This window comes from Schistocerca cancellata, chromosome 1, assembly GCF_023864275.1.
Source record: "Schistocerca cancellata isolate TAMUIC-IGC-003103 chromosome 1, iqSchCanc2.1, whole genome shotgun sequence".
Classification (NCBI taxonomy): domain Eukaryota; kingdom Metazoa; phylum Arthropoda; class Insecta; order Orthoptera; family Acrididae; genus Schistocerca; species Schistocerca cancellata.
The window spans coordinates 86,991,026-87,279,383 of NC_064626.1; positions in this window are offsets into that span (position 1 = coordinate 86,991,026).

A 288,358-nucleotide genomic window follows, 5' to 3' on the forward strand; every position below is an offset into this window, starting at 1 on the left:
TAATGCTGTCGTTTGAATTTAAACGACACTAGGGTTCATTTCGGAAAAGGAAGGGACCCTGCTTGGTAATGCAATTGGGACAATGAGCAACAAAGGTTCATGCTAAGTTGCTGTATTTTAGTGATGCAAATGGAACAGTTTGAAAAGCTGAAGTCTGCCAAACAGTTCTAAAACTTACGTGCTTTCAGTCTTCCTTGTTGGTGGATTGATGGTTTGAAGTCGTCGATCGAGGAGGTAGCGACAATCACATATTGTCGGCCGTCGCTGTTGCAGAAGCTGGATGTTGGCGCGCCTTATTCTCGACACGGTCACCAGGCGAAACGGGCTCTTGATGTGTGCCAGCTAATGTTTACCGTCCACGACACCGTGCCAGAAACTATCATAGCAAGTCGAGCGCAATTACATGCTGCCAAACACCGAAAGCGTGGCCACTCGCGAGAGCGTCACTCAACACACCTATCGATGTAATCGTTGGTTAGCATAGTTTTCTCTAGGCAAGACCCAGCGTAAAAATACAAATAATATTTGCAAAACATACCAATTATATATCGATATAAATGCATATATATATATATATATATATATATATATATATATATATATATATATATTACAATATATAAAGACAGAGAAATGTCATTTTTTAAGTAACAAAGTAAGGAAAAAATTTATAGTACAGTAGATGGAAAAAGGAGGGTATGCATTTCCGGCGTTACAACTTATGTAAATGATTAACACTGCAACATCGCTGGTTAATTCAAGCGGAGAAAAGCCATTGCAAATGTGAAATGCTGGTACATTAATAACCGATGTAACTGCCAGAATGTCATTTTGAGGAATGAGTTCCATGCTTGTTGGACTTGGTTAGGCAATAGAGGGACGCTTAAAGCTGTTTCTGGGTGAGCCAGGCGTTGTCGTCCGACGACATCACATACCTGCTCGATTGGAGACAAATATAGCGACCGAGCAGTCCAAGGCAACGTACCGACACTGGATTACAACAGCGGTATTTGGGCGGGGATTATCCTGTTGGAAAACACCATCTGGAATGAAACTTCCTGGCAGATTAAAACTGTGTGCCGGACCGAGTCTCAAACTCGGGAGTTTTGCCTTCCGCGGGCAAGTGCTCTACCAACCGAGCTACCCAAGCACGACTCACGCCCCGTCCTCACAGCTTTACTTCTGCCGGTATCTCGTCTCACATCAGCGCACACTCCGCTGCAGAGTGAAAATCTCATTCTGGAACCATCTGGAATGCTGTTCGTGATTGGGACCACAACAGGTGGAATCGCCAGATTGACGTACAAATTTTGCAGTCAGGGTGTGTGAGGTGACCGCGAGAGGGCTCCTGCTGTTATACAAAGTCGTTCCGCAGACCATAGATCGAGGTGTAGGTCCAATGTACCTATCACTCAGACAAACTGGTTGCAGACCCTCGGCTAGCATCCTTCGGTTCAACTCACTGTCATCAGTGTCACCTAGGTGGAACCAGCTTTCACCAGGAAAGACAACAGACCTCCATGCTGCCCTCCAACGAGCTCGTAGTTGACACTACTGTAATCATGAATGAACCGCGTGGGGTAGCCGTGCGGTTTGAGGCGCCTTGTCACGGTCTGTGCGGCATCCCCTGACGGAGGTTTCTTGTCCTCCCTCGGGCATGGGTATGTGTTTTGTCCATAGCGTAAGATAGTTTACGTTGGATTAAGTAGCGCGTAGGCTTAGGGACCGATGACCTCAGCAGTCTGGTCCCAATGGGAAGAGGAGTGGCTGGCAGTCGGTGAAAATAAGCTGCGTCTGGTCAAGGCCACCACGTGGCCATGGCGTACGTCCTACCAGTCATGCAGGCGGGATGAGGTTCTCCTCACTCGCCTCCGCATCGGGCACAGTCCCTTAACGCACGGTTTTTTACTCCGGCGGGAGGACCCCCCACAATCTGCAGTGCTTGTGGCGTCCAGATTACGGTCCGCCACATTCTACTTGACTGTCCTTTATTCTCTGACCAGAGGGCGGTGGTTTCCTTGCCACCGGATTTGCCCTCTATTTTGCAAGACGACGCAACGACTGTGGTTAAGGTCATACGGTTTTGTGTCCTGTCCAATTTGTTGCCTCGGAGTTTAGGGAGAGGATTTTAATGTGCTGCTGGGTGACTGGCTCACCCAGGATTTAGGTAAGAGGTCCGCCAGTCACGATTACCTACTTGTTTCACTTCGATTTCTGTTCTCTGTTCCTTGTGTTTCCTTTCCTCTTTTAGTGCATTTCTTTTCCTCTTGTTTTGCCTCTGTATGTGACGATTTGGAACTGCGTCAGGTCTGTGTCTTTCAGCCGTTCTCCTTGTTCGCTGTCCGTCTTCGTCGCTTCACTGCATGTGTTCCTGTTTCTGTGCGTTTGGGCGCTGATGACCACGCTGTTTAGCGCCCGAAAACCTCAAACCACACACACACACCAGAAGACCTTATCACAAATTTCCAATTTTCTCATAAATGGCGGTGATTTGGGGTCATTAGAATTCAACCTAAGGGGCGTCGGGCTCGGAGGTGTCCTCGAAATAATCGATTTCTAATAGCTCGTTGTGACACTGTGGTACCAAAATCAAAATTCAAAACAGGCTTGACCGCAATCTTATTAAAATATTTTTTATTGGAGTGAGTGATCGGTTTCGACTCTTTCATAGAGTCGTCTTCACACTCTGTAAAGATATACTGCCAAAGTAGTGTAGACGTTATAATAAGCGTATAAAAATATGTATAAAAATAAGATAAATAGTAGTAAATTATACCCAGAGGAGTGGAAGGGCACTGCGACACGAGTTTCATCGACCCTCGACGCTCGTGTAACTGCTGATTGTGCCAGGAGGCAACGGGTATTAATAGGGCTGGACACACCCACCGTTCCGAGTGTGACATCGTAAGTAGCCAATCAGAAAACGCGTTCATGATTAGATAACTTAATACATAACTATGAAGGAACGGTTACAGTTGGAATACATCATAATCTCAATTATTGATCATTATTCGTCAATGAATATAAATTTCTTATTAAAATGGTTCATTGGTATGAAATAAGGCTTAGAGTATTCTGCCCTCTAAACTCAGAGCTACAAAGCTGCTCCATAGATTGACGTTGCCCCAGCGTTTACGTGGTTGATCGAGGGTTACCGTGCAACTGGCGTTCTGTTCCACTGTGGACGTTAGTGGTGCTGTCAAAGATTGTACCAGGGGGAGATACGTCGTATGTAACGATTATGTGTCATAGAAATACGGTTAATTTTGCTCTCTTCTGATGTCAGCGCCATGAAAATAACTGTACTATGGCGGAACCACACTAATATTTCTGTAATAACAGCGGAACGATGTCACTAAAGTGCATCGATAGTTGCCGTAGAAACGGCACCCTAGCCCGATGAGGCAGGCATCAGATGGTCAGAGATTATTGTTTACTGCGAAAGATATCTCAAGGGTTGACATTTCGAAGACGAAAACAGTGTTTGCATAGATATATCGGCGGTTGTTGTAGAAATAGCGTCTTATTCCCACTGCGACCATCTATGGTGCTGTAACAAAGTTACAGGCCTATTACAAATGATTGAAGTGATTTCATAAATTCACTGTAGCTTCATTCATTGACATTTGGTCACGACACACTACAGATACGTAGAAAAACTCATAAAGTTTTGTTCGGCTGAAGCCGCACTTCGGGTTTCTGTCGTCAGAGCGCTCGAGAGCGCAGTGAGACAAAATGGCGACAGGAGCCGAGAAAGCGCATGTCGTGCTTGAAATGCACTCACATCAGTCAGTCATAACAGTGCAACGACACTTCAGGACGAAGTTTAACAAAGATCCACCAACTGCTAACTCCATTCGGCGATGGTATGCGCAGTTTAAAGCTTCTGGATGCCTCTGTAAGGGGAAATCAACGGGTCGGCCTGCAGCGAGCGAAGAAACGGCTGAACGCGTGCGAGCAAGTTTCACGCGTAGCCCGCGGAAAATTGGCTGATGCCAGAACTGGAGACCGACAGCGCCGACTTCATCTTTCAACAGGATGGTGCTCCACCGCAATTCCATCATGATGTTCGGCATATCTTAAACAGGAGATTGGAAAACCGATGGATCGGTCGTGGTGGAGATCATGATCAGCAATTCATGTCATGGCCTCCACGCTCTCCCGACTTAACCCCATGCGATTTCTTTCTGTGGGGTTATGTGAAAGATTCAGTGTTTAAACCTCCTCTACCAAGAAACGTGCCAGAACTGCGAGCTCGCATCAACGATGCTTTCGAACTCATTGATGGGGACATGCTGCGCCGAGTGTGGGAGGAACTTGATTATCGGCTTGATGTCTGCCGAATCACTAAAGGGGCACATATCAAACATTTGTGAATGCCTAAAACAACTTTTTGAGTTCTTGTATGTGTGTGCAAAGCATTGTGAAAATATCTCAAATAATAAAGTTATTGTAGAGCTGTGAAATCGCTTCAATCATTTGTAATAACCCTGTATAATTGGCGGAATTTGACGCCTTTGTCAGTATAGCATAGCATTCGTCATTATGATAAAATTATACGTCATAAAAGGATAAAATTATACGGTTGTAATCAGCTTAAAATTAGTGACTCTAATAAAAAAATATTTTAACAAGATTGCCATCAGGACTGTTTTAAATTTCAGTTTTAACAAATTTTAAGATAGCTGACTATGTTTTCAAAAATTTCAAAAACTGTGGTGAACAAACTTTAAGATCGCTGACTATGTTTTCAAAAATTTCAAAAACTGTGGTGCCAGCTGCTGCTCAGATTTCTGCTGCATATGGGTTGCGATGCACCAGACCTGTACGTCGAACACGGTGACCTTGCCTCTCTGTAGTGCCACTTCGCCTACCGGAGCCCGGCCTTCTTGGGACCGTACATTCTCGTGACCACCGCTGCCAGCAGTCATGTACCGTGGCTACATTCCTGCCAAATCTTTCGCAGAAGGAACATCCAACTTCTCGTAGCCCTGTTACACGACGTCGTCCCAACTCAATGATGTGTCGATAATGGCGTCTTTGCCGCCTTGAAACCATTGTTGACTAACATCACTTATTATGTCTAATCGCGAAGGTAACTGACGCTCACGACCGTCCCAGCGCGTATTTAAAGCAAACCTGATTTGCAATCCTGCTAGTGTCGCTGCCAGCGCCACTGTTATGCGACTGGCGTGAAATCCAAATAGACATCATTGACACCTGGTACCAAGGAAGGCAGGATTAGGCCACGATTGAGGACGGGGCAGTAATCAATTACTGTCGGTTAGTTTATTTTTCAATCACGTACACTTTATTTGGAAACAATAACAAATAAAAGGTGACAATAAATTAAGAAGTGGTCCACGGCTGAAAGTCTTAATGACAGCAAATTCAAAACTACACTCCTGGAAATGGAAAAAAGAACACATTGACACCGGTGTGTCAGACCCACCATACTTGCTCCGGACACTGCGAGAGGGCTGTACAAGCAATGATCACACGCACGGCACAGCGGACACACCAGGAACCGCGGTGTTGGCCGTCGAATGGCGCTAGCTGCGCAGCATTTGTGCACCGCCGCCGTCAGTGTCAGCCAGTTTGCCGTGGCATACGGAGCTCCATCGCAGTCTTTAACACTGGTAGCATGCCGCGACAGCGTGGACGTGAACCGTATGTGCAGTTGACGGACTTTGAGCGAGGGCGTATAGTGGGCATGCGGGAGGCCGGGTGGACGTACCGCCGAATTGCTCAACACGTGGGGCGTGAGGTCTCCACAGTACATCGATGTTGTCGCCAGTGGTCGGCGGAAGGTGCACGTGCCCGTCGACCTGGGACCGGACCGCAGCGACGCACGGATGCACGCCAAGACCGTAGGATCCTACGCAGTGCCGTAGGGGACCGCACCGCCACTTCCCAGCAAATTAGGGACACTGTTGCTCCTGGGGTATCGGCGAGGACCATTCGCAACCGTCTCCATGAAGCTGGGCTACGGTCCCGCACACCGTTAGGCCGTCTTCCGCTCACGCCCCAACATCGTGCAGCGCGCCTCCAGTGGTGTCGCGACAGGCGTGAATGGAGGGACGAATGGAGACGTGTCGTCTTCAGCGATGAGAGTCGCTTCTGCCTTGGTGCCAATGATGGTCGTATGCGTGTTTGGCGCCGTGCAGGTGAGCGCCACAATCAGGACTGCATACGACCGAGGCACACAGGGCCAACACCCGGCATCATAGTGTGGGGAGCGATCTCCTACACTGGCCGTACACCACTGGTGATCGTCGAGGGGACACTGAATAGTGCACGGTACATCCAAACCGTCATCGAACCCATCGTTCTACCATTCCTAGACCGGCAAGGGAACTTGCTGTTCCAACAGGACAATGCACGTCCGCATGTATCCCGTGCCACCCAACGTGCTCTAGAAGGTGTAAGTCAACTACCCTGGCCAGCAAGATCTCCGGATCTGTCCCCCATTGAGCATGTTTGGGACTGGATGAAGCGTCGTCTCACGCGGTCTGCACGTCCAGCACGAACGCTGGTCCAACTGAGGCGCCAGGTGGAAATGGCATGGCAAGCCGTTCCACAGGACTACATCCAGCATCTCTACGATCGTCTCCATGGGAGAATAGCAGCCTGCATTGCTGCGAAAGGTGGATATACACTGTACTAGTGCCGACATTGTGCATGCTCTGTTGCCTGTGTCTATGTGCCTGTGGTTCTGTCAGTGTGATCATGTGATGTATCTGACCCCAGAAATGTGTCAATAAAGTTTTCCCTTCCTGGGACAATGAATTCACGGTGTTCTTATTTCAATTTCCAGGAGTGTATTTCTCGGCTGAAGGCCCCAACAGAAATAATTTTAAAAACTGTTTCACAGCTGAAGGCCAGGATAGCAATCTTTTAGGAATCACTTCTTCGATTTGCAATTTCAATTATTAAAATATTTTTATAAGAACAATCATCAAAGTCTCACTTCTAGAATACAATTGTCTAATTACAATTTTAAGACAAGTAACACTCATGGGTGAAGACCTTAATGACAACAAATTCAACTATTTCTCGACTGAAAGCCCCAATAGTAATAATATAAGAACTGTTTCGCGGCTGAAGGCCTGACTAGCAACCCTTTCAGAACGAGTTAAACATCTTCAAACTTGAAACTACAGTTATTAAAGTTTTTAATAAGTCCCTCAAAACTTCGCAAGCAATGAGACAGGCAGCCAAGAATAGCACTCAGACTAGCGGCAGTTTAAACCTGTGGTGTCACCGCCAGACACCACACTTGCTAGGTGGTAGCTTTAAATAGGCCGCGGTCCATTAGTACATGTCGGACCCGCGTGTCGCCACTGTCAGTGATCGCAGACCGAGCGCCACCACACGGCAGGTCTTGAGAGAAGTACTAGGACTCGCCCCAGTTGTACGACGACTTTGCCTGCGACTACACTGACGAAGCCTTTCTCTCATTTGCCGAGAGATAGTTAGAATAGCCTTCAGCTAAGTCCATGGCTACGACCTAGCAAGGCGCCATTAACTTTTTCTAGAGAGAGTCTCACTTGTATCATCAAGAATGCTGTGTACAAATGATGGATTAAAGTTAAGTACTCCAGCAGCTACCTACTTTTCTTTATAGCATTCATTACGTATCCTGTTCTAGACCTCACGCCAGTCTGCGTTAGATTATAGCGTGCATTTCGGCCTCCTCTACTACAAGGTGTTGGCACATCTGCCAACACATCAAAACCCATGGCCTATAATCATTTGCCGAATCTACCTAACGTCTGATGACCAATGCAATGATGGAATAACACACCCAAACTGGAACCGGCGGTCAGCACCGCGTCTTCAGACTGGTGTTTAGAGCATCTGGAAGCAGAAAGGAACCACTACTACCAGAGTAGGAAAAAAAAAACACCACCCAGCCCACAAATCAAGGAAGCTGTCGAACTACACGCCTTACCAGGCAGCACCGGCAAGGCGAGGAAAAATACACTACTGTAACATACACTAAGCTCCAGGGCAAGTAACTGGGATGTTAGCAGCCACTAGGCAGAAAAAAAACCACTGGCTGAACTTCACAAATAATAACATACAAATTGAAACAATTAATAACCAGAAGTGGAGGAAGGCTAATTATGTTCGCCTTCCCCAAACGCCCCACTCGCTGCTCTTCGTCTCGGCAATACTGCGAGTAGCCACATGTAAACAAATGGCGAGATCTCACTATGCTGGAGGTTTCACTACTTGTATTAAGGCCCACTCAACTTAAACTTCCTGGGTCCGGTTGACAACGAGGTTGTACCCCTCGCCCCTACAGCCTTTCCATCCGGCAGTGCACGCGTGCCGCCAGTGGTCCCGGTGTGTTATCGCGCTACGCGGACCTGGCTGCTCGTCCTTCCCCAACCGAACTGCCGACTCACACGACACGGAAACACCACAACGTCGCCCCAAAGATAGAACCACCGTTACTATAGTGCGCCTCATTTACGACGGCAGCCGAGTTTAGGTTCGTTCTGCGCATCTGACGTCACAATACACAGTCAGCCAATGAACAGAGAACAGTGTTGCCAGAGATCGACTGCAGTGCAGAGCACGGACGACTGTCTTCAGTTTTAGAAACGTTCAGTCATAAATAAAGTAATTGAACAAAAGCAATGTCTTGATAGCAGACTTCCTTTTATAGGAAGTTTGGAAAAAGCATTCTTTATACCAATTGCTTCATATTCTAACAATTAATTAAACCAAACAAGCAATAAGCAAGGAAAGGTGTTTGTATCATTCTCACGAATCGCTTTTTTGCAATAAGGAACAGTGGTAATTGTTTATTTCCTATAGCACTCCAACGAAACGTGATTCATAGTCACACCAATAGTATTTGTCGGTATTTTGCGTGATATTTTAGAGTCCTCCAGGAATTCCTTTGGCTGGCGATTTGCGTTAGCGTAATGGTTACGGTGTTTGGTTGCTAAGGGAAAGGTTCTGAGATCAAATCTTGTTTGGTGCTTAGTATTTTCTTATTTATAAAACAATATCGAAGTGTGTTACTTCATGAGTTTTATTCGTTTGAATGTAATTTTTTGAAATTTCTTGTGCTTTGTCTCTTCATTATAATCTTAATAAGCTTTCGGTTTTTCTAATTTTGTCCCCCAATATTTCTTTTCACAGCAATTAAAAACAATGAAAAGGCACGCATACAACATTCATGTTATCTGTTTGTATATCTTCTCTTCCGCAGTCGCTGTTTTACTATTCATATTGAGATATATTCTTTTGCGACAGTAATAAAAGTTTACTTAGAGCAGAATTTCGGCTCGTACGTTGCCAAGCTACTTGATTGTCTGACACAATTCTTTGCTTCGCTGCTTTGGCAACATAATCATGCCGGCCAGTGTGGCCGTGCGGTTCTAGGCGTTACAGTCTGGAACCGCGTGACCGCTACGATCGCAGGTTCAAATCTTGCCTCGGGCATGGATGTGTGTGATGTCCTTAGGTTAGTTAGGTTTAAGTAGTTCTAAGTTCTAGGGGACTGATGACTTCAGGTGTTAAGCCCCATAGTGCTCAGAGCCATTTGAACCATTTGAACATCATCATATTCAATGTTTTCGTCGACTGTTTTGGCAAATATTTGCTGTCCGTTGTGACAAACACAAATTGTTTACGCACTGCACCTCACTGACAATATATTTTAGTTTCTATGTTATATTATGTCCACAATTCAGTTTTGTGTACTTCGCCAACTTTTTTTTTTAATCTGAACTTTTTACAAAAAAAGCGAAATGACTCTGGTATAAATAAAAATTTTATTACAGTCGCGAAAGACGGAATATATCTCAATATTACATACGACACCTATCTGGTGCTTGAATGAAATGAGATATTGTTATACAGTAAATTTTATATGAAATTTAGGTATCTTGTTCACATTTCATTCTCAACATGTTGGCAACTAAAATCGACCATACGGAAAGTATACGCTATAGACTTTTACCTATGCTAACTCTTCAAAATTTCGTGCAGTGGTTTACTATATTTAATGCTTCACAATAACTGCGTTGAACATCGAAACAAAATTAAGTCATTTATGGGGGGAAGGTATCAGTCAATAAGATGCGTAAAAATCAAATTTTTGGGCCAAATAGTTTTTGTGAAATCAAATGATAAGTATGTCAAAGCAGTCGGAATACCATGTGTTACCACAGGCGAGCGGTGCAGTGATGGCAAAATCGCGCATGGCGCGGAATCCGGGGAGCACGGCTCTGTAGCAGCGAAAAGATTAATGCGGCCGTGGTGGCTTTACTTCATAAACTACGCGCTCCCCCCTAAACGTTAAGTTTGCGAACTATGCTATACTATGGCGCTGCTTCTCTTGGCGCGTGCATCGTTTGCAACTGGCAACGCAGCAATCTCACGCGTCTGGACGAGCATGCGCGAGCCGCCAAGATAAAAGAATTGAACTATAGATATCGATAACCGCCGCTGCTGCCAACAGCGGACAACAACGCTTGCAAACGGAGTGGCGCCAATGAACACAAGAAGAACACGACAACCGTAACTATACCAACTAAACGATGTCAACCTAGCAACGGCACCAACGCGAGCCGCAGCACGACTCAACCATCTTTCGTACGTAAAAATACGCCTGCCAACTCGTTTATGTAGCACGACACCTTCTTGGTGTTGCAATTATTTTTCCATCAATGTGTATGCTGTTGACCGTTGTCGACATTTAATCAGCATGAAGATCGTGAGACTCGTGCGAGATGCAGATTATCATTTGTATGAAATAGGTGAGGAAGAAGTCAGCTTCGAGTCAATGATCCCGAAAATAATGGGGCGCATTCTGAGAAAATAGTTAACCGATAACTAAAGAAGAACTAACCAAAACTTAAAGGAACATATTTTGAGTTGTACTGAGTACTGAGAGTGTTTATTTTATTGGTTGTTATTTATCAAACTATTTAAAACTTACTTTCAAATTACTCACCATTTGTGGCAGACAAAATTTTGCTCTTTTCAGTGGACGTTTAAGAGATGACATAATTACGGTCAATCGTTGCTAAGGATATGTTGCTTAACTAGCGGCAGTATTACCACGTGGCATATTTGCGGATCTATTATTGTCATTATGGTTTTAGGAGAATTTTTGAGAATCAGTTAAGCTAGAGGGGAAGACTGACGTGTTGACTCATTCGTCGTTTCGACAACTATCCACGCACGATGAAGACATGCAAAGTCAAGCAATTTACTGTTCACTTGAAGTTTTTAAGGTTCTCCATGATATTCTGGTTACTTCTAACGCCTAGATAATTCGTTCAGTTTCATTCACTTTAGCTAATTCTGGGAACTCTCGAACGTAAGTGGTCATTTTAACTCAGCTCGTATTATATCACGTTTTAAAATCTTTGTGTAGTACACCTGAAGAATGAATTTTAATGCCAGTTGTGTTTATAATCCTTTCCAACACTTTTTTTTATTTTTTGGAAGTTTACGGTGAAATTTGTCATATTGTCGCAATCTCAAATATGTTCGGACTGAATGACTTATAAAGTGAATTTTTCATTCTGCGGCAGAGAGTGCGTTACTTTGAATCTTCGTAGCAGCTTAAAATTGTGCAATTACAATGAAATGAACACCCTTAGCTGCTTACAGATGGATAGAGCGTCTTCCATGTAAGCAGGAGATCCCGGGTTCGAGTCCCGGTCGGGGCACACATTTTCATCTGTTCCCGTTGACGTATGTCAACGCCTGTAAGCAGCTAAGGGTGTTTATTTCATTGTAATTGCATTGTAACGAGCTGCATGGTCACCGATGGTATCTGTTCTTTCGGACATGACCGAAAGAACAGATACCATCTTAGTACATATTAAAATTGTGCGCCGGACCGGATCAAGAGCCCAGAATGTTACCGACTGAGCTATCCAAAGACTCCCGTCATGACTTTCTAAACTTCACAAAAGTTGTCCTATATACCTTGCTGGACGAGAATTACCGGAGAAGCTGATACTGCGGAAACACGTGTTTTTCTGGATAAATGAATTACAGATTTAGACGACTTGTGCGTCATAATCTTTGCCCTAACTAAGACCGGATGAGAGGTGTCATTGTCGAGCCATTTCATTCATGGGAGCTCAATGTCTTAATGATTTGAGAGAAGTGAGTTACTAATTCTGTGTTATAAAAATGGGTGAGCGACCTCCCTATGGGCAGAGAACTTTAATGGATAATAGCAATTTTTGAATCATCTGTTGGCACAGATATGAAACAATTCTCTCACTATCAAGCAAGATTACACAATGCAGCTGAGCAAAGAAAACACGAAGAGAACATTTCCAGGCATGGATAACGTATTTTTGACTAAAAATATGTACTAATTTCAAATAATAGCTCGAAATTTAGGCAAGTGTTACTGATCATTATCTCTTGAAAAATGTTGTGTGATTAGGTGGAACGAGGGCAGTGGGAAGAGTGGAGAAAACGAACATTCGGGTGCTTAAAATGTGGTGGGCATCTTGTCAGACAAAATGAGATACAAACAGTTATCGGAAACAATGATGCATGACGTGGTTTGACTTCGTGGAAATGTGACAGGTGACGTCCTATTCAAAGGAACCACGCCGATATTCGACTTGCGGAATTAGGGAAACTGTAGAAAATTTACATCTCGATTTCCTGAGATGGACTTTAAAGCCACGTCTCCGGTATACGAGTCCATTGTCTTGAGCATAGCGCAACCTTTCAGTGTGAGTTAAAAGACGAGGGAAGATGTCTACGGAAAACACGTGTAGGAGAAAGGGGCATCTCACGTATTTTAATATGGTTGACATCCATGCAATGGAATGACCAGGAAGTAGAAAAAATTTAAGGGACTGACATAAACTGAACGTGCTGGAAGTTTGTTTTAAAAATTGTTTTCGTTTTTCTGATTTGTTTTTAAATTCTTAGTAGCTTGGTTGATTGTAACATTGCTGTTGCGCATTTCCCTCCGAGAGAAACACCAAATATATCAGCCTGAGAGAATACAACATGAATCTGGCCCTGTTGTATAATATTTCTAACAAAATCCTTAACCTCTTTAAGTAAATAAAGCGCCTAATGGTGCTGTTCATGAAATAGTCCCTGTGCATTGATAATATTCGTAGCAAACCACTCATGAAATGAGAATTTCTTGCCTCGTAATGTAATAGCTTGGAAACGCAGTGCTTGCTGCTCATTGTGCTCCAGCTGCAAATTTCTAACTACATTTGCTGAGAGCTTAGTGGAATGCTCCAGACAACAAGAAACAGTTTTATACACATCACTGACTCAGACACTCCTTTAAATAAAAATGGCTTGGATCGACAATGCCCTTAGGTGAAATATTCTTTAACAAACTGTTTTGCAACAATCTCATATGTCATTACTTGTATGCAATTCATGTTAACAATACTCTTTAACACTGACAAAGCACAACATCGAAACCAACTCTTACTCTCACAAATGTTAGACAAATCGTTAATAAACATGAAAAATAGCTTGCAGTGAGAATTACTTAATCTTTAATGAAAAATCTAACTTTCCTTATGTGGATGTCTCATGCAACAATGATTCTAACTACTCGCGTCTACCGTGCCAATAAATAAAAATATTACCTTCTTTCCTCTTCTCACTCTTTTCGTTCTAAGTCACTAATATAATCCTTCTCCTCTGTTTCACAATATTCAAACATAAATAACTTTACTTAAACGTAGATTGCCTTAAGTTTATGTCTACATTGCCACGAGTCCTCTTCTCGGCGTCTGTCTCACGAACTCAAACGACAGAAGTTCCACGCTCCTCGCTGCCAAGTGGCGATGACAAACACATCTTCCAGGGACAGAGCTAGTCTGATCAAAGACTGCGCGCCAATAATAAGCAATTCAGAAGTGTCGCTTAGCTTCTGAGACGTCAAAAGTATGTGCAAATTCCAGAAATGCAAGTAGCAAACTCCCAATAGACCTGTTGCAATGCGAAACATGATGGTTACATTAGGTAACTAAAGAGTGCCATGTGTTAGGGGGCCGATAAAAGACGGTACAAACGAATGAAAATACTGATGCCTGAAACAAATGCGCCTACTAAGTGGGATAAATTAGAATTACTTGTGTAATGACTCAAGGTACAAGTCGATCATATCTGTACTTAGTTAATAATGAAGAGAAATAAGATAATTATTGTTGCTGTTAAGGCTATACAGGGTGGGAAAATAAACCCGACCTAGAAAAATGTTCCAATCTGTGTGAAATCTTATGGGACTTAACTGCTACGGTCATTAGTCCCTAAGCTTACACACTACAGAACCTAAATTATCCTAAGTACAAACACACACACCCATGCCCGAGGGAGGACTCGAACCTCCGCCAGGACCAGCCGCACAGTCTATGACTGCAGCGCCCTACACCGCTAGGCTAATCTCGCGCGGAACCCGGACTAGAAATTCATGCACTACAAAACAGGCAACCCAATTTACATCATGCCGACCAAGGGGTGAATGGACGTTGGATTGCCTATGTTACGGTGTATGATTATTTTCTAGGCCGAGTTTATTTTTCGCATTCTGTAGAACATTATTTTAACTTTTCAAGCGCAGAAAAAGTTTATTGGACCTTACGTACATTTATATTCACAGGCTAATGTTCAAATGGCTGAATGTGCATGACTGTAACTGAGGAGTGTCGTAACAAAAGTTAACATACGCCATTTTTTTTTGTCAAAACGCGTTTTATAACGATTTGTGGTACATTAATATGAGCCTTAAGCAATGGCTAATATAAATCCGATAAAACTGAATAAATGCCTTTGCAAAAGTTGCCTGGATATTCCAAATTTTCACAACACTCGACCTCTCCGTTTTTCAAGATTCCGCTAAACTCTGCTAACCGTTCTTTTATATTGCATGGTTGAAACTTGGAACATTAACTTTAAAAGTTAAACTGAATAGCCTCTACAATCTCATGTGTTTATTAGCGGGCAATAACACAACTTCCTACAATACAAACCAACTCTCTGCTAAGCGATAGTAAGACAACAACGCATATTGTACCACGTATTTCGTGTCCAGACACTGTCTCACTATAAATTAGTAGTTGTTACAGAACGTTCTTGTTGGAACTTCATCACTAAGATAATAGACAATTCAGGATATCCTGAAACAGTTCAGGAGGGGAAAAGTGTAACAGAAAGCAGGAGGCGTTAACGTCAAAAGAGTGCGAAGTCCACGGTAGCATCCTCAACTCAAGATCTGAATACAGGCTGTAACTGTAGCAAACAACAAAGGAAACAACATGCAAAAGCGGATGTTTGTATTTCAAGTATATTTATTTTAAAGACAGCTTGTATATTACTAAGTCAAAGGTTGAACAGAATAACTTTAGAGTGAACTTGCTTGAAAGACGCAGAGAGAAGGAAGACGACAAAAGTAAATTTGTGTCAATCTCGTAGTATACAAGAGAAGAAGAAGAAAAAAAAGAAGAAGACGTAGGCTGAAAGACTCCTGTATTTGCCTCACCTTTCAGAAAAGTGACAATAAATCTGATTTTATTTATAGCTAACACAAAAAATTTGTATAACAAAAATAATTGTCCAAACAGTTTATGTTTATTTCATAAATATTTTTCTAGGAGTGTCTGGAGACAGACTCAGGAATAGTGCCAAAAGATATAAGCTGGAAGGTGTACTACCTAAAGAGAATCGAAGTGGACGAGCTCGCAAGCTGCAGGAAAAAGACGAAGGAGTATAGTATTTTGAAAGCAGATATTCTCGTAAGTCTAGAAACGTTGAACTGTCATATCTTCCACCAGAGTTAAATCTTTAAAACTATGACGGGTTCATTGCTTCTAGAGTTCAACAAGGGTTGTTAGGCTGTTCTCTTTCAAAGTACAAAAAGATTTTCTACAAACATTCCTAGCTGGACTTTGGAAATCCCCATACAGTTACTTGCTCGACTTGTGCACAATTCGTTGTAGAGTTATAGTCCGCTCAAGATTTGCAGTTGAAATTAACCTAAGAACAGATTATAGGTTGCACAAAATAAGGACAAAATGAGTTTTCAATATTTTCAATGTAAATAAAACATTACTCTGTCTGTGTTGACTGTCTGCAGAATCAACCCTTACCAAAACTGTCTATTGCAGAAGTGCTTTACTACGGACAGGTCCGTTTGTATAACAGTATGACCTTAAAATATTCACAAAACATGCAAGAAAAAGTAGACATGTTGAGTCTTGTAAAAATTTGTATTACCTTTTTTCTCAATAAAGGCTGCTAGTGCGGAACTTCAACTGTTCTCTCATCAGTCGCTACCTTCTTGGATGACGAGTACTACTTTACTGAAATTTTTTGGATCAGCTATACTGAGTACAACACTAAAACACTTGTCCTATAAAATTTTCTAAATGGCGTTTGTTGAGTTTTGTTAAAACGGTTCTCAGTTGGCCCAGAGAAGACTAGCTAGCAAACACCTTGTACACTGGCAATGTGCTGATCGTCTTACACAAAAATTTGATGACCGAATACTAATTTGTCTAACAATAACTAACGCAGTTCCTAGCTCATTTCAAACGATGCGTCATTTCTTGCTTGAATTAAATCACGGACACCTGCTCTCAACATATTTATTGTGTCTGTTCCGAGAAGTTTAAAGTCTCAGCTACGTCGCAGCGCGTAAGTTTAACCCGAAGTATGGTGCTCTATGAGTACACTGGCTTCTGACAGGAAGCATACCTCCGCGTTGTCCCACCGTCCTAGAAAGACTCCGTATAAACCCCTTTGTCGCTTGTCTAGGCTACACTATGTGCTAGTCGTCACAGAATTTCCAAACTTTGTAACTTCATCGGTGTTACAAACAAGAACGTTAAAGTAGAAACTTGGTAAACTAACAGCACATAGAAGTAAAACAGGAAAAGTTGGCGCTCTAGAAGAAGAAAATTTACTGTCTTTTCTCACCGCAAGAGTTCCAGTTAAAGAGATTATTTCTAAGATGGCAAACACTGGTAAGGCTAAATTATTTTTCGTCATGTCATTTATACAATATAACATGATATAATAATTATAAAAGAAATGATACGGTGGTGCTGGTACTGTTACTACTTCGAAAACCGCAAGAAAAGATAGAGAAAGCACTATACATATTTTTTCTACGTGCAAAAACAGCTACCATAAAAATTACTACAATCGTTTTCATTTTGATAGATTCACAGGACCTATAAATAAACACGAAATAAAGGGCTTCACGGCGGTTTTAAAGTCACACAATTTCAAGTCATGTCATTAATTCTACGTCCATTTTTCTATATCTGATGATTCGAAATTTAACATATGGGTATAAATAAAATTACCTCACAGTCTCGACTAGTTGTAATGTTTAAATAAAAATGTTAAGGATCGTGCCTAAATAGTGCTATTATTTGCCAATGAAAGGACATCAGCAAAAATATTTTATTTTTAAAATAGCCGACACTGAATGTTTACAGATTTTCAAAAGTACTCTCGTCTTTGACTATCCAATACGAAATTTAGTATAAAACAACATTATGCTACAAGATTTTACCTCTTAATTCTTACGAAGAATCATGTGACGCCTTCAACTAAACAAAAGATGTCTAGAAACACATCGCTTACTGCACTATGTGAGTGTAATGAGAACATAGTCTTAATATTCTAAAGACAGCAGGGGGAATGTTTTTGTGAATAAAGCGAGACTTCTGTTTTAAAGTTTGGAATGTAGGAGACGAGGCATTGGCAGAAGTAAAGCTGTGAGGAAGCGGCGTGAGTCGTTCTTGGGTAACTCAGACGGTAGAGCACGTGCCCGCGAAATGCAAAGTTACCGAGTTCGAGTCTCGGTCCGGCACACAGTTTTAATCTGCCAGAAAGTTTCATATCAGCGGACACTCCACTGCAGAGGGATTAACTCATTCTGGAATATTGAAAAGTGTTGGGTACTGAAAAATCTGGGAATTAATCCTGGTGAAAATGTGATCACTGGGCTGCAGCATTCCGATAAAATGAGGATAGCCGATGCAGACAGATCTGCATCTAATATGGCCAAGAAAGCAAGACAAATATCCAGGAAGGTGAAAAAGAAGGTGGAAGGCCTGGTAGAGGCTAAAGAAGGGCCATCATACGCAGCAGAACAGTTTTAATTTACTGTAAGTGACAAATTTGAAGTTTTTTCTTTAAAGTCAATTTCCCGCAAACTAAAATTTTCAGTACATATGCCCCATTATATCAGAAACTATCATAGATAAATCAATGAAATTTTCAGAGGCTCGGCATAACATAAAAAGCCACCTCTGCTACTACATTCATTAATATTCCCCCATTAGGAAGTTAAAAAATTTTTTTCTGCAGAAAAAACTTCATATATTTGTTAATAAATTTAAAAAAAGAGTATTTCTTAAAAACTGTAAAATGGATAAAGTAGATTTTAGGTCAGTTGACTCTATTAGCATCATATAACATGTAGTAAAAATATTAAGGTCCTGCATCAAATAGTTTTTTTTTCAGAAATGGGTCAAATACTTGCCTAAATTAACATGAGTTAGATAAGCAGGGTGTGGTTCCCTTAAAGGTCTTCCTTTCTACTTCATTGTTATTTATGTACTGTTCAATTTTTACTTTTTCATTGCATTACCATCACACTGTCAAAGATGTAACTTACTGTATGTTTCTACTTCTGTCTAGACGTGTTACTTCTCTTCCAATGTTGTTTGCAAACATTGTCACTTCTTTTGTGACAATACTCAGTAAATGTCTGAATATGCTCTTGTAAGCCGAAAACCGGTTAACAATAAAAGTATTATTGTAGAACAACAGCAAACTGGTGCTTTTCATGTATTAACTGAGATGTCATAGTTTGAAGTGTCTGAAACTTTTCTCCGTTGGATTTAAGGCATTATCCAACAAAATAATTATGTTCCTTACAAAATATCAGTTTGTATTCCATAGCTGAGTACGGTACCAAGATATATTCATCGATACTTCGCAATCCACCTTACGGCGCGTAGCACTCCACTCAAATAGAACGAGGAAAAACCACTCTTTATATGCCTCCGTATGAGCCCCTAATTTCTCTGTCTTACCTTCTTGGTGCTAACGCGCATTGTACGTTGGAGGCAACAGAATAGTTCTGCTGGCAGCTTAAAATGCCGGTCATCTATTTTTTATCAATAGTGTTCCTCGAAAAGAATGTCGCCTTCCCTCCAGGAATTCCCATTTGAGTTCCTGAAGCATTTCCTTGTCTCTCTGTTGTTTGAACCTACCAGTAACAAATCTAGCAGCCCGCCTCTGAATTGCTTTGATGCTTTCCTTCAGTTCGACCTGGTACGGATCCCAGACACTCAAGCAGTACTCAAGAATAGGTCGCGGTAGCGTCCTTCATGCTGTCTCCTCTGCAGATGGACTACACTTTCCTAAAAATTCTCCCAATAAACCGAAGCCGACCATCCGCCTTTCCTGCCACAGTCCTCACATACTCGTTCAATTTCATATCGCTTTGCATCGATAGCCCAGATATTTAAATGACGTAGCTGTGTCAAGCGAGACACTACTAAACTTGTATCCTAACATTACAGGTTTATTTTTCCTGCTCACCCTCGTTAACTTACATTTTTCTACATTTAGAGCTAGCTGCCATTCATCACACCAACCAGAAATTTTGTATAAGTTATCTGGTACCCTACTACAGTCACTCAACTTCGACACGTACTGTACACTACAGCATCATCAGCACGAAAGTACATATTGTTGTCCATCCCATAAACAAATCATTTATGTGTCTAGTGAACACGTCTCCGACGAACACTTGTCGTTGAGGACGACACACGGGGTTCTATAGCTTAAAAAATCTTCGAGCCACTCACATATATGTGTACTAAATCCAAATGCTCATACCTTCTTTAACAGCCTGTAATGTGGCATCGTGCCAAACATTTTTCGGAACTCTAGAAATATGAAATCTACCTTCCGCCCTTCATCCATAGTTCGCAGTGTTTCATGTGAGAATAGCTCAAGCTGATTTTCGAACGAGCCACGTTTTCTAAAACCATGCTGATTCGTGGACATACGCTTCTCTGTTTCGAAAAAAATTATCATATTTAAACTGAGTATATGTTCAAGGACCTGCAGCAAAACTATGTTAGGGATATTGGTCTGTAATTTTGCACGTCCGTTTTTTTGCGTATCTTATACACAGGACACCCATGGTCTAAGGAATGCCGATCCCAGTTGACTTCCTCGATGGTTTCCTCATTCCCATCTAGAAGCCTCGGGGTAACTCACGGTTATACGATTACTGCCCTTTACCTGGCTGATTTTTCTACGTGCTTAAGCGGACTGCTCGGTATGTGTTTTCCCCCGATCAAACTTCGTTGGGAGGTGACAATAACATCCGTACTGCCCTCAGTCGCTATCGGGGCATAATCGCTGTTGCTCACGCTCGTCGAATGCCTGGATGTTTGCCAGCACTTCACTACTGTCAGGCATTAGATCTGGTCGATCACGACAACCTGGGAGGGGTGCTACGCAATACGGACTACCCTGATTTTACCGTCAACGTCACAATGCGTCTCATGTACTCTACAACGGCTGTCTCACTCCTCCCAATTCGCATTCGGGAGGACGTAGGTTCAATCCCGCGTCCGGCCATCCTGATTTAGGTTTTCCGTGATTTTTCTCAATCGCTTTAGGCAAATGCCGGGGATGGTTTCTTTGACAGGGCACGGCCGACTTCCTTCCCCATCCTTTCCTAATCGGAAGAGACCGATGACCTCGCTATTTGGTCTCTTCCCCCAAAATCCACCAACCCACCACCCAATCCTCCCAGCTCGATCCGTCTTCCAGTGCGTCAGCACTGCCCCCTCTCTGCGGCCTCTGTCAGCGCCTCTCTTGGGGTGTCTCTCGGTGACCTTGCATTCAGCTGCACCGCTGATGCAGGCTTTCTTCGTAGCGGAGCTGAGGTAAGGGAGTCACTGGCATGGATTGCCACCTACGGTGAAGCTTCTGGTGGCTACCTTAACATCCGCAAATCGAGCGCCATGGCTATAGGTGGGTGGCTTCCTGCGTACAGTGCTGCTCCTTTGGGTGTAGCCGATACCATTCGATGCTTAGGACTCGATTTCGCAAGTAATCTGTGGCGGACGATCGACTACATTCCCAAGTATGAGCTCGGCTCTTAGATCACCGTTTATCAGCACTCGATCTTCTGCAACGGACACAATATGTAAATGTATATTTGGCGTCACGTATTCTCCACGTGGCACAGACACTTCCGCCACCCATGTCCCGCTGCATGCTAGCGGCATTGGGTTCATTTGTTAGCCACGGCTAGCTGTTCAAGATAATTTACGAGATCCACTCACCCTCCCGCGGCGCAGGGGGGGGGGGGGGGGGTGGTTAGGTCTGAATCATGTGCCTGCTTTCGGAACTCCCGCCTTCCTTCTCTTACTTCTGCCACCTTTTCCCCGAACTGAGTTATGTCTGTATTGTAATAGAGCCAGTGCACTTCACATTCATGAAGGGGATCTCTGATTTCATTCAGATGCACAGGTCACCGAATGTGGTTGAGGGGAAGCGACTCGCCTGCCGTTTGGCGATCAGTATGGCGCTCCTTACCTCGACACTGATGTCCAGTCAGCATGGTAGATTCATATCACTGGGAAGCAAGTACGCGGTCACGCCTTCACAGGATTCAGCTCGCAGACACCCCACTGTGTGTCGCTTGTGATGTGTGTCGGATACAGACGAGCACCCCCAGGTGTGCAGATCGGCAAGAGGTGTGTGGTTCTTGGTGCGACAGATGTTTTCCCTAGTTACCCGTACGACTTCTCATCAACTGCTCCTCTTTCCGGGCGCGGGATAGTTCCCGCAAGCGAAGACGAACTCTGTGAAGTGGATTTGTGGACACGCAGCCCACTACTTATTTGCTGATGGCGAGAAAAGTATTCTTTATTTTTGGCAGTTCCTAAATGAACGCCATTGTGTAGTTGTCCGCAGTCTAAAATACAATCTTCTCCAGTTTCCTCTGCTGTGTCTTCCTTAACCCACTCCAGAGCTGGAGTGTTCCTTTCGTGAAGAGTTGATCCCCGCCTTTTCCATTTAGAAGCGATATATTCTCTGGTCGTCAGAATGTCCTTGTCGGAAAAACTATACGTCGACAGTCTCAATGAGTCTGACATCTTGCATCGCCCTTCTACTCGCGACGCCGGTTTCCTGCTATTCTCGGTGGTATTAATGTTGAAAAAGAATAAATAACAATAAAAAAGGACGACAAGGAAAATAAATGAATAAAAGATGTTCCTTGTACCTCTGCCCCACGCTCCCTACGCTGTCCTTGGTTCCTGGAAGGTGGGAACGGGACGTGATGGCCAAGCCTCGAGATGCGACCCCTGCTCACTTTGCTTCTAACCCTCGCTTTGGGCGTCGGGAACGTTCCCTAAAAAGAAGAAAAAAAGGGGGTAGCATATTTCATTAGTAGTCAAATCTTCATACGTCCTGGGTTCGAAACCTGCCACCGCTTAAGTTTCGATTGATAATAAGCATTGACGGCCGAAAGTTTCCAGCTTAAGTAGTCAGCCTCATTCTGCCAACGGCCTTCTCAAAGAGAGCGGAGGAGCGGACAGAAGTTCAGGGCACTCTCTTGTCCTTGGGGTGGGAAACTGTCCCTAAAGGCGGAAGAATCTGCAGTGATAACGGCCTGATGATGCACAAGACAGTGGAAACTCTTGACTTAAAGATACGTAAGGTGTATCCACAACAGAAAAAGTGTCATGATGATCTCTCTATTGGCAAAAGATTTCGGAGTAATCCCCCATTCGGATCTTCTGGAGGTGGCTGCTGAAGGGGGCGTTATCATGAGACAAAGATTGAATAATCGACGAAAGGATAACGTTCTACGTGTCGGGGCGTGGAACGTCAGAAGCTGGAACGTGGTAGGGAAGCTAGAAAATCTGAAAAGGGAAATGCAAAGGTTCAATCTGGATACAGCACGGGTCAGTGAAGTGAAATGGAAAGAAGACAAGGACTTCTGGTCAGATGAGTAAAGGGTAACATCAACAGCAGCAGAAAAAGGTGTACATTGAGTAGGATTCGTTATGAATAGGAAGGTAGGGCACAGACTGTGTTAATGTGAACAGTTCAGCGATAGAATTCTTCTCATCAGAAACGACAGCAAACTAGCACAACAATGATGGTTCAGGTATACAAGCCGATGTCGCAAGCAGCAGATAAAGAGCTGGAGTAAGAATCTGAGGATACAGTACGTAATGCGAGATGAAAATCTAGTAGTCATGGGGGACTGGAATGCAGTTGTAGGGGAAGGAGTAGAAGAAATGGTTACAGGAGAATATGGGCTTGAGAAAAGAAATGAGGGAGGAGAAAGGCTCATGGAGTTCTGGTATAATGTTCAGCTAGTAATAGCGAATACTGTGTTCAAGCATCCCAAGAGGTGGAAGTATAGTTGGAAAAGGCCGATGATTCGGGAAGATTTCAGTTACACTAAATCATTATTCAGACAGAGATCCTGAAATCAGATATTGGACTGAAAGGCGTACCAAAGAGCAGATACAGACTCAGATCATAATGCAGAGTAGGCTGAAGTTTAAGAGATTAGTCAAGAAGAATCTATACGCAACGAAGTGGGATACAGAAGTACTAAAAAATGACGACATACGCTTTATGTTCTCTAAGCAATACGGAATAGCTCAGTAGGCAGTACAGTTGAAGAGGAATTGACTTCTCTAAAAGGCGCCATCATAGAAGTAGGGAAGGAAAACACAGGTACAAAAAAGGTAACGGCGAAGAAACCATGGGTAACAGAAGAAATACATCAATTGATCGATGAAAGGAGGAAGTGCAAAAATGTTCCGGGAAACTCAGAAATGCAGAAATACAAGTCGCTGAGGAATGAAATAAATAGAAAGTGCAGGAAAGCTAAGACGACATGGCTGCATAAAAATGTGAAAAAAAGATGATTGTCGGAAGGACTGACTCAGCATACAGAAAAGTCAAAATAACCATCGGTGAAACTAAAAGTAAGGGTGGTAACTAAGAGCGCAACTGGAATTCCGCTGTTAAATGTAGAGGAGAGAGCTGATAGGTGGAAAGAGTATACTGAAGGCGTCTGTGAGGGGGAAGATTTGTCTGATGTGAAAGAAACAGAAACAGCAGTCGATCTTGAAGAGTTAGGGGATTCAGTACTAGAATAATAATTTAAAAGAGCTTTGGAGGAATTAAGATCAAATAAAGCAGAAGGGATAGATAACTTTCCATCAGAATTTCTAACACCATTGGGAGAAGTGGCAACAAAACAACTATTCACGTTGGTATGTAGAATGTATGAGTGTGGCGACATACTATCCGACTTTCTGAAAAATATCAACCACCCAGTTCCGAAGACTGCAAGAGCTCACAACTGCGAGAATTATCGTACAATCAGCTTAACAGCTCTTGAATCCAAAATGCTGACAAGAATTATATACAGAAAAATAGAAAAGAAAATTGAGCATTTGTTAAATGGCTATGTTTTGCTTTAGGAGCAATTCTGACGATGCGGTTGATAATATAAACAAGACTAAAGAAAATCACGACACGTTCATAGGATTTATCAAACTGGAGAAAGTGTTCGACAATCTAAAATGCTGCAAGATGTTCGAAATTCTGAGAGAAATAGAGGTAAGCTATAGGGAGAGACGGGTAATATACAATATGTACAAAAGCCAAGAGGGAATAATAGGAGTAGACAATCAAGAACGAAGTACTCTGATTACAAAGGGTGTAAGACAATGATGAAGTCTTTCCCCCCTACTGTTCAATCTGTACAGGAAAAAATCAAAGACGCAAGGAAAAGAAAGGTTTACGAGTGGAAATAAAATTCAAGATGAAAGGATATCAGTCGTAAGATTCGCTGATGAAAATGAAGAAGAATTAGATGGTCTACTGAATGGAATGAACGGTCTAATGAGTACAAAATATGGACTGAAAGTAAATAGAAGAAAGACGAACGTAAAGAGAAGTAGCAGGAATGAGAACAGCGAGAAACTTAACATCAGAATTGATGATCACGAAGTAGATGAAGTTAAGGAATTCTACTACCTAGGCAGCAAAATAACCAATGGGGGGCGGAGAAAGGAGGGTATCAAAAGCAGACTAGCAATGGCAAAAAGGGCATTCCTGGTCACGAAAAATCTACTAGTATCAAACGTAGGCCTTAATTTGTGGAATAAATTTCGGGGAATCTATGTCAGGAGCACATCATTGTATGGCAGATAAACATGGACTGTGGGAAACCGGAACAGAAGAGAATCGAAGCGTTTGAGATGTGGTGCTACAGGTGAATGTTGAAAATTAGGTGGACTGATGAGGTAAGGAATGAGGAGGTTCTGCGCAAAATGGAAGAGGAAAGGAATATGTGGAATGTACGGTTCTTCTGCGTGAATGTTTCTTGAATGTGGAATTTAATATTTCGATTTTCGTTTTGCTCTCTTCAACTGCCATACCAGATTGGCCAACAAGTGACTGGATGGGAGCCTTAGTCCCAGTTAGCGATTTCACACAGGACCAGAATTTTCTCGGATTCTCTGTGAGATGTTTTGCTAAGATATGACGATGGCACTATTTGTGTGTTTTTTATATGGATATACATTTAAAATCAGATGATAAAAAGAGCTCACTCAATTTGGTCTAGAGTTTGTAGCTCAATTTAATAGAGGGGAAAAAAGGAAACTAAGTTTGCTAATTTAATATTAAGCTGTCGTTTTATGTTATGTGGTCGTTGGTTACTACGTATTATTTCTAGTAGGGTCGTATTCGTAATTTTGTTAACAGAATGTAAATCTTTACATTATACATCATGTGAGAGGTTTTTTGTTAAAACAAGATCAGAAAAGTTATTTCTTTCTCAATCTCGAGAGTCTCTCATTTTCAGATAACCTAACCGCCAGAGCTCCAGCTGACTGATTAACATATACTTCTCCACACTGCTCGCACATGACTTTATGCCAACGGTTGCATTTCACCTTTACTACAGGATAAAAAAAGTTGATATGCTGTTGGGTATTACAAAATGCAGGTCTGCTGTTGTGAGGCATAAGCTTTTTGATAAGTTATTTTGTTATTATATGAGATAAGGCACCGGTTTTCGTAATTAATGACTGATTCCTGTTCGACAGTGTACAAAAGTGGTGTAACTTTACACATTCCCTTTTTTTAGAGTATATCATTAATCAGAGCAGATCTGGAGCGAAATATTTGAAGGTCTATAGTTCTGTTTGCACGGTACATTCATATAACAGAACAGATATGATGCGGGCGATGCACCATCAAATGGAATGCTGTATGTTTGTGGCTGTGTAGGTGCTAGGAGCTTTCAGGGATTACCAGGTCTGTAATTATGGCTATTCGGTAAATCAAAATGGGTGCCTCCTTGTGATACTATCTACATTATGGTGCAAGATATTTATAGTGCAGGCTCACAGATCCGCTGTGAATCGAATTTTCTTATGCTCGAAATTTAAATTTTGTAGTAATGTATCTAATTGTTCTAGTCCATTAACACAGTGCATCATACATACACTCCTGGAAATTGAAATAAGAACACCGTGAATTCATTGTCCCAGGAAGGGGAAACTTTATTGACACATTCCTGGGGTCAGATACATCACATGATCACACTGACAGAACCACAGGCACATAGACACAGGTAACAGAGCATGCACAATGTCGGCACTAGTACAGTGTATATCCACCTTTCGCAGCAATGCAGGCTGCTATTCTCCCATGGAGACGATCGTAGAGATGCAGGATGTAGTCCTGTGGAACGGCTTGCCATGCCATTTCCACCTGGAGCCTCAGTTGGACCAGCGTTCGTGCTGGACGTGCAGACCGCGTGAGACGACGCTTCATCCAGTCCCAAACATGCTCAATGGGGGACAGATCCGGAGATCTTGCTGGCCAGGGTAGTTGACTTACACCTTCTAGAGCACGTTTGGTGGCACGGGATACATGCGGATGTGCATTATCCTGTTGGAACAGCAAGTTCCCTTGCCGGTCTAGGAATGGTAGAACGATGGGTTCGATGACGGTTTGGATGTACCGTGCACTATTCAGTGTCCCCTCGACGATCACCAGTGGTGTACGGCCAGTGTAGGAGATCGCTCCCCACACCATGATGCCGGGTGTTGGCCCAGTGTGCCTTGGTCGTACGCAGTCCTGATTGTGGCGCTCACCAGCACGGCGCCAAACACGCATACGGCCATCATTGGCACCAAGGCTGAAGCGAATCTCATCGCTGAAGACGACACGTCTCCATTCGTCCCTCCATTCACGCCTGTCGCGACACCACTGGAGGCGGGCTGCACGATGTTGGGGCGTGAGCGGAAGACGGCCTAACGGTGTGCGGGACCGTATCCCAGCTTCATGGAGACGGTTGCGAATGGTCCTCGCCGATACCCCAGGAGCAACAGTGTCCCTAATTTGCTGGGAAGCGGCGGTGCGGTCCCCTACGGCACTGCGTAGGATCCTACGGTCTTGGCGTGCATCCGTGCGTCGCTGCGGTCCGGTCCCAGGTCGACGGGCACGTGCACCTTCCGCCGACCACTGGCGACAACATCGATGTACTGTGGAGACCTCATGCCCCACGTGTTGAGCAATTCGGCGGTACGTCCACCCGGCCTCCCGCATGCCCACTATACGCTCTCGCTCAAAGTCCGTCAACTGCACATACGGTTCACGTCCACGCTGTCGCGGCATGCTACCAGTGTTAAAGACTGCGATGGAGCTCCGTATGCCACGGCAAACTGGCTGACACTGACGGCGGCGGTGCACAAATGCTGCGCAGCTAGCGCCATTCGACGGCCAACACCGCGGTTCCTGGTGTGTCCGCTGTGCCGTGCGTGTGATCATTGCTTGTACAGCCCTCTCGCAGTGTCCGGAGCAAGTATGGTGGGTCTGACACACCGGTGTCAATGTGTTCGTTTTTCTATCTCCAGGAGTGTATATCTGAGCAAGTACATGATTTTGCAATTAATTGGTTCTTTCTGTAAGAGAATCAGTTGGATGTTGTCCATGAAAATTTCAGATAGTAGAGGAACAATACACAACCTGTCTAAACGGCGTTATGGAGAGTAGCAACACTTATTTGCTTGACTTGTAGTTGGAATTTGGCATACTGATATGTGTTTAAATATATGTAAATAAACTTAAGTTCTACTGCAGTGTTTGTTTGGTAAACTATTCCATAAGCATGTTGAATTTTAAAGTAATACCTAGTTGCTTGTGCATAATGTCTACAATTAATCTAAGATAGCAGTTATAGCCTATTAAAGAAATGCTATAACTAAACATTTGCGTCTACCGAAATCAGTTGTACTTTGACACTTTTCCACGTTATCAGGCATTTGAATTTCATCACAGATATCAAAACAAAAAACGTAAATCTAAAAATGATAATTCCCAATTCTAACGTGATAAAATAGAAATAAAATAATTTTTAAATCTGTGATTAAAAACCAGGTTTTCAGGCTTATTGTATGGATAACTGTTCAGACCTTTACAATCTGACGGAGAACAGTGGGTTATTTAGTTAATATTCAGTCCAATGAAATTGGTTGCTTACAGATTTTTCCTCATCACGTTTAACAAAAACCACTTCATTGTAACTGCTTTTCACTACGTATGCACAAAAAAATAGACTCCGTACACACTTCACTGCCTTGGTTATTGACTAACCAGTACAGGTATCATGTACCAGTTTTATGCATCAAGCCTTCACTCTGGCTGCTGTACAATGCAATTTTGTATTACCAAGCTCCCTGATTTCTTATAACAGATATAAACAACAGCCCCATGTGAAAATCCATGCACTTCATCCCCTGACGACCATTGTTTAGGGTACTGATACCTTCCACTAGTTCACCACGCAGTGCATTGTCAAAAAACAAACCAAAAAATACTATGGAAATGAATCTGTAATACTTCAGTCAAAACGTGCACCCCAGAATTTTGTTTTAACAGTAGTGTAGTTTTGATGTTTAAAACAAAGAAGTCCATTGAGCCCCAAGCCTATTGCTACATGCAAACTACGAAAAACCACTGAATCTATATTAACAGTTACGCTTTAGCAAAACAAAAAAAAAGGGTTCAAATAGCTATGAGCACTTTGGGACTTAATTGCTCTGATCATCAGTCCCCTAGAACTTAGAACTACTTAAACCTAACTAACCTAAGGACATCACACACGTCCATGCTCGAGGCAGGATTCAGACCTGCGACTGTAGCGGTCGCGCGGTTCCTGACTGTGGCGCCTAGAACCACTCGGCCACTCCGGCCAGCTTTAGCAAAACAACATCCAAATAAAAATAAATAAATTACCCTTCCACGTTCTGTCATATACATGCCTCTTAAACTACTACGAGGAACTTTTTTCTCAGCGTATCCACATATTCGTAGAAAAATGTTTTAGCAACATTATATTGGTGCAAATATGTCATACAAGACAATATCAACAGTTATATTTCAGTCACAATGTATTCATGCAACAAACAAAAAGATACTATCCTCTGTCATTTGAAACACATAATGCAAAAATAACGACAAAAAAACCCCACTCTGTACTATCAGTAGACAAAACAAATCAGTTAATCACCAAACATTAACACTGTTGATACTTCTCAATTCATTTACATCACCATCCATCTGTAAACGTAATGCTGCCATTTTTCTGTCAAAGATACCGTACAGTAGCCACTCCACAGTCAAAGGCAAAAAAAGATCGATTTTTAATACATGGTAATTCACATATCACTGATTCAATTCATTCTCACTGTTGTAGTAAACTCTTGTCATAAACTTGGTATTACATTACAACTGTAATACATGTACTGTAACCCTCCAAAATAACACTATTCCCACACACTGTAAATTAAATTACACTCTTATTTCTGGTTTATTCAAGTATGTGTGCAACATAATCGAAATTCTTCGTTGCACATATATTCTATATTAGGTTACCCCAGACAACACATTCTTAAATTTAATACTTTTCTTGTTTAGCCGTTGGTCAAATTCAGTTTCCTTCTCTTTATCTTTTATGAATTTGTAAAAGTTCGCTTTACTAACTCAGTCTCCAGTGTAATACTCGCATCCATTCCTCTTCATCCACTCACTACACAAATCCCTCATAAACAATATGTCACACACATCATTAGCAACATCTTTCAATACTTTATGACAAGTGCTGGGCTCTAGTGAGTTCACAGCACCACTTTGTGCATCTTCGAGCATCTTTAAAACATCCTCAAATTCTCATTACATATATCATCTATCTCCACACTAATCACACTATTATTTTTGGATCTGGAACGCCTCTGTCTCTTTCTTTAACAGCATCACCACAGCTTAGTCAGTACCAACCTTATTGCCACAACTACAACACATATTGTAATTTATAGTACCTTCTGCGACATCTCTCAGATTATATTTATAAGTGCGTTATTGAAAGCAGCAATGTCAGTATTATAGATATGAGTGTTGTCTCTGTTGAACACACCCACTCGCGATGAATCTGTTGGGACACATACAACGATGGTTGAGAACTTGTGCCAGACCAGGACTCGACCGCTGATGCTCCACTTCTCTAGAATGGTTGCTCTACCCGTCTCGGGCCTCTGGACACGCCCCCCATCACACTCAAATTGCTGCACGCCGCACCGCAGCTACCCACGACCATCAACCCCGTACTCGCAGATTTCTGAGTTCGGATGCTAGCTGAACATCCATAATGATACTTCATCAGCTAACAGCAGTCCCTCCCCTTAGAATTATAGGTATGAGAGGTCTGTTCTGTTGGAGATGTCTGGCGGAAAGACATCACTCATGATGAAAAGCGTTAATTCTTTGGGCGCAGATGTAGAACCAACATACGAATTTTTGTAGGAATCAGGGATGTGCGAGTAGGGGATAAGTGGTGGGGATCGTTGTAGTGTAGAGAGCTGGAATTTGGGAAGTTGGATATGACGAAAAGCGTGTCTGGTTGGCCTAGGTGGAAGTAGTTTGCCTTCATCTGGTGAGTGACGTCTTGTTTACATCCCATCCATAGAGTCGCAAGTGTTTACTTCGTCACCGCAAATAGTAAGCGAGTCAGTTGACATTAACTCGCTATCGCTCATTTCTACAGAAAGCTACCATAAAGATTAGCTTCCAAACCTATCACCAAGACCATGTGTCTCTGAAATCGAACACCCCTTCCATGATGAATTTCAAGTAGGACAACTGCACAACGTCTGTATGCATCTCTCGATCTACGTCAAGATGGTCGATGACGCGATATGTGATGCATTTGTGAGCAGATGTGCGAACTATCTTAAGTTAAAACACTGCGATGGCCACACTGGGACAGTTGCCATAGACCATGCATGACTGGGATTACACAAACTACGAGTCTTTGAACTCCCCTTAGAAGCGCCGCTGGACGTAGGTTCAAATGGCTCTGAACACTACGGGACTTAACATCTCAGGTCATCAGTCCTCTAGAACTTAGAACTACTTAAACCTAACTAACCTAAGGACATCACACACATCCATGCCCGAGGCAGGATTCGAACCTGCGACCGTAGCGGTCACGCGGTTCCACACTGAAGCGCCTAGAACCGCTCGGCCACAACGGCCGGCCTGGACGTAGGCTTCCCGACCAATTAAGTAATCACGTGCCGTTCTACATAGTCATAGGTGGATGTCGAGCGATCATGAGCTACGATAGCCACGTACTTGTTCTAGTTGTTGCCAGGAGGGTCATGTACATTTGGCTTACACAAATCCCTTTAGGTGAAACGGCGCCACGCCATACAACAACGGCCAGTCCCTCAATTACGCTTCATGGCAGATGGAGGACTACTTGGAAGAAAGGGAACGTCAACTGCACATCCGTAGCACGTCCAGCATTGACCGACACCGTGGTAGAGTCGTCACAGATCGAAGAAGGTCGGCAATCGAGTCCACGGGGAGATACGGACGAGAGAATGGAACTGGACACTAGGGTTGTACCGACCATGCTTTTCTACCTGATGGGGATGCGGTGCAGAGACCACACATTCTTTCGACACAGAAACCCATGTCTGGAAACAGGGGTCATCGAGGAAACATAATAAGCGACGTCGGACACTCTCCGACGATTGCCTCCTGCTGACATCCTCTCCTGTTGACGACTAGACGGCCGGCGAAAAAGGAGATATGAATGACACGGGGTGGCTCTCACCTGTTGCCTTTGGTGACTTCGATACAGCCCTTTATCAGTCTCTCGTGCAAACAGATCACAAGAACAGCTCCAATCACTTGTACACAGCAAGGATACGACTGTCGATTCGGACTTGGTCACCCAACTCGCAGGTGCCCAACTGCAGTCACAGTTCAGGACCTCGGGATGACGACATTGAAGAAGATTCTGCGTTCGCTCTGGTGGACGTGGAGATGGGTGTCTTCTCATATATCTCGGTCCCTCCCGAGTAGCAGCAGACGAGGCGACGAGGCAGCCCGTAGGTGTATGTATGTTGTATGTTAACCAGGGACCTAGAAACAACGGAGAGGCTCCGTCCCCGCCTCACCCGCAGTGGTCCACAACCCCACGACGACTACCGCAATCCAATTCACCCCTCCGCCCCCTGCACCCCCCAGGGAACGTCTCACACCAGACGAGTGTAAGCTCTATGTTTGCGTGGTAGAGCAATGGTGGTGTACCGTACATGGAGAACTTGTTTGTGCAGCTGCCGACATAGTGTAGCTGAGGCGGAGTAAGGGGAACCAGCCCGCATTCTCTGAGGCAGATGGAAAACCGCCTAAAAACCATCCACAGACTGGCCAGTTCACCGGACCTCGACACCTCCGGGCGGATTCGTGGCGGGGACCAGGTCCTCCGTCCCACTCTGGAAAGCCGTGCGTTAGACCGGTCGGTTAACCAGGTGGGCTCCAGCCTGTAGAGGACAAGCCACAACATTTACGCCGATGCCGACGGCGGCCCCCATTGCAGGAGAAAAAAGTCTGGAGACGTATCGATTAGCAACCATCAACGTTGACACCATTCGGGCACGTACGAAGTTGTTGCTGCTCCAAAACGTGCTCAGTGCAGGGGACATCTATCGAAACGTTGCGCGACAGATAGGTCGCGTTCTAAGTAGGCTGTTTATGTTTTCTTAATGTAAGTAGGCTGTTTATGTTTTCTTTATGTAAGTAGGCTGTTTATGTTTTCTTTATGTAAGTAGGCTGTTTATGTTTTCTTTATGTAAGTAGGCTGTTTATGTTTTCTTTATGTAAGTAGGCTGTTTATGTTTTCTTTATGTAAGTAGGCTGTTTATGTTTTCTTTATGTAAGTAGGCTGTTTATGTTTTCTTATTGGCAACGTTATGTAGCGCTCTGTATGAAAATCACTGGCTGTGCTGTGTGCAGTCTGTGGCTAGTTTGCATTGTTGTCTGCCATTGTAGTGTTGGGCAGCGGCAGCTGGATGTGAACAGCGCGTAACATTGGGCAGTTGGAGGTGAGCCGCCAGCAGTGGTGGATGTGGGGAGAGAAATGGCGGAGTTTTGATATTTGTAAGAATGGATGTTATGAACTGCTATATATATTATGACTATTAAGGTAAATACAATGTTTGTTCTCTATTAATATCTTTCATTTGCTAACTATGCCTATCAGTAGTTAGTGCCTTCTGTAGTTTGAATCTTTTATTTAGCTGGCAGTAGTGGCGCTCGCTGTATTGCAGTAGTTCGTGCTGACTCACCAATACCATACTCTCTACCAGGACTACAGTGGGTCTGCTCTGTGATGACCTACCTATCAATCTTCTTCAAAACGTCGAATGACTCTGCTGTGGGTTTGCTCTGTTGTGGCCCATTACCTGTCACCATGTCAAGAGTCAGCACTGTCTTTCAGTTGGAAGGACAACACTACTTGTTCAAGACTGCATGGAAATCCACTACTTCCGTGTGCATTTTCTTTTACTGCTCAGACTTTGGAAAAATGAAACTTTACTGTGATGAACAATCTTGACTGTCTTTATGGACAGTGAGAAAATTTTAGCTTTTGACCAACATTGTACCAATAAGTGTGTGCATTTGATTTCTTTGTTATTGTAATTACGATTATGAAAAATTTTAACAAATATGTATTGCCCAGTGCCGAAAACAGTTTGTAAAATTTTTTGTGGAGAGCCTGGGCCTATGTAAGTAGGCTGTTTATGTTTTCTTTATGTAAGTAGGCTGTTTATGTTTTCTTATTGGCAACGTTACGTAGCGCTCTATATGAAAATCACTGGCTGTGCTGTGTACAGTCTGTGGCTAGTTTGCATTGTTGTCTGCCATTGTAGTGTTGGGCAGCGGCAGCTGGATGTGAACAGCGCGTAGCATTGGGCAGTTGTCATTTGCTAACTATGCCTATCAGTAGTTAGTGCCTTCTGTAGTTTGAATCTTTTATTTAGCTGGCAGTAGTGGCGCTCGCTGTATTGCAGTAGTTCAAGTAACGGAGATTTTTGGTGAGGTAAGTGATTTGTGGAAAGGTATAGATTAATGTTAGTCAGGGCCATTCTTTTGCAGTGATTTTTGAAAGTCAGATTGCGTTGCGCTAAAAATATTGTGTGTCAGTTTAAGCACAGTCATGTATAATTTGTTCTAAGGGGACATTTCAGCGTCACGGTATCTAGTAGAACATCTTTCGTTAGGAGGGCGTGGTTCCTGCGGAGATCGTAGGGGCGGCGCCAGTGACAGACCGGTTAGGTGAAACAGTTCTCTCGGGGTGAGGCGGCCGCATTGGAACCTGACGGCGAGGCTAGAAGTATGCCCACAATAGAAGTTCGGCGTCTCCGGCTCTTAGCGTAGCTACGATACTGGGAAGAGACACTCAAACTGGTTCCTGCAATGCGAAACATTGTTACCTCGGTTGCGGCCCTCTGCAAAGCTTGGGACTTGCGTGGGTGGGGGGGGGGGGGGGGGAGGAGCGTGTTGTGTGCTATAGCGACAGACCGACGACGGACCGCCGCTGTGATCTAGTTGTGCGTCGGCTGCACGCTGTCCTCCCTGGATCGTTGCACGGATATCTCTGGCGAGCTTCCGATTTGGTTTGTCAGATGCGAGTGAACCGATCGTCGGCAATAACCATTGCTACAAGGGCAGTTCAATAAGTAATGCAACACATTTTTTCTCTCGGCCAATTTTGGTTGAAAAAACCGGAAATTTCTTGTGGAATATTTTCAAACATTCCCGCTTCGTCTCGTATAGTTTCATTGACTTCCGACAGGTGGCAGCGCTGTACGGAGCTGTTAAAATGGCGTCTGTAACGGATGTGCGTTGCAAACAACAGGCAGTGATCGAGTTTCTTTTGGCGGAAAACCAGGGCATCTCAGATATTCATAGGCGCTTGCAGAATGTCTACGGTGATCTGGCAGTGGACAAAAGCACGGTGGGTCGTTGGGCAAAGCGTGTGTCATCATCGCCGCAAGGTCAATCAAGACTGTCTGATCTCCCGCGTGCGGGCCGGCCGTGCACAGCTGTGACTCCTGCAATGGCGGAGCGTGCGAACACACTCGTTCGACATGATCGACGGATCATCATCAAACAACTCAGTGCTCAACTTGACATCTCTGTTGGTAGTGCTGTCACATTTGTTCACCAGTTGCGATATTCAAAGGTTTGTTCCCGCTGGGTCCCTCGTTGTCTAACCGAACACCATAAAGAGCAAAGGAGAACCATCTGTGCGGAATTGCTTGCTCGTCATGTGGCTGAGGGTGACAATTTCTTGTCAAAGATTGTTACAGGCGATGAAACATGGGTTCATCACTTCGAACCTGAAACAAAACGGCAATCAATGGAGTGGCGCCACACCCACTCCCCTACCAAGAAAAAGTTTAAAGCCATACCTCAGCCCATAAAGTCACGGTTACAGTCTTCTGGGACGCTGAAGGGGCTATGCTGTTCGATGTCATTCCCCATGGTCAAACGATCAACTCTGAAGTGTACTGTGCTACTCTTCAGAAATTGAAGAAACGACTTCAGCGTGTTCGTAGGCACAAAAATCAGAACGAACCTCTCCTTTTTCATGACAACGAAAGACCTCACACAAGTCTTCGCACCCGAGAGGAGCTCACAAAACTTCAGTGGACTGTTCTTCCTCATGCACCCTACAGCCCCGATCTCGCACCGTCGGATTTCCATATGTTTGGCCCAATGAAGGACGCAATCCGTGGGAGGCACTACGCGGATGATGAAGAAGTTATTGATGCAGTACGACGTTGGCTCCGACATCGACCAGTGGATGTTGTTGTGTAGCTAAAATATTGGGGAATAACCTGGTGTATTTCAATGCTGAATAAAACAACCCCTGTTTCAGAAAAAAATGTGTTGCATTACTTATTGAACTGCCCTCGTACAATTGCAATTCCTGTATCAGTACTATAACTGTTTAGTTCTGTAGTTTTCTGGTTGTTAGTTCGAAGTTCATGTCCACTTCCATGTCTGATTTCTTGTTATTGATCCCACTTCTGTCTCTAAGCAGGACAGTTGTGTGGGCACTCCTTTAAAACTATTGGATTTATTTCTTGTTTTAATGCTCCAATATGAGTGTTATTAGCAGTAAGGCGTCGGACCTGCGGCGCCACACATTTATCTACTAAATTGGTTCATTTCATGTGCCACGTCCCGCATGCACTATTACTGGAGTGCACAATTTCATCTGTTGTCTTAATGCGTGTTTATACTACCGTGTTTGACTGCTTGTTTGTTTGTAAGAGTGGGGCCTCTTAATGTTAGTTACTACGTCTCTCTCAGTGAGCACTTTATTTTGCGTTTGTTACTGCTGTCTTATACTACGTGGCTGCTATGTTACTCAAAGAATTATATTCTATCTGCTGTTAGTCAAGCGTTCCTTAGCGAACCGAACAGCTTGGGGTTTAGCGCTACGCTCCACGTGCCGTTTACTCGTGTACATCTTGCACACGTGGCGCGGGATTTGTACAATTTGTGGCTGACAGTCGAACTTCCTACTTGATAGCTGCATTTATATTATGGCAGCATTACAAGTTTCGCTATTTTGACTCTGTTAACTCACTGAAAATTTATTTACTTGCTTTTCTTGTCGCTTTAATTTTCACAGTCGTGCGGCGGCGTTCAGTCTATAGTAGAGGCCTGGCCCAATTCCTGTACCAAGTTCCATGTTTCTCTGTTATTTAGCCAACCATTTGTGTTTCTTTTGGTGGACTTGGGTGAAATCTGCGTGGTCGATAGAGCAGGCGCAGAGTTCGAAAGCGGAGCCAAGATCGCATCCGACCAAAAGGCCAGCAGATAGCATGCGGTTCTGCACCACTTCATGTTTTTGAGCCCACTGTGCCTCGCCAAGATGGGGTTGTATAGCTCGTCATGTATTTATTTATGTCTTAATCACTGCATGCCTACGGCAGCTCTCTTTAAAAAATTTTATATCTAGCACAATTTGTTATATCAAGCTCAATTGTTGGTGTTAACTGGCTAATTTGCAAACTGAATAGTTGCAAAATTTATTTACCCACATTGTTTATGCAAGTGTGTCAAAACAACTGAAGAGTTACAAATCTTAAACCTTTTACACACTATTGGTTTTTGAATTGGCCAAAGGCTGGAAGATTTAAGATCCTTTAATTTCATGCTACGCGGGATAGCCGTACGGTCTAGGGGGCCTTGTCACGGTTCGCGCGGCTCCCCACGTCAGAGGTTCAAATCCTCCCTCGGGCATGGGTGTGTCTGCGTTGTCCTTAGCGTTAGTTAGTTTAAGTTAGATTAATTAGTGTGTAAACTTAGGGACCGTTGATCTCAGCCGTTTGGTCCCATAGAACTTACCACAGAATTTCCAATTTCCGTTAATTTCATGAAGGTTCTCTCTGACTACCAATCAGGACACAATATTTATCATCAGTCTCGACTGATTATTTCTTTTGCATGCCTTGCACACTACTGCTACCCGGCGGTATAGTAATTTTCTTATGTGACGCTTATTTGCAAGTATACCTCTATTTCGCATTGCAAAGCTTAAAGTTTCTTTCGAGAAAGAATTTCTAGCTCCCTTCTTGTACTCCTCCAGTTTTCATTATTGTACTTCAAATGTTCAAATGTGTGTGAAATCTTAGTTACAAAATAGAAGAAATGAGGGCTTAAGGCAGGATAACAAGAACTCTAGAAAGGAAATTTTAAAACGTTTTAGGCAAAGACCTTTCTCATTTTAATTTAAGATGGCTGAAGGCCTAATCTCAATATACACTCCTGGAAATTGAAATAAGAACACCGTGAATTCATTGTCCCAGGAAGGGGAAACTTTATTGACACATTCCTGGGGTCAGATACATTACATGACCACACTGACAGAACCACAGGCACATACACACAGGCAACAGAGCATGCACAATGTCGGCACTAGTACAGTGTATATCCACCTTTCGCAGCAATGCAGGCTGCTATTCTCCCATGGAGACGATCGTAGGGTAGTCCTGTGGAACGGCTTGCCATGCCATTTCCACCTGGCGCCTCAGTTGGACCAGCGTTCGTGCTGGACGTGCAGACCGCGTGAGACGACGCTTCATCCAGTCCCAAACATGCTGAATGGGGGACAGATCCGGAGATCTTGCTGGCCAGGGTAGTTGACTTACACCTTCTAGAGCACGTTGGGTGGCACGGGATACATGCGGACGTGCATTGTCCTGTTGGAACAGCAAGTTCCCTTGCCGGTCTAGGAATGGTAGAACGATGGGTTCGATGACGGTTTGGATGTACTGTGCACTATTCAGTGTCCCCTCGACGATCACCAGTGGTGTACGGCCAGTGTAGGAGATCGCTCCCCACACCATGAAGCCGGGTGTTGGCCCTGTGTGCCTCGGTCGTATGCAGTCCTGATTGTGGCGCTCACCTGCACGGCGCCAAACACGCATACGACCATCATTGGCACCAAGGCAGAAGCGACTCTCATCGCTGAAGACGACACGTCTCCATTCGTCCCTCCATTCACGCCTGTCGCGACACCACTGGAGGCGGGCTGCACGATGTTGGGGCGTGAGCGGAAGACGGCCTAACGGTGTGCGGGACCGTAGCCCAGCTTCATGGAGACGGTTGCGAATGGTCCTCGCCGATACCCCAGGAGCAACAGTGTCCCTAATTTGCTGGGAAGTGGCGGTGCGGTCCCCTACGGCACTGCGTAGGATCCTACGGTCTTGGCGTGCATCCGTGCGTCGCTGCGGTCCGGTCCCAGGTCGACGGGCACGTGCACCTTCCGCCGACCACTGGCGACAACATCGATGTACTGTGGAGACCTCACGCCCCACGTGTTGAGCAATTCGGCGGTACGTCCACCCGGCCTCCCGCATGCCCACTATACACCCTCGCTCAAAGTCCGTCAACTGCACATACGGTTCACGTCCACGCTGTCGCGGCATGCTACCAGTGTTAAAGACTGCGATGGAGCTCCGTATGCCACGGCAAACTGGCTGACACTGACGGTGGCGGTGCACAAATGCTGCGGAGCTAGCGCCATTCGACGGCCAACACCGCGGTTCCTGGTGTGTCCGCTGTGCCGTGCGTGTGATCATTGCTTGTACAGCCCTCTCGCAGTGTCCGGAGCAAGTATGGTGGGTCTGACACACCGGTGTCAATGTGTTCTTTTTTCCATTTCCAGGAGTGTATATATAAGGTTCGGCTGAAGGCCATATACTAAACATAGAACAACTCAAGGCTTAAGGTCTGGATAATAAATTAAGATAGAGAGAAAATATTGAAATGATGACTTTCTTTTCTTTTTACTTCAGATGGCTGGAGGCCGTATCTTAAAATATTTCACATAAGGTTCGGCTGAAGGCCACATACTGAACATTAAAACAAATTAATACACGGCTAAAGGCCTCACACAGTACTTGAGACAAAAGAAATTCACAATCCCAAACAAAAGAACAGTCAAGCTGTCGAACTACAAGCCGTGCCGGACAGCATCAAACAGCGAAGAAAACACACTGCCGGAAAACTACACTAACAACCGGGGCAGGTAACCAGAACGTTGACAGCCACAAGGCAGAGGATATCGCTGGTGCACTTCACTTACTCGTATAAGTTACAATCATTTCAATAGTTAAACACGATACAGGAAGATGACTGCCGACTCCAGCACACCATACATTGCTGCTTGCGGGAATGGCCCAGGAAGCAGCAAGTGGCAGTGAACGAAGCGATCTCACAGCAGTTGAGGTTTCGTAACAGGTTAACTGATTACTCAACTCCAGTATCCAGGTTTGGTGGGCGACGAACTGTCGCAGCTAGCGCCTCACATCTCTGACCACACATGCACACCGCCAGCGGCCCCGGCATGACCATACGCCACGGACACTTCATCGCTGCTCTGTCGCAACCGACCGACTACTCACACACACCACCACACGGAAAATATAGCGGCCACACCAAAGATGTTACAGCAGTACTAGTATCGACAAACGCTGCTGCTGCCGCTGATGGAGGCAAGTGAGCAACTCGTTCAGGAAGTAACTGGCGCAGCAATAAGGCGCAACTCGATGGCGACTAAATGCCAAAAAGAAGAAACGGCATCAGCGCGAGCCGGCCATGGCTCAGATGTTTTACCAAGAGGTGTTTAGTAAAGCTAACTTAGTGTGTTCTACTAAAATAAAGAGAAAGTTTGTGGTGTCACCGCCAGACACCACACTTGCTAGGTGGTAGCCTTTAAATCGGCCTCGGTCCGTTAGTATACGAGGGCAGTTCAATAAGTAATGCAACACATTTTTTTTCTCGGCCAATTTTGGTTGAAAAAACCGGAAATTTCTTGTGGAATATTTTCAAACATTCCCGCTTCGTCTCGTATAGTTTCATTGACTTCCGACAGGTGGCAGCGCTGTACGGAGCTGTTAAAATGGCCCGCGTGCGGGCCGGCCGTGCACAGCTGTGACTCCTGCAATGGCGGAGCGTGCGAACACACTCGTTCGAGATGATCGACGGATCACCATCAAACAACTCAGTGCTCAACTTGACATCTCTGTTGGTAGTGCTGTCACAATTGTTCACCAGTTGGCATATTCAAAGGTTTGTTCCCGCTGGGTCCCTCGTTGTCTAACCGAACACCATAAAGAGCAAAGGAGAACCATCTGTGCGGAATTGCTTGCTCGTCATGTGGCTGAGGTTGACAATTTCTTGTCAAAGATTGTTACAGGCGATGAAACATGGGTTCATCACTTCGAACCTGAAACAAAACGGCAATCAAGGGAGTGGCGCCACACCCACTCCCCTACCAAGAAAAAGTTTAAAGCCATACCCTCAGCCGGTAAAGTCACGGTTACAGTCTTCTGGGACGCTGAAGGGGTTATTCTGTTCGATGTCCTTCCCCATGGTCAAACGATCAACTCTGAAGTGTATTGTGCTACTCTTCAGGAATTGAAGAAACGACTTCAGCGTGTTCGTAGGCACAAAAATCCGAATGAACTTCTCCTTCTTCATGACAACGCAAGACCTCACACAAGTATTCGCACCCGAGAGGAGCTCACAAAACTTCAGTGGACTGTTCTTCCTCATGCACCCTACAGCCCCGATCTCGCACCGTCGGATTTCCATATGTTTGGCCCAATGAAGGACGCAATCCGTGGGAGGCACTGCGCGGATGATGAAGAAGTTATTGATGCAGTACGACGTTGGCTCCAACATCGACCAGTGGAATGGTACCGTGCAGGCATACAGGCCCTCATTTCAAGGTGGCGTAAGGCGGTAGCATTGAATGGAGATTACGTTGAAAAATAGTGTTGTGTAGCTAAAAGATTGGGGAATAACCTGGTGTATTTCAATGCTGAATAAAACAACCCCTGTTTCAGAAAAAGATGTGTTGCATTACTTATTGAACTGCCCTCGTACATCGGACCTGCGTGTCGCCACTATCAGAGATTGCAGACCGAGCGCCGCCACACGGCAGGTCTAGAGAGACTTCCTAGCACTCGCCCCAGTTGTACAGCCGACTTTGCTAGCGATGGTTCACTGACAAAATACGCTCTCGTTTGTCGAGACGATATTTAGCATAGCCTTCAGCTACGTCATTTGCTACGACCTAGCAAGGCGCCATTACCAGTTACTATTGATGCTGTAAAACATGTACCGTCAAGAGCGATGTTCACCAATTATGGATTAAAGTTAAGTATTCCAGCAGCTACGTACTTTTTATACTAGTCTCAATTCCTTTAACTGTTCCAGACCTCACGCCAGCCTGTGTGAGCTTAAACGCGTGCCTTTCGGCTTCCTCATAGTGGATTGGCTGTCTTGCCAATCCACAACAAAGTTCACGACACGAATGATATTCAATCCCCTTTGGCCCCGCCCTTCCTAACTCTGACAGCTTGATGTAGGTGCTGTGAACAATTCTGTTAACAGAGTGTGATCGTCTTTGCGGTGAAGGATTGAAATCTATTGAGAATCATTCGTGTTACTGCATCGTCGACTGTTTCTCGGGTATGTTTATGCAGCTCATGTCTCCCACGCTTCCCCAATCAATAGCGGTGTCACAGTTCTTCTTGGGGAGGACTTCGAGGCGGACAAAGTACAATATCTCTCCGACCCTAGAGGAATGGCTGTACCGACGTTAGGCGTCCAGTTCATCAATGTGTACGCCCCTTCCGCAACGCATCGCCGTCGCGGACAATCACACCATTTTCTCAGGACAGGAACGACAGCTTGCTGTTGCGGGGTGATTTCAAGAGCGTCCAGGCCGTTCGCGATCAGCTGCCACACCATTCACCATCCCTCGAACTTGGGAGACTCATTGGCGGTCTCTAGCTGGTGTATGCCCATGCAATTCTGCAGAGGTTTTCTCATTTTCTAAGTCACTTCTCTGGCCGCAGTGACAGGATTTACGTCTCCCGTCCTCTCGCGGCAACAGCGAGCGAGGTGTGGTCTGCAGCCTTTTCTGATCATGAAGCCCACTTATGTGCCATCACCCTTCGTCATAAACGAGTGCGGCGCAGCTGATATCCTTGGAAAATAAACCTCGAAAATCTCAGATCACTGCCTCCTCTTTGACTTCTTGCATCCACCACCTCCCAGTGTATCCCTACATCGACAAATTGGCGGTTAAGCGCCTTAAGCCGGCTCCATTGATTATGTACGGTCACAAGAGCTGTGTCTGGAGGAAGGCCCATAGATTTTGATTCCACCGTCCCTCGCGAAATTGTCTTTCTGCCACCACATCTGAATCACCATACAAAGGGATAGATCGTAGCCCATATGCGCCAACACTTCGATGGGACGATCGTCCGAGCACGGACACATGACAATAGCAAGAGTCGATCCACCACGTACCATGTCATTCGAAAATGTAAACTACCTCGGCACAGGGCTGTCGCCTCACCACAACGCCGTATTGGTGCAGCCTTATTTTACCATTACGCACGACTTCATTCTGCTCGGTGTTCGTACCTGACGACGGTGACAGGGGTCATACGACTGGTTTGACTGGTCTATGGCACTGTTCCATAGGACTTACAAACGTAATTATTGGACAAAGTTACGGAAGAAGAAATTATCGAGGCCTTAGGTAAAGGAGCGTCGAACAAGTCCTCTGGCCATGACGGATTCCCTGTGCATTTCTGTGTAACTTCACAGTACAGACTGGCTCCCAAGTTGACAGACATCTGTCGGGAGCTTATGTCCCTTTCAGTGCCGCTCCCCAAAGTTGCAGAATGAGTACACTGGTTCACAAAGCGACAGGTGATACACAAGCACATGATTACCATCTCAAGTGCGACATGAAGATATTTGACACACCGTATATGACCACAGTTGTCTCACATCTTCTCACCAGATCAGGCTTCCCTAGGGGTCATCAGTAACATCCACACAGTACTGTGTCGATACCGCTACATAATAGCCCTAATGAGGGCACGCTGAATCCTGGGAGCGTTGGTATCACTAAATTTTAACCAAGCATTTGATCAGTCGGACCATGTGTATCTGACGTCCGTTCTCCAACACATGCAGTACCAACAACCGTTCATAAATGTCGTGTATGCCTCCTGTGAGGGGCAACGTCCAAGGCACCTGTCAACGGGTGTCCCCTCTGCTCTCCCCCCCTCCCCACGGATTTCCAGATTGGTGAGTCAGGGCTGATCCCACTTCTCTGCAGCCGTCAACGCCTCACCGGACTGCTGTTTCGTAGTGTCACATTTCGCTGTACAGCATATGCAAACGACCTAGTTCTCGTGCTCCGTGACTGTGACGACGTAATCACCGCACCAGAATGGAGTGAGACAAATGGTGTGGCTCCCGACAGCAGTCTCATTGTCACCAAATCGGTCGCTATGAACAAACCAGACAGGGTGGCCCCAGCATGTATCGACCCGCTACAGTTTAGTGGTACTATCTGTTAGCGTCTGCAGACGAAAACATAAATGTAACGGAGGACCATGAACTGAAGGGGACTGAGTAATGGTTCGAATCCAGTCAGACTCTAATGAAACATGAGAGTTGAGATAATCACTTATTATTCAAAGGTAAATTAACAGCCAAAATATACATCTTTCCATTTACATGGCGTGCACGCCACGAGGTAAGGACAGCTGCCCGACCGATAGCCCATTCACCACTGCCACATCTGTCCCTCGCCACAGCGAGTGTCCCGTTTGGTGCCCTTGGAGGGGTGGCCCACTGACCACTGTCTCTCATGTAAAAATACCTCCAGACAGGGCAGCACTGTACAGAGACTCAGTCGAGTGTAACAACCGAACATACCGACCGCCAAAAATATATTTATTTGTTACCAGCATAATACAAGTCCTACTAAATCGTAAAAAAAAATAACACAAATAAATACTTCAACCAGGTATTCTGTCCATAGAGTTTGTAACTGGTATCTGGAAATGACGATCACGTAAACAAATGTACATTCAAACACAAAAAATGACGAAATACGCTGAATCTGCTGCAAGGTACAAACAAAACAAAAGGAGAAAAACACATAAATAAAACACCAATACACTGTTCACTTTTGTATCATGTCGCTCCCAGGGTGTACTCCTTCAATGACGGCCAGCTTCCAACATAAGGGTAGCAGGTTATCTTCTCTCACTATGATCAATGCACTAAGTTGCACATTCTGACTAGGTCCACTGCTGTAGATGATTCAGGTAGTCAGATGACCAGCACTACCATAAGATCTGGAAGCCTTGTTGCAGTAGTTCCCACCTTATCAGCAAGCTCAGGTTGGCTATACCTAGATTAGGCTGAGGGATACTTGTGATTGCGGTTCCAATCAGGAAATGACCTGTGGGAGGGCTTGGGGATCAGTAGGATCGCAAGACAGTGGCGTGAGAGGACGAGAGGTCAACAGAGCCTCAATCCGGCAAATCAAGATTGTTAACTCTTCGAAAGTTGGACATATGGTACTTGAAGGACTTCACTCCACTTTCCCATATTTCATAAAAGTGTCGTGGCATAGGAGGAATGAAATGCCAGCCGATGCCTTCTTTGTACAAAAAGCTTTTCACCTGTGTCTGCTGATAATGACCGATCACAGCAGCTTGTAACTCGTGAAGTCCCCGACTAGCTTCAACGAAATTTTTCCCATTGTTGCTGTACAGGATTTGGCACTTACCACACTGTGAAACAAATCTTCTGAAGGCCGACAGGAATGCTTCAGTCATCATCTTGCCAGCTACCTCCAAATGCACTGCTCGTGTAGCCAAGCACACGAACAGGGCTTTGATTTGGCTTTCCGTGAGCCTGTTTTCACGTAGAACGATCCTGTGTAATCAATCCCACAATTGACATAAAAGTTTTCTGGGTTTGGTACAGCGTCATAATGTAAAAACTACTGCTGCCTGAGAAAAACCAACGTTTCGGCCACGATTGCAGCGGCCTTCTTTTGGGTCTAATGGTGCGTTCTAGCTATGCAGTGTCCTTTATATATTGTTGTAGTGTTCACTGCGCATGCCGTTACGTCATAATTTTAAAAATTGATCACTGCAGTAGTTTTTACATTATGACGCGGTACCAAACCCAGAAAACCTTTATGTCGACTCTGGCCGCGGAAGCCTACGCAATTAAATCCCACAATTGATGAAATGCCTCACAGCTTCTACACGTGGGCGTAGCATGTCTCCCATGAGCTGTTGTGCGGGATTCGCCTTTAATCGGTGACACTGCACTGCACTCATGCAGAACACGTCGGATTGCATTTCGTCTGTTAGGTATCCAGTATTGCTTTCTGAGAGACGTAAGCAACAGTTGACACCCACCTTTGGAAAGACGACAATGTTGACTTTCCAGTATTAGTTGTTTTAGATGATGGTTGGGTGGTAGAACGAGTTTATGCTTCTCTTCATACGACAGATCAGCATTTTGTAGCCTGTCTAAAACCTGAAGCAGTCTCTTGTCATCGAAGATAGGATGCAGTGATTTGAGTTTGCTATTTTTATCCACTAGCTTTATGGTCTTCAACTGGTAGATTTCCGTTGCGTATGTATCTTCTTGTGCTATCGTGACACACTGTAGCAAAGCGTCCTGCAGTTCATTGCGAGACAATTCAGCTGTTTCTCTCATTTCCTTTGCAGTCTTGCAGTTCTTAAAGAATCTAAGACAGTATGTCACTATCAACTGTAATCGTGACATCTTTGAAAATCGACAAATGATACCATCTTGAATTGCTCTGCTGATGTGACAGAAGACTTCAGCTCTTTCTTCTGGCAGCTCCTGAGCTGCAGAATCACTAGAGGTGTCTATCACATCCCATGAAGTGTAATATTCCTTAAACCAAACTTGTCCTTCCGACCACAGGATGTTTTCTTGCAGGTCTGCAGGAGACACTCCTTGCGAAATCAAAACAGCTAGGTTTTCCATTGTAGATACATAGTTCCACACTGAAGCTGCTGCATTTTCTTGTATCTCAGTGACACGGTTCCCCACAAATGTCTTCCACGCGTGGGTGGAGACGCAAGCCATACCAGTACGATGAATGAGTCAGTCCACTAGTAAGTTCATCCTATGTCTGTACCCGGCGAGCGAACAACTTGCTGTAGCAGTCGCGACAGCAAGAGAGCACCACAGATGTCCAGGTGAGGTAAGGACAACTTTTTCAAAGGAGATAGTCATTTTTTTTATGTTCTCGTTAGTTTTAGTCTGTAGAATGTAAGTTTTGTGAACAAGGTATGTTTACGCAGTCACAGGCCAGCTCTACACTCCTGGAAATGGAAAAAAGAACACATTGACACCGGTGTGTCAGACCCACCATACTTGCTCCGGACACTGCGAGAGGGCTGTACAAGCAATGATCACACGCACGGCACAGCGGACACACCAGGAACCGCGGTGTTGGCCGTCGAATGGCGCTAGCTGCGCAGCATTTGTGCACCGCCGCCGTCAGTGTCAGCCAGTTGGCCGTGGCATACGGAGCTCCATCGCAGTCTTTAACACTGGTAGCATGCCGCGACAGCGTGGACGTGAACCGTATGTGCAGTTGACGGACTTTGAGCGAGGGCGTATAGTGGGCATGCGGGAGGCCGGGTGGACGTACCGCCGAATTGCTCAACACGTGGGGCGTGAGGTCTCCACAGTACATCGATGTTGTCGCCAGTGGTCGGCGGAAGGTGCACGTGCCCGTCGACCTGGGACCGGACCGCAGCGACGCACGGATGCACGCCAAGACCGTAGGATCCTACGCAGTGCCGTAGGGGACCGCACCGCCACTTCCCAGCAAATTAGGGACACTGTTGCTCCTGGGGTATCGGCGAGGACCATTCGCAACCGTCTCCATGAAGCTGGGCTACGGTCCCGCACACCGTTAGGCCGTCTTCCGCTCACGCCCCAACATCGTGCAGCCCGCCTCCAGTGGTGTCGCGACAGGCGTGAATGGAGGGACGAATGGAGACGTGTCGTCTTCAGCGATGAGAGTCGCTTCTGCCTTGGTGCCAATGATGGTCGTATGCGTGTTTGGCGCCGTGCAGGTGAGCGCCACAATCAGGACTGCATACGACCGAGGCACACAGGGCCAACACCCGGCATCATGGTGTGGGGAGCGATCTCCTACACTGGCCGTACACCACTGGTGATCGTCGAGGGGACACTGAATAGTGCACGGTACATCCAAACCGTCATCGAACCCATCGTTCTACCATTCCTAGACCGGCCAGGGAACTTGCTGTTCCAACAGGACAATGCACGTCCGCATGTATCCCGTGCCACCCAACGAGCTCTAGAAGGTGTAAGTCAACTACCCTGGCCAGCAATATCTCGGATCTGTCCCCCATTGAGCATGTTTGGGACTGGATGAAGCGTCGTCTCACGCGGTCTGCACGTCCAGCACGAACGCTGGTCCAACTGAGGCGCCAGGTGGAAATGGCATGGCAAGCCGTTCCACAGGACTACATCCAGCATCTCTACGATCGTCTCCATGGGAGAATAGCAGCCTGCATTGCTGCGAAAGGTGGATATACACTGTACTAGTGCCGACATTGTGCATGCTCTGTTGCCTGTGTCTATGTGCCTGTGGTTCTGTCAGTGTGATCATGTGATGTATCTGACCCCAGGAATGTGTCAATAACGTTTCCCCTTCCTGGGACAATGAATTCACGGTGTTCTTATTTCAATTTCCAGGAGTGTATTTTATCTCGATTCGGGACGAATCTTGTTGAAAGGAGGGAGGTGTGCTGCGCTAGTGTCAGTCCTACTCGGAGGCAAGGGAAATTTTATCAAACTTCAATGAAGGTGCGATGAAATCTGGGGCCGCTGGCAGAGTGTGGTAAAAGTCGACAGCCAGCGAGCCACACAAGGTAAACATGGCACTCGCAGGTGCGGAGCTGCGACGACGGTATTATTTTGAGTGGAGCAACTGCAGCGTTGCTTCAAGTTATTGCGATGTATGAGGCGGGGCACTAGGCCAGAGCCAAGAGTGGCGATTTGTTACTGGCTTACATGTGGGAATTTATCCCCGCCATATAGTTAGTGTCTGTCTCTGACACTGCGTCAGAAGCGAGGGAGAAATCAATATAAACAGACGGGAAATTTTAGCTTGGGATAGAGTGTGCCAGGTCAGTCGAGCGATGGGATGGACCTGTGTGGGTCTTCGCTTATAGGGGACAGTCTGGCAACAATGTTATAAGTACGGGCCTATTACAAATGATTGAAGCGATTTCATAAATTCACTGTAGCTCCATTCATTGACCTATGGTCACGACACACTACAGATACGTAGGAAAACTCACAAAGTTTTGTTCGGCTGAAGCCGCACTTCAGGTTTCTGCCGCCAGAGCGCTCGAGAGCGCAGTGAGACAAAATGGCGACAGGAGCCGAGAAAGCGTATGTCGTGCTTGAAATGCACTCACATCAGTCAGTCATAACAGTGCAACGACACTTCTGGACGAAGTTCAACAAAGATCCACCAACTGCTAACCCCATTCGGCGATGGTATGCGCAGTTTAAAGCTTATGGATGCCTCTGTAAGGGGAAATCTACGGGTCGGCCTGCAGTGAGCGAAGAAACGGTTGAACGCGTGTGGGCAAGTTTCACGCGTAGCCCGCGGAAAATTGGCTCATGCCACAACTGGAGACCGACAGCGCCGACTTCATCTTTCAACAGGATGGTGCTCCACTGCACTTCCATCATGATGTTCGGCATTTCTTAAACGGGAGATTGGAAAACCGATGGATCGGTCGTGGTAGAGATCATGATCAGCAATTCATGACATGGCCTCCACGCTCTCCCGACTTAACCCCATGCGATTTCTTTCTGTGGGGTTATGTGAAATATTCAGTGTTTAAACCTCCTTTACCAAGAAACGTGCCAGAACTGCGAGCTCGCATCAACGATGCTTTCGAACTCATTGACGGGGACATGCTGCGCCGAGTGTGGGAGGAACTTGATTATCGGCTTGATGTCTGCCGAATCACTAAAAGGGCACATATCGAACATTTGTGAATGCCTAAAAAAACTTTTTGAGTTTTTGTATGTGTGTGCAAAGCATTGTGAAAATATCTCAAATAATAAAGTTATTGTAGAGCTGTGAAATCGCTTCAATCATTTGTAATAACCCTGTATTTTGCATAAACTTGTGTTCTGCTTTTATGTACTTGTTCGGGCTGCATTCCGCCTCAGGGGACACAACACTGGGGTGGGACGGAACGGCAGCTTGGAAGTTGGAGATCGCACGGTCCGCATGAAGGGGGGCAGTGACAGCGCGGTCTGCAGTGGTTCCAGGAGGGGCTCGGTTCCACTCGAGTCTACAGGCTACGTCCGCTTCCCAGCCGGCGTACTAGGATCCGGGCGAGGCGTACACAGGGGGTGGCGCAGCAGCGCCATAGACGGGGGCGGGTGTTGCAATTCGGCTAGCACCACTAGCAGCAAGTTGCGGCACAGCATCCAGGTGGGCGCGGGTTCGAGTCCGCTCCTGTCTTGGGAACAGTGGCTGCCCGAAGGCCATGGGTGACCAGTACATCCATCTTCGTCCCATGGTCGGACAGAGTAGGCCAAATGGGGCGGAGGGCGGCGAGGTCCAGGGACTGTAGCAGCCTCCACAGTCGCGGGCAGGGGGGCAGTTCCAGTCGCAACGGCCTGGCGGGTGGCGATCGGGAGAGCGCTGCCCTTCTATCGGCAGGCGACGTTGCTGACGGCAGCAGCAGCGGCGTCGGCATACCAGGACTTTGCTGAGTGGGCTGGACTCGTAGGACAGCACGAGAGCGTCACGCCGACACTATGCTTCACCCATCGAGTACTGTAAATTAGATGAATAAACGTATGTATCACTGTGCACTGCCCCTCGACGCTCTTGTACTTGCTCGGCCTCCTGACAAAATACGGCGCGGTGGGTCCCGGCTTCAGCTCTGCCATCTGGAGTCCCAGGTAAGGCCCCCCGCCCCGGAACAACAGTTTGAACCGATGGGGCGAAATACTGCATTCTTGTCTGACACCATTTTTAATCCGAGTGCTTCGTTCTTCTTCTCCCACTGTTGTTGTTCTACATTTACATCCATACTTCGCAAACCACCTGACGGTGTGTGGCGGAGGGTACCTTGAGTACCTCTATCGGATCTCCGTTCTAATCCAGTTTCGTATTGTTCGTGGAAAGAAGGATTGTCGGTATACGTCTGTGTGGGCTCTAATCTCTCTGATTTTATCCTCATGGTCTCTTCGCAAGATATACGTAGGAGGGAGCAGTACACTGCTTGTTTCCTCGGTGAAGGTATGTTCTCCAAACTTCAACAAAAGCCGGTACCGAGCTACTGAGCGTCTCTCCTGCAGAGTCTTCCACTGGAGTTTATCTATCATCTCCGTAACACTTTCGCGATTACTAAATGATCCTGTAACGAAGCGCGCTGCTCTCCGTTGGATCTTCTCTATCTCTTCTATCAACCCTATCTTGTACGGATCGCACACTGCTGAGCAGTATTCAAGCAGTGGGTGAACAAGCGTACTGTAACCTACTTCCTTTGTTTTCGGATTGTATTTCCTTAGGATTTTTCCAATGAATCTCAGTCTGGCATCTGCTTTACCGACGATCAATTTTATGTGATCATTCCATTTTACATCACTCATAATGCGTACTCCCAGATAATTTATGGAATTAACTGCTTCCAGTTGCTGACCTGCTATATTGTAGCTAAATGATACGGGATCTTTCTTTCTATGTATTCGCAGCACATTACACTTGTCTACATTGAGATTCAATTGTCATTCCCTGCACCATGCGTCAATTCGCTGCAGATCCTTCTGCATTTCAGTGCAATTTACCATTGTTACAACCTCTCGATATACCACAGCATCATCCGCAAAAAGCCTCAGTGAACTTCCGATGTCATCCACAAGGTCGTTTATGTATTATGTGAATAGCAACGGTCCTACGACACTCCCCTGCGGCACACCTGAAATCACCCTTACTTCGGAAGACTTTTCTCCGTTGGGAATGACATGCTGCGTTCTGTTATCTAGGAACTCTTCATTGCAATCACATAATTGGTCTGATACTCCATATGCTCTTTGTTCGTTAGACGACTGTGGGGAACTGTGGAAGTCAAGAAACACGGCATCTACTTGGGAACCCGTGTCTATGGCCCTCTGAGTCTCGTGGACGGAGGACTTTTGTACATATTGTACATCACCTGCTTTTCCCTATAGCTTATTCCTTTTTCCCAGAATTTCAAATGTCTTGCACAATTTAAGAACGTCGAATGCTTTTTGCAACTCGACAAATCCCTTGAAAGTGTCTTGATTTTTCTTTTATCTTCCTTCCATTAGCAACCGCAACTCCAGAATTGACTCTCTGGTGCCTTCACCTTTTCTAAAGCCAAACTGATCGCCATTTAACTGATCCTCAATTTTCTTTTCCATTGCTCTGTATATTATTCTTGTCACTAACATTGATGCAAGGGCTTTAGAGCTGATTGTGCGGTAATTCTCGCAGTTGTTGGCACTTGCAGTCTTCAGAATTGTGTGGATGATATATTTCGGAATGTCGGACTGTATTTCACCAGACTCATTCGTTCTACATGCCAACGCGAATAGCTGTTTCGTTGCCACTTCCGCCAATGATTTTAGAAATTCTGATGGAATGTTATCTATCCGTTCTGCTTTATTCGATCGGAAGTCTCCCATAGCTCTTTTAAATTCTGCTTCTAATATGCCAACGCGAATAGCTGTTTCGTTGCCACTTCCGCCAATGATTTTAGAAATTCTGATGGAATGTTATCTATCCGTTCTGCTTTATTCGATCGTAAGTCTCCCATAGCTCTTTTAAATTCTGCTTCTAATATCGGTTTTTCTTCGCATATTCCTTTTATATCGACTACTATATCACCTCCTATCACGGCATCAGAGAAGCCTTCCCTTCATACAGAACTTCAATGTACTTTTTCCAGCTATTCGATCTCTCCTCCGCATTTAAGACTGAAATTACCAATGCTTTTAATTTCAAGAAAGGTTGTTTTGACTTCTCTGTATGCTGAGTCAGTCCTTCCGACAATCATTCCTTTCTCGTTTTCTTCTCATTTTTCTTTGAGTCGTTTCGTCTTAGCTTCCCTGCAATTCAGGTCTATTTCATTCCTGAGTGACTCGTATTTCTGTATTTCTGAATGTTCCTGAACATTTTTGTACTTCCTTCTTTCATCGATTAACTGCATTATTTCTTCTCTTACCCACGGTTTCTTCACAGTTACCTTCTTTGTACCTATGTTTCTCTTTCCATCTTTTGTGATTGCCCTTGGTAGAGATGTCCTTTCCTCTTCAACTGAACTGCCTTCTGAGCTATTCCTTATCACTGTATCTATTGCCCCAGAGAATTTCAAGCGTATCTCCTCATTCCTTAGTACTCCCCTATCCAACTTCTTCATGCATTGAATCTTCCTGACTAGGCTCCTAAACTTAAGCCTACTCTTCGTCACTACAAAATTGTAATCTGAGTCTATATCTACGTTTCGGTCTGCCTTACAATCCAATATCTGGTTTCGGAATCTATGCCTGACCATCATGTAATGTAACTCAAATCTTCCCTCATCTCCTTGCTTATTCCAAGTACACCTTCTCCTCTTGTGATTCTAGAGAAGAGTATTAGCTTTTACTAGCTGAAATTTATTGTAGAACTCAGTTACATTTCTTCCCTCCTGTTCCTACTGCTCAGCCCACGTCTCCCGTAACCCTTCCTTCTAAGTCCTTCCCCTACAACCGCGTTCGAAGTCCAGTGACTAATACATTTTCATCTCCCTTTACGCACTGAATTATCCGTTCAGTATCCTGATACATTTTTCTGATATCTTCATCTTCTGTCTGCGGCGTCGAGATGCACACCCGAACTATTGTTCTCGCTGTTGGTTTGCTGTCGATTCTGATAAGAAAAACTCTGCCTCTGCCCTGTTCACAGTACCACACTCTATTCTCTACCTTCCTATTCACATCGAATCCTACTCCCGTTATACCATTTTCTACTACTGTTGATACTACCCTATACTCATTTGATCAGAAATCCTTATCTTCTTTCCGTTTTCACCTCACTGACACCTGCTATATCTAGAGTGAACCTTTGCATTTCCCTTTTGAGATTTTCTAGCTTCCCTATCACGTTCAAGCTTCTGACATCCCACGCCCCGACTCGTAGAACGTTATCGTTTCGATGGTTACGCAATCTTTTTTCTCACGGTCACCTCTCCCTTTGCAACTCCCTCCCAGAGATCCGAATGGGGGACTATTCTGGAATATTTCACCAGAGGAGAGATCATCATGACACTTTTTCATGTGGATACACGTTATGTGACGTCAATGCAGCGGTGTCCATTGCTTTCTGCATCCCCATGCCGTTGATCATTGCTGATTCTTCCGCCTTTAGGGGCAATTTCCTACCTCAAGGACAAGAGAGAGCCCTGTGTCCGCTCCGCAGCCCTCCTTGAGAAGGTCGTTGGCAGAATGACAGGGACTTCTTAGTCCATAAGTCTTCGGCCGCCGTTGCTGATGATTTTTATTAAGTATAGACGGTGGCGGGTTTCGATCCCGGGACCGAGGATGTTTCGATTAGTAATGAAACACGTTACCGCTAGGCCCTTGTGTTATACCTGAAATATTATACACCTGTTCAAGTTTACTCTTACGTTTCATGAAACTGCTGAAAAAATATGAAGTACGCATTCCTGGTACAGCGAGGGCAGCGTCAATTCGCAACTGTTTGTCCAGCAGTGGTTTGAGGCTCCAGTCAGGATTGCGCTGTTGGAAATGTGGTGTCACCGCCAGACACCACACTTGCTAGGTGGTAGCTTTAAATCGGCCGCGGTCCATTAGTACATGTCGGACCCGCGTGTCGCCACTGTCAGTAATTGCAGACCAAGCGCCACCACACGGCAGGTCTAGAAAGACGGACTAGCATTCGCCCCAGTTGTACGACGACTTTGCTAGCGACTACACTGACGAAGCCTTTCTCTCATTTGCCGAGAGACAGTTAGAATAGCCTTCAGCTAAGTCCATGGCTACGACCTAGCAAGGCGCCCTTAACCATATCTGGAGAGAGTCTAATTTGTATAGTCAAGAGCGATGTACCACAATGATGGAATAAAAGTTAAGTATAACCTAAGCTACGTACTTTTCTTTAATGCATTCATAAAGTATCCTGTTCCAGACTTCACGCCAGTCGGTGTGAGTTGACGCGTGCCCTTTCGGTAACCTCACCCTGTGTCTAGACTGTCTTGTCTAGACACAATAGGAAATATCTTCCATTATTCTCTAACTAGACCAAGTATATGTGTCCGTCTGTACCCCATGTCCGTGATTCCTCCAGTCTCCCTTATCACTTACTACGAGTAAATTTGCAGAGGTGTTCGATGACTCCACAATGTGTGACGTGTTGCATCCTCAGATGTGGTACAGTGGAAACTAAGGCACAGGTTAAGCCATTAAAGACCTGTTTTTCAAATTTTAAAATTCCATTCTCCCAACACTCATGCTTACCGAGCTTATACAGGGTGTTACAAAAAGGTACGGCCAAACTTTCAGGAAACATTCCTGACACACAAAGATAGAAAATATGTTATGTGGACATGCGTCCGGAAACGCTTACTTTCCATGTTAGAGCTCATTTTATTACTTCTCTTCAAATCACATTAATCATGGAATGGAAACACACAGCAACAGATCGTACCAGCGTGACTTCAAACACTTTGTTACAGGAAATGTTCAAAATGTCCTCCGTTAGCGAGGATACGTGCATCCGCCCTCCGTCGCATGGATGCACTGATGCAGCCCTGGAGAATGGCGCATTGTATCACAGCCGTCCACAATACGAGCACGAAGAGTCTCTACATTTTGTACCGGGGTTGCGTAGACAAGAGCTTTCAAATGCCCCCATAAATGAAAGCCAAGAGGGTTGATGAGGTCAGAAGAGCGTGGATGCCATGGAATTGGTCCGCATCTACCAATCCATCGGTCACCGAATCTGTTGTTGAGAAGCGTACGAACACTTCGACTGAAATGTGCAGGAGCTCCATCCCGCTAGTACTGTAGAGCAATGAGTCGCATGTCAACACAAACACCGAAGTCAACATTACCTTCCTTCAATTGGGCCAACTGGCGGTGAATCTAGGAAGTACAGTACGTACTGACGAAACTAAAATGAACTCTAACATGGAAATTAAGCGTTTCCGGACGCATGTCCACATAACATCTTTTCTGTATTTGTGTGTGAGGAATGTTTCCTGAAAGTTTGGCCGTACCTTTTTGTAACACCCTGTAGAGGAAATTGCGCTGCAGTTTGGACGACTTTGTCATTTAGAATTAAGAACGTTATCTCCAAGGTGTCCATAACTGACTGCCAATAGGAGCTGACTACTTACTACTAAATTGCACAAGTCATCGAACGCGCCCAATGCTAAGGGCGGCGCTTTGTCAGAAGAGCGAACGTGTTCAGGGTTTCACACAAGAGACAGTTCCGTTGCTGTACGCATATCAGATAAATCGCAGTGGGGGAGTGAGATGGGCTCACAGGAAAAGGTCCAAAGATGAAGTACGCGCGACACTAGGATTCTTGCGGGTAAAACGTTTAAATTGTACTCAGATTTACCGTGAAATTCTGGCACTATGAAGACCAAATGCAACATCTACATCTACATCTACATCCATACTCCGCAAACCACCTGAAGGTGTGTGGCGGAGGGTACCTTGAGTAGCTCTATCGGTTCTCCCTTCTATTCCAGTCTCGTATTGTTCGTGGAAAGAAGGATTGTCGGTATGCCTCTGTGTGGGCTCTAATCTCTCTGATTTTATCCTCATGGTCTCTTCGCGAGATATAAGTAGGAGGGAGCAATATACTGCTTGACTCTTCGGTGAAGGTATGTTCTCGAAATTTTGACAAAAGCCCCTACCGAGCTACTGAGCGTCTCTCCTGCAGAGTCTTCCACTGGAGTTTATCTATCATCTCCGTAACGCTTTCGCGATTACTAAATGATCCTATAACGAAGCGCGCTGCTCTCCATTGGATCTTCTCTATATCTTCTATCAACCCTATCTGGTACGGATCCCACACTGCTGAGCAGCATTCAAGCAGTGGGCGAACAAGCGTACTGTAACCTACTTCCTTTGTTTTCGGATTGCATTTCCTTAGGATTCTTCCAATGAATTTCAGTCTCGCATCTGCTTTACCGACGATCAACATTATATGATCATTCCATTTTAAATCACTCCTAATGCGTACTCCCAAATAATTTATGGTATTAACTGCTTCCAGTTGCTGACCTGCTATTTTGTAGCTAAATGATAAAGGATCTATCTTTCTGTGTATTCGCAGCACATTACACTTGTCTACATTGAGATTCAATTGCCATTCCCTGCACCATGCGTCAATTCGCTGCAGATCATCCTGCATTTCAGTACAATTTTCCATTGTTACAACCTCTCGATACACCACAGCATCATCTGCAAAAAGCTTCAGTGAACTTCCGATGTCATCCACCCGGTCATTTATGTCTATTGTGAATAGCAACGGTCCTATGACACTCCCCTGCGGCACACCTGAAATCACTCTTACTTCGGAGGACTTCTCTCCATTGAGAATGACATGCTGCGTCCTGTTATCTAGGAACTCCTCAATCCAATCACACAATTGGTCTGATAATCCATATGCTCTTACTTTGTTCATTAAACGACTGTGGGGAACTGTATCGAACGCCTTGCGGAAGTTAAGAAACACGGCATCTACCTGTGAACCCGTGTCTATGGCCCTCTGAGTCTCGTGGACGAATAGCGCGAGCTGGGTTTCACATGACCGTCTTTTTCGAAACCCATGCTGATTCCTACAGAGTAGATTTCTAGTCTCCAGAAAAGTCATTATACTCGAAGACAATACGTGTTCCAAAATTCTACAACTGATCGACGTTAGAGATATAGGTCTGTAGTTCTGCACATCTGTTCGACGTCTCTTCTTGAAAACGGGGATGACTTGTGCCCTTTTCCAATCCTTTGGAACGCTACGCTCTTCTAGAGACCTACGGTACACCGCTGCAAGAAAGGGGACAAGTTCCCTCGCGTACTCTGTGTAAAAGTGAACTGGTATCCCATCAGGTCCAGAGGCCTTTCCTCTTTTGAGCGATTTTAATTGTTTCTCTATCCCTCTGTCGTCTATTTCGATATCTACCATTTTGTCATCTGTGCGACAATCTAGGGAAGGAACTACAGTGCAATCATCCTCTGTGAAACAACTTTGGAAAAAGACATATTTCGGCCTTTAGTCTGTCATCCTCTGTTTCAGTACCATTTTGGTCACAGAGTGTCTGGACATTTTGTTTTGATCCACCTACCGCTTTGACATAAGACCAAAATTTCTTAGGATTTTCTGCCAAATCGCTTACAGCCGTTACGAAATGACGCCAAAAATTTTACCTAGGGCGCGCTAGACACGGGTGACTCTGATCGGACGGGAAGGCCATCCATGTCGACCAGAGACGGCAGTGTGGAGGCAGTCGAATGCCTGACAGAGCAATTGGCTGGTGACTGCCGCGGGCATTCTTCAGCGGACCCGCACCTCAGCAGGCAGTGCTCATTCTGTCACGTGAGCTGTTTTGCAATATCGGCAATTATAGGCCACAGGTATCCCGAAAAATTATCGATATATACAAGGTGAGTCACCTAACGTTACCACTAGATATATTTCGCAAACCGCATCAAATACTGGCGAACCGATTCCACAGACCGAACGTGAGGAGAGGGGCTAGTGTAATTGTTTAATACAAACCATACAAAAAATGTACGGAAGTATGTTTTTCAACACAAACCTACGTTTTTTTAAATGGAACCACGTTAGGTTTGTTAGCACATCTGAACATATAAACAAATACGTAATCAGTGCCGTTTGTTGCATTGTAAAATGTTAATTACATCCGGAGATATTGTAACCTAAACTTGACGCTTGAGTACCACTCTTCCGCTGTTCGATCGTATGTATCGGAGAGCACTGCAACATACTTTGCGTTTCTACAGAATGATCTGCCAGCGTTGCTCGAAAATGTCCCACTGGAAACGCGTCGACGTGAGTGGTGTCAGCATGATGGTGCACCTGCACATTCCGCAATTAACACTAGACTGACCCTTGACAGGATGTTCGACGGGCGTTTCATAGGACGTGGAGGACGCATAAGTTGGCCAGCCCGTTCTCCTGATCTTAAACCTCTGGACTTCTTTCTGTGGGGTACGTTAAAGGAGAATGCGTATCGTGATGTGCCTACAACCCCAGAGGATATGAAACAACGTATTGTGGCAGCCTGCGGCGACATTACATCAGATGTACTGCGGCGTGTACGACATTCATTGAGCCAGAGATTGCAGTTGTTTGCAGCAAATGATGGCCACCTCATTGAACATCTATTGGCCTGACATGTCGGGACACACTCTACTCCACTCCGTAATTGAAAACGGAAACCACGTGTGTACGTGTACCTCACCCCTCATGGTAACGTACACGTGCGTCAGTGAAAAAGACCAATAAAAAGGTGTTATCATGTGGACGTAATGTGACTTTCCAGTCTCTTCTGTACCTAAGGTCCATCACCGTTCCCTTTGAATCCCTACGTAATTCGGTGCTCTCCGATACACACGATCGAACATCGGAGGAGTGGTACTCAAGCGTCAACTTTAGGTTACAATATCTCCGGATGTAATTGACATTTTACAATGCAACAAACGGCACTGATTACGTATTTGTTTATATGTTCCATTTAAAAAAACGTAGGTTTGTGCTAAAAAACATACTTCCGTACATTTTTATGGTTTGTGTTAAACAATTACACTAGCCCCTCTCCTCACGTTCGGTCTGTGGAATCGGTTCGTCAGTATTTGATGTGGTTTACGAAATATATCCAGCGGTAACGTTAGATGACTCACCTTGTATATATCGATACTTTTTCGGGATACCTGTGGCCTATAATTGCCGATATTGCAAAACAGCTCACGTGACAGAATGAGGTGTCCGATAGGTCCGTCGTTGGGATTTGTCACATATCGGATGTGTCCGGAACATTTAATGTCCACTCCCCTTCCTTTTTCATTTCTGCCAATGCCAGCGACGTAGCAGTTGTAGTGTCACAATTTCGCAGTGAAGTTAAACGTTCCTGTCTCTGTTGGTAGCGCCGAGCGCCGATTATATGTCCGCCCACCGCAAAAGCCAATCTTTCTATTTAGATTATGGTCATCTCTTTTCGGCAACTGTTTTCGAAAAATGCCGATCTGAAGAAATATCGCGCTATCTGCGTTAAAAATTGTTTTTTAACGCAACTTGTGTGCTGCTTCTCCAGGTGGGAAATCATCTTATTCCATTCACACCGCCACCACCGAGTGCAATCGGACTCCTTCTTTTTGCCACCTATACTTGCTTCACACAGTCAAAGTGAAAGACTTGAGGTAATGGTGTAGAGAGACTCCTTCAAACAGTGAACAATTTCATATGTATACCGAAAATTGATTAAAAATATAGTATAAAATATAGTACATTATACAGGGTGTCCCAAAAAGAATGACCCCATTTTAAATAGAATTGTTTATTAGGAAGAAGGGCTTAACACCAAAAAATTGCATACTAAATTACTCAGAAAAAGCAGACGTTTATAAAAATCCATCGTAAATGTTCAATATGTCCTGCATTGGTTGCACGGACAACATCTAGCCGATAGCCTAATTCATCCCAAACTAAGCGCAAGGTGTCTTCTGTCACTGAAGCTACAGCAGCTGATACTCTGGTTTTTAGTTCATCAATGTCACTAGGTAAGGGAGAAACGTAAACACATTGTTTGACATATCCCCACAGGAAGAAATCACATGGTGTTAACTCAGGGAACCTAGGGGGCCAAGAGTGTAAAGGCTGGTCTCGCGGTCCTGTACGCCCTACCCAACGTTGAGGAACGTTGGCTATGAGGAAACTACGCTCGTAGCGACATCTAGCGGATTTTTTTTCTGAAACTCTAGACCATGCCGATTGCATCTATCGCTGTTTAAGTTACCTAGTAACATTTGTCTCAATATTACAAGTTAAAATCGAGTCACTCTTTTTGGGACACCCTGTATAGTACAAAATAATTCCCATTTCGATGTCCATATGTCAATATACCGGCGAGAAAATAGAGCCGACATAAATTGTTAAGTATTCGAATGAATATCGATATATTATCAACAGCTGTAACACGAAGGTGGAAGGATTATGGCCACAAAGAAGAACAGGCATCGAAACTTTAAGCAAGGCATTTGTTCTCCTACACGATTAGGCAGCATCCCACAGGGCGCTCAGGGCACAATCTTTCATTCTGAGTTCTTTGTGCGAGATCGTTGGAAGCATCCTCCGTACGGTTTAGACGTTCCCCACGCGGTTCCGTATTTTCGGCACCCTGAAAGAATATATGGAGGGGAAAGAGATTTTGCGTCGATCATAGCGTTCATACAGCGCCTCTGGAATGACTCCGTGATCAACAACCGAGTTTGTATCGTCAAGGTGCTGACCAGTTCATTGAAAGTTTCGACAGTTGTTTGCGTAGTTAACTGGTCTCTCCTAACCCTATCTAACTTACTTGAGCCGTGGCAGCTCCAAAAAAAAATGGTTCAAATGGCTCTGAGCACTATGAGACTCAACATCTGAGGTCATCAGTCCCCTAGAACTTAGAATTACTTAAACCTAACCAACCTAAGGACGACACACACATCCATGCCCGAGGCGGGATTCGAACCTGAGACCATAGCGGTCGCGCGGTTCCAGACTGAAGCGCCTATAACCGCTAGGTCACTTCGGCCGGCGTGGCAGCTCCATTTTATCTCTGTCTTCCCTTCTGTGGCTTCTTTCACTCCCGCCCCGATAGGTGGGGCGAATTTAGCTTGCAGTTTTCTTAGATGATCGCTGGCTCAGAGGGTTTGAAATAGACCGGCAGTACGGTGAGAAGTGAGAACGGGCAGCAGGGGTGCAGCACAAGAGCATCACGCGTGGGTCTCCGCGCGCAAGGACTCTTTCAGCCGTCAGTTCAGTTTGTCCTGAGATCGACTTGTCACTCCTTTGGACAGTGACAATCACATTCCTGTATCGAACGTGTCCTCCTACGGCATTCAATGGATTTGCTCTTCCCTGTTTATCCATGCTGTGTGGACATGGTCGCTTGCAGTTTTGCCCTCATCGTTTCGACGCATGCAAGCACAGTCACTGGTAAATGTTGCAGTCAGTGTTGGTCTTGCTCTGATATCTGTGCCTCTGCTGCTTGTGCGTTACGTATCACTGGAACATTTTAATTTATTGTGATTAACCTTGGCAGCAAGCGTGCTGTACCTTTGCATTTATTTCGCTGGTGGAAATTTTGGGTGGAAAATAGTGAACGATAAACTGTTCCACTGAGACCGTTACTCACTGTGGATGACCAAGGCCATAAACCGTGCGGCACTTTCAAATTCAGTGGTTTATTAGTGAAACTTAGCTTTCGCCTCACGTGTATACCAAGTTGGTGTTTGAGCTTTAGCGTTTAATGAAGGTCTTCACTCAGTTTCATTAACCTGGTCGCGAGCCGTATGGCATAATTCCTGTTCACTGAGTTTGACATTTTTTTTACGTTTTGTAAGATTTGTAATTTTACCTTTTAATTATTGTAAGGGGAATAGCCTGTATTCATATGTGTGTTACGAAACTAGGTTCTAGATTGTTGCCAAGCCTGAGGACTGATTCAAGGAAACACTGCTCCTAATGCATCGTCACTAAGCATTCCCTTGCAGGGGTAAGCTTAATCATTTACTTGTTCTGTGTGTTTGATTCACGTAAGCACCTGTCCGTGCAATTTTACCGTAAAGTTGGCGTAAGTTGTTTTGGGAGACGTTGATTACTACATTTTTATACTCCCTTACTAGTGATTTAATATCTACACTCCTGGAAACGGAAAAAAGAACACATTGACACCGGTGTGTCAGACCCACCATACTTGCTCCGGACACTGCGAGAGGGCTGTACAAGCAATGATCACACGCACGGCACAGCGGACACACCAGGAACCGCGGTGTTGGCCGTCGAATGGCGCTAGCTGCGCAGCATTTGTGCACCGCCGCCGTCAGTGTCAGCCAGTTTGCCGTGGCATACGGAGCTCCATCGCAGTCTTTAACACTGGTAGCATGCCGCGACAGCGTGGACGTGAACCGTATGTGCAGTTGACGGACTTTGAGCGAGGGCGTATAGTGGGCAAGCGGGAGGCCGGGTGGACGTACCGCCGAATTGCTCAACACGTGGGGCGTGAGGTCCTCACAGTACATCGATGTTGTCGCCAGTGGTCGGCGGAAGGTGCACGTGCCCGTCGACCTGGGACCGGACCGCAGCGACGCACGGATGCACGCCAAGACCGTAGAATCCTACGCAGTGCCGTAGGGGACCGCACCGCCACTTCCCAGCAAATTAGGGACACTGTTGCTCCTGGGCTATCGGCGAGGACCATTCGCAACCGTCTCCATGAAGCTGGGCTACGGTCCCGCACACCGTTAGGCCGTCTTCCGCTCACGCCCCAACATCGTGCAGCCCGCCTCCAGTGGTGTCGCGACAGGCGTGAATGGAGGGACGAATGGAGACGTGTCGTCTTCAGCGATGAGAGTCGCTTCTGCCTTGGTGCCAATGATGGTCGTATGCGTGTTTGGCGCCGTGCAGGTGAGCGCCACAATCAGGACTGCATACGACCGAGGCACACAGGGCCAACACCCGGCATCATGGTGTGGGGAGCGCTCTCCTACACTGGCCGTACACCACTGGTGATCGTCGAGGGGACACTGAATAGTGCACGGTACATCCAAACCGTCATCGAACCCATCGTTCTACCATTCCTAGACCAGCAAGGGAACTTGCTGTTCCAACAGGACAATGCACGTCCGCATGTATCCCGTGCCACCCAACGTGCTCTAGAAGGTGTAAGTCAACTACCCTGGCCAGCAAGATCTCCGGATCTGTCCCCCATTGAGCATGTTTGGGACTGGATGAAGCATCGTCTCACGCGGTCTGCACGTCCAGCACGAACGCTGGTCCAACTGAGGCGCCAGGTGGAAATGGCATGGCAAGCCGTTCCACAGGACTACATCCAGCATCTCTACGATCGTCTCCATGGGAGAATAGCAGCCTGCATTGCTGCGAAAGGTGGATATACAGTGTACTAGTGCCGACATTGTGCATGCTCTGTTGCCTGTGTCTATGTGCCTGTGGTTCTGTCAGTGTGATCATGTGATGTATCTGACCCCAGGAATGTGTCAATAAAGTTTCCCCTTCCTGGGACAATGAATTCACGGTGTTCTTATTTCAATTTCCAGGAGTGTATTTTCTTTAGGCCGGTTTTTGAGAATAATACTTGCTACCTCATTTTATGACGGTTTTTTGGGTTATAGCAGTGATCTCTTGAGAAGGTGTGGCTTGCTGTTCATATACTTTCTACTTCCGTAGCCTTTATCTCCACGTGTGTGGTGTCCGTTAGCAGCGCATCTTAGTCTCGTGAAGTGCGAGCCCGACATTTCAGCGGCAGCTGGCAGCTAGGGCCTGTTGCTCTTGTGCCCCTGCACGTGTCTTCCGACTGTGTTTGAGGAGTGTCCCCTATTGCTATAGTGGATCTAGTCACCTTGGGAGCTTGCCTTCTTTAAGTTTCGCATTTCCCTTCTTAAGGCTCTCATGGACTTGCTTTAATATTCTGCCTAAAGGCCTATATGTGAGCGATGTTCTAACTAAATTTTCAGGTAGTTCCTTTGCCTCTGAAATATTTGCGTGTATGCTTGGTAAGCAGAGGAAAATTTTAATGTAATATCCGTTGTAATGGTCACCGTCTTAGATTTCTACTTTTAATAATAACTCAATATTGTTTGCTTGAGCTTAATTAGTCATTGTATCCGTTCCATGGATACAATAAAATTTGCAATATTTGTCATGCTTGGGTGTATATTCTCAAGTAGCATTTGTTAACTTAATAACTGTGACTGTTTAAGACGATCGTGCACGAGATTTTTCTTTATTGCTTGCAATGATTCCTTAGGGTAGCAAGAATTGAGAGTTTAGTCATGTCAATCTGTGGTTAAAAATTTTAAAAAATGGCTTATTATCAGTTAACAACCTCTTACGTTCAGAGATATTTGGTGTTTATTGTATTTCATTTTCTGCTGTTATGTGCATTGTAAACAAATGTGATCATTCAAACGACAAATGTTGCAAGAATTGTGGACCCACCCTTCCAAGTCATTCTTTTCGTGTAATTACTTTTTGAAGGTCCCTCGTACATTACCAACTGCCAACGGACTTTCCTGCTTTGTAGATTGTTTGGTATCACGTACAGACAAAAGCTTACGTAGGTTTGATAGTCCGTGGTAGAAACGGGCATTCATCAAGACTAATCCAACTCGCCGTTCTTCGCAACCTGTTGACGCTTTTCACCTTTGACTCTCTCCCCTTTGATTGAACAATTGTTTGCAACGCGTTCGCTAATTGCCCCAGCACGTTTCCCGCACTCGCAGCCGCCTCGCGCGCGGAATTCGTGGTTCCGCCCGCCCCCGCTTTGAGCCACGCGTCAGCAGTTGGAGAACGGCACTCCCACTGATTGGCGCAGAGAGAGGGCCTACACTCAAGCGGTCGTTCACGTGTGGCTGATGTGGCGGTGGGCGTATCAAAGGGCACGCCGTGATCCGCCCCACAATGGCCGTAAGCGATATTCGTCCACCGAAGGTCACCTCGGTTAACTTACGTGTTATATGAAACTGCGGAAACTGAACTTCCACTTTCGCGCGGGTACATGAAACAATCGTGTATGAGCTCACCATAGAGTTTTAACCGAAGAATTTCTTTGGTGTGCTTCACAGCGAAAGTGCCGAGTTTGTACAGTACTACATTTTGCTTCGTTACTACTGAAAAGCTGATTAGCTGGTTAAATGGCAGTGGGGAAACATCGATGACCATAGCGAATAGAGATTTTCAAGAACTGAACTCCCATACACAGTGAAACGCCCAAGAAAGTAGTATAGGAATGCGTACTCAAACACAGAGATATGTAAACTGGCAGAATACAGTGCTGGGATGTCTCGCGTCCGTCGGCCGTTGTAATTTAATGTATTATTTATTGGTAATATTGATTGTTGTCGCCTTTCCTGGTGGGCCTTAATAAAAATGATATTTCATTTTATTTTGATTTACAATTACATGCTTTTGTGAAGTTCTCTTTTTTAACAGTAATAATGTTCATTGGAATTAGACTTGCTGAATCTTAAAGCATGAACATCCTTAGTGTACAGCTCTCGCTTATCTGTACATGTATCTAAAATTCCTCCGCATTTCATTTGAGTATGAGGGAAGTGGCAACAAAACGACTATTCACGTTGGTGTGTAGAATATATGAGTCTGGCGATATACCATCTGACTTTCGGAAAAGCATCATCCACACAATTCCGAAGACGTCAAGACCTGACAAGTGCGAGAATTATCGCACAACCAGCTTAACACCTCATGCATCGAAGCTGCTTGCAAGAATAATATACAGAAGAATGGAAAAGAAAATTGAGAATGAGCTAGGTGACGATCAGTTTGGCTTTAGGAAAAGCAAAGGGACGAGAGAGGCAATTCGGACGTTACGGCTAATAATGGTAGCAAGGATAAAGAAAAATCAAGACACTTTCATAGGATTTGTAGACCTGGAAAAAGCGTTCGACAATATAAAATGGAGCAAGCTGTTCGAGATTCTGAAAAAAGTATGGGTAAGCTATAGGGAGAGACGGATCATATACAATATGTACAACAACCAAGAGGGACGATCAAGAACGAAGTGCTCGTATTAAGAAGGGTGTAAGACAAGGCTGTAGCCTTTCACCCTACTCTTCAATCTGTACATCGAGGAAGCAATGATGGAGATAAAAGAAAGGTTCAGGAGTGGAATTAAAATACAAGGTGAAAGGATATCAATGATACGATTCGCTGATGACATTGCTATCCTGAGTGAAAGTGAAGAAGAATTAAATGATCTGCTGAGCGGAATGAACATTCTAATGAGTACACAGTATGATTTGAGAGTAAGTCGTAGAAAGATGAAGGTAATGAGAAGTAGTAGAAATTAGAACAGCGAGAAACTTAACATCAGGATTGATGGTCATGAAGTCAATGAAGTTAAGGAATTCTGCTACCTAGGCAGTAAAATAACCAATGACGGACGGAGCAAGGAGGACATCAAAAGCTGACTCTCTTTGGGAAAAAGGCATTTCTGGCAAACAGAAGTCTACTAATATCAAATACCGGCCTTAATTTGAGGAAGAAATTTCTGAGGATGTACGTCTGGAATACAGCTTTGTATGGTAGCGAAACATGTGTAAGTAGGCTGTTCAGGGTTTTATATTGGTAACGCCACGTAGCGCTCTGTATGAAAATTACTGGTTGTGCTGTGTGCAGTCTGTGGCTAGTTTGCATTGTTGTCTGCCATTGTAGTGTTGGGCAGCTGGATGTTAACAGCGCGTAGTGTTGCGCAGTTGGAGGTGAGCCGCCAGCAGTGGTGGATGTGGGGAGAGAAATGGCGGAGTTTTCATATTTGTAAGAATGGATGTCATGATCTGCTATGTATATTGTGACTTTTCGACACTATTAAGGTAAATACATTGTTTGTTCTCTATTAAAATCTTTCATTTGATAACTATGCCTATCAGTAGTTAGTGTCTTCCGTAGTTTGAATCTTTTATTTAGCTGGCAGTAGTGGCGCTTGCTGTATTGCAGTAGTTCGAGTAACGGAGATTTTTGGTGAGATAAGTGATTTGTAAAAGGTATAGATTAATGTTAGTCAGGGCCATTTTTTTGCAGGGATTTTTGAAAGTCAGATTGCGTTGCGCTAAAAAATATTGTGTGTCATTTTAAACATAGTCATGTATAATTGTTCTAAGGGGACGTTTCATATGTCGACCCTTAGCCGAGGATACATCACTGGAATCTTCTGATTTTTTCTTGTAGTTTGTGTAATTAGTGTAGATTTTGTTTATTGCTAGCGCGTAAATGTAGAGAGAATCTCCTTTGTAGTTGCAGTCTTTCATTGTTGTACAGTAAAACAGGTGTGGCACGCATGTAAATTTGCACCAAGTATTTCGCAGCTGCGCTTGCAATTAACTAGATATTATTTTCAGTGCTATGTTAATGGGTTCTCTTATTTTTGCTCTTCATATTGTGTTTTTCTGTGTTGTCATGTGAAATATTGTGACAATAATGGCGTGTGAAAAACGTAATACTAGGCTCCAAAGTAAACTGAGAAATAACAGTGAAGACGAAGGCAGTGTGTTAACGCCACCATGTAATGAATTAACAAATATTCAAAGTAGTAATTTGGTAACTGTGCATAGGGAAATGAAGCGGGCGTCAAATAATGGTGTAGGCAGTGAAACAAGTAGTGAACAGGGAAGCTTTATCGATCGATCGGTCGGCAACAGCTCGCCTCAGGATTCCGAAATGACAGGACACAATCTTGCAAATACCTCATGTTCAGGTTTTGCGTCCTCACCGTTTTCTCAAATAAATCAAGACACATTTTCTGCTTTTCAAAATGCGAATATTGCCGGTTCAAATGCACTGCCGAATAGCACTGAGGAACATGTTTCAGACACCAGTGCACTATTATTACAGTTAATGCAACAAATGGGATAAAGGCTACAAAAGTTAGACACAAAACTTGAACAAAATCAGAAACAAATGAGACAAAATCTTCAAAAGTTAGACACAATGGAACAAAATCAGAGACAAACCCAGCAAAAGCTTCAAAAGTTAGACATAATGGCACAAAATCTTCAAAAGTTAGACACAATGGAACAAAATCAGAGACAAACACAGCAACAGTTAGACACAATGGAACAAAATCTTCGGAAGTTAGACACCACACTTGAACAAACACGTGAAGATTTAACTACTGAGTTACATAACATTGAATCGAAATGTCAGAAAGTCTGTAATGACGTAAAAATACAAATTTGTGAGCATTTTCAACCTATTTTTTCGCGGCATGAAAATGCATTACAGAATCACGAAGCAGCCATAAAAGAACTGCAAACCATTGTTCATGAAAGTCATGAGACCTTGTGGGCTAAAATTGACTCAGTTGCATCTACCGATTCGGTTACACAACTTGCAAAAACTCAGGAAAACTTAAAGGACACAGTAGATTCGATTTCAACGCAAATGGACACTCTGAAACTTGGGTCAGAAAAACACACTGAGGAAATGTGTACACTATCGGAGAAAGTAGCCGAACTTTCGGATCAGGTCACTAACTTATCCACAAAGGTAGATGATGATCTGAATGACACAAGACCCGTAGCCTTCACTGACACAGAAGAGTATGAACAAATTAGAAAATTCAAACAAAATCAAAGTCAACTCAATACACAGTACAAAAGAGAAATCCGGGAAGTACAAGATCAGTTGACGCAGGTAGTACAAGAATTACATATTTCAGAGGACACTCGCGCTACAGTACGGGAAAAGGGACATAGAAATACGGAACAACCACAAAATAATTACACAGGACACTTCGGAAATAATGAAAGAAATTGGCAAGGCGCATTGGATTTTGAGATGGAACCGCCGAAACGAAGTAACAATGAGTGATGTGCGACTCGCCGACACGATGATTTCGACTATAAGCTGTTCATTACTACACGTAAATTCAAAACATTTAAGAATTCTGGCAACGACATTCATCCACAAGCGTGGCTCCATCAATTCTCTCATTGTTTTCCTCCCAACTGGTCATTGGAGCACAGGTTAGAGTTTATGTGTGGCTACTTGGAGAATGAACCAGCTGTAAGAATGCGATCGGTCATTCACGATTGTCACAGTGAAGGAGAATTTTATCATGCCTTCCTCTCAGCATATTGGTCTCAAGCTACACAAGACCGAGTAAAACATAGCATCATAATGATGAAGCACTTTGAACAACCTGAATTTTCCAGTCTTATGAAATATTTTGAAGACATGTTGCATAAGAATCAGTATCTTTCAAACCCATACAGCCCCTCAGAACTCATCCGCATTTGCTTAATCAAACTGCCTGAACATTTACGACATATTTTAGCAGGACGTTGCAAAGACGACATTGAAGCTTTTCAGGGACTGTTACAAGAACTGGAAATTGACACTGACAATCGCGGAACGCGAAAACAGGAGCACAACAATTACATGTCACATCTGTCACAATTCCGTGATGACAGAAATAATACACGACAAGGCTGTTCTTATAACGTAAATCATGACCAAAACAGACATCACCCGTATGACAACCACTGGCAGAGTAATAGTTACAGAGAAAGTTCGCATTTCCGTAGTAATGAATATGACAGAGACAATCATAGAAACAGACAATTTGGCAATCAGAACTATTATTATCACGGGAGACAGAATAACTTCAGACGCAACAGTTCAGCGCGCAGTTACAATTCAGGAAGAAATTCCCCAACACGTGACCGGCAAGAAAGAAACTATGGAGCATACCGACATGACGACAGACGATATGATCGTAACGACAGATCTGAATTGCATCAGAACTGGCGAGCTTCAAACAGGGCAGGGTCTTCTCGGCAAGGCGAATTTGTAGAAGTTAGGTCTCCTGATGCCAGTAATGACGCGCGCCAACAAAGAAACAGAGAATGACTCGCACCGCAGGCAGCCACATGCGCCCGATGGCTCAGGGAAAAATAACATAGACGCTAACCTTGAGAAAAATTCCAGTATTCTTTACCAACGTATACCACATGATAATTGCGTTAAAGTTGAAACTCTGCATACTAGGAAGAGTAAAGGTTTACACCACATTTCACATGTAAAACCGTTTATTGAAAGATAATCTGCTTTTTAACTTTGTCTTTGCCATAAAACGTTTCACTTCACATTTCTAGTATGCATTGTCAGACTTAGAAACTGTTACCATGAACAATGTTCGAAGTTAAATATCCAGTCAAGAACCAAGAGAACTTATTTAAACATAAATTACGAATGCATTGTTATTGTGAACAGACGACACAGTGTTATTGTGTGTGTGCATTCTTGCTTATTAGTTGCATGATTACGTAATGACTATTAAGGCTCACATACTTAGAACATTTACCAGTACTGCTAATGAGATTTTAATGCAACATTTTGGTTTACTTGAAAATACATTGTGAATTAAAGTACTTTCTGAGAGATACCAGATGACACAGTGGTTGGTTTATGTGACAGCTACACGATTATATTACGACGTTACTAATGAGTGACAATTTACAATGTTGCTTTTGTGGTGTATCTGTTTTATATCTGCACAGTTTTTCTGAATGCTTCTGTAAAGTAAAACATGTTTTAGTAGTAACTTTTGTGGTATAGCTACAAGGAGACAGCCTTTTCCATAGCACAACAATACGTTACAGCACAGTACTTTCATCATCACAACAATAAGCGTAATAACTAAGATATCTATACGCAAAGCATTTCACTTTTCTTTATCATTAGGTAAGTACATTGGCTTCTGCAGAACTTAGCTTTCGGAGGAAAATAACTACGACACTTCCACAGAGATTATCTTACAACAAGATGCACATTTAGCGCTACAGGACACGCATTTCAGTGATTAATTTTGTACTTAAAACATTTATTTTTAAAAAATGGTTCAAATGGCTCTGAGCACTATGGGACTCAACTGCTGAGGTCATTAGTCGCCTAGAACTTAGAACTAGTTAAACCTAACTAACCTAAGGACATTACAAACATCCATGCCCGAGGCAGGATTCGAACCTGCGACCGTAGCGGTCTTGCGGTTCCAGAGTGCAGCGCCTTTAACTGCACGGCCACTTCGGCCAGCATTTATTTTTAAAGATTTTTGAATTACAAAGATAGTTTCCGTGATACGTTTCATTCCGTTGCTGTAATCTGTAACACCTGAGGGTATGATTACATTAATCCTCAGGGGGGTACTCGCTTACTTTGTGTATCATGTGTTTGGCAAGCACAAGGAGCCCTAGCTAATATGGTATTTGCTTATACAACTTTACACATCGGTACCATATTCCTCTAACACATAAATTACACAGCTATCTGATCATTTAACTGAGAGATAAACTTTTTTTTACACCAGTGACAAATGTTTACGTAATTACACCGTTGGATAACTTCACACTTATGAAATTGTATTTTCTCTGTACTTTTGGAACTGTTCATATTTTTCTGAACCATTGTGATACTATGAGAGCTTTGAATGATGTATTTGGTATGAGATCATGACTTTTAAAGTACGTTTGAGGTAGATGACACTACTGAAATGAGCAGAGAATTTTCTTTAGGCTTTGAAATTATTGCAGAAAGGTACGACGTTTTTGAGATTTGACTGAGGTGTTATGATTTTATTATTACGACGATGATGTGTATTATGCTGTGGCGGTATGTTTATGATCAATAAGCTGATGCTATATGAGTTATTTGATTATGCTATGTATCTGTTATGATGAAATATTGAAGTGTCAACGAATAAGGTAAGGAATAATGAGTAGTGGTTAGGGATGCTGATTTGTGAAAAAGGTTGTTGGAAACCGAGAATCGTACTTTAAGAGTTATGAAATGTATGTAAATACGTGAATGTATCACAATGCCGACGAAAATTTTTTGGACACTGTTATATCAATACGCTTTTGTTTCTACAGAATTGTAACGCAAATTCTTGACCGGTGAAATATTTTTATATGAGACTGTCACTGCAGCGGAAACTGCTGTCGTAAATATTTCCGTAAGAAAGTTAAGTGACCACCTGCACGTAATGCGTCGTGGGCACCCAGCTGTGTCAGATGCCTGGAGAAAAAGCCATTAGTGTGTGTCTTTTCAGAGGCACAGGTAGAAAAAAAAAGGGAGGCCATTATCCTCGCTATTGACATTCTTTTGTAGAAAGCATTGCAAATACGACACGCTCAAACTTGAAAACATATGATTATACTGTGGAGCTCTTAATTTATGATATTTACTGAAATGAAATGATGAGAAAAATTTCATGTCTACTGTCTTGCTAGTTGAAAGATTGTTTACTGCATTATGAAATGCTATATGGCTTGCTTTATGTATTAATTTACTCATTTTGTTTAATATCAAGTTTCTAGCTGCAGCAGCATTGGTTAAAATAAAATTTAATAGATGTACTAATATAAATATTTTATGCCTACAGATCCAGTAAATAATTTTATGATCTATTGAAAAAAACGAAGGACCATAAAAAGAAATTTCGCTTCACAGGAATTGCATACGGAATTTTCTTTTCAACTACTTGGTAATTTTTTTTGGTAGAGTAACTTCTTGTGGTGCACCACTTTAATTACATAGACATTAAGATGTGAATATACATTTCCCTTGTCTGCATTGTTGTCTTTAATATTTTTTCTGCTTCAGCTATGTCATGTTTAGATATAAGTTATTTCATTTGCTGCTGCTGTTTGCCAGGCATAATGTTACTGAATTTGACTTTGTATTATGCTGTTAAGCCAGTTTTACTACGGATTTATTTTTCTTGTTTGCTGCACAGTGCCTTATATTAGTTGTAATATTGCAATTGCTTTGCAATTTTCAATTTGTTTTTTTTGTCATTGCTGTTCGCATTAATTGTTTTGTGCTGATGCATTGCCTCGTCCCTTAGTTTAGCATCTGAGCTCAGTAGATTTAAGTTAGCTTAAGAGGGGGTTGCCTATAACAGAATGAGTTACGATGAATTTGAAGAAATGCACTGAGAGATTATACGAGAAAAGTACCGAAAGTAGGTATAGATAAGACTTTTTGGAAATAATGAAGAACGAAGCGAGATCTCTGAGAAGTAAAGAAAGTTTTGTTTGAAAAATACTGCAGTAAAACAAACCCTCTCCTTTCCTTGTATTATTCTGCTATATGTTTGTGTACCCTTGTGTGTTTATGTTCTTCCTGTATTTATATGTTTATCTGATAAGACTTATGTTGTAGAATTTTTCTAATACTCAGTTACATGAACTATGATGAGGAATACTGTTATCCTCAAATATAATTTGCATTAATAATATGTTATTTACTTTGTAAAGATGTTTAGACATTATTTATTGTGTTTTGTTTTAATGCTCATGTGTGAAGTTGATGTTTCAATAGTTACTCTGATTTTTTATTTATTTACTTATGTCATAATTCCTGTAACACTGATGTATATGTTTATTTCTATTCTGTTGTAAAGCCTGTACTACAAATGTTATCTATATTGTTATGTTCATTAATGATGTATTTTGTACCTTTGTAATTGTATTCTTACGTTATAAAATTATAATTGACACCAGTTCATCATATTATTAACTTGTAAGTTACATTTCACTGCACACATTTCTGTTGGTCATAGTATATGCACAGTATGTGAGAAGTTGGGACTGTTAGTGCTTGCACGTGTGTTGATAATTCAGCAAGGGACTGGATAACAGCATTGCTGGTTAAGGACAATTCCAAAAACTTTGTGAGTGCACAAGTGGTGGTTATGGACTTGCTATATTGTCTGCAAGACTCTTTGACGGTGATTGTGCACCTGCACAGTCGCAGCAGATGGCTGCTGGCCATCTCTACAAGTACTACAGTGGGTCTACACCTTTGATGACCTACCAGTACCATTATTTCTACAAGGACTGCAATGGGTCTGCACATCTTGTGGCCCACCAATACCGTAATCCCTACCGGGACTACAGTGGGTCTGGTCTGTGATGACCTACCTACCAATCTTCTTCAAAACGTCGAATGACTCTGCTGTGGGTTTGCTCTGTTGTGGCCAATTACCTGTCTGCATGTCGAGAGTCAGCACTGTCTTTCCGTTGGAAGGACAACACTACTTCTTCAAGACTGCATGGAAATCCACTACTTCCATATGCATTGTCTTTTACTGCTCAGACTTTTAGAAAAGAAACGGCAGTTTTACTGTGATGAATGATCAGGACTGTCTTTATGGACTGTGACAAAATTTTAGCTTTTCACCAACATTGTATCAATAAGTGTGTGCATTTAATATCTTTGTTTTTGTAATTATGAAATTTTTTTTCAAATCTGTATTGGCCACTGCCCAAAACAATTTGTAAAATCTTTTGTGGGGAGCTTGGGGGCTATGTATGTAGGCTGTTCAGGTTTTTATATTGGTAACGCCACGTAGCGCTCTGTATGAAAATTACTGGCTGTGCTGTGTGCAGTCTGTGGCTAGTTTGCATTGTTGTCTGCCATTGTAGTGTTGGGCAGCTGGATGTGAACAGCGCGTAGTGTTGCGCAGTTGGAGGTGAGCCGCCAGCAGTGGTGGATGTGGGGAGAGAAATGGCGGAGTTTTGATATTTGTAAGAATGGATGTCATGAACTGCTATGTATATTGTGACTTTTCGACACTATTAAGGTAAATACATTGTTTGTTCTCTATCAAAATCTTTCATTTGCTAACTATGCCAATCAGTAGTTAGTGCCTTCCGTAGTTTGAATCTTTTATTTAGCTGGCAGTAGTGGCGCTCACTGTATTGCAGTAGTTCGAGTAACGGAGATTTTTGGTGAGATAAGTGATTTGTGAAAGGTATAGATTAATGTTAGTCAGGGCCATTCTTTTGCAGGGATTTTTGAAAGTCAGATTGCGTTGCGCTAAAAAATATTGTGTGTCAGTTTAAACATAGTCATGTATAATTGTTCTAAGTGGACGTTTCACATGGACTGTGGGTAATCCAGAACAGAAGAGAATCGAAGCATTTGGGATGTGGTGCTATAGACGAATGTTGAAAATTAGGTGGACTGATAAGGTAAGGAATGAGGAGGTTCTACGCAGAATCGGAGAGGAAAGTAATATGTGGGAAACACTGATAAGGAGAAGGGACAGGATGATAGGACATCTGCTAAGACATGAGGGAATGACTTCCATGGTACTAGAGGGAGCTGTAGAGGGCAAAAACTGTAGAGGAAGACAGAGATTGGAATACGTCAAGCAAATAATTGAGGACGTAGGTTGCAAGTGCTACTCTAAGATGAAGAGGTTGACACAGGAAAAGAATTCGTGGCGGGCCGCATCAAACCAGTCAGTAGACTGATGACAAAAAAAAAAATGGAGCAAGTGAAGAATGAGTGCTTAAATGTCACTATGAGCGCTGTAATTAGTCTCGTCTTGTTTTGTTTTTTTTCCTTCTGTCTATTGTGGTGCAAACGGGAAAGAGGATGTCTAATAATCTTATATTTCTGATTTTATACTTGTTCTTGAAATTCTGACGTAAGAATTACGCTGAATAATTAACTTCTACCTCAAACTGTCTGCCCGTTCAGTTATTCTCTGCATTTCCGTGATGCTCCCAATGAGTCAAACAAACCAGCTGCAGTTTTTTATATACACTATATGTATTTAATGTTACTTCTATTTGGCACAAGCGTCACATGCCTACGCAGAATGCTGGTACGGGAGGCAAATACTTTTTGAAGACAATTTCCTTTGTCGATTGATAGCATTTTGCCAGTATCATACTAATGAATCGAGGTCTCCCACATTTATTACCTATGCCTGATCCAAAAATGGGAACAAGTCCGATTATAAACATCTGAAGGTTAGTAAACATATGATATAAACTCCGCACGTCACGGTAAATGCTCAGTTAGAGCATAGCACATTCTTATTGTTAAGCCTTACATGATGTAATCAGTCAGACACACCGTACACATTCGGACCTCAGTTTTGGAGATACAGATTAATCTTCACATACCATAAAGTGGTAATGCAATGTAAACGTTCTTCCATAAAATTTCGGGCGAACTGCGGCATGTCTACAATTTGCTGCCACGATATTCCTGAGCGGAGACTTCTGGCCATCTTCATGTGTATACTGACGAAAATGCACTGACCTCACTCATTTAAGACCCCGCCGGCACTGTCTGTACTTGCTGGAATGAATATTCACTGTTCAGGAACACGGATTGCAGTCAGTCGTGTTTCGTTTGCAGATTATCGGTCTGTACGAGTGGGCTTTCGAAACACCGAATGCACTCTTGTGCCACCGCTCTTACGTCTCACCAAGACGTCTATAAGGGGCGGTATCAGATTGTTCAAAGAACTTACTATTAAATATGTCGAAGAAAGAATATGCTCGAACAAAGCTGTAATGTAAGCCCAAAAACTTACTGACAGTGAGATGTAGTGACTATCAAACGGACTTTTGTAAAAAGCGAAACGACGTCAAAACTAACCATCAAATCGTTTCTTGAAACTTCCTGGCAGATTAAAACTGTGTGCCCGACTGAGACTCGAACTCGGGACCTTTGCCTTTCGCGGGCAAGTGCTCTACCATCTGTAGTCGTGCTTCGGTAGCTCAGATTGTAGAGCACTTGCCCGCGAAAGGCAAAGGTCCCGAGTTCGGGTCTCGGTCAGGCACACAGTTTTAATCTGCCAGGAAGTTTCATATCAGCGCACACTCCACTGCAGAGTGATAATCTCATTCTGGAAATCGTTTCTTTCCTGTTTAAGTGGCTGACATCTGCTGATAATTATCTCTAGAATGTCTTATATGATGTGCTCACTAGCCTACAATGGTCCTGAATGGCTACTGAATGATAAGTGCTATTTATTATTAGAATGTCTCCGAGCTGTGGCTGTCCTGTCAAGAAATTTGAGTAAAGAAACCAAGTATTTGGCAAAATCATAGGCACACAGTCCATACAGCCTAGATGGATCTGCAGTATTTTGTCTCAGTCTCTTAATGGTCTTTGGAAGAGAACTGTAATGCTGAAGCTCTGTTGTTTTTCGCGACACATTAGTAAGATTCTTGTCGACTTTGCAAGACGTTGAGTCATACAATGAAAGATTTACCTTATTAATACAGTCCTCTCGTGGCATGAGGACTTGAGTAGTATCTCATCCACATCCATCTGTCACGGAGGTCTACTGTCTCCTTAGACGAGATACTGGTCTTCGATGATGCAGCTCTCGTCAAACCATGGCAAGAATTTCGACGAATTTCCGTTGCTGCGTCTGTTGGAAGACGGCGAAAACCCACTATGATGTAACTGACAAGGCACTCTAGTTGCGGTGAAAACGTGTAGGAGCAAAATTAAGACATCTGTTGAACACGGACACAGTTGCAGAATTCTGATAGTTCTCCCGAAACTTTATTAAACAACATTTACCCCGCACTAAAGCTTTGCGATGTGTGAAAATGAATCTGTACCATCAAAGCTGAGATCAGAGTGTGTATACGTGTCCCACTGATTGCATCATATAAGGCTTAACCCTAGCATTACCAACGTATTTTTTGTTACATGTAATACCAACGGGGGGGCCTCAAAGGCCCATAAAGAATACCACAATTTATTTTATCATAAATCAAGTTTATTTACTTCTGGTACCTCTAATAACAATTCAAAATGCTTAGACATTGTTTTTGTATACTGGATAATAAAAGATGTTATTATAATAGGAATAAAATGAACAAATCACGAGATTCAGTTTATATATTTTTTGGAATAATGTTTCAAAATAGTGTTTTCTTATAAAAACGACTTTTTTAATTCGATACACTACATGAAGCAAACAAAATTTACTGTCTCATTCTGCAACGCATTTTTCACACAACACTGTCTTCCTGCAGTGTTTCCCACAGACGAGTTTGTGGCACTGAGAGCAGGTAACAGTTGACTTTCCCAGCTTGTTGTACTTGATCTTTTTAGATGCAGCTTCTTGGCAGCATAGGTGGCACCGTCCACGTGTTCCTGGTTCTGCTGTTGAGGATGATGGTTCTACAGAGCAGCTGAGCTTCCGTTGTGTGATGCTTTCCATTGCCATTTTTACTGGCTTCTGAAGTCCATACAAATTTTGTGCCCGTTTATCTACTTGAGATCTTATTAGTTCGAGACCTAAGTTAGTGATAAAAACTCTTCTGCGGTTTAGCAAATTCTTTTTCCAATTCGGAAAGTTGAGGAGGAAGAGTGAATATGCATTTATTGCTGCTATGTCAATGAGTGTGTAGAAGAGGGACAAAGGCCATCTTCCTGTTCCTCTCTTTGTGCTGTAGTGTCTTGCCATCTGGTCTATGATGTCCACGCCTCCCTTTGTAGAATTATAAAAAAAGATTTATGTTAGTCTTTTTTGAGTCTTCATTCATCACCCCTTCTGAGTGATAAGTTGAAAGCATCAACAGCAGTCGTTTTGGCTTCTCGCGGACTAGCGTTGATGCAAGAGTAACTGGTGGCCTCTGTGTCTGAGGGTCAGTATAAGCAAAGATGGAAGAGTGTAAACTGCGGCCAGTTGTAGTCTTCAGCTCTTCAGGTATGTGTCGTCTGTTAGACTGTAGGGTGCCAACAAGTGTGAGGTGAAAATCATTCCATAGAGTCTCAGCAAGCTCCACTGAAGTATAGTACCGATCTGTGGTAACATTACGGCCTGATTTTTCAATAGGTTTTATTAGTCTCTTTACAATTTCCATCGGTCCATTTGAATGCTGTGTATTTCCTGACTTGCCTGTATAGATGTCCATGCTGATCACATATCTAGTCTCAGAATCAGACAGCATTCGAATTAGAATGCCGTATTTTCCAGGTTTTTCTTTTAGAAACACCTTGAATGGACAGCGACCACGGAACAAAGACAACATCTCATCCACTGTTGTATGTAGACCAGGAATGAAATACAATGGAAGTGAAGAATTGAAGCTTTCAAAAATTTCCCTCATTGGAGCAAACTTGTCAGTCTGGCGACGAATTTCTCTTGTGTTCTTATCATCAAACATCAATATTTTAGTCAATTCGAAAAATCGGGTCCGACTCATTGATCCATAGTAAACTTGTCGGCCCTGAAGCAAAGACCATAAATCTTGGACAGGTATCTTATTGTCATGATTTGAACCCATGATTAGCAAGAGTCCTATATAACAAAATAACTCATCTTCATCTGTGTGCTGAATACCTAGACGAGAAGCCTCTTCATTTGAGTGTAGTTTTATTAGATTCATAATTTGAGGTGTAAAAAAGAGCTCTATAGCCTCTCTCTGAGACGCAATTCTTCCTTGTTGTCCTAGCCCCATTCTTTCTCGCACTATATTTTGTACAGAACGCCGATATTGTCGAGATGGCTTCGTAATATACTCTCGTCCACTTTTTGCAATGAATTTATCACATTCCGTATCATTATCATCTGGTGGATTGGCTTCAACCTCATTTTCATTCTCAGACGATGAATCAGTTCTAATTTCTTCCACATCATCATCCACTTCACTTTCCTCTAAATCTGATTCGTTCAAAACTTCTTCTAGCACTCTTTCAATGGAACTATCACGTAAACGATGTCTACTCATGTTGCTGGTTCAACAGCAGCAGAAACACTGAAAATAACAATGGTCCGCTTCATAATAATGTCTGAAGGCAACAATGCCAAAATTCGTTTCATGGTAAGAATTTGAAACGAGAGACTCAACTTCGTAAATCTTTCCTTGCTATTACCAACGGGTGGGCTTCTAAGGCCCACAGAGAATTAAATCAAGTAAATGAATTTTAATTACATTTTATTCCGAAATTCTGTAATGACTCAATAGTACATTCAATAACGAACAATTACCTTTGCTTTCAAGTTCATATATCAAAGGGTGTGGATACAACATAGAAAAACTGAGTCAGTTGGCCTACGAGGCCCCCCCGTTGGTAATGCTAGGGTTAAGAGTGAGGATGTCCTGCGCTCTAACTCATCTTTTAGAGCAATCTTCGGGTTTTGTTCCACATGCGTTTTATTTCTTCTTTGAGTCGTCCTATGTCTGGTTTGATGCGACCCGCCAAGTAGCAGAGTAGCACTAAAACCTACATCATCAATTATGTGCTGGATGTATTCCAGTCTATGTCTTTCTCTACAGGTTCTGCCCTCTACAGCTCCCTCTAGTCATGTGGAAGTCACTCCCTGATCTCTTAACAGATGTCCTATCATCTTGTCCCTTCTCCTTGTCAGTGTTTTCCATATATTCCTTTCCTCTCCGATTCTGAGCATTACTCAGTCCTTACCATATCAGTCCAGCTAATTTTCAACATTCGTCTGTAGCACCACATCTCAAATTCTCTTCTGCTCCGGCTTTTTCACAGTCCATGTTTCACTATCATACAATGCTGTGGTCCAAACGTACATTCTCAGAAATATCTTCCTCAAATTAAGCCCCATCTTTGATACTAGTAGACTTATCTTGGCAGTAATCCCCTTTTTGCCAGTGCTAGCCTGCTTTTGACGTCCTCTTTGCTCCGTCCAAATGTTTACTGAGCTTAAAAGTTTTTAAAGGCTTTCTTCCCTTTGTTGCATCAGCCTAGGTAATAAATGAGACAAATCTCAATTCATTCGTACAATAGTGCCAAATGCTGTTTGCCTACGAAAGTTTGTGGGCCTTATCCGAGCATTTTTGCACTGATGTGTGGGACTTGTACCGAATTGTAATACCATCGAGTATATAATCATGTGTGAGCATCAAGGAAATACAGAAAGAAACCGTGTTGTGGCTTGGCAAGACAGCCAAGTCACTATGAGGAAGCCGAAAGGCACGCGTTTAATCTCACGCAGGCTGGCGTGAGGTCTGGAACATGACAAGGAATTGAGACTAGCAAAAATAGTACGTATCTGTTGGAATACTTAACTTTAATCCATAATTGGTGAACATCGCTCTTGACGGTACATGTTTTACAGCATCAATAGTAACTGGTAATGGTGCCTTGCTAGGTCGTAGCAAATGACGTAGCTGAAGGCTATGCTAACTATCGTCTCGGCAAATGAGAGCGTATTTTGTCAGTGAACCATCGCTAGCAAAGTCGGCTGTACAACTGGGGCGAGTGCTAGGAAGTCTCTCTAGACCTGCCGTGTGGCGGCGCTCGGTCTGCAATCACTGATAGTTGCGACACGCGGGTCCGACGTATACTAACGGACCGCGGCCGATTTAAAGGCTACCACCTAGCAAGTGTGGTGTCTGGCGGTGACACCACAAACTGAATCGACAAACAGCTGAAGATAGTAATTGTTCCGCGAAATTACACACTGTAAAACTTCAGAGCTTTAAATTTATTTCTTCCTTCTACCGGAATGTCACGACTTTTTACACAAGAATTTTATTTTCATACATTTGAGTAGCGCTACTACACTTTCTTGTTACTTACGTTTCTAATGCGATTAATGTCTTCTTGACGAGATAAAGTATGTGATTTTAAAGCTCTGTATTATTTTCCATACACGCGTTGGTCGTACACTTTAAGCCTATTCTACTCTTTCTTCTATTCACTAACCACAGTTAATGTGCAGTAATTTAGTTTCCATCTATACATTCAGTGTAGGTGAACTTCACACATAAAAAAAAGTTTTGCATCACCCCAGTTCCCAGAACTCATGAAGAAAGACGTTGACAGTGAATAGTGTATCACAGACACAGTCCCTTTGACTGTCCATATATGTCATTATACCCGCGCAAAGATGTAACCTTCCATGCATGAGCAGCGCCTATTAGACGGAGGGGGTTTGGCCTGACGTGATCAGTTACAGTCATTCCACCGGGATGGAGGTACATGGCTCGTGTTGTCTGTAGTTCAACCACGCCTAGACGGTCAATACCGCGGTTCGATCGCATCCGCATTCTTACTTTGTGCCAGGAAGGACTCTGAACAAGGAAAATGTCCAGACGTCTCTAATTGAAACAAAGAGGAGAAACATGGAGGAGATACAGAGAAACAGGAACTGTCGATGACATGTCTCGCTCAGGCGGCCCAAGTGTTACGACAGCAGTAGATGGCCGCTGCCTACGGACTATGGCTCACAGGAACCCTGAAAGCAACGCCACCATGTTCAGTGACGCTCTTCGTGCAGCCTCAGAAAGTCGTGTTACGACAAAAACTGTGCGCAAAACTGCATGATGCGCAACTTGACTCCCGACGCCCATGACGAGGTCCATCTCAGCAACCACGACACCATGCATCGCAGTACAGATGGGCCGAACAACATGCCTGATGGACAGCTCAGGATTGGCATCACTAACTTCACCGATGAGTGTCGCATATGCCTTCAACCAGACAATCGTCGAAAACGTGTTTGGAGGCAACCCAGTCAGTCTGAACGTCTTAGATACACTGTCCAGCGAGTGCAGCAAGGTGGAGGTTCACTGCTGTTTGGGGTGGCATTATGTGGGGCCGACGTACGCCGCTAGTGGTCATGAAAGGAGCCGTAACGGCTGTACGATACGTGAATGCCATCCTGCGACCGAAAGTACAACCATATCGACAGTATATTGACGAGACATTCGACTTCATGGACAAAATTCGCTCCCCCGTTGTGCACATCTTGTGAATGAGTTCCTTTAGGGTAACGACATCGCTCGACTAGAGTGGCCAGCATGTTCTCCAGACATGAATCCTATCGAACATGCCTGGGATGGATTGAAAATGGCTGTTTATGGACGACGTGACCTACAAACCACTCTGAGGGATCGACGTCAAATCGCCGTTGAGGAGTGGCACAATGTGGACCAAGAGTGCCTTGATGAACTTATGGATAGTATGCCACGACGAATACAGCCATGCATCAACGCAAGAGGACTTGCTACTGGGTCTCAGAGGTACCGGTACACAACAGTCTGGACCACCACCTCTGAAGGTTTCAAAGTATGGTGGTAAAACATGCAATGTGTCGTTTTCATGAGCAATAAATAGTGCAAATGATGTTTATGTTGTTCTCTATTGCAGTTTCCTGTACAGGTTCCAGAAGAACCAAGGTGATGCAAAACATTTTTTTATGTGTGTGTACTTGGGGGAAATTGATCCTACTACTCGATTCATATATTCATGGAAACACAATTTACGGCCTTTATATGGTCTTCTCCGTCAAAGTGTCAACACTTCCTTTGTACTACATTTCTACAAAACGTTTCTGATTTCGTATTGACAATAATAGTTATGTATTTATTCCATATACTGTAATTTATTGATCTTGTATAACTGAACTCTAATTAGGTTATCATCATCCTGCATCATATACACTGACGGAAAAATCGCAACACCAGATATAGTTGTGTACCATAAACGAAAGTTGGTATGCGTATTTCTACGTCTAAAAGATTACGCCTATTCAAATGATGCGTCAGTCGCTTGAGACTGGTGCTAGTACCGCCACAGTTAGGATGCAAATCAGGTTTGTTTCAAATACACGATGTAACTTATTACAATTACATACAACTTCAATTGGAAGGAACACGTAGAAAATGTTGTGGGGAAGGACAACCAAAGACTGCGTTTTACTGACAGGACACAGAAAACGTAACAGATCTACTACGCTTGTCCGTCCTCTCTCAGAATACTGCTGCGTGGTGTGGGATCCATACCAGATAGGACCGACGGAGTACATCGAAGAAGTTCAAAAAAGGGCAACACGTTTATTATTATCGCGAAATATGGGAGAGAGTGTCACTGAAATAATACAGAATTTGAAAGAAAGACGTTTATCGTTGCAACGGAACCTTTTCACGATATTTCAATCACCAACTTTCTCCTCTGAATGCGAAAATATTTTGTTGGCACCGATATACATAGGGAGAAACGATCACCACGATAAAATAAGGGAAATCAGAGCTCGTACGGAAAGATATAGGTGTTCATTCTTTATACGAGATTGGAATAACAGAGAATTGGGAAAGTGGTTCTATGAGCCCACTGCCAGGCACTTAAATGTGATTTTCAGAGTATCCATGAACGGTCGTTAGTGTTAGTTACCTCTGAAATTGGGTGAGGTACGTGGTCTAGGGGTAGCGACTTTGAATCATAATCAAAACGTCTTCGGTCCCGCGTTCTATCCCCACCACTGGCGGCCGAAGACTTCCGGCATAAGAAGTCAGCCTCATTCTGCCAACGGCCTTGTCAAAGAGGGTGGAGGAGCGGATAGAGGTTCAGGGCACTCTCTTGTCCTAGGGGTGGGAAATTGCCCCTAAAGGCGGAAGAATCAGCAGTGATCAACGACATGAGGATGCAGAAGGCAATGGAAACCATTGCATTAAGGATACGTAACGTGCTTCCACAGGACATGTCACCTGTAATTGAAGAAGTGTCATCATGATTTCTCCATTGGCAAAAGATTCCGGAATAGTCCCCCATTCTGATCTCCGGGAGGGGACTGCCAATGGGGAGGTTACCATGAAAAAAGATTGAATAATCTACGAAAGGATAACGTTCTACGAGACGGGGTGTGGAATGTCAGAAGCTTGAACGTGGCAGGGAAACTAGAAAATCTGAAAAGGGAAATGCAAAGGCTCAATCTAGATATAGTAGGGGTCAGTGAAGTGAAGTGGAAGGAAGACAAGGATTTCTGGTCAGATGGGTATCGGGTAATATCAATAGCAGCAGAAAATGGTATAACAGGTGTAGGATTCGTTATGAATAGGAACGTAGGGCAGAGGGTGTGTTACTACGAACAGTTCAGTGACCGGGTTGTTCTAATCAGAATCGACAGCAGACCAACACCGACAACGATAGCTCAGGTATACATGCCGACGTCGCAAGCTGAAGATGAACAGATAGAGAAAGTGTATGAGGATATTGAAAGGGTAATGCAGTATGTAAAGGGGAACGAAAATCTAATAGTCATGGGTGACTGGAATGCAGTTGTAGGGGAAGGAGTAGAAGAAAAGGTTACAGGAGAATATGGGCTTGGGACAAGGAATGAAAGAGGAGAAAGACTAATTGAGTTCTGTAACAAGTTTCAGCTAGTAATAGCGAATACCCTGTTCAAGAATCACAAGAGGAGGAGGTATACTTGGAAAAGGCCGGGAGATACGGTAAGATTTCAATTAGATTAGATCATGGTCAGACAGAGATTCCCAAATCAGATACTGGATTGTAGGGCGTACCCAGGAGCAGATATAGACTCAGATCACAATATAGTAGTGATGAAGAGTAGGCTGAAGTTCAAGACATTAATCAGGAAGAATCAATACGCAAAGAAGTGGGATACAGAAGTACTAAGGAATGACGAGATACGTTTGAAGTTCTCTAACGCTATAGATACAGCAATAAGGAATAGCGCAGTAGGCAGTACAGTTGAAGAGGAATGCACATCTCTAAAAAGGGCCATTACAGAAGTTTGGAAGGAAAACATATGTACAAAGAAGGTAGCTGCGAAGAAACCATGGGTAACAGAAGAAATACTTCAGTTGATTGATGAAAGGAGGAAGTACAAACATGTTCCGGGAAAATCAGAAATACAGAAATACAAGTCGCTGAGGAATGAAATAAATAGGAAGTGCAGGGAAGCTAAGACGAAATGGCTGCAGGAAAAATGTGAAGACATACAGGAAAGTCAAAACAACCTTTGGTGACATTAAAAGCAACGGTGGTAACATTAAGACTACAACGGGAATTCCACTGTTAAATGCAGAGGAGAGAGCGGATAGGTGGAAAGAATACACTGAAAGTCTCTATGAGAGTGAAGATTTGTCTGATGTGATAGAAGAAGAAACTGGAGTCGATTTAGAAGAGATCCAGTATTAGAATCGGAATTTAAAAGAGCTTTGGAGGACTTAAGGTCAAACAAGGCAGAAGGGATAGATAACATGTGGCAACAAAACGACTATTCACGTTGGTGTGTAGAATATATGAGTCTGGCGATATACCATCTGACTTTCGGAAAAGCATCATCCACACAATTCCGAAGATGGCAAGAGCTGACAAGTGCGAGAATTATCGCACAATCAGCTTCACAGCTCATGCATCGAAGCTGCTTACAAGAATAATATACAGAAGAATGGAAAAGAGAATTGAGAATGCGCTAGGTGACGATCTGTTTGGCTTTAGGAAAAGCAAAGGGACGAGAGAGGCAATTCTGTCGTTACGGCTAATAATGGAAGCAAGGCTAAAGAAAAATCAAGACACTTTCATAGGATTTGTCGACCTGGAAAAAGCGTTCGACAATACAAAATGGTGCAAGCTGTTCGAGATTTTGAGAAAAGTAGGGGTAAGCTATAGGGAGAGACGGGTCATATACAATATGTACAACAACCAAGAGGGAATAATAAGAGTGGACGATCAAGGACGAAGTGCTCGTATTAAGAAGGGTGTAAGACAAGGCTGTAGCCTTTCGCCCCTACTCTTCAATCTGTACATCGAGGAAGCAATGATCGAAATAAAAGAAAGGTTCAGGAGTGGTATTAAAATACAAGGTGAAAGGATATCAATGATACGATTCGCTGATGACATTGCTATCCTGAGTGAAAGTGAAGAAGAATTAAATCATCTGCTGAACGGAATGAACAGTCTAATGAGTACCCAGTATGGTTTGAGAGTAAATCGGAGAAAGACGAAGGTATTGAGAAGTAGTAGAAATGAGAACAGCGAGAAACTTAACATCAGGATTGATGGTCACGAAGTCAATGAAGTTAAGGAATTCTGCTACCTAGGCAGTAATATAACCAATGACGGACGGAGCAAGGAGGACACCAAATGCAGACTCGCTATGGCAAAAAAGACATTTCTGGCCAAGAGAAGTCTACTAATATTAAATACCGGCCTTAATTTGAGGAAGAAATTTCTGAGGATGTACGTCTGGAGTACAGCATTGTATGGTAGTGAAACATGGACTGTGGGAAAACCGGAAGAGAAGAGAATCGAAGCATTTGAGGTGTGGTGCTATAGACGAATGTTGAAAATTAGGTGGACTGATAAGGTAAGGAATGAGGAGGTTCTACGCAGAATCGGAGAGGAAAGGAATATGTGGGAAACACTGATAAGGAGAAGGGACAGGATGATAGGACATCTGCTAAGACATGAGGGAATGACTTCCATGGTACTAGAGGGAGCATTAGAGGGCAAAAACTGTAGAGGAAGACAGAGATTGGAATACGTCAAGCAAATAATTGAGGACGTAGGTTGCAAGTGCTACTCTGAGATGAAGAGGTTAGTACAGGAAAAGAATTCGTGGCGAGCCGCATCAAACCAGTCAGTAGACTGATGACAAAAAAAAAAAGTTGATGTTAGTCAAGAATGCCTTTATGGCGACAAAGATTGTCAAGATCAACACCTCAGTGAATTTGAACGAGGTCGTGTAACAGTGCTACTAGAAGATGAATGTTCCTTCCGCGATATTACAGAAAGATTCCACAGGAAACTCCACCACTCTACATGATTCCTGGTAGCGGTGGTCGCGGGAATGTGTGGTCGCAAGGAGACTGGGTTCCGGACGGCCATTTGGTAGTACCGAGAGGGATGACCAGCCTGTTCGGCATGCATCTGCAGCTGCAATTTGAGCAGCTGTTCGCGCAGCAGCAGCACACCGAACTGTTACAAAACGTGACAGTAAAATTCTTCTGTTGACTGCATTGTCAATATACAAAATTTTCCGACAATCGCCGCAGAAGCCCACGCTTACATGTTACAAATCGGTTAGTCCAAGGGTGGCTGTGAGCCAGAAGCCCTGCCACGGGCTTTCCACTAACCCCAAACCACCACCATCTGCGACTTCAGTGACCGTCAAGCGAGAGCTCATTGGAGGGCAGGATGGAGGTCTGCCGGCCGAAGTGGCCAAGCGGTTCTAGGCGATACAGTCTGGACCGCTACGGTCGCAGGTTCGAGTCCTGCCCCGGACATGGCTGTGTGTGATGTCCTTAGGTTAGTTAGGGGACTGATGGCCTCAGAAGTTAAGTTCCATAGTGCTCAGAGACATTTGAACCATTTTTGATGGAGGTCTGTTGTGTTTTCTGAAGCAGGCCCGTTCTGTCTCGATGGCAATGACGGTTTGTTATTAGGAGGCTAGTTGAGGGCCTGCAACGAGCCTGGCTGTACGCTAGACACACCGGGCCTACACCTGGAGTTATATGGTCCGGGGTGCGATTACGTGTGACACCAGGGGAATTCTCGTGGTTATTAAACCACACACCCCTGACAGGAAATTTGTGTGTCAATCTGGTAACTGGACCTGCCATTAAAGAGCAGCATTACAAGGGTGTTTTCCAGCAAACTGCAGTTGCATTCCAGCATGCTCTACAGAGTGTCGACGTGTTGCCTTGGCCTGAACATTCATTAGATCTGTCGCCAGTCGAGCACATATGGGCCAACTCCAGTATCGTCCATTAAGAGCATTAACCCTCCCTGTATTGACTTACCAAGTGCAACAGGCGTCGAATTTCATCCCACCAACTGATGACATCCGACACTTATACAACAGGTTCGAATCCTGCCTCGGGCATGGATGCGTGTGATGTCCTTAGGTTAGTTAGGTTTAAGTAGTTCTACGTTCTAGGGGACTGACGGCCACAGATGTTAAGTCCCATAGTCCTCAGAGCCATTTTTGGCTTATACAACACAACTCAAGCACGTTTGCAAGTTTCCATTCAGCATTCTGGCTGTTACACCAGCATTCTACATTTGCAATCGCTTACCTCGCACTTACATTAACTTGTGATCTTGCACTTCACTTGAATATGTTACCTAGACAAATGTATTGCCAAAATTTCAATCTTTCTTTCTTTCGCTAACGCCATAGTCCCGCAGCGATCGCAGGGTCGGCGAGGTTACAACGGATTTGGCAATGTTAGTGTTAGGGATGGCCGGAAGCTCTTCCTGCCGCCACACCCGTACCCCCCAGGACGAAATCAGTGTACCCCAACTGTCTGCGACTAGTGTGAATCGTGAAATAGTGCGGACGTGTTTCATATGTCTGCGACGCGTCTAACTGAGGCGGAACGTGGGGACCAGCCCGGTATTCACCTAGTGGGATGTGGAAAACCGCCTAAAAACCACATCCAGGCTGGTTGGCACACCGGCCCTCGTCGTTAATCCGCCGGGCGGATTCGATCCGGGGCTGGCGCGCCTACCCGAGTCCAGGAAGCGGCGCGTTAGTGCGCTCAGCTATCCTGGCTATTCCCACAATTTCATTGCTCTACGTTAATTAATTTTTGAAATTGCGGTTTTTCTTCCTTCAGTGTATACTAACCTGGGGCTGCCTAGGGCAAATAAACAACAGTTATAATTGAAACTTTCTTGCAGGAGTGCTTCTGTAAAGTTTGGAAGGTAGGAGACGAGGTACTGGCAGAAGTAAAGCTGTGAGGACGGGGCGTGAGTCGTGCTTGGGTAACTTGCCCGCGGAAGGCAAAGGTCCCGAGTTCGAGTCTCGGCCCTGCACACAGTTTTAATCTCCCAGGAAGTTTCATATCAGCGCACATTCCGCTGCAGAGTGAAAATGTCAATCTGGAAAAAATTATAATTGTGTACAGCTTATTAGCAACTGGAGCCCATGTGATAACTATCGAATTGCTTGTAAATTTAATTTTTTTTATTTTAGCACGCACTGCACATAAACCCGCCCTGGTCTCGGTGCGCAGTTATAGGGCCACATCCGGGGCGGGGAGATGCCCCGGCACAAGGCCGAATCCACTCGTCGGATTAACGACGAGGATCTGTGTGCCGGCCAGCCCACTAAAGCAAAAGGTGAATACTGGGCTGGTACACAATTCCCACCTCACAATCAGTTAGACGATTCGCAAACACTTCGATAACTTTAGCTCACTTTCACATGAATAACAACAGATGCAGACGGTTTGAGTACACGTATGCCTTCCTGGGTGGGGTGGGGATAGGGGGGGGGGCGGATGAGGGTGAAGTCGTGGCCACATGATGAGCATCCGACCAATCCTGAAACTGAGCATGCCAAATCCGTTCATAACCATCCCAACCCTGCACCGATGCAGGACAAAGGTACAAGAAAAAGAATAACAGCACCTGACGAATTTAGCGGCGTAAGCAGCTATACTAAAATAACTACGGAACTTATACTTTTGATTTTTGAGGGTATTTTTTGTTCTGTTGTTGCAACTACAAAAATGCGTGTTTTTTCACCAGGCGCGTTTTGCTTTATTGAGGTACGGTATCATCACTGGTGGTGATTTTCGCTTGATTTCTCGCTTACATCGGGAAATGCCGTCGCTAGCACATCGTTGATGTTTTTCGTCTTTAGATACTGGTAATTGTGGTCTAATTTTTATTTGTTCTGCAGTACAACGCATTTTTTATGTTTTCCACATCACACTTTTTCGCCCACCACTGTTTACTGTTTGTTTTTATACTCCTAAGTATGTGTTGTAGTTAGAAGCCTTAAAACAAATAGTAAAAAATGGTCTGCAAAAAAGTGTGCTATGACAAACATAACAAATGAGTAGTACTGGAGAACAACTAAAAATTAGACCAGAACTATCAGTGTCTAAAAAAGAAAAACATCAACGATGTGCTAGCAGACGGAATTTCCCGATGTAAGCGATAAATCACCACCACTACTGATGATTCACCTCATTAAAGCGAAACGTATCTGGTGAAAAAACCACGCATTTTTGTAGTTGCAACGACAGAACAAAAATACCCTCAATAATTATAAAGCAACTACGGATAACATGGCCACAAAAATGAAGGATCCTTTGATTATGTTCGTTTCTCGTGCTGCCGCGAGTACTGCCTTGATATTGACAGCTAACATCAGTGTGGGGAGAAACTGTAAATGTCAGCTACGTTTACGTTGTTGGGATATTTCGTTATTTCAGCCACTTCATAAATGTCTCTACCACTGCCATTTTAATTCAAGTATCGTACAGTTTTTTCAGAAATTAACCAGTTTATCTTACTTTGCGCAAAGTGGTCTGCGTGTCCGTACCACTCACTGTTTCAGCAGTGTCAACATCTTCGAGCTGACAAGCAAACAGTATAGACCTACGTTCGCAAAGCCGTTCACATTACAGCTAATCGCCTTCTTGTAGAGTAAGTACATGCAACCTACTGCATTTCTGTTTGTTTCTCCTCCTGCATCTCTCATTACTGCTGTCAGTTTGAGTGTATTATTGTATCCGTTGCAATAGAAAGGATACACATATCCTTATTTTGCCTGTATAAGTAATCTTTTACATATTCGACGTCAGATATCGATTCAGCATCTCCGCCTCAGGACTATCACATCCTGATATAATCCTGCTACCTAAACATCAGTTCTGAAAAATCCCACACAATACCAGAAAGTAACCCACTAGCGCATACCACACCCAAGCCCTTTATCTAAGAGGATTGTTGGTTGACACTTGTTCAATCCATTGTACTAAATGCCTCGATCTAAAACTCAGTAAGATACTAATCAGGAATCCACGTCTACTATCTATCCGAAAATAAGCTCATGGACGAAAGTATTAAAATTAGTTAGCTGCCTAACATGAGGTCTACATTCCATGAACATTACCCACTCAATCAAGACCTTAATCCAACTCATCATCACCTTAGCAAATTTACATACACGAGCAGCCTCCAGCATTTTATCACTTTCTGCCAATAAAGCAAGATGATCTCGTTCTTTGGCTTGCTTTCCGCATGCGAATACTTTCTTCCAAAAGCATCCAGTATCATTCTGTAACCTCACTTTGTCGAACACCTAGAACTTCATCGATTGTATTAGCACTTTCACTTCCCAACGCTCTGAATCATTTCCCAGGGCAATGTTAATGACACACACCTCTCAGATCATCCATTAATTCTCGAGATTTATCTATCCCATCTCTCCCATGCCAAGTAGAGAGTCTAGGGCAGTATTTTCCTGCAAAACAGGAAGTATTTCTTGTAACCTACATATCGACAAACAGTAACTGTGTGTACACGAGGGTTGGAACTTTAATATTGGCAACTATTTATTTACAGATCGTACAGAATTGATACGTGTTTAAAAGTTTTACTGACCTTCAAAGTAGTCACCAGCATTGTGTATAACCTGTAGGCAGCGATGTAGAAGTCGTGGGATACTCTTAGCAGTGCCAGTTGTGTTGACAGTTCGAGCGGCGCGGCCTATTGCCCGACGAATTTGTAGCAGTTCTGAAGCGAATGCCGCGAAGTGTTTCCTTCAGTTTAGAAATCGAGTTGAACTCACGAGGGCTTAAGTCAGGGGAGTGCAGTAGGCGGTATAGCACTTAGCAGCCCCACCAGTGAAACAAATCAGTAACAACTTGCACTCTACATGCTTGAGCATTGTCCTGCAAAATGATGGTCAGGTCCTGCTGAAAGTGTCATCATTTCTGTCTCTAAGCTGGTCGTAGGTTGTGTTCCAAAAATGAGCAGCATAGAGACAGAAGTGATGACACTTCCTGCAGGACCTGACCATCATTTTGCAGGACAATTCTCAAGCACGTATAGTGCAAGCTGCTACTGATTTGTCTGACTGATGGGGCTGCTATGTGCTATACCATGTACTGCAATCCCCTGACTTAAGCCCTCGTGAGTAGCCAGCTGGAGTGGCCGAGCGGTTCTAGGCGCTACAGTCTCTAACCGCGCGACCGCTACGGTCGCAGGTTCGAATCATGCCTCGGGCATGGATGTGAGTGATGTCCTGAGGTTAGTTAGGTTTAACTAGATCTAAGTTCTAGGGGACTGATGACCTCAGAAGTCCCATGGTGCTCAGAGTCATTTAGACATTTAGTCTCGTGAGTTAGACTCGATTTCTAAACTGAAGGAAACACTCCGCGGGATTCGCAGCAGAACTGCTACAAATTCGTCGGGCAATAGGCCGCGCCGCTCGAACTGTCAACACAACAAGCACTGCTAAGAGTATCCTACGACTTCCACATCGCTGGCAACTGGTTATACACAATGCTGGCGACTACTTTGAAGGTCAGTAAAACTTTGAAACACTTATCTATTCTGTACGAGCTGTAAATAAATAATTGCCACTGTTAGAGTTCCAACCCTTGTATGTATTTCCTACCTACAGTTACCAACAGTTACCAGGAACTCCCGCCCATCATTCAGACAGACCAGAAAACTCATATCTCAGTCATGAGTCTTTCGCTATTTTATTTAAATAGAATGTATACCTTAGTACCGCAAAGTAAAGGCCGAAAAACGGATCCCGGCCGGTACCAGACTGTCCCCTACTAGGGGACAGAGAAATGTGCACTGAGATGACAAATGTCATGCGGTAACTTCTAATGTCGTGTCGGACCTTCTTTTGCCTCGCGTAGAACAGCATATCGATGTGGCTTGGATTCAACAAGTCACTGGAAATCCCCTTTAAAAATATTGAGCTATGTTGCCTCTATAGCCCGAAATGTTTCCGGTGCAGGATTTTGACCATGAACTGATCTCTTGATTATGTTCCATAAATATTCGATGGGATACATGTCAGGCGATCTGGAAATGTCCAAAATGTTCTTCAAACCAATCACGAACAATTGTGGCCTAGTGACACGGTGTATTCTCATCCATAAAAATTGGGAACATGGAGTCCACGAATAGCTGCAGATGGTGGCCGAACATAACCGTTTACAATAAGTGACCGGTTTAGTTGGACCATCGGACCCAATTCCTTCCATGTAAACACAGCCCACACCATTATGGACCCACCACTATCTTGCAAAGTGTCTTGTTGAAACCTGTACCCGTGGCTTCGTGGGGTCTGCGCCACACTCGAACCCTACCATCAGCTCTTATCAACTGCGATTGCGACTCAACTGTCCAGGTCGGGGTTTCACGGTTGTCTATGGTGCACCGAAGTGGTCACGAGCTTCGCATTTGGCATTTACATTTGGCGTAAGTAACGCAATATTTTTAATTTCTACTAGCCCAGTTGGTTTCATTCAGTATTCCAATACACAATTTGTAAGTAGGCTGTTTATGTTTTCTTATTGGCAACGTTACGCAGCGCTCTGTACGAAAATCACTGGCTGTGCTGTGTGCAGTCTGTGGCTACTTTGCATTGTTGTCTGCCATTGTAGTGTTGGGCAGCGGCAGCTGAATGTGAACAGCGCGTAGCGTTGCGCAGTTGGAGGTGAGCCGCCAGCAGTGGTGGATGTGGGGAGAGAGATGGCAGAAGTTTTGAAATTGAACTGCTATATATATTATGATTATTAAGGTAAATACAGTGTTTGTTCTCTATTAAAATCTTTCATTTGCTAACTATCCCTATCAGTAGTTAGTGCCTTCTGTAGTTTGAATCTTTTATTTAGCTGGCAGTAGTGGCGCTTGCTGTATTGCAGTAGTTCGAGTAATGAAGATTTTTGTGAGGTAAGTGATTTCTGAAAGGTATAGTTTAATGTTACTCAGGGCCATTCTTTTGCAGGGATCTTTGATAGTCAGATTGCGTTGCGCTAAAAATAATATTGTGTGTCAGGTTAGGCACAGTCGTGTACAATTGTCCTAAGGTCCCCACTATTTGGCTATAGAAAACCATTTTCAGCATAATCTCTATTCACTGCGACGGTCTAAGGCCATCCTACTGGCAGAGTCTATGCCAGCATGGCACAGTTCTACTGGTCGACGCCGCGGCCAACCTCTTGTGCAGTAATGGTTGGTTGGTTGGTTTGTGGGGTTAAAGGGACCGGACTGCTACGGTCATCGGTCCCTTGTTCCAAAAAACTAAAAACACCCAAGGAGAATAAAAAAAAACGAACAACAGAAAAGATGGCGGACGACACAGGGCAAGAAAGACTCACAGAGAGATCAGAGAAAACGAATTAAAATCACACACAGTGTGACAGTGGTTGGCTCTTATCGGGTCTTCTGATAGTGGGCGTAGAAACCCACCTGGCACACACCTTTGAACACCCTCAATTGAGGAAGAGCGTCTCATCACTACCGACAGAGACGGCCAGCTGTGCGGCGACGTGTTCGACTGCGATCCGTCGATCACCTCGAATGAGAGTGTCCGCACGTTCCAACAACATTGGAGTCACAGCTGTGTGCGGCCCACCAGCACGCGGGAGTTCGGACAGGTTTGAGATAATGAGAGACAACTCGCTGACGGAAGCCAGAGGGATGCGGGAAGCGAGCGAGAGAGAGAGAGAGAGAGACAATGCATGATGTTTGTGATTTCCCTAACTCACTCCAGGCAAATGCCGGGATGGTTCCTCTGAAAGGGCACGGCCGACTACCTTCCCCATACTTCCCTAATCCGATGAGACCGATGACCACGCTGTCTGGTCTCCTTCCCCAAACCAACCAACCAACCAATGCATGATGTTTAAAGATTTGGAGGGTGCGGTAAAACTCCGGAGAAGAGGCGATTTATTTAGTGAGGGTACGTCAAGCTAGGGTATTACACGTCTGAATGATAGCTGAGGGATTTAGTCCCCAAGTTTGGTAGTTTTAGTCAGTTACATAACCCAGTGGCTGGTTATAAACGGCGGATAGCGGTGAACATCTGGAGCGTTAGTGCCGTGCGTTAAGCCGTCGACACACGGACCGTGCATCCGAACGTTGAGCGTTGAGCGTGCCGAGTTTCTGGCGTGGAATAGCACGTTCGAGAGTCTTTCCGAACGTAGAGAGCAATATCTAGCATGTCATATATTCTGAGCGTTGACCAATGAGATGGCACAACGCCACCTACGTCACACGCACGCAGTCTCCCTTTAGTACAGAGTTGTGAGGCGCCATATTGGCCATAATTTCAAGCTTATATGTGTATATGCCGTTTCTGAGCACCAGCAAATTGAGAATCACTGGCAAACCCGTTGTTAGATGTGTGATTCGTTTCAGTAAAATAATGAGAAACATCACATTCATGGCAAAAGGATTATTGTAACCTGCGTATGATGGGAGTAGGCTGTCACAGAGTTATGTACTTTGGGCAAGTGAGAGACTGTTTGTTTACTCTTGGGACAATGTATCTTTGACTTGTTGTATTGTATGTTCTGTGACTATGTAATAAAGTGTTGTTAGACTGCTAATCGCTGCTCTACTGTGATTTACGACATAAGAATTCTGCCGAAGCCCCTTCATATTAAACTGAACAAGCCTACGGTGGCGTGGGCGTGTAGGGTTTGATTCAAAGGAACAAACGGTTAGTTCTTGTCGGTCTACCGTTTGCAGTTTCAGATCATAAATCAGCGATTTTGCTATGAAGCTGGACTGACTACCTGCGTCCAGTAGACATCGCGTTGTACTGCTCAATCCTGTAGGTCCTGAGACGCATACTTGAGCTGTCTGAAGGTACGTATATCCGTGGGGAGCGACAGATACCTTCCCCACGGAAGTAGCGTTTGTCTGACCCGCAGGACCCCTAATATCCTTTCGTTCCTCACAAATGGACTTATGATGTAGTCTTTTACAGTTAAAACACCGAGCCTTTTCTTTCTTTTTGCAATTTGACACTTTTTGGCCACGTTGAAGACAAAGAAAGCATCTGTTTGCTAGTTTCAATTTATCTATTCGATCATTAACGCGTATGATCTTCTTACAGTCTTGCGCCCAATGACAGCAAGATTCGCAAAAGACGCAGAATGGTTTCTTTACGCTGGTATCCTTCGCAGTCGATCTTTTAGATTTCGCGTGTACGTGAAGTGCGGACGCTGTGGGAAGGTTACTAGAAGTGCTGGAAAGTTCACCGCGTATCTTCTGCGTGGTAAGCGCCCCGTCGACTTCCTCATTCAGAAACTCCATCAGTTGCAAAATGTCCACTTCGGATATTCCCGTACGCTTGGCGTGAATTATCCAGCGGCGGCATATGTCATCCGGAAAAGCGCGTAAAATTTTCGGCGCGAGGACACGGCCGTATCCGTTCACGTCTTCCCCAAGTGCCCGGAGAGCTTGAATACGTCGCCGGCATTCAATGAATGTTGAATTAAGTTCCTCTGGGGTGGACAGCTTAATTGGTTTTATGGTTTCGAGATAATCTAAGTGGGCTTGAATTATTCGATCCTTGTTGCCATAACGCGCTCAGAGAATCCTCTTCGTTTCTGCGTACGTCTCGGCCGTCACCGCAACACCGTCCGCTAAATGCTTTGGTTCTTCCGAGAGATAGCCGCGAAGAAAAATGTGTTTATTAATTGTAGTTACCGTCGGATCGTTGTCAACCGACTGCTCAAACTGCTCCCAGAATCGTGCCCATGTCTCGATATCGCCTGAAAAAAGCTCAAGTTTGATCGGCGGAAGTTTTACTGAAGCTGTGGGAACACTCATTGTTACAGATTGTACCGGCGGATTGTCGGGAATCTTTATGTCTGCTACCGATTTCACAAGCTGTTTATCTATTTCGTGAGACAATCGAGAAATTGTGAGTTTCGCGGTGTCTAAATAATCTTCGCATTTAAGAACATCTTCTTCGTATTCGTCATCGTCCAACAACTGGTGAATATCCTCATCTAATTTAACGAGGCGGTCCAGAACGCTTCCCAATCTGTCATTGTAATATTTATAATCCGCGATTTCTGATGTGTCTGACAACCTTGCAACTTCCGCTACGAGTCGCGTAATGTTTGGTCTTTCTCTCATACGTTTTCTCTTTAGAGAGTGTAACTGTGCTTCTGGTTTGTGGTCTGGCACGTCCATTCCGTCCGATTACTCCAAAGTTTAAAGCAGTGTCGGTGAGCGATCAGCTGGTCCTAGTAAGGCATTATCTTTGAATCGCTAGTCGAAGTAGTTCAATTGATGGTCGCTAGATGGCAGCACTAGTCATAAACAATCTACAGGCGTAGCGTAGGATCTGATAATTCGTTAAAGCGCTAGTACAACAGCTACAATAGCAGTACACAGCGGCAATAATGCAATCAGTTGCCTTTACGAATGGCACTACAAAACATGTTGGGTGATAATTCAATTGAACTTAACTGTGTATGCAGGCGGTTGTCGTCGAAGAGCTTGTTGCGTGGTGTGACAAATCGCTGCAGTAAGCCCGCTCGTAGTATTGCCGCGTGACGTGCGTCCAGAACTGTTTGTTTACTCTTAGGACAATGTATCTTTGGCTTCTTGTATTGTATGTTCTGTGACTATGTAATAAAGTGTTGTTAGACTGCTAATCGCTGCTCTGCTGTGATTCAGTACATCAAAATTTTGGTGCCGAAACCCGGGATAGACTTTGCCCGAGACAACTTCCACGATTGATGTAGTGAACCGAATTATGGACGCACGTCACGCGGCAATACTACGAGCGGGCTTACTGCAGCGAGTTGTCACACCACGCAACAAGCTCTTCGACGACAACCGCCTGCATACACAGTTAAGTTCAATTGAATTATCACCCAACATGTTTTGTAGTGCCATTTGTAAAGGAAATCACAGTAGAGCAGCGATTAGCAGTCTAACGACACTTTATTACATAGTCACAGAACATACAATACAACAAGTCAAAGATACATTGTCCTAAGAGTAAACAAACAGTCTCTCACTTGCCCAAAGCACATCACTCTGTGACATCCTCCCTACCCTGGTCGACCTCCAAAGGTACGGCCAGCTGCACAGGACGACTAGTGATGTGACCTTCTGGTGTCCGGAGTATTATCGTCCTTACCCTGCCGTCTCTTCCTGGTAGTACCTTTTCTATCATGGCCTTCTTCCACATATGTCGCGGACGAAGGTCCTCTTGGATCAGCACGATGTCGCCAGGGCGAAAGGGGATGACTCGCCCTGATGGGCGTTTAACTTCATGGTAGTTCCGGAGCTCCAATAGGTATTCTTTAACCCAACGGTTCCAAAAATTGTCACAGAGTTGCTGTAACCGGAATAGACTTTGCTGTCCCACTATTCATTAAAGTGGGGAAGGAAAGGCACAAGTCATATATCAATCTTTTCACATGTGCTATCACACGAGCTGTACACCTCGAACTCTGTATATACTTGTCAACGGACAAGTTTCTTATGGCACTTGAGCGATTCGCCGGAAGACACGGACTACCCCACACGATATTTACAGATAACGCGAAAACATTCCACGCCACGAATATGGAACTAGCCCAACTTTGGAAGGCATTAACCACCACAAAAACTTATCAGTTCCTCGCCCACTACTGTATTACTTGGAAATTTATTGTCTCCCGGGCGGCTTGTTGGGGAGGATGGTGGGAAAGAATGGTGGGCACTATAAAGCGTTGCCTACGGAAGGTATTGGGACTCGCAAGGCTCACTGAGGAACAACTGAACACCACCTTGATCAGTATTGACGCCGCGGTGAACTCCAGGTCCATCACACCAGGAGATGATTGTGATGCACTCACACCTTCCCATTTTCTGACGGGAGAAGAACTTACGACTATTCCGCCGGGACCAGTGCCTTCAGCGAACACGAATTTAACAAAGGAATTCCGACTGAGACAGCAACTCTGTGACCGTTTTTGGAACCGTTGGGTTAAAGAATACCTATTGGATCTCCGGAACTACCATGAAGTTAAACGCCCATCGGGACGAGTCATCCCCTTTCGCCCTGGCGACATCGTGCTGATCCAAGAGGACCTTCGTCCGCGACATATGTGGAAGAAGGCCAGGATAGAAAAGGTACTACCAGGAAGAGACGGCAAGGTAAGAACGATAATACTCCGGACACCAGAAGGTCACATCATTAGTCGTCCTGTGCAGCTGGCCGTACCTTTGGAGGCCGACCAGGGTGTGGGGAGGATGTCACAGAATGATGTACTTTGGGCAAGTGAGAGACTGTTTGTTTACTCTTAGGACAATGTACCTTTGACTTGTTGTATTGTATGTTCTGTGACTATGTAATAAAGTGTTGTTAGACTGCTAATCGCTGCTCTACTGTGATTCACGACATAGGCTATTTGAAGGCAGCGACACACTGAAGATCCACCCGAAACGCATTGTTCTTGGTACAATTTGGTATAATTAAATTTCAATTAGTAACGTAATTATCTACGATTAACGTTTTTACCAGTGGGTAACATAATATCTTTGTGTACAGCGAGCATGTTGTTGGTTTAGTGTAATGAAGAAAAAAATCTGTCCAGAAATTTGTTTTTGTTGGCGCGGTGGTTCGCGTCTGAACACTTCCAAATTTTTTTCCTAACATTGGCGTTTTTATTAGGTTCTGATCGTTTATTATTATTAGAAAAAAATCTGTCCAGAAATTTGTTTTTGTTGGCGCGGTGGTTCGCGTCTGAACACTTCCAAATTTTTTTCCTAACATTGGCGTTTTTATTAGGTTCTGATCGTTTATTATTAGTTTAATATAAGTATATGCTATAATATTTGTTGTTATGTAAATATAAGTTCACCTTTTTTTTGAGTGGTGACTTTGTTCGATTTGCTTAACCTGCAAGACAGCTTGCGCTACTTGTATAAAGATATTTTGCTCCTTTTTATTTTACGCTTCGTAATTCACATCTTGCAAAGATTCTGCTACTAGATAGGAACAGTGATCAAGTAAGACTGACCTTGGGGTTTTACTAGAATGTGGGAATGATGAAATAGTGTTTATTTTATGCGGAGAAGTATTCCAAATTTGTACCGCACTGTTTGTAATGGAACTTTTATAGGCCTGTGTCCTTACTGATTGGACACGGTACTTCCCTTTTCGTGGACGATGGAGGAAATGTGTGTTTTAATAGAGCTAACGTGGGAATTTTCACGCACGCCTCTTGAGTAAACAGTGTGATTTACGAACTGGAAACATCCCTCGACTGCTGCTGGAGTGCGTTGCGATCGCGTATACCATGTTGGGGCCCACGTACCGTATGCACAAGTGGCATCGTTTCCTGAGCGTTCAGCAGCACGTTGAACTTGGCACACTCAACGTTAACGTTCGACAGCATGGTCCGTGTGCCTAGTGGAGATGGGCAAAACTGTTCTTTTCAGAGATCAGATCAGAACTGTTCACTCCCTGAAATGAGTTAGCTCTTTTTCATGACTCACCACTCATTTACAATAGAAAATAAATGGAAGGCACATTGCCCTTTAAACTTGGTTTATTCCAGTAATATACCTGTATTTTGATCTTATTTGATCCTATTTTGAAGTAACACAGATAATGAGTAATAATTTTGTATTGTTCATTGAAATTTGCACGATATGACAAAGTTTTTGATTATTGATTAATTTTGTGCTATCGTGTTTTTTTGGGTGATCGGAAAATGTTGTAACTTGAGATTTACATTAACAATATATTTGGGTATAATGTATTAAAATTTCATTAACCTCATACAAATACATCGCAAGCCATATATTTTTAAAGTGAACGTTTCCTTTCGAAGACGCCTAAAATCGCAAAATCCGTGCCAGAATAAGAAAAATATATATAAATTTGATTATAAAACGAAAGTGCTGCATATAGCCTTACGCAGAATAAAACAAGGAAAATATTGGTGTATCACATTTTGCGATACGTTTATCAGTTATAGCATAAATTCGAGTGTCCATAACAAAAACCCTATAGTAAGAGGAGTCGTCAGGAACCTAATCTGATCAGTTTAAACAAATAAAAATAAAATAAAAACAAATGATGTATACATAACATAATAATGTAATATACATAGCGGTATTACTACGAAGAACAATATCCAGTAGAGACGAACTCCGATGCAGAAGCACTGAGTCGAGCAAACTTATTTATCAAGTGAAACTTCCTGGCAGATTAAAACTGTGTGCCCGACCGAGACTCGAAGGTCCCGAGTTCGAGTCTCGGTCGGGCACACAGTTTTAATCTGCCGGGAAGTTTCATATCAGCGCACACTCCGCTGCAGAGTGAAAATCTCATTCTGGTTATTTATCAAGTGATTATCTAAAATAATCTAAGGAGTTAGTTAAAATATATAACATTAGCTGCGAGCTGTATTACTGCGTGAGCTAAGATCGCAGAGACCAGAGTGACACCTGAGTTGCTTTGCTCAACGCTCTGGCTAGAGTCGAGAACGGTGGGGTGAGCGTTGAGCGGGCGTGTTCCGAGGGTGGGGGGAGCGGTGAACTCACCCGCTCCGAGACAAATCGTCGATTCCCTTGCAAGCAGGTTGTTGCAAGTAGTTCCTATGTTATCCGCTAGGTGGCTCTCTGTCCTGTTGCTTGCATCAACTGCCCAGAGGGCAAGATGTGCGAATGAAACGATCGCCGACAGAGTGCGATGCGAAGTTAAGCTGCGCCAGACACTGCACGCGGCAGACGACGCACAGAGATGGCATACAAAATCCAATGGGGCACTGCACAATGCAGGCAGCCAAGGTAGAAGCAGGGCAGAGGCCGGCGCTGGCTGTGTTGTGTGGCGTGCACTGTGCTGTGACCAGCAGAGACACTGCTGATATGCTCCGTCTCTCTCTCTCTCTCTCTCTCTCTGCCGTGGGAAACGTTTGGAGCTACCGTTCTTTTTTTCTGAATCACTGATTGTTCACTCCTTTGAAAGATTCAACTCTATGAATTAGTTCAAGAGCGGATCCCCCATCTCTAGTGCCGAGGGGTTTACTGAGCAAGTGTCCAGGCGGCAGCCGTGAGGCAGCTGCGGGTGGGGGAGCCAGCCACGCGCCAGCAGGACTCGGCCGCCTCGCCCCGCCTTGTCGGACTTCCGGCCGCCGCTGGCCGGACGCCGGAACGGGCGAGCCGCCTATCGCGCAACTCTGCTTTCTCGACTCCTCGCCGCAACGCGATGCGCCACTGTGCGCTGTTGGCACGCGCGCCGCGTCACGTCACGTCACCCAACAGCCGGCCGAAGAAAGCCACGCCCTGGCCAGCTGGCGGCGGCCGAGTGGCGCCACATCCGACAGAAAAATTCCGCGTAAGTGTATTTGAGAGTGGGCACAAAAACTGAAGTTGCCAGTTATGACACTAGATTCGGTGTATTAGAATACATATCGTGATCAAAGACTAAATTTGATAAAAAAAATACTCTAAATTTATTGCACTGTAAACATTGTACTGTTACTTACAAGGGAGTGGCCAGACTTGTCATGTCGAAACCTGTGTTGCTTTTTTTACCACTGTGAGTTAACATTGCAAGAAGTCTGTATGCAGAATTTTAGCTGCTGACATGACCTGGAAGTCTGTAAACAATTTTATGAAGTAAGACATTATTGTCGCATGGTTTCCACGCTTATAACTGCCTCTTGTACAACCCTGACCTCTCTCGCTACGTTATACCAACGCCATCTAGGGACAAGGTGGCGTTAGCTACGCGCCGCTCTTTTGCCACAGCGGTGAGAGAGCTGATTCCTCCAGTGAAAGCGATCGTATGATAATTAAACATTCGTTGACATATATGGCTGATATATTATCTACGACATTCTTTCCAAATAGCTATGAAATAGGCACAAATAAATATACGGTTTAGAACACGTCCAAATTTTATTTCTTGTAATTACCGCAAAAATGCGAAACATTGATACAATGTTCAAAACATAGGTTTTTTGTGCACCAAGAACATACAAGCAAAGACGACATATGACAGCCCTGCGAATCACAGACGTTGTTAGATGTCCGTAGACAAAACTGGGCTGGTGTTAGCAATGAATCAGGCCTAATATCAGCATATTTCGAGGAGTGCCACGCATATTTAATCAAATTCTGAAATCGTGGGGAGGAAAATTGATAATGTACTACTGATTGCAGCTTGAGAATATTGTCACGGTGGTAGACAGGAAATTGCAGTGATCAGCACACAATATGTTTCTCTGTTAGTTTTCTGAAAAATGCCTTCCACTGGCGGAAAAATTCTCTGTCTAAAGGTTGAATTACGTTGGTCGGGCCTGGTGGAATCTGAAACATCTCTACTTCTTTGTCAGGGTGGGCTCGAAATACAGCTTTTAATGAATCAGACCTTTCATGACCTGACCACGAATCTAGAAGGAGAAGAGATTTGTTCCCGCAGAACGGAAGAAAAGCATCACGCATGAAAAGTGTAACGTTTTCGTTTGCCATTTTTCCAGACTTCGATGCGTCTACTACAAGATTGTTTGCGTAGAACATTGTTCTTTTGACACGTGATCCAAAACGTCCAGTTGGTTCTTGAAGACACACATATATTTGAGGCAGCAATGAACCATCCAGACTAATTATGGGCATTATAGTGTATGAATGGGTGAGTGCAGTCGTGGACTGTGCAATCGCTTCAATATGTTTTTCCCGTTTGAATGACAGTGTTCTTTTCGCACGCATTTCTTTTTGAAAACCTGACTGATCTGCATAGTACTCGTATGATTCACTAAAACTAGCGATCTTATTTTTTGCATTCGTAAGAAAAGCTTCTATCATTTCGATTTGTGTCACTTCATTTTCCGACCTGTTTCTCGATACAAATTTTGTTATTTTTCTTGCCACAATTTTATGTGATCTTTTGAAGCGACTAATCCAACTTTGAGAAGCTGTAAATTCTTTAGCGACTATCGCGTTGGCAATCTCTAACGCCCAATCACTCAAAGTTGTATTGCTCACACCAAATGACTGTTGTATGGCATCGGTAAATAACTCAAAAAGTCGCGCATTTATCTCCGCCACAATTTCCAGTCGACTATTACGTCGTCGAGCGACTTGCTTTTTCCATCTATACAATTCACGTTCAGAACGGACAAAGCGATACTTATTTTGAACAGTACTGACACGTAGGCGTTTCTTACCACTTTCGTTCAACCAATACGTCACCGCTTTTTCTTTGTCTGATAAGGTAATTGTAGTTGCTGGTGTTACTTTCGGAGATAATTGATGATGGTACGCGGCACTATCACTCGAAGAGTCTTCACGAGTGCAACTTTCGTCGGTGTCCTCGCCGTCTGTAGTCACAGTCTGCAATATCGAGTGTTCCAGTTGTTTCTAGCCACATGCCTGCGCCATTTATATGCTCGTCTAGAAGTTTAACAACCATGTCGCACAACACATAGTCTTCACGCTTGTTTTCTGTTGATTGCGTCATTTGGCGTCTGTGGTATATCTCTATGGCAAGCAGCAAAACATTTACAGGGTTCGCCATCACCTGTGAGGGGAGATTGAATGTTCGCCGTAAAGTGGCTTGCGGAGTATAGATGAACATGTACAGAACATCTTTCATATCTCTAACCAGTTTCAGGACGGTATGTTTCGAAATACGTACCAGAAATTAAAAGGACGTGCATGCCACAGAAACGAATATTCTTTCCCCCTTTCCACCAAAACCTTGCAGCGATATTCCTCTTTAGTGAACGCCGCGGTAAGACGGCCGCTCTTCCCGACCACGCGCACAACGCTCGCGACTCGCCATTTTCAGGGGTGGCCAGCCGTCACTGCAAGCGCCAAGCAGGAAACACAGCCATGTTCGTGATTTTTTTTTAGGGACTTCCAGTTCATGTCAGCAGTTACAATTTTGCAGACGGACCTTTTGTACAGTTAAATAACAGTGCTAAAAAAAATCAATACATGTTTCGGCATGACAAGTCTGACCATTCCCTTGTTAGTACCGTATTTAGGGTGAAGTGGTCTCCGTAAAGGTACATATTTACACTGAGGTGACAAAACGCACGTTACATCTCTTAGAGTCGTGTCGGGCCCCGTTTTCTCGGAGTAGAGCAGCAATATCTACATCTACATCTACATCCGTACTCCGCAAGCCACCTGACGGTGTGTGGCGGAGGGTACCTTGAGTACTTCTATCGGTTCTCCCTTCTATTCCAGTCTCGTACTGTTCGTGGAAAGAATGATTGTCGGTATGCCTCTGTGTCGGCTCTAATCAAACTGATTTTATCCTCACGGTCTCTTCGCGAGATATACGTAGGAGGGAGCAATATACTGCTTGACTCCTCGATGAAGGTATCTTCTCGAAACTTCAACAAAAGCCCGTACCGAGCTACTGAGCGTCTCTCCTGCAAAGTCTTCCAGTGGAGTTTATGTATCATCTCCGTAACGCTTTCGCGACTACTAAATGATCCTGTAACGAAGTGCGCTGCTCTCCGTTGGATCTTCTCTATCTCTTCTATCTGGTAGGGATCCCACACTGGTGAGCAGTATTCAAGCTGTGGGCGAACAAGTGTACTGTAACCTACTTCCTTTGTTTTCGGATTTCATTTCCTTAGGATTCTTCCAATGAATCTCAGTCTGGCATCTGCTTTACCGACGATCAACTTTATATGATCATTTCGCTGCGCGGGATTAGCCGAGCGGTCTTGGGCGCTGCAGTCATGGACTATGCGGCTGGTCCCGGCGGAGGTTCGAGTCCTCCCTCGGGCATGGGTGCGTGTGTTCGTCCTTAGGATAATTTAGGTTAAGTAGTGTGTAAGCTTAGGGACTGATGACCTTAGCAGTTAAGTGCCATAAGATTTCACACACACACACACACATATGATCATTCCACTTTAAATCACTCCTAATGCGCCCTCCCAGATAATTTATGGAATTAACTGCTTCCAGTTGCTGACTTGCTATATTGTAGCTAAATGATAAGGGATCTTTCTTTCTATGTATTCGCAGCACATTGCACTTGTCTACGTTGAGATTCAATTGCCATTCCCTGCACCATGCGTCAATTCGCTGCAAATTCTCCTGCATTTCAGTACAATTTTCCATCATTATCATCCGCAAAAAGCCTGAGTGAACTTCCAATGTTATCCAAAAGGTCATTTATGTATATTGTGAATAGCAACGGTCCTACGACACTGCCCTGCGGCACACCTAAAATCACTCATACTTCGGAAGACTTCTCTACATTGAGAATGACATGCTGCGTTCTGTTATCTAGGAACTCTTCAATCCAATCACACAATTGGTCATATACTCCATATACTGTTACTTTGTTCATTAATCGACTGTGGTGAATTGTATCCAACGCCTTGTGGAAGTCAAGAAACACGGCATCTACCTGGGAACCCGTGTCTACGGCCCTCTGAGTATCGTGGACGAATAGCGCGAGCTGGGTTTCAAACGATCGTCTTTTTCGAAACCCACGCTGATTCCTACGGAGTAGATTTCTAGTCTCCAGAAAAGTCATTACACTCGAACATAATACGTGTTCCAAAATTCTACAACTGATCGACGTTAGAGATATAGGTCTATAGTTCTGCACATCTGTTCGACGCCACTTCTTGAAAACGGGGATGATCTGTGCCCTTTTCCAATCCTTTGGAACGCTACGCTCTTCTAGAGACCTACTTTACACCGCTTCAAGAAGGGGGGCAAGTTCCTTCGCGTACTAAGTGTAAAATCGAACTGGTATTCCATCAGGTCCCGCGGCCTTTCCTCTTTTGAGCGATTTTAATTGTTTCTCTATCCCTCTGTCGTCTATTTCGATGTTGAGCCAATCTGTCTCTGTAGCCGTCCATAATGTTGCGGAAGTGTTGAAAATGCAGGATTTTGTGCACTAACTTACCTCTGGATTATGTTACAGTTCTGAACATCGCTGTCACTCAGCAAACCGCATAGCGAAACAAACCACACAGCGCATACTAATTCCCATCGTGCCTTGTGGTCAACCGTGCAGTCTGAACGTCATAACACAAACTATTCTGAAGTTATGGCCATTTTATTTAATATTGGTGAATAACTGTCACCTGTAGATTCTTGTGTAGTGTAACACATAGCGCACTATTCTGCGAGATAAGGAGGAAACTGAGACGGGGCAGAGTGAGCCCCGGTTCGAATTCGTATGGCACATTCCCTTTCGTGGGCCTGAGCGTGGTTTTTCAGCGGTTACCCTCGCCGATTTTGGCAAATGCTGGACCAGTGCCCAAATCCCACCCCAGAGAATATGGTACACAAACAGTTAAATAAACTACGCGTTTCAGCTTACTTAGGCATCTTCAGGCTGATCTTAATTTGGTATTAAGATCAGCCTGAAGATGCCTAAATAACGTGAAACGCGTAGTTGATAAATAAATAAATGAAATTTCAACCAAGGCTGTTTTCAACTAATATTACTAAACACTGGTTTGCTGATTCATGCCACAGATGGATTGGCATAATTTCTATAGTTAAATAAACAGTTAAATACGGTAACACAGTCTTCCTTCCCAGACTTCCTACGCATAGGCTACCTTCACGACTGTGGCCTCAGCGGGGACATCCGGCCGTAAAGTTAGATACTCAAATAAAATGTGCCAAATTGTGGCAAAGAGGAAAGAGGATGTGATCAAAGACGCCGTGTTTTAGAGTTCACGATGCGGGCATGGTTGTGTCCTCCGTTGTTCTGTTCAGCTAGTTTAAGTAGTGTGTAAGTCTAGGGATCGATGATCTCTCAGCAGTTTGGTCCCATAGGAATTCACACACATCTGAACTTTTTTTTTTTTTAAGTTCCTGATCTGAAATTACTTCTTTATATGACTAAATCAAGCGTTTCCTGTAAGTTAGGGAGTAAAGCCAGAAAATATTCATAAAATATATTTCTGCTCACATAAAAATACTAGAGAAAAGAGAAGCAGCTGTATGAATATAAGCCGGCCAGGGTGGCCGAGCGGTTCTAGGCGCTACAGTCTGGAACCGCGCGACCACTGCGGTCGCAGGTTCGAATCCTGCCTCGGGCATGGATGTGTGTGCTGTCCTTAGGTTAGTTAGGTTTAAGCAGTTCTAAGTGTAGGGGACTGGTGACCTCAGATGTTAAGTCCCATAGTGCTCAGAACTAGAAACCATACAGCAGTGGGAAGGGTCGAGGATCAGTAAAACGGAAGCAGTGGCTGAGAAGGGAGTCAGATCTGAACACTGAGCAAGCAGTAGAGGATACCAAAGAAAAATTTGGAGCAGGAATTGCAGTTCAGGTAGAAGAAACAAAAAACTTTCAGCTTTGCCAGTGAGACTGTAATTCTGTCAGAGACAGCGAAGAACTTGGAAGAGCAGTTGAGGGGTATGGACAGTGTCTTGAAATGAGGATATAAGATGAACGTCAACAGAAGCAAAACAAGCATAATGGAATATAGTCGAATTAAATCAGGTGATGTTGACGGAGTTAGATTAAGAAACGAGACACGTAAAGTAGTAGATGAATTTTGCCGTTTGGGCAGAAGAATAACGGTTTACGGCGGAAGAGGGGAGGGTAAATAACGTAGACTGGCAATGGCAAGAAGAGCGTTACTGAGGAAGAGAAATTTGTCAACATCGAATATAGATTTGAGTGCTAGGAAGTCTTTCCTGAAGGTATTTGTATGGAGTGCAGCCGTGTACGGAACTGAAACATGGACGATAATTAGGTTAGACAAGATTAGAACAGAATATTGTGAAGCGTCGTGCTACAGAAGAATGTTGAGAATTAGATGGGTAGATCTCGGATCTAATGAGAAGGTGCTGAACAGAATTGGGGAGGAAAGAAATTCGTGGCACAGCCTGACCACAATAAGGGATCGATTAATAGAACACATTCTGCGACATCAAGAATCCACCAGGTTAGCTGAGAGCGCTAATGCACTGCTTCCTGAACTCGGGTAGGCGCGCCGACCTCTGGATCGATTCCGCGCAGAGGATTAACGACGAGAGCCAGATGTGATTTTTAGGCGGTTTTCCATATCGCACTAGGTGAATACCGGGCTGGTCCGCAAGTTTCGCCTCAGTTGTACGAATCGCAAAGATCTGAAACGCATTCGCACTATTTCATGATTTACACTACATGCAGACGGATGGGGTATATTGATTCCATCCCAGGGGGTACGGCGTGGCATCAGGAAGGGCATACAGCCACCCCTTCAAACTACACTCCTGGAAATTGAAATAAGAACACCGTGAATTCATTGTCCCAGGAAGGGGAAACTTTATTGACACATTCCTGGGGTCAGTCCTGTGGAACGGCTTGCCATGCCATTTCCACCTGGCGACTCAGTTGGACCAGCGTTCGTGCTGGACGTGCAGACCGCGTGAGACGACGCTTCATCCAGTCCCAAACATGCTCAATGGGGGACAGATCCGGAGATCTTGCTGGCCAGGGTAGTTGACTTACACCTTCTAGAGCACGTTGGGTGGCACGGGATACATGCGGACGTGCATTGTCCTGTTGGAACAGCAAGTTCCCTTGCCGGTCTAGGAATGGTAGAACGATGGGTTCGATGACGGTTTGGATGTACCGTGCACTATTCAGTGTCCCATCGACGATCACCAGTGGTGTACAACCATGATGCCGGGTGTTGGCCCTGTGTGCCTCGGTCGTATGCAGTCCTGATTGTGGCGCTCACCTGCACGGCGCCAAACACGCATACGACCATCATTGGCACCAAGGCAGAAGCGACTCTCATCGCTGAAGACGACACGTCCCCATTCGTCCCTCCATTCACGCCTGTCGCGACACCACTGGAGGCGGGCTGCACGATGTTGGGGCGTGAGCGGAAGACGGCCTAACGGTGTGCGGGACCGTAGCCCAGCTTCATGGAGACGGTTGCGAATGGTCCTCGCCGATACCCCAGGAGCAACAGTGTCCCTAATTTGTTGGGAAGTGGCGGTGCGGTCCCCTACGGCACTGCGTAGGATCCTACGGTCTTGGCGTGCATCCGTGCGTCGCTGCGGCGGTCCCAGGTCGACGGGCACGTGCACCTTCCGCCGACCACTGGCGACAACATCGATGTACTGTGGAGACCTCACGCCCCACGTGTTGAGCAATTCGGCGGTACGTCCACCCGGCCTCCCGCATGCCCACTACACGCCCTCGCTCAAAGTCCGTCAACTGCACATACGGTTCACGTCCACGCTGTCGCGGCATGCTACCAGTGTTAAAGACTGCGATGGAGCTCCGTATGCCACGGCAAACTGGCTGACACTGACGGCGGCGGTGCACAAATGCTGCGCAGCTAGCGCCATTCGACGGCCAACACCGCGGTTCCTGGTGTGTCCGCTGTGCCGTGCGTGTGATCATTGCTTGTACAGCCCTCTCGCAGTGTCCGGAGCAAGTATGGTGGGTCTGACACACCGGTGTCAACGTGTTCTTTTTTCCACTTCCAGGAGGGTAACTATGCCAAATCCGATTGTAGCAATGCCGACCCTGCGCAGACTGCGGGAAAAAGACACTAACGAAACAATTCTGAGTCATCAACGGTTAACCAATTTAGTATTTGAGGGAAGCGTGGAGGGTAAAAATCGTAGAGGGAGACCAAGAGATGAACATAGTAAGCAGATTCAGAAGGATGCAGGTTGCAGTAGTTTTTCGGAGATAAAAAGTCTTGCACAGAGAATAGGCAAGGAATTAGGATAGCAGGGAAAATATTGCTGGAAATAAAACAAAAATAACCAGATAGAGATTTTTATCAAGGGGAAAAACAAAAATGTAAGAAAATCGCTTTCACGGAATTTGTTGCGTACAGATCCCTACATCAAATAGTGTTAATGAATGTATAGAGTTTTTTCTTGCCTTCTGTTTTTTTTATTTCTTTTATGTTCACTGTTATGAATTCTACAGAGATAAGGAGTCAACAGAGAAAATATTGCTAGGTATTAAAAATCAGTAAGAAATGTCGTTTTTCAGAGTGGAAAAGCATGTAATATCGTTCACAAATGCATTTTTACAGATTTTCTTTACTTACAAAATCCTACATCAGATTGTCTTAAGACATGTATGTGGTTATATTCTTGCCTTCTGTTTATTAAATTTGACTGTGAAAATTACGTAGAAGTTTTTAAGTGCATCCCGGCAATTTGCCTGCCATGAAAATTAACTAGTTAGCTCCAGGAAGGGGCTTCACAATGAGAAATTAAGCGTTTGTCATAAAGTGAAGTAAGTTGTGCTGGACTACCACTGAAGAAACAAAACAGATAATCGACGATGATTAAGTGCCTGCAAAGTTCTGTCACGAATCGCCACCGCGATGAATAATAACACAATAAGGGACCCTGAAGTGTAAGAAACAAAGTTCAATAGCTTGCGCACAAACTAATCTTGATGAGAAACATGTGTGCACTATTCGGCTCTGCATTCACGAGTAGGCTCACATGACGAGAGAAAAATTTTAAAAGACTTTTCCCTACGGCAATGTAGATGAAAATTGTGTAAAGACTTCGTCAGACAGTATTGCTGCTGAAAATACAAAATTTTAGCACCCTTCTACAGGAACTGAAGAGTGAAAGCCCTCAAAAGCACAACGTGTGATTCATTTGCAAAAGACGTGGTTCATATTTTCTCATTATTTTGAAATATCTGCTACATTGTATATAAAAAGTAAGAATGACGATTACCTCCGCATCAGTTGTTTCCAGATACCTAACTCATTAAACAATGCTCAATTTACCAGATGACGAAAGTGGCAATGCGAGAAAAATCGCATTAACTGTTTTTGACCAGTGTCATTTCCTTGTCAAATGAGGGGCTGAGAGTACAAGTGGTCGGAGTCTCATTTCACAAGAAAATCATCTAAGCACGCAATAGTTAAGCTAACGTGTGACTCTCTTCATAGCAGAAGAATTACAATTCCTGTATAGTTTTGCACCCTGTGATGATAAAGTATAGGCTCTCAGCCAATGCCTAGACTGCATTTAGACCACACCTAGTACAACTGAAATGGTGGACGAAAGAAAAATTGCTGATATCTTTATGAAGCTTGAGGTATGTTTATTTTTTAAAGTAGTGCAGCAGCCTAATGTGCAGGATTTTTCGGTTACTAATAGTACTTAAATGGGCCCTGTTGTGTGCATAGTTCCGCGTAGTCAGCGCGTACACAACTTTCCCACTAGAGCGCGCCCCGCTAAGCACAACAGCGCAGGCGCAGCACTCATCCGTCTCCGCACTACGAGATGGCGCTGTCTTAGAGACGGACCAAATTCTGCTTCCGCCGATCCGCGTATTAATATGAAACGCAGCCAATGAGACTGCTGCTAACGTAGAACTTTTCCTCCTCGCAGATCACACTCGCACAGTGATACCTGAACGCTCGAGGTATTATAACGAGTGTACAGACCTCCGATTAGTCCTGCCCCCTTCCACGTCTTCACTGTTGTGTCCCCCCTACCCTCCATCTCTACACCCTACATCTCCTTTCCCAAGGTGGCTTCCATCAACTCCCCCTCCCAGATGATGCCCTCCCTCCCTCCGTTTATCCCACCTATCAACTCTGATCCTCACTCACCCTCCTTTCCTCTGTCCTTTACCCGGGCTCCCTCCCCCCGCCTTCCATCCTCTTTCTTCCCCACCTCCCCTCCCTTTGCCCCCTTCTCTCCCCCGAGTCCTCTTACATTTCCCTCCTCTGCCTCCTCTCATTCCCTCTCGCATCTGCCCTTCTCCCCCTTTATTAGTCCTCTCCCTCCTTGGTCCCCCCCTTTTTCGATTTTTTTTCCTTCCTCCCTACTTGTTCTTCCCCCTCCTTCAGGTCCCCCCCCCCCCCCATCCGCCTTTGGCTCGGGAGTGTCATCTTTGTGCCGCTACTTTCGTGCAGTGTTCTACATCAAGTGTTTTACAGTGAGTGTTCTGTATTGTGTTTTTTGGGTAGTGTTGCGAACGGCCATCATACTGTCGCTGGGTGTGCCTTTTATCTCTTGCGAACAGAAACCAGACTGTCGTCGTGTTTTTTAAATTGTGTGTGTACTATGTTACTTGTCTGATTCCTGTGTCTTTAATTAACGTTGCCACCCCCTTTTGCTTTCTGTTTTAACTTTCCGCATTTTTCCGCCATTTTACACTTGACGTCACCGTTTTATCGCCTGTTTTTCTTGTTTCTTTTCTTCTTCCGTTTTTTAAAATAAAAGTCTGTAGGCTGTAGAGCTGCGTACTAAGCTGCTGCCAGCCCGCCCCCTTTCGGGGGGAATTGAAAATCAATAAAGGAAAAAAAAATTCCAATTAGTCAGTCTGCAATAGTCTGTACCAGTCTGTATTAGTCTGTACCAGCCTATACTCAAGTTTCAGTCTGCGCCTAATAAGATTATTTCATTCCTGTACACAGCCATGAAGATGAATGTATAGACACTTTTGTCAAGTATCAGAGATTTGTGAGAATAAGATTAAAATGCCAAGGAACTTCAGATTGTCGATTGTAAACAGCATCCAGAATCAAGTTACGTGATATCTATGTTTTTTATTATTTTAATAAATGTGTGTCAAAATTAATCAAGTTCTGTTTAAAGTTGCTCACCGTCAATCTGCTACTCTAAGCGTGCAAGTGGCATTTCTATCGTCTGATCTAACGGCAGAAGATAAACACGCCACGATAAGACCACGAGACATATTGCTGACACTCGCCCACTTCGTTAGAGCGACAAGTCAAATAACCTGATGGTGTGTGTACCGAAGGTCTTACAGTACGCACCCCACAGGCCCTCTTTTTAAATAGGGGATTTACGTCTTGTGGCAAAGTCGGCATATTGACACAATAGATCACAAGTTCCATGATCCTGCCCATCCGTACAGGGAATTTGATATTGCAAAAGAAACATTTGAAATATGTGTTCGTTCTACAAGACAGGATGGAAGCAGTGAAGAAGCCTAAAGTTTACCATAGTGGAAATGAAGACAGTCCACTTACTTTCAATTAAAGATGTGGATACCATAGCAAAGGACACATCCGCGAAAGACACTCAAGGAAACATCTGCAACTATGTGGATACTCTGCATATCAAACTTAAGTGTCTGACAGAGGGTTCATCGAACCACCTTTACAATAATTCTGCATTATTCCAATCTCGAACAGCGAGTAGAAAAAACTGACATCTAAAATTGTCCGTGCAAGTTCTGGTTTCTCTTACTTTATTATGATGATGGTTTCTTCCTATGCAGGTCGGAGTCAACAAAATATTTTCGTATTCGAAGGAGAAAGTTGGTGCTTGAACTTTCGTGAGAAGATTTCACCGCAACGGAAAATACCTTCGTTTTAAAGATGTCCGCCCCAAATCCTATATCATGTCAGTGACACCCTTTCCCCAATTTCGCTATTGTACAAAATATTGTGCTCTTCTTTGAACTTTTTCAATGTACTCCGTTAATCCCATCTGGTAAGAATCCCAGATCGTGCAGCAGTATTCCACAGTAGGTCAGACAAGCGTGATGTAGGCGGATTCTTCAGTAGATGTATTACATTTTCTAAGTGTTTTGCCAATAACACGCAGTCTTTGATTCGCCTTCCCCATAAAATTTTCTATGTGTTGTTTCCAACTGAAGTTGTTCATAATTGTAATTCCTAGGTATTTGTGACCTCTAGATCTGACTAATGTGTCGTCTAATCGAAGTTTAACGGATTCATTTTAACATTGATGTGGATGACCTCACATATCTCATTATTTAGAGTTAATTGCCAATTTTCACATCATGCAGATATTTTTTTCTAAATCGTTTTGTAATTTGTTTTGGTCTTCTGGTGAGTTTACTAGATGATAAAAAAACCGCTTCATCTGCAAACAACCTAAGACAGATTGTCTCCTAAATCGCTTATATAGATAAGGAGCAGCAGAGGGCCTACAACACTACCATGGAGGGCGCCAGAAATCACTTCTGTTTTACTCGATGACTTTCCGTCAATTACTACAAACTGTGACCTCTGTGGCAGGAAATCACGAATCCAACAATATAACTGAGACGATATTTTATAAGCATGCAATTTCATTACAAGCCACTTGTGTGGTACAGGGTCATAGGCCTTCTGGAAATCTATAAATACGGAATCATTTTGAAATTCTTGTCAACAGCACCCAACACTTAGTGTGAGTAAAGATCTGGTTGTGTTTCGCAATAACTTTGTTTTGTAAATCTGTGTTGACTGCGTGTTAATAGAACGTTATCTTCGAGATTATTCGTAATGCTTGAACACAATATATGTTCCAAAATTCTGCTGCATATCGACGTTAATGACATGGGCCTATTATTTGGTGGATTACTTCTACTACCTTTCTGGAATATTGGTGTGACCTGTGCAACTTTCCAGTCTTTAGGTACGGATCTTTCGTCGAGCGAGTGGTTGCATATGATTGATAGGTATGGAGCTCTGAACGGAACGTAAATGGTATATAGTCTGGACAAGAAGACTTGTTTTTATTTTGTTAAGTGACTTAAGTTGCTTCACTACTCTCAGAATATCTATCTCTAAGTTATCTATGTTGGCAGATGTTCTTTATCCTAATTCTGTAATATTTACTTCGTCTTCTCTGATGAAGGTATTTCGGAAGGCTGTGTTTAATACTTCAGCTTTGGCAGCACTGTCGTAGTTAGTATTTCGACTGCTATAGCACAGAAAAGGCATTGTTTGTGTCTTGCCGCTTGCTCACTTTACATGTGACTGGAATCTCTTTGCTTTTTCTGCCAAGTTTTGAGACAAAGTTTCGTTGTGGAAACAATTAGAAGTTGCTCACATTAAAGTCCGCGCTAAATTTCGAGCTTCTGTAAAAGATCTCCTATCTCGAAGGTTTTGTGGTCGTTTAAATTATATTAAAAAATCGTTGTGAAGCAGAGAAGAAGTTGGAAATATACACAGCCCACTGCAAACCGTCGTTTTCTACCATGAAATGTGCGTAAATGAAATCCCTTTAAAGGGTGATTCAGTCTGTTATCCTTTTCGTCCGTGGCTATGGGCGGAATTGTTGGGTCTTGCGGTCTTTTGATATGTAACTGAAAGCACGATTCAGTCTCTTTGCATTCACAGCGCGTGGCACGTCGACGGGGCTTCGGGAAGAATTGTGGAGCCTTGCGCGGTTTTGATATGTAACTGAAAGCTCCATTCAACCTCTTTGCTGTAGCTAAGCAACACACGGCTTAGGGTCGCGCCATGGGGTGCTCACGTGTTCCGCCTGCCCACATCAGCTCCGTCTCAATAGTTGTCGGCCCATAACAGAGGGTGTCTGTCTGGCGACAGTGGCTGGCAGTTATGCTGGACTTGGACTCTGCAGGCACCTGCCGGAACTGAATAACACTTTGAGCAAAATTCTGCATAGTAATCTGTCAACTTTCCAAGGGGAAGCCACGACGTTGGGACCACGGATTTACTTCAAGCTTTATACACCTTCAGTGGGCCATTAAAACAGATTAATGTGCAAGTAGTAAGGTGCAGTACTCTGGCAATTCTGAGAAAATCGCAATAGATGTTTTACGCGTCTGTTATGTGTCTTGTATACAGGGCGATCCATTGATTGTGACCGGACCAAATATCTCACGAAATTAGCTTCAAACGAAAAAACGACACAGAACGAAACTTGTCTAGCTTGAAGGGGGATCCAGTTGGCGCTATGGTTGGCCCTCTAGATGGCGCTCACATAGGTCAAACGGATATCAACTGTGTTTTTTTTAAAATAGGAACCCCCATTTTTATTACATATTCGTGTAGTACGTAAAGAAATATGAATGTTTTAGTTGGACCACTTTTTCGCTTTGTGATAGTTGTCGCTGTAATAGTCACAAACATATGGCTCACAATTTTAGACGAACAGTAGGTAACACGTAGGTGTTTTAAATTAAAATACAGAACGTAGGTACGTTCGACCATTTTGTTTCGGTTGTTCCAATGTGATACATGTACCTTTGTGAACTTATCATTTCTGAGAAGGAATGCTATTACAGCGTGATTACCTATAAATACCACATTAGTGCAATAAATGCTCAAACTTATGTCCGTCAACCTCAATGCATTTGGCAGTACATCTAACGACATTCCTCTCAACAGTGAGTAGTTCGTCTTCTGTAATGTTCGCACATGTATTGACAATGCGCTGACGCATGTTGTCAGGCGTTGTGGGTGGATCACGATAGCAAATATCCATCAAATTTCCCGACAGAAAGAAATCCGGGGACGTCAGATCCGGTGAAGGTGCGGGCCATGGTATGGTGCTTCGACGACCATCCCGCCTGCCATTAAATATGCTATTCAATACCGCTTCAACCGCACGCGAGCTATGTGCCGGACATCCACCATGTTGGAAGTGCATCGCCATTCTGTCATGCAATGAAATATCTTGCAGTAACATCGGTAGAACATTACTTAGGATATCAGCATACATTGCACCATTTAGATTGGCATCGACTAAAGTGAGGGCCAATTATCCTTCCTCCCATAATGCCGCACCATACATTAACCGGCTAAGGTCGCTGATGTTCCACTTGTCGCAGCCATAGTGGATTTTCCGTTGCCCAATAGTGCATATTATGCCGGTTTACGTTACCGCTGTTGGTGAATGACGCTTCGTCGCTAAATAGAACGCGTGCAAAAAATCTGTCATCGTCCCATAATTTCTCTTGTGCCCAGTGACAGAACTGTACACGACGTTCAAAGTCGTCGCCATGCAATTCCTGGTGCATAGAAATACGGTACGGTTGCAATCGATGTTGATGTAGCATTTTCAACACCGACGTTTTTGAGATTCCCGATTCTCGCGCAATTTGTCTGCTACCGATGTGCGGATTAGCCGCGACAGCAGCTAAAACACCTACTTTGGCATCATCATTTGTTGCAGGTCGTGACTGACGTTTCACATGTGGCTGAACCTTTCCTGTTTCCTTAAATAACGTAACTATCCGGCTAACGGTCCGGATACTTGGTTGATGTCGTCCAGGATACCGAGCAGCATACATAGCACACGCACCACCCTCTATATGTGCGTAGGTGCCGGACGGTGGAGTTCATGATGGTCATGTGATTATCGTTCGAGTTTCCTAAGACGACCGTGTATGTTGCAACGGTTCGACTCACAATCAAATTTTATTAATCTATTTTTTTCATCTCCGGGCATATGCCCGCAGCTCGTGGTCGTGCGGCAGCGTTCTCGCTTCCCGCGCCCGGGTTCCCGGGTTCGATTCCCGGCGGGGTCAGGATTTTTCTCTGCCTCGTGATGACTGGGTGTTGTGTGACGTCCTTAGGTTAGTTAGGTTTAAGTAGTTCTAAGTTCTAGGGGACTGATGACCATAGATGTTACGTCCCATAGTGCTCAGAGCCATTTGAACAATTTTGAACCGGGCATATTATTTAATTTTTCTGAGGTTTGAGGGGATGATACAGGGTGTTCCACTCAAACCTCCCTGATTTCAAAGACCCAGGAGAGAAAATCCACGGTGGATACGACAATGAAAAACGCACCACACTGTAGAGCATCTAAAAGAATTTATTGGGTGGTGCTTGAAATGTTGTATCCCACCTGAAAGGCGTGGGTCTGCTCGGTAAACTGAAGGATAGGCCGAATGTAGGAAGCGAGTAGGAGCAGGTGAGGTAAAATTTCGGTTCTGTTTTTAACGTAAAAGTACATTTAATAGAGATTATTAGTTCAAATGGTTCAAATGGCTCTGAGCACTATGGGACTTAACATCTTAGGTTATCAGTCCCCTAGGACTTAGAACTACTTAAACCTAACTAGCCTAAGGACATCACACACATCCATGCCCGAGGCAGAATTCGAACCTGCGACCGGAGCAGTCCCGCGGTTCCGGACTGCAGCGCCTAGAACCGCACGGCCACCGCGGCCGGCGGAGTATTAGTCAATGACATATACGTAACTTTTGACAAAGATGATCACGTAGGTCAGAAGACGGATGTATCAAAACTAACACAGGCAAAAACTATAGTGGCTCGCCCACTATGAAGATGAAACAATGTTGGTTGGTCGTCAGTTCGCGAACAAAATGGGCAGAATCTGGAGCGGCGCTCGTAGAGCTGCCACAGTGCCGGCTAGAGGGCGCTGTCGTCGGTGTCGGTGTCGTAGCGCCATCCTAAGAACTTGTACCTACAGTGTGGCATCCTAGCTATCGATACCACATGAAATTCTCACGAAATTTGACAATGAAAAAAACATGCGTATTAGCCTGAAGTTTCAGTTTATGTTTCCCATGTCTGTATGACAAATACCGTCCTGCAACGTGTGATGTCGAGAGCACTTCCGAAGAGCAGTTATACATCACTCTTGTGGTATGGTACATGAGTGACTTATTGTACCAATGATTGTGAACGCGTAAAACTTCTCTCGTGATTTTCTCGGAACTGCGAGATTAGTGCGCTCTTACTACTAGCACATCATGTTGTGTTAAGGTATACAAAGTTTGATGTATATCCTTGATGGCAACTTTGTAGCCTCCCCTTGTTAGATCCCTGACGAGGGAACCTCCCCATCGCACCCCCTTCAGATTTAGTTATAAGTTGGCGCAGTGGATAGGCCTTGAAAAACTGAACACAGATCAATCGAGAAAACAGGAAGAAGTGGTGTGGAACTATGAAAAAAATAAGCAAAATATACAAACTGAGTAGTCCATACCTAAGATACGCATCATCAAGGATAATTAGCGCAGGAGCGCCGTGGTCTCGTGGTTAGCGTAAGCAGCTGCGGAACGAGAGGTCCTTGATTCAAGTCCCCCCTCAAGTAAAAATTTTTTCTTTATTTTCGCAAAGTTATGATTTGTCCCTTCGTTCATTGACGTCTCTGTTCACTGTAATAAGTTTACTGTCTGTGTTTTGCGACCGCACTGCAAAGCCGTGCGATTAGTAGACGAAAGGACGTGCCTCTCCAATGGGAACCGAAAACATTTGATCGCAAGGTCCTAGGTCAACCGATTCCTCCACAGGAAAACGCGTCTGATATATTCTATACGACACTGGTGACGGCATGTGCGTCACATGACAAGAATATGTTGTTGACCCACCTAACTTGCGCACATGGCGAATGGGTAAAAAGATTCTTCTACCTTGCCCGATTTAGGTTTTCTTGTGGATGTGATAATCACTCGCAAAAAAGTGATGAAAACATAAGAGTTTGTCACATAAACTGCAACAAATGAATGCAACAGTTACACGGTCGCACAGTTTTCCCTGTGCTCTGTCAAAACATATGTTTTTAACGTTTTCAAATTTTTCCGTTTAGGTGTAGCGTCCGCATACTACGGCGCAGTTACCTCGCATCGGACGGACAGATAATAATTGTCTGAAAATAAAAAATTAAACTTTTCACACGAGGGAAGACTTGAACCAAGGACCTCTCGCTCCGCAGCTGCTCACGCTAACCACGGTACCAGGGTGCGCCTGAGCTCATATCATCAATGATATTGCCTATCTTGCACATGGACTACTCAGTTTATATATTTTGTTTATTTTTTCATAGTTCCACACAACTTCTTCCTGTTTTCTCTATTGGTCTGTGTTCAGTTTTTCAAGGCCTATCCACTGTGCCAATTTATAACTAAATCTGAGGGGGGTGCGATGGGGAGGTTCCCTTGTGAGAAACGTAACGCTCCAATCTATTGGCAGACGGCCTTGGTGTTACGTCTGCTGTTTGGTATCTGTGGAAACTGCATCGAAAGTAGAATGGCTGAGTCACATGAACTTCGTTGGTGAGCATCTTCACGTGTAGAGTGTACGACAAGCTACCTGCAGTTGTCACTTGTACTGTGGAGTTCTAAGTATTTCCGTGCGAGCTTTAAAAGAAGCTCATAGAGTCACAATACTCACCATCCTCGACTTTTGAATTAGAGCTCACGTCGGATGAAACCAACGATGAATGCTTGTGTGCGATGTATTCGTGACGTACCCCATTTCGACCCTATCACTACTGCCTATGAACAATTATCATGGCGGCGTGTTGGTAAGCGTAGACGTTATCACACCTTGCGTTTGTTGTATCTTCTCAATCACTGCACTCGATCCTGTTTATCTTCAAACCTTACACAGCAGAAATACCCGTTCTCAACGAAGCAAAATCCTCTCTAAACCACTACAGAGCACTGTCATGTTCTCTAAATCGTTTTCTGTATCAGGAACTCGATTTTGGAACAGTCTGCCTCAAGATACATAAAAGCAAAATTATTTGAAACTTCAAAAGAAAGCCAGTGGTTCACATTCTGTCACCATAGCTATCTCTTCATGCAGCGCTCTCTCGTCAACCCCCCCCCCCCCCCCCCCTTCCCCTGTCATTTTTCCCTCGCCTTGTCTACAGAGATATCTACTGATATCCTCTTCTTTCCTAGCAGCCATTCTGACTTTGATTTCAATCCTCCTCTCTTTTATTATCCCTTCCACATCTTCTAATACGAAACAAGATTTCAAAAGTGCTAAACTAAGCAGTATCATTCTTAATGCCTCCATTACTTTACTATTAATATTATTGTTATTATTATTGCAAAATATGCAACAATTATTATTGGCTTTGTTATGTAACAACTAATTAATATAATTATTTATGCCTCCATTATTGTGTCAACATTATTATTTCACTATTACAGTATTGCCAATTATTATTTTATCAGTAACGCAAATTATTATTATTGTGGTTGTTATTTTTTGTATGTTTCGTCCCTGGTCAGATGTAAGAGAGGTCCTTAAGGCCGTAATCTGATCAGGTTAAATAAGCCATAAATAAAAAAAAATACTGTGTGATTTCTGCTTCAGTTAACCCCAGTACTGGTAAAAATGCATTTACCGATAGTTACATTCGTAAATTCAGTTATGCTTCGCGCTTATTCTACTTATTTTGTCTGTTGCCTATGTGCTCTGTGTATAATTCATGAATATTATGAGTGGTACATGTAATGTACTCAGCATCTTCTATAATGGTTATAATATGTTTTCTTCTTTAATTAACTGATGTTGTCGAACATGGCACTGAGGGCCCGATGATGGATGCCTTGGGTAGCTTCTGCGTCATAAGCCGAGGTAGGGAGAGGCGAATGAGCCTGAAAACGTACAAGAATTGCATCATTTCTGGAGCGGTAGAGAGGCAAATTCAAACAACACATTTCTGTATTAAATCGTGAGTCCTTATCACGTTCAATTTAAGATCGAGAGAGACTATTATGGTTGACGTTAACGACAGGTAGTACATACTAGCCTCTTACGATGTTCTGAACCATTCAGGGGTATAATGGTAAGAAGAAGGCGAAAACCGACCAGAGGGCATGTTGCTTTGTGGGAGCATTAGTGGAAGCAAGCGAAGCAACAGCATGTCCCTAATTAGTCAGAAGTAGGCGAGTTGAATGATCTGGTGCGGCGGGGGCACATCAAAGCGTTGGCACAACGCATCTCAATGCCCGACAATGCGGTACACAGCGCCATCTCAGACTGCCATCGCTCACGAGACTTCTGCTGCAGTTGTGGGAGACTCCTGCTGTAAATACGAAATAAATGAGATCATAATCTCTAGGCCCTGTGGGGAACAGTTCCAACGGTAAAGCTGGTGGCTATTTAACCTAGTGGCTTATACCGGCGACTAACAGCCTGTCGCAGGTTTCAAAGCAGTTATTACATTACCGGCTGTGAGACGGGCGGAGCAGTTATAGTTTCTCCTTAGTGTTTCTTCGTCTCTGTTAATGAATGGCATCACATGGTATATACCATCGGGAAGCTGAGGAATCAATCTATTCTGATCAGCCAGAAACATTGTGACCTCCAACTTGGCGAGGAATGACGGCTAGTCAGACACACGCACAGCCCGCATCTCGTGGTCGTGCGGTAGCGTTCTCGCTTCCTACGCCCGGGTTCCCGGGTTCGATTCCCGGCGGGGTCAGGGATTTTCTCTGCCTCGTGATGGCTGGGTGTTGTGTGCTGCCCTTAGGTTAGTTAGGTTTAAGCAGTTCTAAGTTCTCGGGGACTTATGACCACAGCAGTTGAGTCCCATAGTGCTCAGAGCCATTAGACACACGCACGTTGCATGTAATATCAGTGACTTTGCTGCATTGTGTTCAATGGTGATGGCGCGCGATCTATCTGAGTAAGACTGGCTGTAGATTGCGGTGGCCCGGAGACTCTTCACGAGCATTTCGGAAACTGCACTATTTGACGGATACCCACCATTACAGGTGTCGGCCGTCATAGGCTGGGCAGACTGGTGAAACAGGATAGGTGGCCAACTGTGGAGGAACTAATATCAGACTTTAATGCTGGGCAGAGTACAAGTGTGTCTGAACACACAGTGCACCGAACACTCCTAATAATGGGCCTCCGCAGCCGACGACCCACGCATGTGTCAATGTTAACAGCACGACATGAGCAACTACGACTGGACTGGGCAGGTGACCATCGGCACTGGACGTTGGCGCAGTGGCTGAGCGTTGCATGGTCTCATAAATCCCGATACATTTGTAAGTAGGCTGTTTATATTTTCTTATTGGCAACATTACATAGCGCTCTGTATGAAAATCACTGGCTGTGCTGTGTGCAGTCTGTGGCTAGTTAGCATTGTTGTCTGCCATTGTAGTGTTGGGCAGCGGCAGCTGGATGTTAACAGCGCGTAGCGTTGCGCAGTTGGAGGTGAGCCGCCAGCAGTGGTGGATGTGGGGAGTGAAATGGCGGAGTTTCGAGTGTGCAGTCTGTGGCTACTTTGCATTGTTGTCTGCCATTGTAGTGTTGGGCAGCTGGACGTGAACAGCGCGTAGCGTTGCGCAGTTGGAGGTGAGCCGCCAGCAGTGGTGGATGTGGGGAGAGAAATGGCGGAGACTTGAAATTTGTAAGACTGGATGGCATATATATTATGATTATTAAGGTAAATACATTGTTTGTTCTCTATTAAAATCTTTCATTTGCTAACTATGCCTATCAGTAGTTAGTGCCTTCAGTAGTTTGAATCTTTTATTTAGCTGGCAGTAGTGGCGCTCGCTGTATTGCAGTAGTTCGAGTAACGAAGATTTTTGGTGAGGTAAGCGATTTGTGAAATGCATAGGTTAATGTTAGTCAGGGCAATTCTTTTGTAGGGATTTCTGAAAGTCAGATTGCGTTGCGCTAAAGATATTGTGTGTCAGTGTAAGCACAGTCTTGTATAATTTGTTCTAAGGGGACGTTTCATATGTCTTTCCGTGGAAAGGACAACACTACTTCTTCAAGACTGCATGGAAATCCACTACTTCTGTGTGCAATTTCTTTTACTAATGCGACTTCGTGAAAAACAAAAACTGTAATTACTATTATGATGAATGATCAGGACCATTTTTATGGACTGTGAGAAAATTTTAGCTTTTGACCAACATTGTAGCAATACGTGTGTGCATTTGATTTCTTTGTTATTGTAATTGTAAAAAAAAATTTCACAAATATGTATTGGCCAGTGCCCAAAACAATTTGTAAAATTTTTTGTGGGGAGCATGGGGGCTATGTAAGTAGGCTGTTTATATTTTCTTATTGGCAACGTTACATAGCGCTCTGTATGAAAATCGCTGGCTGTGCTGTGTGCAGTCTGTGGCTAGTTTGCATTGTTGTCTGCCATTGTAGTGTTGGGCAGCGGCAACTGGATGTGAACAGCGCGTAGCGTTGCGCAGTTGGAGGTGAGGCGCCAGCAGTGGTGGATGTGGGGAGAGAAATGGCGGAGTTTTGAAATTTGTAAAAATGTATCTCATGAACTGCTGTATATATTATGACTGTTAAGGTAAATACATTGTTTGTTCTCTATTAAAATCTTTCATTTGCTAACTATCCCTATCAGTAGTTAGCGCCTTCCTTAGTTTGAATCTTTTATTTAGCTGGCAGTAGTGGCGCTCGCTGTATTGCAGTAGTTCGAGTAACGAAGATTTTTGTGAGGTAAGTGATTTGTGAAACGTATATGTTAATGTTAGTCAGGGCCATTCTTTTGTAGGGATTTCTGAAAGTCAGATTGCGTTGCGCTAAAAATATTGTGTGTCAGTTTAAGCACAGTCATGTATAAATGTTCAAAGGGGACGTTTCACATTCTTCATCGTGGCAATGGGAGGGCGCGAATCCGTAATCTTCCAGGGCAGCAGCTCCTTGACACCTGTACTGCGGGACGGAGACAAGCTGGCGGCGGCTGCATAGTGCTCTGGGCAACATCCACGTGCGCATCCATGGGAGCTCGTGAAAGGCACCACGAAGGCCAGGCAGTATCTACACTGGTCGCAGACCACGTACACCCCTTCAGGACGGTCACGTTTCCCGATGGCAGTGGCATTTTTCAGCAAGACAATGCGCCATGTCATATGGCCAGGAGCGTCATTTGAGTGAGTCGAGGAACACAGCAGCGTATTCCAATTGATATCTGCCCCCCCTTCCCCCGCCCTTAAAATTGCCCATTCAACATGTAAGTACGCTGTTCATGTTTTCTTTATGTAAGTAGGCTGTTTATGTTTTCTTATTGGCAACGTTACGTAGCGCTCTATATGAAAATCACTGGCTGTGCTGTGTGCAGTCTGTGGCTAGTTTGCATTGTTGTCTGCCATTGTAGTGTTGGGCAGCGGCAACTGGATGTGAACAGCGCGTAGCGTTGCGCAGTTGGAGGTGAGCCGCCAGCAGTGATGGATGTGGTAAATGAGATGGCGGATTTTTGAGTACAGAATGGATATTATGAACTGCTATGTATATTATGCTTTTTCAACACTATTAAGGTAAATACATTGTTTGTTCTCTATTAAAATCTTTCATTTGCTAACTATCCCTATCAGTAGTTAGCGCCTTCCTTAGTTTGAATCTTTTATTTAGCTGGCAGTAGTGGCGCTCGCTGTATTGCAGTAGTTCGAGTAACGAAGATTTTTGTGAGGTAAGTGATTTGTGAAACGTATATGTTAATGTTAGTCAGGGCCATTCCTTTGTAGGGATTTCTGAAAGTCAGATTGCGTTGCGCTAAAAAAATATTGTATGTCAGTTTAAGCACAGTCGTGTATAAATGTTCTAAGGGGACGTTTCATATGTCGACTCTTAGTCTAGGATACCTCCTGGAATCTTCTGATTTTTTTCTTGTAGTTTGTGTAATTAGTGTAGCTATTGTTTATTGCTAGCGCGTAATTGTAGAGAGAATCTTCTTTGTAGTTGCAGCCTTTCATTGTTGTACAGTAAAACAGTTGTGGCATGCATGTAGATTTGCACTAAGTATTTCGAAGCTACGCTTGCAATTAACTAGATATTATTTTCAGTGCTATGTTAATGTGTTCCCCAATTTTTGCTCTTCAAATTGTGTTTTTCTGTGTTGTCGTGTGAAATATTGTGACAATAATGGCGTGTGAAAAACGTAACACTAGGCTCCAAAGTAAACTGAGAAATGACAGTGAAGACGAAAGCAGTGTGTTAACGCCACCATGTAATGAATTAACAGATATTCGAAGTAGTAATTTGGTAACTGTGCATAGGGATATGGAGCGGGCGTCAAATAATGGTGTAGACAGTGAAACAGGTAGTAAACAGGGAAGCATTATCGATCGATCGGTCGGCAACAGCTCGCCTCAGGAATTGGGAATGACAGAACACAATATTGCAAATACTGTAGACTCAGGTTTTGGGTTCTCACCGTTTTCTCAAATGAGTCAAGATACATTTTCTGCTTGTCAAAATGTGAATGTTGCTGGTGCAAATTCACTGCCGAAAAGCGTAGAGGAACATATTCCAGAAACTAATGCATTGTTATTACAATTAATGCAACAAATGGGACAAAATCTTCAAAAGTTAGACACAATGGAACAAAATCAGAGACAAACACAGCAAAAGCTTCAGAAGTTAGACACAATGGAACAACACCAGAGACAAACACAGCAACAGTTAGACACAATGGAACAACACCAGAGGCAAACACAGCAACAGTTAGACACAATGGAACAAAAGCTTCAAAAGTTAGACTCAGTGGAACATAAGCTTGAACAAACACGTGAAGATTTAACTACTGAGTTACATAACATTGAATCGAAATGTCAAAAAGTCTGTAATGACGTAAAAACACAAATTTGTGAGCATTTTCAACCTATTTTTTCGCGGCATGAAAATGCATTACAGAATCACGAAGCAGCCATAAAAGAACTGCAAACTATTGTTCATGAAAATCATGAGACCTTGCAAGCTAAAATTGACTCAGTTGCATCTACCGATTTGGTTACGCAACTTTCAAAAACTCAAGAAAACTTAAAGGATACAGTAGATTCGATTTCAATACAAATGGACACTCTGAAACTTGGTTCAGAAAAAACACACTGAGAAAATGTGTTCACTATCGGAGAAAGTAGCCGAACTTTCGGATCAGGTCACTAACTTATCTACAAAGGTAGATGATGATCTGAATGACACAAGACCTGTAGCCATCACTGACACAGAAGAGTGCGAACAAATTAGGAAATCCAAACAAAATCAGAATCAAATTAATACGCAACACCAAAGAGAAATCCGGGAAGTACAAGATCAGCTGACACAGGTAATACAAGAATTACGTATTTCAGAGGCCACTCGCGCTCCAATACGGGAAGAGGGACATTGAAATACGAAGCAGCCTACTTACATAAAGAAAACATAAACAGCGTACTTACAAACACATCGGCGTCAGAGCTCATTGTCCCCCTTCCTGGAATTTACGTTTCAAATGGCTCTGAGCACTATGGGACTCAACTTCCGAGGTCATCAGTCCCCTAGAACTTAGAACTACTTAAACCTAACTAACCTAAGGACATCACACACATCCACGCCCGAGGCAGGATTCGAACCTGCGACCGTAGCGGTCGCGCGGTTCCAGACTGTAGCGCCTAGAACCGCTCGGCCACACAGACCGGGGAATTTACGGGAATTAGTGTGTGCAGATGTAGTGCCATCTCCCTCCAGTCTCCCTCCAGCGACATACTAATGCCTCATTGATTCCGTGCCACAACGCGTCGCTGCTGTTACCAGTGCCAAAGATGGACATACCGGCTATTAGGTCGGTGGTCGTAATGTTCTGATTGACCAGTGTATGTAGTGGTCTATAGAACACTCAATTTACTTCGATATTAGCAATCGTTTTCAGGTTCTGTAAGGATTATCCCCCGCCAATCCCATCAAGAAAACGCTCCCCACAAATTGTGTAGCGTGCAGACCAGACAAGAAGTAAAGTGATACACAGTATGAATGTGAGAACTGTCTAGTGGCATTGCACATTCCTATATTTGTCGAGTATACCACACCAACAAAAACTTCTAAAACAGCATTATCTTCACTCCTGATCACTACAATAATTGGTAAGGATAGATTTTCAAAGAATTCCTATCAAAAATGATATACTTTTGAGAAAAATTTGTAAGACAAAATATACTGATTTTTGTTGATTTTAAATATTAAATATAGGTTAGATTATGGGGAAAAAATTAGTAAGCCAATAGGTTAAAGTGCCTTACAGTGCAGAGCGTTGCTATCATTGGGGCACGAACTGTAAATGCATGTTCCTGCAGAGGAACAATCTAGTTCAAATGGCTCTAAGCACTATGGGACTTAACATCGGAGGTCATCAGTCCCCTAGACTTAGAACAACTTAAACCTAACTAACCTACGGACATCACACACCTCCATGCCCGAGGCAGGATTAGAACCTGTGACCGTAGCAGCAGCACGTTTCCGGACTGAAGTGCCTGGAGCCGCTCTGCCACAGTGGCCGGCGGAACAATCTAGTAACGGCCATTAAATGTGTAGTTCAGATTCAGAACAGTTTTTGATGCTTACTGGGAAGATATGGTTCAGGACTGATTATTAACTTTTTTCACTCAAGCCTTAAGCCTTACAGATATGAAAACATTGTCTCTCTTCTTATCCAATTTTGAGCGGTGCGCAAGAAAATGCAGGTGGGGAACGCCCTGGTATCACCCTTTCGAGAGCAGCACTCCGAGTGTGCATTACAAGTACCTATAACGTTAATAATAGTTATTCAATAATAGTCATTCACTTGAACATTTACGTCTCTATTGTGGCTTGTTCTTGGTGCCATAAATGCAGTAGAAATTTTTTTTCAGTTTCACTTATATCGGTTAGTTCATTAACATACTTTACCACTTTTGTCTTCTTATATATGTTAAAACTCAAATGTGTGTGTGTGTGTGTGTGTGTGTGTGTGTGTGTGTGTGTGTGTGCGCTTTACCCCTTCACGATGAAACAGCTGAACGCATTTGGATGACATTAGAAATCTAGATACCTTATACCATGAATTAACAAGCAGGCTACTTATACAGGTTGAGGCAAATAAAAATGGACCAGACCATTTGTGGCAACATTAACGGAGGAGGAAAAGCCTACAGTTAATTCCAATTGGATGGAACAACTGCCCTTACAGCCGGCCGAACCTTGGAGGAAATTCACACAATCTTCGCGCCTGACATAATTGCTAGCAGAGGTCAGTTTTGTCGCGGCCCACTTTGAGTGGGGAGTGGTGGTGGTGGTTAGTGTTTAACGTCCCGTCGACAACGAGGTCATTAGAGACGGAACGCAAGCTCAAGTTAGGGAAGGATTGGGAAGGAAATCGGCCGTGCCCTTTCAAAGGAACCATCCTGGCATTTGCCTGAAGCGATTTAGGGAAATCACGGAAAACCTAAATCAGGATGGCTGGAGACGGGATTGAACCGTCGTCCTCCAGAATGCGAGTCCAGTGTGCTAACCACTGCGCCACCTCGCTCGGTGAGAGGGGAGTCCTCAAGCCTTAAGGTGTATCGCAACAACGGTTGAAGTCTTCAAGACCTACAGCAGAACATTTCGAATTAGTTTGCAGCAATTCCACCAGTCCAGCTTCGATCCACCTTCAGCAGCTTGCCACGAGTGCCAAGAGATGAGTGGTGGTCACATACACCATTTGCTATAGTCAGGTTGGTACTGTATTTCCTTTCCTCTGCTGTGTTCCTTTATACAGTGGAACTCTGTTCTCCGAACCACTTTTATCTGCTCCACCCTGTATATACCAATCTATCGCGGGGGCGGTGGTGGAAAAGAAGTGTAGCGCACGACACATGAATACCCGTGCTTTATTCATTCAGTATTCGTGAATGAGAGCACTTCGTGACACGTAATTTTTCCCGCTGACAGTCCTCACAAAATTGTGAAAGGAAAAAAAAAATTATCGCTTATTACATTTTCGCAGTTCATGCAGTAAAACTGCCACATGAAGCGTGACGTTTTAGTTTATTGTTTCTTTCCGACTAGCTGTATTAGCACATGTTTTACTAACAGAATTTACATATACCACTGAACGTACCAGCAGAATTATATCACTGCAGAACACATAGTTCAGGATATATGAAGTCATAGACAATGAGATGCCTGAAAAACTGTCGCATCGCCGCGCGGAGTTGCCGCGCTGTTCGAGGCGCCACGTCACGGATTGCGCGGCCCCTCTCACCGGTGGTTCGAGTCCTCCCTCGGGTATGGGTGTGTACGTTGTACTTCGCATCAGTTAGTTTTAGTAGTGTAAAAGTCTAGGGACCGTTGATCTCAGTAGTTTGGTCCCTTAGGAATTCACACACACACTGTCGCATCGCGTATGATGTATAACTTTATTAATTCTATGCTATTAATTCTATTTGTAAGATATTTTGCAAAGAGTTTCGTCATATGTCACTGAATGTACCTACAAAAAAATGCTATTCCTCGACATATACAGGGTGATCCAAAAAGAATACCACAACTTTAGGAATTTAAAACTCTGCAACGACAAAAGGCAGAGCTAAGCACTATCTGTCGGCGAATTAAGGGAGCTATAAAGTTTCATTTAGTTGTACATTTGTTCGCTTGAGGCGCTGTTGACAAGGCGTCGGCGTCAGTTAATGCTAAGATGGCGACCGCTCAACAGAAAGCTTTTTGTGTTATTGAGTACGGCAGAAGTGAATCGACGACAGTTGTTCAGCGTGCATTTCGAACGAAGTATGGTGTTAAACCTCCTGATAGGTGGTGTATTAAACGTTGGTATAAACAGTTTACAGAGAATGGGTGTTTGTGCAAAGGGAAAAGTTCTGGACGGCGGACAACGAGTGATGAAAATGTAGCACGCATCCAGCAAGCATTTGTTCGCAGCCCAGGAAAATCGACTCGCAGAGCTAGCAGAAAGCTGAAAATTCCACAATCAACTGTATGGAGAGTCCTACGAAAAAGGTTAGTTATGAAACCTTATCGTCTGAAATTGGTTCAAGCACTGTCTGCAGCTGATAAGATTAAAAGAATCGATTTCTGTGATTTTATCCTTGCTCAAATGGAAACAGATCAATCTTTCGTATCAAATATTGTGTTTAGTGATGAAGCAACTTTCCACACTAACGGGAAAGTCAACCGTCATAATGTCTGTATATGGGGCACTGAGAATCCGCGGGAAACAACTCAGTATTAAAGTGACTCGCCTAAGGTGAACGTTTCCTGTGCCATTTCAGCCAATAAAGTTTTTGGTCCCTTTTTCTTCGAAGGTGCTACTGTAACTGGACTACAGTACCTGGAGATGTTAGAGAACTGGCTGTTCCCTCAGCTCGAACAAGAAGCACAACAATTCATATTTCAGCAGGATGGAGCGCCACCACATTGGCACTTATCTGTCCGTAACTACCTGAACGTCAACTACCCGAGGCGATGGATCGGCCGCCAGGCAGCCCGTGACAGAGCACTTCATCACTGGCCTCCAAGAAGCCCTGATCTTACCCCCTGCGATTTTTTCTTATGGGGGTATGTTAAGGATATGGTGTTTCGGCCACCTCTCCCAGTCACCATTGACGATTTGAAACGAGAAATAGCAGCAGCTATCCAAACTGTTACGCCTGATATGCTACAGAGAGTGTGGAACGAGTTGGAGTATCGGGTTGATACTGCTCGAGTGTCTGGAGGGGGCCATATTGAACATCTCTGAACTTGTTTTTGAGTGAAAAAAAGCCTTTTTAAATACTCTTTGTAATGATGTGTAACAGAAGGTTATGTTATGTTTCTTTCATTAAATACACATTTTTAAAGTTGTGGTATTCTTTTTGAATCACCCTGTAGTTCAGTACATGTCATATACTAAGATATGAGATAATCTGTCGCATCATCCATGACTTTTTAATCTTTTGCTTCCTTACTAATTTATTTCTTTACTTCTAACTGTATTCACAACCTATTTCTCACACTGTAGCCAGATATATCACTGGATCTTTCTTTCTTTCACTGGTGCCGCCGGCCGAAGTGGCCGTGCGGTTAAAGGCGCTGCAGCCTGGAACCGCAAGACCGCTGTGGTCGCAGGTTCGAATCCTGCCTCGGGCATGGATGTTTGTGATGTCACTAGGTTAGTTAGGTTTAACTAGTTCTAAGTTCTAGGGGACTAATGACCTCAGCAGTTGAGTCCCATAGTGCTCAGAACCATTTGAACCATTTGAATCACTGGTGCCATGTCCCGCGCTGACGCAGGGTCGGCATTGTTAGGAACGGACTTGGCAAGGTTAGTGGAAAGGGGTGGCCGGATGCCGCCACCCTGTACCCCCCAGAACGGAATTAGTGTACCCCTACTGTCTGCGTCGAGTGTAATGAATGGAAAAGTGCGAGCGTGTTCAGATGTCTGCGAGTCGTGAAACTGAGGTGGGTATTCACCTAGCGGGATGTGGAAAACCGCCTAAAAACCACATCCAGATTGGCCGGCCGACCAGTCCTCGGCGTTAATCCGCTGGGCGGATTCGATCCGGGGCTGGCGCGCCTACCCTAGTCCAGGAAGCAGCGCGTTAGCGCTCTCGGCTACCCTGGCGGGTCAAATATGTCACTGGTACCTACAAAATTGTGCAATTGCATGACACTTAGTTCAAGAGGTATGACGTCATAAACATTGAGCGGTGTGAAAATGAAACCTCACGGCGAAATTGTCTTGAGTTACAGGTGAAATATGTTTAAAAATACGAATGAAACATGTGAAACATATTCTACATGTATGTACACGGGCAAAGAAAGGAGTGAAAAGCTCATCCCAAACCCCCGGAACGATTTGAAATAAATTTGGTGCTCGTACTACTATAGTTACGATCTGGAGAGAAATATTATGGGGGTAAGAACAACCGGCATTCTACTGGCGTCACAGTGATAACGTGGAGACAGAATGGAAAAGAAGAAGGTGGACAGACCGAGAGAGGGAGGAGGAGATGGATATGTATGGGGAGGAAGAAAGAGATAGACAGGGATAGGGGCAGCAAGAGATGGACAGAAAAAGGGGGAGGACGAGATGGATAGGAAGAGAGAATAGGAGGAGACGGACAAAGAAAGAAAAGGAAAAGAAATGGACGGAGAGAAGGGAAGAGGAGATGAAAAGCGAGAAGGGGAGTATGAGATGGACAAACAAAAGGGGATGGAGGAGATGAAGATTGGATGGCGATGAAGGGAGAAGGAGATAGGGAGTAGAGGAGATGAGCAGAGTGAGGGAGAAGGAGGAGATAGACCAATAGGAGTTAGGAGAACCCAGGCTTCTTTTTTATAATTACTGTTAAACCACACGTAACACCGAAGGGCAGAGGTAGTTGTTACATAAGTATGGATTAAACTTCTTCCTGGAAGTTAAGAGCTTTCTTTCGGCGTTTCTGTTAAGTAAATTTAGCAGAGGGGTTTTGATTAACAGAACGAATTACTGCAGCGTATAAAGAGTTTTACGTAACTCTGTAATGACAGAGGACGCAGCTCGCGGCATCCACGAAAGGAAAACTTCTGGCCGCCGGGCCTGGTTGATATTCTCGTTTGAGATTTTCTTCTACGCGTTTTACGTCCCTCGGCGAGAAAACAAGGACAGGCTAGCTGTCTTTTTTAAAGTGCGTATTTCGAGCGCCGCAGTATTTTACGGGGAACACGTGGATATAGGAATTACGACCCTTGTTGATGGCAGAAAATAATATGAAACTTAGAAAGCCTTACTGGTACTGCAACCGACAGAAACTGACATTGTCTGGTAAAGTAGAGGCGGTGAGAAAGCAAGGACAAGCGATAGGGGGTGTCGCCAGTAGCGAACGCGAGTGGAAGCGTAGATGTATCAAAACAAAGAAAGTAAAGAACGAGATCGGTTGAAAAAATTGGTAGAGTACTTGAAGATACACTACTGGCCATTAAAATTGCTACACCAAGAAGAAATACAGATGATACACGGGTATTCATTGCACAAATATATTATACTAGAACTGATATGTGATTACATTTTCACGCAATTTGGGTGCATAGATCCTGAGATATCAGTACGCAGAACAACCACCTCTGGCCGTAATAACGGCCTTGATACGCCTGGGCATTGAGTCAAACAGAGCTTGCATGGCGTGTACAGGTACAGCTGCCCCTGCAGCTTCAACACGATACCACAGTTCATCAAGAGTGGTGACTGGCGTATTGTGACGAGCCAGTTGCTCGGCGACCATTGACCAGACGTTTTCAATTGCTGAGAGATATGGAGAATGTGCTGGCCAGGACAGCAGTCAAACATTTTCTGTATCTAGAAAGGCCCGTACAACACCTGCAACATGCGGTCGTGCATTATCCTGCTGAAATGTAGGGTTTCGCAGGGATCGAATGAATGGTAGAGCCACGGGTCGAAACACTTCTGAAATGTAACGTCCACTGTTCGAAGTGCCGTCGATGCGAACAAGAGGGGACAGAGACGTGTAACCAATGGCACCCCATACCATCACGCCGGGTGGTACGCCAGTATGGCGATGACGAATACATGCTTCCAATGTGCGTTCACCGCGATGTCGCCAAACACGGCTGCGACCATCATGATGTTGTAAACAGAACCTGGATTCATCCGAAATAATGACGTTTTGCCAGTAGTGCACCCTGGTTCGTCGTTGAGTACACCATCGCAGGCGCTCCTGTGTGTGATGCAGCGCCAAGGGTAACCGCAGGCATGGTCTTCGAGCTGAAAGTCCATGCTGTTGCAAACGTCGTTGAACTGTTCGTGCAGATGGTTGTTGTCTTGCAAACGTCCCCATTCTTGACTCTGGGATCGAGACGTAGCTGCACGATCCGTTACAGCCATGCGGATAAGATGCCTGTCATCTCGACTGCTAGTGATATGAGGCCGTTGGGATCCAGCACGGCGTTCCGTATTACCCTCCTGTACCCACCGATTCCATATTCTGCTAACAGTCATTGGATCTCGACTAACGCGAGCAGCAATGTCGCGATACGATAAACCGCAGTCGTGATAGGCTACAATCTGACCTTTATCAAAGTCGGAAACGTGATGGTACGCATTCCTCCTCCTTACACGAGGCATCACAACAACGTTTCACCAGGCAACGCCGGCCAACTGCTGTTTGTGTATGAGAAAACGGTTGGAAACTTTCCTCATGTCAGCACGTCTATGTGTCGCCACCGGCGTCAACCTTGTGTGAATGCTCTGAAAAGCTAATTATTTGCATATCAGAGCATCTTCTTCCTGTTGGTTAAATTTCGAGTCTGTAGCACGTCATCTTCGTGGTGTAGCAATTTTAATGGCCAGTGGTGTATGTCACTGAGACCTTAACACGCTAAGAGATGATACACACGGTATTAGCCGATAGTTACGGAATCTCGGCTTAGCTAATCGCAAATAAAGAATCATCGCAAGTTCGATAGCGAAGTACGGAAGACCCACCGCATTATGTCTTGTCCACAATTACAGATGGGAGCGCGGAACCATTTGTATCTGCTCTGAAATGATTCAATCGTTTGCTTTAGATCCATCATCAGCAAATGTTTGTCTCATCTTGCATTGTGTTTTCTCATAGTTAATTCTTTCTGTAAAACGTTCTCTAATTTTTCTTATATACTTCTGCATGCTCCTTTAATCGATTATGTGTTTTCGATGCTCTGTTCAGGGGCTGCGACTGTGAAACTTTCTTCAGAAGTGCCATATTTATGAGAATTATGAACACGTTTGATTTTTCAACGTGAATTAAAAGTTGTTCAAATGATTTTATGTCTCTCTACTAGTAAACCCGTATTCTTGTACCTTCTTTCCCACTCTAAGTTGCAGTGAGCGAGGTGGTGAAGTGCTTTTAGCATCTGAATAGAATTCGTAACGTTTTAGCCGATACGAGTATGATAATTTTAGATCCCTGACCTTAACTAATACTGTGACAGCTTCATCAAGAAAAATCTGTGATGAATGTTATTGCACTTGAGGTTCTTCCCCGTCAAATTGATTCTGATGTTATTAGCGCACTCCCACCCTCCTTCTCCTGATCTATTGTCGTTAATATTTATGTTTGTATGCCATATAAACGAATCTGCCTCTCCTACGCCTTATTGAATGGACTTTTCTATGAGGAATTTTTAGCCTCGTAATTAAACTCGTATTATTCCTCCAGGCATGGAATATCTCTTCTGTTTTAATCTATTGCAGACGCCCATATTCAAGTAAATGACGCTAGCTAATCCCTAGACTGGCTAATAATAAGCGAAATTCACTACCTGTACACCTTTATAATGTTGCGATTTAAAATATTTTTCTTTCTTATTCACTTTCGTACAAAGTCTGATTTTCTTGGAGAGTGTTCATCTGAACACAATGGTCCATTGAAAATTAAGGTCGTCTTAAAGACAGCATGACCTTTTGCTCCCTTTCACATAGAAGTTAACAGAATTACCTTGTATAGGGGCCTACATTTTAGCACAAAATGTGGATTATATGAAACATGGAATTCGTGACAAAGGAATGAAGCGTTCGCCGCCTTAAACTCACGTGAAATCCATAGATGGAAAAGAAACGTTCCTATACTGAAAATCTGAAATCTCTGATGTGTTGACTGGCCTTACCTCATATGTAACTGAACCACTACAAGCACTTCAACGTACATTTATATTATACATACAACGCCCATAGCTTTATTGTTCGGGCAATTAAGTGAATAATATTCAGTACATTTGTATTTAGGATAATGGAAATGATAATTACTCTGCTTGTGCCATCTGTATTTATAATAAAGCAGATACTGACATGTTATATTACGAATACAGAGAGAACGCGGTTTAACATGTACATGTGTGTCGCATGCTGGCGCTACTTCATATACTTATGACTGGATGATACAAGCAGGTATTACTTTCTGAAAGGTCACATCTTTCATAAAATTGCATCCATCGAACAGCAAAATAATTTACATTTTATTCTGTCCTCTGGTCATATTTTGTGTTTGTTTCAAACGTATCTATTGAAATAATGAATCCATCGCAGAGCAAAATCATTTTCGTTAGTAACTGGGGTAAAAGCAATGGAATGGAAACGGGATGGGAAAGAGAGAGTAAGGAAGTAACGACTTTAAACCGCACAGGCCATTGCAGTAATGTAACGGCGATATCTGAAATTTTGTGTCGGACTGCGATTCGAACCCGGATGCTCCGCTTCTTTAGAGAAGTTGCCCAAACCGCCTCGGCCATCCAGATACGCTTTCCGTCACACTCAATCTCACAACCACCCTCTCATTTCTGATTCCTGTAGTAGTTAGGATGCTGGATGCGCACTTTTCATTAAACAGTCGTCGCCCCTGTGGAATTATACATGTGAGTGGTGTCTTTTCTGTCGGACATGTCCGAAGTCATTATTTCAGTTCCCATTTCCTTTCCGTCCCGTATCCTTTCCACTCCTTTCATTTCAGTTATTCATAGCGAATGGTGACTGTTCTCTCACTCTACTCATGTGTAAAATCATTTCCGTTCTAGTTCGCCTTATGGTCATGCTTCTTCGTGTTTGTTTCATATAAATTACGATAAGATAGATTCGGACTGTAATACTGTTTCCTGTTTGATTGTTTTTTTTGTTTGTTTTTTTTTTGGTTATAGGGCGCAAAAGTCAATTGGGGTCATATACGTCCAAGTCAGAATTATAGTACACGAACACAGAGACAACTGGGGTCATACGCGCCCAAGTGAGAACAATAGAACACGAACACAAAGAGGAGGGAAACGACTATACGTCAGTCCCAATGGACAGAATTGGAGACAACTAAAAACAGGCACGTGGGAAAGGGGCTAAAAAAACGCCATACAAAAATGGGGGTCCAAAACTGAAAAATTAAGTTTCGCCATATTGCTTCGGCGGACAAAAAAAATAAAACGCGGTCGACAGCCCACGCGTCATACGCTGAAACGGCTGATAAATCAGACTACAAATGTAATTTGTTCAAAAAAGGGCATTTCAGCAGGAAGTGGCGTATCGTAACTTAAGGTTCAAATGGTTCAAATAGCTCTGAGCACTATGGGACTTAACATCGATGGTCATCAGTCCCCTAGAAATTAGAACTACTTAAACCTAATTAACCGAAGGACATCACACAAGACCCAGTCATCACGAGGCAGAGAAAATCCCTGACCCCGCCGGGAATCGAACCTGGGAACCCGGGCGCGGGAAGCGAAAAGGCTACCGCACGACCACGAGCTGCGGACTCGTAACTTCAGGAATGATACTAGGAGACTATTGTTGTTCTGGTTTCAAGTCCGACAGCTCTCCACGCTAGTACGTACATGGAGTCCTCTTCATCTCTGCAGATGCTATAACCATTTGATTTATCCGTATTCAGGGTTTTGTCTTCGTTTACAATTTTTACCCTCGTCCTCCACTTCCTCCATTATCAAATACTAACAGTCGAGCGTTCCTTTTTGTCTAGTGTGCCGTAAATTTCTTTTCACTCCAATTCGATTCAGTACTTCTTTATTACTCGGCTCAATCATCCGATATTCAGTATTCTTCTGTAGCACCACATTTCAAAAGCTTCTATTCTCCTCTTGAGTGATCTACTGTACAAGCCTGCACACCAAATATATTCATAAACGAAGTTTTTAAGCCTCATATTTATATTAAACGTTAAAATATTTCCTTCTTCAGAAACGCTTTCCTTGTTATTAAGTTACAAAATGATTCAAATGGCTCTGAGAACTATGGGACTTAACATCTCAGGTCATCAGTCCCCTAGAACTTAGAACTACTTAAACCTAACGAACCTAAGGACATCACACACATCCGTGGCAGGATTCGAACCTGCGACCGTAGCAGCTGCGCGGTTCCGGACTGAGCGCCTAGAACCGCTCGTCCACCGCGGCCGGCTTAAGTTACATTTTACCTCTTCCTTACTTGGTCCACAGTCAGTTATTCAGCTGCTTTAATAGCAAATATCATCCAGTATTATTAGAGTCTCATTTCCTTATCTAATTTCCACAGCTCAGCCTAGCTTAATTCGACTATACTCGAACACCCTTGTTTTGCTGTTGTTGATGTTCATGCTACAAACTTCTTTTTTCATCGGCAAACTTTAAAGACTTTAATCCCTGCCCTAGAACTGTAATTTACTTTCCAGATTTCTCTTTTGCTTTCTCTATTTTCTGTTCGGTGTACACTTTGTGGAGACAGGCAAACAACCTGTGGCGTTCTGTTCTCAACGGCTGTCACCCTTTCATGTTTTGGTTCAAATGGTTCAGCTAGCTCTAAGCTCTATGGGAGGTCATCAGTCCACTAGAACTTAGAACTACTTAAACATAACTAACCTAAGGACATCACACACATCCATGCCCGAGGCAGGATTCGAACTTACGACAGTAGCAGCAACGCGGTTCCAGACTGAAGCGCCTAGAACTGCTCGGCCACAGAGGCCGGCTTTCATGTTTTCCGACCAGTATAACTGCTGTCTTGTTCCTACACAAGGTGTACAAAGCGTTTCGCTTCCTTTATTTTTATTTGTGAAAACTCCAGACTTTTATGTAGCGTATTCCGGCCAACACTAAGAAATGCTTTTTCTAGACTTACGAATGCTACCAATGTGTGCATGCCTTTTGTATATCTATCTTCTAATACCGAACACGACGTAGATCTAAAACGGTTTCCTGTGTTCGTGTATGTTGCTCCTACATTTCTCTGAAATCCAAACTCATCTACCTCCACATCGGCTTCTACCAGTCATTCCATCCTTCCGTAAATAATTCATATTAGTTCGTGTTAGTATTCGGCAACCATAAATTATCAAATTGATGGTTGGGTAATACACGAGTCGCTATCTTCAATGAACTTCTCTGTTACTGATATCTGACTATATTTCGACTCTCTCGCATATTATACTTATCAATATAGGTTTGCCACAGATGCATCGCCCAAGGATCTTCAGTTCTGAAGGAATACCGTCCACTCCAGGTTCCTTCGTTTTGTAGATATTTTTCTATGTTTCATACTTCCCTTATTTCGTTGGTATTGGCTTGCTATCTGATAAGAGAGCACTTCATAATCATACAGCCTCTTCTCCTTTGTCGGCCGGTGTGACCGAGCGGTCCTAGGCGCTTCAGTCTCGAACCGCGCGACCACTACGGTCGCAGGTTAAAATCCTGCCTCAGGCATGGATGTGTGTGATGTCCTTAGGTTAGTTACGTTTAAGTACTAAGTTCTAGGGGACTGATGACCTCAGATGTTAAGTCCCATAGTGCTCAGGCCCATTTGAACCATTTTCTTCTTTCTGCGAAGGTTTCTTTAATGTTTTTGTATGATTCATCTATATCTCTGTCTTTCACACTTCTATTACTTTTCATTTCTCCTCTATCCATTCTGCTTTGCAGTTTTTTTATTTTCTATGAATCTAATATTTTAAACGTCTGTATTCCTTTTGCAAACGTCAGTTGCTGTATTTTCATAATTTCCACTTTTATCCATTAAAATTTAACATCTCGTATGTTATCGTGATATTTCTACTGTGTTTTGTCTTTTTGCGTAGTTGTTCCTCTTCTGCTTCATTATCTCACCACCCCAAAGCTACCAGTTCCTTTTCTAATGCATTTCTTCGGCAGTTTTAATTCACTTGTTGCCGATTGCTGTTTCTGAAGTGCCTTTACTTCATCTCATTACTTTAGAACCATTTTTTCAATTTTGCAGATTTATCCTTTCTAATAATACAGTCCTCTTTATTAATCCCCGCGAAAATTCGAATGAGGGATTATTTTATCCCCGCTATATTTTAACAAGAAAAACTTACAGGCAAACATATTGTAGAACTGCATGTTCTTCGAGTGCTGTAGTTTTCCTCACCTGCAGTCGTCTGCAGAACCAATGTACAAATGTCAGGTCGGCTAACGTTTAAAGGACAAATAAGACTTCAAGGATGTTGTCCTTTCAACTACCGAAAAGCTGCTGTCGTTCTTTAGGAACAATAGCTTGATCTGTTCATAGCTACACCTCCACTATGGCCAGTCCTACTGTAGGTATCCGTTGAAGCATGCAAACCAACGTGGCAAAGTTCGTAGTTCGTGAGGAAAGGGATGGATGGTGGGGGGGGGGGGGGAGGGGATGGGGCGAAGGTTGGTGGATTAGTTGATTACAAATTAAATAACAATATCGCCTTATAACTATGTATGAGACTAAGCGATGTGCTGTGTCTCATCACGAGTCCAATACCGCCTGTAAAGGACGTGTCATAATTAATAACGAAAACTGACGTAAGTATGAGAGAGGAGAAGCTAAGCCGTTATAGAGACCACGGGCTTATGTGGTTAACAACCACTACTTCTGTCTGAACTATTGTCATGGTTAGCGCAAATGTATTTCAAATGTAAACCTTTTGATTAACAAGGGATACAGTTCTACTTCAGAGACCTACATGTTACAATTTAATGTACTCTCGTACCTGTAGAAAGAGGTTTCCATTTGAAGGCATTTGTTCTAGTATTTGGGTGCAGTACTGAACTTATCCTTCGATGAACTATGAAGTCTGCAAAGACCCCAGATCGTCTCGCAAATCTTGACAAGACTGTTGTTTTTGCTTCTGCATTTCTTCCACCTGAAATGATTCTGTTTCCAAAACTACATGGAAACAGCTCTTTCAACTTTGCACACAGATTGCTTTCTTCGAACATCACAAATTGCTGGTCCAGTATATTTTTAAAGTTCAGGGACAGAGAAATCTTTTGCCAAATGTTCGAAAAATAATAACGTAGAGAGAGATGTACTCATAAATTCTTAATATAGTTGAAACCTGGTTGGTAGGTACTCAAGAGAGCGCAAAGGATAAGGTTATGATTGTGGATGGGGCCGTAAACAGTTACTGTGAGTTCCACAAACAAACACAACTTTGTTTTTCTAAGAAGCATTTATTTACGCATTTCTTTAAGAGATCACAACTAAACAACACGGCTGAAGGCCTAGTTAAAGAACTTGAGATACTTTCTGAGCTGAAGGCCAAAAACTACACCAAAAACAAGAACGGCTGAGGGCCTGGCTTAGAAATCAAAAGCAATTAAAAACAGAAGGTAAATTATTTTTTTTCTTTAAATAAAACATGCAGTTGAAAACAATTAGTGGCTGAGAGCCTACATTACACATCTGAGGGACAGCTATAGTTAAAACACATTAATAACCAATTTTTCCAACTGTGAAATTTCTTTTTAAACTTACAACAGAACGGCCGCAAGTCTAATTAAAGAAATATTAACTTACTGCAGGGTTCAAAGCCACAAACAAATCTGAAACAACAGCTGAAGAAATGAACAACAAGTCAGACAAACAATTTACAATAAACCCCTTCCTTCTTATAAAAAATTTTCCTTTAAAGAATACACACGGCTGAGGGCCTTATTAAAAGGAGTTCGCGTAAATCCTTGGCAGCAAGCCACACATAACATATCTACCAACTAACGGCTTGGGGTCTGGATTACAAACAATTGCAGATAGAAACAATCTTAAGGAAAGAAATTTTTCTTTTTTAAAAATAAATTGAAACTTCAAAATTTAAATGTAACACGGCTGAAGGCCTTTATGTAAAATTTGAAAAGAACTAAATTAATACTCGACCGAAGGACTCGCACAATAATTCAAACTAAAATGAAAATCACAATCTAAAACGAACAAAACAAGTGGTGCTCAGAAGAGTTCCAAGGGTCAGCCTGAGAAGGTAGCTCAAACGTGAGGTGAGGTGAGACAGGGACCCAAGATTAGAAGTTAAATAATCGGATGCCAACCCAAAATAAGGATGGCCCAAGGACTGACCAACAATTTAACCAATTCCCTTCTGTCCCACCAATGGCACAACGATGGAAAACATCGCATGAGGACGAGGATACGAACAGCACTATGTTTTCAGAAATTGGCATCTAAAAACAGCCTAGGGAACAATAACCACTCTAATCAAAATAACCAAACAACTTAAAAGGCTGTCGAACTACACGCCGTGCTGGGCAGCTTCAACACGACGAGGAAAAGCACTCTGCCCAAAAACTATGCTAACCACCAGGGCAGGTAACTGGGCCGTTAACGGCCCCAGGGCAGAAAATTCGCTGGTGCACTTCACTTGCAAATAACAGTCAATTTAATCAAAATATCCACGGGTGTGCTGCCGGTTCACAGTGCCCAACGGTCACAATATTTCGGCGATCATACATGTCGCCATCATCAGGTGAACTGACGGACTGAGCTCCTGTGAACGTGCCGGCACGGAGATCCGTACGCTATGGATGCTCAGAGGGAACTGGGTTCGGTCGCGGCGGCGGCCGATTTAAATACCCTACGCCCGCGGCGCGCTCCCTCCGCCGTCCGCGCCCCGCGCCACGGTCGCGCGGTGGAACAGATTGCGACGGCGTCTGAGATGACGTCGGAGTGATGGCTCTGTCCGCCGTGGTCGTCACAACTATACGTTTTCTCGATTTACTCTTGATTAATCCAATCGCTGGTTCCCGGCTCAAATGGCTCTGAGCACTATGGGACTTAACATCTATGATCATCAGTCCCCTAGAACTTAGAACTACTTAAACCTAACTAACCTAAGGACAGCACATAACACCCAGCCATCACGAGGCAGAGAAAATCCCTGACCCCGCCGGGAATCGAACCCGGGAACCCGGGCGTGGGAAGCGAGAACGCTGCCGCACGACCACGAGATGCGGGCCGCTGGTCCCCAAGCCTTGCTATGATTGTAGCCACAGGCACGGTTTATGAGGTCGTCATTGGTGCGAATTTCGATGGCCTCTCTAATAACGCTGTCCCAGTATCTCGACGTCTGTACGAGAATCCTCGTGCGTTCATACTCCACAGCGTGATTTTCCGACAAACAATGTTCGGCGACCGCCGACTTGCTCGGATACGTCAGTCGAGTGTGCCTCTGGTGTTCACGGTATCGATCCTCGACGGTACGCATCGTCTGACCAATATACGACTTGCCACATTGACACGGAATCTGGTACACGCCGGCCTTCCTCAAACCGAGGTCATCTTTGGCGCTCCTCACCAGTGCACGAGTTTTATTCGGAGGACAAAACACAGTTCCGACCCGGTGTTCCTTCAAAATGCGGGCGATTTTCCCCGAGAGTGCGCCTGTGTATGGAATAAACGCAGTGCCTACCTCCTCCGTCGAGATTTCATCCACCTCCACAGGTTGTGCTGTAGTGGTTGGGCGGAGAGCTCGTTGAATTTGCCACTCTGAGTACCCATTATTTCGAAATACAGTTCTCAGATGTTCAAATTCCTGGGGTAGACTCTCTAGCCGTTCGTGGCCTGTGGACGCAGTAGACGTCGACGGAGTTATTGAAATCTCCGACGTTCTGCCCTCCTGGGCGCTACTGTTTGCTTCGGCACATCGTTCCTTTCACCGCTCACCGAAAGTTATGTGGGTGGCTTGATGTAATGTAGGGATAGGATAGGATAGGATAGTGATCACTTTTGGTACGATAACGTCCTGTAGTAGAGAGCCCGTAAGAAGACGTTGAAGGCACGCCAACCTAACATGGCCCTGTTGTCCGCAGCCAGAGCAAGTTCGATGCTGGATGTTGTACATGATGATGGCATAACGCTCACCTACATTCAAGGGCGACGAGATATGTTTTGAGGGTTCGAATATCGCCTGGCTTTGTATGTTCTGGATTGAGGCGTGTTGCGGCTTGAGTTGGTGCCGTTGGTAGGTTGGCATCATGTAATAGGGATATTGGCGTCTCGTTTTCTTCTTGAGTTTACTGGCGCCACTATGCTAGCATTGTCTGTCCATGGGTGGCAGCAGCAGCGGTTATCGATATCTGGTACCGTGGTATTATCTTGGGAGGGACGTCAAGTGTTTTCCGGGTTGGGGTGTGTTGAGGAGTTCGGTAGGGACGGGGCAGCAGTGAGGCCCAACAGTGCGAGGACATGCCAGGATGGCTGGCGGCATGCAGGCACTGCCATATCGAGGGGCTGTAGTTGCGGGGGTCACAACCTTGTTGTCCACCAGACCCAGGACGTTTGAGTTGAGTGAACATTAACCCAGTAGCGATAGCTCCACTATTTTGAAATCACGCCATTTCTCCGCGCATTGCTGCTGGCAGTGTTGCTGAGACAAGGATCAACGAGTGGAGTGTTTGGAGTTGGCGAAATTAATTAGCCATCCTTCGATTCTTATTAGCCGGCCGGGGTGGCCAAGCGGTTAAAGGTGCTACAGTCTGGAACCGCGTGACCGCTACGGTCGCAGGTTCGAATCCTGCCTCGGGCATGGATGTGTGTGATGTCCTTAGGTTGGTTAGGTTTAAGTAGTTCTAAGTTCTAGGGGACTGATGACCTTAGAAGTTAAGTCCCATAGTGCTCAGAGCCATTTGAACCATTTTTTGATTCTTATTATTAATCATTGAATTCCTTGTGTTTATTGATGAAGTTCAACCAACGGTATTTTTCTGCCTAGTCGCGGCTAACGCCCCAGTTACCTGCCGTGGAGGTTAGCGTATTTTCGCAGCAGTGTACCTTCCCTCTCATTGCGGCTGCTGTCCAGTAAGGCGTGTAGCTCGACAGCCTCCTTGATTGTGGTTCGGATGTTTTGTTTCTTTTGGGCTACTTTGTTCGTCGTGGTTCCTTCTGCTTCCGCCGGTTCCACCTTGCATGGGTTATTCCATCGTTGTGTCGGTTATCAGTCGTTAGGTAGACTTTACAAGAGTGATGGCTGCGTTCAAACTGTAACTAGTTCGAGTTTCCAACCGGTTAAGTGTGGTGTCACCGCCAGACACCACACTTGCTAGGTGGTAGCTTTTAAATCGGCCGCGGTCCGCTAGTATACGACGGACCCGCGTGTCGCCACTGTCAGTGATTGCAGACCGAGCGCCGCCACACGGCAGGTCTAGAGAGACGTACTAGCACTCGCCCCAGTTGTACAGCCGACTTTGCTAGCGAAGCTACACTGACAAATACGCTCTCATTTGCCGAGACGATAGTTAGCATAGCCTTCAGCTACGTGATTTGCTACGACCTAGCAAGGCGCCATTACCCGTTTATATTGAAATTCAAATTATGTATCATCAAGAGCGATGTTCTACAATTATGGATTAAAGTTAAGTATTCAAGCAACTACGTACTTTATTGACTAGACTCAACTCCTTTAACTGTTCCAGACCTCACGCCATCCTGCGTGAGCTTATAGCGTGTATTTCGGCCTCCTCTAGCAACACATCATAAGTGAATACAACACTTGGCTGCCTGTCTCAGCGTTTCGGAAGTTGAGCGACTTCCCCAGGTCGATCTTTGGAGCACTGTGTGAGGCCCACTTCTGTCTTGATTTGGTCAGATTGTGATGATTGTTCTTCTTTTAAAAACAGAAAAAGTATTGTAATTTTGAATTATTACTGTTTGGGCCTTCAGCCGACAAAAAGTTTGAATTTCTTGTTAATATGGCCTTGTCTTAAGGAATTTTAATTAGACAGAATAACTTAACACTGAAATGTTGATGATTGTCCTTTAAATATCTCTCGAAGAAGTTTGATTGGATCTCAAAAATTTGCTATTCAGGCCTTCAGCGGACCAACTGTTTCTTTTTTTTTTTGTTATTACTATTGGGGCCTTCAGCCAACAATTAATTTGAATTTCTTGTCAATAAGGCCTTCGGCGCGATTGGTCTTAAGAATTTTTAATTAGATATTGTCTCTTAATGGTGAAATTTTGATGATTGTCTAAAGCATCCATTGTAGAAATTTAACTGGTTTTTAAGAATTTGCTGTCCGGGCCTACAGGGGTCAAATTGTTTTTTTAGTTAAAACTGAGCAACCAACGGTAATTGACTACGGCCCCGTTCACTCCGAATTCTGCCTTTCCCTAAGTATCAGGTGTCACGGATGTTTGCCAGTTTTTCGCTATATGGCTGATCTGCTCGCCATACGGTCGACGCCGGCCGGTGTGGCCGTGCGGTTAAAGGCGCTTCAGTCTGGAACCGCGTGACCTCTACGGTCGCACGTTCGAATCCTGCCTCGGGCATGGATGTGTGTGATGTCCTTAGGTTAGTTAGGTTTATTTAGTTCTAAGTTCTAGGCGACTGATGACCACAGAAGTTAAGTCGCATAGTGCTCAGAGCCATTTGAACCATTTGAACCATACGGTCGACACGCTGTCTTAACATCTTCCGACGCCTGGAAAGGAAGCTCAGATACTCGCATAAAGTCCCGCGTGGTACACCGTGACGGCTCCGACATGACTGTCGGAGCGTTTGAGCTCAGGGGCGTCGGCGAACTTACTGACCACGTTAGTGCACGCGGTCGCAAGTGACATCATTACGTAACGATACTAGCCGTGATGGTAAAATGTATCCCCACAATGAGCGATGAATCAACTCTGAGCTCATCTCGACGGTACTGATCTAATTCGTAAGCACATTCTCGGACATGGTCCTATTGAAAAGCGATCTACACCGTGTCCTGCCTGTAGGAATGTGCCGTACCACGCTGAACGTAAAACCAAAACTAACCCGAACCGAGAAAGTAAACACAAAATACCCGCACGCGGCCCCACTGCTGCGACACAGCAGACGTCCTCAACTCGACGCTGCCAGAAGCGGACGTAAGCGTACTGGGCAGCGCAAATTTGCTTGCACATTACGAGGCCGATCATGACAATTTCTTGTCTAACATCGTCACAGGTGATGAAACATGGGTTCATCACATCGAACTGGAAACAAAACGGCAATCCATGCAGTGGCGCCTGGGATGTGCGTGACAAGAAGACACCTAAATCACACGAGAAATCCGTTGTAGTTGCCACATATTGGTTTATTGGAATCATAAAGCTTTTATCAGATCCCAATCACAACAACAATACAAAGGCGATTGCCTTATAAACCCACATAAATTTAACACATGACATAAACAAATTTCTTTAATTAGAACAATGCCCATAAAACCTGAAAAAATGTATGTGACTATGTGAACAAACTCACATAAATTTCATTACATAGATAAAACTAATGTCCACACGATTCCTATCAGAACTCTAATTACTTCCAATCGCAAAGGAAATACAGTAAGTCGAAAACACAGATCTTTCAACATTTGGCTAGCCAACTTTCCTTAAATAATACAATATTCATAAAAGCTTTATTAGTAAAAACAAGCACCAGTTCCACGATTGAGGAGGTGCATTTGGTTAACCAAGTTGATTAATGAAAAATATTCATAAATCATTGCTACTAGAACATAACAATATCACAAACAGCCCTTAAAACGAGGCCGCTTCAATGCTGCGTATGAATCAGATAGACGCGAGCATTCCGAAGGATTTTAATCGATACAAGAGATCCACGGGACAGAAAATAAAATAGAAATGTACTCAACTTTGCGCGGCAAGTTAAACTTCAGACACCGTAACTCTTCACCGAAAGGATGGAATCACAAAACAGTAACAACAAAAGCCGATATGCTAGGGAGGGGGGGGGGGGGGAGTGGAGGCAGGGCCTTAAATATCATTCTACCACCGTGTACTCGGCTGCCAGTTTGCTCGCGTCGACCACTGTCAATGATCTGAAACATAAAACACATCAGCGGCAGACAATATTCTGAGGCATGAGATACACAATCTTATCTAGAGAACAGGTTATCAATAACTTTCATTGATAAACGTCACAACTAAATGCAAGCATAATTAACCTCAGAGAGCTTTTTGGCCTTTAAAATTTAATGAACCAATTGCTTAAAACCACCAATAAAATAATGACCTAGAAGTTAAAAAGACACACAATTACCTAGGCGCACATTTAAACGCCAGACTACAATAATGAACTACAAGGTATAATGGGACAAATATCCCGGCGTGGCTCGGAACGCCAGACACCGACTTACGCACTACTTGTTGCACTTCTAGCTACGCATTTAGCCATACTTCGTGTCTGTTTGTTGGACGTTGCTACACTTTCTTAACTGCCATCTAGGTATTAAGTCACGACACCGAATTGAGTGATATACACTCCTGGAAATTGAAATAAGAACACCGTGAATTCATTGTCCCAGGAAGGGGAAACTTTATTGACACATTCCTGGGGTCAGATACATCACATGATCACACTGACAGAACCACAGGCACATAGACACAGGCAACAGAGCATGCACAATGTCGGCACTAGTACAGTGTATATCCACCTTTCGCAGCAATGCAGGCTGCTATTCTCCCATGGAGACGATCGTAGAGATGCTGGATGTAGTCCTGTGGAACGGCTTGCCATGCCATTTCCACCTGGCGCCTCAGTTGGATCAGCGTTCGTGCTGGACGTGCAGACCGCGTGAGACGACGCTTCATCCAGTCCCAAACATGCTCAATGGGGGACAGATCCGGAGATCTTGCTGGCCAGGGTAGTTGACTGACACCTTCTAGAGCACGTTGGGTGGCACGGGATACATGCGGACGTGCATTGTCCTGTTGGAACAGCAAGTTCCCTTGCCGGTCTAGGAATGGTAGAACGATGGGTTCGATGACGGTTTGGATGTACCGTGCACTATTCAGTGTCCCCTCGACGATCACCAGTGGTGGACGGCCAGTGTAGGAGATCGCCCCCACACCATGATGCCGGGTGTTGGCCCTGTGTGCCTCGGTCGTATGCAGTCCTGATTGTGGCGCTCACCTGCACGGCGCCAAACACGCATACGACCATCATTGGCACCAAGGCAGAAGCGACTCTCATCGCTGAAGACGACATGTCTCCATTCGTCCCTCCATTCACGCCTGTCGCGACACCATTGGATGCGGGCTGCACGATGTTGGGGCGTGAGCGGAAGACGGCCTAACGGTGTGCGGGACCGTAGCCCAGTTTCATGGAGACGGTTGCGAATGGTCCTCGCCGATACCCCAGGAGCAACAGTGTCCCTAATTCGCTGGGAAGTGGCGGTGCGGTCCCCTACGGCACTGCGTAGGATCCTACGGTCTTGGCGTGCATCCGTGCGTCGCTGCGGTCCGGTCCCAGGTCGACGGGCACGTGCACCTTCCGCCGACCACTGGCGACAACATCGATGTACTGTGGAGACCTCACGCCCCACGTGTTGAGCAATTCGGCGGTACGTCCACCCGGCCTCCCGCATGCCCACTATACGCCCTCGCTCAAAGTCCGTCAACTGCACATACGGTTCACGTCCACGCTGTCGCGGCATGCTACCAGTGTTAAAGACTGCGATGGAGCTCCGTATGCCACGGCAAACTGGCTGACACTGACGGCGGCGGTGCACAAATGCTGCGCAGCTAGCGCCATTCGACGGCCAACACCGCGGTTCCTGGTGTGTCCGCTGTGCCGTGCGTGTGATCATTGCTTGTACAGCCCTCTCGCAGTGTCCGGAGCAAGTATGGTGGGTCTGACACATCGGTGTCAATGTGTTCTTTTTTCCATTTCCAGGAGTGTACAACTGGAACAGTCCCAAGTGGTTTTAGTACACTGGAATATTCAGTTATGATGTACACAACCCACAGAATCAACTCAGTGACTCCAATTCATTCGGCCTGTGTAGCTTGTAACAGACTCGAAGGAACTTTTCCTTCCAACCTCTAGGAAAACCCCATCACCATTGGAAATGGATCTGCCTTGCACGAATAAACACGTCGTAGCGGCTGGCCACGCTCCTTCGTGATGACGACTCGGTGTCTCGCTGTGCTACATACATACAGCGTCTGACGTCACTCCACCTCACACCGCGGATACCCGCAACCCTCTGTGGCAGAGCGCACGCGCTGCCGTTAAATCCCACCGCCAAAGATATGAAGAAGACAAATAAGCATCGAAGTCGCACCCGCTCAGCGCCACATCACCTGTTCTCTGAAGAAAAACTTCAAAGTCGCAACCTCAGCCGGTGAAGTCATGGATACGAACTTACGGGATTTTGAAGGGGTTATTGTGTTTGAGTGCAATGATCAAGTGTGAAGTATATTGTGCTACGTCCTGGATAACGAAGAAATGGCTTCAGCGTTTTCGTAGCCACAAAAATGCAAACGAAATTCTAATTCTCCATGACAAAGCGAGGCCTCTCACAAGGCTGCGCACCCCGAAGGAGCTCACAAGACTTCGGTGGTCTGTTCTTCGTCATTCACCCTACAGCCCGATTCTCGTAGCTTCCAACCTCTGTTTGGCCAAGTGAAGGATACACTCTACGAAGCAGTACGTGGATGATGTGGAGGTTATTGATGTAGGAAGACGTTGACTCCGACGTCGACGAGTTGAGTAGTTCCATGGGGACATACAGGCTCTCTCACTAACGCGGCGACAGGTCTTCGTACTGACCGGATATTATGTTGAAAAATAGGGTTTTGTAGGCAAAAGGGTGTGTTGGAGACCTGATCAAAACCAGCTTCCTTTCAGAAAAAGTGCATCTCTCGGACTTTGCATTACTTACGAGGGGCGTTTGAAAAGTCCATGCAAAACTAAAAACTACTTACGTGTTTGGGGTAAACCTTTTTTTTTTCGGCATAGTCTCCTTGTAGACTTATACTCTTCGTCCAATGCTGTCCTAATTTGTTGATCCCTTCCGAATAATGCGAATTGTCCAAGTCTGCAAAATAGCTCACCTCCTCGTTTGAATAAAATCTGTTTGCCGCCAGCCATTTCATCAAACTGGGGTACAAATAGTAGTCTGAGGGAGCCAAGTCAGGAGAATAGGGGGGATGAGAAACGAGTTGCAATCCCATTTCGATTAACTCTGCGACCACAACTGCTGAGGTGTGTGCTGGTGCATTGTCGTGATGGACTTTTTTGCATCCAATCGCCGGCGTTTTACTTGCAGCTCGGTTTTCAAATGGTCCAATAATGATGAATAATTTGCACCTTGTAATAGTTTTACACTTTACTAGACAGTCGATGAGGATTATCCGTTGCGAATTCCAAAAGACAGTCGCCATAACCTTTCTGGCCGAAGGAATGGTCTTCATCTTTTTTTATGCAGATTCTTCCTTGGTAACCGATTGTTTAGATTGTTTTTTGGTCTCAGGAGTATAGTAATGACGCTTACAGTCCTGCGGATTCTTCCTGAACAGCTGCAAACCACCCTTGCAACGCTTCAAGCGTGAGCAATTGCGGAACCCATCTTGTGGATAGCTTTCTCATATCCAAATGTTTGTGCAAAATTCTGTGTACCCGTTCATTCGAGATGCCCACAGCACTAGCAATCTCACGCACCTTAATTCTTCTGTAATCCTTCACCATATCATGGATTTTATCAATGATTTCTGGAGTCGTAACATGCACAGGGCGTCCAGAACGTTCAGCATCACTTGTGCCCAGGTTCAGAGTCAACGTAATGTTTATCAAGCTTGTCTTTATTCTCCTAAAGCGTTTTACCTTTCACAAATTAATGTTTATGTTGTGTCTAGACAAGACAGCCTAGACACAATGAGAGGAAGCCGAAAGGCACGCGCTTAAACTCACGCAGGCTGGCGTGATGTCTGAAACAGGATACGTAATGAATGCTATAAAGAAAAGTACGTAGCTTCTGGAATACTTAACTTTAATCCACATTTGTAGAACATCGCTCTTGATGATACATTAATAGAATCGCAATATCGATTGAATACGGCGCCTTGCTAGGTCGTAGCAAATGTAGCTGAAGGCTATGCTAACTTTCGTCTCGGCTAATGAGAGCGTAATTCTTAGTGAACCATGGCTAGCGACGTCGGCTGTACAACTGGGACGAGTGCTAGTCAGTGTCTCTAGACCTGCCGTGTGGCGGCGCTCGGTCTGCCATCACTGACAGTGGCGACACGCGGGTTCGTCGTATACTAGCGGACCGCGGCCGATTTAAAAGCTACCACCTAGCAAGTGTGGTGTCTGGCGGTGACACCACAGTTTAACCATCACACGAAATTATTTTTCGTCCATTTTTTTGACAATCACTCAACCTCCTTGATTCACACTAATACCAAACCCAAAGACATAGACCAATATGGCTGAAACTTGACGTGTGATCCTTCCAAAGATGCTACTAACTAAACATGACCTCTATACGCAACGGTGGTTCCATCTCTCGGACTTTGCACGGACTTTTCAAAAGCCCCTTTATTGTGCCACGTCCTGGAAAAAGAAGAAATGGCTTCAGCGTGTTCGTAACCACAAATATGCAAACGAAATGCTGCTTCTCCATGAAAAAGTGAGGCGTCGCACAAGGCTGCGCACCAAAAGGGAGCTCACAAAACTTCGGTGGACTGTGCTTCGTCATTCACCCTACAGCCAGGATCTCGCGCCTTCCGACTCCCACATCTCTTTGGCCCAGTGAAGGACACACTCTGCGAAGCAGTACGCGGATGATGGGGAGATTATTGGAGTAGCAAGACGTTGACTCCGACGTCGACGAGTTGAGTAGATCCATGGGGACATACAGGCTCTCTCAATAACGCGGCGACAGGTCTTCACACTGAACGGATAATACAATGTCAAGTGATAAGTTTGCTAGTACTAACCCTGTTAATCCACCAATTATAAATAGGAAAATAAACCCTAGAGCTCATAATAATGGTGGATTAAACTTTAATTTAGTTCCATATAATGTGGCTAATCATCTGAATACCTTAAGTATGTTGGAAAAATAGGGTTTTTTTTAGGCAAAAGCGCATGTTTTAACCGTGCATGAAACCAGCTTCCTTTCAGAAAAACATGCGTTGCATTACGAGGTGCATTCAAGTTCTATGGCTTCCGATTTTTTTTCTCGGAACTGGAAAGAGGTAGAAACATGCGCATTGTTTTAAAATGAGGTCGCGTTCATTCTCAATACGTCCCAGAGATGGCAGCACCATGCGGCGGATGGAATTTTACCGCCAACGGCGAGAATGAGAACTGTTTTAAATACTTAAAATGGCGACGTTTTGCTTACTTGAACAGCATGCAATCATTCGTTTTCTGAATTTGCGTTGTGTGAAACCAATTGAAATTCATCGACAGTTGAAGGAGACGTGTGGTGGTGGAGTTATGGATGTGTCGAAAGTGCGTTCGTCGGTGCGACAGTTTAATGAAGGCAGAACATCGTGTGACAACAAACCGCGAACAACCTCGGGCTCACACAACCCGGTCTGACGACATGATCGAGAAAGTGGAGAGAATTGTTTTGGGGGATCGCCGAATGAGTGTTGAACAGATCGCCTCCAGAGTTGGCATTTCTGTGGGTTCTGTGCACACGGTCCTGCATGACGACCTGAAAATGCGAAAAGTGTCATCCAGGTGGGTGCCACGAATGCTGACGGACGACCACATGGCTGCCCGTGTGGCATGTTTCCAAGCAATGTTGACGCGCAATGACAGCATGAATGGGACTTTCTTTTCGTCGGTTGTGACAATGGATGAGACGTGGACGCCATTTTCCAATCCAGAAACGAAGCGCCAGTCAGCGCAATGGAAGCACATAGATTCACCGCCACCAAAAAAATTTCGGGTAACCGCCAGTGCTGGAAAAATGATGGTGTCCATGTTCTGGGACAGCGAGGGCGTAATCTTTACCCATTGCGTTCCAAAGGGCACTACGGTAACAGGTGCATCCTACGAAAATGTTTTGAAGAACAAATTCCTTCCTGCACTGCAACAAAAACGTCTGGGAAGGGCTGCACGTGTGCTGTTTCACCAAGACAACGCACCCGCACATCGAGCTAACGTTACGCAACAGTTTCTTCGTGATAACAACTTTGAAGTGATTCCTCATGCTCCCTACTCACCTGACCTGGCTCCTAGTGATTTTTGGCTTTTTCCGACAATGAAAGACACTCTCCATGGCCGCACATTCACCAGCCGTGCTGCTATTGCCTCAGCGATTTTCCAGTGGTCAAAACAGACTCCTAAAGAAGCCTTCGCCGCTGCCATGGAATCATGGCGTCAGCGTTGTGAAAAATGTGTACGTCTGCAGGGCGATTACGTCGAGAAGTAACGCCAGTTTCATCGATTTCGGGTGAGTAGTTAATTAGAAAAAAAATCGGAGGCCTCAGAACTTGAATGCACCTCGTACTTACTGAATGCCCCTCGAAATTTTTTCCAGAGTTAATTTGTTCCTCATTAACGGATCGGAATATCTACCAACTTTTCTTGCCGTACGATGATTAAGGCCCGTGACTGTAACTCCTTGAGTTGTTGTTGTTGTTGTGGTCTTCAGTCCTGAGACTGGTTTGATGCAGCTCTCCATGCTACCCTATCCTGTGCAAGCTTCTTCATCTCCCAGTACCTACTGCAACCTACATCCTTCTGAATCTGCCTAGTGTATTCATCTCTTGGTCTCCCCCTACGATTTTTACCCTCCACGCTGCTCTCCAATACTAAATTGGTGATCCCTTGATGCCTCAGAACATGTCCTACCAACCGATCCCTTCTTCTGGTCAAGTTGTGCCACAAACTTCTCTCCTCCCCAATCCTATTCAATACTTCCTCATTAGTTTTGTGATCTACCCATCTAATCTTCAGCATTCTTCTGTTGCACCACATTTCAAGAGCTTCTATTCTCTTCTTGTCCAAACTATTTACCGTCCATGTTTCACTTCCATACATGGCTACACTCCATACAAATACTTTCAGAAATGACTTCCTGACACTTAAATCTATACTCGATGTTAACAAATTTCTCTTCTTCAGAAACGCTTTCCTTGCCATTGCCAGTCTACATTTTATATTCTCTCTATTTCGAGCATCATCAGTTATTTTGCTCCCCAAATAGCAAAACTCCTTTACTGCTTTAAGTGTCTCATTTCCTAATCTAATTCCCTCAGCATCACCCGACTTAATTCGACTACATTCCATTATCCTCGTTTTGCTTTTGTTGATGTTCATCTTATATCCTCCTTTCAAGACACTGTTCATTCCGTTCAACTGCTCTTCCAGGTCCTTTGCTGTCTCTGACAGAATTACAATGTCATCGGCGAACCTCAAAGTTTTTACTTCTTCTCCATGGATTTTAATACCTACTCCGAATTTTTCTTTTGTTTCCTTTACTGCTTGCTCAGTATACAGATTGAATAGCATGGGGCAAAGGCTACAACCCTGTCTTACTCCCTTCCCAACCACTGCTTCCCTTTCATGTCCCTCGACTCTTATAACTGCCATCTGGTTTCTGTACAAATTGTAAATAGCCTTTCGCTCCCTGTATTTTACCCCTGCCACCTTTAGAATTTGAGAGAGAGTATTCCAGTCAACATTGTCAAAAGCTTTCTCTACGTCTACAAATGCTAGAAACGTAGGTTTGCCTTTCCTTGATCTTTCTTCTAAGATAAGTCGTAAGGTCAGTATTGCCTCACGTGTTCCAGTATTTCTACGGAATCCAAAGTGATCTTCCCCGAGGTCGGCTTCTACTAGTTTTTCCATTCATCTCCTTGAGTAGCTGCTCTTTAATTATAACCTCACTATATCAAGCGTACCCTGCGCAACACCTTGTAGGGCGGCTTGTGGAGCGTAGACGGCGAATTGAATTCAGTTTTCTCTTCGGAATGATTGTTTGCGGTTCGATTCGAGTTAAACGCGAGCTTGTCGGGCTGGAGCGCGTGCACACACACACGGTGCTGTTAGGAAGCGGCCGGCTTCCTCATCGCCGTCGCATGAGCCATGTGTGGCACGTCCCGCAGTGAAAGCCCGAGCGCGGCACGCGGCCAGGGCGTCACAGGATGTGCTGGCCAGACCCCCTACTATATAAGCGGACGTTCGCGGCCGCCTGCACTCCACGCAGAGGTCTGCAAGCAGCACACTCCACTGGCAGCATGGCGAGCAAGGTGAGTCCACTGGCCGACAAGTAGTACTCCGGTGTGGAGGTGCGGGACGCAGGGTCGCCAGGTCGAGACGCACAATTGGCAGCTGTGTGGCTTTTAAACGTGTGCGGTCCCACTGCAGCGATTACACTGTACATCAGAAGTGACTCAACGTAAGTGTGTGCGTGTAACGAATACCAGAAAAAATCACGAGGGAGAACTGTTTAACTACCGACATCAGAATACCGAAATGTAGTTATGACAGCCTGTCATGGTGCGATATGTGCCCGAGTGTTCGCCAGAACAGGTACATACACAGGGTGGTCAGAAAATGTGTGAAATTCTTGTAGGGATGTTACAGGGCAGTTTGTACTGAGGCATAAATGTTAAGAAAAAAATTCGATGCGTTGCGCCGTTTCCGAGTTATTTAGCATTGAAGTTAGCTGTGTCTGCAACCATCAACTACCACAGTGTTGTCCGCGTTGAGAGGTAACACCTGAAATCTTGTATTGTCGGTACACCCTTGACAATGTGGATTTCGTAATATGGAATTCCCTAGCGTTTTTCGAAAGGAAATGTCCTACGAATCTAGATCCAATTACCACCCCGCCTTCAGTCTGTTAGTGCCAGACTTGCGGCCATAACCAAATGGCTTCAAATGGCTCTGAGCACTATGGGACTTAACTTCTGAGGTCATCAGTCCCCTAGAACTTAGAACTACTTAAACCTAAGGACATCACACACATCCGTGCCCGAGGCAGGATTCGAACCTGCGACCGTAGCGGTCGCGCGGTTCCAGACTGTAGCGCCTAGAACCGCTCGGCCACTCCGAAAGCGGCCATAATCACATCGTAAGTAGCGATATGCACTATACCAGTCTTGCCAGAAAAGTGTTGTTTCATTTTATAACTAATTTCGGCCAGGAATTATAATATTCAGACTAAGGTGCAAGAATATGCCATCCAACATATCTACGATACTAGTAATCGAAAACATACATCACGGTCGTGGTTTGACTCAAATAAACTGGAAAACGCGTGGATGGAGATACTTCTACATCTAAACAAAACCTTCTTTGATCTTACACTGCAACATTGGCCTATGTCAGCATGTTGGGAGCTTCGTAAAATCTGTGTCTGCGATCGTGTACAGTTACGTAAAACTAACTACTTGTGTATTGACATGGCCAGCCGGAGTGGCCGAGCGGTTAAAGGCGCTACAGTCTGGAACCGCACGTCCGCTACGGTCGCAGGTTCGAATCCTGCCTCGGGCATGGATGTGTGTGATGTCCTTAGGTTAGTTAGGTTTAAGTAGTTCTAAGATCTAGGGGATTTATGACCACAGCAGTTGAGTCCCATAGTGCTCAGAGCCATTTGAACCATTTTTGTATTGACATGTATCTAATATTTCGTTCCAAAGAACTTACGGGCCTATCCCAGCGTAAAGTTGTTATAGACTTCTTGTAAGATCTTCATGCGAGATCAAAATTAAAGCTTTAGTCAAACAGAACGTTCTCGAACATAGTTCTGCCTGTGATGCTACCACGTTGCTTCCTCGGAATAATGGACCATGACAATTACGAACAGAGAACGACATAAATTTAACATAAAGTCGTGCTACAGGCAGGCGATCATTATTATAAGTACCATATACTTTTCATAAAATATTTTGTTTCTTTATTTTTTGTAGATACATGATGGATGAATTTCGAAGCTCTTCATATGAGCGATAAAGTCATTCTTTGCCTGATGTCAGACTTTTACCTTTTGCGACCAAGTCAGTCTGAATCCAGAACCAATGATTATTAGAATCTACAGTTTTGCATGTTCTAAATTGATCGTGATGGAAGCCGTGAAAACAGCCAGGAAGACAGACGTACAAGTCCGCATCTCGTGGTCGTGCGGTAGCGTTCTCGCTTCCCACGCCCGGGTTCCCGGGTTCGATTCCCGGCGGGGTCAGGGATTTTCTCTGCCTCGTGATGACTGGGTGTCGTGTGCTGTCCTTAGTTAGGTTTAAGTAGTTCTAAGTTCTAGGGGACTGATGCCCATAGATATTAAGTCCCATAGTGCTCAGAGCCATTTGAACAGACGGACAAGGTATACATACCCACCGTGGACAGTTAATCTCACTCACCCAGCCAAACAACATTATACAACGAACACACCGACATGTATTGCAAATCTTTTTGCGTTTCCCCGACCTTCAGACATAGATTCATTCACTGCATATACGTGCCATCCACGATCACTGAGGATATAAGGATCTCCCACTCCGTATTATTATGAGCTAATACTTACTTTCTCTACGGTCGCAAGGAGTTGCGGTAACTTAGCTAGATCATAGTATTTATAAACCAAGCTACTTCCACTTTTGTATTTTTTTTATATTACAAAACGGAAGGGAAATCCCATAACTTCATTTCCCTAATAAGTCGTTATCATGCGTGTTTTCGTCTTTTGTATTTGGTAATCTGTCCGAACTGGAAACCAAATTAACTTTACTCGTATAAAGCTTGGTTTTATTACTGTTTGTCTGAATAAACCCCTCTAGATTTTTTAATTTTAAATAATCTGTTACGATCTTTAATTTTTCGCTTATTATGTGAGCGACGAATACAGCGAAACGTATTCGCAGTTGCGACGATGGACAACCATCAGCTGTATAACGGAATGAAGACAATGAAAATTTGTGCTGGACCAGGATTACTCGCTTATCGCTAGGCTATGCGATCACGCCTCACGGCCAAACCCAAACTTTCATACGTGGTAAACATGAAAGCATATTCTCTAGAGATTCCCATCAGAGTAATCATAATGGCCCTCGAAAACCTGAGAGATAAGTTTAAACTTTAAGTGGCTGTTGCACCGAGAGCAAATACTTGTTTTTCAACACAGAATTTATTAGAAACGTCCTGTTTGTCAGGAAACCGTATTGGATGCAGTGCTGTTGGTGGAGATAATATGTATGGTGCTAATTACAGTTCAACATAAATTAGGGTGTTGCACGTCTCAACTTTTATCATTTAACCATGTCGCACTTGAGACACTGCACATAGGTGAGGAAACTGACGAGTTTCTCTTCCACCTCTTGTTTCTTTAATACTGATTCTAGTTTAATTTCAGGGTAAAGTTAGAGTAACTTTACGCAAACGTAATAATTTAACGGTAGAACGCCTAATACTGACAAATAATTACCACTCTTCAGTTCTGATTTCATCAGCTAAGGAAGTAGGCCGCCGTCACACAGTGTCTCCTTATCCTCAGATATCACCAAAGATTCGCTTTCAGCTGTTTCAACTATCAATGCTTTAACTACGAAGGACGTAAAATTCTGGTGATACCAACTGTGGGCTGCATGGTGACTCGGCTCAAAATCGGGATATACAAGTTCCACAAAATTTTCAGAGAATCTAGATTGTTAATAATTATACATTTTTTTCACCAAAAGGGAGCGCATAGAACAAATCACACACTGTTGTCAAGTCGTTAATGCTATGGATACGCTGTATGCCCGAAGTCATTTGTTCCATTTGTGCTACCACTGCTGATTCCGTTAACTCCCTGATCATAGTGAGCGAGACCGCACAGTGATAAGGCATTGGCAACGAATTCTGGACGACGGCGGTTCGTATCACGTCCGCCAAAGCAGAATAAAGTGACTCGTGAATCACTCAAACCATTTGAAGCTCATTTCAGGACGATTCTTTTCAATTCTGTACCGCAGATTTCTTTCCCCGTCCTTTTCCGGTCGTAGCTTGTATTCCGCCCCTAATGACCTTCTCGTCGATGGGACGTTAAATCCAAATTTTCCCTCATTCCTTCCATTCATCCCTGTCTCCTGTGGAGATCCAATTCGATTGCAAAATAGCACTCACATCATTAATAACATACAAGGGTTCATGGATAACAATATTTTTCAGTTCTTCGAAGGAACAGTTCTTTCAGAGATAGTTGTTGGGAATGGAAATCAATGTCAGTCATTTTGTAACACGCGACTGCGATGGCAGTAATACAGTAAGGAGGGAGTGAAGGTAAAAATTTAAGTACCTAGTGTTATCAAGTTCATTAAAGTGAAAAACATGATCAGTTGGACTAGTGTAGACAAGAAAACACTTTGATTTAAATCGCCCTCGTTAAGGAAGTAAAATCTACATCAGGAACAGTGGAGATAGAATTGAACACATTTAACACCGAATACGAATCTATTAGCATAATCTCTGTGTCATATTTTTTAGTAGTACAGTCGACCTCTAAAAGATATACCAGCATATTTAAACAAACCCTCCAAATAGGTACTTTTATTTACTCTTTCGAGAAACGGATGCAAAGGAGACAGTACTTTCTCAATAAGCCTAGTACAGCTTGTATGGCGCTGTAGTCCAATTTGGATTGCACAACAGTGAAAGCGGGAAGAGAGTGAGAGAAAGTGTAACAATGCACGGGTACATACGAGCGCTTGAAGTGTCTTCGTAATGCGACCATATTTCCTAAGTACCGTGTTGCAATCAGCTATGATGTACGTGAGCCCCATGCAGGCCCAAGATAGACTTGACGTGTTGCCGAGATTCTTTGTTTTCAATCAACGACTGCAACGAGCAAATACTCTCAGTTTGTAGAAAGAAATGTGAACACCATAGTGAAACAACGAATATGATTTCACTATGACTTGTGCACTGACACACACACACACACAGACGCGCGCACACACACACACACACACACATACACACACACACACACACACACACACACACAAACGAACACACTGTGTGCCAAACATATTACACAAACGGGGCCTTCATATAGTATGTAATGCTCCAAAAACCTATCTCACATGTTTGTATCACTGACGTTTAGACCGTCTTCAAGGCGGTTTACTGTTAGACTTTAGCTCTTAGCAGTTAATCGCCCTGAAGATGGCACTGAAAAAAGGGTCGAAACGACAGTTGTGTGGTTCTTTTAATGTTCATAATGTACCCCCAAAATGATTTTATTCACATTGTCACTGGCCGTGAATGACTAAGGACTTAACTCCAAACAAGTTCAGTCGACCAACAGCCAATATCGATAAATTCCAGGGAGCAGGAGGGTACAAACTTTAATGCCGCATTTGTGATGCAGTGTACATAGGAATGACACTAGACAGTTTATAACACTTTTCAAAGAACGGATCAGGCGCTGCAAGTATGAAACAGACGATTCCACATTCGCAGAACACTTCAAATACCGGAATATAACCCGATACACATGCGCGCGCGATACACACACCACACACACACACACACACACACACACATGCACACACACACACAGTCAGCGGCTGGCAACAACATTCAGTAGCAGATAACAACATTCGAAGCAGAACATGAAGAAAACGTGTGTAAATATCGTCAGTGCTGCGTTAATATGAATTCGATAGCAGAAGAAAACCTTTAAACCCAGCAAAGCAAGGACACAAGAATAGCAGCATTAAAAACAGAAACCATTACTACGTTCCGGAAAGTGACAAAGTGACAGAAATATTTCTAACCCTTAAGTGCAGCTTGTAGTTGGTAAAGCAAAAAAAGTATACTCTGAAGGGCCAAAGAAACCGTACAGTCATGCGTATTCAAATACAGAGATAAGTGAAGAGGCAGGATACGGCGTTGCTGTCGGCAACACCTATATAAGACAACAAGTGTCTGGCGCAGTTGTTAGATTGATTTCTGCTGCTACACGGGCAGGTTGTCAAGTTTTAAGTGGGTTTGAACGTGGTATTGTAGTCGGCGCACGAACGATGGGACAGAGCATCTCTGAGGTAACGATGTAGTGGTGATTTTCCCGTACGACCATATCACGATGTACCGCGGATATCAAGAATCCAGTAAATCGTCAAATCTCCGACATCGCTGCGGCCGAAAAAAGAACCTACAAGAACGGGATCAACGACGACTGAAAAGAATCGTTCAGTGTGACAGAAGTGCAACCCTTACGCAAACTGATGCAGATTTCAATGCTGGGCCATCAACAAGAATCAGCATACGAACCATTCAACAAAACATCATCGGTAAGGGGCTTTCGGAGCCGATGGCTCACTCTTGTACCCTTGAGCACTACGCAAAGCTTTACGCCTCGCATGGGCCCGCCAGCATCGACATTCGACTGTTGATTTGTTGCATTAATTGTAATAACAATGCACTGGTGTCTGAAACATGTTCCTCAGTGCTTTTCGGCAGTGAATTTGCACCGGCAGCATTCACATTTTGACAAGCGGAAAATGTGTCTTGACTCATTTGAGAAAACGGTGAGAACCCAAAACCTGAGTCTACAGTATTTGCAATATTGTGTTCTGTCATTCCCGATTCCTGAGGCGAGCTGTTGCCGACCGATCGATCGATAATGCTTCCCTGTTCACTACCTGTTTCACTGTCTACTCCATTATTTGACGTCCGCTCCATTTCCCTATGCACAGTTACCAAATTACTACTTTGAATATTAGTTAATTCATTACATGGTGGGGCTAACACACTGCTTTCGTCTTCACTGTTATTTCTCAGTTTACTTTGGAGCCTAGTATTACGTTTTTCACACGCCATTAATGTCACAATATTTCACACGACAAAACAGAAAAGCACAATTTGAAGAGCAAAATAAGAGAACACATTAACATAGCACTGAAAATAATATCTAGTTAATTGCAGCTGCGAAATACTTGGTGCAAATCTACATGCGTGCCACACCTGTTTTACTGTACAACAATGAAAGACTGAAACTACAAAGGAAATTCTCTCTATAATTACGCGCTAGCAATAAACAACAGCTACACTAATTACACAAACTACAAGAAATAAATCAGGAGATTCCAGTGAGGTATCCTGGCAGGGTCGCCATATGAAACGTCCCCTTTGAAAAATTATACAAGACTGTGCTTAAACTGACACACAATATTTTTAGCGCAACGCAATCTGACTTTCAAAAATCCCTACAAAAGAATGGCCCTGACTAACATAAACCTATACCTTTCACAAATCACTTACCTCACCAAAAATCTTCGTTACTCGAACTACTGCAATACGGCGAGCGCCACTACTGCCAGCTAAATAAAAGATTCAAACTACTGAAGGCACTAACTACTGATAGGCATAGTTAGCAAATGAAAGATTTTAATAGAGAACAAACAATATAATATATATGGCATCCAGTTTTACAAATTTCAAATCTCCGCCATTTCTCTCCCCACATCCACCACTGCTGGCGGCTCACCTCCAACTGCGCAACGCAACGCGCTGTTCACGTCCAGCTGCCCAACACTACAATGGCAGACAACAATGCAAACTAGCCACAGACTGCACACAGCACAGCCAGTGATTTTCATACAGAGCGCTACGTAACGTTGCCAATAAGAAAACATAAACAGCCTACTTACAACTGGAAACATGTTGCCTGGTCGGACGAGTCATGTTTAAAATTGTATCGAGTGGATGGACATGTACAGGTATGGAGACAACCCCCTTGAATCAATGGACCCTGAATATCAGCAGGGGGCTGTTCAACAAGGTGCAGGCTCTACAATGATGTAGAGCGTGTGCATTTGGAGTGATATGGGACCCCCGATACGTCTAGATACGACTCTGACAGGTGACACGTACGTAAGCATCCTGTCTGATCACCTACATCCATTCCTGCCCGTTGTATATCTCGACGCACTCGGGCAATTCCAGCAGGACGGTGGGACACCCCACAGACCCAGATTTGCTACAGAGTGGCTCCAGGGACACTTTTTTGAGTTTAAACGCCGGCCGGTGTGGCCGAGCGGTTCTAAGAGCTTCAGTCTGGAACCGCGCTGCTGCTACGGTCGCAGGTTCGAATCCTGCCTCGGGCATGGATGTGTGTGAAATCCTTAGGTTGGTTAGGTTTAAGTAGTTCTAAGTCCAGGGGAATTATGACCTCAGATGTTAAGTCCCATAGTGCTCAGAGCCTTTTTTTAAATTTAAACTCTTCCGCTGGCCACCCCCTCGTAGTCTTTAGGATTTATGGACAGCCCTTCAGGATATATGTCAGTTCGCTCCAGCACTACTTCAGACATTAGTCGAGTTCATGCCACATCGTGTTGCGGCACTTTTGCGAGCTCGCGGGTTCCCTGCACGGAAGGCAGGTGTACCAGTTTCTTCGGCTCTTCAGTATATGTACAGGGTGTATCATAATTAATGGCGTAAACGCATACAGTTGAAAATACACGATACTAGCACCAAAAAAGTCTCAGTAAACATAGGGGCGAATATGCAAACCATATGAGCTACGAGCAATTTTTCATCTTAGATACCGTGAAACAAATCTCTCCTACTGTAAGATCTTTGCTTTCCATATTTTGGGAAGTGGCTGTACAGACCGAAACAAGAAAAAAATATCCAGTAACTTGTGCTCTAAAATGTATACGTTAAGAGCTATGAGCACTTTTTCATCTTCGCTGCTTTGAATCATAACTCTTCTAATGAACAAATGCTCATAACTTTTAAGGTATGTATTTTAGAGCACATGTTTACTGGACATTTTTATCTTGTTTTGGTCCATACTGCCACTTCCCAGAATGTGGAAAGCAAAGAGCTTGAGATTTGTTTCAAAATTTCTCGTATGCATTTTCGACCCAATGTTTCCTGAGACTTTCTTGGTTCTAGTATCATGTACTTTCAATTGTATGTGTTTACGCCATTAATTATGATACATATATGTCACTGCTGATAACTTTCAAAACATAGGCGAAACGTCTATGGCATGGCAAAAATTGCATTTATGCAGTTGCACACTGAAATATGAAACTTATCAACAATATTACTCGCAACTGAGGATGAAAGGACAACAATAATAGGTAAGATGTTACACAAGATACGTTATAGACGTAACATGGCTTTAGCACTGAATTACAGTGAATGAATTATGGACTGATGGAAACCGAAAATCAAGACAATCTAAGCATCTGATACGTGATATTTCGAACAAACGCTGAAAATTAAGTGATCTGTTAGTATAAGAAATGATAAGAAACTCCAAAAAATGGGAAAGAGAGGTATGGGGAAACGTTAGAAGTTGGGTTATGAGGATAGGCCGAGTGTTAAGATATCGGGTAACAGTTTCCATGGTAGAGGGAAAAAATTAAAGCGGAAGACAGAGATGCACATAAGTGATATTCTGAGGAAAAAGGCCACAAATGGGCCAGAAAATAGATAAAAAATAAGTTACAAATTAATTGCTCCATGACATGGTTATCAAAAGGATAAAATCTGCATCTACGGAAAGCCGTGATAAGAAGTCTAAAGGACAAAAAATCGATATACCCACAAAGGTAAAAATTTTAGTCAGGCTATGTGTAATGAAACGTAGTTTTCTTCTTCCTGACTCGTTGCTATATTCAGTTGATACGTCTTACATATATACTCCGCAAGCGACAGTGCGGTACCTGGTTGTGGTTACTTTGTATCACTACTTGTTATTTCTTTCCCATTTCACTCGCAAATACGGCGAGGGAAAAACAGCTGTCTAAGCCTCCTCGTACCTTATCTTCATGGTCCTTACGCGAAATATATGTCGACGGCAGTAAAATATTTTTGTAGTTAGCTTCAAATGCCGGTTCTCCGAAAAGAATGTCTCCTTCCCTCCAGGGATCTCCAGTTGAGTTCCAGATGCGCCTCCGTAACACTTGCCTGTTGTTCAAATCTACAGATAACAAATCTTATGTTGACCGCCCGGTGTTTTATGAGAAACCACTCTTCACTTACCTTCAACACAGGTATCTATAGCGACGAAATGAACTGGTTACTGCAAATGTTCTCATATTTTTACAAATACGTAATATGAAACACTGCAGATATGAGTGTTTTCCGACAAGAGAAGGAACAGGCCAAGTGAGAATTACTTTTTTGTTGCTTTATCATCACAAAACAAAGACAGTTAATTTTCTTCATAGTCTGACGTTACAATTTCGCCATGTGTTGTCAACGATTTGGGAGAGACGGGGGAATATAGGGTGGGGGGGGGGGACTTCTGCTTATGTATGATAACGTCCTGGTAAACCAAAAAACCGCACTAATTGCTATGACTTCGCTGACACGAAACATGGATAACCAAAGTGCATTGCGCTCCTATTGTAATCAAACGAACAATAACAATATTCTCATGTTTGTCGCTCATATATCCAGTATATGGTGTGAACATTAGAACTAAGTGCGTTCCTCAAAGAGATGAAACTTGTAGCTGTTTGTGCCTTATCAGACTTCATTCATAGTCGCTGGAAAGAATACCAAGGGGAGGTAAACTGAAATGGAACTTCCTGGGAGATGAAAACTGAGTGCCAGAGTGGGACTCGAACTCGGGACCTTCGCCTTTCGCGCGCAAGTGCTCTAATGACTTTTTTTGTCCTAACCACTACTTTTCTTATATTTTTCTATTCCGTAGACCTCTCCTAACGACTGAGCTACTCAAGCACGACCCCCGACTCCTCCGCACAGTTTTAATTTCGCCAGTACCTCGTCTCCTACGTTCCAGACGAGGTACTGACGGAAATAAAGCAGTGAGCAGGGGTCGTGCTTGGATAGTTCAGTCGGAGCCGGCATGGTAGCTCAGCGTGTTCGGTCAGAGGGTTAGCTGTCTTCTGTAATTAAAAAAAAAACTGAGTTAATGGATCAACAATGAACTTGAACAAGCGTCATGGGACTTCCGCCCTATAGCGTTGCTCTTGGGCGGGGGGGGGGGGGGGGAAAGAATTGTTATGGGGGGGGGGGGAAAGAATTGTTATTTTATATTTTTTAAAAAAGTCGAAAAATGAATATTTTGGTGGGCCACTTGGCAACAGAATCAGGGATTGATTACACTATTGTAATAACATACGTTGAGCATTAAATACCTGAATGAGAGAAACATTATCATTTCTGTGCATTTTTATATTCGCGATGTAGTCATACCCGGATCAACACTAAGGGACCAGAAGATTTATGGACTTTAAAAGAAATACAACACTACACAATTAAAAAAAATTGGCTCAGAAATAATAGGAAAACGATAATGTTCCTTCTGCCTCATGCTGCGTTCGGCCCAGCAGCGTGATCGTAATTTCTGGTGATGAACTTTTCATATTAAATTGCAATAGATGACCATTGTGGTTAAATACTTTATACATAACAGTTAAAATGTCCTCTTGATGCTGTCTGTTCGTAATCAGTTACAAGAAACTACATGTTTTCTGATTGAAAAAAAATAACATTTAGCATATTCTCTCAATATTTTCACATAAAATATAAAATACAGTTGCGGAACGCAACAAGTCCGCGTCCGCCTCTCATGGAATACAAACAGTAAAAGGTGAGGCGCCAAAAGCCTCATTTGTCTTGAAACAACAGAATTCTTTTTTACACCATTAAAAGATACATGTACATAGAGATTTACTGGCACCGCGCAAGAACGGCAAAGATAAAGAATAATAGACTCTGTCGCTGCTACGCGATGGTTCATTTCTTTTACTTTACAATTGTTCGATAACTTTAGGCCATCAGGCGTTTACTATTGAGCGTATATTAATGTTTGTGAGACGAAAATTACTAATATTACAGCCCCGAACAAATCGAACGAACAATAACGAACAAAATGAGATAAAAAAAAGATCGGTAGAGGATTTGCCCATGAAAGGCCAAGGTCACGTGTTCGAGTCTCGGTCTGTATACACAGTTTTAATCTGCCAAGAAGTTTCACATCACCGCACGCTCAGCTGCAGAATGAAAATTTCATTCTGTAAAAAGAGATTTCAGAAGCAGATGTTCTCGTTGCACCAGCCCCCGAAGCTAAAGAACGAACATTTTCAACTCTCGGAGGAGATCTAGACATTTCTTTAAAGAAAGAGGATGCTATCATTAATAACCTTTGTCACTTCTCCTAATCTACATCTACATCTACATCCATACTCCGCAAGCCACCTGACGGTGTGTGGCGGAGGGTACCTTGAGTACCTCTATCGGTTCTCCCTTCTATTCTAGTCTCGTATTGTTCGTGGAAAGAAGGATTGTCGGTATGCCTCTGTATGGGCTCTAATCTCTCTGATTTTATCCTCATGGTCTCTTCGCGAGATATACGTAGGAGGGAGCAATATACAGCTTGACTGTTCGGTGAAGGTATGTTCTCGAAACTTTGACAAAAGCCCGTACCGAGCTACTGAGCGTCTCTCCTGCAGACTCTTCCACTGGAGTTTATCTATCATCTCCGTAACGCTTTCGCGATTACTAAATGATCCTGTAACGAAGCGCGCTGCTCTCCGTTGGATCTTCTCTATATCTTCTATCAACCCTATCTGGTACGGATCCCACACTGGTGAGCAGTATTCAAGCAGTGGGCGAACAAGCGTACTGTAACCTACTTCCTTTGTTTTCGGATTGCATTTCCTTAGGATTCTTCCAATGAATCTCAGTCTGGCATCTGCTTTACCAACGATCAACATTATATGATCATTCCATTTTAAATCACTCCTAATGTATATTTCCAGATAATTTACGGAATTAACTGCTTCTAGTTGTTGACCTGCTATATTGTAGCTAAATGATAAGGGATCTTTCTTTCTTCGTATTCGCAGCACATTACACTTGTCTACATTGAGATTCAATTGCCATTCCCTGCACCATGCGTCAATTCGCTGCAGATCCACCTGCATTTCAGTACAATTTTCCATTGTTACAACCTCTCGATACACCACAGCATCATCTGCAAAAAGCCTCAGTGAACTTCCGATGTCATCCACCAGGTCATTTATGTATATTGTGAATAGCAACGCTGGCCGCGGTGGTCTAGCGGTTCTGGCGCTGCAGTCCGGAACCGCGGGACTGCTACGGTCGCAGGTTCGAATCCTGCCTCGGGCATGGGTGTGTGTGATGTCGTTAGGTTAGTTAGGTTTAAGTAGTTCTAAGTTCTAGGGGACTTATGACCTAAGATGTTGAGTCCCATAGTGCTCAGAGCCATTTTTTTGAATAGCAACGGTCCTATGACACTCCCCTGCGGCACACCTGAAATCACTCTTACTTCGGAAGACTTCTCTCCATTGAGAATGACATGCTGCGTCCCGTTATCTAGGAACTCCTCAATCCAATCACACAATTGGTCTGATAGTCCATGTGCTCTTACTTTGTTCATTAAACGACTGTGGGGAACCGTATCGAACGCCTTGCGGAAGTCAAGAAACACGGCATCTGCCTGTGAACCCGTGTCTATGGCCCTCTGAGTCTCGTGGAGGAATAGCGCGAGCTGGGTTTCACATGTTCAATGAAACATAACAGTCTTGCACATCCCTTCCGCGAGAGACTCGCTGTTTTCGTGAGCCTGCTGCGTCACGACCCGCCTCAGACTCGGCGGTAATCTAATCTGGTCTGTGGCAGTAAACAACTCATAACGTCAGATCCGGCAGTGGCGGCAGCCCTATTGTTTGCACAGCCGAAAGCCAATGTTCCGGCGGCGGTGGAGTGCCTTTAAGCTGTTCGTTATTGGGGCTACGATATTGACTGCACGGCTACATCGGGTACCCACTGTGTGCGGCAACACGGTGCGCCTAAGCCCCAGGCGTTCAGTGGCAGGAGCGGGCGGAAGTAGTTCCACTTGCAACGAAACCTGTTCGCTGCTTTCTCCGTTTAGGGGCGCCTTGTTTCATCACCGTCAGATTAACGTGCTCAAGTCGCGTTCATTTGCACCTCTTCTCTTGCCAATCCCGACAGTACAAGCTCAATTGTGTACCACCGTTTCTGGAAGAACTGGGGTTTAATTCCGAGTCCTGTTATCCAGATTTGGGTTCTCTGCCTTTCCACTAAATTTAATAAGGCAAATACGTGGATGTTTTCTTTGAAAGAGGACCCCGCCAATTTCCTTTCACATCCTCATTAAATCCGTTTGCGCTGCGTCTTCGGCAGGACGTTACGCCTTAACGTTCCCTCTTTCTTCGTCAGTGCATTTCTCCAACAGTAACTCCACGTCTCCAGTTGTAAATGAAACTCTTCTTGATATTCAAGAAGATCTGTGAAAGTCACTCTCACGTTCCTCAATGTGGGTTTAAATTCTCTTCTTGATATTCAAGGAGATCTGTGAAAGTCTCTGTGAGAGTGTGGGTTTAAATTCTCTTCAGTGAAGGTCTGAGATACCGCAGATGGCAAGGACAGATAAATGTGAGATAACTACGAGAGCTACACCACAGTAAGCTGAAAAGATTAACATACAGAAAAGCCGTAAGAAAAATTAGAGATGACGACCAATTAGGATTTCGGATATACACTCCTGGAAATTGAAATAAGAACACCGTGAATTCATTGTCCCAGGAAGGGGAAACTTTATTGACACATTCCTGGGGTCAGATACATCACATGATCACACTGACAGAACCACAGGCACATAGACACAGGCAACAGAGCATGCACAATGTCGGCACTAGTACAGTGTATATCCACCTTTCGTAGCAATGCAGGCTGCTATTCTCCCATGGAGACGATCGTAGAGATGCTGGATGTAGTCCTGTGGAACGGCTTGCCATGCCATTTCCACCTGGCGCCTCAGTTGGACCAGCATTCGTGCTGGACGTGCAGACCGCGTGAGACGACGCTTCATCCAGTCCCAAACATGCTCAATGGGGGACAGATCCGGAGATCTTTCTGGCCAGGGTAGTTGACTTACACCTTCTACAGCACGTTGGGTGGCACGGGATACATGCGGACGTGCATTGTCCTGTTGGAACGGCAAGTTCCCTTGCCGGTCTAGGAATGGTAGAACGATGGGTTCGATGACGGTTTGGATGTACCGTGCACTATTCAGTGTCCCCTAGACGATCACCAGTGGTGTACGGCCAGTGTAGGAGATCGCTCCCCACACCATGATGCCGGGTGTTGGCCCTGTGTGCCTCGGTCGTATGCAGTCCTGATTGTGGCGCCAAACACGCATACGACCATCATTGGCACCAAGGCAGAAGCGACTCTCATCGCTGAAGACGACACGTCTCCATTCGTCCCTCCATTCACGCCTGTCGCGACACCACTGGTGGCGGGCTGCACGATGTTGGGGCGTGAGCGGAAGACGGCCTAACGGTGTGCGGGACCGTAGCCCATCTTCATGGAGACGGTTGCGAATGGTCCTCGCCGATACCCCAGGAGCAACAGTGTTCCTAATTTGCTGGGAAGTGGCGGTGCAGTCCCCTACGGCACTGCGTAGGATCCTACGGTCTTGGCGTGCATCCGTGCGTCGCTGCGGTCCGGTCCCAGGTCGACGGGCACGTGCACCTTCCGCCGATCACTGGCGACAACATCGATGTACTGTGGAGACCTCACGCCCCACGTGTTGAGCAATTCGGCGGTACGTCCACCCAGCCTCCCGCATGGCCACTATACGCCCTCGCTCAAAGTCCGTCAACTGCACATACGGTTCACGTCCACGCTGTCGCGGCATGCTACCAGTGTTAAAGACTGCGATGGAGCTCCGTATGCCACGGCAAACTGGCTGACACTGACGGCGGCGGTGCACAAATGCTGCGCAGCTAGCGCCATTCGACGGCCAACACCGCGGCTCCTGGTGTGTCCGCTGTGCCGTGCGTGTGATCATTGCTTGTACAGCCCTCTCGCAGTGTCCGGAGCAAGTATGGTGGGTCTGACACACCAGTGTCAATGTGTTCTTTTTTCCATTTCCAGGAGTGTATAATGGCATCAGACAGGCAGTTCTGACGTTGCACTAGAGATAGGGGAAGAGAGACAAGAAACATCAAGACACGCCCACTAGATTTTTGTTGACCCAGAAAAAGATTTCAATTACGTAACATGGTGCAAGAAGTAATATTCAATATGTAGAAGAACCAAGAGGGAAGAATGAGAATGGAATGCTAAGAATGAAGTGTACAAATACTTGAAGTACTCACAGTAACATGGATGTAAGACAATCAGTCTTTCATCACTCTTGTTCAAAACATCCGAGGTCATCGGTCCCCTAGAATTAGAACTACTTAAACCCAACTAACCTAAGAACATTGCACACATCCATGCCCGAGGCAGGATTCGAACCTGCGACTGTAGCAGCAGTGTGGTTTCGGACTGAAGCGCCTAGAACCGCTCGGCCCCAGCGGCCGGCCACTATTCTTCAGTTTATACATCGAAAAAGCAATGACGAATAAAATAAAAGTTGAATAGTGCGAAAAAAATTCAGGGTGAAAGGATGTAAACGGTAAGATCTGCAGGTGACATTCCTATCCTCATCCAAAAGAAGAAGAAGATTTACGGGGACCGCCAAATGGAATATGAAATGAGCAGACTAACGAGTACATAATGTGGGGTGAGGATAAATCAAAGAAAGACGAAAGATATGAGAAGTAGCAAAAATGATATTAACGATTAACATCAGAAATGGGGACCATGAAGTAGACGCAAAACAACACGTTACGGACGAAGCAAGGGGGGATTAAATAGCAGACTAGTACAAGCGAAGAGGGCATTTCTGGCCAAAATATGTATGCTAGTATCGAACACAGGCTTGGAAATCAGAAAACCAATGAGGTAAGAAATAAAAAGGTTAGGTGCAGAAAGAGACACATGGAAAACAACCATAAGAAGACGGGGCAGGATGACAGGATATACACTCCTGGAAATGGAAAAAAGAACACATTGACACCGGTGTGTCAGACCCACCATACTTGCTCCGGACACTGCGAGAGGGCTGTACAAGCAATGATCACACGCACGGCACAGCGGACACACCAGGAACCGCGGTGTTGGCCGTCGAATGGCGCTAGCTGCGCAGCATTTGTGCACCGCCGCCGTCAGTGTCAGCCAGTTTGCCGTGGCATACGGAGCTCCATCGCAGTCTTTAACACTGGTAGCATGCCCCGAAAGCGTGGACGTGAACCGTATGTGCAGTTGACGGACTTTGAGCGAGGGCGTATAGTGGGCATGCGGGAGGCCGGGTGGACGTACCGCCGAATTGCTCAACACGTGGGGCATGAGGTCTCCACAGTACATCGATGTTGTCGCCAGTGGTCGGCGGAAGGTGCACGTGCCCGTCGACCTGGGACCGGACCGCAGCGACGCACGGATGCACGCCAAGACCGTAGGATCCTACGCAGTGCCGTAGGGGACCGCACCGCCACTTCCCAGCAAATTAGGGACACTGTTGCTCCTGGGGTATCTCCTACACTGGCCGTACACCACTGGTGATCGTCGAGGGGACACTGAATAGTGCACGGTACATCCAAACCGTCATCGAACCCATCGATCTACCATTCCTAGACCGGCAAGGGAACTTGCTGTTCCAACAGGACAATGCACGTCCGCATGTATCCCGTGCCACCCAACGTGCTCTAGAAGGTGTAAGTCAACTACCCTGGCCAGAAAGACTCCGGATCTGTCCCCCATTGAGCATGTTTGGGACTGGATGAAGCGTCGTCTCACGCGGTCTGCACGTCCAGCACGAACGCTGGTCCAACTGAGGCGCCAGGTGGAAATGGCATGGCAAGCCGTTCCACAGGACTACATCCAGCATCTCTACGATCGTCTCCATGGGAGAATAGCAGCCTGCATTGCTGCGAAAGGTGGATATACACTGTACTAGTGCCGACATTGTGCATGCTCTGTTGCCTGTGTCTATGTGCCTGTGGTTCTGTCAGTGTGATCATGTGATGTATCTGACCCCAGGAATGTGTCAATAAAGTTTCCCCTTCCTGGGACAATGAATTCACGGTGTTCTTATTTCAATTTCCAGGAGTGTATATTTTGACATAAAGGAATAATTAGCATGGTACTATACGGGCTCTGGAAACCTGGTAAAGAGCGCGAGAGAAGTCTTCTGACCCCATGCCGCCCTACACCGCGACGAATGACGTCACTGCAAGGGGATGACACTGAGGTCGGTCGGTACTGGATGAGTCCTATTCATTGACCCCTTCTTTTTGTCAGGTTATGACATGAATTCACTTTTTCCCAAGTGCGGTTCAGTATGTTCTCTCAGTAAGTCCTCATTAATTATTCGATCTACTCATCTAATTATGAGCATTCTTCTGTAGCACAACGTTTCCAAAGCTTCTACTACCATCTTGTCTGAACTGCCGACAGTTCACGTTTCGTTTCCATAACAAGCTGCACTTCCGACAAATACTCCAGAAAACAACATTTAAATTTATATTCAGGGCTAACAAATTTCTCCGATGAAAAAGAGGATGAGATATCTCCTCGTACATCCACAATGCCCAGATTTCGGTATTATTTAAGAATTGTAGAGTGCACCTGAAAACAGTATGTCTCCTTAACCTTCTGTCACAATATTTACAGTTTCTTTCAGAGTAATAACGTAAAATGCTATTTTTCACAAATTCCTGTTGAATTTCATCGATCAAATGCTTGCATATTTCGATCCTAATAATATCGTATTACGTAGGTATAAATATTACCCCGTTTTCCTAGATATAAAATAAACGGAGGCAAGGAATAAAATAGAAGTGCAAGAGTTACATTAGACTCTGTACATAGTGGAAATGTTCCACGAACAGGATCGATGTTATTACCATTCACATCGATAATGTCTATGATATAGTTATCACTGATGGAGGACACTGGTAATCACGACTTCTTTTGATATCTCTCTCTTGTAACACATACAATGACCGTATAAAGCAAGATCACATCAGAAGTCTTTATTTTATGTACGAAATGTTGGAAATGTTAAGTCCATTTGTACTACAGATATTTCAGTACAAATGTGACCGTAAACAGGTTTATTTGAGGCAGAATGGAAAGGCATTTCTTGGGTAGCGCTGTAGCATATCCCGGAATTATCAATTGTTTCATCAACACGTTTCTTTGTTGTCAAACAGTCAAGGTCTTGAAACTGCAATATCATTTTTGCGGGATGTTCTGTAGACAGCTGACGAAAATCAAATATTGTGATCGGGACATGAATTTTCTGACAGGAAAACATAACTAAAAGTAATGTACAAACGAATTATTAATTTAAGCTTAAAAATGTTAACTAATTTCAGTCCCAAATCAACCAGCGCAAGCTACCAGATGAAAACAATGGAAATTAGCAATTTTTTTAAAGACTTGATTTTACAAGATTCTGAGAGATTTGAAAACCAAGTGTGGTAAAAGTAATGACAGTGAAAGAGTTTCTGTAAATATCTAATAAGATGTGGAGTAATATACAATCTGTACTTGTTGTAGTCTTAATTGTGAAGACTGGTTTGCTGCATCTCTCCATGGCGGTCACTTAGTTACAAAATGTCAGGCATGTCATCTTAATTAAAAAAGAAAATAAGCCTTTTTTCTCCTTCATCCATATTATAATATTATGCTACAAAAAAGGCTTTTACACTACTCATTCGTCAACCTATAAGAACCTCACCACACTGACTGAAATGTTGAGCCCAGAAAAAAAAAAAGTTATAATTTTCTGTCACTGAACCAGGGCATATGATTTTTCGGTAAGAACCATTAAACAAAACTATTTAGTGCAGAATAACAGTTTATTACTATTACTGTTATTATTACTCGTTCTTCCGACCAGCCGGCCGGTGTGGCCAAGCGGTTCTAGGCGCTTCAGTCTGGAACCGCGCGACCGCTACGGTCGCAGGTTCGAATCCTGCCTCGGGCATGGATGTTTGTGATGTCCTTGGGTTAGTTACGTTTAAGTAGTTCTAAGTTATAGGGGACTGATGACCTCAGATGTTAAGTCCCATAGTGCTCAGAGCCATTTGAACCATTTCTACCGACCACTTTGATCTGAATTGCTTTCGTTTTTGTTGCTTTCATACAACTTCCCATTTGTCTACTTTATATCTGAAGGCATCGCTTTTTACATTGTCAGTTAGTCCTATATTTGCGGTTTCGATCCCCTTTCAAATTTAGTTCACCCAGGTTGTTGAGCTCTTTAGTGATGTTACATAGTCTATTATCCATTTTGTTAATAACGTTTCTGACATTCTTTTGAGATGACCTAATAATTTCATTTGCCTTTCCTTAATGTGAGTTTCCATGATTCAAAACTTTTCTGTTGTTTGACAGATTGTATGTAGTCTGTAACCGTCTTGTGTATATCTTGTTTTTTAAAATTTTTGTAATGATCTTTCTCTCTTCTTCTCTGATTTCTTCAATTTCGTATTTTCTGTTAAGTGTCAGGTTTTTGCTTGCGTAGACGACTGTTGGTTTTATGACTGGGTTGTAGTGTCGAATTTTTGTCCGTCTTGACATGAATTTTATAGAGGTTTTGGACAAACTCAAAAGTTTTTTGACTTTTTTGAAGACGATTATTTTGCGATGAGATTTTTTCAAAAGTGGCTCTAAGCACGATGGCACATAACAACTGAGGTTAGCAGTCCCCTAGACTTAGAACTACTTAAACCTAACTGACCTAAGTACATCACACACATCCATGCCCGAGGCAGGATTCGAATCTGCGACCGTACCAGCAGCACGATTCCGGACTGAAGGGCCTAGAACCCCTCGGCCAAGATTCTTTCGAGACTTGTCGGTTCGATGTATCCTCCGCGGTATTTAAAATATAGGACCTCAGTTATTTTATCGTGTTTCATTTTCTTGTTCGCGGTTTCTGTCTTTGAACTTAAGAATTCAGTTTTCTCGAATGAGATTTGTAACCTTACTTTAAATGCATATACTTAGAGTACCTCGAGGTGTTTGACGGCACTCTCTTCATCCTCTGAAAGTATAACCAGGTCGTGCGCAAAAACGAGATGTGTTATGCATAGAGGCTGTTTCCACTCGTTTCCAAACTCTACGTTCCTTGAGTTCTTTCTCCCAGTCAATAAAATTCTTCTGGGTTTGACGCCGCAATGTCATCTGTAAATTTCCGACGTTTCGGCACCTGTTACAAGGTACCTTCCTCAGGGTGTATTGCTAACTGTTATCAATACACCCTGAGGAAGGCGCCTTGCAACAGTCACCGAAACGTCGGAATTTTACAGATGACAATGCGGCCTCAAACCCAGAAGAATCTTATTGAATGTGACAACGGCTGCGGAAACCTACGTTTACAATCTTCCTCGCAGTCTTCCATCAAATTCTGTAAGACGACGTTGAACAGAACAGGAGATAGTCCATCTCCTCGTCTCACACCTGTCTGAATGTCAAAGGATTCTGAGATTTATTATTATATAATGTTCGTTTACCATTCCCTACTCTGTATTAACTTAATAACCCTTTACTCTGTCGTATGAATTATTTAAGAGCTATTCTTTAATAGACTCTTTCAGATGCGTGTAACTTAGCTCTCGTATTAATCTCCTTGGGCTCTTTATTGCACAGTTTTATACCCTTACATAAAATGTTTGTATTCTTTGTTTGTTTACCCTTGTTATACGTAAATTTAATCTAGCTGTTTTATTCTGGTCTTGAAGAAACTTTCCATCGTGTCAAAACTCCCGATCATTCAACATCTACTGTAATACACCCACCAGAACCTTCGTACTGCACTAAATCATCGGTTTCCCACTATAGTACTTAGACCCCCTTTTTCCTGCCCCCAATTTCTTCCATAGCCAAACTGGCGTTTCTTGATGTCTCAGGACGTGTACTGTCCACGGGATCCTTCTATTAGTCATGTTGTGACACAAACTCCCTTTCTCCCCGACGCGATTCCGTGCCTCTTCTTTCTTCTTTAATTGTCAGAAATCTTGAGTACTCTTTTATAGCGCAGCATTCCTTGAACGAACTGCTTATCGTCCACGTCTGATTTTCGTACGAGACTACGCTTGAGAATAATACCTTCAGGAAAGATTTACTAAAATTTAAACTTGTATTGGATATTAAGTAATTTCTTGCTTTAGAAACGGCTTTCAAAGTTATTTCCAGTTTGCGTTTTACATCCTGCCTACTTCCACCTTCGTCAGTGATTATGCTACCCTAATAGCAAATTCTATCTTCGATTATTAACGTATTTCCTATTCTACATTTTCACAGCATAATCTTTTCTAATTCGACTACATTATGTTACCTTTGTTTTCCTTTTCTGGATATTCATCTTATAACTTCTTTTCAAGACACCATACATTGTGTTCAACTAATCTTCCAATTCCTTTGCTGTCTTTTAGGATTACACAGACGATTTTTATTTCATTTTCCTGAATTTTAAAATCCATTCCAGATTTCGTCTTAGTTCCATTACTGCTTTTACAAATAGAGACCGAATCATAACTGTGTTTCAGTTCCTTCTCAACCACCAGCTCCTTTTCATGTCCCTCGGGTAAAGTAAGGCTTCTGAGATAACCTGTAAAGTAGGAATCCTAAACGAATTTTCTATTACTTCATAAAAATGGGTGTAGTCAAAGAATATGACGCACCTCCTCGAGCCGTTGGGACCTATTGTTTAAGATACAAGCAGTCAAATTAGTAGGAGTAAAATAAGCTTTCAGTCGAAAGGAAAAATAGCAGCAGCAAAGCGTGGCATTATTTTCAAAAATATTTATTCGCACATTTCATTTCACTCTGAAAGTACTGGGAATTCGTGGCTCTAAATTTTATTTCACCATGAACCATCTACAGGCACTAGTTATTAAAATATAGAAAGGACATAACATTTGCGTTGACGTTGAAGTATTTCGAAATATAAAATTGGTGTTTTATGTTTTATTATTTCATTTTGGGTTACACAATATGAGAATTACTACCGTCGATTGGCTCTGTCGATCAGAATACTTTGAAAGACCTCCAGTTGATGTTTTTGCCGCAACGAGATCATGACCGAACGAGATCTGCACTTCAATGGAATTTCGACTGGACTCTGCCTTATATTACAGTCAAGTTTCAAATTGGCTGTATTTCTGTTCCGATAGCTATTCTAAGGCTTCTCTGCGTAATGAAGAGCATGGCCGTTGCATCCCTTATACTTTTAGAACAGTACTTTGGCTTAGTGCATAAAAGTCGTTAAGACAAGTCAGTGTTTCTTTTTTTTCTATCCCATATGCCTTATTTGTTTCATCATTTTTCCTAAGCACACCGTTCTCAGTTACCTTGATTTTATGGCTTTATTTTTTCTTCTTCTTGTCCCATTTTACTTTTCTGCTGTTCTTGATTAGTTTCGCGTAGCTCAGTACACGTTCATAAATGTAATCTTTACTCCGTACGATAAGATTTCTTTCTGCTCACTGTACTTTTAACACATTTCAGTTTGCCAAATTTACAGTCGTTTCTCCTTGTGCTGTTTTCATTGACTTCCCTAGCATAGGATATTCCCATGGTATTCAGGAACTCTGCCTTATTTGTAATTGACGTAAAAGCTATTATGTTTTACTAATATCTCGTGGCCTTACATGACAGATTACACAGCTCTTTCACAGCTTCTGTTCTTTTTTCGCACCTGCTATTCATTGCTTCTACCTATTTTATTAAATATACTGCCTTGGCTTTGGTAAATATATGAAAACAAAATTCAAAGCAATGTCGGAAGACATCAATATTTTTAGATAACGACTTTCAGTGTAAACTACTAGTCAGTAAAGTAAATAACAATGGGATTTGATTATTTCTCTTTATCAGGCACACATCTAGTCCCAATACCTCTAGTGACGTCCTCAATACGTCTAGCTTAAGCCAGCGCGGTACCGCTTCGTAGCTAGTACGATAATCACTCTGCACTAACAAATAGTTCCACTGTTAGGCCAATAACTTTGGGCTTGCAACTGCATTTTGTGCCAGAATTATTGCTGCATTCGTCTCGATTCTTTATTCTGTCTCTTCCGCTGTGCTGACTATATGCCATTTGCAGACGATTCACACGTAAAATAGAATTAACTAAGATCGTAGATTGCCAGTTTTCTGCTACGACCACTTTCAGGCAAAACATAGTGCTTAGTTCCAACAGCGTGATAATTGCTATAAATTCACGTAACCTGAGTACTGAAATTTTCTTAGTTGTTGCGTTGTTTCCAGGACTATAATAGATGCCTTCTATATAACTTTAATTTGTACTGTGTTGGTACCACCTGCTATGTTCGAAAGTGGCGCTATGTAATAGCTAGTTTTTTGCATTGACAATTGCCATTACCGTTAGTCACATGGAGTCCCACGGACATTAAGTTTTCCAGGGAAAACTGGTATTCATCAGTGAAATTACTGCATTTATCTTTCAATTCACCACTTTTATGCTCTTCATATATCACATGTCTGCTTGTTGGGAAATCAGCGTGTAAATCATTTCATCGAATACATTTGTTGGGGGGGGGGGGGGGGGGGAGAGGAATTATATTTAGCCATTTAGAAGTTTTATGACCATTCCTCTCGAATTTCCTACTGGATTGGCTCTTTAACTACTCGCCGACTAATGTTATTTGCTGTGCAGCTTCTAGATTTTTTTTGTTACTACCTCGGTCATCTTGCATCTTTAATTTTAAACAGAGCATCGGATGATTAGCAGGGACTGGTTATTAGAACTGATCTGGAAACCGACAATATCACTGTTTCGTTGTGTTTTCTAACTGCTGTTGGTAATGCAACCAACCTCAAGCCAAAGTACGTATAAAGAAATAATGCTTTTCATGAGAATATACATATTGTAACCAGTTTTCTGCCTTTTGCAAGAATCTGTTTTGAGAATTGTTGCAAAACCTACACCGGATTGCAGACACATATAAATCCCGATTCGAACTCTTTTAAGATCCTTTCGATATTGAACTTACATGCAAAGAAAATTAATCATTTGTTGACAAATGTATATGTGATTCGTACAAGGAAACTAGATGTTGTCCGTGTTACCCTGTTGCAATCGCTATACAAGACTAGTGTTTGGTACGCTAATTTAGCAGAACATTAAGAATAAATTTCGAAATACTAACACGTCTGAAACCTCTCGACACAAGGGAAAGTAAAAACGACAAAAGAGAATGTCAGACGACGTCTTGTTCCGAAACACATTGGGACTTACCTGTGTACACACTTTGAAAATGCGTATTCGTCATTATCCTACATCTGCAGGCTACCACTATATGAAAATAATTTAAGTTCTTTCAATAGTGGTATCCCACGTGAGAAATAGGATGTTGCAGTTTAGACTTGATATTGATTCTGTAGGGACTAGCGATACCAGAAGGAGTTTCTAATTCAATATTCAGCACACACGGGTTATGACGTCTCTTTAGGATCGCGAGTGACATGTTAATCACGTTCTCAAAACTTCTGTATTTCCCCCGTCCCCCTCCTCCACGTATTTATTTCTGTATTCTGGTATTTCTTTCCTTTTTTCGCACTGTTGTGGCTACATTTTACCGTTTTGTTCTATTATTTTCCAGTCCTCCTCGACTTCTGTTAAAAATGTAGTGTTCATACTTACTTGGCCAACATTTTATTCTGTAATGCGGATGGAACCCAAAAAGAATTTAAATCGTGTTATGCAGTTCAGCGCACTTTAATAAATGAAAATAAAATTGTTTTTTCTGCTGTTGGCTGTTGCCACACCTAATTGCTAGATTCAGAATCAATTATGACACAGCGTGATATCTTCAGACCTTCCTTGGCCGATTATGAGAACTTCTGCCTTTCACAGGCGACATCCTACTACCAGAAATACACTACAATGTTTGACGGGCAAAATAAGCCACCTCTCTCCTTCCTTCCAACCTCCACAGGGGCCCTCATTGCTCTACTTCGTCTTCTGTGGGGAAAAAAGGTAATGTGGAAAATGGCGTAGCAAAACCTTAGGAATAGTTTCCGGAACGAATCTTTCATTGTGCCCAAGAACCGTACGCCGCCGTTGGAACGAACTGACTGTGAAAGAATTTCTTTCCTTACTTAGCACTCTCTTTGTTAGGTGGCTTGACCTATGAAGGGTCTAGCTTTAGATTTTGAAGATGAAATTCTGCTGAAGAACCCCCAGCTTTCGATGTCTACCCTAAGCCTATTAGATGCTCCTAGACGTTTTGTGCGATTTTGGTCTCAGATACACGTCTAGCGATATGTAGAGGTATCTGTAGACAAAGACTAGTATCGTATACCACTGCTGGCTGGACAAAAAATTACAGATCCCCTTCAGAATTGGAGAAGAGGTGCACCTGTTCACAAGTTGTGCACTAAGGTGATAGCGTGCACGTTGAATAGGACGAGACGCCTCTTCTGCTTCCGATGGTTTGAGCTATGAAGAACGAACTGCTGTAAATCCTGTCCTATTTTTGAAAGCAATACGTTCACCTTTCCACCTATTCCCACTTCCAGTGAGATGTTTGTACCTACAAAACTCTTGATTCCAATGGTGATTTTAAGGTACGTCTTCTCGAACAGATGACAAAAAATTAAATACAGGTACTTACTAGAAAGACATTGTACCATGTGTATTGACATGGAAGAGGACTTTGCTGTTTTCCTTTTTTTTTCTATTTCTTTTTTTGCGACAAAATCACTTTTAAAAGTACCTTGCCTTTTTATTAGATGGTACTGTAATCTTCCCCATACCTTCGTTTGTCTTAGTGGTAAAAAATTTCAAGAATGCTATTTCCTTTGTAAACGATAATGGAAAAACGATGCAAGTCCACTCGCAGACCAGTCACTCTCGTACTGTTGAGGGCACCACCCTACTCTGCCTCCTTTCGGACTATGCCGATACTTTAGCTCCATACTTAACAATCGCATACAACCGTTCGCTCGATGAAAAATCCGTACCCAAAGACTGGAAAGTTGCACAGGTCACACCAATATTCAAGAAAGGTAGTAGCAGTAGTCCACTAAATTACACGCCCATATCGTTAACGTCGATATACAGCAAGATTTTAGAACGTATATTGTGTTCGAACATTATGAGCCGGCCAGTGTGGCCGTGCGGTTCTAGGCGCTTTAGTCTGGAACCGCGTGACCGCTACGGTCGCAGGTGCGAATCCTGCCTCGGGCATGGATGTGTGTGATGTCCTTCGGTTAGTTAGGTTTAATTAGTTCTCAGTTCTAGACGACTGATGGCCTACGAAGTTAAGTCGCATAGTGCTCAGAGCCATTTCAATCATTTGAACATTATGAATTACCTCGAAGAAAACGGTCTATTGACATACAGTCAACAAAGGGTTTAGAAAAAATCGTTCCTGTGAGACACAACTAGCTCTTTATTTACATGAACTGTTAAGTGCTATTGCCCGCTTCTCGTGGTCGTGCGGTAGCGTTCTCGCTTCCCACGCCCGGGTTCCCGGGTTCGATTCCCGGCGGGGTCAGGGATTTTCTCTGCCTCGTGATGGCTGGGTGTTGTGTGCTGTCCTTAGGTTAGTTAGGTTTAAGTAGTTCTAAGTTCTAGGGGACTGATGACTATAGATGTTAAGTCCCGTAGAGCTCAGAACCTTTTGAACCATTTTGTTAAGTGCTATTGACAAGGGATTTCAGATCGATTTCGTATTTCTGGATTTCCGGAAGGCTTTTGACACCAAGCAGCTCGTAGTGAAATTGCGTGCTTATGGAATGTCGTCTCAGTTACGTGACTGGATCTGTGATTTCCTGTCAGAGAGGTCACAGTTCGTAGTAACTGACGGAAAATTCATCGAGTACAACAGAAGTGATTTCAGGCGTTCGCCCAGGTAGTGTTATAGGCCCTTTGCTGTTCCTTATCTAATCTGAGCAGCCATCTTCGGTTGTTTTCAGATGACGCTGTCGTTTATCGACTAATAAAGTCATCAGAAGATCAAAACAAACTGCAAAACGATTTGCCGGCCAGTGTGGCCGTGCGGTTCTAGGCGCTTCAGTCTGGAACCGCGTGACCGCTACGGTCGCTGGTTCGAATCCTGCCTCGGGCATGGATGTGTGTGATGTCCTTAGGTTAGTTAGGTTTAAGTAGTTCTAAGTTCTAGGGGACTGATGACCACAGACGTTAAGTCCCATAGTGCTCAGAGCCATTTGAACCATTTTTGCAAAACGATTTATGAATTGTGCGAAAAGTGACACTTGACCCTAAATAACGAAAAGTGTGATGTCATCCATATGAGTGCTAAAATGAATTCGTTAAACTTCGATTACATAAATCAGTCTAATCTAAAAGCCGTAAATTCAACAAATACCTAGGATTTCAATTACGAACAACTGAAATTTTAAGGAACGCATAGAAAATGTTATGGGGAAGGCTAACCAAAGGCTGCGTTTTCTTGGCATGACACTTAGAAAACGTAACAGTCCTACTAGGGAGACTGCCTACACTACGCTTGTCCGTCCTCATTTAGAATACTGCTGCGCGGTGTGGGATCCTTGCCAGATAGGACAGACGGAGTGCATCGAAAAAGTTCAAAGAAGGGCAGAACGTTTTGTGCTATCGCGAAATATGGGAGACAGTGTCACTGAAACTATACAGGATTTGGGCTGGACATCATTAAAAGGAAGGCGTTTTTCGTTGCGACGGAATCTTTTTTCAAAATTCCAATCACCAACTTTCTCCTTCGAATGCGAAGATTTTTTGTTGAGACCGACCTACATATGGAGAAACGATCACCACGATAAAATAGGTGTTCATTCTTTCCGCGCGCTATGCGAAATTCGAATAATAGAGAATTGTGAAGGTGGTTCGAAGAACCCTCTGCCAGGCACTTCAATGTGATTTGCAGAGTATCCATGTGGATGTAGATGTAGTCATCTGCATGCAGATAACACCACAACGCCGTTTACTTAGGCAAAAATAGCGATGGACTTCGTGGGAAACTGTGATGTTCCATTCCAGCTGACTTAGCCAAGACATCGAGGGGATTCAATATAAGTTCAAAACGTGAAACGCATGGCACTGTCCCAATGATGGAGTTTCGACCGTTTGTCACACTCGAGAAATTATGATAAAAAGAGATCAAATTTTAAGGGACGAACGATGCCTCTTAGAAAATAACGTCGATTCATCGAGTACAGGTTTCGTGAAACCAGTTTTGTCCTGCTTACCTACATTGATGTCTTGTTTTTTAACCGTAACAAAACGACACTGAAAGACCTCCAGAATTCGTAGAGAGTGTAGTGAGGGCAAATTCAGTATAGGAACTAATGTATAGAAATGTCGTTCAAGAACACTTTACGAAGACCTACGCATGACACTACCACTACAGCTAACTTATGTTTATAGAAGGTGAAAAAGGTAAAAATGGTCCGAAAAATATTTCATACAAACCATCTTACATCACCAGTCTCGCGTGCAGAAGATGTAAGCAGTGTTGCCTATCTTAAGGTGAAGTTTTACTTTGTCCACCCTGTACTTTCAGGCAGTGTTGTTTGAGAATGACAGACAGACTGGACGTTATTTAACGGCCTGAATGCTAAAAGGTAATTGTCGGAAGTTAAGTTTGCTGTTCCTCAGCCAGTAAACTGATCTTTGCTCTGAAAGTGGATATGTAGTGGCAGCCATTGGCCCATACATGAGTATATAGGACGCTCTGTAGCTTCGTTGGATGATGTTGGGAGAGACAGGTTCCCATGTTCAATGTGAAAGCCTCTTCAATCCCTCCGTCGGATCATTTTATTCCATACTGCGTGATAACAATATTGAGACAGGTAACTGTTTGTATTTAAGCCCTCCGGAAGAACAGAATTAACACTCTTAGACAAATTTAATTCCTGGTGTTGTTGACGATTATGGGTGGAAGACTTTCGAGGCTGTTTGCAAATGTGATGATTGAGGAGATATTAAAATATCGCCAAGAAATGCGAAAAGAGTTACCGATGATCAGCACTTGGTTCAAATACGTTGGACAGAGGTGAATGCTATCTAATGCAGAAAAATGACGAAAAGAATCGCTATGATTTGACTGTACTGTCAGCAACAAACCAATGGAACCATTCACAAGCATCAAGTATCTAGTGATGTTCTTGGGGATGTGGTTCGTCTATGCAACTAAGTGAAAGGCTGTTTATTTTATACTGTAAGCTATTCGCCTCTCTTTATTTGTGAAGCATCTTCACAGCCAACTTAGAGGTCTTATTATTCCGTATGTCTCGTCCTGAGTTGTTCTTAGGTGGTCTGCGTGCATCAGGATGTTCGATAAACACCCACAGTGGAAGTAAAATGTCCAAGTGAAATGTGCTCGCAAACGCCGAGTAACGGACATCCTGATGTAAGCAGGACGACTAAGAAACGCTCCAAGACATATATTTCGACTAATAAGATCGCAACATCTTCACTCAAGATACTAAATGAAATGAAGCAAATCAGCCTTTCACTTAGTTTCATTCACGGACCACATCTATGAAAACATGGAACGAATTAAGGAACCACAGAAAATACAAAAAATGACGATATCCAAGAATATGTTTCCCGAACAGTTAAAGGTTGAAACAATCGCGTAAGTGTTGAAGACAGATTCTGCACTGAGTTTTATGGAAAGCATCCTAAGGAGTACAATTCCCTCACGAAGGAGATCGTTTACAGGACTTTCTTTCGACACTTGGTTTTCTGACCAAGTCAATTAGTCACTGTCCGCCTCCAGTAGCTGAGTGGTCAGCACGACAGAAAGTTAATCGTAAGGGCACGGGTTCGATTCCCGTCTGGCTCGTAGATTTTACCTGCTAATGGACTGGGTGTTGTGTTGTCCTCATCAGCATCATTTCATCTCCATCGACTCGCAAGTCGCCGAAGTGGCGTCAAGTCGAAAGACTTGCATCCGGCGAACGGTCTACCCGACGAGAGGCCCTAGTCACACGACATACGGATTTATTTTTACAGAACAGCCGGTGGATTTGCTTATGCAGCTTGAACGTGTCAATGCTCAGCGGTCTTTGCTGAAAGGTACTATAAGAAAAAAAAAAAGCTGTGTGACTCGAAAATGTGCGCAGAAAGTACCGACAGCCTACGCCATAGCTCGTACGAAAAATTAAAGCAAAGTAGTAGAGTAGCAAGGAGGGACATTATGCTGTTGCATTAGTGTTCCTTCTGTGCGCATCGTAGGACACATTGCATAGCACACATATGTAAATACAAAAGTAGATGCGAATGTAACTGCTCTGCAGATCTTAAAGACGAGATAGGTGAAGTAACGTGACAGATTAACAACTAGATGGAAATGAATGAACGTGTGGGAGAATCGTTGCTAGAGATCTCCCAGTCGCACAGACAAGTCTTGACGTCAGAGGGCGTGATACCACCGTGACTGTAGCGCCAAATGGAGATGTCACCGCAACACGAGGCAGTTGAAGATATGGGGAAAGATAATGTGTGTGTTTGTGTGTGTGTGTGTGTGTGTGTGTTTGTGTGTGTGTGTGTGAATCAGTGAGCAGTTACGGAGCACTGTGGCCCGGTGACCATATCTGGCTGACTTCAAACGTCGAATAATTATCGGGAAACTGGAAGAAGGACGAGGAACTAAGTGTGGCGAATGCCGCCCAGGAGTTTGGTATTGCTAACAGCACTGTTTCCCGTGCATAGGGAGCGTTCCGAACCACAGGCACTGCTGTCGGAAGGACAGGAAGTGCTCAGTCACTCTTAAGTTCAACAGCGGATGAGTGCTATATTGCGCATCGGGCAGCAAAGGACCAACGTCGGACAACGAGTGCTGTTGCAACCATATTTAACTGGACTGCTACGCACGCAGTCTCACGCTTCACAGTGGCACGGCAACTACAGGGCTATTACAAATGATTGAAGCGATTTCATAAATTCACTGTAGCTCCATTCATTGACATATGGCCACTACACACTACAGATACGTAGAAAAACTCATAAAGTTTTGTTCGGCTGAAGCCGCACTTCAGGTTTCTGCCACCAGAGCGCTCGAGAGCGCAGTGAGACAAAATGGCGACAGGAGCCGAGAAAGCGCATGTCATGTTTGAAATGCACTCACATCAGTCAGTCATAACAGTGCAACGACACTTCAGGATGAAGTTCAACAAAGATCCACCAACTGCTAACTCCATTCGGCGATGGTATGCGCAGTTTAAAGCTTCTGGATGCCTGCAGTGAGCGATGAAACGGCTGAACGCGTGCGGGCAAGTTTCACGCGTAGCCCACGGAAGTCGACGAATAAAGCAAGCAGGGAGCTAAACGTACCACAGCCGACGGTTTGGAAAATCTTATGGAAAAGGCTAAAGCAGAAGCCTTGCCGTTTACAATTGCTACAAGCCGTGACACCCAATGACAAAGTCAAACGCTTTGAATTTTCGGCGTGGTTGCAACAGCTCATGGGAGAGGATGCGTTCAGTGCGAAAATTGTTTTCAGTGATGAAGCAACATTTTTTCTTAATGGTGAAGTGAACAGACACAACGTGCGAACCTGGGCAGTAGAGAATCCTCACGCATTCGTGCAGCAAATTCGCAGTTCACCAAAAGTTAACGTGTTTTGTGCAGTCTCACGGTTTAAAGTTTACGGCCCCTTTTTCTTCTGCGAAAAAAAACTTTACAGGACACGTGTATCTGGACATGCTGGAAAACTGGCTCATGCCACAACTGGAGACCGACAGCGCCGACTTTATCTTTCAACAGGATGGTGCTCCACCGCACTTCATCATGGTGTTCGGCATTTCTTAAACAGGAGATTGGAAAACCGATGGATCGGTCGTGGTGGAGATCATGATCAGCAATTCATGTCATGGCCTCCACGCTCTCCCGACTTAACCCCATGCGATTTCTTTCTGTGGGGTTATGTGAAAGATTCAATGTTTAAACCTCCTCTACCAAGAAACGTGCCAGAACTGCGAGCTCGCATCAACGATGCTTTCGAACTCATTGATGGGGACATGCTGCGCCGAGTGTGGGAGGAACTTTATTATCGGTTTGATGTCTGCCGAATCACTAAAGGGGCACATATCGAACATTTGTGAATGCCTAAAAAACTTTTTGAGTTTTTGTATGTGTGTGCAAAGCATTGTGAAAATGTCTCAAATAATAAAGTTATTGTAGAGCTGTGAAATCGCTTCAATAATTTGTAATAACCCTGTACATACGCGTCGTGTCTTTTCCTGACGGCCAGTACGCCGTATTCTGTTGACACCCACACGTCAGCGACAGTGTCTGCGATGGCGCCAGCAGCATAGAGAGTGGACCAGTGAGGAGTGGGGTCGCGTTTTATCCTCGGGTGAGACCAGATTCAGTCTAGACGTAGACTGTAGACGTACTCTCACATGGCGAAAGGTCGATGCACGTAATACACCCAGGAACATCGCTGAACGTTATCGTTTTGGTCGTCCAAGTGCTATGTTGTGAAAAGCAAACGTCGCATGGCCGTACTGACGTTCCCATGTGTGTCGTTTCATGCGTAGTTTCTGGTGACAACGCGAGAATACATTGAACAGTGCAAGGTAGAGGACATCTTGGAGCAAGAGGCTATTTGGCGAATGGACTTGCCTGCCGGATCCCTTGACTTCAGTACTGTAGAGCAAGTGTGAGATGCGTTGGAAGAGGTATTGCCTTACGTTTACATCCACCGTCGACCATTCAGTAGTTGTCCACCTCACCCACCTTGTCGCCGGCATGGCATTACGTTTGAGCGTACTAATTGCTCCACGTGGTGATCACATACGGTATTGTAATGTCTAGGGGACTACCGTAAATCGTGGTGCCTTCAGTGTAATTATTGTAGTTGAATGATGGTCGCTCTGGATATGACAGTTATTTTCTTTACGACTCTGTAGCAGTTCTTTCTATGTCTGATCCAAGTGTAGCCCAGCTATGTTATTTGACTATGATACATCTGGTGACAATTACTTTCATCCTTGCCCGTATTGTTGTGGAACGAATGAAAACAAGGTACACCGGAAATGCACTCTGTGAATATGAACCACCATTCGGCTGTATGTTGGACTAAGAGGACTCGAACCCCGATTTCCCGCTTTACACGAGCGGTCCATTCCGCTATCTGTGTCCGTGCATTTCGTCCTGTAGGGGGTTCGAGTCCTCCCTGGAGCATGGGAGTGTGTGTTGTCCATAGCGTAAGTTAGTTTACGTTAGATTATGCAGTGTTTACGCTTAGGGACCGATGATCTAAGAAGTCCAATAAGACTTTTCCACAAATTTCCAATTTTTTTCCACTATCCGTGCACTAATCACGGCTAGACCCAAAATTCCCTATGTCTTCATCCATGTGTCACAACCTCCACTCACACGTTATCTACACTCATGCTCATAAATTACGGATAAATGCAGAATGTGGCGCCACACAACGTGGTACTACACAAAACTGGAGCTAATAGCATAGGCACATAGAGGACACACAGGACACAGATCTGTAAATCCACAGTATTGGTGATAAGTTGAGAAAACCATCCTGAAACACATGTGCTACAAATCGCCACTGTTTCCTGCACATGTACCCCGACATCAATATGGGATATGATCACCATACACACGTACACAGGCCACACAACAGGTTGGCACACTCTGGATCAGGTGGTCGAGTAGCTGCTGCGGTATAGCCTCCCATTCTTGCACCAGTGCCTGTCGCAGCTCCTGAAGTGTCGTAGGGGTTTGAAGACGTGCAACAATACGTCGACCGAGAGCATTTCATACGTGCTCGATGGGGTTTAGGTCTGGAGAACAGACAGGACACTCCATTCCCCTAATATCTTCTGTTTCAAGGTACTCCTCCACGATGGCATCTCGGTGGGGCCGTGCTTATCATCCATCAGGGGGAAGGTGGGACCCACTGCACCCCTGAAAAGGCGGACATACTGGTGAAAAATGACGTCCAGGTCCACCTGACGTGTTACAGTTTCTCTGTCAAAGACATGCAGAGGTGTACGTGCACCAATCATAATCCCACCCCACACCATCAAATCACGACCTCCATACAGGTCCCTTTCAAGGACATTAAGGGGTTGGTATCTGGTTCCTGGTTGACGCCAGATGAAAGGCCGGTGAGAATCACTGTTCACACTATACCTGTACTCGTCCATGAACATAACCTGGGACCACTGTTCCGATGACCATGTACTGTGTTCTTGACACCAGGCTTTACGGGCTCTCCTGTGACCAGGGGTCAGCGGAATGCACCTTGCAGGTCTCCGGACGAATAAACCACGTCCGTTCAGTCGTCTGTACATTGTGTGTCTGGAGACAACTGTTCCAGTGGCTCTGGTAAGGTCCCGAGCAAGGCTACCTGCAGTACTCGGTGGCCGTCTGCGGTCACTGATGGTGAGATCTCGGTCTTATTGTGGTGTACACTGTGGAAGTCCCGCACTGTAGGGCCTGGACACGTTTCCTGTCTGCTTGAATCGTTGCCATAATCTTGAGATCACACTTTGTGGCACACGGACGGCCCGTGCTACGACCTGCTGTGTTTGACCAGCCTCTAGTCGCCCTAGTATTTATTCTACCTCTCATAAGTCATCAATACGTGTTCTTTGAGCCATTTTAAACACACAGTCACCATTAGCACGTCTTAAAACGTCTGCACACTTACTCGCTGCACCGTAAACTGACATGCACCAGCACACCTGTGCGTATGTGGACTGCTGCCAGCGCCACCGTGTGACGACCGCAGGTCAAATGCACCGCATGGTCACACCCCGAGGTGATTTAAACCTGCAAACGGCCCACCAGAGCGTTGTTTCACCATGTATCAGCATTATCCTTAATTTATGAGCACGAGTGTATATTCCCGTCCAGGAAGGTATTGAGTGAATACGAAATAGCAGTGCCTGAGTTATTAAGGATCCTTCAGATATGCATACACGTCCGAAGGAATATTGCATTGTACTTCTTAATAACAAAGGCATTGAAATTTCGTATGAAAACGAGTTGTTTCTAGTGTGTAGCTGGTGAGCAATGGGGTTTCGTTGTGTCTGCAGCAGGTGGTGGTAGCACTGGTGGCGACGTGGCTGGCGGGCTGCGTGTGGAGCCAGCAGGTGCCGTTCAACGGGCTGCAGCTCTCCATATCTGGGCCCGGCTTCAGCCACGTCCAGTCTGTACCCGCGCCGGCGGCCGCCACTGCAGCCAACCCCACGCTCAGCAGCCTCTTCGCCGCGCAGAGGACGTATGCGCAGGTACGTGTCTTATTTACACTGCTTGACTAGAAAAAAAATGAAGCAGTCAGAAGGGAAGGAGGAAACGAAGTGAAACATCAAAGGTTGACAGAATGTGTGATGTTACTCCAGTTATGACCAACTGGTATGAAGTTTACACAGAACTTGACAGAATGAGGGCACTAATCAGTATGACCTGGCACCCACTTGACCTGGATGCACGCACCAATTCTATTGGGGAGGTTGTCCTACAGCCGTCGTAGCCTCTTCTGAGGTAAGATGCCCAACAACTGATGTAACTGACCGTTGAATTCTGGTGTGCTTGGGTACTGGGACGAAGATGATGTGCGAGCTCATCCCAAATATTGAAAGATTACCGTCAAACCTCCTTGCCTAGGGACGCCAGATGAAAGTTGATGTCGTCAAGCCCTGAATGGAAATTGCGCAACGGATAAGTGGGGAGGGGAGCTTGAGAGCGCTACCTAGAGAGCGTGCCCTTTCTGTACGAAACTAGGCAAGGGGCTGGAGGGCTCAAACGCTGATGTGTGGGTCTCTGCATTCTATACCTTTTATTTTAAATAAATTCCTTTAACTTGACTTCTTTGTGATTTTTAAGGTATGTTAAAGATTGATGACAGTTGATTACCTATTTATTTTAAACATTATCACTCGACTTTACAGCGATTGCAGCAATTGTTTCAGTTTACAGATATTACAATTTTACAACTTATAGCTCGGGTATATTATATACTAATCTGCACGCACATTTCTACGGGTAAGACGGAATTGCGTTGGCCAAACGTATACCACCAAAGTCTCCCAATATTTTACATAGGACATTCACTATGTGAGGAGGGTAACGGGCAAACTGGGGATCAGATACATTAACACAGGGGGTCAAATTTCCGAAATTAAACGAGCACATTCATTTCCTTACACAATCCGAAGCTGGAAATAAAAGAGTTAGTACAAATATTCAAATAACTCTCTTCCATGCGTGAACATTGAGACAGACGCACTGAGGGCATGCTCACTTACCCGTCTTCTGTAACACTCCCCGAATATGGTGGGCACCCGGAGGTCTTCCTAGGTCCCGGTGGAGGGGATGGTCCAACCACTTGGCCGTGACCAACCTCTCCACCCCAAATCTTGTGACACTGGAAAGTCTTTGACTTTTGCCTGCCTGTGCAGTTTCTGTGATCCCCTACTCAGGAGTAAGGTTGGCACTACTATACTAGAGAACTACTTCCCAAATAAGATTTGGCCACGTTTTATGGAAAGGTGTGAGGGGGAATAGGAAAGTTCATGTGCAGATTCACATTCACGTACAAGAAATGCATAATACACGACACATATAAATATGTATTATGAAGCCTGACACATTTATTTCCACCCGTCCACATGGGTTCTGTTGCACCCGCGGCCGGCCACGTCGTGTAATAAAATTGGCGGCGGAGCCGCCTCTGTTTGTATTTCCCGGTGCGAACGAGCAGCGAAACCTGCTGCTTATGGAGCGGAAACTACTGTACCGTTTCAATATGTTGTATCAGGGAATACGCTTGGGATCTCTCTGCCCACGGTAACACTTCAGCACCAGACACTTCATACAGACATGTGCCGTGCGTGATCGAGCAATGTCCTGTTGAAAAATGACACGTTATGAGAGGTATCACATGAGGGGACAGAATGTCTTTGACGTAGTGTCAGTTCCCTTAATCACTACCAGACGTGTTGTGAAGCCTTACCCGATGGCTCCCCATACCATGACACCCGAAGTAACACAGCTGTTCAGAACAATTAAAGAATGCGAAGCGTCTTCCGACGTCGACGTCATGCTTGACGATGGACATCATCCGCGTTAATACAGAACTGCGGTTCACTACTCAACATAACACGACACCGTCCATTAGCAGACCAACAGCCTCGCCGCAGTGGTAACACCAGCTCCTGTCAGATCACCGAAGCTAAGCGCTGTCGGGCTTGGCTAGCACTTGGATGGGTGACCATCTGGTCTGCCGAGCGCTGTTGGCAAGCGGGATGCACTCAGCCCTTGTGAGGCAAACTGAGGAGCTACTTGCTTGAGAAGTAGCGGCTCCGGTCTCGGAATCCGACAAACGTCCGGGAGAGCGGTGTGCTGACCACATGGCCCTCCATATCCGCATCCCGTGACGTCAGTGGACTGAGGACGACACGGCGGCCGGTCTGCCCCTATGGGCCTTCATGGCCTGTTCGGGAGGAGTTTGCTTTTAGTTTTTATCCATCAGCAGTCCGTACATCCCAGTCACGCAACCATTTGTGTTGTGGCGTTAACGGTAAACTACGCTTGGGACAGTAATTCCCTAGTCCGGCTGCACCTAGTCTCTGACTACTGGTGTGGGTTGATACGTGGAGTCTGTTACTTGTTGCGGGACGACAGGCGCAAATGTGAAGGGCCTACGATGTACTTCGAGCACAATATTGTGATCCTTCCCAGCTGTGGTTAGACGTGGTCGACCGAAACCTTCACAACGAGAACACCTGCCCTCACATTCCCATGCAGTCCCACGCTAGGCCACTGTCACACCCATCTTTCATTCGATAGGTTTGTTGCAAGCCATTTCATTGCAATATATGCCACAGGTAAGGTAACAATATTACTTTTTCGTACCCATTATGAATTTACACTCCAATTTTTCGACCTTCCACTACCATTTTTTCCTCTTCTATTTGAGCTGTGTGTGCCTCGCGTTGATGCCATTCGTAACTTCGCATCTCTTAAAAATGATTGAGAGTTTTTTTTTAAAAAATAAAGTGTCTGTGTTTTCTGTGCAACCAACGGTAACTGATTAGGCCCTGTCCACACCTTTCCCTAAGTCCTACGTCTCACAATTGCGAAAAGCTTCATTCATCATTTTTCAATTCATTTCACTCATTGTAGGCATTTTTCACCACACCCACATTTCAAAAGCATTCAAGCAGTTTTCCTCTCTTCCATTGTTTTGATTCACTACCATACAACAGAATTCTCCAGACAAAACTCTTGGCTAATCCCTCTGTTCTATTTATTTTTATTTTAATTTTTTTGACAACATCTGTAAACCAAATGTAGTTTCTCTGCACACCTTCAGTTTTCTGTTACTTCGTAAGTACCGAAAAGACATGACTTTTTCTAAGGCCTTTCCTTCCAAAGTTTTGACAGAATATTGGCACTAGCTTATCCTTATCACTTTTGTTAATTCCGCATTTATCCTTATTCCGTCACTCTTTTGAAAAAAAATAGTTTCATCATAGGCGAACGTGAGTGACTAAATTGTCAACTACTTGTTTTCATATTAGCTGAGGCACCCGGCTTCGCTCAGAAAGTGATATGAGATTATTTGGTAGATGGAATAAAAGGATAAATTTTAAGGTATAAGGGGTAAAAAAATTTATTGAAAACATATTCTAATTATTTATAATGCTTGTTTATAAACAACATTTTTCAAAAAAATGGTTCAAATGGCTCTGAGCACTATGGGACTTAACATCTATGGTCATCAGTCCCCTAGAACTTAGAACTACTTAAACCTAACTAACCTAAGGACATCACACAACATTTTTCAATTTGTCATCCGGGGTATATGTACAGCAGTTCTCCGAATTTACGTATAGTTGAGAGAAGGAGTCTTTGAGGTTGATGCTGCAATTTTTTAAGGTTTTCCCCTTCGCTTTGTTAACTGTAAAACTGTAGGTTAATTTGACTGGAAATTGCTGTCTTAAATTCGAATGGCAGTTCTGTAGAAATCAGTGGTATTCTGGGGATCATTAGTCTGCGTCATTTGTACTTTCCAGTCATAATTTCGGCTTTGATGATGTTATTCGATGGCTGTTTGACAATAATCCTTGTTCCATTACACCGTTTTGGTGACTTGAGATTTCTGAGTGGTATTCAATTTTAATCCAAAGGCAGCGTAATAGCACTCCTGGTAGTGTTTAGAAATTCTGTAGGGAAGTTCACACTTTCTTCGTCGTTTACCATCGTGTCGATCGATTTCTACTGGGGCTATAACTTTGCTCCAGCCGTTTTCCCTCAAAGTTCGAGGTTTTATTGTGAGCATCTTACAAAAAAATTGAAGTTTCAAAGTATTGGCCATCGCTGGCCACTGCTTTCTCCCATCTTTCGGGCATCGTACGAATCCAGCACCGGAAGAACTGGGTGTCTTTCGAGAAGATCCATGCATCGATCCAATTTTGCAATTGTTTATATGACAGGAAGCGCTGGGCAGCCAGGTTGTGTGCCATTGAACAAAAAAGCTGGTAGTCAAAGTGAGCAATGTCTGCAGAATACGGCGGATGGTGTAGTACTTCCCATTTCAACGTTTCCAGGTATGTTTTGGCGGGTTTCGCGACATGGGGTCGAGCACTGTCATGCTGCAAAATCGCCTATTCATGTCTATCGCTGTACTTTCAGTGCTCGGCTCAAACACATCAATTGCTTTCGATAACGATTTCTTGTGATTGTTCCCGTCGGTTGCAGTAGCATCGAAAGCTTTGTCTCTTTCACAATTAGGCTGGTCTTCAACGTCAAAATCACCGTTCTTGAAGCATGGAAACCATTTTCTGCAAAGTTCTAACATGCGTCTCGTCATAGGTCTTGCCCGGCTTTTCATGAGCCTCAGCAGCAGATTTCTTCATTTCAAAGCAAAAAATTAAAACAACCCGCAGATGAGAATTGGGCTCGTAAGTTGACATATTCAGCCGAGAATAGCTTTAAGATGCAATAAAAATTGACTATTTTGATGGCGGTATGTTTTCAAATGCCTAGGCTTACTGTATGGCACTTAAGATCTACGACTTGCGTCACTACTTTCCACTAATGCCATCTACTGCAAAACGGCGGAAGCAAAGTTGTAGACCTAATATATTCTCCCTGCACCGGGAATTTTATTTTGAATATTAAAGTTAATATCGTCGACAATATTATTTTAGTTGCCGAAATAGTCCTTTCAAATAGCCAGTGCTGACTGGTGCAGTTTTGAACAACGATTGCATAAATTTGGTCGATGAGTTCGTTTTCAGCAGTGGCTACGTCGCAGAAATCACTTTTGAGTTTAAGGAGACCGGCCGTCTGGTCAGTAGCATATGTGCCTTCGCCCGTCTGTACTAGCTGTTGAGCAAAATGTGCTGTTGTCTCGTCTTTCGATAGTTCAAATGTCATTTTTTTTGTTACACGCAGTATTTGTATGTGGCCAGAGACGTGATTTTTTTAAGACATATATTGATTTCGTCTTCTGGTGTTGACTTCAGGATAGCTCTGGAAGTGTTTATGGAAAATGTCCTGACAGTATGAGTGAGGCTAAACCCATCACTTCAAAGCTTGCTCGCGAGTCTTGTAATGTTCTGTCCATGGCTTCGAGTGATTTCTCATCTGCCATTGTGCATTCATCCCAGAAGATAATTTTATCTTGCTTTAGAAGTTCACCCCGTCAAGACGATCTTGAGATTTTACATACCGTCAATTGTTCTTCAGCTACATTCAACGGTAGTTGTAGTGCGGAATGGGCAGTTCGTCCACCTTCCATAAGTGTGGCTGCAATGCAGTACGATGCCAGTGAAAATGCAATATGCTGTTTAGCACGTATTTCCGCCAGCAATGGATTAATTAGGTTTTCCCTGTGCCAGTTTGTGCGACCAAGTAAATAATTCCCCCATTGTTGTTGATACGGTCCATGATAACATTGTAAATTTCCTTTTGATTGTTCTTGAGGAGTAGTTTATTGTGAGCAATGTATTGAAGTAATTCGTTGTGAAACATCGCCTTCGGAAAACTATAAATTACTGTGCTGGTAAATCTCTACGTTATTTGATTTTCAAACAGCTAAGAAAAACTGAACGTACTCAGACATTTCTCTCTTTACATATTCTGATCAACACTAAACTGACACACAATATTTTAAGCGCAACGCAATCTGACTTTCAATAATGCCTACAAAAGAATGGCCCTGACTAACAATGACCTGTACCTGTCATGAATCACTTATCTCACAAAAATCTTCGTTACTCAAACTACTGCAATATAGCGAGCGCCAATACTACCAGCTAAATAAAAGACTCTAACTACTGAAGGCACTAAATACTGATAGGCATAGTTAGCAATTGAAAGATTTTGATATTTTGATAGAGAACAAATAATGTACAGGGCTATTACAAATGATTGAAGCGATTTCATAAATTCACTGTAGCTCCATTAATTGACATATGGTCACGACACACTACAGATACGTAGAAAAACTCATACAGTTTTGTTCGGCTGAAGCCGCACTTCAGGTTTCTGCCGCCGGAGCGCTCGAGAGCGCAGTGAGACAAAATGGCTCAGGAGCAGAGAAAGCGTATGTCGTGCTTGAAATGCACTCACATCAGTCAGTCATAACAGTGCAACGACGCTTCTGGACGAAGTTCAACAAAGATCCACCAACTGCTAACTCCATTCGGCGATGGTATGCGCAGTTTAAAGCTTCTGGATGCCTCTGTAAGGGGAAATCAACGGGTCGGCCTGCAGTGAGCGAAGAAACGGTTGAACGCGTGCGGGCAAGTTTCACGCGTAGCCCGCGGAAAATTGGCTCATGCCACAACTGGAGACCGACAGCGCCGACTTCATCTTTCAACAGGATGGTGCTCCATCGCACTTCCATCATGATGTTCGGCATTTCTTAAACAGGAGATTGGAAAACCGATGGATTGGTCGTGGTGGAGATCATGATCAGCAATTCATGTCATGGCCTCCACGCTCTCCTGACTTAACCCCATGCGATTTCTTTCTGTGGGGTTATGTGAAAGATTCAGTGTTTAAACCTCCTCTACCAAGAAACGTGCCAGAACTGCGAGCTCGCATCAACGATGCTTTCGAACTCATTGATGGGGACATGCTGCGCCGAGTGTGGGAGGAACTTGATTATCGGCTTGATGTCTGCCGAATCACTAAAGGGGCACATATCGAACATTTGTGAATGCCTAAAAAAACTTTTTGAGTTTTTGTATGTGTGTGCAAAGCATTGTGAAAATATCTTAAATAATAAAGTTATTGTAGAGCTGTGAAATCGCTTCAATCATTTGTAATAACCCTGTATTTACCTTAATAGTGTTCAAAACTCATCATATATATATATATATATATATATATATATATATATATATATATATATGTTAGTTCATGATATCCAGTATTACAAATTTACTCTTTCTGATGGACACACGTCCAGATCGTCCGCTCTCAAAATTCTGCCATCTTTCTCCCCACATCCACTACTGCTGGCGGCTCACCTCCAACTGCGCAACGCTACGTGCTAACGCTACGCGCTGTTCACATCCAACTGCCCAACACTACAATAGCAAATATTCCAACGATGCAAACCAGCCACAGACTGCTCACAGCACAGCCAGAGATTTTCATACAGAGCGCTACGTGGCGTTACCAACATAAAAACCTAAACAGCCTACTTAAAGTTGTTGTTGTAACTTTTTTTCCTTTGTAACTTCGAAGCTTAGTGCACTGATACCATTTTTTCGTGGTGCATCTCAAGTTGTACTAAGATCGAGTTGTTTGTTGCTGAACATTTATCTTCTAGGAGAATGAATATTCCGCTGAAGATGTCGTCGTTAAATTCGACAGTCAGTTCAAGATTTGCTTGTCGGATTTGGTACAGTATGTGATCACTCATACTCTCTTTGAAAAAGTGCTATAGCTGTTTTGAATTCGATGTGTTACATGTTGTTAGAATTATGGCGATTAAGTCTCTCATTTGTTCAGCTGAAGCTGTGAGTGAGACTTTTTGTAGCATTAGTTCCCGGTGGTTGTCACTTTCCAGTAGACCTAAGCGTTGGAATGCTTTTCTCTACGTCTGGTAAAGGTAACGGTTAAGTCTTGAGATCTGTGGCACTGTATTTCGTGTAGCAACATAAGGAGTCAGAAACATTCGGTTTTGTTCGGATGAACCGTATATACTCGGCCAAGTGCATCAGTTTTCATGATTACTTATGATCTTCTACAGTAAATCCTTGTTTTCGTCGTTTAAAAATTTTTCTTGTTGTGTTCCTCGTGTAATAGGTTGGGACGCCGACATATAGCAACGTTTACGCGAATGGATCAGTTTGGCACAGTTGGTAAAAAGCTGTTAATGTTGTGTTCTGGTTCGCTTGTAATTTTTCTGGCGGTGATTTCTGTGAGGTAAACTCTGTCCATTCTACAAATGTACTGCTAGATGTTGCACGTTCGTGTATGAGAAAACCGAAAAGTTGCCACGCTGCTTCGTTACTGTTGATGCATCTTTCCATTTGGTACGTCAGGATCTCGTCGTTTGTGTTTTTTTGTATGTGTGGTATCAAAGTTCGATACCACACTTGTTAGAGGTTGGAGTTATCGACCGCGGTCCGTGTTAGTATCGTTGGACCCACGAGTCGCGACCAGCGCCTCTAGCGCCGCTCCGCGGCTTGTATAAAGTTTCTAGCGAGCTCTCGGTCACTCGGCACGTCAAGTAGTAAAGTAGCATAGCCTTCAGCTGATAGGAAGCAACCTCTAACAAGGCCTTAGTAACGTATGGCCTAGGTGAGGCCTCAATAGCTATCTGTTTATAATTATATGTATGCAGCCCAGAATAACCCTGTACAACCAGTTAAGTACAATATATAATACTTTTTACCAACGACTTGTAATTATTTTAGTCGTTGCAGATCCAGACCATGCAGCCAGCACCTTATCGACGTTACTGACAAACCTACTGGCATTTATATATTTCTATTTAGCATTGGCCACCAGTCAACATTGGCGACGAATCGTTCGTCGTCATTATAACAGTTTGCTGTCTTTGGCTATTTGAAATACTGCCATCTCACTGCCTTCCTTCACATACTTAAAACATATTTGATGGATTTCGCTAAACTGCAGTATTCTACGTTTACGTGTGCCTGGAACATTTTGGAGAGCAGTGGTGCTGCCCATTGATTATCTATTTCCAGTTCATCGCGGCCTCGTATTCGTATTTTTTCTGTGAAGTCACCGTGTTTGGGATGGTCAATAACACCGGTTTTTGTGTGGTCCAAGTATCGTTTTAGGTTCAAAATGGTTCAAATGGCTCTGAGCACTATGGGACTTAACTTCTGAGGTCATCAGTCCCCTATAACTTAGAACTACTTAAACCTAACTAACCTAAGGACACCACACACGTCCATGCCCGAGGCAGGATTCGAACCTGCGACCCTAGCGCTTGCGCGGTTCCAGACTGTAGCGCCTAGAACCGCTCGGCCACTCCGGCTGGCTATGGTTTTAGGTATTTTTTGTTCATCTTCCATCACTCATCCACGGTGAATTGGGGTTTAATGTCTCGCATGTTCCGTGAATAATGTTTTTCACTACCCTGTTGTACAGTTACGAATCTTGTTGTGGATTGGGTAATTAATCTTGGACGGTTTTGTCGTTATCCGTGGGATGAATTCTGTCTTGCAGCCACATAAGGTTGTGGAAGTGAGGCAGTCCTCGTTTTTGTCATTCGATAGAGTACATCCGACATCTAAAGTTTGCAAAGATGTGGTAGGCTGTCATGAGTTGTGTTTGTCCGGAAACTCGGGCTGTTGTGTCGTGTCGATGCATGGGGGCTTGTCCGTATCTTAGTAGTTTCTTGATATCTGGCCACGAAGTGTTGAATGTGAATGTTATGAAGAGGTCAGGTCGTCCATATTTTCTTATTTAGGTCATGGCATCTCGAGTGTATTCGTGCATATGTCTTGGACTTCCTATGTATGATGAGGGTAAGATTGCCATTCTTGCAATGTTGTTAATGCTTCCTTCATTCATGATTGCGTCTCGAAAGTGGATGTATTCGTTCGTGCGTAGTTTCCTCTGATCCGTTTCACTTCTGTTTGTGCTTACATATCTACCAGGAATCGTTTGAATAAACGGCGAGTGTTGAGACTGTGATTGTATGTTTCATTGTCTCTGAACATCAAGCATTACAATGGTATCCGTCGTCTCCGTGCAGAAATATTAATGATACTAAAGGACATCATATGAACAGTGTTTCAGTGCAAAGCCTTGCAGTCCTTCTCTTCTTCGTTGTACAATTATGTCTCCGTTTCTGTTTTCACTGTCCACAATTACGATGGCGACTTTGTGTATCTGATGTGCATTAAATCGATATTCGTGTTCTCCTGGTAGTCTCCTGTCGACTCGAATTATAACTTTACAGTCATCAGAAATCATTCAGTCTAGTGCTGTTTCGAATACGTGAAATGGTTGATTGTATTAGAGTAAAATCCTCTGTACATCTTGGACTACTTCTGGTCTCAGTCCACTTATATTTGTACATCATTGATCAGTTTGTGTTCCTTCATTTCCGATTAAACATACTTGTAGAAATTCATGGTCTTCGTTGGGTAGTGGTAGTAATGTTGTGTAGTGGTTAATAAAAAAGAAAAAGAGAAGAAAAGAAATGGTTGAAAATGTGGGAAGAAATGGTGAATAAAAAGTGGGTTTTAAAAATCGTTAATGACCGTGAAAAAGGGAAAGAATGAAATGCAAGTCGGACTTCGTATTACATAAAAGTTATCGGACTTCGTGATTCGGAAAAGCTATTGTTGGGGTGGTCCTTGTGGCGTTTCTGAGGAAAAGTCAAACCAATTTCCACTACAAAAATTATTTGAAAAAGAACAGAGAATAACAAAATGTAACTGACAGGGGGAAATGGCGTAGATAAGAGTTCATCCTTTATCATGTTAACATGTCTTCTTTCGTGCAGCGTCCAGGTATTCAAAAATCTCCTACTTCATTTCTGCGTGAAACGTCTGCACCGAAATCTTGCAATCGTCCAGGAATCACTAATTTACACAAATCAAAATCATCTTGACACTGAATGAAATTTATTTTACGTTGCCACTTCCATCCTCCGAATTTCATAACAACTTCCACAATATGAGTGCACATTAATAAGTTTTTTCGTCTTAATCAGATCAAGACTAGCTAATACGTTTTTTACGTCTGCATTAAGCTTCCGCTCTCGAGAGACAAAAGGCGGATAGAAAACAAAAAAAGAGTTACAATTTTAGTATTTTCTCTGCCGTCGAGCGCTCATACCGCTGCGACAGTATAATTTATATCTGAGGGAACGAGTGTAGCGTGGCGAAATTCAAAGTCCCGCTACAGTTGTGATAGATTTGTCCTAGAATGAAAAAAAAACATAATCGATCTCATCTTTGTTAGTGTTGATCGATGTGACACCGAAAGAAGTCATTTGGAAGCAGGCGTAGTATGATTTTATATTTTGAAGAAAGTGTTTTGACTCTGGAGTTTCCCCGGTCATGTAATGTAAAAGTTCCTGCGAAGGTAAATCCAGTACTGGTAACCGAATTTTTTCATTCATGCGGCAGAATCCTGTTGTTTCTCTACTGATTTTTTCGCGTTGCGAATTGGGCAGATGTTATCCATTCTCTAGATTACGACGCGTTTGTCTTTGTTATATTCTTTCGTTCGGGCTGTAGTGGAATGCTCCATTTGTTAGGCTGTACTGTTTACTTGTCCTCGTCCGTTCCTCTCGTAGGGTGATATTTTGGCTGGTTTGAGTTCGCAGTGTTTTATTATAGGACTGTGGCGCAATTCTTGATTCTTCAGTCCGTAAATTTCTTTGTCCTCCGGTTTCTCTGCATATCACGATGCTCATTGTCTTTGTTTAGGAACTGAAACGTGCTTTGCGCTTCCTTTTTTTCGTTGTTCTTTTTGTTTTCTCGTTTTGCTTCAGAACTGGCAAGATCTCCTCTTTTACATTTGGGCATTGTCTGAAATATAAATTAAATCTTTTTACCGAATAAACTAAGTACACTTTACTCACTGTTCCTACCCTGTTTTCGATTTATATTAATTCACTGTGGCACATTGACTATTCACATTTCACTGTTTGTTTTTATTCACTCACTGCACTACTTTTTCGGTTCCTCCCTTCGTCACTGATAAGAAACTGATGATCGAACCAACTACGAGACTTGCTTTATATACCCCTATCAATGGTTAGCGCCACAAGTGGCGAATTCCAGAGTTCACCATAAAGGCTTCGAATGGTCGACAATGTTCCGCAGCACTCCTCAATATTCGAGAGTGTTTTTGGATATTCCACAATGATCTGGAATGTTCCGAGATATTCCCGAACATTCTGGAATCTTCATGAATGTTCCAGACTAATTCCGAACATTCCAGATCATTGTGGAACATTCTGGAATGTTGTGGAATTCTCTCGAATACTCTCGAATGTTCAGGACTGTTCTCGAATATTCTCGAATGCTCTGGAATATTTTAGAAATTTCTAGAAGGCAAATCTTGCCAGAAGTTAAATATTCAGAAGCATGCCCTACAGGTAAAAACGGGAACCTTCTTCATGGGCGGGGAATTGGGGGCTACCACATAATATAACTCCTTTTATCGTACCGGGACTCGTTTCTGAGCTTTAGCGGCGGCTATGTTGTACACTTACTTTTACAACATACATAATACTGATTACGATGCAAAGTTCCTTTCGACACGTATGTACATGGATTTTATCCACACAGCGATTGTTGCCGGACGATGAGGACTATGTCTACCCAGTTTGGTTAAGTCGATCCATTTGTTTAGGAGGAAATGTGGAACACACGTACATACATAAACTAATTTTCATAATATGTATTGATTCCTATGTATGTAGAATTGCCAAAAAATTTAATAACCATCCTTTATCTGTGTTTCTGTTCTAGTTCTGATTAAGGCCAGTATAGGTTCGTACTGTCCAACGTTCAGGAGCATTCTGCAATTGTGCTAAATGGAAAGCGTTAGCAGTACTCTCTCTCCACGTTCACAAACCTCTTCATCATAAACTGTCGCCGGCCGTGGTGGCCGAGCGGTTCTAGGCGCTACAGTCTGGAACCGCGCGACCGCTACGGTCGCAGGTTAGAATCCTGCCTCGGGCATGGATGTGTGTGATGTCCTTAGGTTAGTTAGGTTTAAGTAGTTCTAAGTTCTAGGGGACAGATGACCTAAGAAGTTAAGTCCCATAGTGCTCAGAGCCATTTGAACCATTTGAATAAACTGTCGCATTTTATCTCTACTTAAATCTGAGAAATGTGTCACCTTTTCTTGAAAACTGTGTTACATATTCAGATAATGTTTTAACAGCCTATTAGCGTGGAATACTGTTACCCATTTACGTCTGCTGTTAGGTATCATCATAAAACATCCCTATTACAATTTTAAAAAATCTGCTAATGCCGTTACCACTTGTTAAGTTAATCGTGTAAGAAATGACAAAATAGACAGTTTTCAGGTGTATGTGAGAAAGTTTAGAAAAACTAAAGACGCCGTTACAAATCTTCGATATTCAGTGACGAAATTGTAGAGGAATTATTTAAGTATAAGTTGTCAAAGCAGCACTGATACAACTATACTGCAAAAAACTGTCATTTGACAAAAACGTTTACATTTCTCACAGAGACAAAACAAAATAAGATGCCGCAGTATCTCCTCAGAAGACGAATATCCCCTTCCCACGTTATGTGTAACGACTTCTCGTGAGTTTGTGTGTGTGTATAGTATTTGACACGATTACTCTGTCTTTTCACCGCACACAACATACCATGATAGACTTCTGGGCAGGTAGAACTATCAGGTTTCAAACTAAAGCTGAGCGATCGAACATCCACCCTGTTTCCCAGACCTGTCCGTCGCAAACTTTTCTGTTCCCGAGATTAATCTTGCCTTTAAAGGTGAACGCTTCAGCGACGAGCTTAACTCCAGCGAACAGATACGGAATGCTTGAAGGAAAAACAGCGTCAGAACGAGATATATTGAAAAGATATACCCATACGAAAGCATTTAGCGAGCAGTATGCAAAAATTAACAATTTAAACACAGATTTGTTTTAATATGCTCATCGCTGCGTAACTGTCTCACTATCAAAGTGTAGCAGAATCTGTTCCCGAGTACCACCGCTCCACCTCCCACAAAGAATATAGCAAAAACATCATTTGATCGGAGTGAACTGAATATGACAAACATATTTTATAACGAAAACACAGATGAACAAAACCAATTTTAAAAGGCACGCTTCAGTTTTATGTTCCGCTCTAATCTGAGATACCATGACAGACTTAGCGTAAGACCTATTGCTTCACAAAAGCATATTTACCGTATCGTAAACGATTTTTTAAGGATGTTATATATCTCAGGTCTCAAGTGACACAAATTGTATCAATATCGGTTTCTACTTCCTGGTAAGTCGTCACCAGACGATATGCTGGGTTGGTGCACAAGATCGTAGCGTTTTCCCATTACTTTAGTAACACAGCAGATACATATAACAGAGACCATAGTCATCAACAATATATTCTCCTTCATTGTTTAGAACAGTCTGTCAATACTGGGGCAACTTTCCCATTCCGTGACTGTAGAAGTCACTTGGTTTCGAGCGGAAGAACTCGTCGATCCATGTTCCTGGTGCATTTTCATCCGGAAAGCAAGTTCCTTGAAGGTTGTAAATAGTCTTTACGGGTTTGCCGCAGGATCACGTTGTGCAAATTCCTCAATATTTCCTCAGAGCAACTGTCCGACATCTTCAGGTGGTTCAACATTGCTGGTGGCTGGGTACTACTGTCGGTAACCGCACGTCGACGCCCCGTTTCTAGAACATGCGTGCGCATAATCTGTAGGTGCGGAAATTGCGCATGCGCAATGATTTGCAGATACAGGGTGTTTCAAAAATGACCGGTATATTTGAAACGGCAATAAAAACTAAACGAGCAGCGATAGAAATACACCGTTTGTTGCAATATGCTTGGGACAACAGTACATTTTCAAGCAGACAAACTTTCGAAATTACAGTAGTTACAATTTTCAACAACAGATGGCGCTGCGGTCTGGGAAACTCTATAGTACGATATTTTCCACATATCCACCATGCGTAGCAATAATATGGCGTAGTCTCTGAATGAAATTACCCGAAACCTTTGACAACGTGTCTGGCGGAATGGCTTCACATGCAGATGAGATGTACTGCTTCAGCTGTTCAATTGTTTCTGGATTCAGGCGGTAAACCTGGTCTTTCAAGTGTCCCCACAGAAAGAAGTCACAGGGGTTCATGTCTGGCGAATAGGGAGGCCAATCCACGCCGCCTCCTGTATGTTTCGGATAGCCCAAAGCAATCACACGATCATCGAAATATTCATTCAGGAAATTAAAGACGTCGGCCGTGCGATGTGGCCGGGCACCATCTTGCATAAACCACGAGGTGTTCGCAGTGTCATCTAAGGCAGTTTGTACCACCACAAATTCACGAAGAATGTCCAGATAGCGTGATGCAGTAATCGTTTCGGATCTGAAAAATGGGCCAATGATTCCTTTGGAAGAAATGGCGGCCCAGACCAGTACTTTTTGAGGATGCAGGGACGATGGGACTGCAACATGGGCCTTTTCGGTTCCCCATATGCGCCAGTTCTGTTTATTGACGAAGCCGTCCAGGTAAAAATAAGCTTCGCCAGTAAACCAAATGCTGCCCACATGCATATCGCCGTCATCAATCCTGTGCACTATATCGTTAGCGAATGTCTCTCGTACAGCAATGGTAGCGGCGCTGAGGGGTTGCCGCGTTTGAATTTTGTATGGATAGAGGTGTAAACTCTGGCGCATGAGACGATACGTGGACGTTGGCGTCATTTGGACCGCAGCTGCAACACGGCGAACGGAAACCCGAGGCCGCTGTTGGATCACCTGCTGCACTAGCTGCGCGTTGCCCTCTGTGGTTGCCGTACGCGGTCGCCCTACCTTTCCAGCACGTTCATCCGTCACGTTCCCAGGCCGTTCAAATTTTTCAAATAGATCCTTTATTGTATCGCTTTTCGGTCCTTTGGTTACATTAAACCTCCGTTGAAAACTTCGTCTTGTTGCAACAACACTGTGTTCTTGGTGGTGGAATTCCAACACCAGAAAAATCCTCTGTTCTAAGGAATAAACGATGTTGTCTACAGCACACTTGCACGTTGTGAACAGCACACGCTTACAGTAGAAAGACGACGTACAGAATGGCGCACCCACAGACTGCGTTGTCTTCTATATGTTTCACATCACTTGCAGCGCCATCTGTTGTTGAAAATTGTAACTACTGTAATTTCGAAAGTTTGTCCGCCTGAAAATGTACTGTTGTCCCAAGCATATTGCAACAAACGGTGTATTTCTATCGCTGCTCGTTTAGTTTTTATTGCCGTTTCAAATATACCGGTCATTTTTGAAACACCCTGTAGATGCTACCATATTCAAACGCCCTCTGCCGAAAATCGCAGAGCGTGTCTCGTGCGCGTTCGCTGTACCCTGCGTTAGCTAACAGTGTGGCCAGACATTACTCACCAAAGGCCGTACTAGACCAATGTTATGACGGGTCCGTTATCGAAGAATATTTTCGCGTCGTGATTTAATAGCAGCCAATGCAGGGTTCAAGGCTGTGCTCAGCTGTAATCCCACATCCCTGTTGATGAGATTATCGGCTGTACCGATATGTATTGCTTCCTTAATGACGCAGTCCCAGAAAGATGATGCCGATGTCCTGTATCCAGACAGTGTTCCGCAATTGCCGACTTTTCCGGTTGACGAAGGCGTGTGTGACATTGACGTTCATCGGAGCGTTCTTGTACTGTGCGACATGTCTGGCCTTATATATGCTGCCCCAAAATCACAACGAGTCCTGTACACACCACATTTCCTCAGGTCAAGATCATCCTTAACCGAACCCAACAGGTTTCTCAGTTTTGCAGATGGTTGGAAAACACACTTAATTCCATATCTTCCGAAGACTCTTCCGATTCTCGACGACATGTCACCAAAATACGGCAAAAAGGCCAAAGTGGCGGGTGTCTTCGAATCTTCATTCTGCCCCACAGACTGAACTCGCCTGGGCCTGAATGCATTACGTATCTGTCTCTCAGAATATCCGTTTTGTCGGAACACTGTATTTAAACATTGTATTTCACTCGACGGGGTCTCAGGATCAGATACCACATGTGCTCTATGAACCAACGTACGTAATGCACTACCGCATTGTGCAGAATAACGGCAGCTTGTAGCCTGCAGATATAGATCTGTATGCGTTGGCTTGCGGTAGACGCTGTGTGCCAAGGTTCTATCCGCTTTCCTTCGTACCAAAACATCAAGAAAAGGTAAAGTACCATCTTTTTCAACTTCCGTTGTGAGGTTTATATTCGGGTGGAGCAAATTCAGATTCTGAAGAAATGTAGATAGAGCATCAATTCCACGTGGCCACACCAAAAATGTATCATCCACATACCGCAGGAAACAAGAGGGTTTGAGAGTGGCTGTTCGTAGTGCTTTTGCTTGAAAGTCCTCCATAAAATAACTGACCACCACAGGAGACAGAGGGCTTCCCATGATGACACCGTCCACTTGTTCAAAATATTGGTCATGAAATAAGAAGTATGTAGAAGTACAGGGCTATTACAAATGATTGAAGCGATTTCATAAATTCACTGTAGCTCCATTCATTGACATATGGTCACGACACACTACAGATACGTAGAAAAACTCATAAAGTTTTGTTCGGCTGAAGCCGCACTTCAGGTTTCTGCCGTCAGAGCGCTCGAGAGCGCAGTGGGACAAAACGGCGACAGGAGCCGAGAAAGCGTATGTCGTGCTTGAAATGCACTCACATCATTCAGTCATAACAGTGCAACGACGCTTCAGGACGAAGTTCAACAAAGATCCACCAACTGCTAACTCAATTCGGCGATGGTATGCGCAGTTTAAAGCTTCTGGATGCCTCTGTAAGGGGAAATCAACGAGTCGGCCTGCAGTGAGCGAAGAAACGGTTGAACGCGTGCGGGCAAGTTTCACGCGTAGCCCGCGGAAAATTGGCTCATGCCACAACTGGAGACCGACAGCGCCGACTTCACCTTTCAACAGCATGGTGCCCCACCGCACTTCCATCATGATGTTCGGCATTTCTTAAACAGGAGATTGGAAAACCGATGGATCGGTCGTGGTGGAGATCATGATCAGCAATTCATGTCATGGCCTCCACGCTCTCCTGACTTAACCCCATGCGATTTCTTTCTGTGGGGTTATGTGAAAGATTCAGTGTTTAAACCTCCTCTACCAAGAAACGTGCCAGAAGTGCGAGCTCGCATCAACGATGCTTTCGAACTCATTGATGGAGACATGTTGCGCCGAGTGTGGGAGGAACTTGATTATCGCCTTGATGTCTGCCGAATCACTAAAGGGGCACATATCGAACATTTGTGAATGCCTAAAAAAACTTTTTGAGTTTTTGTATGTGTGTGCAAAGCATTGTGAAAATATCTCAAATAATAAAGTTATTGTAGAGCTGTGAAATCGCTTCAATCATTTGTAATAACCCTGTAAGCACGTGTATAAATAATGCTACAATGTCCTCGTCAAACTTGTTAATAATGAGCTCCAAAGAGTCATGCAAGGCCACCTTTGCAAATAAAGACACAACATCGAAACTTACTAAGATATCAGACGATTGCAATCTAAGAGTTTTCAGGCGACCTGTGAAATCTGCATAGTTTCGAGTATGATGGTCGCTCTTGCCCACGCGAGGTCCGAATAGTGATGTCAGATATTTGGCACCAAAATAAAAATGTGCGCCTATGTTACTTACAATGGGACGGAGGGGCACCCCGTTCTTATGGAACTTGGGTAGGCCATAGAATCTAGGAAGAAATGCAGCCTGTTGACGCAAAACCTTAACGACTTGCGCTTGAATCTAGCTCTTCCTGATGAGTTCCAAAGCCTTTCTCTGGGTCCTTGCCGTCGGATTGCTATATGCTGGATCGTCGAGCAGTTTGTATATCTTGCTGTTATATTCCATGCGTGAGACAAGCACAGTAGCATTTCCTTTGTCAGTAAGTAAGATGGGATTTCTGGGACTGCGTCATCAAGGAAGCAATGAATATCCTTACAGCCGATAATATCATTAACAGGGTTACACGATTTCAACTGAGCACAGCCTGGAACTCTGCATTTGCTGCTATTATATCACGACGCGGAAACCTAGATTCTTCGATAACAGACCCGTCAAAACATTGGTCTAGTACGGTCTTTGGTGAGTAACGTCTGACCGGACTGTTCGCAAACGCAGCGTACAGCGCACGCGAATGAGAGCCGCTCTGCGATTTTCGGCAGAGGGCTTTTGAATATGGCACCATATATCTGCAAATCACTGCGCTTGCGCGATCACCGCCAGACACCACACTTGCTAGGTGGTAGCTTTTAAATCGGCCGCGGTCCGCTAGTATACGACGGACCCGCGTGTCGCCACTGTCAGTAATTGCAGACCGAGCGCCACCACACGGCAGGTCTGGTGAGACGTACTAGCACTCGCCCCAGTTGTACAGCCGACGTCGCTAGCCATGGTTCACTGAGAATTACGCTCTCATTTGCCGAGACGATAGTTAGCATAGCCTTCAGCTACAATTGCTACGACCTAGCAAGGCGCCGTATTCCATTTATATTACGAGTGTATTATTGTATCATCAAGAGAGATGTTCTACAAATGTGGATTAAAGTTAAGTATTCCAGAAGCTACGTACTTTTCTTTATAGCATTCATTCCGTATCCTGTTTCAGACCTCGCGCCAGCCTTCTTGAGTTTAACGCGTGCATTTCGGCCTTCTCTAGCTATACAACAGTTCGCACGCGTGTTCTTGTCGACGTGCGGATACCTACAGTCGTACCTAGCCACCAGCAAGGTTGAACCACCTGAAGATGTCGGACAGTTGCTCGGAGGAAATACTGTGGAATTTGCACAACGTGATCCGGCGGCAGACCCGTACAGATTGTTTACAACAATCCGCAGGCAAAGCTTGAAGAGTCACTTCCTTGAAGGTCGTTCGTCAGAGAGCGGTAAAGGTGATAATCTGACGGCAAAAGATCAGGCGAATAAGGTGGGTGCGAAACGACTTCCCAACCCAATAGCTGTAAGGGTCTTTTTATATAAGCCTAGGAAAACACGGGGGTATGTTATCGTGAAGTAGCATCACTTCTTGCAGTCCTCCTGGTCGTTTTGCTTCGATAGCGGCCACAAGAAATCTCAGTTGTTGACAACCAAATGTCATCAGTGATGGTTACAACTCCAGGAAGCAATCCGTACTTCACCACACCCTAGCTGTTCCACGAGATCATAACATTGTTTTTTGTGGATAACTGAAGGCCTTCGTATGGGGAGCTTTCCTCGGGCTCAACTATTCCTTTTTTCCCCTTGCGTTAGTATAAAGACACCATTTCCCGTCACCAGTAATGATACAGGATACGAATGGTAGGACTTGTTCACGAGCCAGTTGATGACGAGCAAGCAGAGATGCATACACCCGCCGACTTCTGTGTTTTTGGCTTTCAGCATGGGGTACCTACACAACCCCAATTTATGGACCTTTCCCATCGTATGGAAATGTCGCGCGATGGTGGAATGATCACAGTTCACTATACAGGGTGATTCAAAAAGAATACCACAACTTTAGGAATTTAAAACTCTGCAACGACAAAAGGCAGAGCCAAGCACTATCTGTCGCCGAATTAAGGGAGCTATAAAGTTTCATTTAGTTGTACATTTGTTCGCTTGAGGCGCTGTTGACTAGGCGTCAGCGTCAGTTGATGCTAAGATGGCGACCGCTCAACAGAAAGCTTTTTGTGTTATTGAGTACGGCAGAAGTGAATCGACGACAGTTGTTCAGCGTGCATTTCGAACGAAGTATGGTGTTAAACCTCCTGATAGGTGGTGTATTAAACGTTGGTATAAACAGTTTACAGAGAATGGGTGTTTGTGCAAAGGGAAAAGTTCTGGACGGCCGAGAACGAGTGATGAAAATGTAGCACGCATCCAGCAAGCATTTGTTCGCAGCCTAGGAAAATCGACTCGCAGAGCTAGCAGAGAGCTGCAAATTCCACAATCAACTGTATGGAGAGTCCTACGAAAAAGGTTAGTTATGAAACCTTATCGTCTGAAATTGGTTCAAGCACTGTCTGCAGCTGATAAGATTAAAAGAATCGATTTCTGTGATTTTATCCCTGCTCAAATTGAAACAGATGAATCTTTCGTTTCAAAGATTGTGTTTAGTGATGAAGCAACTTTCCACACTAACGGGAAAGTCAACCGTCACAATGTCTGTACATGGGGCACTGAGAATCCGCGGGAAACAATTCAGTATGAACGTGACTCGCCTAAGGTGAACGTTTTCTGTGCCATTTCAGCCAATAAAGTTTTTGGTCCCTTTTTCTTCGAAGGTGCTACTGTAACTGGACTACAGTCTCTGGAGATGTTAGAGAATTGGCTGTTCCCTCAGCTCGAACAAGAAGCACAACAATTCATATTTCAGCAGGATGGAGCGCCACCACATTGGCACTTATCTGTCCGTAACTACCTGAACGTCAACTACTCGAGGCGATGGATCGGCCGCCAGGCAGCCCGTGACAGAGCACTTCATCAGTGGCCTCCAAGAAGCCCTGATCTTACCCCCTGCGATTTTTTCTTATGGAGGTATGTTAAGGATATGGTGTTAAGGCCACCTTTCCCAGCCACCATTGATGATTTGAAACGACAAAAAACAGCAGCTATCCAAACTGTTACGCCTGATATGCTACAGAGAGTGTGGAACGAGTTGGAGTATCGGGTTGATATTGCTCGAGTGTCTGGAGGGAGCCATATTGAACATCTCTGAACTTGTTTTTGAGTGAAAAAAAACCTTTTTAAATACTCTTTGTAGTGATGTATAACAGAAAGTTATATTATGTTTCTTTCATTAAATACACATTTTTAAAGTTGTGGTATTCTTTTTGAATCACCCTGTAGATGCCAATTCTCGTATACACTGACGTGGATCATTGTGGATGAATGCGCTTAAACCATCTTCATCAAACCCCGAAGGTCTTCCCGAACGACAAGACGATCATCCTTAAAACGAGTAAACCATTTTCTTGTCTTGCTCTGCATAATGGCATTATCCCCAGACAACGGTGAAAGTGTTTCTGGGTGCCAGCAGAAGAATATTTTGTAATTGTTCGGACTTCTGCACTTGACACTCCATTTTTTAGTGTCCACAGCCTGACTTGTCATTTTATTACGACATAATGACAATATGTAAAGTCAAACAGCGACAGTGAACTACAACTAAAAATGATAATCGATAAATAAATCCATAGCAACCGGAATACCAATATGCAAAACAAAAGCTTATGCACGAACCTAATATTTAGAAAGAAACAACGAAAGATAGAAAGCAAGAAAGATAGGCACAAAAATGCCAGTAGAATAAACTACGAAACGTAGCTTCTACAGGAACAACACACACTTGAGTACGATACAGAATAACTTGTCAAAGTGTAGCTGAAAAGGCCAGAACAGACGATCTCTGTTTAAAGATATCCGCTTTCTGATTGTTGTAAATGTAGGCAACAATTGACTAGATAATAGTAATATGTATAAAATTCATAATTTTCAAATCGAAAAGTAAGATTTAAGCACTCAGAATAGAAATTGATGGTCAGATATATCCTTCACAATTTCCTTGCAAGAATCCTCATAAGGCCGGCCGCTGTGGCCGAGCGGTTCTAGGCGCTTCAGTCCGGATCTGCACTGCTGCTACGGTCGCAGGTGCGAATCCTGCCTCGGGAATGGATGTGTGTGTTGTCCTTACGTTAGTAAGGTTTAAAAAGTTCTAAGTCTAGGCGGCTAGTGATCTCATATCTTACGTCCCATAGTGCTTAGAGCCATTTGAACCATTTGAATCCTCACGAAATAAGGTCCTGTCAGCAAGGGAACTAGCTTAGTCGTTCGTCCAATACTTGAATACTGCTCTTCAGCCTGGGATCAGTACCAAGGTTGGTAGAGGGAATCGTTACATGTTGATTTAGTAAGCGTGAAAGCGTCACCGAGTTACTCTTTCAACCTCAATGGCACATGCTGTAAGACAGATGCACAGCGTCACGGTGTCGTCTGCTGTTCCATGGGTGTACGTTCCTGGAAGAACCAGCGAAGATATTGCTTCCTCCTGAACATATAATTAGACAGACTGGAGCTTGCCAGCAATTTTTCTTCGAGCAAACCATACCCAACTGGAACATAAAAAGAGAGAAGTGACGGTAGTACACAATGTACTCTCCGCCACACACCGTAAGGTTACTTGCGTAGTATGGATGCACATCTAGAAACCAGTAGTGTACGTAAGCTAGGCCTGCACTAGAAGCGGGATCAGTGATGCCACCCTGTAGAAGCCATTCACGAGTGTCAAACTGATCACTAACGTTCGCAGCAGTACTCTTCTGGCCTGTTCAGTTGTAATTTGAGCAGTCATGGAGTTACGTATTCAGTCCGACACCGTGTTAGTTTCATTTTGTAATTTAGGTTCACAGTATTTTTCCACCCCCGTTTCTTTCATAGTTTAGATAATCCTCTCATAATGACTTCCTTCAGAGTCAAAACAGGTAATGATAGGTAATAATTCCACTATTATCACTTGGGTCTGAAATCCAAATAAAGAAGCCAGAAATATCTTGACAAGACTCCTGCGCTATTCAGATATTTCTGAATCGGTCGGCTCCCAACGAAAACAAGTGCATGAAAAAATGGTTCAAATGGCTCTGAGCACTTTGAGATTTAACATCTGAAGTCATCAGTCCCATAGAACTACTTAAACCTAACTAACCTAAGGACATCACACACATCCATGCCCCAGGCCGGATTCGAACCGACGACCGTAGCGGTCTCGCGGTTCCAGACTGCAACGCCTAGAACCACTCTACCACTTTGGCACCTTTTCTACACTACTGGCCATTAAAGTTACTACACCAAGAACAAATGCAGATGATAAACGGGTATTCATTGGACAAATATACTAGAACTGACATGTGATTGCATTTTCACGCAATTTCGGTGCATAGATCCTGAGAAATAAGTACCCAAACAACCACCTCTGGCCGTAATAACCGCATTGATACGCCTGGGCATTGAGTCAAACAGAGCTTGGATGGCGTGTACAGGCGCTGCCCACGCAGCTTCAACACGATACCACAGTTTATCAAGAGTAGTGACTGGCGTATTGTGACGAGCCAGTTGCTCGGCCACCATTGACCAGACATTTTCAGTTGGTGAGAGATCTGGAGAACGTGCTGCCCAGGGCAGCAGTAGAACATTTATTTGTATCTAGAAAGGCCCGTACAGGACCTGCAACATGCGGTAATGCATTATCCTGCTGAAATGTTGGGTTTCGCAGGGATCAACTAAAGGATAGAGCCACAGGTCGTAACACATCTGAAATGTAACGTCCACAGTCCAAAGTGCCGTCGATGCGAACAAGAGGGGACAGAGACGTGTAACCAATGGCACCCCATACCATCACGCCGGCTGATACGCCAGTATGGCGATGACGAATACACGCTTCCAATGTGCGTTCACCGCGATGTCGCCAAACACGGCTGCGACCATCATGATGCTGTAAACACAGCCTTGATTCATCCGAAAAATAGACGTTTTGGCATTCGTGCACCCAGGTTCGTCGTTGAGTACACCATCGCAGGCTCTGTGATGCAGCGTCAAGGGTAACCGCAGCCACGGGCTCCGAGCTGATAGTCCATGCTGCTGCCAACGTCGTCGAACTGTTCGTGCAGATGGTTGTAGTCTTGCAAACGTCCCCATCTGTTGACTCATGGATTGAGACGTAGCTGCACGATCCGTTACAGCCATCCGGATAAGATGCCTGTCATCTCGACTGCTAGTGATACAAGGCCGTTGGGATCCATCACGACGTTCCGTATTACCCTCCTGAACGCACCGATTCCATATTCTGCCAACAGTCGTGGATCTCGACCAACGCGAGCAGCAATGTCGAGATACGATAAACCGCAATTGCGATAGGCTACAATCCGACCTTTATCAAAGTCGGGAACGTGATGGTACGTATTTCTCCTCCTTACACGACGGATCAGAACTACGCTTCACTAGGCATCGCCGGTCAACTGCTGTTTGTGTATGAGAAATCGGTTGGAAACTTTCCTCATGTCAGCACGTTGTAGGTGTCGCCACCGGCTCCAACCTTGTGTGAATGCTCTGAAAAGCTAATCATTTGCATATCACAGCATCTTCTTGCTGTCGCTTAAATTTCGCGTCTGTAGCACGTCCTCTTCGTGGTGTAGGAATTTTAATGGCCAGTAGTGTATTTCCGAATCTGCCGATTCCCAACGAAAACAAGTGCATGAGTTTACAAATTTTACTGAGCAACCTTTTTCGTTTGTACTGACAGAGTGAAAAGGTGTGGAATTGTAATTAATTTTAGAAGTGAAACAGTAATCCTTCCTCTCCCACCTCACTCAAGCTTCTACGGTTAATCGATCTCCGGTATATAAACAGCTTGAAACGCTTTCTTACTTAACAAGTCATTTAACGTGTTAAATATTTGACGACAAGCACGTAAAGCGCTTATGGTTTAAGACGAGAAACACTAATTGTGTTGATTTTATTAATTTCGTATTATTTACTTTATGAGTGCACGACGGACGTTCAGTAAGTAGTGCTGTTGTGGATTGGCAGGAGAGCCAACCCGGTATACTAGAGGAAGCCGAAAGGCACGCGTTTTAGCTCACGCAGGCTGGCGTGAGGTCTGGAACAGGACAAGGAAATTAGACTTTAGAAAAATGGACGTAGCTGGTGGAATACTTAACTTTAATCCATAAATGATGAGCGTCGCTCTTGACGGTGCATGATTACAATGAAAACTGGTAATGGCGCCTTGCTAGGTCGTAGCAAATGACGTAGCTGAAGGCTATGCTAACTATCGTATCGGCAACTGAGAGCGTATTTTGTCAGTGAACCATCGCTAGCAAAGTCGGCTGTACAACTGGGGCGAGTGCTAGGAAGTCTCTCTAGACCTGCCGTGTGGCGGCGCTCGGTCTGCAATCACTGATAGTATTAACGGACCGCGGCCGATTTAAAGGCTACCACCTAGCAAGCGTGGTGTCTGGCGATGACACCACAAGTGCAACACTTCCTTTTTCTGAAAACAGGTGGGTTTTATTCAGGATTACAACACAGCATATTATTCGCCACTATTTTGCTTGCCCCACCTGACTGGAAGGGCCTCTATGCCTGCTTAAGCCGTCGGCACACGAACCGTGCATCCGAACGTTGAGCGTTGAGCGTGCCGTGTTTCTGACGTCATAGCGTGGTATAGCACGTTCGGGAGTCTTTCGGCACGTGCAGAGCAATATCTAGCGTGTCAGATATTCTGAGCGTGCGTCTGAGCGTTGACCAATGAGATGGCACATCGCCACCTACGTCACACGCACGCCGTCTCCCTTCAGTACAGAGTTACGAGGCGCCATATTAGCATTCATTTCAAGCCTATATGTATATACGCCGTTTCTGAGCACCAGAAAATTGAGAATCACTGGAAAACCTGTTGTTAGTTGTCTGATTCGTTTCCAATAAAATAATGAGAAACATCATATCCGTGGCAAAAGAATTATTGTAACTTGCGTATTATGAGAGTAGGCTATTTGAAGGCTGCGACACACTGAAGATCCACCCAACGCATTGTTCTTGGCACAATTTGTAATAATTAAATTTCAATTAGTGACATAATTATGTACTGTTAACGTATTTAGCATGGAGTAATATAACATGATTGGGTTGTTAACGTATGTCGTTGATATACCGTAATGAGTAGCGTCTCTGTCCAACATTTAATTTTTGTTGAGGCGGTGGTTCGCGTCTTAACACTTCCATATTTTTTTCCTAACATTCGCGTTTTATTAGGTTCTGATACTTTATTATTAGTTTAATATAAGTATATGCTATAATATTTGATGTTTTATAAATATAAGTTCACTTTTTTTGAGGAGTGACTATTCGCTTGGCTTAATCTACAGGACAGCTTGCGCTACTTGTATAAAGATATCTTGCTCCTTTTTCTTCTGCGCTTCGTAATTCACATGTTGGAAAGATTCTGCTACTGGGTAAGAACAGTATTCAAGTAAGACTGACCTTGGGGTTTTACTAAAATGTGGGAATGATGAAATAATGTTTGTCTTATGCGGAGAAGTATTCCAAATTTGTAGCACACTGTTTGTAATGGAACTTTTATAAGCCTGTGTCCTTACTGATTGGACATGGTACTTTCCTTTTCATGGACGATGGAGGAAATGTGCCTTTTGAATAGAGCTAACGTGGTAATTTTACGCGCGCCCGTTGAGTAAACAGTGTGATTTGCGAACTAGAAACATCCCTCAAACTGCCGCTCGAGTGCGTTGCGATCGTGTATACCACGTTAGGGCCCACGTACCGTATGCACAAGTAGCATCGTTCCTGAGCGTTCAGCAGCACGTTGACCTTGGCACGCTCAACGTTAACGTTCGACAGCACGGTCCGTGTGCCGACGGCTTTAGTGTCTATTGGTGGACGCTGGAGCCGACGTCTTGCTGCGTCCATTCCATGACCTCCCTACCACCCAAGTACAGCTTCCCACTGGGTCAGCTGTACCAGCAGAGACGTCCAGTTGGGCACTGAAGTGTTTGAGATTCGTCGATCACCTCGAATAAGAGTGTACGCACGTTCCAACATTGCAGAAGCCACAGCTTTATGCGGCCGGCGGGCACACGGAAGATCGGATACGTTTGCGCGACCTTGTCGCGAAGGTGACAGACGCTTCGCCCAACGACTCGCCGCCCTTTTGTTCACTACCAGGTCTCCGTAGTCATTCCGCAAGCGTCTTTCAATATTTGCGATGCTCTGCTTTTCCACCGAAAGAAGCTCAACGACATCTCTCTGCTTGGAACGCATCTCCTTACAGATGCCGGTTTGAAGTCAACGTATAGCTCCGCCATATACCGGAACTTCATAAAACTATAGGGGCTGACGCAGGAATATTCCACGATGACCCACAACAAGTTCCGCATATTTTCAACCGAAAATAGCCGAGAGAAAATACGTGTTGCATTACTTATTGAAAGTGACTCGTAGTCTGTGTAATTTCCGTGCTGTTACATCGCCTCAAGAAATATATACACGGAAGGACGACGGTTCAATCCCGCGTCCGGCCATCCTGATTTAGGTTTTCCGTGATTTCCATAAATCACTCCAGGCAAATGTCGGGATGGTTCCTCTGAAAGGGCACGGCCGACTTCCTTCCCCATCCTTCCCTAATCCGATGAGACCGATGACCACGCTGTCTGGTCTCCTTCCCCAAACGAACCAATCAAATATACAGGGTGTTACAAAAAGGTACGGCCAAACTTTCAGGAAATATTCCTCACACACAAATAAAGAAAATATGTTATGTGGACATGTGTCCGGAAACGCTTAATTTCCATGTTAGAGCTCATTTTAGTTTCGTCCACCTACGCTCAATGGAGCACGTTATCATGATTTCATACGGGATACTCTACCGGTGCTGCTAGAACATGTGTCTTTACAAGTACGACACAACATGTGGTTCATGCACGATGGAGCTCCTGCACATTTCAGTCGAAGTGTTCGTACGCTTCTCAACAACAGATTCGGTGACCGATGGATTGGTAGAAGCGGACCAATTCCATGGCCTCCACGCTCTCCTGACCTCAACCCTCTTGACTTTCATTTATGTGGGCATTTGAAAGCTCTTGTCTACGCAACCCCGGTACCAAATGTAGAGACTCTTCGTGCTCGTATTGTGGACAGCTGTGATACAATACGCTATTCTCCAGGGCAGCATCAGCGCATCAGGGATTCCATGCGACGGAGGGTGGATGCATGTATCCTCGCTAACGGAGGACATTTTGAACATTTCCTGTAACAAAGTGTTTGAAGTCACGCTGGTACGTTCTGTTGCTGTGTGTTTCCATTCCATGATTAATGTGATTTGAAGAGAAGTAATAAAATGAGCTCTAACATGGAATGTAAGCGTTTCCGGACACATGTTCACATAACATTTTTTCTTTCTTTGTGTGTGAGGAATGTTTCCTGAAAGTTTGACCGTACCTTTTTGTAACACCCTGTATACAGTTTCTGTGGTGTTAAACATCTACTGTAACATTAGCATATTACATTTTCTAATTTGGTAAGCAAGTATATGAAATACTAAAAATCACATGTTTGCTGCCCTTATAACCCATTAGATGGTTTAAAGTTCTTATTTTTATTCTATTCTTTAATGAGCCTTTTATTAATGTGATTGCGTATTATTATTAATTGATTTTTATTTATGGTTTAGTTTACCGATTCCTTTTCTCTGTTTGCTCCTTTTATTTGAGTCCTTTTAATTACGCTTGCGGTGGTTATGAAGTCTATATTACTTACTGTTCTGCGTTTCGCAGCAACAGATCTCTTTGAGTCTCCTTGCTGGAACTTCTCCACCTGAAATCGCTAAAGATGATTTATCGCTCTACGGAAATCGATCGGTACAGCCAATTGCTATACTGTGTCATGTGTATGGAATATGGCGTCTAACTTAAGTTCGTGAAATTATTTAGGTCTTCGGAGAAGTATTCTCGACGAATCACAAAACCGTGTAAAACTGCATGTTCGCTCCATCAAACTTCACAACACATCCGTACGACTTGCTTCTTTATAATCACTGAATATTTCTTTTGAAATGATTAAGGATTATGAACTCGACACACCTGATACTCCTTTTGTGCTTTTATATGTATTTATTTTCTTCAACATAGATTACTACCTTAATGGCGGTTTCCAGCAATCTCTTTTCAATCCGACATAGAACATCTCTCTTCCAATATCCAACATGGAATAATTATCTCTTTACCGTATCTTAATACGGTCTGTATATATATTTTTTTATCGAGTTCGCACGGAGATGCTTAAATTCCACGCGTTTATCTCTTGCGCAGGTATTTTATACTTATCGTCTTATTAATAGACGGTCGCACTTTATTTACGAGATTTTTCATCACCAAACGTTACGATAGATAACGCGTAAGGTGGATCGGATGATCTGGTGACATTTTGAGCCATGTAGGGCAGCTGTAGAAAGAAGTAACAATTTTCACCGCCAGCACGTCGAGGGTTTATCATGACCACCTTCAAGGAATGGCTAATTCTAACTGGAAAGAAAGAAGCTTGGAAGGAAGTAATCTGTCACAGTGTTCATAATTTGTACTCTACTGAGTAAATGAAGAGCGTAATTGTAATTACAGATACTTGAAGTGTACCATTTTCATTAGCAAAGTATACCACATTTGCGCAGTAGCACCTGAGCAACTGTTTTCCGGTATCTCGTGTATTCAAAAATTCAAATGGCTCTGAGTACTATGGGACTTAACAAAAATGGTTCAAATGGCTCTGAGCACTATGGGACTCAACTTCTGTGGTCATCAGTCCCCTAGAACTTAGAACTACTTAAACCTAACTAGCCTAAGGACATCACATAACATCCATGCCCGAGGCAGGATTCGAACCTGCGACCGTAGCAGTCCCGCGGTTCTGGACTGGGGACTTAACATCTGAGGTCATCAGTCCCCTCGAACGTAGAACTACTCAAACTATCTAACCTAAGGACATCACATACATCCATGCCCGAGGCAGGATTCGAACCTGCGACCGTAGCGGTCGCGCAGTTCCAGACTGAAGCGCCTAGAACCGCTCGGCCACTCCGGCCGGCTCTCGTGTTATCCATGTGCTCGCTCTGTCGTGGACCCTCGCATACAGCCATTCGTATCTCGGATTGGGCACACTCAGGTGAGGTCTGGACTAGATGCGTAAGTACACAAAAACTCAGGAAGTCTTACCGATTCCCAATGCTAGTAGTGTTCCAGTTCTGCACGAGGCAGTGTTACGATTTGTAACGTTCTGCACACATTTCTGTGCTACGTGTGCATTCAGCGCAGTAAACTGGGGCATAATGTTAAATATGCTCAGAGTTGGAGGCGACGATCTGTCGCCAAAAATACACTGAAGAATAAAAATAAGGGACTTCAGCGCCGTCGCCGTCGTAGTAAATAGGTACAGCGTAGGAAAACCTTTCACCTATAGATACGTAAGAAACTGTGACTGAACATGTGAATGATCCGTAAGACTGCCCACAGCGCATAGCTCTTGGCACTCCATAAACGAAATGGGAGCCACTTCTTTAGCGTATTGTGACAGAAGTTCAAAAATGGATTTAAGATATTCAGCTAAAAGGAGAGGACTGTCTAAAGAGTGGAAACGGTCATCCACTACAGAAAAGGGGGGACGGAAACGGCAGGAATACAAACGAATAGCCTCTTATCGCAAACTTATGGCGTCCTCTCCCTGGAACCTTCTACTGTTTGCCGATACTAAGGCGAATATCTGGACCGTAAATACCGATGGCTATGTCCCTATTCCTCGGCATATTCGTCGAACTGTGCAAAACTGCAGCGGAGGGAATCCCTATGCGCCGAAGGAACGAGAAGTGCGCTCTATAGGAGCGGGGCAGTGCAGGCAGATGCAACGCTTCACACGGGATGCGATGTAAGCTTTGGCTCCGCAGTGCAGAACAGACCTCGCCTTTAGTCGATGCCGGTGTTTGCACAAAGTCTCATAAGTGTCGAAATTCACCTACCAACTCTTCAATAAAACAAAAGCACACGTGTTGTCTGTTAATTAAATTTCCGCTAAAATGAACAATGGCACTACCGGAAGGCAACACTGCTCATATTTGCGATATTGATAATAGGAGAGTTTTCCCCTGAAATGTGAAAGAAAGGGATGAATATCCCTCCGAAAATAAATATTTCTACACGGTACTGTGTCGGATAACGTATCATTCCTGAGCTAATAAATGATCCAGACAGTTTGTGAGACAATATGTGAATAACAATATTGTCTGCTTTCACTCTGGAATATTCATTTCAATAATCCGACTCAGGAGTTTAATAAATAAACAAACACCATCTGTATTACATCTTTTTATTTACTGACAACCGATTTGAATCTGCGTTGCATATAATCTTCATTCAGCTCTAGGTTGGAACAATAAAGGCAACAATAATAAAAATTTTATACAGGTGCAATATTTCAAATACTTGTTTCATAAGTTGCAGAAATAATAACAAAATATTATGCAGCCAAAAATACCTGGCACCTCAATTTACAATTTGTCAACAGCGGTATAAGACTAACACAAAAAACAAGGATATGGCGCACTAATAATTTTCATGTAGTTGCGTGATATGTGCGTAAGTCATCGATGAGTACATTGGAAGTGTGTAAAATGTTTTGCCGCATATAATTAAATAAAAAAGTTAATAAAAATTAAGACATAAAGGACACGTTGTAAGGCGTCGCATCTTATGGACGTCTTGCTTGAAGTAATTAGAACATTACTTGTATTGTAATTGCAATAAGAAATAGAGAACAAGTCTACATCTACTGTACATATATACTCCGCTAGCCACCAAGCGGTGTGTGGCGGAGGGCAATTCGCGCCAAAGTCACATTTCCCCCCCCCCCCCCCCCCACACACACACACACACACTGTTACACTCGCGGATCACGCGAGGGAAAAACGACTGTCTGAACGCCTCAGTGCGAGCTCTTATTTCCCTTATCTTTGAATGAAACAAAACAAAACAAAAGGAAACAAAAGAAAAATTTGGAGTGGGTATTAAAATCCATGGAGAAGAAATAAAAACCTTAAGGTTTGCCGATGACATTGTAATTCTGTCAGAGATAGCAAAGGACCTGGAAGAGCAGTTGAACGGAATGGACAGTGTCTTGAAAGGAGGATATAAGATGAGCATCAGCAAAAGCAAAACGAGGATAATGGAATGTAGTCGAATTAAGTCGGGTGATGCTGAGGGAATTAGATTAGGAAATGAGACATTTAAAGTAGTAAAGGAGTTTTGCTATTTGGGGAGCAAAATAACTGATGATGGTCGAAGTAGAGAGGATATAAAATGTAGACTGACAATGGCAAGGAAAGCGTTTCTGAAGAAGAGAAATTTGTTAACATCGAGTATAGATTTAAGTGTCAGGAAGTCATTTCTGAAAGTATTTGTATGGAGTGTAGCCATGTATGGAAGTGAAACATGGACGGTAAATAATTTGGACAAGAAGAGAATAGAAGCTTTCGAAATGTGGTGCTACAGAAGAATGCTGAAGATTAAATGGGTAGATCACATAACTAATGAGGAAGTATTGAATAGGATTGGGGAGAAGAGAAGTTTGTGGCACAACGTGACCAGAAGAAGGGATCGGTTGGTAGGACATGTTCTGAGGCATCAAGGGATCACCAATTTAATATTGGAGGGCAGCGTGGAGGGTAAAAATCGTAGAGGGAGACCAAGAGATGAATACACTAAGCAGATTCAGAAGGATGTAGGTTGCAGTAGGTACTGGGAGATGAAGAAGCTTGCACAGGATAGAGTAGCATGGAGAGCTGCATCAAACCAGTCTCAGGACTGAAGACCACAACAACAACAAATTGAATGATGATCATTACGCGATTTGAAAGTTGGTGGTAATAATATATGCTCTACATCCTCGGCGAAGATTGGATTTCGGAATTTAGTGAGCAGCCCCTTCTGTTTAGCGCGTCGTCTATCTGCAAGTGTGTCCTACTTCAAACTTTCTATGAGATTTGTAACGCTCTCGCGATGGCTAAATGTACCAGTTACGAATCTTGCCGCTCTTCTTTGGACCTTCTCAATCTCTTGAATCAGACCCAACTGGTAAGGGTCCCATACAGACGAACAGTACTCTAAGACTGGACGAACTAGCGTATTGTAAGCTATTTCCTTTGTTGAAGGACTGCATCGCTTCAGGATTCTACCAATAAACAGCAATCTACAGTTCGCCTTACCAGTTACTTGTGTAATCTGATCATTCCATTTGAGATCATTTCGAATAGTCACACCCAGATAGGCCTACTTTACTGTTACCGCTTCCAAAGACTGATCATTTATTTTGTACTCGTAGATTAATTGGGATTTTCGCCTTGTTATACGCAGTAGGTTACACTTACTAATATTGACAGATAACTGCCAGTCATTACACCACGCATTTATTTTCTGCGAATCCTCATTGATTTGTTCACAACTTTCGTGTGATACTACTTTCCTGTAGACTACAGCATCATCGGCAAACAAATGCCGCTGTCAATACCATCAACCAGATCGTTTATGTAAATCGTAAAAAGCAGCTGACCTATTACGCTGCCCTGGGGCACACATGAAGTCACCCCGTTCAGGACACCGTACTGCTCCCTGTCGGTTAGAAAACTTTCTATCCAACCGCACGTGTCATTGGATAAACCGTAAGCGCGCACTTTTTGTAGCAAGCGACAGTGCGGAACTGTCGAACGCATTTCGAAAGTCATTTAGAATATTGACATACTAGGGTAATGAGGTTGACATTATTAATGGCCTGGATTGAATGCTCAAGGGATAATTGGTAGTCAGAATAGGGCACCCTGTTTTTGCTGAGAAATCATAGGAAATGTAGACAGGCATTGTGAACTAGCGGGCTGATCCGCAGGCTTCCTGAAGGTGATGTTATTCTACATCTACATTCTACATTTATACTCTGCAAGCCACCCAACGGTGTGTGGCAGAGGGCACTTTACGTGCCACTGTCATTACCTCTCTTTCCTGTTCCACTCGCGTATGGTTCGCGAGAAGAACGACTGTCGGAAAGCCTCCGTACGCGCTCGAATCTCTCTAATTTTATATTCATTATCTCCTCGGGAGGTATTCGATACCTCATCCAGAAACGCACCCTCTCGAAACCTGGACACCAAACTACACCGCGATGAGGAGCGCCTCTCTTGCAGAATCTGCCACTTGAGTTTGCTAAACATCTCCGTAACGCTGTCACGCTTACCAAATAACCCTGTGACGAAACGCGCCGCTCTTCTTTGGATCTTCTCTATCTCCTCTGTCATCCCGACCTGGTACGGATCCCACACTGATGAGCGATACTCAAGTATAGGCGGAACGAGTGTTTTGTAAGACACCTCTTTTGTTGATGGACTACATTTACTAAGGACTCTCCCAATGAATCTCAACCTGCACCCACCTTACCAACAATTAATTTTATATGATCATTCCACTTTAAATCGTTCCGTACACATATTCCCAGATATTTTACAGAAGGAACTGCTACCAGCGTTTGTTCCGCTATAATATAATCGTACGATAAAGTTCAAATGGCTCTGAGCACCATGCGACTTAAATTCTGAGGTCATAAGTCGCCTAGAACTTAGAACTAATTAAACCTAACTAACCTAAGGACATCACACACATCCATGCCCGAGCCAGGATTCGAACCTGCGACCGTAGCGGTCGCTCGGTTCCAGACTGTAGCGCCTAGAACCGCACGGCCACTCCGGCCGGCCCCATACGATAAAGTATCCTTCTTTCTATGTATTCACAATACATTACATTTGTCAATGTTGAGGCTCAGTTGCCACTCCCTGCACCAAGTGCCTATCCGCTGCAGATCTTCCTGCATTTCGCTGCAATTTTCTAATGCTGCAACGTCTCTGTATACTACAGCATCATCCGCGAAAAGCCGCATGGAACTTCCGACACTATCGACTAGGTCATCTATATATAGTGTGAAAAGCAATGGTCCCATAACACTCCCCTGTGGTACGCCAGAGGTTACTTTAACGTCTGTAGACGTCTCTCCACTGAGAACAACATGCTGTGTTCTGTTTGCTAAAAACTCTTCAATCCAGCCACACAGCTCGTCTGATATTCCATAGGCTCTTACTTTGTTTATCAGGCGACAGAGGCCAGCCGCAGTCCAATGTCCACAGCTTAAATTCATCATCATCATCATCATCATCATTATTATCATTTAAGACTGATTATGCCTTTCAGCGTTCAGTCTGGAGCATAGCCCCCCTTATACAGTTCCTCCATGATCCCCTATTCAGTGCTAACATTGGTGGCTCTTCTGATGTTAAACCTATTACTTCAAAATCATTCTTAACCGAATCCAGGGACCTTCTCCTCGGTCTGCCCCGACTCCTCCTACCCTCTACTGCTGAATCCATGAGTCTCTTGGGTAACCTTGCTTCTCCCATGCGTGTAACATGACCCCACCATCTAAGCCTGTTCGCCCTGACTGCTACATCTATAGAGTTCATTCCCAGTTTTTCTTTGATTTCCTCATTGTGGACACCCTCCTGCCATTGTTCCCATCTACTGGTACCTGCAATCATCCTAGCTACTTTCATATCCGTAACCTCAACCTTGTTGATAAGGTAATCTGAATCCACCCAGCTTTCGCTCCCATACAACAAAGTTGGTCGAAAGATTGAACGGTGCACAGGTAACTTGGTACTGACTTCCTTCTTGCAGAAGAGAGCAGATCGTAGCTGAGCGCTCACTGCATTAGCTTTGCTACACCTCGCTTCCAGTTCTTTCACTATGTTGCCATCCTGTGAGAATATGCATCCTAACTAATTGAAACCGTCCACCTGTTCTAACTTTGTTCCTCCTATTTGGCACTCAATCCGTTTATATTTCTTTCCCACTGACATTACTTTCGTTTTGGAGATGCTAATCTTCATATCATAGTCCTTACATTTCTGATCTAGCTCTGAAATATTACTTTGCAAACTTTCAATCGAATCTGCCATCACAACTAAGTCATCCGCATATGCAAGACTGCTTATTTTGTGTTCACATATCTTAATCTCACCCAGCCAGTCCATTGTTTTCAACATATGATCCATAAATAATATGAACAACAGTGGAGACAGGTTGCAGCCTTGTCTTACCCCTGAAACTACTCTGAACCATGGACTCAATTTACCGTCAACTCTAACTGCTGCCTGACTATCCATGTAAAGACCTTTAATTGCTTGCAAAAGTTTGCCTCCTATTCCTTAAATTAAAAAAAAAAAGAAAACAGACATTACCTCTTCTTAAAAACTAGTCACGAGTTGGGATTTTGCTGGAAATTTACGCTCGACTACTACACGAACTAACACGGATTGGTGGGAGGCTGTATGACTCGAAGTAGAAGGGGACACTCACTTAGAGACGAGCCCTGTGGCTGGACAATAGCGGAGTTGTGAGTTTTGTGTAAAGGGCAGTCGGGTGTGAGCCTTCTCCGTGATGTGTCTCCGTGTGGGCCATCTTGTGTGCACAATAGAGAGGCACAGACTCTGACTGATTATCTAGTAGAAGTACCAGAGCGTCTCTGTGAGCTATGTATTCGTCACTCTGCAGGCAGAGTGGGTTGCTTAAGAAGCTCTAAGAGTAGTCGGGCATTAGAAGTGATTTTATTTCTCGCATACCTGTAGTGAGACTCTTGTCTTTATCAGGGCAATGGGCAAGCAGCTGATTTCACTCGTAAGCAGTACGATACCGGAGCAGTTAACAGAGGGGAGTATTGTGGACAATATTAGTTCAAGTGCGTAGGCAGGTTTCAGAGCTGCACCGAGCGTCAACCGACGGTGCGGCAGCTGCGCTCAGACAGTCAGCAGCAGTCGCTTTCACGGTCGTTATGGATGTGCTGATTCTACAGCTCGGCAGAGCAAAGGGCCTTTTTTTTGAAGTCAATAAATGCGTTGAGTTCCATGCCATTGTTCTCTGTTCAAAAGTTGTCAGATTCATTGGGAGTTGGTTACTTTTCCAGCGGAGTGTGCGCTGGTATGAAACTTTCTGGCAGATTGGAACTGTGTGCCGGAGCGAGACTCGAACTCGCGACCTTTGCCTTTCGCGGGCAAGTGCTCTACCATCTGAGATACCGAAGCACGACTCACGCCCGGTACTCACAGCTTTACTTCTGCCAGTACCTCGTCTCCTACCTTCCAAACTTTACAGAAGCTCTCCTACTAACCTTGCAGATAGCACTTTTGGTTACTTTTGTTGCTATAAACTCGACATCCTTTTTTTGTCATATTTAGTCATATTGCGTTCCGAAATTTATTTAAGAGGGTGACAAGTTCAATACGATTTAATACTAGGCGAACTCATAGAGAGCTTTAAGGATACGCAATATTCCCGTCAATCGAAACTTTTAATTGAATAAAAAAATGATTTTTACAATAAATTTTGTGCATATTTATACATAAATTCATTTCCATCTGTTATAGTTTCCCACCACCCACTCTTCCAACGTTACTGGGATAAATTTCAAGATGATTGGTGAGGTCCACAATAAAACATAAGGAACAAATGTTGAACACTTACAAACCGACAACATACTGTGCATCGTACATTTTGGTTCTTTTTTATATGTTTTAAAAGAAAGTGCAAAACTTTCAAATTTGAAACTTTGTAAGTAATTAAATAATATATATAGGTAAACGTGAATAATTATATTATTTTGTTTTTTTATAATTTTTCTTGAACTGAATTTAGATGGATGGAAATATTTAAAAATCTGTGAATATATTTAAACCATGATAAGGTGGCATCGGACATATAGTTTGAGAATTTCGTCGCCGTAAGAAGGAGGTTCCTGGGCCACGTTATTTCTGAGCTAAAATGAGATAAATACTAAAAATACAGTTTACATATAATGTTGAAATTTTAGGATCATGGATTAAACAAATAATGAAATCACAATAGCGTTAATCATAACTATAATTACTGAAGTGCACTATGCTACTTACATTGCGAATACAATATTAATCACTAGTGATATGTTGATTATCCGCATGTCGGTATCTCGTCCGTGCGCAGTGGATATTTCCTTATACAATTACTAGCATGCGCGAGTATGCGCCCTGCAGTACGCAGTGACTTTTTCTAAAATTAAAGAGTTTAAATTGGAGCGGCCAGTATAACGCGCGAGGCTCTCCCTCGACTCCATTCCAGAACAGATAACAGAAGAAGTAATTAACAAAAGACTAGACATCCTTTCTGTGTCTCACCAGCGATCACATTCGACCGCGCACAAGATAACTTGCATTGGCTTTCGTGCTTTATTAAACAGGGTTATCTGATTAAAAAAATAGATTTACATGCTATGGCTAAAAATGTGCCTTTAAACCTTGAAGAATTTGCTTTCATTTTAATAAATAGAAATAGAAGTACACTGATCACTCAGGGGGAAGGAAAGGGAAGCTAGTTACAAAAATAACCGCAGGTCTTAGCAAGAATATGTTATGTGGTAGTAGTGGGGGAAGAGAGTGGCCACCTACCAAAACTGTTGCTATCACAAGAATGGTTTGGAAGACATTTTTCCAAAAGTCTGATGGTTAGTCGCCAGTCCCATAGATTCTACACATCTACCGGAACAGTCATTTTGAAATTCCGATGGAACTCTTATCTATCCCTTCTGTCTTGCTTGATCTTAAGTCTTCCAGAGTTAAATTCTGACTCCAGTGCTGGATCCTCTATGCCTTCGACATCGATCCCAATTTCATCTTCTCTCACATCATCAGGTAATTCCTCCCCCTCATGCAAACTTTCTATGTATTTGGCCCGCTCTTTCCTCTGCGATGAACATCTGAATCCTCACTGCACACTTCATTTTAACAACCATTACTTTTAATTTCACCAAATGTTGTTTTGACTTTTGTGTATGCTGAGTGATTCTGAGGATAATTTATTTCTCGATTTCTTCATATTTCTCCTGATGCCACTTAATAGGATTCTCTAATACTTCGTAATTCTTTCTTCGCCGTAATCCCCCAGCATCTGTTACCTTTTCCCATTATTCCATACAGAAGTTCGTAATGTTATCTCGAGCAGAGTTTCTGGTACTATGCCCACTGTCATCGGACGGATCTCGAGTGGTATAACTATGATGTCAAGTCCACATCCGTGGTCTCTCATCTCCTTGGTACTAAGCTTTGACCTGGTGTTGCATGATGTAAAGGTAAATAGCCCAAATGTAAGACATCATTGGGACACAGCCTTACATTTTCTTTGTCAGCACAATAGCACATTTTACAACTATCTCACTAGAAAACAGATATATGGAAAGAAACAGAATATGGGTGCACCCGACTCAGCCACTCTGTGGATGTCAGCCCACATATCTGTTAGCAGATAACTGTTAAATTCGTACACTGTTGTTACATCGTGGATACAAGACAGCAAACAGTCAAATATTTACCAAGGTAAATCGCCAAGGTGTTTATTTACACGACCAGTTTTGGTATCTCATTAATGCTATTCTCAGCCCTCTATGCACTCCGTCTAGAGATTTTATCTACCGATACTTACATAACTGGATCTGTCAGTATCTAGATCTCTAGAATTCGTTTTTGAGTGTTTACTTCAGAGACTTGACAAACTCTCTTCGAAGTAAACACTCCAAAAATCTGTCATTTGGTCTTCATGTCACAGAAAGATGAAGGCCAGGTTAAAGGTAGCAATAAAAATTTTCGTCGCTCCATCGGGATTCGATACCATGACCGCTCGATTCGCAGATGTGTGCTTCACCAGTAGACATCCAGTGCTCACAGTTGCGAAAATATGATAGTTCACGAGGAAAATCAGAGATTACAATAGTGTCTCAGTACATTTATTCCTTACATGAGTTGTTGATATCAAAATCTTTGAAGCCAATTCATCCTTGGTGTGTTTTGCAGCCAAACGCAGCGCTGAACAACCTACTGGCGGCGCAGTCGGGCCTAACGCAGCCGGGCGCCTACCTGTCGTCATACACTGGACTGCCTCAGCAGCCGCAGCCAGCTGCTGCCTACGGCGGACTTCCGGGACAGATCGGGGCGTACTCCGGCCTGACCCCGCAGCAGCTGTCGCCCTACGCGGCCTTCCAGGCGCAGCACGCAGCCGCCCTGGGCGGACTCCAGCAGCAGCAGCTGCAGCCACAGGCCGCCGTGTACAACCCTCTGCAGGCGCAGCTGCAAGCACAGCAGATCGGACAGCAGCAGCAGTTGCAGCAGTTGCAGCCTCAGCAGCCGCAGGTTACGCCACAGCAGGCGGACGCCTATACCCAGCAGCTTCTCGCATTCCAGCAGGCGCACCTGCAACTCCTGCAGCAGCAACAGCAGCAACAACAACAACAGCAGCAGCAGCTGCAGACACAACAGGTGCAGCAGCCAATCGTTCGTGCACAGCCAGCAGCAGAACAGCAGCAGCAGCTGCAGCAACAGCAACAAGTGGCGGTGGCCCCAGCTGGAACAGCTGCCTCAGCGCAGCAGGTGCAACAGCCATCAGCGCTAGGTGTCAAGTTCTCGGCTGCCGACACTGTCTCTAAGATCAGGTTCAGTGGAAATGGGTTCAACTTCACTTACTGAAGGAGCAGGGAACAGTGTGGGTGTAAGACAGTCCAGACTAGTCTTGTGTGAGGAGCATAGAGGTACAAGTGTGTGATGTGATTCGAAGGCTGTTGACAGAGAAACAATTATTATTGTGCTCATTTTGTGCTGTGTGTGATACTCAACTTATCAGTCTTTCAACAAGTATTACCTGTTGTACTGTTTAAGGTCTTCAGTGAAAATCAGTAAGAAAATCAGTAAGAAAATAAGTAAAAATACTTCTTTCCTTTGTACCATTACTACTGTACAGAAAGACATTCACCACCCATATGCTATTTTTCCTTCACTGCAAGAATTACCGAAACAAATGCATTCAAATGAAAATTGATTTCTGTCGGCCAAACAGTGCGTAGAGAGATTCTTCTTTGCTCACATTCTTTGTATTTTCTCTTAGCTTCCTCGTTTTCCAGATTTCTCCAACTTTCCCAAGTGTGCGATTTACACTGAAAATAAATTTTTCCCGAACCGTCTCGGTAAGAATTACCAAAATGGAAGAAATGAAAATTTTAGTCTTTGTGGGCCAAAAATACTGTAAGAATTTGCTGAAACGGAAGCACTGAGAAAGAAAATTGTAATTTCTGTGGCCCAAAAAGAACGTCGAGAGATTTTTCTTTGGTTACATTTTTTTTATTTTCTCTTAGTTATCATCTCGTTTCCCAAATTTTCCAACTTCCTGCACTGTGCGATTCACATTAAAAACTGGTTTTTCCCCAGGCATCACTGCAAGCATTACCAAAGCGGAAGCATTGAAAATGAAAATTGTTACTTTTGTAGGCCAAAAAGAGTTTAAGAACTGCCGAAACGGAAGCACTGAAAATGAAAATTGTAATTTCTGCGGACCAAGAAGAGTGTCGAGAGATTTTTGTTTGGTTATGTTTTCTGTTTTGTATCAGTTTTCTCCCGTCCCAGGTTTTTCCAACTTTCTCCACTGTGCGATTGATATAAAAACTGATTTTTCCCCAACCACAATAACTGATAAATCTCTACCATATCTTACTCGTTCTAAATTATTCCTTCACCAAAGAAAATTTCAGTAGTTGGAGCTATCTGCCTGTTATATGCCCTTTTGAGTGGTAGCAGGCACAGTTATTGCTCTACACTGCTTATTGTTTCTCTTCTTTATTCACTACTGAGGAAATATATGCCCGTAGATAACCACAGGACTGTTAACGTCTGTCTACTACTTTTCTACTGAAAAATTTAAGTGAAGCGTTAAACAAGGTCTTCATTAAGATATTCCCCAAACAAGAGATCCATCATCGGAAATACCTTTTAAATAGTAAATGGGATTACTCATTTTGTCATGTAAACCTTTAGCATGTGCATTACGATGCACAGTGAAACCGAAAATACGTGCTACTCTTTGTTCCCTTGCTCCCTTTTTTCTTCGGTGTTGTTCCTACGGAAGAGCCCATCTCCTACCAGCCGACATATTTTTTTTTTTACGACTGCGTCAGGCAGCTCGCGGAGGTCTGACGCTGACAATGCCGATATGTGCCACGTCGTAAATTGGGTTTCTGCTGACGACCACTGCTGGAGAAGACAACAGAATCCGTTAAGGGACAGAATCTGCTCGCGTTCACCAACTACTGGCAGCTAAAAGTCGTTACAGGTGTTCGACTTTTCCTCCGGCGCTGTATTCCAAACTATAAACCATTCTGAAACAACCGTTGTTAAGAATTTTTGTTGTGTGTAGAATAAAAACATTTGTTAATAAATCGTGTTTGTTAAATATAATTTGTCTTTTCACTGATACTATTTTTAACATCATGTTTCCTGTTCAAAAACAGTTAATTGTGTTTTTACACATTACTGGCTTTCACCTATGATTTAAAGAACTGTACAGAACTATTCGTATCGGTGTGTATTATAAAAATTACACTGCTAAATACTTCGGCAAATCTTAAAACAGATACCTCTCCGTATTTTGAAATCAGTTTTTCCCAGTTTTTTGTCGTTCTAGCTAGGGCAGTACTCGCGGTACTAGTGCTAATACTGCGGATCATACAAACGGGATCGCGAACTACCTCTATATTACGGAGTGTGTGCCCATGTCATCACATACACAAACTATAGAAACATCCAAAAGAATCGCGAGATAATGTAAGCAGAGATTTTGCAAGAATATCGATGACTAATAATAAAGACATAGTTTTAATCTTCACAGAAAAACGTTGCCTTAAAAAAGGCTTACAAAGAGAGACAATGGAGAGTGACACTTATCAGTGGTTATTTATCATTAAGGCAAATTCAAAGAAACTTTTTCACGTTGTTCTAAACTGTTTTATAGTCAATCTAGGGTTACTATAATATAAACGGTGCAGAAACTGAGCAACGATTTCAGTTTCTTGTGGCTGCTGTATCACAGTTTATACAGAGCATAGCAAGAAAAAGAAAAAAAAATGGATGAATGGTTTGCCTGGAATGCATAGCAGTGACGTGGCAAAAAATAAAGAGAAAGAAACAGATCACCTGAAAGCAATTCAAGTGACTGTATTACTCCAGCTTCTAAATAGAGTTATTGAGCCAAACCAGAACATAATTTTTTCCGTATTTCTGCGCCGGCCGGTGTGGCCGTGAGGTTCTAGGCGCTTCAGTCTGGAAGCGCGGGACCGCTACGGTCGCAGGTTCGAATCCTGCCTCGGGCATGGATGTGCGTGATGTCCTTAGGTTAGTTAGGTTTAAGTAGTTCTGAGTTCTAGGGGACTGATGACCGCATATGTTAAGTCCCATACTGATCAGATCCATTTGAACCATATTTCTGCATTAGAAAGCTTATGGAGTATTCTACGATTGCCAATGACGCAAGATATATTGTAGATGTATATTCTGTAGAATTCCAATAACTCGTAACGACAGCACTGAATAACTGAAACTGCAAAATCAAGGAATCCTGTTTTACGAACTACTTATAATTACCTTTGCTTATAGTTCCGTACAGTATTATGTTATATGAGAAAATGTGCACGCTGAATCGCACTATGGTATGTAACATAGACTCTACTATCGACATGTTTTTCTACAGAATGAGGTGCCATAAATAAAGGACATACTATATAATTAAACAGCTCATTTTGCCAAAATTATTGTTTCATACCTCTATTGCAAATCTTCAGTCAAATGAACATAATTTGGACAGCATCCTAACTGAGGGTATTTTATTGCCTTTTAAGCTGGCGGTTGGCACGCCTGTATGGGAGGTCCCAGCTAGCTGCCTATTCAATGTACACAAAGTTCAATTGTTGTTTCAGTGGACTGATCATTAGTTTGTGACTTGTTCTTAGGATTCAGGTGAGCTGTTCAGGCTAGAATCTGTGCTAAAAAATGAAAATTTTTATATGTTTGATAACTTCGTCTCTACAAGTTACCTCGTAAGCCTATAACTCAAATCAGGTACATAATTGGTATCCTTTGAGGGTTGTAATGAGGGGCAAATTTCAGTTTTTTGTTTGAATCTTCTTGTGTTTGACATGTATGTACTTTTACAAAAAAAAGTTGTGTTTAAGCCATACTTGGGGCGCTGTCCCAAGTCAGGATACAAAACTGATTCAAGGTAATTCAAAGATTGTGTTTATACTATTGACCTGGAAAAAGCCTTCGTAATTGGAAAGTGGGACAGTGGGACAAACGGTTTTGACCCCTCAGTGATATAGATATACGCCATAGGGACAGACCGGTAAACTTCAAAGTGCGACAGAACCACGAATAAAAAATAATCTAAGTTTGACAAAAAGATCTGTAGAAGAATATAGAAAATTACGTGGTCGGGCAAGGTAAGGAATGAGGCGGTTCTTAGCAGAATCGGCGAAGATAAAGACCTATATGGAAAATTTTGTATCCCGCCTGGAAGGCGGCGCGTGAGTAAGAGCAGGAAAAGGTGAAAATCTCTCGGTACTGCAGTGTGAATTACAATCACCTTTACTTTAGCAACAAGAGTAATACATAACTTTGCCCTGAGGTGCGAAGCTGAAGCTAAGTGTCCCGACCGTCTCCTCTTGATCAAATGGGCTGAACGTACAGTGGTGCTCGTAGAGCTCAACAGCGCCTACCAGAGGGCGCTGTCGTCGGATTCTAACTGGCAGCTACGCCGTGGCATCCTTGCTACCGATACCACAGAAAACACTAACAAGAGGAAGGGACAGGAAGATAGACGTGTGTTAAGACTTCAGGGATAACTTCCATCGTACTAAGAGGGATCTGCAGAGGGTAAAAATTGCGGGAGAAGACAGAGATTCGAAAATATGCAGTTTAGGACACTGGACTTACGTGCTACTGGATGAAGAGATTCAGACAGGAGAGGAAGCCGTGGCACACATCAGAAGACAGATGAGTCAAACGAAGGATTTCCTTATCTTCAGGAGTACAGTGTTAACCATGGAAGACAGAGTACCTGTGTGAGTTTTATCGGCTCGCCAGAATCTTGAGGTGGATAGAAGAACATTGCTTTCATTCTAAATCAATTCGTTATCGCAAATGGCGACCTTATGGGAAGTTCAATTGTGATTTTTACGTTTGTGTAACATAGCTCAGCATACACTCATGAGGCAGGATATTAAGACCACCGACCTACTGCCCATATAAACCCGTCCGGGCGATAGCAGTGCCACCTGGCGAGGAATGACTGCTAGTCGTACGTACCACGGTGAATGTATTATCGGCGAACTTGCTGTCCGTATATAAAATGGAGCAGGTGCGCGATCTATGTGAGTTTGACCGAGGGCAGATCGTGGTGTCCCGGAGGCTCGGCACGAGCATTTGGGAAACTGCACGACTTGTAAGGTGTTCGAGGATGGCTGTGGTGAGTGCCTCCAGCACGTGGTGGTAACAAGGTGAAACCATGTCCAGACGTCGCGTGTTGGGAGGCCATCCCTCACTATACGGGGTGTTCAAAAAGTCTCTCCGCAGTGCCCTATGCTTGTTAGCTGCGCGTGTCGTATGACTGCTCGCGTGCCTGGGTTACTTCCCTTCAAGTGGTCTCTCCCAACATTCCACTGTATCGATTTATCTTAGCCAGCGTCAGTAGTATCGTTAGCGTGTGTCGTTACATGTTGACGTTAACGTTTAAGTTTAGTTCCTTCGTTTGTTTGTATCGTTTTTGTCACTGTTAAAATGCTAACCACTGAATGCGTATTTAGTCGAACAAGTGTTCAAAGCTGGCGGTAAATACACAGTTTCAGTTCGACAAAGATTTCATTCAGTTTTCCCGGAGACAACACTCCCACATCGCGATACTGTGTGAAATTTGATTAACAAATTTCGAAGTACGGGTTCAGTGACAGATGGACCGAGAAGTGGGCGTCCTAGCGTTTTGTCTGAGGATAAACTAATCGATATTTCCGATAAAATGTCCATGAGTCCGAACAAGTCAGTGAGAAAACTCGCCCAGGAAATCGATGTTAGTGTCGGAACGGCCCACACAGTTGTAAGGAAAAAATTACAACTTTTCCCATACAATGTGACAGTCGTGCAAGAACTGAAAAATAGTGATCAACGCAAGAGACTGCACTATAGTCAATGGTTCAAAAATTTCGTTCAACAAAATGGAAAGGATATTCTTAGTGAAACGTTTTTCACTGATGAGGCGTAGTTTCATTTATCCGGGTACACAAACTCGCAAAATTCTCGTATGTGGAGTACTGCAAATCCATTGTTTATTCATGAGAACCACTTCATTCTTGGATTTGGATCGCAATCTCTAGGCGTAGGATTGTGGGTCCCATATTTTTCAACGAAACAATAAACGCACAATGGTACTGCAGTGATATTCTGTGCACATTCATAGAGAACTTGTGCTAAGTGAAATACTGAACGGTTATTTTCAATAGGTTGGCGCAACCGCGCGTTCAGCTCCCGTTTCAGTGTCACCGTTTGCTGATGTTTTTGGTGATCGCATAATTTCACAGGGACGTTGGTCTCCACGATCGCCTGATCTAACACCACCTGAATTTTTGTTCTGGGGTGGAGCGAAAGCAAGTGTCTCTAAAAACCGTCAAAAATCCATCGATGAATTGAAAACTGCAATATCCACTTTCACTGTTTCTGTTGCAGAAGAAATGTTACAGATTGTGTTGTAAACATGATTAGACGAATTGAATTGTGTATTCAATAGGGGGGGGGGTGGACACTTTTAACATTTAAAGTGAAAATTTGTAAGTAAAAATGAATATCCAAAAAATTATTAACTTGTATTTCACTGAGTTTCATTTCGGTATATTCACTGCGGCATACGGCACGCACGGCTAAAAATCATACGGCACTGCGGAGAGACTTTTTGAACACCCCGTACATGTCAGACGTCGTAGGCTGGGCAGAGTGGTAAAACATGACAGGCGGCGAGCTGTGATGGAGATAACATCACACTTTAATGCTGGGCAGAGTAGAAGTGTTTGAACACACTATGCACTGAACACTCCTAACGATGGAGCTCCGCAACCGACATACATGTATTTGCCATTGTTATCACCACGACATCGGCAACTACGGCTGAAAGGAGCATGTGATCATCGGCACTTGACATTGTCGCAGTGGCAGAGCGTTACATCACTCACTCACTGGTCATACCGGACTCGAGAGTCCATTACCGCAGCAACGTATTTTTGCCATCTGTCCCTGTCTTGGGCTATTTCCTTCCATTCACCTTCAATACCTAGGCTCCTCAAATCAGCCTGCACATTGTCCTCCCATCTACCCCTCCGTCTCCCCATAGGACGTTTTCCCTCTAAGGGCCCTACCAGTACTCTGCGCGCTGCCCTGCCCTCATCCGTTCGAGCTACGTGACCCGCCCAGAGCGTTAAATGCCCTTATAAATCCCATCTTCATCATCCCGATGGGAGGGCGCGAATCCGTCGCATTCCAGGCGAACAGCTCCATGATACATGTACCATGGGACGGAGACAAGCTGGTGGAGGCTCCACTATGCTCTGGAGAACATTCACGTGGGATCCAAGGGGCCAGTGGAGCTCGTGCAAGGCAATATGACGGCCAAGGGGTGTCGTACACTCGTTGCAGACTACGTACATCCTCTCATGGCGATCGTGTTTCCCGACAGCAGTGGCATTTTCCAACAAGATAATGCGTCTTGTCACAAGGCCAGGAGTGTGATGGAATGGTTCGGAGAACACAGTGGCGATTTCTAATTCATGTGCTGGCCCCCCAACTAGACAGATCTGAACCCCATCGAACACATCTGGGATGTGTCCTCCCCCCCCCCCCCTTCCCGTAATTTACGGGAATTCTGTGTGCAGATGTGGTGCCAGCAACCTCCAGAGACTTACCTATGCCTCACTGCTTCCGTGCCACGAAGCGTTGCCGCGGTTATAAGTGCCAAAAGTGGACATACCGGCAGTTAGGTAGATAGTCACAATCTTCTGGGTGATCATTGTGTAAAAGACAGATATATTTTTCCTATTTTCATCTGCACTGGAGATGGTTTTCTTGCTTGTTATATACAGGGTTGACAAAATAAAACTGGCGCAGGAAATAAAACCCGTGGTCTAGGGGTAGCGTCTTTGAATCATAATCAAAACTTCTTCGGTCCCGGGTTCGATCCCCACCACTCCCTAAATTTTGATAAATAATCAGCATTGGCGGCCGAAGACTTCCGGCATAAGAAGTCAGCCTCATTCTGCCAACGGCCTTGTCAAAGAGGGCGGAGGAGCGGATAGAGGTTAAGGGCACTCTCTTGTCCTAGGGATGGGAAATTGCCCCTAAAGGCGGAAGAATCAGCAATGATCAACGACATGAGGATGCAGAAGGCAATGGAAACCACTGCATTAAGGACACGTAACGTGTATCCACATAACATGTGGCCTGTAAATGAAGGAGTGTCATAATGATCTCTCCATTGGCAAAAGATTCCGGAATAGTCCCCCATTCAGATCTCCGGGAGGGGACTGCCAAGGGGGAGGTTACCATGAGAAAAAGATTGAATAATCAACTAAAGGATAACGTTCTACGAGTCGGGGCGTGTAATGTCAGAAGCTTGAACGTGGTAGGGAAACTAGAAAATCTGAAAAGGGAAATGCAATGGCTCAATCTAGATATAGTAGGGGTCAGTGAAGTGAAGTGGAAGGAAGACATGGATTTGTGGTCAGATGAGTATCGGGTAATATCAACAGCAGCAGAAAATGGTATAACAGGTGTAGGATTCGTTATGAATAGGAAGGTAGGGCAGAGGGTGTGTTACTGTGAACAGTTCAGTGACCGGGTTGTTCTAATCAGAATCGACAGCAGACCAACACCGACAACGACAGTTCAGGTATACATGCCAACGTCGCAAGCTGAAGATGAACAGAGAGAGAAAGTGAATGAGGATATTGAAAGGGTAATGCAGTATGTAAAGGGGGACGAAAATCTAATAGTCATGGGCGACTGGAATGCAGTTGTAGGGGTAGGAGTAGAAGAAAAGGTTACAGGAGAATATGGGCTTGGGTCAAGGAATGAGAGAGGAGAAAGACTAATTGAGTTCTGTAACAAGTTTCAGCTAGTAATAGCGAATACCCTGTTCAAGAATCACAAGAGGAGGAGGTATACTTGGAAAAGGCCGGGAGATACGGGAAGATTTCAATTAGATTACATCATGGTCAGACAGAGATTCCGAAATCAGATACTGGATTGTAAGGCGTACCCAGGAGCAGATATAGACTCAGATCACAATATAGTAGTGATGAAGAGTAGGCTGAAGTTCAAGACATTAGTCAGGAAGAATCAATACGCAAAGAAGTGGGATACGGAAGTACTAAGGAATGACGAGATACGTTTGAAGTTCTCTAACGCTATAGATACAGCAATAAGGAATACCGCAGTAGGCAGTACAGTTGAAGAGGAATGGACATCTCTAAAAAGGGCCATCACAAAAGTTGGGAAGGAAAACATAGGTACAAAGAAGGTAGCTGCGAAGAAACCATGGGTAACAGAAGAAATACTTCAGTTGATTGATGAAAGGAGGAAGTACAAACATGTTCCGGGAAAATCAGGAATACAGAAATGAAAGCCGCTGAGGAATGAAATAAATAGGAAGTGCAGGGAAGCTAAGACGAAATGGCTGCAGGAAAAATGTGAAGACATCGAAAAAGATATGATTGTCGGAAGGACAGACTCAGCATATAGGAAAGTTAAAACAACCTTTGGTGACATTAGAAGCAACGGTGGTAACATTAAGAGTGCAATGGGAATTCCACTGTTAAATGCAGAGGAGAGAACAGATAGGTGGAAAGAATACATTGAAAGCCTCTATGAGGGTGAAGATTTGTCTGATGTGATAGAAGAAGAAACAGGAGTCGATTTAGAAGAGATAGGGGATCCAGTATTAGAATCGGAATTTAAAAGAGCTTTGGAGGACTTACGGTCAAATAAGGCAGAAGGGATAGATAACATTCAATCAGAATTTCTAAAATCATTGGGGGAAGTGGTAACAAAACGACTATTCACGTTGGTGTGTAGAATATATGAGTCTGGCGATATACCATCTGACTTTCGGAAAAGCATCATCCACACAATTCCGAAGACGGTTAGAGCTGACAAGTGCGAGAATTATCGCACAATCAGCTTAACAGCTCATGCATCGAAGCTGCTTACAAGAATAATATACAGAAGAATGGAAAAGAAAATTGAGAATGCGCCAGGTGACGATCAGTTTGGCTTTAGGAAAAGTAAAGGGACGAGAGAGGCAATTCTGACGTTACGGCTAATAATGGAAGAAGGCTAAAGAAAAATCAAGACACTTTCATAGGATTTGTCGACCTGGAAAAAGCGTTCGACAATATAAAATGGTGCAAGCTGTTCGAGATTCTGAAAAAGTGGGGGTAAGCTATAGGGAGAGACGGGTCATATACAATATGTACAACAACCAAGAGGGAATAATAAGAGTGGACGATCAAGAACGAAGTGCTCGTATTAAGGAGGGTGTAAGACAAGGCTGTAGCCTTTCGCCCTACTCTTCAATCTGTACATCGAGGAAGCAATGATGGAAATAAAAGAATGGTTCCGGAGTGGAATTAAAATACAAGGTGAAAGGATATCAATGATACGATTCGCTGATGACATTGCTATCCTGAGTGAAAGTGAAGAAGAATTAAATGATCTGCTGAACGGAATGAACAGTCTAATGAGTACACAGTATGGTTTCAGAGTAAATCGGAGAAAGACGAAGGTAATGAGGAGTAGTAGAAATGAGAACAGCGAGAAACTTAACATCAGGATTGATGGTCACGAAGTCAATGAAAAATGGCTCTGACCACTATGGGACTCAACATCTTAGGTCATAAGTCCCCTAGAACTTAGAACTACTTAAACCTAACTAACCTAAGGACATCAGATACACCCATGCCCGAGGCAGGATTCGAACCTGCGACCGTAGCAGCCTCGCAGTTCCGGACTGCAGCGCCAGAACCGCACGGCCACCGCGGCCGGCAAGTCAATGAAGTTAAGGAATTCTGCTACCTAGGCAGTAAAATAACCAATGACGGACGGAGCAAGGAGGACATCAAAAGCAGACTCGCTATGGCAAAAAAAGAAAAAGGCATTTCTCGCCAAGAGAAGTCTACTAATATCAAATACCGGCCTTAATTTGAGGAAGAAATTTCTGAGGATGTACGTCTGGAGTACAGCATTGTATGGTAGTGAAACATGGACTGTGGGAAAACCGGAACAAAAGAGAATCGAAGCATTTGAGATGTGGTGCTGTAGACAAATGTTGAAAATTAGGTGGACTGATAAGGTAAGGAATGAGGAGGTTCTACGCAGAATCGGAGAGGAAAGGAATATGTGGAAAACACTGATAAGGAGAAGGGACAGGATGATAGGACATCTGCTAAGACATGATGGAATGACTTCCATGGTACTAGAGGGAGCTGTAGAAAGCAAAAACTGTAGAGGAAGACAGAGATTGGAATACGTCAAGCAAATAATTGAGGACGTAGGTTGCAAGTGCTACTCTGAGATGAAGAGGTTAGCACAGGAAAGGAATTCGTGGCGGGCCGCATCAAACCAGTCAGTAGATTGATGATCAAAAAAAGATAAACAACCCAACTTACATCACCTGCACTGGTGGGCGTGAATGGTGTAAGTTGGGATGGCTATCTGACCGTTTTATTTCGCCCAACTTGTATCTATGACCGCGTAGCCTCTGCTGTTTAGAATAGCTCGGTGGCGATAAAGCGTGAATCATTTTTCCAACGGAAAGCACTTTACTGGAACATTTCACGGAGTTGTAATATCAAACAGCACTCATTACGTGTAAAGTGGTGTTGCTGCTCTTTCACTGAATAAAAGTGCTGCCACGTGTTATTATTGCGGTAATGCAATTACCTTTGACATTTCAAAAAACCTGTCCACATACAGTACAACAAGTAGATATTGTCTAAAGCACACACACAGCAGCTACATGGCATTGCGTAGGTGTTCAGTTGGCACTTCCATGTCAGCTATAAACGAATATTAAATACAAAGTATAACACCTACACTCCACCGTTTAGTACACTGATACTGTATTTATAACCAATTACGGTACTTAGATGCAGTATAATGTATAGATTTGGTCATGAAATGCCTAGAGGGTTTTTGCCTATCGGACATTAAATTTACGAAATTACACAGAAACTAACATATCTAATTTAGAAACTGTTTTAACTACTCATACATACTCAAATGAAATAGAATACGGTCAGCAGCCTAATTAGGCATAGAAATGTGTAACATTTCTTTTAAATAAAATTAGTTTTAGTGCAAAAACTCAGCCTATACTTCTTTCCTACAAAAGTGCAATTAACCCAGTCACAAGCAAAAAAAAAAAAAAATATAGTGGGTAAAAGCAGTAGTAGAAAGATATTCACGTTTTCACAAACACAAAAGAGTCTGTTACACTTATCAGTTTTAAAAACTTTCAAACTGAATAACTCCATCAACACTGCAAACGCGAGACACTGCTATACTGGAATTTGGGCATGGACCTAGTCTTATTTCATCAGATATTTTCTACACAGTATAAATTTCAGTAAAATTCACATGCAGTAAGATTAACACTATTCCTTAAAAGCAAAGAAATAACTGTTTTCACAGATAATGACATTCGTAGTAATTTTAGCATCAGTGAGAGTAAAACAATAAGTGGGTGCTCATAAACTGATATTACACCTTTTAACACACAATGTGCACAAAACTCAATATAAATTTCAAGAGCAGTTGGAACTTTCTATTATCAAGCAACTTTGTGCATTTTGAGCAACATTCAATGGAGGGCCCCTAATCGTGACAACTATAGTAAAGCAAACTAAACACACTTTCATGAACAATATAAAGAATGCCAACTTAGTAAAACAATTCTTTCAAATATTGACCCACCTTGTATGCGTTTTATAATAGATTACAGTAAAAATATTCACCAGGTATTGCACTTCAAACCAGTCTTTAAGAACATTTACTTTAAAGCTAACCTCGAAATGGATTGTTGTCTATTAGTTATCAACATAGGTCCTTACTTTTGAAACCAGAAGTAAAGAAAGTAATTTTAAAAGCCCACAAAGCTTTAAAATGAATTAGTTCAATCAGTGAGTGGCTTTCACAGAAGCTACACTTACTTCGTCTTATTTGTATGGAGCGTAGCCATGTATGGAAGTGAAAAATGGGTGATAACTAGTTTGGACAAGAAGAGAATAGAAGCTTTCGAAATGTGGTGCTACAGAAGAATGCTGAAGATTAGATTGGTAGATCATGTAATTAATGAGGAGATATTAAATAGGATTGGGGAGAAGTTTGTGGCACAACTTGACTAGAAGAAGAGATCGGTTGGTAGTACATGTTCTGAGGCATCAAGGGATCACAAATTTAGCATTGGAGGGCAGCGTGGAGGGTAAAAATCGTAGAGGGAGACCAAGAGATGAATACACTCAGCAGATTCAGAAGGATGTAGGTTGCAGTAGGTACTGGGAGATGAAGAAGCTTGCACAGGATAGAGTAACATGGAGAGCTGCATCAAACCAGTCTCAGGACTGAAGACCACAACAACAACACTTCCTTCTCAACTTTACCAACATCCACAGTAATTTTAGATAACCTGTTTCACTCTGTTTTGAGCAAATTTAATTAGATAGTTGTCTTTCAATTTTTGATAATAATTTCTCGCAATCTGGACACTCGGAAATCAGAGCTTAAAAGAAGAGGATCCTGATAGGTGATATGACAGGGAAAAACTCAAGGCAGGTATGAGTTACCTTGTATCTGCAAATACTAAATGTGCTGATCCATCACTTTACGAATCTATGATTCCTCCTTTCTGTTACAGTGACTGCGCAATGTTGGTGGCGAGTATATGATGACAGATGGACTTGCAGTTGTAATTGATATGCTCTGTTATTTCCTTCATGGCGACGATCATGAGATTTTATAATAATTTCAGGCCACAGAGCATTGTATTAAATCCATTCATCAAACCGAGGCTTCGGCGTAATAAATCCAAGCACTAAAAGCCGCACTCGGCACCTGCACAATGCACCTTCCAATCGCCAGCTGTCAACTGCACGGTAGCTAGCCTCCAACTGACTGTCGTGTCCACCTTTTCACACGCACCAACCGTAATTTGCGCGCGCTAAATTACTTCCGTTCTAGAGGGGGACCACTCCATCTTTTACCATAACATAAACCAGCAGCCCTAAGAGTGGATCAGCAGCTACAAAGTAGCAAGTAAACATTTTTAAGTGCATTTACCCATATTAAGAAATCAATACAAAATTATTTAACCAAAATCATCTCTTTCTGAATACAACCAAAGCAATAAGTCAGTAAAGAGAAAACACAGTACAACATATCAAAGAACTAATATCAAAGACAATACACTTTATGCAAAGCATAATTAATCAGAAGAAAAAAAATACATAATATCTTACTATGGTGTTACAAAAGGACCAGGTACAGTGTAAGGGTTCAGAGGCGAGTTGTGACATTTTAGTAATGACTAACATAAAAAAATTCGTAACCGGAATCATTTTTAACGGCTTTAGCGAGAATGAAACGAGAAATTTTCAACAAGTTACTTGAACGTGATCATGTTACTGCGTTTTTTTTTTTCTTTCAAACGAATACTACAACGGTTCCAAAAAAGATCGCTGCAGACTAATTAATAGAACTATTCACATTTCTTTCTTTTACGTGTAATTCTTTATCTATTTTAATGACAGTTATTTAATACGCAGAACTGCTGCTACCAGCGCCGATTTGTCCCACTAAACGTCACCATATACTGCTGCAGCTATCAGTAGACGTATGTAGGGATACAATATAATAATTCTATTAAGAAACAGATGTATACCAACTTGTCCTACTTTTAAAGCTTCTAACGCTACTAATGGCGTTTCAAAAGATCGCGTAAAGACTTCACTCTCTCTCTTTTTCTTTTTTTTTAAAGCTTCCGTCTTTGACCTGCTTTGATGCGGCTCGCCACGAATTCGTCTCCTGTGCCAAACATTTCATTTCAAGAGCAGCGCTTGGAACCTAAGCCGTAGGTTATTTGCTGAATGTATTCCAATTTCTACCTTCCTCTACAATTTTAATCTATGCAGATCCCTCTAGCACTGTGGAAGTTAGTCCCAGTGTTTTCGACATATTCCTTTCCTCGGAGAACCTCCTCATACCTTACCGCATTTTCAACATTCTTCTGCCGCACTACATCTCAGATGGTTCTAATCTGTTCCCTTCCTGTTTTCCCATAGTCTATGTTTCACTGCCATACGATCGTGTGTACCAAACGTACTTTCTCAGAAATTTCTTCCTCAATTTATGGCCTTTGATAGTAGTGGACCTCTCTTTGTCAAGAATGTCCTTTTTGCCGCTGCTAGTCTGCTTTTTATATCCTCTTTGCTCCATCCATCATAGGTTATTTTACTGCCTGGGTAACAGAATTTCTTAACTTTATCTACTTCGCGATCATCACTCCTTATGTTAAGTTCCTCGTTCTCATTTCAGCTACTTCTCAATACTTTCGTCTTTCTTCGATTTACTCTCTCCATATTCTGCACTCAGTAGACTATTTATTTCATTCAACACACCCTGTGTTGCTTCTTCACTTGCACTGATGAGACCAACGTGAACAGGAAAGCTTATCATTGATATCCCTTCATCTTGTATTTTAATCCCACTCTTGAACCTTTCTTTTATTTCCGTTATTGCTTCTTCCATGTATTCATTCAACAGCAGAGGTGAAAGACTAGATACTTGTCTCACACCCTTCATAATCCGAGCATTTAGTTCTTGGTCCGAATCTTATAGTTGCCTCTTAATTTTCGATCATCTTGACCCATTCCACACTGTCGAATTTTCTAGGTCGACATATCCTATTAACGTGTCTTGATTTTTCTTCAGCCTTGCTTCAATTGTCAACCACAAAGTAAGAATTGCGTCTCTGGTGCCTAAAGCCATACTATCGTCATCCAATTGATCCTCAAGTTCCTTTTCCATTTCTCTGTATATTATTCTAGGATGCAAGGGCTTTCGAGCTGGTTGTCGACGCTTGCAATCTTTGGAATAGTGTGGACGATGTTTTTCCGAAAGTCTAATGGTATATCGCCATTCTCATACAGGAATAGTTTTGTTGCCGCTTATCACAATGATTTTAGAGAGTCCGATGGAATGTTATCCACACCTTCTGTCTTATTTGGTCTTCCAAAGATCTTATACATTAGGATTCTAGTTCTGGATCCCCTACCTCTTTCCTATCGACTACTGTTTCTTCCTATTTCACGTAGTCAGACAGGTCCTCCCTCCTCAAACAGGACTTTCCCTCCCACATATCCGCTCTCTCGTCTGCATTTAGCAGTGTAATTAGAATTCCTACTGCGCTTTTGATGTTACAGCCTTTGCTTTTAATTTCACCGTAGGTTGTTTTGGCTTTTCAGTATGGTGAGCCGTATCTTCCAACAATCATTTCATTTTCCGTTTCTTCACATTTTCCATGTAGCCATTTCGCCCTAGTTTCCTGCATTTCCTGTATATTCCATTACTAAGCGACTTGTATTTCAGTATTCCTGAATTTCTAGGGACATTTTTGTACTTCCTTCTGTAGCTGATCAGGAAGTATTTCTTATGTTAACCACGGTTTCTTCGCAGTTACCTTTCAAGTGCCTGAGTATTTCTTTCCAACTTCAGTGATTGTCCTTCTTAAAGATGTTCATTCCTCTTCAACTGAGCTGCCAACTTTGCTATTTATTATCGCGGTATCTGCAGCTAGAGAGAATTTCAAGCGTATTTCTTCATTCCTTAATACGTGCGTCTTCCACTTTTTAGGTAAGATCTGTGGGACCAAACTGCTTAGGTCATCGGTCCCTAAGCTTACACACTACTTAATCCAACTTAACTAACTTACACTAAGGACAACACTCACACCCATGCCCGAGTGTGGACTCGAACCTCCGACGAGGGGGAAGCGGGGGGTCACCCCGCGCGGCCCACTTTTTAGGCCAACTTTTTAGGGCATTAGTTCTTCCTGACTTGTCTCTTAAACTCCAGCCTACTTTCTACCACTATTAAATGGTGATCTGCATCTATAGTGCTGTTGGATACGAGTTACAGTCCATTATCTGATATCGGAATCTCTGCCTGACCATATGTAATCTAACTGATTCCCCGACCTGCGCCAAAGGGTGGTTGGGTTTCGCGTTCCGCTGAACAGGTCAGGTGTCCACAATAGGCAGGAGGCGGCTCCACGGGTAGCAGGGGCTGTGTGGCGTGGTCTGGGAGGTTTTTTTTAGGTTAGAGGGTCTCGGGAAAACACAAGATAGGCTTCAGTCACAAAGAGTGCAGGCTGAACACAGGAAGAACAAAGATACAGGAACCATTGGTATAACAGTCGTAAATTGTTGTAGCTGTGTTGGGAAAGTGCCAGAGCTCAGAGTGCTAATAGAAAGCACTGATGCTCAAACCGTCATATGCACTGAAAGCTGGCTAAAGCCGGATATAAGCTCAGCCGAAATTTTTGAGAAAAACCTAAAGGTGTTCCGAAAAGATAGGCTAAACACGATTGGCGGTGGCGTGTTTGTTGCTGTTAGAAGTAGTTTAACTTGTCGCGAAATAGAAGTAGATACTTCCTGTGAGTTAGTATGGACAGAGGTTGGCAACCGGAATAAAATAATAACTGGATCCTTTTACCGACCTCCCAGTTCATATGATACAGTTGCTGAAAGGTTTAAAGGAAACTTGAGTTTGATTTCAAACACGTACCCGACTCATACGATAATAGTTGGTGGTGACTTTAATTTACCCTCGATATGTTGGCGAAAATACATGTTTAATTCCGGAGGTACGCATAAAATATCATCCGAAATTCTGCTAAACGTATTCTCTGAAAATTATTTTGAGCAGTTAGTTCATGAGCCCACGCGAATATTAAACGATTGTGAAAACACACTTGACCTATAAGCAACAAATAATCCTGAGTTAATAACCAGCATCAAAACCGATATAGGGATTAGTGAACACAGTGTTCTCGTAGCGAGATTGAATATTGTACCCCAAATCTTCCAAAAATAAGCGAAAAATATACCTATTCAAAAAAGCAGATAAAAATTTACTTGACTGCTTCCTGAGAGACAATCTCCACTCATTCCAAATTAATAATATCAGTGTAAACAAGATGTGGCTTAAATTCAAAGAAGTAGTATCAGCAGAAATTGAGAGATTTATACCAAATAAATTAACAATCGATGGAGCTGATCCTCCTTGGTACACAAAATGGGTTAGAACACTGTTGCAGAAACAACGAAGCAAATACGCCAAATTTAAACAGACGCAAAATCCCCAAAATTGGCGATCCTTAACAGAAGCTCGAAACTTAGCGCGGAGTTCAATGCTAGACGCCTGTAACGGTTTCCACAACGAAACTTTGTCTCGAAATTTAGCAGAAAATCCAAAGAGATTCTGGTCGTATGTGAAGTATGTTAGCGGCAAGAAACAATCAATGCCTTCTCTGCGCGTTAACAATGGAGATACTATCGAAGACAGTGCTGCCAAATTAGACTTTCTAAACACAGCCTTCCGAAATGCGTTCACAAAAGAAGACGAAGTAAATATTCCAGAATTCGAATCGAGAACAGCTGCTAACATGAGTAACGTAGAAGCAAATATCCTCGGAGTAGTGAAGCAACTCAAATCACTTAATAAAAGACAGTCTTCTGGTCCAGACTGTATACCAATTATGTTCCTTTCCGAGTATGCTGATGCATTAGCTCCATACTTAACAATCATATACAACCGTTCGCTCGACGAAAGATTCGTACTCAAAGAATGGAAAGTTGCACAGGTCACGGCAGTATTCAAGACAGGTAGTAGGAGTAATCCACGAAATTACAGATCCATATCGTTAACGTCGATATGCAGCAGGGTTTTAGAACATATATTGTGTTCGAACATTATGAGTTAACTCGAAGGTAACGGTCTATTGACACACAGTCAACATGGGTTTAGAAAACATCGTTCCTGTGAAACACAACTAGCTCTTTATTCACATAAAGTGCTGAGTGCTATCGACAATGGATTTCAGATCAATTCCGTATTCCTCGATTTCCGGAAGGCTTTTCACACTGTACCACACAAGCGGCTCATAGTAAAATTGCGTGCTTATGGAAAATCGTCTCAGTTATGTGACTGGATTTGCGATTTCCTGTCAGAGATGTCACAGTTCGTAGTAACTGACGGAAAGTCATCGAGTAAAACAGAAGTGGTTTAAGGCGTTTCCCAAGGTACTGTTGTAAGACTCTTTGCTGTTCCTCATCTTTATAAACGATTTGGGAGACAATATTAGCAGCCGTCTGCGGTTGCTTGCAGATGACGCTATCGTTTATCGACTAATAAAGTCATCAGAAGACCAAAACAAACTGCAAAACGATTTAGAAAAAATATCTGAATCGTGTGAAAAGTGGCAGTTCACCCTAAATAACGAAAAGTGTGAGATCATCCACATGAGTGCTAAAACGAACTCAAACTTCGGTTATACGATAAAGCAGTCTAATCTAAAAGCCGTAAATTCAACTAAATACCTAGGTATTACAATTACAAACAACGTAAAGTGGAAAGAACACATAGAAAATATTGTGGGGAAGGCTAACCAAAGGCTGCGTTTTATTGGCAGGACACTTAGAAAATGTAACAGACCTACTAAGGAGACTGACTACACTACGCTTGTCCGTCCTCTTCTAGAACACTGCTGAGCGGTGTGCGATCCTTCCAGGTAGGACAGACGAAGTACATCGAAGAAGTTCAAAGAAAGACAGCACGTTTTGTATTATCGCGAAATATGGGAGAGAGTGTCACAGAAATGATACGGGATTTGGGCTGGAAATCATTAAACGAAAGGCGTTTTTCGTTGCACGAAATTCCAATCACCAGCTTTCTCCTCCGAATGCGAAAATATTTTGTTGACATCGACCTACATAGGGCGGACCGATCATCACGATAAAATATGGCAAATCAGAGCTCGTACGGAAAGAATAGGTGTTCATACTTTCCGCGCGATATACGAGATTGGAATAATAGAGAATTGTGAAGGTGCCACTTAAATGTGATTTGCAGAGTATCCATACAGCTGTAAATGTAGATGAACTGAAATCTTCCCGTATCTATCGGCCTTTTCCAAGTATACCTTCTTCTCTTGTGTTTCTTGAAGAGAGCATTTGCTACTACTAGTTGAAGCTAATTACAGTTCCTACAAGCGGTGTGTAGCTATGAAAATAGCAGCTGTCTTATGTAGCTGCTCCTACAGTTCACATCATGTAAAATCTATAGCCGTTAGGTAAAATCAACACTACGAGTGTGTACAAGTCAATCGTCTTCTACATCTACATCTACATCCATACTCCGCAAGCCACCTGACGGTGTGTGGCGGAGGGTACCTCGAGTACCTCTATTGGTTCTCCCTCGTATTCCAGTCTCGTATTGTTCGTGGAAAGAAGGACTGTCGGTATGCCTCTGTGTGGGCTCTAATCTCTCTGATTTTATCCTCATGGTCTCTTCGCGAGATGTACGTAGGAGGGACCAATATACTGCTTGACTCCTCGGTGAAGGTATGTTCTCGAAACTTCAACAAAAGCCCGTACCGAGCTAGAGCGTCTCTCCTGCAAAGTCTTCCACTGGAGTTTATCTATCATCTCCGTAACGCTTTCGCGATTACTAAATGATCCTGTAACCAAGCGCGTTGCTCCCCGTTGGATCTTCTCTATCTCTTCTATCAACCCTACCTGGTACGGATCCCACACCGCTGAGCAGTATTCAAGCAGTGGGCGAACAAGTGTACTGTAACCTACTTCCTTTGTTTTCGGATTACATTTCCTTAGGATTCTTCCAATGAATCTCAGTCTGGCATCTGCTTTACCGACGATCAACTTTATATGATCATTCCATTTTAATCACTCCTAATGCCTACTCCCAGATATTTTATGGAATTAACTGCTTCCAGTTGCTGACCTGCTATATTGTAGCTAAATGATAAAGGATCTTTCTTTCTATGTATTCGCAGCACATTACACTTTTCTACATTGAGATTCAATTGATATTCCCTGCACCATGCGTCAATTCGTTGCAGATCCCCCTGCATTTCAGTACAATTTTCCATTGTTACAACCTCTCGATACACCACAGCATCATCTGCAAAAAGCCTCAGTGAACTTCCGATGTCATCCACCAGGTCATTTATGTATATTGTGAATAGCAACGGTCCTATGACACTCCCCTGCGTCACACCTGAAATCACTCTTACTTCGGAGGACTCCATTGAGAATGACATGCTGCGTCCTGTTATCTAGGAACTCCTCAATCCAATCACACAATTGGTCTGATAGTCCATATGCTCTTACTTTGTTCATTAAACGACTGTGGGGAACTGTATCGAACGCCTTGCGGAAGTCAAGAAACACGGCATCTACCTGTGAACCCGTGTCTATGGTCCTCTGAGTCTCGTGGACGAATAGCGTGAGCTGGGTTTCACATGACCGATTTTTTCGAAACCCATGCTGATTCCTACAGAGTAGATTTCTACTCTCCAGAAAAGTCATTATACTCGAACACAATACGTGTTCCAAAATTCTACAACTGATCGACGTTAGAGATATAGGTCTATAGTTCTGCACATCTGTTCGACGTCCGTTCTTGAAAACGGGGATGACCTGTGCCCTTTTCCAATCCTTTGGAACGCTACGCTCTTCTAGAGACCTACGGTACATCGCTGCAAGAAGGGGGGCAAGTTCCTTCGCGTACTCTGTGTAAAATTGAACTGGTATCCCATCAGGTCGAGAGGTCTTTCCTCTTTTGAGCGATTTTAATTGTTTCTCTATCCCTCTTTCTGCGGAAGATGCTCAACTCGCATTTGTGCATGACAATGTGCCCGTCGAAATATCTCTGGTTGTCAAAGACATCACCTAGCTACATTCCCGTAAGTTGTTTGAACATTTTATACCTCGGAAGAAATTGAAATTTTACTCGCAACCTACTCGGTCCGCTGAGTCTCAAAGCGTTCTATGCGTATAATATCAGAATTTCCTTCGAGAGGCTGCGAGGCTTAACACGAAAGAATGCTTCCATCCTGCCCCTCCTGGCGCGAAGCATTTTGTACCGCTGCAGTCGACGGCACAACACTTCCGACTGCGAACTGTGCAGCGCTTATTGGCTCAACGGACAACATTTGCTCGCTGAATTTGCATTTATATTACTTTCTCAAAAAAAGGAAGACAGAGCCTGACTCGGCACTGGCGTTCGCCTTCACTTTGCACTTGTCAACGATGACACAGCTACCCAACACGTCGATTCGTGTCTAGAAACTTCTTTTATCGAACGAAGAAACTAATACAGAAACGATTCTTTTAAGAAAAGTAGGTGTCATTCAGTAGTGATTTACAGTCACAACTCGCAGAGGAAGTGAACCAAACAATGAAATTAGATCAATCCCTCGAAATGTCGAATATAGTATTAAAGCACTGAATGATTTCAATACTCATGGTAGGTATATGTAAAAAAAATTTTAAAAAAATAAAAATAAAAATATCCTGGAAAAGTCATCCGCAATTATTCGACGAGAGAAACGTCAATACGATAATAAGCGGATGATTGAAAGAGAAGATTATTTTACCAAGAACAATAGCTGCAGCTTTACAAAACGTTCAGAGAAAATTTAACTGACTACCAGCATTCCAGCCAACGACCTAATGGATCCCTGGAAACTAATACAAAGAACGATTGCAGAATTTTAGCCAAGACGCATCTGAGCAACGCGAATTTGTAAAACCAGAAGCAAATCCTGATTCGCTTCCTGCTTCACAAGAGGAAGTGATGAAAATAATCGAATCATTAAAAAAGACGGAATTGTTGCAGAATTATGGAAAAAAACGTCTCCCAGTTGTAGAAATTTGGAACACGTATTATGTTCGAGTATGGTTCAAATGGCTCTGAGCACTATTGGACTTTACTTCTGACGTCATCAGTACCCTAGAACTTAGAACTAGTTAAACCTAACTAACCTAAGGACGTCACACACATCCATGTCCGAGGCAGGATTCGAACCTGCGACCGTAGCGGTCGCGCGGTTCCAGACTGTAGCGCCTAGAACCTCCAGGCCACTCCGGCCCGCTATGTTTGAGTATAATGACTTTTCTGGAGACTAGAAATCTACTCTGCAGGAATCAGCATGGGTTTCGAAAAAGACGATCGTGTGAAACCCAGCTCGCGCTATTCGTCCACGAGACTCAGAGGGCCATAGACACGGGTTCACAGGTAGATGCCGTGTTCCTTGACTTCCGCAAGGCCTTCGATACAGTCCCCACAGTCGTTTAAATGAACAAAGTAAGAGCATATGGCCAATCAGGCCAATTGTGTGATTGGATTGAAGAGTTCCTAGATGAGAGAACGTAGCATGTCATTCTAAAGGGAGAGAAGTCTTCCGAAGTAAGAGTGATTTCAGGTGTGCCGCAGGGGAGTGTCGTAGGACCGTTGCTATTCACAATATACATAAATGACCTTGTGGATGACATCGGAAGTTCACTGAGGCTTTTTGCAGATGATGCTGTGGTGTATCGAGAGGTTGTAACAATGGAAAATTGTACTGAAATGCAGGAGGATCTGCAGCGAATTGACGCATGGTGCAGAGAACGGCATTGAATCTCAATGTAGACAAGTGTAATGTGCTGCGAATACGAAGAAAGAAAGATCCCTTATCATTTAGCTACAATATAGCAGGTCAGCAACTAGAAGCAGTTAATACCATAAATTATCTGGAAATAGGCATTAGGAGTGATTTAAAATGGAATGATCACATAAAGTTGATGGTCGGTAAAGCAGATGCCAGACTGAGATTCATCGGGAGAATCGTAAGGAAGTGCAATCCGAAAACAAAGGAAGTAGGTTACAGTACGCTTGTTCGCCCACTGCTTGATTACTGCTCAGCAGTGTGGGATCCGTACCAGATAGGGTTGATAGAAGAGATAGAGAAGATCCAACGGAGAGCAGCGCGCTTCGTTACAGGATCATTTAGTAATCGCGAAAGCGTTACGGAGGTGATAGATAAACTCCAGTGGAAGACCCTGCAGGAGAGACGCTCAGTAGCTCGGTACGGGCTTTTGTTGAAGTTTCGAGAACATACCTTCACCGAGGAGTCAAGCAGTATATTGGTCCCTCCTACGTACATCTCGCGAAGAGACCATGAGGATAAAATCAGAGAGATTAGAGCCCACACAGAGGCATACCGACAATCCTTCTTTCCACGAACAGTACGAGACTAGAATAGAAGGGAGAACCGATAGAGGTACTCAGGGTACCCTCAGCCAAACACCGTCAGGTGGCTTGCGGAGTATGCATGTAGATGTAGAAATTGGACCACATACGGGATGAGCGCCTTGATCCACCCAATCCACAAGAAAGGAAACAAGACAGGTCCATACAATTACAGAGAAATTTAACTTCTTCCAGTAACTTACGAAATCCTCTCTAAAACTTTGCTGAACCGACTTGAGCTGCAAGTAGGGCACAGATTGACGGTTATCATACAGGAGCCAGAAACTTGTAAGCTGAACTGAACATACCGGTAACCTCAAAACCATACCATACGTCAGATGAAGCCAGATCACTACAGTCACATTTGTAGATGTCAAAAAGACTTGGTGACAGAGGAATGCTGTTTAATAGCGTAGAAAAATTAAAAGTCTGTAGAAAGACCAGAGCTATCGTCCATGATTCTTTATCAGAAAGCAATCCGAATGTGTAATTTCTGGGACAGATTTACCTAGGAGTCCGACAAAGGGACGGCTGATTACCTCTCTTGTTTAACATTGTACGAGAAAAAATAATCAGAGAATGAGAAAATCATGTCTGAGGTATCAAAATTGGAAAAGAGAAAGGAAGAAGAGTCACTGTGAAAAGCCTTTCCCTTGCCGATGACCTGCCTGTATTAATAAACAACAAAGATTAAGCAAAACTGTCGTGAGATAAACTACATGCAACCTCTCGTAAAACCTGGCTCCAAACCGTCTCTGCTAAAACTCAGTCAATGGACACCAAATCAAGTGGAAAACTTCCCCTGAAAACACAATGTTAAAAAAAAAAAGTGGCATGTTACTCACTCCAAGCACTTAAGGGAAAACGTCCAACACAGAAAGAATATTCAAGCAGCAAAAGGGATACAAACTGTGATGCAAAGACTCACTGTAACAAAAGACAAATATCCCGTAATGCAGGTTTACGCAAAGATAACGCAGTTATTTTACCACAAGCCTTGAATTTCACAGAAACCACTGTTATTAGAAGGATAAAAAAAATCATGACGTAAAGAAACAAGAACTAAAGATTCTTAGAAAAACTTACGGCGCTGTTCTCCGAGAGGGAACTGGGGTAGACGATCTCCAAGTAATTCTATGAAGACACAGACAAGATAACAGTTCTACTCCTATGTAGAATGAATGAAAACAGACTCACAAAGAAAATATGTTACATCTTTAATGCAAGCAAATTAAAGACCAACTCGATAAACGAAACACAAGTAGACTTACAAGAATTGAAAATTTCGGAACAAAGAATGGAGGACAGAAAACCCAGAAGTGAAATCAAAAACAGGAAACTTAAGCAAGTGTCAAAGAAGGAAACAACAAGGAAGAAGTGGACAGGAAGGAAAAACACAGTGAACTAATGAAGAGGGTTTGGCAAGAAAAGGAAAGAGTAATGGAAGCGAAACTGTGATTGGATCCACAAGTCTTTGCATCAAATGTCTACCATATCTTGGGGACAACTTTTATTAGAGACGAAATGTTCACTCACACTTCCCTGCGACTTTCGGCGTCTTTTACTCGTCAGCCTTCGGACGACAAGATTTCACCGACCTATCAGGGCCTACTAAGCAGGTGCGCTGCAACTGCATACTACGTACGCCATTAAGTTGATAAAGGGATTTTGAGCCAGAAAACTTCAAGAATGGGTGTCTCCAAGTGAAGATCGGTGTATCCTTTGACACAGACCTGATAACTGGATTATAGGCTACACATACAGCATACGAACACTGCAGAGTGCCCCAGGACAAGGGACATAACCAATAATACTCGTAGAAGGCGACTTATGTCAGTGGGGAGTGAGAGCGAACATTCTGTCTCGAACAAAAGTTGCTTCTCATCTATCGCCGCTAGACGTCTGACGAAAAGACTTCGAAACACCCTACATGCATAAATGTGTATATGAAGGTGGACCTTATACTAAAGTGCAGTACTAAAAATAGCTCGACATTACGAATGATCATTGTATTACAGTGGTAACGCTTATTATAAAGTAACTGGAAATACTGTTTTGTTAATTTCTGCGAAGGTACTTATAGATGGAGTACAACATATTGCCCAAGAGAACTTACGCCCCATCGCATAACATACATGGTTGTCGTATCGGCCGCCGCACAGCAGCCGTCAACTCGGCGCGGCGTGCTACAACACGCACGGCACCAGAGTGAGCAACCGTACAAGGGCGCCATCTACCAACACTCTGATTGGCCGGATCTGCGGATTTAAGCGAGCTCGGGCGCCATCTACCAACACTCTGATTGGCAGGATCTGCGGATTTAAGCGAGCTCCCTGAGTCCGTTTAACCAGTTCAATCTTCGCCGATGACTGTGTTACTACCCGGATGCTGGATTCACGACGACCGAACCGTACTGTGGCCTCCATGGCTGGAAACTTGCGACGCGTTGGTATCGACTGGTTGGCAGTGGTTTGGACTTTTATTCTCTACTAGTGGCTCTGATTTCTCCTTGGCGCTACAGCCAGCGAAGTGTTGTGTAGTCGAACTTAAGTTTTGTTTTGAGTGACAGAAGGTCAAACAAATTTGGTTATCACGGAATATTTGTTGTGTTATAGTGCGGACATAACACAACAATGGTATTTAATATGCTTTGGCAAGTTACTGAATACACGTATGTCGATGTAACTAACTTGTCAGACAGCATTGCATACCATGTAAGTGATGTGACGGGGGTGTAAGTTCTCAACAAATTAACAAAACAAATGTTTTCAGTTATTTTATAACTAGCGTTAGCACTGTACGCAATAATAATCCGTAGCATTATTTTTTGTGTTACACTTCGATAGAAGCTACAGCTTGGATTTCTTTCAATATCTCGGAGATATAACCACGTTGTAGCCATAGAGTATGGCTACTGCAATGTAGCATGAAAATGTGATTGGATAGGGTGGAAAGAAATAAAAGAATACCAAGCAAAATTCACTGTGACAACATCAATCACAAATGGAGTCTCAAGTCCTACAGCGCCGCGACAGATGAATGCAAATCACATTCACTAACCATTTTAGTTTGACGCAATGAAATGAAACACAGTCAGCCATCGTTTTGATGTTATTTATTATATTCCAACCAGTTCAGGTGACTCTGCACACGATCTCCAGACCTTCATTGACGGTGAAAGCCAATACTTGTTGCAATACAATACAATAATTAATTATGAACGTCAAAATGACAGATTTAGCAGTTTTCATTTCATCAAGTAAGTGAATGGTCGAAGTCCCACAAACCATCAGTCAAAAGGACGGACGTACATAAATGTTTTCACTTGAGTTTAACTTTAAATGGTGTCTAATTACTGGTGAAATGATTTCTTCAAGCATCTGTATGTACATACATTTTTTCATCCCCCACGTGGAATTACTGTATTCGTCGCAGTACTGTGTGGAGTTTTACCTTTGCATGAAATTATAAGTAACAGTCGGATGTATTCATTACAAAAAACCAGTGGAGAAAGTACGAGTACTTAGCACGAACAAAAGCTTAAGAACAAACGTAATAATGACGAAGGAGATGAGGATTAGAAATAAGAATGACGGCTTGCTTACTAGCAAGACTTAAAACTACACAATGCTGAAAATAGTAATGGAATTCTCCTATCTAGAAAACCGGATAGCATAAGATAGTTACAGGCAGGAAGTTATGAGTCTTCGGCTGGGGCAGGAGGACAGCGGTTTCTTCAATAAAAGACTTATACGGGGTGTTCAAAAAGTCTCTTCTCAGAGCCGTATGATTGTTCGCCTGCCTGGGTTCCTTCCCTTCAAGTGGACTCTCGCAACACTCCACTGTTTCGTTTACCTCAGCCAGCGCCAGTAGTATCGTTGGTGTGTGTCGTTACATGTTGACGTGAACGTTCAAGTTTAGTTCCTTCTGTGGTGTCACCGCCAGACACCACACTTGCTAGGTGGTAGCTTTTACTCGTAAATCGGCCGCGGTCCGCTAGTATACGACGGACCCGCGTGTCGCCACTGTCAGTGATGGCAGACCGAGCGCCGCCACACGGCAGGTCTAGAGGGACGTACTAGCACTCGACCCACTGTACAGCCGACTTTGCAAGGAACGCTTCACTGAGAATTACGCTCTCATTTGCCGAGACGATAGTTAGCATAGCCTTCAGCTACATTTGCTACGACCGAGCAAGGCGCGTATTCAATTGATATTGAGATTCTATTAATGTATCATCAAGAGCGATGTTCTACAAATGTGGATTAAAGGTAAGTATTCCGGAAGCTACGTACTTTTCTTTATAGCATTCATTACGTATCCTGTTTCAGACCTCACGCCAGCCTGCGTGAGTTTAAGCGCGTGCCTTTCGGCTTCCTCTCATTGTGTCTAGGCTGTCTTGTCTAGACACAACACCTTCGTTCGTTTGTTTCGTTTTTGTCACTGTTTAAATGCTAACCATTGAAGAACGTGTGTTTTTAGTCCAACAAGTGTTCAAAGCTGGCGGTAAAAACACAGTTTCAGTTTGTCAAACATTTAATTCAGTTTTCCCGGAGACAACACTTCCACATCGCGATACTGTGAGAGATTTGATTAGCAAATTTCGAAGTACGGGTTCAGTGACAGATGCCCTGATAACGGGTCGTCCTAGCGTTTTGTCTGAGGATAAACTACTCGATATTTCCGATAAAACGTCCATGACTCCGAACAAGTCAGTGAGAAAACTCGCCGAGGAAATCGATGTTAGTGTCGGAACGGCCCACACAGCGGTAAGGAAAAAATTAGAACTTTTCCCATACAAAGTGACAGTCGTGCAAGAACTGAAAAATACTGATCATGGCAAGAGACTGAATTACTGTCACTGGTTCAAAAATTTCGTTCAACGAAATGAAAGGGATATTCTTAGTGAAACGTTTTTCACTGATGAGGCGTGGTTTCATTTATCCGGGTACACGAACTCGCAAGATTCTCGTATGTGGAGTACTGCAAATCCATTGCTTATTCATGAGGAACCACTTCATTCTGTAAAAAATAGGAATTTGGATCGCAATTTCTAGGCGTAGGATTTGGGTCCCATATTTTTCAACGAAACAATAAACGCACAACGTTACTGCAATGGTATTCTGTACCCATTCATAGGAGAACTTGTTTTAAGTGAAATACTGAACGGTTATTTTCAACAGGATGGTGCAACCGCGCATACGGCTCCCATTCGAATGTCAGCGTTTGCTGATTTTTTGGTGATCGCATAATTTCACTGGGCCTTTGGCCTCCACGATCGTCTGACCTAACACCACCTGAATTTTTGTTCTGGGGTGCAGCGAAAGCAACTGTCTCTAAAAACTGTCCAAATTCCATCGATGAATTGAAGTCTGCAATGTCCACTTTCACTGCTTCTGTTACAGAAGAAATGTTACAGCTTGTGTTGGAAACACGATTAGACGAATTGAATTGTGTATTCAACAACAGGGGGGATACTTTCAACATTTAATGTGAAAATTTGAGAGTAACAATGAATATTCAAGAAATTAATAACTTGTATTTCACTGAGTTTCATTTCGGTATATTCACTGCGGCATACGGAACGCGCGGCTAACAATCATACGGCACTGCGGAGAGACCTTTTTGAACACCCCCTATAAGATACTGATACTTGACCGCCAGGGGATGAGGGCAAAAGAGAAAGTAAACTCCTGGAAATTGAAATAAGAACACCGTGAATTCATTGTCCCAGGAAGGGGAAACTTTATTGACACATTCCTGGGGTCAGATACATCACATGATCACACTGACAGAACCACAGGCACATAGACACAGGCAACTGAGCATGCACAATGTCGGCACTAGTACAGTGTATATCCACATTTCGCAGCAATGCAGGCTGCTATTCTCCCATGGAGACGATCGTAGGGATGCTGGATGTAGTCCTGTGGAACGGCTTGCCATGCCATTTCCACCTGGCGCCTCAGTTGGACCAGCGTTCGTGCTGGACGTGCAGACCGTGTGAGACGACGCTTCATCCAGTCCCAAACATCCACAATGGGGGACAGATCCGGAGATCTTGCTGGCCAGGGTAGTTGACTTACACCTCCTAGAGCACGTTGGGTGGCACGGGATACATGCGGACGTGCATTGTCCTGATGGAACAGCAAGTTCCCTTGCCGGTCTAGGAATGGTAGAACGATGGGTTCGATGAAGGTTTGGATGTACAGTGCACTATTCAGTGTCCCCTCGACGATCACCAGTGGTGTACGGCCAGTGTAGGAGATCGCTCCCCACACCATGATGCCCTGTGTGCCTCGGTCGTATGCAGTCCTGATTGTGGCGCTCACCTGCACGGCGCCAAACACGCATACGACCATCATTGGCACCAAGGCAGAAGCGACTCTCATCGCTGAAGACGACACGTCTCCATTCGTCCCTCCATTGACGCCTGTCGCGACACCACTGGAGGCGGGCTGCACGATGTTGGGGCGTGAGCGGAAGACGGCCTAACGGTGTGCGGGACCGTAGCCCAGCTTCATGGAGACGGTTGCGAATGGTCCTCGCCGATACCCCAGCAGCAACAGTGTCCCTAATTTGCTGGGAAGGGGCGGTGCGGTCCCCTACGGCACTGCGTAGGATCCTACGGTCTTGGCGTGCATCCGTGCGTCGCTGCGGTCCGGTCCCAGGTCTACGGGCACGTGCACCTTCCGCCGACCACTGGCGACAACATCGATGTACTGTGGAGACCTCGCGCCCCACGTGTTGAGCAATTCGGCGGTACGTCCACCCGGCCTCCCGCATGCCCACTATACGCCCTCGCTCAAAGTCCGTCAACTGCACATACGGTTCACGTCCACGCTGTCGCGGCATGCTACCAGTGTTAAAGACTGCGATGGAGCTCCGTATGCCACGGCAAACTGGCTGACACTGACGGCGGCGGTGCACAAATGCTGCGCAGCTAGCGCCATTCGACGGCCAACACCGCGGTTCCTGGTGTGTCCGCTGTGCCGTGCGTGTGATCATTGCTTGTACAGCCCTCTCACAGTGTCCGGAGCAAGTATGGTGGGTCTGACACACCGGTGTCAATGTGTTCTTTTTTCCATTTCCAGGAGTGTAATTTCCATAAGGCCCGTTAGGCTGTCGTTGAAATTACATGTTGTCTATTTACGCGAATGCTTTTCGGAGGCGCACAAATGCATGCATGACTGACTTTCTGGCGAACTAGCGATGCTGGCCGGAGTGGCCAAGCGGTTAGAGGCGCTACAGTCTGGAACCGCGCGACCGCTATGGTCGCAGGTTCGAATCCTGCTTCGGGCATGTTGAACTAGCGATAAACAGTACAATAGACATCCCAAAGAACATAAAAAAAGATACCTTGAAATTTTCACAGAATACTACAACTGGAACGGAAGAAGGGCCGATTTAAAGTGTCCAGGGCGTCGTCACAAACCCACACGCACGGAATATGACAGGTGCCGAATGTCAACCGCCACCACACAAATAATCAGTGGCGATCGATGCGTCGCGCCGGTCTCGAATCTGCCGCACACGCCCCAAGCAGAACTACCTTTGTCGTGTAATTAGAGGAGATATTCCATTATCCAGCCCCCCCCCCCCCCCCCCCCCCACTCGTCCAGTTGCTCAGTCGTCTATACGTCCAGTCAAAGAGCTTTGTCAATGACGTAATTGTAAATGCAACTTCACATGGTTAAATCTTCCAATTATTTCTTTACATTTCGACGTCCAGCGTGGGACCATTTAAGAATTAATTTTAAATTTGCTACATTTTTTGACGCACAGCGGTGACGATCTCATTTCGTGGTTTGCATGTCATTTGCCAATTTCAGTTCACTGCGGAACAGAGGAAAAACTTCCTGAAAGAGTGCAGCTGGAACAGAACATTGTATGGAAGTGACACATGTCTTTCTTCAGGCCTCCAAAAATATGTGCCCGCCCTCATGTTGCCACGGATCTTTAGAATACTCTATAGAAGTTTCGCTGGGAAGCCCTTACACGTCCTCCACACAGCTCCGGATTCTCCATATCAGATTTCGGTATTTTTGGAGCCCTGATAAAACATATATGTGGGCGAAGATTTGCTCCGAGTGAGCAGGTGAAGGCCTGCATACGGTCACGGTTCCGTAAGCAACCCCAAAGATTTTTACGTGAAGGCATTGACCGTCTTTACTCACAGAGGAGTTAATGTATTATCAGTTTACTTAATATTTTTCCATCTGTCTTGTTTTCTTTATTTTACTGACCCTTATACAAAGAAGACTGATTCCTGATGAGGTTCATTTCTAGTAGTAGCGTCAGTATGAACATAGCTGTGTATAGAGTGAAACAGTCTTTTTTTTTTTTTGCTTTATTGTCATTTCATTCTCCTAGCCCCATATGGGCGGCGTTTGGGCTGTCAGCGAATACAAGTCGTCGCTCTGCGGCCATATAATAGCAAAAATTTGAAAACATCAAATTGGACACGGTTTTGACTAAATGAATGTTTGACTTAATACGCTGTAACTGTACTTTTGCAAATTTTTGACATGGTTTTTGCATTTTCGTAAATACTGAAACGTCCCCTTAGAAAAATTTTATAAATGACAGTGATGGAAAACCTCTGCGTTATTAGATTTTCAAACAGATGAGCAAAACTGAACGTACTCCTACATTCACTAAACTGACACACTATATTTTTTTAGCGCAACAGGGCCTACAAAAGAATGGCCCTGACTAATAATAACCTATACCTTTCATGAATAACTTACCTCACAAAAATCTTCGTTACTCAAACTACTGCAATACAGCGTGCGCCAATACTGCCATCTGAATAAAAGATTCTAACTAGTGAAGGCACTAACTACAGATAGGCATAGTTAGCAAATGAAAGATTTTGATAGAGAACAAACAATGTATTTACCTTAATATTGTTCAAAAGTCTTACTATTTCTGATGAACACACTTCCATATCATCCGCTCTCAAAATTCTGCCATCTCTCTCCCCACATCCATCACTGCTGGCGGCTCACCTCCAACTGCGCAACGTTACGCGCTGTTAACAGCCATCTGCCCAATACAACAATAGCAAATATTCCAACAATGCAAACCAGCCACAGACTGCACACAGCAGCACAGTCAGTGATTTTCATACAGAGCGCTACGTGGCGTTACCAACATAAAAGCCTAAACAGCCTACTTACAATACCAATATGGCCTGTTATGATGGTTTGAAAATGGGCCCCTACTCGAAACTAGTCATCGAGTGAACAAAAAAATGAAATTCGCAACTTTGGCTGGTGTGTCACTGTACTGATTGACAGGTGTTGCTAACCTAAAATTATTCCAGCATGCTGGAAGTTCATAATAAACAGACAGACTCATCTGCATAATTTAAAACTTAAAAGACGAATTCGTTGATTACGTAAAGGACTGAAACATATGAAATGCCAAGTGAATGTTTCACAAAAGATAAAAGACAGAGGGAGAGTTGCTTCAGTTAAAAAAAAGTAAACGGTCGGTGTATTGACTTAGTTAGATAGATGCATACATGAGTGAAGGAATGAGAGGGCCTACAAGGGAAACGTAACAGTTGGGGTAGTGCCTAAGAGAGTGTTTGCGTGGGTGGGTATTTGGAGGAGGAATTCAGGAAAATGAAGAGGAATCGGCATTCCTCTTCTGGACCAAGCCTTAGGATGTGGGTTGAGAGGACTGGACAGGAAGGAAGCCCTGCCTGGGTAACGTGGTGTGGGTTCTGCTTAGATCTATAGACAGTGGTCGGGTAAGAGAAGACGATTCCTTGGGAGAGGTTGTAGAGAGTGTGGAAATGCAGCGTTCGGGGAATGTGATGGTAGTGGCCCTCGCCCAGAATCAGTGAGCAGGGGGGAAACTATGGGGGAGACTAGTGTCATGTTTACAGGTAACGTAGGATATTCGGAGATGTTCAGGATGGAAGTGGAGGGAGGGGAATTTTTTGAGTCGGTACAGGATGCGGGTGGGGGAGGGTAAAATTGTCGTTACTAAACACAGCAAGTTTGTGTCTCGTGTCGTTGCAGGCGCAAACGCCTCTAACTCTTTCTGTGTCAAGGGAAGTCCTCCAGAGGTGGCTGAACTGTCCATGTGGTACTTGTTTTGTTGCAAATAAGGCAATTTCCTCCTTCAACGTACCCGAGACAGCTGTGCAATCCCGCACGTTCGAGTGAACTTTCCGCCTGAGGGTATTGCTCCAGCGTGTATGCAACGTAGCGCGACTCGTATGGCGGTGTATAAGCGCCGACACGTAGACAAGAGATTACTGTCACATTCGTGCTTTTCCGACATGCGTGCGGTAAATGCTGCAACTTGGACCACGGCGACGTTGTTACAGAACGCGTCCAAAAGGGACCAACGTGTTGTCATTGTTTTCCTGTCTGCCGAAGGCTAAACGCCTGTAGACGTCAGTTGGTGCGTGAAGAACTTATATGGGATAGCATATCCATCGGAAACCACCGTTATGGAATGATATGCCAAGTTCTGTGCTGGTCGCGATTCGACACAAGACGCTGGTCGATGTGGGAGGACGGCTGCATACATTGAAGTCGACACTCGCGACGCTCCAACACGCTCCCTGATCTCTCCCCATGCCCGTGCAATATTTACTTCCTCTTATTTGGTGAAGAAACTTCGAATGGCTGTGTTTAGTAACTCTGCTTTCGCAGTACTGTCGTCGATAGTATTTCCATTGCTATCGTGCAGAGAAGGCAGTGACTATGTCTTGCCGAAAGCAATATCACTGATATCCTTTCATCCTGAATTTTAGTTCCACTCCTGAACCTTTCTTTCATTTCCCACATTGGTTCTTCGATGTTTACGCTTAACAGTAGCGGTGAATGACTACATCCATGCCTTAAATCCTTTTTATCCGAGCGTTCTTGATCCCCTAGTGTTATTGTTCCCTCTTGGTTCTTGTACATATTGCATATTACCCGTCTTTCCCTGCGGTTTACCCCTATTTTTCTCAGAATTTCGAACTTGTTCCATCATTTTACATTGTCGAACGCTTTTTGCAGGTCGACAAATCCAGTGCACGTGTCTTGATTTTTCTTCAGTCTTGCTTCCTTTGTCAACCACAACGTCAGAACTGCCCCTCTGTTGCCTTTTCCTTTCCTATAGCCAAACTGGTCGTCATCTAACACAGCCTCATACTCTGATAATGAATACCACAGTTCAGTTGAAGATGAATGGACATACCTATAAAGGACAATCACGGATGCTGGAAGGACTGACACAGGTACAAGGAACGCAACTGTGAAGAAACATAAAATAAAAGAAGGCACCATGAAGGCATGCAGTGGGTGTGAAATTGGCTTGTAGTGTTGCACCTGTTTGGATAAAAGGTTTCAGTGTAACCACCCCAATTTCGTAGTAGTAATGCCGTCTACAAGCAGAGTGTAATGAAAAATTACACGTAGCTCTTCTCATCCAGCATACGCTTTGAATATTTATGAGAAGATCATGTAAGAGGGAAAACGGATGCGAGCACTTGTCAGAATAGTGACTGGGTTTATCGTTCAGTGATGATGTTGAACTTGGTTGGGGCCCCAGGACTACGTGAATATGGAATCCATTAGTGCAGATGGAACACACTCAACGCTAAGGAGTCATGGATCATTTCAATGTTCGTTCACGAGTGAGTGTAAAAACATATAAGGGGCAATCAAAGTGTTTCTGTCCGCAGGCCGTACAGTCCGGAATCGGTATGGCAATCAGACAAAATCACCGTTAGCATTCAGGCAATTATTCCACCGACGCACCATGTTGAACACAAACGTTCGATGAAACACAGCGTCCTCATGCGTGAGGAAGTCCGTAAATGTCTGTTGCACGTTCTCGTCCATGGAGATCGCCAACGATTCAAGGCATTTTCAAGGGACCAGAATTCGAATCAAGCACAGCTGCTTATATGAATAACTTAGAACTACACTCCTGGAAATGGAAAAAAGAACACATTGACACCGGTGTGTCAGACCCACCATACTTGCTCCGGACACTGCGAGAGGGCTGTACAAGCAATGATCACACGCACGGCACAGCGGACACACCAGGAACCGCGGTGTTGGCCGTCGAATGGCGCTAGCTGCGCAGCATTTGTGCACCGCCGCCGTCAGTGTCAGCCAGTTTGCCGTGGCATACGGAGCTCCATCGCAGTCTTTAACACTGGTAGCATGCCGCGATAGCGTGGACGTGAACCGTATGTGCAGTTGACGGACTTTGAGCGAGGGCGTATAGTGGGCATGCGGGAGGCCTGGTGGACGTACCGCCGAATTGCTCAACACGTGGGGCGTGAGGTCTCCACAGTACATCGATGTTGTCGCCAGTGGTCGGCGGAAGGTGCACGTGCCCGTCGACGTGGGACCGGACCGCAGCGACGCACGGATGCACGCCAAGACCGTAGGATACTACGCAGTGCCTTAGGCGACCGCACCGCCACTTCCTAGCAAATTAGGGACACTGTTGCTCCTGGGGTATCGGCGAGGGCCATTCGCAACTGTCTCCATGAAGCTGGGCTACGGTCCCGCACACCGTTAGGCCGTCTTCCGCTCACGCCCCAACATCGTGCAGCCCGCCTCCAGTGGTGTCGCGACAGGCGTCAATGGAGGGACGAATGGAGACGTGTCGTCTTCAGCGATGAGAGTCGCTTCTGCCTTGGTGCCAATGATGGTCGTATGCGTGTTTGGCGCCGTGCAGGTGAGCGCCACAATCAGGACTGCATACGACCGAGGCACACAGGGCCAACACCCGGCATCATGGTGTGGGGAGCGATCTCCTACACTGGCCGTACACCACTGGTGATCGTCGAGGGGACACTGAATAGTGCACGGTACATCCAAACCGTCATCGAACCCATCGTTCTACCATTCCTAGACCGGCAAGGGAACTTGCTGTTCCAACAGGACAATGCACGTCCACATGTATCCCGTGCCACCCAACGTGCTCTAGAAGGTGTAAGTCAACTACCCTGGCCAGCAAGATCTCCGGATCTGTCCCCCATTGAGCATGTTTGGGACTGGATGAAGCGTCGTCTCATGCGGTCTGCACGTCCAGCACGAACGCTGGTCCAACTGAGGCGCCAGGTGCAAATGGCATGGCAAGCCGTTCCACAGGATTACATCCAGCATCTCTACGATCGTCTCCATGGGAGAATAGCAGCCTGCATTGCTGCGAAAGGTGGATATACACTGTACTAGTGCCGACATTGTGCATGCTCTGTTGCCTGTGTCTAAGTGCCTATGGTTCTGTCAGTGTGATCATGTGATGTATCTGACCCCAGGAATGTGTCAATAAAGTTTCCCCTTCCTGGGACAATGAATTCACGGTGTTCTTATTTCAATTTCCAGGAGTGTAGATAACCTAGAAGTAGTGAAGCAACTTAAATCAGTCAATGAAAGCAGGTTTTCTAGTCCAGACTGTGTACCAATTAGGTTCCTTTCAGAGCACACTGGTGTAGTAACTCCATACTTAACAATCATCAAGCGGCTTAAAGAGCCGTAACCAAAGATTGAAAAGTTGCACAGCCCACACCAATACTCAAGAAATGTTGTAGAAGTAACCCCTTAAATTATCGACACATATCACTATCGTTGATATGCAGCAGGATTTTGGAACATATATTGTGTTCGAACATTATGAGTTACCTCGAAGAGAGCGGTCTAATGGCACGGATTTAGAAAACATAGTTCTCGTGAAACACAAGTAGCTCTTTACTCACATGAAGTGTTGAGTGCTACAGACAATATATTTCAGATTGATTTCGTCTTTCTAGTTTTCTATAAGGCTTTTGACATGGCACTACACAAGCGGCTTGTAGTGAAATTGTGTGGTTATGGAACATCGAGTCAGTTCTGTGACTGTATTCATGATTTCCTGCCAGAGAGGTCACGGCTCGTACTAATTGACGGAAAGTCGTCGACTAAAATAGAAGTTGTTTCTGGCGTTCAGCGAAGTAGCGGTATAAGCCCACTGTTGTTCCTTATTTATATAAGCGATTTAAGAGACAATCTGAGCAGTCGTCTTAGATTGGTTCCACACGACGCTGTCGTTTATCGCCTAATAAAGTCATCAGAAGACCAAAACAAATTGCAAAACGATTTAGAAAAGCTATCTAAATGGTGCGAAAATGGGCAATCGACCCTAAATAATGAAAAGTATGATGTCATCTACATGAATGCTAAAAGGAGTCCGTTAAACTTCGGTTACACGATAAATCAGTCTAATCTAAAGGCCATAAATGCAAGTAAATACTTATTGATTGCAATTACGAACAGTTTAAATTGGAAAGAACACACAGAAAATGTTGTGGGGAAGGCAAACCAAAGACGGCGTTTTATTGGCAGGATACTTGTGTAACAGATCTACTAAAGATACTGCCCACAATAAGCTTATCCGTCCTCTTTTGGAGTACTGATGCACGGTGTGGGATCCTTACCAGATATGATTAACGGAGGACATCTTCACAGAAGAGCAGCACGTTTTGTATTCTCGCGAAATAGGGAAGAAAGTGTTATGGATATGATACAAGATTTGGGATGGAAAGCATTAAAACAAAGGCGTTTTTTGTTGCGGTGGAATCTTCTCACGCAATCTCAATCACCAACTTTCTCCTCTCAATGCAAAAATATTCTGTTGACGCCGACCTTCATAGGGAGAAACAATTATCGTAACAAAACAAGGGAAATTGGAGCTCGCACGGAAAGAGACACGTGTTCGTTTTTTTCTCGCGCGCTGTTCGAGAGTGGAATAGTAGAGAATTATTGTGAAGGTGGTTCGATAAACCCTCTGCCAGGCAGTTAAATGTGATTTGCAGAGTATCCGTGTAGATGTAGATAAGATTTGTTGGTTACATGACTATCTTCAGTAAAAATGAAGAATAGTTATAGGATCTCCTGAATAGGATGGTCTTGTGAGTATAGCACATAGACTGAGAGTAAATCGAAGAAAGACGAAAGTAACGAGAACAGCGAGAAACTTAAGGATTGGTGATTTAGAATGTAGCGTAATAAATCATAACGGACGGAGCTGAAAGGACATAAAAAGCAGATCAATACTGGCAGAAAGGGGATTCCTAGCCAAGACGAGGCTTTTAGTATCAAACGTAAGCCTTCTTTTGAGGAAATAATTTCTAAGAATGTACGTTTGGAGCACAGCATTGTTAGGCAGTGAACAGCAGAGAATCGAAACATTGAGATGTGATGCTACACAAGAATGTTGGAAATTATATGGATTGAAAACGTAAGTAATAAGGAAGCACTCCAGAGAATTCACGTGGAAAGGAATACATGGAAAACATTGACAAGAAGAAGGGACAGGATGGTAGAACATCTGTTAAGACATTAGGGAATAACTTCCATGGTACTAGAGGGAGCTACAGAGGGTGAAAACTGTAGAGGAAAACAGAGATTGCAATACATCCAGCAAATAATTGAGGACGTTGGTTGCAAGAGTTATTCTGAGATGAGGAAGCTGGCCGCATCGAACCTGTCAGATGACTGATGACTTAAACGATGTCCGCCGCTCGTGGTCTCGCGGTAGCGTTCTCGCTTCCCGAGCACGGGGTCCCGGGTTCGATTCCCGGCGGGGTCAGGGATTTTCACCTGCCTCGAGATGACTGGGTGTTTGTGTTGTCCTCATCATTTCATCATCATCCAGGAAAGTGGCGCAATGGGACTGAGCAAAGATTGGGTTTTTTTTTTTTTTTTTGGTTGGGTTTAAGGGCGCTCAACTGCTGAGGTCATTAGCGCCCAGTCACTGTTGTTTGAGCACATGGAATCTGGTAAAACTCAAGGGGATGGAGGGGACACCAGAAGGACCCGACAAAGATGCAGACAAAATAAGTAAAAAGATTAAATGTCCTTGGACAAGCCAGTTAAAGTTATAAAACGCAGAATACGAGCAGCTGCTCGAGCGTCATCAGCTAAAACATCCGGTAAAGTAGATGGCAGGGACAGGACAACACGAAATTGACTAAAACGGGGACACGACAATAAAACATGGCGCACTGTTAATGCCTGACCACAAGGGCACTGCGGGGCTGGGTCACCGGAGAGCAGGTAGCGGTGGCTAAACCGGCAATGCCCAATCCGCAACCTGGTCAGAAGGACCTCCTCGCGCCGAGATGGTCGGGAGGATGTTGTCCAAGCAGTTGGTAGCGGTTTTACTGCCCGGAGCTTGTTTCCTTGGAGGGATGACCAAGCATCCCACCACAACGACACAAGCCTCTTACAGACATCCCCACGAACGTCGGATGACGGGACACAATGGGAGGCTGGCCGAGGCAGGAGGACTGCAGCCCTGGCTGCAGCATCCGCAGCCTCATTCCCAGGCACTCCCACATGTCCGGGAACCCACAGAAAGCTGACAGAACCACCATTATCAGCCAAAGAATGGAGGGACTGCTGTATCCGTTGTATCAAGGGATGGACCGGATAGGGAGCTCCAAGGCTCTGAAGAGCACTGAGTGAGTCAGAGCACAGTACATATGATGAATGGTGGTGGCGGCGGGCATACTGAACGGCCTGATGGAGAGCAAAAAGCTCGGCCGTAAAGCTGGAACACTGGTCGAGGAGCCTGTATTTAAATGTGGCGGCCCCGACGACAAAGGCACAGCCAACACCATCGTCAGTTTTGGAGCCATCGGTGTAAATAAAGGTGTGACCGGCAAGTCGAGCACGAAGTTCGGCAAACCGTGAGCAATACATTGCAGCCGGAGTACCATCCTTCGGGAGTGAGCTGAGGTCGAGATAAATATGAACCGGAGCCTGGAGCCAAGGTGGTGTCGGGCTCTCACCCTCTCTGAAGGTGGTAGGGAGGGCAAAATCCAATTGTCGAAGCAGGCGACGGAAGCGGACTCCGGGGGGCAGCAGGGCAGACACATACAACCCGTACTGACGGTCGAGAGAATCGGCGAAGAAGGACTTGTAAGTGGGGTGGTCGGGCATAGACGACAGCCGGCAGGCATACCGACACAGCAGTACGTCGCGCCGGTAGGTCAACGGTAACTCGGCAGCTTCAGCATAAAGACTCTCGACAGGACTAGTGTAGAAGGCTCCGGTCGCAAGACGTAACCCCCGATGGTGGATGGAGTTGAGCCGGCGTAAGAGGGACGGCCGAGCGGACGAGTAGACGAAGCTCCCATAATCCAGCTTCGATCGGACTATGGACCGATACAAGCGAAGCAGGACAGTGCGATCCGCTCCCCAAGATGAACCGCTAAGAACTCTGAGGACATTAAGGGAACGTGTACAACGGGCCGCCAAATAAGAGACGTGTGGAGACCAACACAGTTTCCTGTCCAACGTGAGCCCTAGAAACTTAGTTGTGTCCACGAATCGGAGAACAACGGGACCGAGATGTAAGGATGGCGGAAGGAACGCTTTATATCGCCAAAAGTTAATACAAACCGTCTTTTCTTCAGAGAACCGGAAGCCATTTGCCACGCTCCATGAGTAGAGGCTGTCTAGACAACGCTGAAGGCAGCGCTCCAGGAGGCATGTTCTCTGGGCACTGCAGTAGATCGCGAAGTCATCGACAAAGAGAGAGCCTGAGACATTAGGTGGAATGCAATCCATAATGGGATTGATCGCGATGGCAAAAAGGGCTACGCTCAAGACGGAGCCCTGAGGCACTCCGTTCTCCTGGAGGAAGACGTCGGACAATACGGAGCCCACACGTACCCTAAACTTTCGATCCGTTAAAAAGGAATCAATAAAAAGGGGCAGGCGACCGCGTAGGCCCCACCTGTGCATAGTGCGGAGGATACCTCCTCTCCAACAGGTGTCATAAGCCTTCTCCAAGTCGAAGAACACGGCTACCGTTTGGCGCCTTCGCAAAAAGTTGTTCATGATGAATGTCGACAAGGTCACGAGGTGGTCAACAGCGGAGCGGCGGCGACGAAAGCCACATTGGACATTAGTAAGGAGCCGTCGAGATTCAAGAATCCAGACTAACCGAGCATTAACCATGCGCTCCATCACCTTACAGACACAGCTTGTGAGAGAAATGGGGCGGTAACTAGAAGGAAGGTGTCTATCCTTCCCGGGTTTGGGTATAGGAACAACAACAGCGTCACGCCAACGCATGGGGACTTGACCTTCGGTCCAGACGCGATTGTAGGTACGGAGAAGGAAGCTTTTGCCCGCCGGAGAAAGGTGTGCCAGCATCTGAACGTGAATGGCATCCGGCCCCGGAGCAGAGGACCGGGACAGTGCAAGCGCACGTTCGAGTTCCCGCATAGTAAAGGGGGCATTATAGGTTTCCAGATTCAGCGAGTGGAAGGAAGGTCGCCGAGCCTCTTCTGCCTCTTTCCTGGGAAGGAAGGCAGGATGGTAATGGGCGGAGCTTGAAACCTCCTCGAAAAAGCGGCCAAAGGCGTTGGCGACAGCCACCGGATCAACAAGGACCGCATTACCTGAGGTCAGGCCAGGTACCGAGGAGTGGGCCTTAATGCCCGACAGCCGGCGCAGGCTACCCCAAACGACGGAAGAAGGAGTAAAACTGTTAAAGGAGCCGGTGAAAGAGGCCCAACAAGCTTTTTTGCTGTCTTTGATGACTCCACGGCATTGCGCTCGGAGTCGTTTGTATTCAATACAATTCGCCAACGTAGGATGGCGGCGAAAGGTGCGTAAAGCACGTCGTCGAGCACGGATAGCGTCCCTACAAGCCTCGTTCCACCAGGGGACGGAAACGCGACGTGAAGAAGTAGTACGAGGAATGGAACGTTCGGCAGCATGGATGATAACAGCCGAGAGGTATTCGACCTGACTGTCACAACTGGGAAAATCGTGGTCCGGAAAGGTCGCCAGGGATGAGTAAAGTCCCCAGTCAGCTTTCAGTATGTTCCAGCTCGAAGGACGTGGGGATGGGGTGTGGTGCAGGAGACGAACGACACAGGGGAAGTGGTCGCTCGAATAGGTGTCAGAAAGGACATACCACTCGAACCGACGGGCAAGAGTGGTAGAACATATTGAGAGGTCCAAGTGGGAGAAGGTATGAGTGGAGTCCGAGAGGAAAGTCGGGGCGCCGGTATTGAGGCAGACAAGATTGAGATGATTGAAGACATCTGCCAAGAGTGAGCCTCTTGGACAGGATGCAGGAGAGCCCCAAAGGGGATGATGGGCATTGAAGTCGCCAAACAATAAAAACGGCGGGGGAAGCTGAACGATCAGGTGCATCATGTCAGCCCGACTAACGGCAGACGACGGTGGAGTGTAGATGGTACAAACTGAAAAAGTAAAAGCAGAAAGAGTAATGCGGACAGCTATTGCTTGGAGTGGGGTGGTCAATGGGATGGGATGGTAATAGACGTCGTCCCGAATGAGCAACATGACCCCACCATGAGCTGGGACACCGTCCACAGGGGTAAGGTCATACCGCTCCGAGATATAGTGGGTAAAGGCAATACGGTCAGTCGGGCGCAACTTGGTTTCCTGGAGTCCAAGGACGAGCGGACAGTGCAGGCGGAGGAGCAGTTGTAATTCCTCCCGATGAGATCGAATACCTCTTATGTTCCAATGAAACAACGCCATCGCTAGTCAAAAAGTTGTGGGAACGAGACGGGGGAAGAGCTGGTTCACCTCGACGGCCGCGGAGGGCCAGGTTGCGAGGGAACAACGCTACAACCGACGGGAGGCGGATCCGGTTCCATCGACTGGTCGCCAGCTGCGGCCGCTGTCCCTGGTTGTGTAGGAGGGGCAGCATCATTTGCCGACGAAAGGCCAGCTGAGCGCCTGGCAGCAGAGCGTCCCGGCGAAACTGAGGACGGCCGGGAGCGGCGACTCACGGATGGAGCGTCAGTCGAAACGCGCCGGGGTGGAGAGGGGGATAAAGATTTCTTCTTGGAGGCCTTCTTGGAAGGCCGAGGAGGCACAGGGACGGTGGGCTGGACCCGAAGAAGGTCCTCACGCGCGGGGTCCGTTTTGGAACGCCGGACCTCGGAAGCCGGGGTCCGGAACGTTTCCCCAATGGACGCCTGAGAAGAGGGTCGCTTCTCAGGTGGCGTGTGGGGGGAAGGAGGAGGAAGGATGGCCCCTGGGGCAGAGGGGGTGGGGGCCACGGGGGAGGAGGATTTGGAAGGGAGGGATTTGGGAGGTGGAGGCGGAGCCCCCTGATGGGCGGAGGAGGCAGAGGGGGGACAGGAGAGGGGTGAGGATACCGCGGAAGGAGTGGACACAACTGAGGCAAATGAAGTGGTCAATGGCACGGGATGGAGGCGGTCGTACTTCTTCCTGGCCTCAGAATAAGACAGCCGATCCAAAGTTTTGATTTCTTGTATCTTCTTCTCCTTCTGATATGCGGGGCAGTCTGAGGATCTAGGCGAGTGGACGCCAGGACAATTAACGCACCGAGGTGGTGGGGTGCATGTATGTTCCTCACGAAGAGGACGGCCACAATCGCCACAGAGGGGCTCAGCCTCACACCGTGACGACATGTGCCCAAAGCGCAAACACCTAAAACAGCGCATAGGAGGCGGAACGTAGGGTCGCATGTCACACCGGTAGCACATTACCTTTACCTTCTCTGGGAGAACGTCCCCCTCGAAGGCGAGGATAAAGGCCCCAGTGTCGATGCGACGGTCTTTGGGGCCGCGCTGGACTCGCCGGACGAAATGCACGCCTCGGCGCTCCAGGTTGGCCCTGAGCTCCTCATCAGATTGTAGCAGGAGGTCACGATGAAAAATAACCCCCTGCGTCCTATTGAGTGCCAGATGTGGGACAATGGAGACTGGGATGTCCCCTAGGCGGTCGCACGCCTGGAGCGCCGCCGACTGTGTGGCGGACGTGGTCTTGATAAGTACGGACCCGGAACGCATCTTGCTGAGAGCCTCGATTTCCCCGAAGATGTCCTCAATGTGCTGAACAAAGAACATGGGCTTGGAGGTGGCGAATGTCCCCCCATCGGTCCTAGAACAGACCAAATAGCGGGGGAAGTACTTCGCTCCAAGCCGGCGGGCCTGTCCCTCCTCCCATGGAGTGGCCAAGGGGGAAGGGGCAGGAGAACCAGAACCAGAAACGGTACTTTTTCTTTTAAAAGACTCGGCCGCAGAGCGACCCGATACGTGGTGACGTTTCATCTGCGAAACGTCCGCCCCGATACCACCCACTCCGACCAGGGGCTCTCCCCACGGGCGCCACCCAGCCGCAGCAAGGGCCACCTGGCAGGATGACCATTGCCGGGAGTCCTGATGCCCCAAGGAGACGGGCATCTACTCCTTGGCCGACGTGGGGAGGGTGCAGCTCAGGTATCGGCAGTACGATCCCTGTGTTGTCAGGGGGCTACAACCTAGAGGGTACATGACGACCCCACCACAACGGGCTGGCTACCGTGCTGGATTTCTGGTGCCATGGAAAGTCCATCATGATCGCTGGTGCAGATGGAGACGCACTATGGGCGTAACTGGGACAACCCAAAAGGCGTTTAGGCCCAATTTGAGCAATAGTGGGTATGGTTACAACGCCGGTGCAATGCTGAGTGCCAAGGTCTGAGTGCACTTAGGACCAGTGGTACACCACGTAAGGTGTCCTTCCCCAAAAGGCTCGTACTTCTTTAGAAATTTAGAAAAATGGAGGTCAAACCCCAAGGGGGACCATCACATGGAAGGCCGAAACGGTTGAACTCCTTTTAGTCGCCGCGTACGACAGGCAGGAATACCTCGGGCCTATTCTTACCCCGGACCCGCAGGGGGGCAAAGATTGGGTAATTGTACGGGCGCTGATCACCACGCTGTTGAGCGCCCCACAAACCAAACATCATCATCATCATCACTTAAACGATGCGATCGTGTTGGTATCTTCCGATATCTCCATGCCTTTTACAATGATATTTATAACTCTAGCGACTGCGATGCTGGAATGTTGTATTCGACTAGTTCAAATATTTTGCAGAATTGAATTAGTATCTTTCTTCTCTCATCCCCGCTATCAAGCGCATATCTCCCGTAAACCGTTCTTCTGTTCCTTCCCCAACAATCACATTCCAATGCAAAGTGATTATTTGATTTCATTTTCCTTTTATCTCATTTTACACACTGAATTACTATTTCAGGATCCTTATGGACTTTCTCTATCTCTTCAGCTTTTCCTTGTGACGTCGTCGTGCATGCATGGGGTGTTGTTGTTGGCTTTGGTTTCCTATCGACTCTGACAACTTTACCACGGAAGTGTACACATAACTCTCTATTTCTACTTCCCTATTCACACCGAGTCCAGTTCCCCAGTTAAACCATTTTCTGCTGCTGTTCATATTATCCTGTATTGGTCTTGCCAGAAATCTTTATATTCCTTGCATTTAACTCCACTGACCCCGCTATGCATATGCCTTTTGCGTTTCCCTTTTCAGATTTCTTAGCTTGCCTACCACGTTGAAACATCTAAAATTCCACGCTAAAACACTTGGGATGGTATCCTTTCGCAGTTTATTCAGTCTTTTTGTCATGGATATCTCTCCCTTCGCAGTCTCCTTCCGAATATCGGTTTGGTGAACTAATTCAGAATTTTTCTCCAACTGAGAAATCATGATGACAGTTTTTCATAAACCAGCTACATGTCCTGTGGATACACAGTGTTTGTTTAATGCAGCTGTTTCCATTGTCTTCTTTATACACCTGCCGTCGATCTCAGCTGAATCTTCCGATTTTTACGAGCTGTTCCCTACCGCAAGGGCTAGAGGTTGGGCTGAAAGCCTGTCTGGTCCTCCAACCCGTTTGATAAGATCGTTGCGGCAATAAGAGTGGCTTTTTACACCAGTAGTCTTTGGAATTTTTCAAGGGAACGTTTCTTCCGTCAGTTTGGCAGACGTTTATTTAAAATCTGTTGATGCTATTTACGACTTTTTTGGCGTTAGGAGGTGCTTGGTTGTCTCTCTGACATAATCTTGTTTAGGCGAAACAATCACATAACATTTTAGTTACGAATCACTGTGCATGCATAGATTTCAGGTTCATTGCGTTTGCGGGATGATTGAAATTATGAACTTCCATTCACATTATCTGCAATTCTCAACGGTGTATCACTATGCATTGAGGATTATAGTAGTCCGTAATCGTTATATTAGTTTTGAATTGCCCCGTACAGCATGACGAACTTATCAACACTTCCCCGGGAGCTCGCCTGCCGATGAGCCTGCATCAAGGATAATATGTTGAACCATACCTTACAAGTTATCCTCAAACCAAATTTTTTTTTGGTACCACTGCTTGTGATCCTCTGTTAGCGCATAGTGGTGTCGTACCGAATATCTGTAGCAAACAATGTCGGAGCAAAATAAAACTGACCGGGGAATTAAACTGACGGAACAAGAAAATCACAACAACGACAAGAAGTTGTGCTTCGTAAACGAAATTTCTACATCTGATAGATGACATTTATTCAAATTTCCCGCCGGCCGCTTAAGAATGGCGCTACTACCGCCGCTATAAGGATCAATATCAGGTTTGGCTTAAATACACGCTGTAGCGGTCATGAGAGTTCGTTATGTCTGAGATTGGGCGGGGATGTTAGTGAAGACGCTATTATCTAAATTTCACTGAGTTTGAAAGAGGTCGTGCATTAGGGCTCCGAGAAACTCGCTGTCAAGTCAGCGATACTGCGGAAAGAGTTGGCAAGACTGTAGCCACTTTACATGATTGCTGGCAGCGGGCCCAAGAAGACGGAGGTCCGAACGGCAACGTGCCACTAACTAAGACCATCATTTTCGACATACGGCTCTGGCGCATCCTACTGATCTGTATCAGCAACAGTTGGCACCACAGTGACGCAACGAACTGTTACAAATCGGTTACTTAAAGGACAGTTCCGAGCCAGTTGCCATGTATCGTGCATTCCACTGATCCCAAATCACCGCCGTTTGTAACTTCAGTGGTTTCAAGCGAGAGCTCATTAGGGAGCAGGGTGGAGGTCTATTTCTTGATGAAAGCTGATTCTGCGTCGGTGCCAGTGACGGCCGTGTGTTGGTAAGAAGGAGGTTAGTTGAGGTCCAGACAATCTTTTACAGCAGGGGCATAACAATGACATTTTTTTATAATACGAATACACTCCTGGAAATTGAAATAAGAACACCGTGAATTCATTGTCCCAGGAAGGGGAAACTTTATTGACACATTCCTGGGGTCAGATACATCACATGATCACACTGACAGAACCACAGGCACATAGACACAGGCAACAGAGCATGCACAATGTCGGCACTAGTACAGTGTATATCCACCTTTCGCAGCAATGCAGGCTGCTATTCTCCCATGGAGACGATCGTAGAGATGCTGGATGTAGTCCTGTGGAACGGCTTGCCATGCCATTTCCACCTGGCGCCTCAGTTGGACCAGCGTTCGTGCTGGACGTGTAGACCGCGTGAGACGACGCTTCATCCAGTCCCAAACATGCTCAATGGGGGACAGATCCGGAGATCTTGCTGGCCAGGGTAGTTGACTTACACCTTCTAGAGCACGTTGGGTGGCACGGGATACATGCGGACGTGCATTGTCCTGTTGGAACAGCAAGTTCCCTTGCCGGTCTAGGAATGGTAGAACGATGGGATCGATGACGGTTTGGATGTACCGTGCACTATTCAGTGTCCCCTCGACGATCACCAGTGGTGTACGGCCAGTGTAGGAGATCGCTCCCCACACCATGATGCCGGGTGTTGGCCCTGTGTGCCTCGGTCGTATGCAGTCCTGATTGTGGCGCTCACCTGCACGGCGCCAAACACGCATACGACCATCATTGGCACCAAGGCAGAAGCGACTCTCATCGCTGAAGACGACACGTCTCCATTCGTCCCTCCATTGACGCCTGTCGCGACACCACTGGAGGCGGGCTGCACGATGTTGGGGCGTGAGCGGAAGACGGCCTAACGGTGTGCGGGACCGTAGCCCAGCTTCATGGAGACGGTTGCGAATGGTCCTCGCCGATACCCCAGGAGCAACAGTGTCCCTAATTTGCTGGGAAGTGGCGGTGCGGTCCCCTAAGGCACTGCGTAGGATCCTACGGTCTTGGCGTGCATCCGTGCGTCGCTGCGGTCCGGTCCCAGGTCGACGGGCACGTGCACCTTCCGCCGACCACTGGCGACAACATCGATGTACTGTGGAGACCTCACGCCCCACGTGTTGAGCAATTCGGCGGTACGTCCACCCGGCCTCCCGCATGCCCACTATACGCTCTCACTCAAAGTCCGTCAACTGCACATACGGTTCACGTCCACGCTGTCGCGGCATGCTACCAGTGTTAAAGACTGCGATGGAGCTCCGTATGCCACGGCAAACTGGCTGACACTGACGGCGGCGGTGCACAAATGCTGCGCAGCTAGCGCCATTCGACGGCCAACACCGCGGTTCCTGGTGTGTCCGCTGTGCCGTGCGTGTGATCATAGCTTGTACAGCCCTCTCGCAGTGTCCGGAGCAAGTATGGTGGGTCTGACACACCGGTGTCAATGTGTTCTTTTTTCCATTTCCAGGAGTGTATTTGTGTACGTGTTTGGAGAGAGAGAGATTTATTTTTGATTGAGATTTTTACTTTAAGTAGTAACTGGTACCTGAATTTTGGTTGCTGCCTCCTTGAATGATCAGCTTCTGCACCAGTTGGTGACGTATTACAATTTGGAGGAAGTTATTGTTCTTTAAGGTTTAAAATACGACTCTGTTAGTTACTTGGCCGTATTGCGGATAGCTTTGAGCCCAAGTTTTCGGAGCTTTTCACACCCAAGGGACAACTGTTGTAAGTAAATAAGATCAAACAGCAATCTGCATTTCGTGAGAAAAGGAGATTGCTTGGCACACAAACTTCCTTCAAAACTACACGTCCTGCTACATCTAAATTGGTCAGTGGACTTCAGCACCATACTATTGTACAAGAACATATTCCTATTACTGTAATTAAGAAATTATGAGTGGTTGTTACTTATCGAGTGAAAACTATAGAGAATGCATTTCGTTTCCTGTATTTTAGTGAACTTTGTACACTTACAGTTCTGTCGATTGATAGACGGCAACGACACTGAAGTTTATCTCCTTTTCCAAAAACAAGATATTTCTATTCTTCACTTCCAGAAAATTTGTGTACATAAATGTTGGCAACTCTTACACACACTTTACTCGGTTTTATCACTAAAATACCAATTTTCATTAAATGTAACAATACTTTCTGAGGGACGGCCTAGCAAAACGTCCTCTTTCCACAACATACAGATTATCAGTTCTCTTTTTTCTAATAATAAATTATTTTTTTCTTTAGAGTCCATACTCAAAGATTCACAACTACTATCGTTGCAGGGACTGCGCGCTGAAGAGTTTCTTGCTGTTCAGCTGCGCTTCACTTCACTTCAAATACTTTTTGAATCAAATTTACGTTTACAGTATTTACGGTACAACTTCTGAGCTCCTCAGAATAAAAACAGACACAAATTGGTTAAAAAAAGGGGGTCAGTGATGCTCACATAACATTACAGGCTCTCTCGCGGTTGTCCCATGTGCCTTGACTGCAAATTTGTACGTCAGTCTGGTTATCCGACCTGTTGCGCTGCCCTTCATTAACAACATTCCAGACGGTGTTTCCAACAGGATAACGCACGCCCGTATAGTACTGTCGTAATCCAACATGCTCTACGAGTGTCGACATGTAGCCTTGGCCAGCTCGATCATCAGATCTGTCTCCAATCAAGCACATATGGGACACAGCATTACACGTCCCTGTACTGACCGACCATGTCTAACAGGCATAGAACAGCATCCTGCAACCAGACATCCGGCACCAGTGCAACACCCGGCATGAACGTTTGCATGCTTTCATTCAACATTAATTATTTTTTGATGCAGCATATTTCGTGTACCTTAGAAAAGGCAACCCAACTTGCACCATTAGGATGTGGGATAGATGATGTAACATTAGTTGCCTGCCTTAAGGTGCACGAAAAATTTTTCAAGTCAATCTTAAGCACTTTTAAGCCCCTTAGTAGCAGATGTCAGTTTCCGCAGTGAAATTTCAGGTTCGGGAATTAACTTACTCATCAATTTTTTTTTTAAAAAAAAGAAAACGTGTTTTCAGACAAAAAGTGAACAACAGTTAACGAAATTTGTGTTATTAAACTTTTATGTGGTGGTCAGAGAGTATCCCCAGTTTGACAGTACACGTTACTAAAAATACGTTGATAATGCTGAGAGTGTGCTAAAAGAGAATTGGTTTCTGGTCTCTACTTACACATCAGTAACTTTTCATGAAGTACCTTGAAAATATAAGACAACAAAAAGTAACGAATTTTGTTGTCTTTAACTTTCTTATGGAAGCCCCCCAGCCAATCCCTCCCCCCACCCCCACCGCTCACCCTTCGTAATGCGAATTACGTAAAATGCTTTGTTATTGCTGGGGTTAAACTAACGCGTGTGGCCCTTCGGATGCGATTACCTGGAGCTTCGTCTATGTACCTGAACGTGCGGCCAGAGGTTGTTGGAGAGCTAACAAGTAGCACGATGTGTCCAGGAACGCAGGGCCGCCTTAATTAAACATTCCGCCTACCTAGTGGCGGGGCATCTCAAAGGGGCAGCAGTCGCGACCGCAACAGCTTCATACAGTGCAGCGCACACGCACCAGCATACATTAGTCTCTACGGCAAGTTGAAAAAAGGGAGGGGGAGATGTATAAGTGCGTATGATAAACCCCTTCCCTCGAAAATTTCTCTCCTCTATACCTCCTCTGTGTCACTGATCTCATCTGTAATAAGAGTGCAGTACACTTAAGGCGCCTATTTGCTTCCACCGCGCTGCGTGGAATGTATAAGTTCTAATAAACTTTCGCCACCGTTCTGTGCTTGTTGTCACCTGCGCAGGAAACAGCATGAAGACCATGAGTCCATTGTCTCGAGGCTGTACTCCATTATTGTTAATTTCAAATTCACAACCAGTTATTTGTTCTCACCCAGATTTTAAAGATATTCGTGTGCGTACAATTAGGTGGAGAAAGTTTGATGAATTAAAAAATGCTTCTAAAAAGCCGTATCCTTTGGCTTTCTTTCAGTTACTTCAAATGTATAATATTGATTATTAAATAAAAAGCAAGAATTTGTACAATGTATATTTTATTGTCAACTATTACAACGAATAAAAATAAACTATAATTGTTACATTTCAAATTACAATTGTTTAATTTCATATTGACCCTTATAAACAGATGATTCCTCATTCCTTTTTACATTAGACATATAAATCATATCTGATGCTTGAACATTTGATACAGTTGCTCTAGGGTAATGTGTCTCTAGACCATCTGCATAAACTGAACATTCTGCAATAACTTCAAACAACATTTGAGTATCAGTATATTTTGTAACATCACTATTTAAACTGCTTGTGCTTAAAGCATATGTAGGATTAATGCCTACATGAAAGCTCGGTTGAACATTTGTATCATGAAGTCTAATACGTATTATAACCCGCAGAAGCAATATCAGCTTTTTCTATTAAATTATTATATCCCGATGCTCCCTCATTTGTGACTGGACTAACAGCACCGACTAATTGTTCTTCCATTCTTGCTGGTTGAAAAGGGGTTAAAGAAAAACTATCACATGACATAAAAGGATTACAGTGCTTATCAGCATTAATATTATACCTTTGAATTACATTTTGAGCAGTACTTGTAATAGGAAAAATATCAACATTGGCTACTTTTGGAATTTTGAGAATTTAAGCACGGGCAACCATGGCTCTATACAATACGACGGAGGTGTTTTATATCCGGAACCTGAGGAAGACATTGAAATGGCGGAAAGAATTCCATTAACAAATGTAAATCGTTCTCGTAGCAGTAATGATATTCGAACAGTGCAAAGAGAGCATGCAGCTACTCGTATACGGTATGGAGACAACCCAGCATTCGACGATTTGGATACGAGTGGCGAAACCGTTGAATTTGAACGGGTGCCAGAATCATGGCCAGAAGAAAGTAATCTTGGAGTGCGACGGCGCCGCCCAAATAGAACACGAAATCGCGGTCGAGGTCACCAGCGTGCAGATATAGAAACCGCTAGCGAAACAGTACCCTTGTCATCTGAGAGTGTCACGGACGGGGCAGCAATTAGCACATTTGGTGTTACAAGTTCAGGGCAGATAGCGATTGCGGCTGGCGCGACAACTGCTGCCGCCGCAGGTGCTGCTTACGGCGTTAAAAAAGTAGTTGAACGTGTACAGAACAAAGGATATACTTTACCTGGTAGTGATTACGTAGGACCGGGAAATGACACTGAATGAATATTAAAATTATCAATTAGCTCGTTCATTCGCAATGCCATTTGCTTTTTATTAGCAGCCGGCCGTGGTGGCCGAGTGGTTCTAGGCGCTTCAGTCCGTAACCGCGCGACTGCTACCGTTGCAGGTTCGAATCCTGCCTCGGACATGGATGTGTGTGATGTCCTTAGGTTAGTTAGGTTTAAGTAGTTCTAAGTTCTAGGGGACTGATGGCCTCAGATGTCAAGTCCCATAGTGCTCAGAGCCACTTGAACTTCATAAAAAATAACCAAAACAATGCACTGCGTATTTACATAGTTGGCATCAAATTGTTCCCAATTATGCATTCAAATCAAACGATACCGAGTAAGGCAGGCAAAATATCTGTCTTCCGAGACACCGAAACGAACTCTGATTTACATCTACATCTACATCTACATCTACATGGTTACTCTACAATTCACACATAAGTG